Source organism: Meriones unguiculatus, chromosome 7 (assembly GCF_030254825.1).
Source record: "Meriones unguiculatus strain TT.TT164.6M chromosome 7, Bangor_MerUng_6.1, whole genome shotgun sequence".
NCBI classification, from domain to species: domain Eukaryota; kingdom Metazoa; phylum Chordata; class Mammalia; order Rodentia; family Muridae; genus Meriones; species Meriones unguiculatus.
The window spans coordinates 32,728,301-32,931,788 of record NC_083355.1 but is presented as its reverse complement, the minus strand read 5'-3'; the positions used below and the strand labels follow the sequence as shown (position 1 = coordinate 32,931,788).

The 203,488-nt window shown below is 49.7% G+C and overlaps 8 protein-coding genes, 1 long non-coding RNA gene and 1 other non-coding gene across 22 annotated transcripts in view; 4 read left to right on the top strand and 6 right to left on the bottom strand.

Annotated features, from left to right (window-relative positions):
• The first annotated feature begins 9,341 nt into the window (after positions 1 to 9,341).
• On the top strand, positions 9,342 to 10,800 carry LOC132655177 (uncharacterized). Its single transcript, XR_009592852.1, has 2 exons — positions 9,342 to 9,385; positions 9,840 to 10,800. It is a non-coding gene; the product is annotated as an uncharacterized LOC132655177 (long non-coding RNA).
• Positions 10,801 to 13,803: 3,003 nt separating this feature from the next.
• Positions 13,804 to 40,597, top strand: Tspoap1 (TSPO associated protein 1). Of its 5 annotated transcripts, XM_021663951.2 has the most exons (32): positions 13,804 to 15,037; positions 15,718 to 15,825; positions 16,039 to 16,167; positions 16,660 to 16,839; positions 17,391 to 17,576; positions 18,820 to 18,897; positions 18,984 to 19,067; positions 19,324 to 19,413; positions 19,568 to 19,690; positions 19,878 to 19,982; positions 21,895 to 21,945; positions 22,265 to 22,285; positions 22,941 to 23,145; positions 23,648 to 23,820; positions 24,793 to 24,908; positions 25,192 to 25,301; positions 29,582 to 30,415; positions 30,572 to 30,723; positions 31,027 to 31,392; positions 31,480 to 31,719; positions 32,178 to 32,372; positions 32,893 to 33,732; positions 34,325 to 34,424; positions 34,524 to 34,675; positions 35,295 to 35,463; positions 35,968 to 36,039; positions 36,376 to 36,408; positions 36,571 to 36,674; positions 36,763 to 36,834; positions 36,991 to 37,095; positions 37,714 to 37,775; positions 39,436 to 40,597. In XM_021663951.2, the coding sequence occupies exons 1-31, from the start codon at positions 14,711 to 14,713 to the stop codon at positions 37,741 to 37,743; spliced, it is 5,550 nt and encodes a 1,849-aa protein (XP_021519626.2). In that variant the 5' UTR covers positions 13,804 to 14,710; the 3' UTR covers positions 37,744 to 37,775; positions 39,436 to 40,597. The 5 variants fall into 5 exon arrangements, with proteins under 5 accessions (XP_021519626.2, XP_060243006.1, XP_060243004.1 ...); XM_060387023.1 differs by lacking the exon at positions 19,878 to 19,982; XM_060387021.1 differs by lacking the exon at positions 36,376 to 36,408.
• Positions 40,598 to 46,810: 6,213 nt separating this feature from the next.
• Mpo (myeloperoxidase) lies at positions 46,811 to 55,837 on the top strand. 3 transcript variants are annotated; one of them, XM_021663956.2, is made up of 14 exons: positions 46,811 to 46,937; positions 47,058 to 47,135; positions 47,306 to 47,399; positions 47,738 to 47,913; positions 48,213 to 48,336; positions 48,423 to 48,552; positions 48,635 to 48,841; positions 49,763 to 50,081; positions 51,622 to 51,782; positions 52,544 to 52,799; positions 53,121 to 53,291; positions 54,029 to 54,266; positions 54,807 to 55,018; positions 55,746 to 55,837. In XM_021663956.2, the coding sequence occupies exons 2-13, from the start codon at positions 47,060 to 47,062 to the stop codon at positions 55,009 to 55,011; spliced, it is 2,157 nt and encodes a 718-aa protein (XP_021519631.1). In that variant the 5' UTR covers positions 46,811 to 46,937; positions 47,058 to 47,059; the 3' UTR covers positions 55,012 to 55,018; positions 55,746 to 55,837. The 3 variants fall into 3 exon arrangements, with proteins under 3 accessions (XP_021519631.1, XP_021519632.1, XP_060243003.1); XM_021663957.2 differs by having other exon boundaries at positions 46,816 to 46,911; XM_060387020.1 differs by having other exon boundaries at positions 46,830 to 46,921.
• Positions 55,838 to 57,599: 1,762 nt separating this feature from the next.
• On the bottom strand, positions 57,600 to 100,555 carry Lpo (lactoperoxidase). 4 transcript variants are annotated; one of them, XM_060387013.1, is made up of 14 exons: positions 98,485 to 100,555; positions 71,861 to 71,938; positions 70,723 to 70,810; positions 68,181 to 68,341; positions 67,570 to 67,687; positions 67,143 to 67,272; positions 66,246 to 66,443; positions 64,878 to 65,202; positions 64,314 to 64,474; positions 61,103 to 61,355; positions 60,129 to 60,302; positions 58,418 to 58,655; positions 57,989 to 58,230; positions 57,600 to 57,904 (listed from the first exon to the last, which is right to left on the bottom strand). In XM_060387013.1, exons 1-13 carry the CDS (start codon positions 98,495 to 98,497, stop codon positions 58,023 to 58,025), a joined length of 2,145 nt encoding a protein of 714 aa, XP_060242996.1. In that variant the 5' UTR covers positions 98,498 to 100,555; the 3' UTR covers positions 57,600 to 57,904; positions 57,989 to 58,022. The 4 variants fall into 4 exon arrangements, with proteins under 4 accessions (XP_060242996.1, XP_060242998.1, XP_060242997.1 ...); XM_060387015.1 differs by lacking the exon at positions 98,485 to 100,555 and adding an exon at positions 76,699 to 76,793 and having other exon boundaries at positions 57,600 to 58,230; XM_060387014.1 differs by lacking the exon at positions 98,485 to 100,555 and adding an exon at positions 76,103 to 76,163 and having other exon boundaries at positions 57,600 to 58,230.
• A 59-nt stretch (positions 100,556 to 100,614) lies between these two features.
• Mks1 (MKS transition zone complex subunit 1) lies at positions 100,615 to 110,996 on the top strand. 2 transcript variants are annotated; one of them, XM_060387017.1, is made up of 18 exons: positions 100,618 to 100,883; positions 101,284 to 101,393; positions 102,562 to 102,632; positions 103,001 to 103,156; positions 104,084 to 104,181; positions 104,365 to 104,493; positions 104,710 to 104,814; positions 105,384 to 105,501; positions 106,113 to 106,169; positions 106,998 to 107,040; positions 107,297 to 107,362; positions 107,989 to 108,059; positions 108,361 to 108,430; positions 108,528 to 108,635; positions 109,207 to 109,340; positions 109,779 to 109,861; positions 109,945 to 110,042; positions 110,137 to 110,996. In XM_060387017.1, exons 1-18 carry the CDS (start codon positions 100,702 to 100,704, stop codon positions 110,223 to 110,225), a joined length of 1,788 nt encoding a protein of 595 aa, XP_060243000.1. In that variant the 5' UTR covers positions 100,618 to 100,701; the 3' UTR covers positions 110,226 to 110,996. The 2 variants fall into 2 exon arrangements, with proteins under 2 accessions (XP_060243001.1, XP_060243000.1); XM_060387018.1 differs by lacking the exons at positions 109,207 to 109,340; positions 109,779 to 109,861; positions 110,137 to 110,996 and having other exon boundaries at positions 100,615 to 100,883.
• Positions 110,997 to 111,206: 210 nt separating this feature from the next.
• Epx (eosinophil peroxidase) lies at positions 111,207 to 122,472 on the bottom strand. Its single transcript, XM_021663958.2, has 13 exons — positions 122,307 to 122,472; positions 122,091 to 122,184; positions 121,758 to 121,933; positions 121,460 to 121,577; positions 121,244 to 121,373; positions 119,438 to 119,644; positions 118,185 to 118,503; positions 116,801 to 116,961; positions 116,232 to 116,487; positions 115,524 to 115,694; positions 112,719 to 112,956; positions 111,893 to 112,099; positions 111,207 to 111,617 (listed from the first exon to the last, which is right to left on the bottom strand). The coding sequence occupies exons 1-12, from the start codon at positions 122,380 to 122,382 to the stop codon at positions 111,898 to 111,900; spliced, it is 2,148 nt and encodes a 715-aa protein (XP_021519633.2). The 5' UTR covers positions 122,383 to 122,472; the 3' UTR covers positions 111,207 to 111,617; positions 111,893 to 111,897.
• A 12,165-nt stretch (positions 122,473 to 134,637) lies between these two features.
• LOC110566148 (olfactory receptor 4D2) lies at positions 134,638 to 135,573 on the bottom strand. The gene has a single exon (XM_021663959.2). The coding sequence runs from the start codon at positions 135,571 to 135,573 to the stop codon at positions 134,638 to 134,640; it is 936 nt and encodes a 311-aa protein (XP_021519634.2).
• Positions 135,574 to 144,163: 8,590 nt separating this feature from the next.
• LOC110543650 (olfactory receptor 4D1-like) lies at positions 144,164 to 150,546 on the bottom strand. Of its 3 annotated transcripts, none has more exons than XM_021629914.2 (3): positions 150,270 to 150,544; positions 148,851 to 148,994; positions 144,164 to 145,436 (listed from the first exon to the last, which is right to left on the bottom strand). In XM_021629914.2, the coding sequence occupies exon 3, from the start codon at positions 145,416 to 145,418 to the stop codon at positions 144,477 to 144,479; it is 942 nt and encodes a 313-aa protein (XP_021485589.1). In that variant the 5' UTR covers positions 145,419 to 145,436; positions 148,851 to 148,994; positions 150,270 to 150,544; the 3' UTR covers positions 144,164 to 144,476. The 3 variants fall into 3 exon arrangements, with proteins under 3 accessions (XP_021485589.1, XP_060242994.1, XP_060242995.1); XM_060387011.1 differs by having other exon boundaries at positions 148,851 to 148,935; XM_060387012.1 differs by lacking the exon at positions 148,851 to 148,994 and having other exon boundaries at positions 150,270 to 150,546.
• Positions 150,547 to 163,639: 13,093 nt separating this feature from the next.
• Positions 163,640 to 163,771, bottom strand: LOC132655655 (small nucleolar RNA SNORA17). Its single transcript, XR_009593446.1, has one exon. It is a non-coding gene; the product is annotated as a small nucleolar RNA SNORA17 (small nucleolar RNA).
• Positions 163,772 to 196,367: 32,596 nt separating this feature from the next.
• Positions 196,368 to 203,488, bottom strand: part of Dynll2 (dynein light chain LC8-type 2) — a 7,913-nt gene continuing 792 nt past the window's right edge. The window contains exons 2-3 of the mRNA XM_021658137.2: positions 200,754 to 200,892; positions 196,368 to 198,329 (exon numbers count right to left, since the gene is read on the bottom strand). Coding sequence (XP_021513812.1) covers positions 198,192 to 198,329; positions 200,754 to 200,885 — 270 coding nt within the window. The 5' untranslated portion in view covers positions 200,886 to 200,892 and the 3' untranslated portion in view covers positions 196,368 to 198,191. The remainder of the gene's footprint in view (positions 198,330 to 200,753; positions 200,893 to 203,488) is intronic.

Below are 203,488 nucleotides of genomic sequence, written 5' to 3'. Positions count from 1 at the left end.
TCTTTGACATCCATTTTCTCATTTGATCTTTACAAAACTCCTGGGACACAGTCCTTACATGGCAAAGAGAGGAGAGGCTCTGAGGGTTAAAGTGGCTTAGCCATGATTAAGACCTGGAGCCTTAGCTCAAGCACTATAATGTCCATAGTTGAGCGCTGCTGTTTCTGGCGAGGTTACTCTCTGTATGAGGGCTGCACAGAATCGTGAGGCATTTGCTTTTTGTTTGAAGTCGTAACACCTTCTCCCTCTACACTGGACCCTGCTTGCTCCCCTCCCTACTCTAAATGCCTCCAGTCCCCAATCTAAACTTAGCCACAGGAGGCAGTGGGAGTAACAGTCCATCCAGGGAGGAGGTTAAAGGGAAACGGGGCAGCCTTTCAGTTCATCTCCAAGTCCTAGGCCAGCCTGTGCCCCATGTTTCCCATTCTCTTCTGCACTGTCCTCCCCACCTCCCTCTGCCTGCAGCCTGATCGTGGCCCTGTCACACCCTGGTGGAACACAGAGGCTGGTGTGTGATGAAAAATGTGTCCCCTCTAAGGACAAGAATCTGCGAACCCCACACCAGCTACATCTGCTAACATTGTCCTATGATTTAAATTGCCTTGTCTACACATTTCACTCTTTTTTTTTTTTTTTCTTTTCTGAGACAGGGTCTCACTACCGTAGCCCTTGCTGGTCGATTTAGAACTCACTGCAACAGGCTGGAAGCCAAAGAGAGCTGCCTCCCGAGCGCTGGGACTCAACGTGTGTGCCCCAGGGCCCAGTGCGAAAGCTTCTCTACAAAACAGCTAACAAAGTTATAGCACTAGCTAGCAAGATAGACGAACCCGTGGGAGGTGTGAGAGAGCATGCGGGGCACCGAAGTGCTGGGTAGGCATATCGCTTCCTTGTTTCTTTCCTTCTTTCTCAGCCACGCACCCTACCGCTCAGGGACGTGGCCCCGTGCCCTCCCAGGTTAAGCTTGGAGACAGTTCACCAAATTATTCAAGCTGGTCTAAAATTTACTCTGTAGCCCAGGCAGGCTTTGAACTTTGTTTGTTTTGATGGTTGGTTGGTTTTGGTTTTCCGAGACAGGGTTTCTCTGTGTAGCCCTGGCTGTCCTAGAACTTGCTCTGTACACCAGGCTGGCCTCCAACTCAGAGAGATCCACCTGCCTCTGCGTCTAAAGAGCTGGGACTAAAATCATGCTGTACCACTGCCTAGCAGACCTTGAACTCTTAATCCTCCGGAGAAGTTGGTATTGCAGGCTTACATGACTGTACTTGCCTGTATTCTGTGTGTGTGTGTGTGTGTGTGTGTGTGTGTGTGTGTGTGTTGAACCAAGGGCCCATGTATTAAAGGCAATGCTCTACCATTGAGATATAGCCTAGTCTAAAAATGTAATACGTTTTTTAATGTGTTACTTCTTTGCTATCTGCACACAAGGATCAGGATACAATTTAACCTTCACTTATCTCAAAGTCATTGTTTGTGAGCCTTCATTTTTGTACCCTGTGGTAAAATGGCTTGAGGACTAATTATTCTTCTACCTCTTGGATGCACAGCCCATCAGCTGTCACTTCCGTCATTCATTCCTGGCTGTCTCCCTTCTAGACTTGCTTGAGCTCAAGAAGCAGACAGCTGCATCTGGTGCTTACTGTGCTGTGGCAGCTGAATGGAAGAGTAAGGCTTAGAAGGAGAAAAGCACATGGCTGCTTGCCTGGGTCTTTGGCTGGATGGAGAGGCCTCCACCTCCCTGTCGGGGAGGACAAGATCTAGGCCGCTGCACAGCACAAAGGCAGATAGCACAACACTGAGGCTGGTAGAGTCCTGTGAAGGCCACCGCCTTGTGAGTGACAGGACCAGACCGCATCAGCCTCACTCAAGAGGAATCACAACTGTGAGGTGTGTCCGACAAACTTGGCTCAGAGCTTTTGGCTTCAAGTGCTGCCGTGCTCGGCCCAGGAAACGGGAGCTGAGCGCACACCAAACTTCCCTGTACTGTTGTTGACACTGAGACATCGAGTTCCTGGGGACTGTGGTGAAAACCATTGTCCCTTTGAGTTTTGGCCCTCTGTCTTAGAGTCCCTATGGAGAGAGGACAGGCAGCATGGTACAGAGGACTTGAGACCCCGGAGCTTTCCTTGAGCTCCATCCCGTGGTGGATGGGTGCCTGTAAGTTAGGGAGAGAGCAGGCCCCTTTCCAGTCTCTGGGCATGCATACCTCCTCCCTTGCACTAGGCAGCAAACAGAGGGAAGTGCTTCAGACTCCAAGGCAGGGCCCCTGGTTGCTTTTGACAAAGTGTTTCTCCTTTCTTCTCCCCAAACCAGCACCTGCCACCCTCTGAGTCCCTTCTTGCTTTGGAAAACACCTAGAAGGACCATTAGCCAGAAAGGGGTGGTGGTGGCGATGGTGGTGGTGGGTGGCGTGGTGATGGGGTGGATAGTTCCCTGGGGGGACTGAATAGCAAAGGTCAGAGGGGACAAGGCAAATCTGTGCTTGGGAGGGAGAGGGGCCCCGAAACGACCTAGACTCCTCTGGATCCCTGCACCCATCAGGGACGGATGGCTTGTGACAATGGGGTGATGGAAAGACAACCTGGCAGCTTCCCCACCCCGAGAAGGCAGCTGCAGCACTTTCTCTGGGCTGCTGAGCAGACTCACTTCCTCAGAGGAAGATGGAGGGCGGGTCTCAGGCAGAGAGGTGGGGCACAACCTGGCATCCAGGCTTCTGCTGGGCAAAATGAGGTAGTAGAGGCAGGTATGTCCCTGGAGTGGGCTCTCATCAGTCTCTTCCTCCATAGCAGGAGAGAGTAAGCCCCTCCTCCACCCACTTGGAGGTACCGGGCCAGAATTGAACTGACATCCGCGCAAAGGGATCTTCCCTGGCAACTAGAGGCAAGAACACCAGTGGGAAACTGCCAGTGGCCTGTGATTCTGTCATCACGATTATACTCTCATAGGGCAATTTCCAGGATCAAAAGTGGCGATGGCCATTACTGCATGTGGTCCTTGGTGACCAGATGTCTTCTGAGACAGTATTCCCTTCTCACAGATGAGAACACTGAGCATCACACTGAATCAGCATTTCCCCTTGCACATCTCTGCTGTGCTTATGACCATTCTGGGGGCAGGGACAGGGCTGGGATTAGAGAGGGCAGTCTTCCTCATGTTCCTTTTGCCTCCTGGAACGCCAACAAGCAGGTGGGGCCCCAGGGAGTGTGTGGCTGCAAGTTCACAGACCTCAGCACCGAGGTCCCTTTGGGAGTAAGGCCCTCAATGCCCTGCTATGTTCACTAACCTTCAGACCCTTATAGGAAGAGGGCCTGGAACCCCTGTCCCCCATCCCCACCTCCATTTTCCCTCAACCTCTCACCTCCCCCTCCTGGAACCACAGCCCCATGACACTCATGCTCCATTGGTCTACGTGGAGAACATTTGCCCTTATTTGGTTAGGCCAGCTTCAGGCTGGGCCTCCACCTCCGGCCCAGCCCCCACAGGCCTGTCTCTCTCACTTCGTCTTTTTGAGGTTTGGCTGTGGGGCCCAGTGGGCGTCACTTCAAACGTACTTTCTGGTTGAGTCACTTTTTAACGGCTCCAGTGCTGTGAGCTGCTGCTGCTGCTGCTGCTGCTGCTGTCTGTTCCACTCCTGGGCTTCTCGTAGGCTTGGTGGCTAGCCCTCCCCCACCTGAAGAGGCTGGGTGGGGATGGTGACCTGGACAGATTTTGAAGACTGCTTGGTGACCCATTTCCTCACATCTGCTGCTCCTACTCACAAGCCCGGGGCAGGGAAGTGGGCCCTCCTTCCCCCCCAGCCCCTCCCATAGCTTTTCCCAGCTCCTCCCTCAGACTGGGATTTTTGGGGACAGATAGGTCCTCATGGAAGAACTGCTTTTGTGGGGGGTGGGGGTAGGGGGAAGAGTTAGAATTGACTTCGGGGGAACAGTAAAACGGGATGCAGACTGTTGGCTGATATTTAGGAAGAAGAACCTTAACCTGGCTGAGATTCCGGTTCCTCAATCTGAAATAGGGACATTGACATTTGCCTTACTGGGTCAGCACGATCAAATGAGGTGCAGGTCGAATGTGCTCCCCACATTTCCTGGGGGGGGGGCACAGGACCTTCCCCTGGCATGGAGAGGTGAATACACAGAGGCCAGGCTAGCTCCTGCACATCATGGTCTCCTCTTCCCACATCTTGTGTTTGCAGCTGTGCCTGGGGTATGAGGAGCCCTGTGGGGGACAGGAGGTTGACAGGAGAACCTGACAACCCTTTTGCCCCCAGAGCCCTCTCTGGATCCCCCTGTGGCCTGGCAGGTTTAGAACGTGGTACCATCGTTTCCTCCTACCATTAAGGTCCTCAGACCTTTGTCTTCCGGGATACTCTAGAGTCAAAACAGGTCTTTTGATGAGTTTTCTCTTTTATTCTATAGTTGAAGAAATAGGCAGGATGGGGGTTCCGGACAGATTCACTCACAGGCCCGAAGTTACACGGTCAAGAGCCCCAAGGATCTTGTCTCTCTGTTTGGTCCTTTTGACTGTCCTCCATGTTTGCTCTCCTGGGTCAGCACACCAAGTGTTCTCCTCACCTTCACTGTGTGCACTCTGGACGCTCTTACGGCAAGAAGAGCCCAGGCTAGCTGCCACACATGGCAGTCACGCATACACACAGACAGACATACACACTGAGACAGACAGACACACACAGATAGAGAAGGAGAGATTTTTTTTTAAATCAGGATTGCTGGAACACTTAGGCCTGGCACCTGTGGGTAGAGGGAACTTTCATTTTCATGCTAGTGTCCCTCGGAAATCCCAGAGGAGAATGCTTCTTATTTCATAACCACTCCCACAGCAGTGGTCATGGTGGCCTTCTCCCTTTCATAAACACCCCCTTTCTTACCCAGGTTTTCTGCTTCTTCCAGAGGCCTTAGAAAGAACCCTGCCCTCACTTCAGTCTGCCCTCTCTTTCTCTCTGTGCTTGCAACTTGCCTTCCTAAGGGCCAGTGTGCTGCATGAATCCTGTCTTAACGATCTCAGAGCAGCTGAGCCAGAGCCCTGTAGAACAGCTTCCCAGAATGGGCCGTGTGTGCTGGAGCTGTCCCTTGCCTGACAGCAGAGCAGGAGGCTGAATTTAGAAGAAACCTGGATAGAGGAGGCAGAGGCCAAGGGAGACAGCCTGCCCACTCTCCCCGCCTGGTAGGCAGCAACCCTCCTGCTTCCAAGGCAGTGAGGTGAACTGGGATCCTCCTAGGTACTGACAGGACCTCTTTTGGAGACTTGGCGCGTCCGTCCATTGACCCCTGCTTTCTTTTGGCTGCCCCTCCAGGGAGGCCGAGAAGGGCTTCCACAGTTTTGGTACTATTGGTTGTGATTGGCTTTCCCCAGTTTTATGATGTTGGAGGGAATCCGTTTCCCTCCTTTGTGGCGGGCCTGCCCCAACTCTAGTTCCCTGAAGGGTGGGCCTCTCAACCTTCTCGGCTTCCTGTTTGTGAGTGGTTAGCTCCTGTGGCTTCTCTCTTCACAAGGCAGGTTATCTGGCCTGCCATCTCTGCCTGCTTGCCTGCCTGCCCCCTGGGTGAGGCCCCAGGCCTGTGCAGCTGGAGTGAAGTCTTGGTTTTAGTTTGTCTCATTTCTTTTACTCTGGGCCTGCACTCCTTCTAAGGCAAAAGCCTAGGAGGGACCGCTTTTCTCCCTGTTTCTTCTCTTTGCCAGGTTGACCCTTCCAAACTCTCTTCCACTTGTGTTTACTTCTTCCAGAGGGCCTTTGCTGATATCCTGCCCCCTCCTCAGGAGTCTGGCCCCAAAGTTGTCTGTCCTCCTGAGGACTACTCAGTGCCTACCCATCGTGCTCACATTCAGCAGAACATAGATTTCCCCACACCCCCCTAGAACGGCCCTGAGCCCCTTCTCGGCTCCACCCTTCTCAGCAACTGAGAGCACTGACAGTGCGCCCACGTCTGCTCTTCAGGCTGGCTCTACCTGCCCACAGCCACACCTCAGCATGCATGATGGCTATCCCCAGGGTTAGGGAGGAAGGGGTGGAAGTGAAAGCCTGTGAGCCTGGAACTCTCCAGGTCTGAAACTCATCCTTAAATGAAGAGGGCTGTGTCTCTGTCGCTCATTATCCCCAGCCCTCCTTCCGCTTAGCAGAGATAACCCAGAAAATAAGAAAGCCAGAATCGGGGCTAGAGATGTAGCCATGTTGGTAGGGCATGTGCCTAGAATGCCCTGGGTAGTAGCACCTGCCTGTAGTCCCAGCTCTTAAGGATGAAGCAGGAGGGTCAAAGTTTAAGGACATCCTTGATTACATAGCAAGTTCAAGGCCAGCCTGAGCTTCACAGGATCCTGTCAACAACAACAACAAAAAAGATGTATGTGTAGGGGTTGGGGGACAGAGAGATGGGTCAGCATTTAAGAGCACTGGCTGCCTTTCCAAGGGACCTGGGTTCAATTCTCAGCACCCACATAGCAACTCACAACTGTTTATAATTCCCATTCCAGGGGATCCAACACCATCACATAGCCACACATGCAGGCAAAACACCAATGTACATAAAATAAAAATTAAAAATATTTTTAGAAAATTAAGAAATAAAAGCTGAGCACGGTACCGCAAACCTTTGATTCCAGCCACTGGAGAGGCAGGGGTAGGAAGATCTCTGTGAGTGCAAGGCCATCCTGGTCTACATGGTGAGTTTTAGGACAGCCAGGGCTACAGAGAGAAACCCTGTCTCAAAAAAAAAAAAAAAAAAAAAAAAAAAAAGTCAAAACCAGAAAAGCCCTTGGAGGATATTTTTTAGCAGAATTTGAATGGAGTTGGCTGCCTCCTGAGTTCCTCACTGTGTCTGGATGTTTCCCAGGGTGGAATTTGAATCACCCACTTGAACTCTCTCTCCTCAATCAATTGAGGGAGACATTAAGACCTCCCCTTTCAGCCCCAGACGACCACTGATGGTTTTGTTTCTCTTTCTGGGGAGCTCAGGCAACAGGAAGCTTTGGGGGCAGCGGTGAGGGTGAGGCCTCTCCTTCAGAGGTGCCTGTGTGCTCCAGGACATCTGTCAGTCACCTCACTGGTCCAAGTGCCAAGTGAGGCTTCCTGTGTCCTTGCAGGAGGCAACTGTGTCCAGGAGTAGGTAGGAGGCCTTCCAGCCGAGCTGTTGGCCTGAGCTGGTTGCCTCTACTGTGTGTGGCTCTGGGACGGCCAGCATCTCAACTACTCACAGGTGTACACACACACACACACACACACACACACATACTCTCACACACCTGCTCTTCTTACACTTATTGGCCTGGTGTCCTCGCTTAGGACCCAGCCACTTTCCCCGCCTTTCCTTGTGTCTCTTCTCTGCTTCTCATTTTTAGGGTTTTGTTTTGGTTTGGTTGGTTGGTTGGTTGGCCTTTTCAAGACAGGGTTTCTCTTCGTAGCCTTGGCTGTCCTGGAACACACTCTGTAGACCAGGCCCACAGAGGTCCGCCTGCCTCTGCCTCCCCAGTAGCTGGAAATACAAGCATGCACATCACTGTGATCTGCCCCTTTAGGGGATTTTAGGCTCAGCAGTGGTGAAGCCCAGGGCACAGGGGCCCAGAGTTCCTGCTCAGTTCCTTTGTTCTTCAGCCCCAGCCTCAAGTTGTGAACGACAGAAAATTCCAGACCCTCCAAGAAACTTCCTGATCCCAGAACCTCTGTGGGTAGAGATGGACCCTGGGGGGGGGGGGGGTGGGACGGTAAGACTATCTACAGAGGGGATGACTCTTCTCAGTGACCCCCGCCCCGGCCCCCTGCTCAGGACAGAAGAGAGACTGGAGTGTCCTTTGGATTCTCAGGTCTGATCTGTTACAGGTTGTCACAGATTCAAGACATCTGTGGAACAATGGGGGGGGGGGCACACAAAAGCCAACCCCTGCCTTCCATTCTCTAGGACAGGGTGCCTCACCAGTGATAGTTCTAGGGCTGGGCTAAGCCCTGGAGGATGGGGGTCCAGAAACTCAGGTTACTGTACGACTGTGATATTCTTATCCTCTTATCTCCTGGGGCAGCCACTTCCCCTCCAACCAAGTCTGAGGCCTTGTGGTGGTCTCTTAAAGGAACACGGGCCTATTTTTGGCCAGTGTGCCTTGTAAGGCTGTTCACCACTGTTCCTTTAGACCTTAAGGGGGAAGGCTCGTGGCCTTCTTTTCTTGAGGGTACTCGGACAGATGACTCTTTTCCAGGCTGGCGGCGCCTCTCGCAGAAGGAAAGCACGTGGGGCAATCTCCCTTTTCCTGTCTGACCCTCCTCCAGTCCCCTTCTGAATCTGTATTCTCTGAAGCGTGTGTAGACCTGAGGCTAGAGGGGGTACCCAGAGAAGACGCTCACGGCCTTCACAGCAGGCGACATCAGTGTTTCTTTCTAGCTCCTCCTGCCTCTTTTAACTGCCCCTCGTGGTCATTCTTGATTCCAGAGCGAACCGAGAATATTGGGGAAGCCTGGGGAAAATATGGGTCTTACCCTCAGCCGCCTAAACTCCTGCCCAGACTCCCATCTCGCTCCCATCCCCCAGTCGAGGGCCCTAGGCTGGGCAGTTTCCTGCCTTCCCCATGGGGAAAGTGGGGGGGATGTGCAGGTGGGCGGCCCGTGACCACATCCGGTGGCCATGAGAGCCTCCTGTCAGAGCCTCTTTTCTCCCCTCCCCCAAGGCTCCAAGGTACCTATGCTCTACTCAACTGACACGTCCCGTCCTTGTGTCCTTATACGACCTAAAAACAGCATGAAGACCCAACCCAACCGTGATGCACACCCCCATGATGGGCCTGAGGAAGCAGTGGCTTTCAGGGGTGTTGAGGACACCAAATCTAAGGAAGATGTGGGTGTTGTTCTGATGTCCCCTCATGCCTTTGCAATTCCACAACCTCTCGGGAGAACATACAGAACAGCCATGCCTTACTCGGTCTCAGGGCTCGGAGGCCAGGCCTGTCAGCGGGCGTGGGGCTCAGGGAACTAGATTTTTCTGGTGTTGGGAATTCAGAGCCCTTCTGGGCAGTCACTGAAGGCTCTATCGAGGGAACTGTTGTCTCCTGGGGTCACCTCCAATGAGTCAGTCTCAACTCTTGAACCAACTCCTGTGGCTAGGTGCCACTAGGGCAGGGCAGGCCTTGGGATCCAGGAAGCCACCTGCCCAGGGCGTGTGAGATGGCCTCTTCAGCCCTCTCCCGCCAATACCCAGCCTTGTCTCTGGCTTCCTGTCACTCTGAACTCCCCAGGGAGGGGAGGGGTGGCTAATCTCTGATGCGTTGTGGAGGCGGGCTCCAAGACCGTTGGGCGCCCTGAGATCTGACCCACGTGGCCTCAGGGTTATAAGCCCTGCCCACCCTGAAGAGAACCCCACTTTGGAGCCTGGTCCTCTCAGCTCTGCAACATCAGGTAAGGGTCTAACTCTTCACTCTGGCCCCGGCCAGGGCTTCTTAACTCCGGGCGGGCCTAAGGAACAGTGAGGGTCTTTGGGTGCAGGTTCTAAGTGGAGGTTCGGGACAGCAGGAGGCCAAGGGTTTGGGTGCCAGGGCTCCCTTACAAAGCTTTAGGCAATGACCCTCAGCCCCGCTTCATTGTCCCCTTCATTGGGGACAGCTGTCAAAATCTTTTAAATCTTCTAAAGGTAGGATTAAGAGGTAAAATTATTTCTGTATCCCCCTCCTGAAAAAAAAAAAAGGCATCTAAAGTTCTTAGGGAGGAGGGCTGGAGAGTAGGGTGGAGCTGGAGACCAGGCAAAGGCTAAAAAAGTGGGCCCGGTATCAGCAAAAAGTTTTTTTTCTCAGCCCAGTTATTTTTTTCCACCCAACATGACCGCCATTTCTGTCGACATACTTTTGGACTCCAGCTTGAGGATCAGCCAGGAGTAAGGGACGCTGGGGCCTTGGTCCAGTGGAGAATCTAGTGACATAGGACTCTGGGAGTCAGGGCCTCTGTCTCATGGGAAGGCTGGGCACTGAGGCCTTTACCGGAGGAGGCTGTGGCCGCCTCACTTGGATCCCAAGACGGTGGGTCAGATGGCTTGGAGGCACTGCCCAGGGGATGGGGATGAGCCCTCTGGAGTGGCCGTGGTCTGTACTTGAGTGTCTCAGAGAAAGGAGAAACTAGGGTGGGAACCTGCAGAGAGGGGAAGGGAGGAAGGACTCAAAGAGGAAGTTAGGCCTGGGGAAGAACAGGCTAGTCTGGCGCCATGCTGAGTCATTACCCACAGGGCCCAGGGCGGGCCCTCTAGGGGGCCACGGGCAGGGCGGAGGGGTCCCTGGGAATCTGCAAGGAGGGTGGAGGGGGGGAGGAGGGCTTTCTTACAGCAGGAGTCAGCAAGAAGAGCAGATGGCCTGAAGAATAGCTGTGGACAGACAGACAGACAGTGCAGTCACCCATAAAGTAGAAAGCACTACTAACAGCACTGGAGGGTGTAGTGTTTCCTACTTTATGGATGAGTGTACTGTGGGCTTCGGAGACCACGCCGCGCCGCGGCCACCTGCCACCGCCCATCGTCCACCCCCGTCGAGGAGACAGGTGAGCATCCCTCGCACGCACTTGCACATTTTGCCGGTCTTCCCCCAACCCCCTCCCAACCCCAAACGACTTTCACTGCCCCCCAAAGCCCTGTGCTTCCTGACCCCAGACACGTGGGGAAAACACCGCGGCAGCTCTGGGCGGGTCCGAGTCTATGAGGGTGGGGCTGGGCCTGTGGGTCTCCGTGCTGCGCCTGCAGGCCGACCTCGGATTCCAGGAGGGAGGCCAGATGGCTAGGAATGGGTAGGGGTCACAGGGCCCGCAACACTAATAAAGAACGGACTTGTTTAGCTTTTGTCTGAGTCTCAGTTATTGGGGTGTTGGGGTTGTGTGAGTTCCCAAGAGAGAAAGATTTGGCTGTGCAGACATGAGCGCAAGACCAGTTAGGCCTCGGCCCGGGGGTGAAAGACCTTGGGCCGCCGGAAGCTGACCTCTTTCTGGCAATGTGAACAACGGGGGTTAGGGTATGAGAGGGGGTGGGGGAGGGCCTCCGTTTTTGACGCCAGTTCCTGCTCTGGCTTCTAAAATGAAGGCCGCTTGCTTCTGGTCTGGGGCTGAGGCAGTCTCAACCTTGCTATGGATGCGACCTGTGTAGAGGTGACCCCCAACCGTGAGAATATTTGTGTTGCTACTTCATTGCTGTAATTTTGCTATTGTGTAATGCAATTCCATTTCTTCTGATGGTCTTAAGCAACCCCTTTAAAAGGGTCTTTAGACCACCCCCAAGGGGTCGTAACCCACAGGTTGAGAACCATTGGTCTAGAGGAGCTTCTGTAGTGTAAGGGTTAGGCAAACCCACAATGCCCTGCGCCTCTCAGCACCAGACACAGAGACAGGTCATTGGTGCTAAGCAGCGCACATGTATCACCATCCATTGGCATTTCACCAGGCCCTGAGCACAGATGCCAGCCACAAGCACAAACCAGGACATACAGACTATGAGACGTGGTTGGCATTTCATATGGGTGTACAGTCACCTAAGACAAACACATGTTCAATAGTACTTACACATGCAATGATACATATGTGTGTGTGTGTGTGTGTGTCACGCCAAAGGATATGGTGACATTCACATACAGTGCCTTCATGTACATAAAGTGACACTTTTATAGATAATGATTATAATAATCATGTAACGATACACACAAACCATCAGGATCTCTGTGTGTGGATTGAATTTGGTTTTATTTATGTGTGTGTGAGAGCACGGGTGTGTGTGCTTATGTGCTGGGCATGGACGTGGGGGCAGAGAACGACTTTCGTGAAGGAGTCCGCTCTCCACTTTCACCACGTGGTTCCTGGGAATCAGACTCCAGTGGTCAGGCTTGGTGTCAAATAGTTCCACCCACGGTGTCACCCGACTGGCCAGGCTGAGAAAGAAAATGTGTTTTTAATTGCAAGCCAAGGATGTGGTACGATGTGGTACGTTCCTGTAAGCCCAGCAGGTGGAAGAGGGAGGACCAGACGGAGCTTCACAAGACCCTACCTCAGGGAGGAAGCTGTGTCTTTACTTACCGCGTATGGGCTTGTCATCATTCTCATGAGTTCTTCAGTAGTGCAGTATAATTCTTCACTTAGCATTGACACTGTGTTCTAGAATAGGTATTCTAAACAATCTGGAGATGGTTGAAAACATGCAGGAGGGCTGAGGCTATAGCTCAGTGGTAGAGGGCTTGCCTATCATGGAAGAGACCACGTGTAGCTATTTTACCACATTACATAAAGGACTTAAGTGTCTGAGAACTTGTGGGCTATCCGGAGAGGGTCCTTAGAGCCAATACGAAAGGGTGAAAGATATATACACATATCCATATCATCTTTTTGAAAATTGGTTTTGGTTTTTTGAGACAGTGTCATTGTGTAGCCCTGGCTGCCCTGGAACTCACTCTGTAGACCAGGCTGGCCTCAAACTCACTGAGATCTGCCTGCTTCTGCCTCCCAAGCGCTGGGATTAAAGGCATGCACCATCACGCCTGGCAAGTAGGCCATCATTATATACATAATCATTGTAGGCCATTACACATCACTACATGGCAGTATGGTCATAATGTGTTAATGCCATGTAATGGCCCAGATATATGTGATTTATGGCACGATGGTATAATTGTATGAGCATAAGCATTGTGGCGAATAGACGTACAGTGACACAGAAACATGCACAGATACATATCCAAATGAGATTCACAGACAAACAGCAAACACGTGTCTGATGATCTCCATGTGTTCACAGGCATAGCTTTCTATACATAATACACACATAATGCTATAGACATACTCTGCAGGCATACATGGAAATGCTGACCTAGAGCTACACGACGGACGTTACATGGCACGCATGCTGCTGTTCACACTGCCTTAGGGGAACGAATATGCTCACGGTGCCTTGGGGAAATGAATGTGTTACCTTCTCCCTAGGCGAGCTTCCTCCCCCTTGTTCCATCAGCTCTGGCCTGGGCGGAGCCTAGCGTCCTGGGTGGAGGGTGTTCTCTATGATTTAGCTGCTATTCCATAGGGTGCCACATGAGGGCCCCTGACCTTGGCTTCAGACTGGCTCGTCTAGCGGAATCCAGGAGATAGGGGCTGCCTCTTCCCCTCTCCCTCCTCCCTGGAGATCTAGGTGCCCCACATACAGGCAGACGCCTGGGGGGGGCAGTTCCTATGTCCTCGTTCCCAAAAGCCATTTTCTCAAAGCAAAAATAAACAAACGTTTTAAGCCTAAGGCCAGACAGAATATGAACTTCTTGTATAATTGAGGGCAAAACCAGCCCAACAGGTCCTGTCCTGTGGTCTCTCCTGCTGCCTGGTCTGTCTCCCAAATGTGGTCTTCCATGGAGAAGCTGAAGTAATTTTTCAGCTTATTTCTACCTCTGTCCTTCTGCTCGTCTTCCCATTTTCAGCCTTTTATTTCTTTGTTTTATCCCAAATCCCATCATTCCAGCTCTGCCCTTTTCTATTCGGTCTCTGCCACATTGTCCTATCTCTGTCAGTCTTGCTTGACAGTGGAGGACTGTTCCCACTCCCTTCCCTCTGCACCCTCTTCCCACTCCCTTCCCTCTGCACCCTCGTAGATCTGAGAATGTGAGGGGTCAAGGGGATCAAGAGGCCACAATGGGGGGGGGGCTTTCCAAGCTGCAAGGAACCCGCTCTTCTCTCAGTCCGGACCCTGCCAGCCTGCCAGCGGGTCCAGCCCACCAGTCCAGCGCCATCGCCATGGAAACCAGCAGCTGACTTCCTATTGGTGGGCAGGAGGGGAGGAGGAGGGGGAAGGGAGGGCTGATGATTCTCCCCTGCTCCCCACTCCTCATTCTGAGGCTCAGCCCTCTTTCGTGCCCATCGTCTCATTTGGGGAGCTCCGGGACCATGAGGGACCCCCGCAGTCCCTCGAGCTGAGACTAGCTGGGTCAGGGACTATGAGGCAAGCCGCTCATCGACCCAGGCCTCCTTAGGACCGCCCAGCCACCCAGCACACGCAAGTGATCAGCGGCAGCGGAGAGAAAGGCTGGCGATAAAGGACCACAGTGGAACACTGGGGATCACCCCCAGAAACTCCCGAGGACCCCAGTCCAGGCTGAGGGGTCGCGATGGGTGGCCAGACTTCCAGACACTGACAGACACACACCGCTACAGAGACACAGGGCTTCCCAACACTGGCACACAGAGATAGGACCAGCGAAAGCATCACACGCTACCACAGCCCTGCAATACAGACACCCCCCACCCCACGCAGAAACAACTGGTTACTCTGAAACAGGCACAGACAGTGACACATACGTAGCACCACCCTCCTCAACACACACAAATGCTCATCCTCCAAACACGTATAGGACAGCACTGACCCGCAGGGACAGCCCAGGAGGCACGCACACAGCTAGGCGCTGCTGGTGGTGGCCTCTGCAACCCCCACCCCAGGGACACCCTTGCTTCTCCACATAGACACACACACACACACACACACACACCACACAGAAACACGAGCAAACATTAGCTGACATAGCCCCAGCTCCAGTCTGGCAACCCCGACACCTTCTGAAGCCTCCTTCGTGAGTGGCAAGAGCTCAGCCAACCTCTTTCTGATGGAGCCTCTCTGTGAAGCCGAATGCTTACGAGGAGAAGGGGCTAGCCTGGCATGACCCCTGTCAGTCTCCCCACTTGGCTGGGTGATGTCCCCGGGACCAGGTTCTGGGGCCCCTTGCCGAAACCATGGAGCAACTGACAACCTTTCCACGGCTTGGAGAGCTTGGAGCCATGGAGCCGTGGGCACTGCCAGCCTGGCGGCACTGGACCCAGGGCCGGGGGTGCGAACCTGGAGACGCATCTCCCAGCATTACCGGCACTCCGATAGCTATGCAGTTTAGAGGACTGAGGTCTGGAGAGAGTTCTGAACCTGAGGGAGCCCAAAGCCCTGGGCCTGTTGGGAATACTGACCCTGAAGGAACAGAGACTGGGATGTCCAAGCTGGGGCACCCGACAGAGAGCCCTGAGGACGACTGCCTCCGCCGGGAGGATGAGGATGCGCAGGCTTATGAGGTAGGAGAGGCTGAGGAGGGCTGCAAGATGGGCCAGCCATAACCTGTAGCCTGAAAGCCCACATTTCTTGTGTGTCTGGGAGTCTGTCTGGATTCTCTGTCCTCCCTTCGTTGGAGGGGAATCTTAGTGGCCCCGTTCTGTGTCTCTCTGGCCCTGCCTCTCCGTGTATGTGCGTGTATGTGTGTGTGTCTGATTGTGTTAGGTCTCCCCCTCCTCTGTCAGTCTGTCTGTTCTGGGGGTCTCGGGCTATGTTGGGGATGTGGAAGTGGGCTCGGTTCTGGGCTGAGCCAAGGAAGACTATGGTGTGGGTGGGTGTGAGTGATCTACTGAAACAGACAGAGGAAGCAGGACTTTAGAGGAGGGCAGGGGACTCCTTAGACCCAAGAAGTCTAGAGGGATGGAGAGGGAGTTTGATCTGGCACTACTGAGGAGGATATGGGTAGGATGGCAAGGAGAGAGGAACAGCAGGAAATGCCCCAGGATGGTGGACCGGGGTGTGGGCCGCCACTGAAGGCACAGAGGACTGGACTGCCCCGTCTCTTTAGGTCCTGTAATACCCCTCTCCGGAGGCCTGGGACCTTCTCAGCTCCTCAGACTGTAGAGGGGAGGTGTTTCATATGGAAGACTGGCTAGGTTGAGCAGGTTTCTGAGGGGCTGTACCTGGTCCTTCCCCATGCCAGGCCAAGCTGAACGTGGGCTTCGGGGACAGGCCCAATCTGGAGCTGCTGAGGGCCCTAGGCGAGCTGCAGCAGCGCTGTAACATCCTTAAGGAGGAGAACCAGATGCTGGTGAGGCCTGGAGAGTGGGGTCTCCCTCAACACCCTGATTGCCCCATAAACAGCCTCCAAGGAGGGAGGCACCCAGGGGTGACATACCCACATACCCCCAAACCCAGTGGACCCTTGCTCAGCACTGCCAAGGACTCACTGTGTGGCCAGGCTCTAGGAATGGGTCCGTGGGGTGCTCCCTACACACTTTAATTCTGGCTGACCCCCTGTCAGAGGAAGAGCAGCTTCCCAGAGACGGAGGAGAAGGTACGGAGGCTAAAGCGGAAGAACGCGGAGCTGGCGGTCATTGCCAAGCGTCTGGAGGAGAGGGCCCAGAAACTGCAGGAAACGAACATGAGGGTGGTGAGGACAGACTGCTGGGGGTAGGCGTGGGAGATTTGGGAAGAGGGGAACCTAAGGCTAGGGGCTGCATAGGAAGGACAAATGCTGGCCTGGAGGAGGCTGAGGGTATCTGGAGCTACAGGAGGGAAGAGGGTGGATGGGGACGCTCCTGAGCCGCAGGGGGAACAGAATTCTGGATTAACCCGGCGGCGCTGGAGCCGGTGGCAGGCTCCTGCTGAGCTCATCTGGGGTGTGGAGTTGGAGTGGGGGCAGGGAGAAGACCCGTCATAGTGGCAGCCCTGAATTAGCCCTTCGAGCCTAAACTAAGATGTAGGGTTAACGCTTTCGAGCCTGCCTGGGGACTACGAGGATGAGGTTCAACGAGGATGCAGTCCTTTTGGGGGTCCAGACTGGTCTTCATCTTAGTCCTTCCTCTGGGTGATGAGGACTGGGAAGAAGTGTGCTCCTAGCCCTCAGACGACCACTGGCTTCATTTATCCCACCTCTGGCTAGGTGAGTGCCCCCGTGCCCCGACCCGGATCCGGTCTGGAGTTGTGTCGAAAGGCCCTAGCCCGCCAGCGAGCCCGGGACCTCAGTGAGACGGCCAGTGCGCTGCTGGCCAAGGACAAACAGATTGCCGCCTTGCAGCGGGAGTGCAGGGAGCTGCAGGCCAGGCTCACTCTGGTCGGCAAGGTGCGAAGGGGCCCTTGGCTTCTCTCGTTGCTGGATCCTGCAAAAGGATGTCTGCTTGGAGTGTGGGATGTGGACCAGATGTTAATGAGATGCAAATGAAAAGGAGAGGTGGAGGCTGCTAGGGAGGGAGTAGGTTCCCCTGGCAACGGCCCAGGTGGGAGAAGGGAGAAGGCGGCCTGAACCGAAAGGGGGTGGAGCCATGAGCCCCAGCCCTGGACATTTCTGTGCTCCAGGCTTGAAGCTCTGTGCCAGTAGATCTGACTGTAGGAATCCACACGTAGTTCACACTTGTGTGAAGGAGCGTTCCCGAGGCGTTTAGCACAGTGCAAGCACCCTGCGAGCGCCCAGTGAACGAGTTGCTGCGAAGGTCTTGCCCTCGGGACAGGGGGGGCACGCGGCTGCCTACTCGCGCCCATATAGGCACGGGAGGATGCGCACTTTCCCGCGTAGCGGAACCGACCGAGTACGGTGGAGAACCGGAGCAGCGCCGGAGATGAGCAGGGGCCAGGCAGGGACTGGGACTGACTCCGCTCCCGGTCGCCCCACCCTAGGAAGGTCCCCAGTGGCTGCATCTGAGGGACTTCGACCGGTTGCTGCGCGAGTCCCAACGGGAGGTGCTGCGGCTGCAGAGGCAGATCGCCCTGCGCAACCAGCGGGAGCCGCTCCGGCCAGCCCGGCCCCCGGCTCCCACTGCCCTCTCCAGAGTAGGGGCGCCGGCCCCGGGGGCCCCGGGAGAGGTGAGCGCCTGCGCAAGGGCAGGTGTGTGAGTGTGCTCAGATGCGAGGTCGGGGCGATCCGGGGATCTCCCCCTGCACGATGCTCAGATGGGGACCCCATGATGACTTGCACGCTCACTCAGGATCCAGGAAGCCTTCTCCACCAGGAACAGGGACCTGTCCAAGCCTCCTGCGTAGCGCCCTGCCCCTGGGTTTTGGGGTTCCTCCCTCTGTAGGCCTGCTCCCCACGGGGCCAGCCTGGCCGCCCCTGCCTTGTCGCTTAGTGGTACAGCCCGGCCGCAAATCCCCGGTTGCCCTGGTAGCCGCCCGGGGCCCAGCCCGCACCGCCTCCTCCCGCAGCTGCGGTAGAGCGGGGACGCCCCCTTCAGCGTCCGCCGGGTGGCCAGGCCTGGCCCTGGTTAACCCGAGGGGGCGGTGCATACGACTCAGTTCCAGGTACGGGAGACCTTCGCTGAGTGAGGGGCTAGGCAGCTCTTGCCGGGAGGGCCTGGACCCCCGGAACCTAGGGGCCTGCTCCTTTGCATCATCCTTGGTGGGCAGCGTTTAGATTAGCCTCCTAGGAAGAAGGCTGGGAGGGAGGAGGACCTGGTGGTGACATAAACCTCGCCGGGTTGGGGTGCAGGAAGGGGTGGTGATGCTTGCTCAGACTCTGCCCCTGGTTCTGACCGACCCGGGGAGGAAGATGCTCCTCCCATCGGAACCTGCCCTCCAAAGTTTTCAGGAATACATGGGAAGCTGATGGGGCGGGGGGTGGGGTGGGGTGGGCTTGGGGGGAAGCCAGGAGGGTCTGGCTAGGTTTACACTACTCTAGGCCAGGCTCAGACAGGATGATCCAGAACCCTAGCTCTAGGAACACCATCTATATCCCTGGGGATCCAAGCAGCCACCCAGTTCTCTGCTAGTCACTGAAGGACGTCCAGGACAGTTATTGAGTGCAGCAGGGCAGTGCAGCTGCCGAAAGCTAAAACGGGAAAGCTGTGGCCTGGATAAAGAAACCATTTCCCAGGGCACACGTGGGTCCTGGGATCTCAAAGCACTATGGCTCACAGATATAGGGTGCGACCTTTATCCTTCTCTGTCAGCCGGAGATGTTGGGAGGGGTAGGCAGATAGCACCCCCTCGCCCACTTCCCAGGCAGAGATGTCATTGCCGGGTGGTCATGAGGTGAGATCTTCCCACGGGTACACAGGCTGCTCTGGGGCCCTGTTCTCTGTTGCCATCCCCCTGCCCCGGATATTTGCAGGCTGTACTCCAGGATGACGTGGAGAGCCCACAGGTGGTCCTAAGGGAACCAGAGAAACAGCAAAGGGTGCAGCAGCTGGTAAGTGCTAGGTGGAGGGCCAGGGGCGGCCTGCTATGTGAAGCTCCACCTTTCCTGGTGAGAAGCTCTTGGTTCTGACCCAACAGGAGTCTGAGCTCTGCAAGAAGCGAAAGAAATGTGAGAGCCTGGAGCAGGAAGCCAGGAAAAAGCAGAGGCGATGTGAGGAGCTGGTAAGCTAAGGCCAGCTCCCCTCTCTCTCCCAGGCTATCCAGATGGTTGCTCCCTCAGGCCACTGGCATCCCTGCCCCCCTCCCACTCCATCCTCAGGACCCACAGCTTCCTCTTGTTCTTAAGATTTCCATCCCTGGCTACTGCAGGGTTCCGTGGGAGGCCTTGCCTGGGAGAGGGCAGGGGCCTTCGTGTGAGAGGGTGAGAAAAGTGGGTTCTAGCCCCTCCCTCAGAGCTTGACTGACCCCACCCCTACAGGAACTACAGCTGAAGGCAGCCCAGAATGAGAATGCCCGCCTGGTGGAGGAGAACTCTCGGCTCAGTGGGAGAGCCACAGAGAAGGAGCAGGTTCGGTTTCCGCCATGTCTCTGGAGAGAGTTGTGCCTCAGGGAGGCCTGAAGGCCTCCTCTTGGGGTGGAGTTTGAAGGGAACTGTCCCCCACCCCCTGGCAAGTTTCAGGTGGGACAAAGCTCATACCTGCGGGTCAATGCCCCCTCTCCAGGTGGAGTGGGAGAATGCGGAGTTGAAGGGACAGCTCCTGGGGGTAACACAGGAGAGGGACTCAGCCCTTCGCAAGAGCCAGGGCCTGCAAAGCAAGCTGGAGAGCCTGGAGCAGGTGCTGAAGGTGAGAGGCCCGTGTGGAGCGATAGGGGTTCGGGAACTGCCGGCCCTTTTGTCACTTCTGCCTTTGTTTTCCCTTTTGCCAGAGGGCATCTGGAGCAGGTGGTAGCTGGGGTTCCCTGGCCTTACGCCTCCTGTGGAAACGGTGGGTTGGGAAAGCTCTGGCCTTGACCCCCAGCCTTGTGTTCCAGCATATGAGGGAGGTGGCCCAGCGGAGGCAGCAGCTGGAGGTGGAGCATGAGCAAGCTCGGCTCAGCCTGCAGGAGAAGCAGGAGGAGGTCCGGAGGCTGCAGCAGGTGGGAGCAGAATCGAGGGGAGGGTGGATGTCGGGTGGCTGGACCCCAAGCTTTGCCACCCACTCATCCAACAGGTATTTTTTGGTCTACCCACTGCTGTATGCTAAGCACTGGGGAGACAGCAGGGAACAAAATACAGCTTCCTGAAGTGGTCAGGAACAGAAGATCCCAAGTTCGAGGCCAGGGTGGGTGATGTAGTGGGACCTTGACTCAGAAAACAAAAGGAGAGAAATGAGATTGATTCTATGCAGGAGGTGGAGATGATACAATTCCTAATTTCACAAGATCATGCTGGTGGGGTGGATGCTGGGAGTGGCATCCAGCGGGTGACCGGCTGTGCCAGTGGTCTAGGAGGCTGCACAAGCTGCTGGATTGCAAATATAGTTTGGGGATAAAATTGCAAGACCCCTTTTGTGTCACTCCTTATCTGTTTGAATCCTGGGGAGAACAGGGCTTCTCATCTCCCTCATCCCAGCACGTGCAGGATGAAGGCAAACTATTGTGGTCCATTCTGTTGCTGTGCTAAACGGAATAGCCAAGAGCAGGTTAGGGGAGGAAAGAGTTCATTTCAGTTTACACTTCTCAGTTATAGACTACCATGGACAGAAGTCCAGGCAAGAACTGAAGCAGAAACTATGGACAGATGCTCCTCACTGGCTCTCTCTCTCTCTCTCTCTGGCCTTCCCAGTATCTTATGCTCAACTAGCTTCCTTCCTTCCTTCCTTCCTTCCTTCCTTCCTTCCTTCCTTCCTTCCTCCCTCCCTCCCTCCCTCCCTTCCTTTCTTTCTACCTACCTCCCTCCTTCCAAATTTCTTTCTTTCCTTCCTTCCTTCTTCCCTCCCTCTTTCCCTCCTTTCCTTCTTTCCTTCTTCCCTCCCTCTTTTTCCTCCTTCCTTCTTTCCTTCCTTCCTTCCTTCTTCCCTCCTTCTTTCCTTCCTTCCTGCCTTCTCTCCCTCTTTTCTTCCTTCCTTCCTACCTCTCTGCTTCCTTCCTTCCTTCCTTCCTTCCTTCCTTCCTTCCTTCCTTCCTTTTCTTTGTTGAGACACAGCCTTACTATTTATTACACTGGCTGATCCAGAATGTTCTATGCAAAGCAGAATAGCCTCGGATTTATAGAGACCCTTTTGGCATTGTCTACAGAATGCTGGGATTAAAGGCCTGCACCACCACAACTAGCCCTAAGCTAGCTTTCTTATACAGCCCTGGGCCACCTGTGTGGGGATGGCACTGCCCACAATGGGCTAGGCCCTCCTACATCAATTAGCGATCAGGACAGTGCCTCACAGGCATGCCCACAGACCAGTCTGATCAAGACAGTCCTTCAGTTGAGAGTCTCTCTTACCGGATGACGCTAGGTTGTGTCAAGTTGATGAAAAACTAGCCAGGACAGGGCAACAACTTTGGGAGACAGGGCATCTTGAGTTTCAAGTTTTGTTCTGGCAAGTTTGGGGGTGCGAGACAACCAGCTATGGGGATGCTGGCCCTGTGCGTATGTGGGGTCATCAATGAGATGCCCAGAAGAAAGCAGAGAGGACAGAGTGGCATGTGTTCAGGGGCGTCTTGACATTCCAAGGGATAGAAGACAGGGGTTGGGGAAAGAGGCTCAGAAGGAGCCACAGACAGGTTGGACAGGACTCATCCACTGGAGGGGTCACTGTCCCAGGAGAGAAACCACAGCTGATTCCTCTTTCTCTTGACATTCACCTTCCTATTTAAGATAGAACCCAGGGTAAGAGTCTGGAGGAAACCCTTTGGCCTCTGCCTCCCCAGATCCTTTCTCCTTTCCTTCCTACTCGTCGTTTCCCTCATCTTTCCTGCCCCTCCCTCTTTTTCTCCCTCACACATCTTTATTCTCCACTCCAGTTCTGTTGTGCAACTCTCCCTTCCAGAATTTGCCTTTTCCTGTTTGTAGGCCCAGGCTGAAGCCAAGAGGGAACATGAGGGAGCTGTGCAGCTGCTGGAGGTAGGGCCCTTGGAGTGTAGAGGAGTGGGGAGGAGTGCGAGAAGGACCCTTAAATGCTCCGAGGCCGGGTGAAATCTTCTTTATTGTTGGCCTATTTCTTAGGCTTGGGTACACAGGGGCAGGGCTCCTGAGACTGCCCCCCACCGCCAGCCATCTCGGAAGCTGCTCTCACTTTGAAATGTCCTTCCTCTCCATATCAGCTCAGAGCACAGGCCGGGTGGTATCCACCTGTTGTAGGTCCCCCTCATTCCCCTCCCTCTCTGGGTTATTGGCCCAGAGAGCTGAGTGTCCTAACCTCTGTGCTTTCCTTCCCCACCAGTCTACCTTGGATTCCATGCAGGTACAGTCTGCTCATGCCTTCCACATTCTGGGTGTCCTCTCCCCGCCCCTCTCCTATCTCTTCCCTCAGGGACCAACTCTGATAGCCAACAGAGGGGCCATTGCTGATGGTGGACCTGAGATTCCACAGATAGGCTGGGGAGCTTACAGGACACATGGGCTCATCCCAAACCTGCAACTGAACTTGGCAGAGGCAGGGCCTTCCCCTCCTGTTGTCTTAGACCACGAGGAAGTTGGTCATCCATTGACTCGTGTTCCTATGACATGGTCAGTGGGAGAGCCCTTGATCTAGAGACTTGCCTGGTCGTTGAGTAAAGGTCACAGGCACCGACCCGTTCTATCCGAAGCCGTCCCTAGCTTCCCATGGAACCTCTTGCCCACCCCTCTGAGGTCGGGGTCACTGCTTAGGGAAGAATAACTAGGGGTGGAGCTGGTTGTTGTGGTGATGGGTTGAAGCGACCCCTTTGGCCTATAAAGTATTCTGAGGCAAGAATGTCACTGGCCTGAGTCTGAGAGTTGGTGGCCTAGTTGGTGCTCAGGCTGGGGGAGGGGGAGACACGTGAGTAAACCAAAGCCTGACGTGGCACTACGTGGAGAGCTGGCTAGCGCTGTGTAGCCCTGCCAGGACTGCTACATCACAGTGGCTCTTGTTTCAGGCCCGGGTTCGAGAGCTTGAGGGCCAGTGCCGCAGCCAAACTGAGCGTTTCAGCCTTCTGGCTCAGGAGCTCCAGGCCTTCCGTCTGCACCCAGGCCCCCTGGATCTGCTTACTTCTGCCCTGGGCTGTAGTGCCCTTGGGGACCATCCACCCCCCCACTGCTGCTGCTCTACCCCTCAGCCCTGCCAGGGGTCCGGCCCCAAAGGTAAGGGATCCCCTAGTGGCATTGGTCTGGAATCCTCAGATCTGGGGACCTTTGTACAGTGTATGGAGCTCGAGACTAGAGGCCAGCCAGTCGCTCAAAGTCGCATGGCGAGCTAAAGACACACCTCGTTAAAGTCAAGATCTCGGGCCGCTCTGCTGCCTCCAGCTGGGAGTTGGGGCCTCTACCAGTCAGTAGCAGGGTCTTAGGAAGCTTAGAGAACTAAAAGTCAGTCAGATCCGCTGGCCCATTCCCTTGCCAGCCAATCGGAGTTAGCGTGTCCCTTTAACCTCTCTAAGTGATGAGTTTTCCTGAGCCACAAAGCAGGAGGAACTCAGGGCATTTCATCGAGCGCTCTGAGGGTCTGATATATACAGTGAGTTTCTCCCCAGATAGTTCCCTTCTTGTTAGGAAATCTGGGTGTAGAGGCCAGATGCCCATGTCCAAGAAGCGCCACCCCCGTCTCTCCGGTCCCTCCTCAGACCACTTGGCATCTTCTCTTTAGACCTTGACCTCCCGCCGGGCTCCCCAGGACGCTGTACCCCCAAGTCTTCTGAGCCTGCTCTTGCGCCCCTTACTGGAGCCCCTCGAAGGACAGCTAAGAAGGCAGAATCTCTTTCTAACTCTTCTCGCTCAGAGTCCATCCACAACAGCCCCAAGTCGTGCCCCACACCAGAGGTTAGTGCTGGGCCAGGGACCTTGGGCGTGGGGGTTGTGGAAGGAGTTAGGTGCTTACTGACCCCGAGCTGGGACGCAGCAGGCCTGTGGGCTCCTCTTGTGTGCAGGAGCTCAGGTGAAGCCTGCTCTCCAGGGCCTGCCTATCAGCGGCACCTCTCAGGGGTCCAGGTAGGCCCAAGAGTCTTGAGCTGAGTGGAGGAGACACTTTGGCGCCTGATTCACATAACGAGCCGGTTCATGCGCTCGGCTGCAGTGGAAGCCGTTGCTTGTGTGAGAAAGAACTCGGGTTCCTGGAACTCAGATCCCAGCTTTGTCTTGGGAGAGTCGCACGGCTGTGTCTTCTGGTTTCCTTATCTGTCTTATAAGATTGCTGTGAGGGTTATGGCTCAGCAAGGGGCACCAGGAGATGCCCAGCATATGGCAGCCGTGGTCATTGCTAACTTCACTCACAGCTCTCCTGATCACTTTATGTCCCCGTTTCTACCTACGAACCCCGGAAAGCTGAAAGGGCAGACCAGGAGCAGCAACACTCCTAACCTGGGTTTCAGCAAATGGTAGAACCAGTCCTGGGCCTCTGCTGCCCCCTGGTGGGATAGAATGATGGTGCTGGTTTGGGGCAAGCCTCAGGGGAGACCAAGTTCCAGTGGGGTTCCAGTAGGGTTGAAGCAGGAGTACACTCACAGGGATAAAAGAGGGGGGACCTCCAGCACCTCTTCCTTCTCGCTCCCAGTTCTTTACAATTGAGATGATTTGCTGAGTTTCTGCCTTAGGGAGTCACACTGTCGCCGATGCCTGCTCCCCTCTGACCTGGCCAGCCGTCAGGTGTGGGGATGTTGTTTTATGTCCTCGGTTGGAGCCAGGATTCAGGGAAAGGTCCAAGTCGTCCTCACACCCCCCAGACTAGGACAGCCGTATGCGTCACAGACCTTCTGTTTCAAGTCGGGAGGAACCAACCGTTTCTCCCTGCCCCAGGTGGACACAGCCAGTGAGGTAGAGGAGCTGGAGGTAGACAGCATCTCCCTGGTCCCAGCAGCTCCAGAGGGCGGTGTGGGAGGAGCCAGAATCCAGGTCTTCCTTGCACGCTACAGGTAAGTCTCTCTTGCTCACTCTGCCACCCTCAGCTTTGGGGTACATGGGGGACAGGTATGGAGGAAGATGGAAACCCATGGATGAAATGAGGGTGGTGCGAGCGTCCCAGCCGGACACCACGCACATAGCACCTATTGAGCGATGGTGGGTACCCAGAGTGCTCTGTTTGGCTAGAGTAGAAACCACATCTCCGGGAAGGCTTAGCTCGTGACTGCGGGAACCTGGGTATGGAGCTGGAATGTCAGCTGGTGTGTTCTTCCTCCTTTGCTACTACCCCAACAGCTACAACCCCTTCGAGGGTCCCAATGAGAACCCAGAGGCTGAGCTCCCACTGACAGCCGGCGAGTATATCTACATCTATGGCAACATGGATGAGGACGGCTTTTTTGAAGGTAGGACAAGAGTGAGGATCGCCCCATGCAGTCACCTGCCTTTAATCTCCTGTCTGTGAAGGCCTCTGTCCTTCCTGTGCGCTTCTCCAAACACTCGGTCCACCCAGGCTTTTCAGATTCAGCTACGGGATGCTCTGAGATTTGGGACAGCCATCAGGGAAAGAGAGGGTGACTGACCTGGAGAAGGCCAGGGTGTCTAACAGTCCAGATGCTAGAGAGAGTGTCAACGGGGTACTTTGGCTGGATTAATTGTTGTGCTAATAGGCAGAGAACGGCAGTATTTAACACGGTGACAGTTGCAGTCAGGGATCTGTCTGATCCACGGGGTGCTGGACACCAGTCAGCTATGGGGACAGAGGGTCATCTTCGGCTCCCATGTGGTCTGAGCAGGTGGTAGGCAGGACTGAGTTGCAGGGAGGTTGTCCTGCCCCTGAAGGGAGCCACGGGGCTCAGCATGCAGTTCAGGCAGATGTCTCACTAAGACCAGGTCAGCTGGTAGAACCTGCAGGAGGGAGTGGCCACAGGAGACTCCTCCTAGCGTGCTCCTGGCTGGCTCCACATGACTCATCCTCCAACAGTGGGGATGGCTAGCGGGGTGAGGTGTGCTTGGAGCATGGCAAAGACCGAAGCTGTGTGTAGAGATGTAGGAGAGGGGTTGGGTGAACACCAAGAGCTCTGGAGCCTGCCAAGTTGTTCTGTTCCTGGGGCCCCACGAGCAGCTTCTGGGAATATTGATTCCAAACAGTTAGACTCTCTGTAACAACAGATGCCGAAGAACTAGGCAATCAGGGGAATCACACTTAATTTATCTCTTCATGTGCTTGTTTATTTTGATGTCTGGTGTTACTGGGGATGGTACGTATGTAAGGACTATAGCAGTGAGCTATGTACCCAGTCCTCTTTTGGTTCTTTAGCGCAGGATCCCACTAGGTTTTTCCAGACTGACCATGAACTTGGTTTGTATCCAGGTTAGCCTTGAACTCTTACGCCTCCTGTCTCAGGCTCCCAAGGAGCTGGGATTGCAGGCCTGTGCTCCCAGACCTAGTTCTTGTGTGTCTTAATATGTGTATGCGCCTGTCTGCATGCCTGTACTTGTACCGAGAAGAACAGCAGAAGGCATCAGATCCCCTGGAACTGTTGTTACAGATGGTTGTGAGCCACCACGTGGGTGCTGGGAACCAAACCCGGGTCCTCTGCAAGAGCAGCAAGCAGAATGCAGCAAGTGCTCTTAACTTCTGAGACATCAGAAATATGGTGTGGGTGTTTGTTTGTTTTGAGACAGACTCTCAAAATGTAGCCCAGGCTAGCCTAGAATTCACTTTGTGGACCAGGCTGGCCTCTGACTCACTTTTTTGCGGCCACATCAGTACACTATCAGCATCTGCAGTCACTTTGCCTCCTCCTCCTCTCTGTCTCTCCTTTTGTCTGTCTTTTTTAAGGATACTTGTCACTAAATCAGGGCCCACCTAAGTACTCTAGGATTAAGATATTTAAGTTAGTTTTATCTGCACAGATACTTTTCCCAGATGAGGTAATGTTCTCAGGTTCCAGGGATTGGGGAACATGGCCGTATTTTAGGGGACCACTAGTCAACCTGCTGTGGTTCTTATGATATCGCTGTATTGTTATTTTAAGTATCTTTTGTTTTTCTTCTAATATGAGCAGAAAAGATGGGGCAGAACCTAAAGTATTCCTGGGGCATCCCCAGGTATCCCGAAGCTCAGCTTTGTCACAAAGGGACCCTACATCCACCCAGTGTCTGCTCCCTGAGAGCTGTTCTCCATTTATATGCATTCGTATGCCCTGCTTCTTCTCCCTTGCCATTCTTTAAAAAGATGACAAATGTCTTTAAAAACTCCCCCGCCACATCTTTAGGACCAACGGCCCTAACAAAGGCACACTGATTGCTGCCTGGACTGATGCCAGCTGTACTCCTGGGTATAGGCTTGCAGGTCCTGACCCTTTCTAGGTACTGCAAGTGCTCTTCACTGTCACTTCTTCCCTGATGAGGTGGTTTCCTCCTCTTTTGGTGGGTATCTGGGTTTTTGTTGTTGTTGTTTTCTGTTTTTTGTTTTTTACAAAGAGAAGTTGAGGGCCTTCAGAGCTTCTATTTCTCAGATCTGTGTAAAATCTACTATAGTCTCCCGGACTCCTCCCCTTCCTTCTGATACAGGGTCCCAAGTAGTCGAAGTTGGCCCCCAATTCATTCTCTAGCTCAGTGTGACCTTGGACTCCTAATCTTCCCACCTCCACCTCTCAAGTGCTGTGCTCCAGTTGTGTTCCTAGCTCTTTAAAGAAAAGGATTGGTTTATTCTCTGACCGTCTCACGGACGTGGACCACCCATTCTGGCCCCACTCTTTTCTCCTTGGACCCTTGCCGATCCCTCCTCCCTTCCACCAAGTCTGCAGCTCACCTTCACGTCTTCTTCATTTCCATTTGTGACCCACTGTGTTAACCAGGGCCACTTGTGTGGACACGGGTATGAGGAGTAACTCACCGGTGGCTACGTCACTAAAGACAGGAACTTCTTATCCCCGCCCCCGGCATCCATTCGCTCCACTGGGGAGGGGGTCCCATGGCCCTCCCTCCTTTTAATATCTCTCTCTCTATGTGTGAATGATAGTGTGTGTGTGTTTGTGTGTATGTGCATGTGTGCCGGAAGGCCAGAAGATGACATCAGATCCTCTGGAGCTGTTGTGGGTTCTGGGAACTGAACTTGTGTCCTCTGCAAGAGCGAGCAAATGCTCTTAGCTGATGAGCCACCTTCATTTTTAGTGTTGTTGTTGTTGTTTTTCAAGACAGAGTTTCTCTGGCTATCCTGGAACTCTCTCTGTAGACCAGGCTGGCCTCCGACTCGTAGAGATCCACCTGCCTCTGCCTCCTGAGTGCTGGGATTATAAATGTGAGCCGCCACCACCACCCGGCAAAAGGGGTCTATTTATTTTATTTTTTCTGTGGCTTTTTGTTATGTCTCTGTGAGGGTGTCAGACTGAAGTTATAGACAGTTGTGAGCTGCCACGTGAGTGTTGTGTGATTTTACCTGGGTCTTCTGGAAGAGCAGCCAGTGCTCTTAACCACTGAGCTGTCTCGCCAGCCCCTCATGAGCCACCCTCATTTTTGAGATAGCTTCTCACTATATAATCTAGGCTAGCCTTAACTTCCTGTCCACCTGCCTCTGACCTGCTGAGAGATGAGATTGTAATGTACTATCAGCACTCCCAGATGTTTCAGAGTTTTAATATAAAAGTTTCTAAATATGTAAAATACATCAAGAGGGGCTGGAGGGGGGGCTGGAGAGATGGCTCAGAGGTAAAGAGCACTGGCTGCTCTTCCAAGGTCCTGAGTTCAATTCCCAGCAACCATGTGGTGGCTCGTAACCATCTATAATGAGATCTGGTGCCCTCTTCTGGTGTGCAGGTGTACATGTAGGCAGAACATTATATACATAATAAATAAATCTTAAAAAAAAAAAAAGGGGGAAGGCTAGGGGTGTGGCGTGTTTGGTAGAGCATCTGCCTACCATGAGCAAAGTTTCGGGTTCAGTCCCCAGCATTGCATAAAACCATGGGTGATGCACCATTGTTATCCTAGCATTTATGAGGGGTGTGGTGTGTGTGTGTGTGTGATCAGAAGCTCAGAGTCATCCTGGGCTACACAGTGAATTCAGGGCCATCCTGGCAACATGAGATCACAACAGAATAAAGCAAAACAAAACATCAAAGGCCACTGCTATGAACATCTACATGTCTATCACCTAGATGGTACAGCCGTCTGCACCTTGCCACGTTTGCCTGATCTGTATGTAGGCGAAAAAAAAAAAAAAAACCTCACTATTTTTAAAGTAGATTATGGATGTCATGGCATTTTCTCCTAGGAATACTTCAGTATGTGCTGCTTTAGAATGCAGGTGTTCTCATAACTAGGTCCTTGAGGTGCCAGCATTGGGGAGCTAGTGAGAAGTCCTGAAACCCAATGCTTCCCAGACTGGACTTACTTAGAATCTGAATTTATAAAAAAAAAAATCTGTGGGTGATCCATATGCACGTTAAGATTTAAGAGGCAATGCCCTGTGTGATGAAAACCTAGTCACCACACCCGTGAAAGCCGATAGTAGCTCTCTAATTAAAATCTTGATTGACCTCGTGTCTCAGAACCACCTACAGGTAAAGGCTGACTGCAGTCAGGTACTTACGAAGTAGCTGTTGGGGAAATGCGTTACCAGATCAGCTTTTCTTCTGCTTTTTCTTTGTCTTCCCTTTCCCTGCCCTCCCTCTGCCAGGGGAGCTCATGGATGGCCGAAGGGGTCTGGTCCCCTCCAATTTTGTAGAGCGTGTGTCTGATGACGACCTCCTGACCTCCCTCCCTCGGGAGCTGGCCGATTTGTCGCACAGCTCTGGCCCTGAGCTCAGTTTTCTGAGCGGAGGTGGCGGTGGCTGCAGCAGCGGGGGCCAGAGCAGCGGGGGACATAGCCAGCCCAGACCAGAGGAGGAGGAAGCTGCAGGAGACGCACTCAGTCTGAGCCCCCCACCAGAGGGACTGGGCGAGCCCCTGGCTGTGCCTTATCCTCGCCGTATCGTGGTCCTCAAGCAGCTAGCCCACAGTGTGGTGCTGGCCTGGGAGCTGCCTCCCGAGAGAGTAGATCTGCGTGGCTTCCATGTCTTTGTCAACGGGGAACTCCGTCAGGCCTTGGGGCCTGGAGTGCCCCCCAAGGCTGTGCTTGAAAATTTGGACCTGCGGGCTGGGCCCCTCCATGTCTCTGTCCAGGCCCTGACCAGCAGGGGCAGCTCGGATCCTCTTCGATGTTGCCTGGCTGTGGGTGCTGGGGCTGGAGTGGTTCCCAGCCAGCTACGGGTCCATCGGTTGACAGCCACATCCGCTGAGATCGCCTGGGTGCCAGGGAATAGCAACTTGGCCCATGCCATCTACCTCAATGGAGAAGAGTGCCCCCCTGCCCGTCCCAGCACCTACTGGGCAACTTTTTGTCACCTGCGGCCTGGCACGCTGTATCAGGCCCGAGTGGAGGCTCAGATCCCATCTCAGGGGCCTTGGGAACCAGGCTGGGAGAGGCCAGAGCAGCGAGCTGCCACTTTGCAGTTCACCACCCTTCCAGCAGGTATGTGTGTCCCCCAAACCCAGGAGGCCAGGCCATGAGTGTGTGCGGGGGGGCTGGGGGGAGGAGACCGGCTTCATATGCATTCTCAGGGAAGTGGCTACCATCTCCTTCAGGGAAAACCCTACACTGCTTTTGCTTGTGCCCCACATCTCCCAGGCCTGCCCGATGCTCCCCTGGATGTACAGGTGGAACCAGGGCCCTCTCCTGGAATCCTGATGATCAGCTGGCTCCCCGTCACCATTGACGCTGCTGGTACCTCCAATGGTGTCCGGGTCACAGGCTACGCCGTCTACGCCGATGGGCAGAAGGTATGGCTTGGGGACTCCAGCTCCTCCAATCCTGAAAGGCAGCATGTGGGTCCTTCCTCGCCGGGTTTAGTTAGAAGCCTGTCTTCCTGGCCTGGCAGAAACGTCCAGCTCCTGGCCTGTGGGCATTGCGTCGTAAACTGGCTAAAAGCATGGGTGTCGGCAGCCCTTGAGGGATTGAAATGCCTCCACTCTGAAGCCAGAGGACTAAGGAAAGGGCTTGGGGGAAATGCTGGCTCGATGCCGGCGAGCAGGCAGCCATCCCACCCTCACGCTTGGCTGTCTTCGCCTCCCTCTTCCCTGTAGATTATGGAGGTGGCTTCCCCCACGGCAGGCAGTGTGCTGGTGGAGGTGTCGCAGCTGCAGCTGCTGCAGGCCTGCCATGAGGTGACCGTACGCACTATGTCACCCCATGGCGAGTCCACTGACTCCATCCCGGCCCCTGTTGCCCCAGCCCTGGAGTCTGCCTGCCAGCCAGCCAGGATGTCCTGTCTCTCACCACGACCAAGCCCAGAGGTCAGAACACCCCTTGCTTCAGTCTCCCCAGGGCTTGGGGATGCCAGCTTTCCCGTCCGGCATCCTGTCCCCCATGGAACTCAAGATTCCCCTGCCAGCCTTTCCAGGGACATGACCAAGGGACCCCAGGAGGAACCTCCAGCTCCTTGCTCTCAGGTACTTACCTGCTGGATGGGAAGCCGGAAGTGCAAAGCCGAAGGGAGGGTTGGAGTTTCGGCTCATTCTCGATGTCAACCTTTCCAGGAAGAGGCTGGGGCAGCTGTGCGGGGCACCTCAGAAGAGAAGCGGGCTGTGGAGCCAACCCTGGGCCTGGAAGGCCCTGGCCCTGTGGCTCCCTCCCTGGCTAAGCAAGAAGTGGAGTGCGCTTCAGGAGACGCTGGCCCCACACCTTGCTGCACCCAAGGAGAGCCGACCCAGAAGGAGCCAAGCCCTGAGGCCTGCCATGGAGGAGATCTGGGCTCAGAGCGGAAACCTAGAACTGAGGTAGAGGTTGGAGATATGCTGTGTAGAAACAAGACTCGTCCCTCTACACTGTGTCAGCCCCCTATGCTTGTTCTCTGCTCTGCTCTGGCCCAGACACCTTGGTTTGTGTTATGTGTGTGCGTTTTCATCACGTCTTTCTTTTTGTCACCTGCTTCCCTCTCTTCCTTACCTTCTTGTACCCCTACCACTGTGCTTTCTGGCCATGGCTCTCTCCTCCTTTGTCAAGACCCTTTCTGATTCTGGCTGGAGCTGGCCCTGCCTAGAGCCCTTCCTGATTTTCCTTCTTACCTCTGCACCTTTTCTTTCAATTTGCCATTTCTGTTTGGAGATAGGGGCTCATTCTGAAGTCCGGCCTGGCCTGGACATCACTGTGTGGCTTAGGTGGGGCTGTCACCCTCCTGCCTTAGCCTTCTGAGTGCGAGGAGTCTACCCCTAAGCCTCTGTCTTGCCTTTTATAGAAAGAAGAGATGTCAGAGCTTGGAGTTTGCCTGGCTAATTCCCTGGCAGATCACAGCCGCAACTCGGACTTATCAGACATCCAGGAGGAAGAGGAAGAGGAGGAGGAAGAGGAAGAGGAAGAGGAACTGGGTTCCAGGCCTTGTTCCTCCCAGAAGCAGGTTGCTGGCAACAGCATCAGGGAGAATGGAGCCAAGGTAATGGGGTGGGGAGGAGCTAGTCCCCAGACCTCAGGCTCCAAGGGCCTCCACTCCCACGGCAGCTGCTCCAGCAAGTGTAGGTGTGCGGCCTGGGTCCTGTGCTAAGCAGTGGATGGAAAGAAGCTGCTCAGGGCTTCTGCCCTGCTAAAAAGTGGGGGAGGGAAGCGCTTCTCAGACCTCACCCCCAGTCTCTCAGATGTAGCACCCTAGTCCTGGGAAGCCTTCTCAGAGCCTTGTGCTAGGAGGCTCGGGGGAGAGGATGGAGAATTCTCTGACTTTCCCCAGCTTGCTCCCTCAGGCTCCTGCCCAGCAGGGACCGAAGTCATCCTCGGTTCAGTCACATGTGTGACTTTGGTCCAGCCACTGTCCCTCTGATTCTTTCCTCTCGGCAGGAAGCTAAGGGAAGGCTGGGTGTGTGGCCCCCAACCCCGTGTCCTCACTTGAGGGCAAAGGTCCCAGACCTCTCATCTTTCTCGTGGACCTCTCTTCCTTGCTGCTCTCTTCTCCCCACTCCCAGCCCCAGCCTGACCCCTTTTGTGAGACTGACAGCGACGAGGAGATCTTGGAGCAGATCCTGGAGTTGCCTCTCCAGCAGCTCCGCAGCAAGAAGCTGTTCAGCATCCCGGAGGAGGAAGAAGAGGAGGATGAGGAGGAAGAGCAGGAGAAACCAGGGCCCAGCAGCTCTTCCCAAGCCCCTAGCCAGCCTGAACTTGCATTACTAGGGCTGGATTGTGACAGCAGTCAGCCCCAGGGACCTGGCCTGTGTCCCTTGTCTCCTGAGCTCTCAGGGGCCAGGGAGCACCTGGAAGACATGCTGGGAGTGGTTGGTGGAAACAGCCGGAGGAGAGGAGGTGGCTCTCCCGAGAAGCCCCCAAACCGCAAGCGGCCTCAGGATCCCCGAGAACACTGCAGCCGACTCCTTGGCAATGGCGGGCCCCAGACCTCTGCGCGGCCAGGCCCTCCACGGGAGAGGGGCGGCCTCCCTGTGATTGAGGGCACCAGGGTCGGACAGGAGGCTGGAGGGAGAGGGCGGCCGGGTCTTTCCCGGAGGTGTCCCCGTGGCCCTGCTCCAGAATCCAGCTTGGTCAGCTGCCTCTCCCCAAAGTGTCTGGAGATCAGCATTGAGTATGATTCTGAGGATGAGCAGGAGGCAGGCAGCGGGGGTGTCAGCCTCAACAGCTCCTGCTACCCCACAGATGGGGAGGCCTGGGGCACAGCAGCTGTAGGAAGGCCCAGGGGACCTCTGAAGGTCAATTCAGGCCCCAATCCCTACCTGCGCCTCCCAGCCTGGGAGAAAGGGGAACCAGAGCGGAGAGGCCGCAGTGCGACCAGCAGAACCAAGGAGCCACCCTCCCGGGTCTGTGCCCACTCCCCACTTTGGGCGGCCCCCTGCCTGCTGCTGCCTGGTGGCTCTGCTTGCTGCCCACCAGCCACACCCATTCCACGCTGCCACCTCCATCAGCAGAGGTGGGGCCGGGCTTTCGGGCTCCCTCACCTGTCTCCTCCCACCTACATTCCACTGCTTTCTGCTTCTGCTGAATGGAACCGGGATGCACAATATTCTGTTATCACTGGCTGCCACGTGCCACTTTGGTCAGTGTGGCCCTTCCCTCTGAGTAGCTAGCTGTGCCTTCAGAACACTTGACTGTGATGCCATGTCCAGAGAGCCACCAGCCCCGGTGCCGACAGGAGACTGTCCTCTCACATTCTCCTTGGCCACCTCAGGCCCCTCTATTGCACACATCTATTGGAGAGCCAGGGCCTCCTGCCTGTCCTCCCGCCATGGGGGTGTCTGGGGCCTCGGTGAGGCTGGGCCAGGCCCCTGGAGAGGAATGCTGTGCTCCTGTTCTGCTGTGTCGCTTACGCTGCTGCCGGGGCCAGAGCCAGGGAGCGTGGGCCACCACAGGGATAGAATGTCACTCCTGCCATCTGTTGCCCTCTCTTTGCAGGCAACAGAGACTGGGGAGCCCAGAGGGCATGACAACTCTGGGCGGAGAGGACCCCAGAGGAGAGGGGCCCGGGTGCCTAGGCCTGGAACCACTGAGCTGGGTGAGCAGCTAATTGTGGCTGAGGCAGATTCAAGGAAGCTTTTTCCTACCGTGCATAAAGCTCACTGAGTCACCGCCCTGCCCTGAATGCTCTCCACAGCCCCTCCAAGGAGCCCCCAAGAAGCACCAGTTCATCAGGATCTGCCTGTGAGGGTCTTCGTGGCTCTGTTTGACTACGACCCTGTATCAATGTCACCCAACCCTGACGCCGGAGAAGAGGAACTGCCCTTCCGGGAGGGCCAGCTCCTCAAGGTGACTGACCCCCTTCTGAGGCCAGAGCTCCAGCCTCTAGCCGGCATCTCGTCTTCTAAGTTTCTCTTGCGTAGGGTTGGGGGAGGGTCCGAGAGTATGGCTTCCAGGGCCAGACGGTAGGATTTGGACACGGCTTTGAGTGGGTTGTAGAACCTATCAAAGGCCTCAGTTTCCTCTATGGTAGCATGGGAATGGTCCCCATGACCTCACAGACTTGCCTGTCCGGTCCGCTCCTGCCTGTGAATGATTCAAGGTGCACATGGCGCCTCTGCCTGCCGCATGCTCAGCACAGTGGGACTATTTGCTCGTTAACATAGAATTTCTTATTCCCCTAAGGATTGGTGAGAGGCTTTTTGCCGTCTTCTGGGGCTTGAGAGATCCAGTCTGGGTGCTTTGAGGGAAAGCTGCATGGTGGTGGTGGTGGTAGTTTGGGGAGGGGGGCTGCAGAAAGAGGTGACTTTCTCAGATTCCTCTTAGTCTGCTGTTTCCCCTCTCCTCTGTCCCGGTCTAGAGAAGAGAGCACACTTCTGCCATTCCTAGTGGGGCGATACCAGGCTTCAGGGCTGGAGTGCAAGGGGTGGGCGGAGCTAGCGTCGAGACAACCGGTCTCTGCTTCCAGGTTTATGGAGACAAAGACGCTGATGGATTCTACCGGGGCGAGAGTGGGGGTCGCGCAGGCTACATCCCCTGCAACATGGTGGCTGAGGTGGCTGTGAGCGGTCCGGTGGGGAGACAGCAGCTGCTCCAGCGGGGCTTCTTGCCCCCAGATGTTCTCACTGAGGGCTCGGGTACGGCCTGCCGCTGCCCCTCACCCATCACCAGCCACCCTTGGTTTCAGCCCAGTCCCACCCCGAGAGATCCCTCTATCTGGGGTGGTTCGAAGTGCCCCATTTGTCCTGAGTTTAGTGGAGCCACTCAAGGCTGGCATGCCTGCCCCTGCCCCTCTGCCCCTCACCCCTTCTGCAGCTGGCCCCAGGATGTGGCCTATTGAAGAGATTATGATGATGTACTTTAGAGTCAACTTGGCTCTTACCGCATGCGTGAGGTGCAGGGCCCTTAAATGAGCTCACGTATGAAATGCAAAAAAAAATAAATAAATAAAAAATAAGAAAGAAACTAGTTTGGATAGCTCAGGGGGCTAGGGGCCTGGCTTAGAGCTCTTGCCTAGCGAGCAAGGCCCTGCACTACAAAACAGCGGAGACTGGGGAACCCTGGGAGATTCCTCTAGTCTGGCCCATTCCCCCACTCCTGCCTCAGTTCCTCTCTTAGGTGTATCTGCCTTCCTCAACCAGGGAACGGACCCTCTATCTACTCCTCAGCCCATACGACTGGGCCTCCCCCCAAGCCTCGCCGGTCCAAGAAAGGTAAGACCCCCGCATCCTGTGGTACCCGTGACCATTGTGTAGGTTGGGGGGGGTGTGTCAGCCCTGTGTCACCCGGAAGAGACACTGGTAGGATTTTGAATAGATAGAGGGATTAAAGGAGACTCCCACCCACACCTACCACCTCTAGTGGGGGGGCTTTGTTCTGGCTCTGTGCACCCGGAAGCATGTTGCTCGCTGGCCCTGGGTCAGGCCTGTACTGATGTTTTGAGTATCTGTCCTCCGGGGGAGGGTGGACATTCTGTTTGCCCTGCACCACCCCAGCCTGGGACAAAGAGGGAAAGTCAGGCAGGACTCAGAGATACCTTCTCTCCACAGTGGAGTTGGAAAGCCCTGCACAGCCCTGTCCAGGTGAGGAGCCTTCTCTGGGCAAGGGTCTCTGGGGAAGGCCCCACTCTTTGGGAGTGATGGCAATGGAGTGGTGGGCAATTCGGGGAGGGACGGCGGCCACAGGACTTCAATGTGGAGGACAGTATATGGAGGAGTTCAGGAGCACCTTCATTCCCTCTACAGGTCCTCCCAAGCTGATCCATTCTGCTGTCCCCAAAACCTCCCGACCTATGGTGGCTGCATTTGACTATAATCCTCGAGAGAACTCCCCCAATATGGATGTGGAGGTGAGGACCCTCCTCCAGCGATGGGGAACGGGGAACGGGGTCACGAGGCCTTCCCAGGACTGACATCTGCCTCCTGCTCTCCCCACAGGCGGAGCTGCCCTTCAGGGCAGGGGACGTCATTACTGTGTTTGGGGAGATGGATGATGATGGCTTCTACTATGTAAGACCCTTGTGGGGAAGGAAGGTGTACTGTCCTCTGGTTCACCAGCTGGGCCAGCGTATGGCAAGGGATCCTGGCAGAAGGCTGCAGGAATGAGCTGGGTTACTAGGGGACAGGGATGGGGCCTTCTTAGTCTCACCAGCATCTCCTCCTCAGGGGGAACTGAATGGACAAAGGGGCCTGGTTCCATCCAACTTCCTGGAGGGCCCTGGGCCTGGAGCAGGTGGTCCAGAGTCTGGGACACCACAAGCTGACAGTCAGGTCAGTGAGGAGCTGGGCTACCAACTCAGTATTTCACCTCTACCCTGCCGGTGTGCTGGGGCTGGGAGAGTGGCAGGAGAGTCTCAGAGGCTGAGTCCATGATACAGAGGAACACTTTGTGCCCCCAGCAGAGGAGGCTTCCACTAGGCCACCCTTACCTAGTACAAGGCCCTGTCTGAAGATTAGTGATGTCAGGAACCCTGATTCCCAGGCCATCTGGCCCAACTGGTGAGAGCCAGGGACCAATGCATGTGAGGAGTCCCGTGTAAAAGGATCCCTGCCACTAGCCAGCCATTCAGGGTGCTCCCACCTGCCGAGTCCTCCTGCCTCCAAGGTACCTGTTGAAGCCAGTTGCCCTAGATGCTGCAAGCTCAGCTTCCAAGGTTCTCTTTACATTCGTCTCCTTGGGATGGGTGGGGTACAATTAAGCGTCCAGACTCAGAGAGCAGAAAGGATGTGAAGGGGTCAGGCTTCGAACAGAAACCCCACACAGTGGCCACAGATGCAAAGGCTGTGCCAAGCAGGAGCCGCCAGGTACCCGGGCCACTGGGCGCTGACTGACGGAGAGCATGCAGGCCTGCCGGTAACCCATCTCCTCTCTTTGTTCCCTGTTCTCAGAGAACGAGGAGGAGAAGAGTCCAGTGCTAGATGGAGATAGATATTTGTAGAGAGAGCAACATGTAAGTGGGGGGATTGGCCCCCGTGTTTCATGTCACCTCCATTCCCCACCTTATTGTAACCAGACTGCTTTGAACGGAGCTGACCTAGCTTTCTACTTTCTTCAAGGAACGGGGGAGGGAGACCCTGCCATGATCCAGGCGCGGGTATGGGATCTTCACTCTCCCTGCCTTGCCTTTACCCTGGGCAGTGTCAGCTAGCTGTCACAGGATGACGCGTCATCTCAGCACATGACGCCGCGCCTTTCCCGACTCCTCATATTCTGTCGTGCAGCTTATAGAGCCTTATGTGATAATTCACGTTATGACTCACGGTATTATGATACCGTATGGCTGTGGTATTATAATATTGCTATTATTATTGGTGACAGGGAGGTGATACAGTAATGTCACTGGTAATAATAGTCTTCCCACCCTGGTCCCCCGTGATTCAAACTGTTAAACTATCAGACACATGCTTTTATTCCTCTAAGCAGGATAAAAGGGAGAACTTGAATAGTTGAAACCCATAGATATCCTCAAGCTATCCTTCTTTGGGGCTCAGTGAACCCTTCTTTTTGTTTCCGGCTTCTGGGAAAGCTAGACTTCTTCCCAGGAGCCATGAGCCTTGGCTGTAAATGTATTGACCTCTAGGACTGGACAGACTGATTCTGTAGCTCTCCTTTGGTTTCCTCTGCCAACTCTGCCATGGCGACAGCGGCAGCAGCCACAGCAGCGATAGGTTTGGTTGTTTACCAAGTCCCCAGGCTCTGGTCTGGGCTTTGTGGTTTGCTTTGGCCAGGAGATTGCCAGGCTTTTGGCAGCAGCCAGGGTAGGAGGGAGAGAAGAGACAAAATGCAGCTTGGTAAGAGTTGACAAAGCCGTGCCCAGGTCCAGGCGAGGGTGAGTTGGGAGCAGCTTCCTGGTGCTTACCCTGTTTGCCTGATTTCCTGCCCTTAGATCATCAGAGAGCACTGCCTGGTGGGGTTGAGGGAGGAGGATGGCTCAGCCTTTTGAATGGAGCAGGGAGGAGGGTTGGTAGGTAGGTGCTCTGGGAGGGGCTGCCTGACAGTCCCCTCAGGGGTCATTCAGGGTAGAGCCTCTCTCTGTGTGAAGTGGGCCCTGGCTTGGCTCCTTGAAGACCCCTGGGGCACTGTACCCACTGCCTTGATGGGAATGATCCAGCTTTTTGTCTGTGAGGTGATGTAGTCACTAGTACTCAAAGTGTCTTTGTCCTTGCTCTTCCTCCCTGGTGGAATAGATGACATTCAGGAAGGTAGGTCAGTTTGGCACTTGCAAGTGGGGTCAGTGGGGTCAGTGAGGCCCCAAGAAGGAAAGGGGCACACCCAGGGCTACCAGTGACAAAGCAGAGCTCAGACTCCATCCCATGGCACTTTCTTCAGTAGGCAGGGCCCTCAGCATCATCTCCCTTCACCTCCATGCTGTGTGTGTGTCTGACTCTCTTTGTGTGTCTGTCTGAGTGTGTGTCTCTCTGTGTGTGTGTGTCTTTCTGTGTGTATCTTTGTGTGTGTGTGAATCTGCACGTGTGTATGTGCCTGTGGGTGTATCTGTATGGGTCTGTGGGTATCTGGGACAGTGGCAGGTCTGTGACAGAAGAATAGAGGAGCAAAGGCATCGGTGGAGAGGGCTTGCCCTGACCTTACAGATTTTTCTCACATTCCAGGACCCTGGAAACACCACACAAGGGTCGCCAGTGCCCCAAGGCTGGCAGTGTGCCCTCAGCTCTGGAAGTTCCTCCTGGGCCAAACGGGGGGAGCCCCAAGGCATAGCTGAGAAGAAGCAGGGTCTCCTCTTCAAAGGAAAGGAGCTCCTCAGAAAGCTGGGCTTCAGGAAGGAGTGACGCTGCCATCCGTCCTACAGGCGGACGTGGCCCCTGGAGGTTCCACATCAACTTCAGTGGCTGGACAGGAAAACCCAACCGGCCGAAACTCCTGCTCTCTGAGCAAGCACTGGCGCTCACAGGGACCCCGGGGACCTGGTGAGGGTGGGGTGACACGCATCCTCAGTGAGAAGCCCTCTAGATGAACTCTTCCAGGAGGGAACCGTGCCCCAGAGTAAGTAGTCAAGCGCCAAGCACGGTCAGATCAGGACTGGACCCACTCCTCTGGATTCCCGATTTCCTACCATGCTCTGCTGGTCCCTGTTTGGCCTTCCCTGCTCCAGGATGGGCCCCTGAGCGGAGGCATGGGGGAACTCTAACCATGGCCCTGGCTGCCCTCCCTCTGTCTTCCCTCCCCTGAAGGAACGTTTGCACTGCAGTGTCCCCCGGGGCGGGGGGCAGAGCCATGTATATATATATGTACATACTCAGTGCCTCAGTCCAGCTCCTCCATCCGCTTCATCACACAGGTCAGGGGAGGAGGAAGGCCATGCCAAAGCGGGCCTGACCCCGCCCCATAGTGCTCCACCCCTCCCTGCCCAGGCCACCTGGCCTCTGTGTCATCCCATCCCCCCACCCAGGGGACCAGGGGCCAGAAAGCAGGAGTTGGGTTTGCCTTATTTTGCTCATCGGATTCAACTTCTCTCTTGCATCGTTTTCCTCCAGTCCCTGTTGGGGTCCAGGGGCTGAGGGAAAGGACAGATTTATGCAGCTATTTTCATACATCCCCTGTTCAGAGCGGGTAGGGGGTTTCTCCACCCTTACCCTAACCATCCCATCCTTCCCCCTTCGTCTGGGCGAGTCTCTTTGCATGTTTCCTTTGATGTGGTTGGGAGATGTTTGATTGAACCCTCACCCCTACCCTGGTCTCCAGGGGTGTGGGATGGTGAGGGCATTTGTTTAAAAAGACATTTTACTATAATAAAGTCTATTTTCACAAAATTGATGCCTGGGCAAAAGACTCCTAAGAGGGATGATGGGTCACGCTAGTGGCTTTGGATTCATGGCTTTAATACCCGGAAGCTCTCCTGGAAGGGCAGCTGAGGCCAAAAACTAATCAGCACCAAGTGCTTCCTGAGTCCTTGGGCTAGGTACAGGGCAGGGTAGGCTGGCAGAGGAGAAACGCCTTGGAAAGTGAGCAGAGGAAATAGAAGAGAGAAGGCGTCCATCTCAAGATAGTGGGCAGGCCACACACTGCCTTCCCCTCCCCACCCCGACTCTGTACCAGATCCACAGAAGTAATGGACACGAGGAAAACAGCCAATGAGCACACACCTTACAAAGTCCTCCTTAAAAGTGAGAAATGGGCCTCCCCGGCTGGAAACAGCAGAACGGTACGAAGACAAAAAGGTGGAGGGACCAGGTTCAGAAACCTCGCTGCAGGGCATACGTGGGAGAGAGTTCAGCCCACTGCTCTATTCAAGAGAGAGACAGGTTAGACAAATAGCAGCAGCAGCAAACAACTCAAAATCTCCCTCCTTAAAAACATTAGACAACTACAGTCATTGCAACTGTGGTATCTCAGCTTAGGATAGGTAAATGAACCAGTAGGCCAGTAGGTTGGAGCAATCTAGAAACACTCGCTTTCTGGCTAAGCGATGAAAGTGGTGTCACAAGTCAGTCAGGAAACGACAGGTTAATATTAAGAGGTCTTGCCGGCGGTGCACGCCTTTAATCCCGGCACTTGGGAGGCAGAGGCAGGTGGACCTCTGTGAGTCCAAGGCCAGCCTGGTTTATATAGTGAGATCCAGGTCAGCCAAGGGCCGCATGGTGAGACCCTGTCTCAAAATAAGAAAAAAAAAAAAAGTTTTGAGACAATTGGTTGTTTACTTGAAAAGGACTCTTTATGACATCTCACTGTTCACATGCACAAAAATTAAGATGAGTTAAAAACCTAAATAGTAAAAAAAAAAAAAAGGTTAAGGTTTTATAAGCATACACAAGAACATACATGGGGCTGGAGATATGGCTCAGAAGTTAAGAACACTCAATATTCTTCCAAAGGTCCTGAGTTCAATCCCCAACAACCACATGGTGGCTCAAAACCATCTATAGTAAGATCTGGTGTGAATGCAGAATGTTGTATAAATAATAAATAAATCTATTTTTTTTTTCTTAAAAAAAAAAAAGGAACATACATTTATTGCCTTAAAGGGACAGGGACAAAAATCAAGATCTGAAGGAGAACATTGTCAAATCTGACTACTTCAAAATGATATGAAAAATAAAAGAATTACGAAGAGAATATTTGCAACACACATCAGAACTGAAGGATTAGAGTTTACACAGAACATAAACAGCTTTTACAAATCAATAAAAAGAGTGACAATTCAAGAAAAAAAAATGGACAAAACCAGACAGAAAACTGACAGTAGTGTGTCATACAAACAAAAACATGTCCAAGCTCACTATTAATTCAAGAAATAAAATTGAGCCACTATCATGTGATCCCATTCCATTTTCTGAAAAGAAAACAAAACAAACTGGAGAAAAGTTTAGAAATACCTGTGGAATGAAAGTTCAAATTAGCACCTTAGAGGCAGGGGATATACAGTGGACTAACTCCTCCTCTTAAAAAAAATTTGTTTTTAATGCACAAAACCACGGTTCAGTGGTAGAGTACTTGCTAGCATGTTTGAGGGCCCCCTGTTGAAGCTCCAGAATGGAAAACACAAATGTTAAAAACCTATAGCCACTCTACACCAGAAAACAGGTGCGTGCGCCTACAAAGAGGCTTCGTACTTCACTGTTCTTAATAATGGGAAGATGGGAAAGTGTCAGCTTGTATTCAGAGAAAATTAACCACGTAAAAGCATCATGGCCCGATGAAGGAATATGTAACAATTCAGATATGGATGCAGTAAGTCAAAGGACTTCTGGCAAAACCGTGGATTCATATATGCAAAGCAAGTGCTGTACTATTGAGCCATGGCCCCAGCCCCTTTAACAGAGCAATTTCAAAAGTGTCACGTCTTTAAAAAAGTTTCTTTGGGAAATTCATACATTGTTTGATCATATTCACCCTTCCCCCAGCTCCTCCCAGGGTCCACAGTCTTTCCCTTAACCACCCAGCCTTGTGTGTCCTCCACTCTTCTCTCCTCTCTTTTAAGTTTCTTTTGGGGGTCCCACGTGTACTGCTTACATATTCCTGCGTGTGGGGCCGTTGGTTAGATCCGGCTCCAGCTACCGGGGACCACACCCTTAAGGAGAACCCACTCACCATCTCCCTGCAGCTATCAGGGAGATGCTCATCTTCCTCCGACTCCCCGTGCTGGGATTTCGTCTGGCTGGCGCTTGAGCGAATCTCGTGTGCGCCGAATAACATGTTTTAAACAGTAACAAAAGACAGAGCTGCAAGAAGTACAGCCCCTCCCTCTCTACGGTGAAGAGGAAGCCCAGGGCTTCTTTCAGGCAAGCACCCCACAGCTGAGCTACACTCCTAGCTGAGATGGAGTGTTGAGTAAAAGAGACACAATTGTTGGGCAACAGGCGTCAAGTTCTATCCGTTATGGAAAACTATTCCCCACAGACCCAGAAATGGACAAATATGAGGAGAGTGGTTTGGAGAGCAAACACAAGCCGACCAAAGTGTTTATGCTTAAAGAGAGAAGGGAAAGCGATCAGAGTTGGGAGTGTCACAGTAACCCTCTGTGAGGAGAATTTTACCCTCATCTGTTTTCTTTTTTTCTTTTTTTGACACAGGGTTTCATGTGTCTCAAGATGGCCTCAAGCCTGCTTTGTAGTCAAGGCTGATCTTGAGTTTCTGTCATCTGAGTGCTGGAATCGTAGGTGCATTCTGCTGTGTCCAGTGTATACTGTGTTGGGGACTGAGCCCCGGGCACCTTGCATTCTGGGAAAGCACTCTACCACATCAGTTGTATCCCCAGCCCCCTCACATAATTTTAGATTGTCACTGAAAGAAGAGCTTGAAGAAAATCAAGGCAAGATCTAACTGCAGGCTGGGTGTAGTTGGTGTGTTTGCATCCTTAATGTCAACGGCTGATTCGTAGATGGAGACATTTCCTTACACACACACATCTGCCTTTAATTCTAACTGAACTGTTTCTGAAACAGTGTTAAGAAAGAGCAATTTTGCAAGCAGTAGCTGCCCAGTTATCACACAGGAAGCTGGGCTGAACCCTAAGGCCTGGGGTGTTTGGGAAAGTTCTGTGGGGAGAAGGGAGAGCACAGAGAACTGGGTAGGGTGCTCCCTCCACAATGACCATAGTCTGGAGATGTGACAGTGCCAAGGTTGCCCTCGGGAGACCTTCCCGGGGACAGGGAGCTGAGGCAAGACGGATGGGGGCCATGGCCTTTGGGAACATCTTTCTGGATAGTCATCTTCTTCTGAAGCCCCTCCCTAGCTAGCTGAGGGAGAAACAGAGCAGATAACGGAGGCTGCTGGCTCTGCAGCCGCCCCAAATGTGGCACAGTTAGGTGGTCAGAATCACTGGGAAGTCACAGAACATCTCCAAGCCCTGTGCACACTTAGGCCCACAACCTTAACGGTTTACAGAAGCTTCTGCTTGAGAATCCGCCTCTCCCATGGGTAGAGAGCTACAGACATCTGCAGTCTCTGTGTGACTGCCCAGCACTGCCTAGGTGACCCACACTCCCCTGCTTCATGACCTGGGCCCTTGAGGACAAAAATGCAGAGGAATTTTTGTTGGGCCCTGTCTTTTCAACCTAACCTCGTGCCCACTCTACCCCTGCACTGAAATGACCTAGATGACATCTACTATGCCATTGCCGATTTGTGTTTATTTGGTCACCCCAAACATCATTCAAGACAGAGCCTGAAGCGTGGATTTCTCAAGGAAGTCTTTTGGGGGCTTCCTGACCCCCAGTTGATCCAAGTGCTTTGGCACCCTGTAAGGGCTTTGAGCAGGTGCGTATGATACCGTTTGTTGGCCTTTTGGCTTCCTCCTTGGTTGCTTCTTGAAGACAAGGCCCAGTCTTGTTCCCTTCCCGTTGCAACCCAACACCCAGAATGTGCAAGGGCTTAATGAATACCCATTAGATAAGTCGTAGGTCACTGGTGAAAGGTCAGAAGTAACTGTAGAGACCATTTACACAAATCAGCTGGGCTTGGAAGTCAGGGAACCTGACAGACCATTCTGAACAGTGCTACACTGGTAACCTTGGCAACATCATTTCCTTGTTGGACTTTCTTCTTATCATCTCTGTTTTGTTTTTGTTTTATTTATTTATTTTAAGCTATTAAATGACTCTTCCTTCCAGTCACTTAAAAAGGGCTGATGAGGGCAGTTGGGAACAGGTGCTGTCATGCTTGGCTGCTGGAAGGATGGAGTGCAATCCTCCTGAGGGTCGTTTGGCAATAAATTCTAAAGCCCTAAAATTGCACAAGCCCAAATTTTCCTGCTAAGATATTTTGAAAAACAAACAAACAAACAAACAAACAAACAAACTGCGACTGGGTCTTGCTCTAGCTCAAACAGGCTGTCTTCAAGATCAGCATCCAGCTGCCTGGAATCCCCAGGGCTGGGATGAAGGGCAAGCTGGGCTGCCCCCAGCACAAGCCTTCTTGCCCAAGGAACTAACTGAAGATGTGCTTAGAGGTTTAACTCCAAGGAGGCCCCTCCGAATATTGTCCATAACAACGAAAACTGGAACCAACCCAAGTATCTAACAAGAGGGGGTTAGTTAATAAACCACATAAACCGTTCACTCAAAATCTTCAGGCAAAATAAAGCAAACGGTGCCCAGCGGGGCAGTGCACCCCTTTAATCCCAGCGCACAAAGAACTCTACACGAAGAACAGTAAATTGTTTAAGTATCAGTGAGTCCTAGGACTATGTGAAATTTTATTCTTTCTTACTGCTTATTTATGTGAAATACAATGACTAGTCTTGGGGAAAAAAAAAAGAGATCACCTCCAATGTCAATAGATTATAAGTAATTTCTATTTATTTTGTCGTATTTTTGAGACAAGGTCTCATGTAAGACAGGCTGACCTCAAGTTAGCTATCTAGCTGAGGCTGGCCCTTGACTTCTGATCCTCCTGCCTCTGCTTCCCAAGGGCTAGGATTCTAGGCATGTGCCAGCATGTCAGGCTCCGTTTATTTTTATCTCTTGCTTATTTTTGCCCTGTAGATTCTAATCAATGAAGGTATGTTTACTGGAGACTCAAAATCGTATTTTCAAAAGCTTGGGAAATTCTAGAATCCAACTCTCAAATGTTCAAGTTCACATGCAGCAAGACCAGGAGAATGAGTTTCTCCTGAGCCTGGGATCAGTTTCCCAGGTGACAGGATTCCTGGACACAGCAGGAAAATATTTGAGTGTGGCCTTGCCGCTTGCTCATTAGCCAAGGTGGGATCTGAGCACAGAGAAGAGTGGGTGACAGGAAGGCGGGCAAAGCAGTTCTGCTCTAGGCCTGAGGATGGTCCCTGGTGGAGGTGAGCAGGCATGGTACTGCTCTTGATTGACAATGGCAGTTCTATGGCTTGCTCTTCTCAGAGGGAGAAACTCGTGAGGATCCTATTTCATAACGATCCTGAGCCGTTAACCTGAACCTTCTTAACCAGAGAGGCCCTGGCCTGTATCATCAACTGACCACTAACCACAGCCAGCTCTGCCCCCTCCAGAATCACATGTGGGTCCCTCCCTGCCAGAAGTTAAGGAGAAGGGGCTGTGGAGAGACAGAGGAAGTGGCCTTTGCTCTGAGCCTGTAGCCCCCAGGGTCCTTCTTCCTGAGAAGCCTAACTGTCTCCAGCCAGATTTCCTGTCCCCTCCGCCCCACTGAGAACTGGGGGCTGCCCACCAGGGCTGGAGTGGGGGTAGCTTTGAGGCCCTCTAAGGGGTCAGCATTGCTGCATTTTCCTGTCATCCTCCCCCCACCCCCCATGAAGCTGCACTATCCCCCATAACTCCTTAGCCTTTGGTCCCTGAATTTTGTCCCTTTCAATGGAATTTGGGATACCCAGTTGAACTGACATTTTGTCTGCGCTTGATGGGAGCAACTCTGGGCCATTCTCTTGTCCATGCCCTCCGTTTCACAGCCCCCCCTCTCTGTGCACCCCTACCCCAGTGGGGGAGGAGAGTCTGGTCTTGGGACAGGTCCTATCTCTTTGTACTCCACCCCGCCCCCAGGTTAGAGGACATAAAAGCCCCTTGTTAGTGAGAGGTACTGTCAGTATCTGCTGTGGAGTTGAGCTCTTGGGGACTGGAGACGATAGCTGGAGGGGGGAGGGTTGGATTGTAGACCCCTCCCTCACAGAGGTCTTCCTCATAGACCAGGTCCACTGGGGTAGGGCTGGGTGAAGGTGAGAGGAGGGGGCTTGGGAGAAGGAGGGTGGTAAATCCCTCTTTTCTCAAACGCTCAGGGAACTCACTTTTTTTTTTTTTTTTTTTGGTGTTGTTTTGTTTTGTTTTGTTTTTCCCAGGGATGAAGCTATTCTTGGCCTTGGCAGGCCTCCTGGCCCCTCTGGTCGTGCTTCAGACCTCCAGTGGTGCCACTCCAGGTAATAGTGCCAAAAGGAGGGAAGAGAGGGTGTGCTGCCGGGGGGTGGGGGTGGGGTGGGGGGCTTCTCAGCCCAGTAGCAGCCTTTGATTTATGCAGGCCTCCTTTGTTTTGGGACCTGATAAAGGGCTTGGGGGCCAGTCCTGACCTTGTGACTTATGCTCTGGGCAGCTATCCCAGGGGAAGTAATGGATTCAATGGTGCTGACCTGTATGGAGGAGGCCAAACTACTGGTGGACAAGGCCTACAAGGATCGGAGAGAGAGGTGGGAGTGCCAGGCACTGGCCAGCCCTGGGCAAAGCTGCTCCCGAATCTTTTGGAGAAGGGACAGGCAGTGGGGGGTTGTAGAAAGGATGAGGGGTCCACAGGCGAAGCTGGGCCTGATCTGTCTGTACTTGAGTTCCTGGCTGTCAGAATATCTTCAAGGCCACTTACTCCTTCAATGGCCTCGCTTCCCTGCCTGCACATCCTGGTCCACATCCTTTTGACAGAAGAAACCCTCTTCTCCTCTGTGGTTCTCCGCACAGTGCTGCCTGCTCACCACAGGCTGGGCCCTGCTGAGTGTCTTTGCTTCCCTTCTCTGGTCCTCCCTTGTCTAAGCAGCATCAAGCAGAGTCTGCGCAGTGGCTCCGCCAGCCCCATGCAACTCCTCTCCTACTTCAAGCAGCCGGTGGCAGCCACCAGAACAGCTGTGAGGGCTGCTGACTATCTTCACGTGGCCCTGGACCTGCTGAAGAGGAAGCTGCAGCCCCTGTGGCCAGGGCCTTTCAATGTCACCGGTACTGTAACTCCTCCCCCTTTACTTGCCACTTCCCTTCCCCCCCACCCCCGCAAATTCTGCCAGGAGCCCCTCTCTAAAGCAGTGGTTCTCAACCTATGGGTCACGACCTATGGGGTGGCAGCGTTAGAAAGGTGGAGAACCGCCGGTCTAAGGAGTCTCAGAGGCAACCTAGCACTCCTACTTCTCCCCTGGCTTGCCTACTCCTCATCCTCACCGGGCTCCTCAGCCCCAGGTCGCCCAGCATAGAAAACGATGTGCGGGAGGGCTCAGATCTAAGATCGTGGTTCTCTTTCTCAGATGTGTTGACACCTGCTCAGCTGAATCTGTTGTCCAAGTCAAGCGGATGCGCCTATCAGGACGTGGGGGTGACATGCCCAGCGCAGGACAAGTATCGCACCATCACGGGACACTGCAACAACAGGTGCGGGCCCAGGGCAGCTCAGGGACCTGTGGTGTAAGAGGTCTGGGTCCTGACCCCTTGGGCCAACCCTCTGCGCTTCCCTCCAGACGCAGCCCCACGCTGGGGGCCTCCAACCGCGCCTTTACGCGCTGGCTGCCTGCGGAGTATGAAGACGGGGTCTCCTTGCCCTTCGGCTGGACGCCCAGAGTCAAGCGCAACGGCTTCAACGTGCCGCTGGTGAGCGCCCAGTAGAAAAGAGAAAAGCCCAACCCAATGTGCAGGACGCAGGCATCCACTGACTCTGCAGGTGTCTCTGCAGGCTCGAGAGGTCTCCAACGCCATCGTGCGCTTCCCCAACGATCAGCTGACCAAGGACCAGGAGCGCTCACTCATGTTCATGCAGTGGGGCCAGTTTCTGGACCATGACATCACCTTGACTCCCGAGCCAGCTACCCGGTCCTCCTTCTTAACTGGCCTCAACTGCGAGACCAGCTGCCTGCAGCAGCCGCCCTGCTTCCCTCTCAAGGTGCTGCCTCCTTCCATCCACCACGGTCTGTGCCTGGAGAGGGGAGATGGTTCACGTCGATGACCACGCCCCTTCTGTGCCCTGGTTCCTTCCTAGCCCGCCCCTCCCCTTCCTCGAGCAAGGCTGGTCCTGACTCCTGAGTCCAGAGTCAATGATTGTCTCCATCAGCAGAGCCTGCTGTCAACCAGGAAATCACTCTCTGAGCCTAATATGCACCCTTAAGCTAGCGTTGCCCTGTGAGATGGGGTGACTGGCTCTTTGTGAGGCTGGGAGAATTCTGGAATGAGGACTTGACTTGTCTTCCTCACCCTAATAGCGTAGGAGCACTGGTGTGTGTGTGTGTGTGTGTGTGTGTGTGTGTGTGTGTGTGTGTGTGTTTGGGTTGTCCAGTAGTCAGGGTCAGGGTTGAGGCACCTTCTGTGTGAGGAGGGAAGTGGGGAGAAAGAAGGCAGAGACTGAGTAGGAGATAAAGGGACAGGAATCTGTCAGGGCCAGAGAAGAAGAGGCAGAAACAGGAAAGAAGGGGATTAAGATGCTTAGTGAAGGGTGCCTCACAACCATCTGTGAGATCTGGCGCCCTCTCCAGGCGTGCAGGTGTACATGCAGGCAGAACACTGTACACATAATAAATAAATAAATAAATAAATAAATAAATAAATAAATAAATAAATCTTAAAAAAAAAAAAAGAAAGGAAAAAGATGCCTAGATCAGAGTAGTGGCTTTGCTCAACCCCGAACCGTTCAGTGTCACCCCTAAGCCTCAGTCTATCCTCTGGCTGAGCCCCAGTAATTCTACGGGGCCTTGAGAGGCTCCCCTGCAGGTGCAAGGGGCCAGAGTTCTCTTTGGCAGGTTGTGAGCCACAAATGCCCACCCACCGTCCCTACCTACAGACGCCAGACTAGCTTCTCCCTGTGCCGCAGATCCCACCTAACGACCCTCGAATCAAGAACCGAGAGGACTGCATCCCCTTCTTCCGCTCCTGCCCAGCGTGCACCGGGAGCAACATCACCATTCGCAACCAGATCAACGCGCTCACGTCCTTCGTGGATGCCAGCGCGGTGTACGGCAGCGAGGACCCCCTGGCCAGGAGGCTGCGCAACCTCACCAACCAGCTCGGGCTGCTGGCTGTCAATACCCGCTTCAAAGACAACGGCAGGGCCCTGATGCCCTTTGACAACCTCCACGATGACCCCTGCCTCCTCACCAACCGTTCCGTGCACATTCCTTGTTTCCTGGCAGGTGAGCCTGGGGCCGGGAGGGGCGTGGAGGTGTCTCTTCCTTGTGGGAGCCCCAACGAGCCTGTTATCTGAGCAGCATGTGGGTTTGTGATGAGAGACTCTGGTCTCCACAAGTTATGGGTCTAGTTGCCTTGGTAACAAGTTGGAGAGAGACAGAAAGGAAAATAACACCAAAAGCAAACCACATACACATACAAAAAAAAACAAAAACAAAAACAAAAAAACAAAAAACCTTCACCCATCAACCTAAGATGAAGACGCCGGGCTGCTAAGGAGGAGCCTCTATTGTCTATCTATCTTTTCCCTTCTGTAGACTATGGAAAAGGAGAGAGCTGAGTCTCTGTGACATACAGGAATGTGATGTCCTCACCCTTTAGAACCATACCTGGCAGTTTGGGGATAGGATTGGGGCACGGACTGTGGTCACACCCAGAAATCAGTCCCCATCCCCTTCTCTGTGATTTTAGACTGGGTTATACAGCTGGCCTTAGCTGTAGACCAGACCACTTATTCTGGCCTGGTACTTGCTTTGTGGCCCAGACTAGCTACAAACATTCCTCAATCTTTCTGTCTTATGCTCCGGAGTGCTGGGTTGATACACAGGTGGTGTCAAGCCCAGACCAGTCTGTTCTGATGTAGACATGATAGTGACAGAGGTCTTTCTTCTTGTACCTCCTCTCCCTCCTAGGGGTCCTGAGGTCTCTCCTGGGGATCCTGGTAGTAGAGTCAAGGTCAGGGCAAGGGTGGACTTCCTAGTGGAGGGCCCACACTCTTCTGGGCCAGTCATGATCTCTGGTTACTCATGGGGTGATGAAGTTGCTCTCAGGGATATCATTTTGTCTTAGAAGTTTCTTTCTGAGTTGGCAAGGGCTGGATCTAGTCAGTGTCTTGCAACAGAGGCCCTGGCCCTCACCCTCTGGCCTTTCCTGTTGAAGGTTTATGGAGGGCTAGAGGAATCAGAGACATAGTTTCCTTGACTAGCCTTAGGTGTGGACTCCACATTTCCTGTGTCCCTTCTCCCACCACAACAGTCTGTACAGCTGGCTCATAGTAAGCGTGTTGCTGACAACTATGTTCAAATAGTGGAGGCTTCCTGGAGTCCTGTTTTGAGAAGGATTCCGAGGTTGCATCAACCTGAGCAGAAAACATGCATGCCACCTTTTACTTTATGCCAAATCAAGACAATAAGATGAGTACTCATTCTCAGGAGTGTTCATGTATTGTGCTGTGTGTGTGTGTGTGTGTGTGTGTGTGTGTGTGTGTAGTTAAGGGTGAAATACAGAAAGACAAGCCTTGGATCTTGTGGACCTTGTGCCGAAGGCACTCCTTGTTTGAGCTACAGGAAGGTGACAAGTTACACCTGATGGCTATTGGACAAGGCTGCAGGAAGGACTACAGTGTTCCCGAGCTCTGTGTCAGCCTGGGGCTGACATGTGAGTCTGGTGTGTGAAGGTGGCTGGAGAAAGGCACATGAGAGCCACTGAAGGTCTTGGCTGGACAGGGGCTGGACACAGAGATGACAAAGGCTTTGTTTCCCTAAGGGGACATGCGCTCCAGTGAGATGCCCGAGCTCACCTCCATGCACACCCTCTTTGTTCGAGAGCATAACCGGCTGGCCACACAGCTCAAGCGCCTGAACCCTCGCTGGAACGGGGAGAGGCTCTACCAGGAGGCCCGGAAGATCGTGGGGGCCATGATCCAGGTGGGCATCCTGGCCTTGTGTTCTCGGGCAGGTTCCTATCTCCTGAACACTGCTTCCTTATCCATAGTATCGTGAGGCTCAAAGGAGCCAAATGAAAACGTAGGCAGATGGGACCTGCTTGACAAGTGCACTTTGTCCTCCCGGGCCTTCCTCTTTCCTGAGGGCCTGGGATGGTGTTATGAGGGTTTCAAGCAGAAGTATCACTGTTGGCTCTTTTACCCGTCATCTTGAGCATTTCCCCCCTTGGGTCAGTGTTCCTCCATCTGTTTTTTTTTAACATTTGATGTTCCAGTGACCCCATTTTCCCAAGAATGTAAACATTCATGTGCATCTCACACACACACACATGCCCATTTGCTGGATTTTAGAAAGAGAGGTGACGGTGCTGAGGGTGGGCTTTTGATTTACACACACAGCCATAAAAGGGAGTCATTTCAGCCTCAGAGGCAATTCTCGCCTTGGATCCAGAGTGACACCATCCCACAGCTCCCCTTTCATGGGGGACATCACACCGGAGCAGACTTCTGTGAGCCCTACTGTGTGCCAGGCTATTGCTGGGCACTGTGAACAACCTCCGTAATTTCAGCTTCCCTGGCTCTCAAGGAGAAACGAGACACTGATAACGTCAGGGCCAGAGAGGTATCACAGTGACTAACAAGGCATTTGGTTTAATCCCGTGAGAGATGTTCAGTTTCAGATCCGGAAACCACGGGAGGGTCGGGGGAGCGAATAGACATCTCTTCCAAGTGACTCTGTTTTAGATCATCACATACCGGGACTACCTGCCCTTGGTGTTGGGACCAGCAGCCATGAGGAAGTACCTGCCCAGCTACCGATGCTACAACGACTCAGTCGACCCTCGAATCGCCAACGTCTTCACCAACGCTTTCCGCTATGGCCACACCCTCATCCAACCCTTTATGTTCCGCCTGGACAATCAGTACCGGCCCACAGGGCCCAACCCTCGGGTCCCACTCAGCAAGGTCTTTTTTGCCAGCTGGAGAGTTGTGTTGGAAGGTGAGTGGAAACCGAGAAACGCCAGCAGCCGAGGTGGGATGGCGTGGGCTCGACGCCAGAGAACTAGGCTGGGGAGAGATATTTTTTCATTTCTTCTTTAGCGATCTAGCCTGGCATTCTAGTTTCATGGGCCCCGGGGGCTAGGGCTGGGAACATCCCAAGCTGTGAACCCTCGGGTCAGAGAGTGTCTGATGATTGGTCCCTGGGGCCCAGGGGTTGCGCGTGCCTGCAGCTTTTCTCCGATCCCTTAGACTCCGCTTGGACCAACCCTGACTCCACTCTTCAGGTTAACCCTTCCTTTCACTTTGCTCTCGTCCTCAGGTGGCATTGACCCCATCCTCCGGGGCCTCATGGCTACCCCTGCCAAACTGAATCGCCAGAACCAAATTGTGGTGGATGAGATCCGGGAGCGACTGTTTGAGCAAGTCATGAGGATTGGGCTGGACCTGCCCGCCCTGAACATGCAGCGTAGCAGAGATCACGGCCTCCCAGGTGAGGGGTGGGCCCCAGCCCCATCCAGCCTCCCAGGTAGCCTATAGCTCCACTTCCTGCCCAGGGCCCAGGAAGCACCAGAGACTAGGTCATGCTTTTTCCAGGCCCCAGTGGCCACATTTCAGCCTCTCTTGGCTTCTTCACAGGCTGGACTCTTTGCAACCCATGATCTGGAAGGCTGTCTCCATCATCAGTCCATTCTGACTCATTCATGAGCTTGAGAGTGGAAGAGTACCACTGTCATTTTTACTGATTAGGGAACTAGGGTTTAGAGGGGTCTTGAGCTTGGCTGAGTGCTGTAACCAAGCCAGCGAGGGAGCTGGAGCTTGGACCCAAGCACGACCAGCCTAACCCAAAAGCTCACACCTGTGTTGTGGGGTAGCGCAAGTGACCATGCCTCTGAGACATATTTTTCACTCTTTGTGCCAGAGACAGATGCATTGGGCTTCTGCCCTAAGGGACAATGTTTCCCTGCCTGCGCCTAGCAGGGTTGTGGCACTATCGGGCTTGTCTCGGGGTGTGAGAGAGAAAGGACAAGTACAGTGAGAGGGCTGGAGAGGCCCAGCTGTTCACTCTGGCCTGAGCCAGTCATTTAGGGGTCCATTCTGCTTATGGCCTTGGGTACTGGGGTGGGTGTTTGAACGCCTCTGTAGCTTGTCCCTGCTGTTCCCAGGACTCTTTCTACCTGGCAGGAGAGGGGCCCATTTACAGTAAGCCTGTCCTCTGGCCCGATGCAGGATACAACGCCTGGAGACGATTCTGTGGGCTCCCACAGCCCAGCACAGTGGGGGAGCTCGGCACGGTGCTAAAGAACCTGGGATTGGCACAGAAGCTGATGGCCCAGTATGGCACGCCCAACAACATTGACATCTGGATGGGTGGTGTGGCCGAGCCCCTGGAGCCCAGTGGCCGAGTAGGTCAGCTCCTTGCCTGCCTCATTGGCACTCAGTTTAGGAATCTGCGAGATGGTGACCGGTAAGGAAGCCGTGGGGTGGCGGGGTGGCACACACGTGAGGCTGGGAGGGGGCACGAGCAGGCCCTCAGCACTCATGCGGAGCTCGGAGGACAACTTAAGGACTTGGCTCTACCGTGTGGGGTCCAGGGATGGGCGGTACCCACCACGGAAAAGTCTCAGTTTAGTCCTCGCGCTGTCCCCGTTTCACGTCACTTCATCGTGATCCTGACATGTCTTAGCTCTTACCTAGCTTGCATTACTCCCTCGGGGATATTGTAAAAATGTGTCCCAGTCAAGGAGAACAAATCACAAATGCCAGCCCAGGCCCTCTTCTCTCCTTGTGGATACGTGCATGGGACTGGGGCCCAGAGGATGCTGGGTGGGAACGGGGGACCTACCCAAGCAGCTGTGCTCTTGTCCTCCGGGCTGAATGGGCACTTCCCAGGACCTGGAGCTCTCCCATGGCCTTCTCACACTCAGGGGTCAGCCCAAGCCTGGTGACACCCTCCCAACAAAGGCTAACCTCAGACATGACGTCCGTGATGCTCCCTCCCGCGCAGGTTTTGGTGGGAGAACCGAGGGGTGTTCAGCACACAGCAGAAGCAGGCCCTGGCCACCATCTCCCTGCCCCGCATCATCTGCGACAACACGGGCATCACCACCGTGTCCAAGAACAACATCTTCAGGTCCAACTCACACCCTCGAGATTTTGTCAGCTGTAACTCCCTTCCCAGGCTGAACCTGACTTCTTGGAAGGAGGCCTAGTGGCCGGGTAAGGGCATGCCACGCGGAAGGGTACGCCTGGTTGGCTATTTGGAACCACAGGGAACTCTCTTCCCCAAGTGAATCCATCCTTGTGGATGTTGTGAGTGCCAGTGGGGGGAGGGGGGTGACTGGACATTCGCTTGTGTGTGCACATGTATGTTTGCATGCATGCTTGTGCATGCCTGTATACATACATCCTATGTGAAACCTAGTATTTCGTGTGTGTATTGTCTGTGAGCACGGGCAACGCTGGATGTGCCTTGTGTGCGCCTCAATCGCACGAGTCAGAGCTCATGGCCCATGACAACGTTAAGAATGGGAGGCAGAGAGCAGGCTGCCTGAGTCCAAGTCGTCACTCTGAAGCATAGCAGTGCATGTATTTGTCTTTGGACAAATTACTCTTAAGCCTGAATTCTCTTCCTTATAAAGAAAAGAGGTCGCGGCTTATTCTTATAAAGAATAGAGGGCCTATTGCAGCCCCCAGCTCTCAGCTCACTGAGCACCTACTATGTGCCAGGCGCTGTGCTAGGCAGGGGAAATAGAGGCAAAAAAAAAAAAAAAAATGATGAATGCCAAGGACAGAAAGCCGAGTCCTCGATCACATTCTGGTTTGCGGAAATGAGGCCTCTGGGGGGTTGTAGTTAGCAGTTGGGCTGTGAGGTTGCGAAGTCTAGGCCAGCCCGGCTCAGCCCATGGTTTCTCCTTCTCCCTGACTCTCCTCTTGCCATTCACAGGAGCCTGTCTGGAGAGGAGCAGAGGCCCCTGGCCCTTCTGTACTGTTGGTTTGTACATGAAGTTTACACTAATAAAACGCTATGGATGGGGATCTGCTGTATTGTCTGTGAAAGGGCTGCAGCTTCAGAGGGAGGCTCCCTCTGCTCCGTGACCTTGAGACAGGGTGGTCTGTACCTCGGGGCATTTCTGGAGTGATGACGGTGCCAGGGAACCCTCCCTACGTGGAGGGCGGCTAGCTCTTCAAAGCCTGTGGCCAGGCCACACTAATCAGACCCTCATCCCTCGTGTCCCTCCTCTACCACTCTGTGGGACGGGAATGTGGCCAGCAAGCCCTCATATTTGTTCATCTCTCAGGCATATGTTTGCCACTCGCTCTTTCTGTGTCCAACTCAAAAGAAGGGGAGGGGACAAAATGCTGCCCACAGTGAGTGTCCCAGGGGTCCTCAAGAAGGTAGGTGCTGCCTTATTCCAGGCTTCCAGTGATCAGACCTCAGTGCCCAGGGAAAGGGAGGGGTGTGTCTGGCCAGTGGTCTTGTCAGGAGCTAGCCCACAGTGGATCTGCAGACTCCTTGTTCTTTCCTGTCTTCTCACGTAGGTGGAGTCAGGGGGTGGTAGCCCTGGGATGCATGCGAAGGTGAGAGAATGGTGAGGTAAAGCTAGACGCTCACTGTGGAGAGCCGCAGGACAAGCACCTCTCAGCCTTGCCTTGCTGAGGAGGAGAGGGGTTCACAGAGGGGGAACCTCATCCAAGGCTGCTGATGTGAGGGGGGTTTGCAGAACAGGGCTATGATCAAGGCAGTCTCCGTAGGGTGGGGAAGTGATTTCCTATAGGGTAATTTCCCCCCTGTGATGTCGGCATTGAACGTCGGGCCTTGTGTGTGCAAAGCAAACATTCTAACACTGAGCTAGGACTCCAGCCCTTTTCTATTTTGAGACAATGTCTTGCTAAGGTGGCCAGGCTGACCTCAAACTTGCTCTGTAGAATGGGTCAGTCTTGAACTTATGATTCTCTTGTACCATCAGACCTGGCAAGGGTAAATCCAATTAACCAACTAATGATTTCACTAACTAGATAATTTCCACGGTGTTAGGACTGAGCTTAGGGCCTTGTGCATTGGAGGGTCTTTTCATTTTGTTATTTATCTATTTAGTTTTAGATTTTTTTTGTTTATGTATATGGCTATTTTGCCTGCCATAGCCATCTGTGTCTCATGCATGCAGCACTCTCAGAGGCCGTAAGAGGGCACAGGGTCCTCTGGGACAGTTGAGAACAGCTTTGTGGGTGCTGGGAATTGAATCAGGGTCCTCTGGAGGAGCAGCCACTGCTCTTAACCACTGATCCATCTCTCTAGCCCCTGGAGGGTCTTTTCTTAAAAAAAAAAAAAAAAAGGCAGAAGTTATATAAATTTAGGAGAATTTGGGGCTACTCTGGGCTACATAGTCTATTCAAGGCCCACCTAAGATATAAAGTGAGACCCTATGGAAAAAATTAAAGAATGTATGAATACACACTGGGCCATAGCCCAAGGAATGTTCTGGAGGCTGGACAAGTTCCAAGGACTTCTCGGGAAGAATAGAGTGTTTCTTAGAGGACTGAAGAGTGGTTTTAGTTCTCAGAAAATCCAGGCTTGGTTACCCATGGTACGCCACAGTAGGGTCACCCTGAGTTCTTACTCTCACTTCTCTGTGGCGTCGTTCGCCCCTTCCAGGTGTTCCTTCCCTCCTCCCTGCTTTGAGAGCTCCTGAACCTCCCACTCAGTTACTATTCTATCAGACTGATTGATGACCAGGACCGCTTAGCAATAAGACACAGCTGGACTATAAACATCGAATGACTTACATACAGTGGTTACAAGGCCTGCCCTTAGGAAGGAGCAGTTGGATATTTATTGAGCACTTTGGGTGCCGAACACCACGGTAAGTACCACAAGCCGTACCCATAAGCAGGAGGAAGTCTCTGGCTCAGGTGCTTATGGACAGGAGGAAACATAAGGGCCAAAGGTCGCAGCCTCAGCGAATGCCCATCCAGGGAGAGGTTACCTTACATCTGACAAGCAGGAGGGGCATCTTTGGAAGTCTAAGTCTCGCCAGATGATTTTCACAGGCTCAGTGGTGAGAGTGGTGAGAGCTGAGGGGAGGAGCTGGGAAGAGGCAGCCTCTAGAGGAGACAAGAAATGAAGACTTGGGTCTTGGATGTCCAGCTTGAAAGGACTTGTTCGAAATGGCATGTTGGACCACGGACCTGTGCAATGTAGGAAGCCGTGAGCAGCAGGTTCCTAGTTCTTCACTGAGGCCCAGGGTGAGAGGTCCAGCTTATCAACTGAGGAGCAGTTTACAAAGCCTTCAGGGTAGGTGTTGGCCTGGAATGGGTTCAGGGGGACCTTGTCGATGCCCGTGTTGTCACAGACGAGGCGCGAGAAGGACATCTTCTGTAGAGAGTCCCGTTGCTTCTCTGTAAAGACCCCGGGGTTTTCCCACCAGAACCTACAAGGACAGAGCAGGGTCATTTCACACAGTCCAGGAGCTAGCTCCCCCCATATTGCTAAAGGACATCCTTGGGAAGAGGAAAAGCCCCTTCTATGGTACGGTATGGAGTCAGACCACATGAAGAAGGTTGGGGACCCTGCCTAAAGGAAGGGCTCCTCCTGTCCCCAATAATGGTTTCACTTACCTGTCTCCATCTCGGAGCTTCTGAAACTGCAGGCCCAGGAGGCAGGTCAAGAGAGGCCCTACCCGTCCCCTGTGGACCAGGGGTTCAGCAATGGCCCCTAGCCAGATGTCAATGTTGCTGGGGGTTCCATAGAGGCCCATCAGCCTCTTGGCCAGCTCCTCATTTCCCAGCACAGCACTCAGCTCCTCTAGTGTCTCTGGCTGGGACAGCCCACAGAACGCTCTCCAGGAGTTGTACCCTAGGGGAGGGAAGATAAGGCTAGCTCATCCCAGGAACCACTTGTGTTTTCCCTTGGAGATGTGCTCTATCTCCGGAAGCCGGGAAAGACTGAGAGCAGATCTTTTAAGACGATGGAAAGTGTAACGCATTGCTTGTCATCTTGGCGCTTCAGTCTTGGGGGAGAGGGCTGACAGCTTACTATGGAGCCAGGCATGATTCCAAGCACCTTATAAACAAATGAGAGCAAAGCTGCTGGAGCTTGCCTTCCGTCCTGTGACTGATTGTCAACGTGGCAAGACCTGGAATAACCTAGCTGGAAAAGCTCTGGGCATGCTCAGCAGGGAGTTTCTAGGTAGGGTTAATTATGATGGGAAGCCCCACCCTGAACAGGAACGGCGCCTGTCTGAGGTCTGGACAGAAAGAGGAAGGAAGCTGCACTGGCCTCCGTCGCTCTCTGCTTCCTGACAGCAGCGTTGGTGTGGCTGGCTGCCTCATGGTCCCGACACCACGCCTGCCTTGAATGATGGGCTGACTGTGCCTTCAAACTGTGAGCCAAGTTAAACCCATCCTTTTGTCAGGCATTTTACCACAGCCAAAGAGAAAAGCGACTAGACAGACGCCTAGAAAACGGTGCTGCTGGGGTTTGAACTCGGGCAGCCTGGCTCTCGGTGACAACAAGGTTGCTTTCCGTAGGTGTAAAGGAAAGCTCCAGCACCCACCAGATCGCCAGTCTCCCCTTCCTTTCCCTTCCCCCTTCCCCTTTCTTTCTGTTAAGGTTTCTCTGTGTAGCTCAGGCTAGCTTCAAGCTGATTGTACGCTGCCACCACCACATCTGGAACTCTGTTCCTTCTGGACCTTTTCTGGCCTTTTAAACTGATTTAGCAAGTTGCTTGTTGATCTTACTCCCCCTCCCCCCCGAGGCACTAAGATACCACCACGTGTGTATTCACATCCCTGAAAAGGAAGAGATTCCATTTCCTGGATGTCTTATGTGGGGTTTCTAAAATGGGCTGGCCTCTAGCCTGAGGCTAGAGACTAAGCTTGCCTGGGCCTGACCTAGGCCTTCCACACATGTTACAGTTGTGTAGCTTGGTCTTCTTGAGGGACTCCTAACAGTGGGAGAACTTTTTTGAGACCTTTCCCCCATCTGGGTTGCCTTGTCTGGCCTTAATAGAAGAGGAGGTGCCTAGTCTTACTGTAAGCTGATATGCCATGGCTGGTTGATATCAATGAGGCTGGCCCTTTTCTGAAGGGAAACAGGAGGCGTAGATGAGGAAGAAGGGGGAAGAAGAGAGGCTGCGGGGAGGGACTAGAAAGAGGGAAAACTGTGGTCAGGATGTAAAATAAATAAAATTTTAAAATGTCAAAAATGGGCTTGCCTCTAGCTTCAGGATCGACAGGCCCCTTTTGGGGTCCAGAGGAGGGTATCCAGGAGCCCCCAGAAAGTAGCCAAGAAGTTGTGCGGCCCGGGTGAGACCTCAGCCCCACTCACCAGGCTGCCCGTGGTCTCGGCACCGCTGAATGTTGATGGAGGCCAGGTCGAAGCCGTGGATGGTGTGATTCGGCTGGAACAGCTTGTTTCGGAGTTCCCCCGTCATCATTTTATCCTGATGCATCAGCTTGGCCTTCTTAGCCAGCAGGCCTCGAACCAGAGGGTCAATTCCACCTGCAGAGGGACAGCACGGGGCCAGTCTCAGGACAGGAACAGGATGAGGGCATCCTCCGTTCTGGGCCCTCTCTGCCCTAGACACCTCCTCTCAATAGGAAATGGGAGCGATTAGGAAACGTCTCTGGCTTGAGATGGGGAGAGAAGAGCACACTGCAGCCTACCCTTTGTGCCAGGGTAAGAGGAGCCCAGGCTATCCTTTCTGAGGTGACAGGAGAGGGCACTCATGGGCTGATGGATGAATGAATACCAGGCATCTTTTCATGTTCTAGTTCATGGAGTCAGCTCCTTTGTCTCACACACATTCCCCTAGGGGAAGGGGAACCATACAGCTTCAGAAAAGGGCCCTGATGGGTTAAGCTTGAGTTTTAACTGAGGAATAAGAAAGCTGCATTCAGCCTATGATACCTCACAGAAGTAGGAGGTTCCAGAACGGAGCAATTTACCAAGCCTTCAAATTCTCTTTTCAGAGTTCAGAGAAGCCTAGGGTTATAGACAGAAGAACCTCAGACCCGGGAAGCCGGAAGGAGGAAATAATTGTTACTCACAGATCACTCCCTCTGTGTCAGGAACCACACTGTGGTGCTCTACACATCTACCTCATTTCTGACATCCTTGTGGGATGGGTACTATTACTGCCCTTAGTCTCCAAACAAGGAAATCAAGACTCAGTAAGATGAATTCCCTTGCCCAAGGTCACACAGGACATGTGTGGAAAGTGATCCCCATGCCAGGAGCCCCTGCAAGCTGGTTGAAGAATGACAGGGCTCCGGCAGGAAGACTTCCCTGAGAAGACTCACCATCTTTGACGAGCCTCCAGGTGTTGAAGAAGACCGTGTGCAGGGGGAGCTCAGGTTCTGAGCCCCATGGCTGATAATTCTCATCTAAGCGGGACACGGTAGAGGGGATCTCCAAGTGGCCAAAGCGGAAAGCAAAGTTGAAGACATTGGAGATTCGGGGGTCTACGGATTCATTGTAGCCTTGGTACGGGGGTATCCACTTCTGCATCTCATCTCCCAGAAGGATGGGTAGATAGTCCCTAAAGGTGATAATCTGGAGGGATAAACAAGTTCTGAGGAAAGGATGTAAGCCTCTGCAATGGGAGGTTGGCGAGGAGCTGCTGTCAAGAGGAGAGCAAGTGGATAGCATTTGTACCCCGTTTCCATTCCTGTGACCATGGCAGACATTGCTAATCAATCATGACATCCTTTCATCTATTTCTCATACTGTCTCCATATAGGTTATACGAATTGCTCATTTCAAAGTGATGCTCTCTGCTTAGCAAATCTTAGCAGCAAGATTTCTGGCTCTAATATTTTAGACGGAAATAGGTCATTTTAATTAAAATAGACGTATGCATGTGGTGTGTGTGTGTGTGTGTGTGTGTGTGTGTGTGTGTGTGTGTTCTGGTTTTAGAACAAGGTGGTGTAGACTTATTTTCCTTTGTCCTCTCCATTCACTGTAACTAGCCATCCTGGAAATTATTCAAAAGGACTAAGAGCTGGTATGGTGACACAAGGCTGTAATTCCAGGTGCTGAGGCAGGAGGTTTACAAATTTGAGGCCAGCCTTGGTTACATAGTGAGACTATAATTCCAGGTGCTGAGGCAGGAGGTTTACAGATTTGAGGCCAGCCTTGGTTACATAGTGAGACTGCATTTCCAACTCAAGCAATCCTAAAATAACAGCAACAGAAACAAACGGCTCTGGTGGCACACACCTCTAATCCCAGCATGATGACGTGAAGGCATGAGGATCAGTAGTTCAAGGTCAGCTTTGTCTACATAGTGAGTTTGAGGCCAGCCTGCGCAACATAAGATCTAATTTAAAAAAAAAATCGTTGAGACTGGAGAGATGGATTAGTAGTCAAGAGGGCTGGCTGCTCTCCTAGAGGGCTTGAGTTCGGTTCCCAACACCCACATCAAATGGACCACAGCTGTCTGTAACTCCAGCTCCAGGGGGTCTGACTCTCCCTTTGGCCTACACACAGAGACGCGTAAGTTAAATTTTCAAAAAGATACTCTGAAAGCTGGAAAAGGAATATTAACTGTCTGGAGAACCCAGAAACTGAAGAATGGCAATGGGGTGAGTTCTACGTGCCCCCCGGATTGAACTGGGTGCACAGGAGGCTCTCAGCCTGACACTTCCAACAGAGATACGAAAAAAAAAGTAAAAAAAATGCCTGCTCTCTCTTTCTAGAGAAGGGCCAGGGAAATCCAACACGGACTATCAGAGAGCCTCAAGCCCTGCCTCGCACCCCAAATCCCCAGAGCCCTAGCTAATCCTGCCCTGTTCCTCAGTCCAGGCTGTGGATGGTTTCAGCCTTCTTTGGGGGCAGTGGAGCACTGTCTGTTTCCTCTCACCCTCGGTTCTTCACCAAGGAGACGCAGGCACAGTGGTGTCTGCCATAGGGTGTTGCTTAGCAACAACAGGGAGCCAGGAAAAAAAAAAGGAAGAAAAAAAAAAAAAACCCAACCCTTTGGTGCCCTGAAGACAGTAATAGTGGAGCGGGAAGTTCAGATGCCCTGGAAAAATGAAGGGGGCCAGGGGGACACTGGAAGAATTTGGAATCAAGATGTCACCGAAACAAAGGCAGACCAGAACCTGCATGCTAAACCTAAGCAGGGTAATGACAGGCTAGAAAAAAAAAAAAAAAAGTTCAGATAGGATTGAAATCGCTAAAATGTTCAGGAATACCAAGAACCAGGAAAGCCAGTTTTGATTGAGAAAAGGACAATCAACTGATGCCAATATCAACGTGGATCAGATGGAATTAGCTCGGGCTGGGGAGATAGGTCAGTCGGTAGGGTGCTCGCCCTGAAAGCACAAAGACTCGTCTATAATTCCCAGAACCCCTTAAAAACGCTGGGCATGGTAGCGTGGACTTGTAATCTCAGAGCCAGGAAAGCAGAGGCCAGGCAGATTCCTGGAGCCTGTTGTCCACCAGCATCACCTACGTTGTAAGTTCAAAGCTAAAGTGAAACTTTCTTAATCAGTTACAGATTTTTCTGAAAAAAAGGTGGGGGCGGGGGGAGGAAACATCTCAGCAAATAAGTAGAAAAAATTTTTTAAAAAAATATAAAAAGTAATGAAAGTATGGAATTGAAAATACACTACTTGAAATAATAGTAACAAAAGCCTCAATAACAACCTTGAATCAATTCAGTAACAGAGTGGAAACGACAGAGGCTAGACATGGGAAAGATCAGCAGAATTTATTAATCTGTACAACAGAGAGAGAAGCCTAAGGAAGCTCCAGCAAGCTTTAATCCAAGCACTCGGGAGACAGAGGCAGAGGCGGCTCTCTGAGTTCGAGGCCAGCCTGGTCTACAGAATGAGTTCCAGGGCAACCAAGGCTACACAGAGAAACCCTGTGTTGGAAAACAACAGTAAAACGAAACAACGATGGCAACAAAAGAACCTCCAGAGCTTGAAGAATGGCGATGTGTTGAATTCTACATATTAGAACCTAGCAAACTAGGCCCTAAGGATTCTTCAGGACAATAATAAAAGATCTAATGTATAACCAACCAGAGGTGGTGTTGAATGCCCATGGTCTCAGAGCTTGGAAGGCAGAAGCTGGAGGATCAGGAGGTCAAGACCAGTCTGGGCTAAATAAGATCGTATCTTAAAATCAAATCAAAACATAACACACATGCACGCACTCACACACCCATGCACCTATCAACCCTTCTTTCAGAGAGTTGACAAAGCGATCCAAAATCAAGTATGCCTATGGCATGTACCTTGAGAGAATTCAAAAGGAAGAGAGACCAAAATAGCCCAAGTCATTGCAAGGGAGCAGCCCCAAGAGTGAGAACCGGTGGTCTCAGTGATGGCCACAGAGACCAACATGGATGATGTCCACGCTGGAACGTGGGGATACATTTTAAAACAGGGAGCCATTCAGACACTCAGGGAGAAGCACAAGAGAGGAAGGAGTGAGGAAGAATTTACAAAGCAGAGAGCGTAGTTGGGTGCTGGAGCTAGCGGCCCGCAGTGGCCTCCGTACCTGGATGAAGGCGCCCATGATTTTCCTGGCTTCCTGATAGAGCGTCTCTCCATCCCAATGAGGGTTGAGTCTGTTTAGTTCTCTGACTAATCGGTTGTGCTCCCGGATAAAGAGTGTGTGGGATATGGCCAGCAAGATCTGCTCCGAGGCTCGAGAGTCTCCTAAAAGCCCGGAAGACAGGAAGTGGAGATGGACAAAAGGGCAGTGACGGATGGGGTACCATTAAAGAACTGTGCTGCCAAGCTTGGCTAGAACTATGTCAGTGCTAGAGAATACTAGAAAGGTTTATATTAAAATGCTAATAAACCAGTATTGGTGAATGATGGGATCCTGTGAATTTTCTTTGTATTTCTTTCGCCTGCACTTCCTTAGGTTTTTTGTTTGTTTGTTTGTTTGTTTGTTTGTTTGTTTTTCTTCATCAGGGCCCTTCCTCTCCATCTAGTTCAGTGCTATAGACAGAAGTGGCTTGGGGCATTTTTCTGGGCAAATGCTGAGATGGAGCAGCCTCCTTTAATGATCCCCCTGTCCCTAAGTCCCTCGTTTTCTTCCCAGGCTTAGACTCACCTGCCAAGAAGCAGGGCACACCAGCAGTGGTGTTGATGATCTCACAGGGGCTGGGTTTCATTTTGACAAAAGGTGGGAAGGGCAGACCCCGGTCTGAGACCTCTTCGTTGACGGCCATGAGGCCCAAGGGGCTGCTGAGGTTTCGAAGTTGATTTGCCATCCTTGGCTCGGGGCTGTACACCAAGCTAGCATCCAGGAAAGGGGTCAGAGCATTGATTTGCTCTCGGGCCAGGGATCTGTAGGGTGTTTCGGGGCAGACAAACCCAGCTCTGAAGAAAGGCATGCATCTCCCCTGAGTCCTCAGTTTGGGGTCACCAGCTGGGAACTGTAGAGAGATGGGTTGGAGAATGACCGCACCAGGACGACATCACACCTGCAAACATTGCACTTCCCCGGGCCCATGACACAAAGTTCATATATCCTGATGTGCGAGAGCTGAAAGTAATGACTGGGTCTTTCACAGCAAGAGCCCAGAAATGGTAGAGGGGATTTCCTGAGAACCCTAGACAGGCAAAGCAGCCTGTGACATGTGATGTAGTGATTAGAACTGAAATATCAACCCTGGAACTGCCTCGCACCAGCCACTGTCCATACTTCACCTCATTCCGGCCCTCGGAGAGCCTGCGAGGCAGACGGCTGAGTCTCTTACCCATGAGAAAATAGTCTCCATAGGTTAACCTACAAACTAGGAGGGAGAGATGTAAGACTCAGGTCCCAGCTCGGCCTCGGCCCGTGGCTCAGAATTTATTTTTTATTTTACAACCACAGCATGGACCCGTGGTTGTTTGAGTAAACAGATGACTGTTAAGAAGGGGAGACAATTGCAAGCCCCTCTCTCCTGCTGCTCCCTGAGTCGCTCTCTACTTCCAGCTCCTTCTGGGAATGGAAGCCATCCTCCAGGGTAAAGCACAGCAGAGTCCCACAAACTAAGCTTAGGATGAAGCCCTTGGCGGGGAGCCGGGTGGGTGGGACAGATGAATGTGTCTTGGTAAAAATGCCGACTGTACTTCCCAGCACATTGGGGCGGGGAGGCTTGAGGTTTTGCGTTGCTAATCCGTTCCCAGGAGACTCAGATTTTGAGCCTCAGACTTCCCAATCCTGTCAACATTTCCACGCCAACCTTTCCTCCTTGAGGGCTAGAATAGGATCTTATCTTTGCGGCTCCAGCGCTTGCTGCACTCCCTGGCACAGAGTGGGCTGTTAACTGTCTAATCCCTGAGTAGATGGATGAGCCCAGGGCATGGATATGAAGCTGTGAAGTCAGTATTGAAAGCGATCAAGAGACACCTCCCCCTCAGCCCCCCCCCAACCCCGTATGCAATACGTGGATGGTCGTCAGGGACATCTGTCTGGCTTCAGAGGCCCTACCATGATGGGGAAGCAGTTGTCTCTCTGGATACAGTAATCCTCACACAAGGCTTTGGTGTAGTTGTCCGCCTCAGTTTCAGGCGCAAACCCCATGTCGTGGTCTACGATTTGACCCCACTGCACGAAGAACAGGGATCTGTTTTGGTCCAGGACATCCTCGTTCAGATAGGCAAGGATCTGGTTGGAGACGGCCCGGGGCTGCACGTGGAGGAGAGGGGAAAGGTCAGCAGGGAAGAAAGCGCGCTTGGAGGATTCAGATTCAACCACGGTTTGCTGGGAACCTACTGTCCAATCCCAGCAGGAGCCCGTGAGGTACCGGGGCAACGCTTTGTAAACGCACGTACATTGTAAACGGGGACGCAGAATCTCAGAGAGGGGAAGTCCATGCTCTTGGTCCTGCAGCTAGCTACGAAGGGATAGGGATGGGGTTAAGCCCGGGTCTGTAGGACTGGACAGTGGTCATGTAGCCTTACGATGGAGAAGGACCACAAAGACAGGCTGCGCTGACATGCCTGTGAGGGAAGTGCCAGCTTTCCGGGCACGGGAAGAGGGACCCTGGGGAGGGGCTGCCAACTCAGATGAGGCCAACAGATCAGACCTGCAGGAAAACGACAGCTGGTGCACTCCAGGGGCCGGGACAGGGTAGGCGCAAGGAGAACAGTGCAATGAAACCATCTGTCCGGGAGACCCCAGGGTATCCAGCTTGTGACAGTTGGAACATTGCCATCCCCACCCGGCTGGGCTCCGGGCTCTGCTGCCCTCTCGTGGCAGTTTGGGGAACCTATCGCTAGGGAGCAAATCCTCATTTCAGTTGAGCCTCCCTTTTCCCTTCACCCGGTGCTGATGTCCCTGTGGGTGGCTCTTTGCTTCCCATCTTGCGCCCCCGCCCTCCTTCACCTGCGGTAGAGGGAAGCCGTTCCGCGTCTTTCCCGGCGTCCACCCGAAGGGGAGGGAGATCCCGTCCTCGTACTCCGCGGGTAGCCATCGAGCCAGCGCCTTGTTGGCGGATCCCAGCGTTGGATTCTTCCTGAAAGACAGCAAGAGGGCTCTCAGCCTCGGTGGGTGGCCTCCTGGCTCGCCGCCTTCACCCTGCCGCCCTTCACAGAAGCTCCGCGGGAGGGAAAGCACGCGCCGCCGAGGGAGGAGGGAGGCTCTGCTTTGCTCGGTTCTGAATTTCCCCAACCCCGAGGCCTGGGACTGACTGGCTTAGTGGAAAGGGCCGTTCCCAGGGGGCCGCAGTGGCCTCGCTGGAGATGTGCTCTCTCCGGATGGCTCCAGCAGTGTCCAAGAGGTGGGGTGAGGTGGGGTGGCGGGGCGGAGTCACCTGTTGTTACACTCTCCATTGATGGTCCGGTAAGGGCTACTCATGTTGCAGTTCACCGGCAGAGCATGGGGATCACAGCCGACTTCCGAAAACAGCAAGGCCAAGTCCAGGCCTTGGCCTGAAACGGAAGAGAGCCCCCAAAAAGGCCGAATTTTGAGGCACTTGGGAACTGATAGTGGAACAGCTCAGTGCTCCCCAGGACAGAGTAGAAATGTCATCTCTTGAGACGGACTCCCAGCAAACCCATCTGACACTGGAAGCCTACATCTCCCCTTCACCTATAGGAGTGAGGCTACTGGTTCCCGGCAGGAAACACTGTTTACTGTCCTCGGCATTTCCTCCAGGCAGAGGCCTTAAAACCGTATGACACACTGAACACAGATGTTCCTTCTCTATCAATATAACCTTGCCACAAGTTATTTCACTTGCAAAAGGGACGCTGGCCTAGCTGTCCTCCGAGGGCTTCTGAGCTCTGCCAGTATAGCCTCTGGTAGAGAGAAGGAGAGACAGAAACTCCTTTCCAGGTAGATAGTTCCTTACAGCATTTGGCGGCCTCTGCTCTGCACTGATGACCCCTCCCCGTCCTCAGAGGGCTAGTGAGTTCTCCGTACCTGTGACATTGGTGAGGGGCACCACCGGTTTCAGTCTCTTCAGAGACTCTTCCCACACATGTCCCACGCGGATGGCTCTTCGGGTCCTGCCTCTGGAGTGCTTGAGATACTGTGTGAGCTGCCGGGTGGTAGGTGTCTGACTGGTCAGGGCCCTCTTCAGCCTACAGTAGGAACCAATGGGGATCATGAGCCGGCTCTGTAGAAGTGTGTCTGTGGCTCACGGGAGAGGTGAGAGGTAGTGTGTGAGCAGAGGGAAGCCACGGGGTTCCGAAGAGTAAACCTGGGCCCTTTGCCTCTTCTGATGCTGCTCGAAACAAAACAAACAAATGAAAAACCTCTTCAGGGAGGGGGAAGCCATAGTGGCTGTGAAACATTGCTAAGTCTGGCCTTCAGTAAAGCTGGTGGATGGACCAAAAGATTCCTGAGTTTCAGCTAGATGGCTGTGTGCGGTCTGCCTATGCCAGAACCAACTGGGCCTCCGAAGACCCCACGGGTCCTAAGGATGAATCCAGACTCGACAACTCCTGATATACCGCCAAGCCTTATAATCTAAGAATTCTAGGACGAGGACACAAAGGGGCCTCTAGTTCTTCCTGTGTTTCTGGCTCTAAAGCCGGAGTGGAGTCCACGGCCAGAAGCACCCAGCCTAAGCTGAACATCTCAGGAAAGCTCAGCCTTAGTCCTTTTATCTTGTGTGTGCAAAACCCCAATCCCCAAGGCCTTCTGCTCTGAAGTCTGTGACAATTCAGAGAGGCTGGAGGCATGAAAATCCTCCAATGCCCCTCCGTGCCTCAGTTTCCTTGTGTGTGAGGATCTATCTACGAGGCCTGTCTTCAAGTCTCTGAAATATGGCTCAGGTCCCCACAAAACCAGCCTTCTGATTGTGTTTACACAGGGGGGGTGGGGAGGGTTGCAATACCTGTCCTGTCTCTTCATATTAGGCCGCTAGCTCCATTTAAAGTGCTAGCAAGTGCCATGGCTTAGTCCAAGGGGCTAGCAAGATGAGAGGAAAGGAACAGGGGGGCCCAGCCCCAGCCCCAGCCTGACCTTCCTAAAAAGAATCAGGATACAAGTCATGCTGTCTCTTGCTGCCTTTAAAAAAAAAAAAAAAAAAAAAAAAACAAGCAAAAACCCTGCAAGCTTTCACCATGCAACAGCTCTCGCTAGCCTGGATGCGTAGACGAGGCTGGCCGCAAACTTACAGAGATCTGCCTGCCTCTGCCTTTTGGGTGCCAGGATTAAAGCCGTGCAACACCACATCCAGCGTTCTGCTGTTTTAATGAGACAGTATAGCTCAGTAGCCCAGGGATCAGGTATAAAGCTGACACCTAGAGCACACGATTGATGCTCTCAGCGTAGGCCAGAGAACTTTCCAAGTCTTTGAGTTGGTAATAGCGTTCTTTGAATATCCAGAAAAGTACCCAAAAGAGAGGCCCCACTGAGGCACAGAGCTGTTCAGGACAGGTGGATTTGCCATCCCTGTCTTCCCGGCTCCTCTCTTCGCTCAGCTCAGCCCCACGGAGTAGTTGTGGGGTAGGGGAGGTATTCTCGGGGCGCCCTCTTGTCACCACAGAGCCCAAGCACTTCAGAGCCAAGGAAGTCAGCAGCTTAGGACTTTGCCTCCTTAGACTGACCTTTGAACCCCTGAAATGACACTGTTTCTGGAGACTAAGAGCAATCTACAAGTCACCAAAAGAATCACGGGATTGCTTGCTTGTTTCATGAGTCCCAGCCTTCCTCACGGGGTGCAAGGTGGCTTAGTCAGTTGATCCAGGCCTCCTCAGATCCATCAAGAGGGTTTCTGTGCTCCTTGCCCAGTGGCTGTGGGTGCAGCTCCTTGGCTCACCCCTGTAGCCTTATTTGACACTTGCTGCTGGGCCCATGAGGCTGCCTGATTAGAGGTTCCCAGTGAATAACTCCTGTATGCCTAGCACTTGCCACAGGAGTCCCAAGCCTGAGGCCACGTCAGCCTAACGTGGCTGTGGGAAAGCTACTCCCTTGCTCCAAGGTGGGACAGGCTCTGAGGTGCACCTTACACCCTAGGTCTCTGTGGGTGGTGGAGGAGGGGTGGCCAGGCTGAGGATGGACTTGAAACCACACTCAATTTTGCACTGTGTGGCAAAATTGCCGGAGAGCACTTCTCTCGAAAATGCCCTTCAGTGACCCAGAGCCTATGGTTCTGTTTCTGGAGAGCCTGTCTCAAGTCAGACTGTTAATATAGTTAAACGAGAAACTTTCTGAGTCCAGCAGGCATAACCAAAGGAAACCCTGGGCCACATGGAGGGAAGTCCTCACAGGATTTTATTACATGTCCCCCTCAAGGCACCTTAGAAGCCGGATTTTAGGACTCGGAAGCTCTTGTTCTTGTTTGCTACATACTCGGTGGGGGTGGGGTGGGGGTGGGGTGGGGGTGGAGAGTGGTGGAAAGGCAAGTTTTAGAATTGCTTTGGCTCACCGACTAGCTTGTTGGGGCTGGTCTAGGTATACTTGTCCCTAACAGGAAGCCTGTGAAGGGGAGTTCACACACATGTGTCTCATTTACCTGGTCCGGGAATCCAGGAAGGCCTGGTCAACTGAGGCCTTGACTGTATTCACTGTGTCAGAGATGATGCCAGTTCTGGAAGTTGCAGCTTGGGGAGGGAAAAGCAGGAAGCACGGTATCAATTACCGCTCCTTTGGAATGATGCCCTTTGGTTCTCCTTCTCTCTCTCTCTCTCTCTCTCTCTCTCTCTCTCTCTCTCTGCCTTTACCTCATATTTCAAACCTGCGCAGGTAGGGGATCTAGATTAGGATATTTTACAAAGAGCCTTTAAAGCAGTGGCTCTCAGCCTTCCTCATACCATTCCTCATCTTGTGCTGGCCCCAACCATAAAATTAGTTCTGTTGCTTCTTCATAACTATAATTTGCTACTGTTATGAGTCATAATGTGAATACCTGATATGCAGGATGTCTGATAGGTGACCCCTGTAAAAGGGTCATTGGACCTCCCCAAGGGGGTCAAGACCCACAGGTTGAGAACTCATGCCTTAAAGGAAGCTGATATGGAATGGGAAGAATCCTGCCTGCAAGATGTCAGAATTGTCTGTCCTGTGGGATTCTGGTGGAGTCCTTAGGAAGAGGACAATAGGACGCTCAGTGTGACCACCCAGCTTGGGCTACCTGGTTTCTGGTGAGATGGTCGTGTGGACCCTTGAACAAGCCTGTCGGAGTTTACCCAATAGCCAGGCACCTCATGATGGGGTGTGGAGCAGGAAAGGCGCCCTCGGTTCCCTGCAAGAAGGCTACAGTGGATTGAAAGGTGTCCATTTGGAACTTCAGCGTGTGACCTTTTTTCCAAACAGTCTTTGCAGGTGTGACTAATTCAGATGAGGATGATTAGAGCGTACCCAATTACAGTGAACCCGAAGTCCAGTGAATGGTGGGTTTAGGAAAGGACCCCCAGAGAAAGCATGTAAAGACTGGGGTAGCTACAGCCAAGAATACCAAGGGTGCCGGGAGCCGTCAGAAGAGAGGCAAGGGAGTCTCCTCTTTCGGGCCTTCAGGAGAAACATGGCCCCACCATCACCTTCGTCTTGGAGTTCTAGCCTTCTGGGCTGTGGAGGACTAAATCAGCATTGATTCTAGACGCCCCAGTTTGCCCCAGTCTTATCCCAAGAAACAAATACAATAGGACACTTACCATTCCTGGCCGGTGCTGCAGTCTGGAGGAAGGTCAGGGAAGCCAGGAGCGTGGGGAGGTGCAGAAGGACTCTCATCGCTGAAATGAGACCAGGATCAGAGAAGGCTCTGGGGAGCCCACTGAGAGAGAAGGAATCTCAGAAAACAGGGAAAGCCCGGGCAAAATCAGATGCCCTACCTACACAAGGTGTGCACAGTCTGGGAGAGCCAGAAAGATATGGAAGGAAAGAGGCCTGAGCACCTCAGTGATAGCTCTGCATTCGCCCCACCCAGTGATCTTGGGCCACTGGCCTGCCAGTGAGGGGGCAGGGTCTAATGACCCAGGATGTCCCGTTCTGCCTGGGAAGCCTGGGCTTGTTGTATCACAGCTATGAGAAATGTTTCCAAGCCTCACGCGTTCTCTTCCCTCCTTCCCCAGACAGCTTGCTTCCCTGCCACCTAGGCTCTGCTGGGGTGGCACAGGGCATGGGGTGGGGGTGGGGATACCACACTTTTCCTCAGAAATTCCACAGGGCTTTCCCCTTCCTCAAAAAGACCCAATTAGGTGCGAACATGTGACAAACCCTAGGCTCACAGCTGGGTCTGAGGCTGCCTACAGAAACCGCAGCGTCTCTGCAAACGCCTTCCTCATGAATTTCAGCTCTAAGCCTGAACCACCAGGCTCAAGTTTGAATGGTTTTCTCTCCCCTCTCTTTCTCCTTTCCCCCCTTCTCTCTCCATCCCTTTCTTGATTTCTTTTTTCCACACCTTTCCCTCTTTCCCTTTCTCCTGGGGATTCAAGGTTCGGCCGCATTAGGCAAGTGTTGTATGACTAAGCTGCATCCCTGGGCCCCCAAGGCCTTCCCCAATGTTGCCAAATGTCTCTTTCCTAAGCTCCCTTTAGAGAAAAGGTAAGATATGAAAAACTATATCTCTGGCCAAGATTTATTTTTTTTTTAATCCAAGGTGAAGTCTCTTTGTGTGTGTGTGTGTGTGTGTGTGTGTGTGTGTGAAATGGGGGGTTCGAGATATGAATAACTATATCTCTGGTGAATCTCTAATCCAAGGTGAATTCTCTTTCTGTGTGTGGGGAGAAACGGGCGTTCGAACTACAAGCTTTACCCATGCTGATCAAGCTTTCTGTCTCTGAAATGCAGCGCCTGCCCCAAGATAAATCCTCCAATAACTCAATTCCTCAGTGAGCTCTGGTCCTTACTGTGTGTGACCCCAAACAGGAAAAAGTTCTGTGACTTTCTAGCCCTCTGTTTTTCCTTCCATTCTTCCTTCCTTCTAAGTGTCATTATGTAGCCCAGGCTGGCCTTGAACTCGTGGTCCTCCCGTCTCAGACTTGAGTACTGGGATCACAGGTGTGGGAGAACTCTCCCGGTATTCACTGAGTCGAGAAAATGTGGTTTCACAGTATCGCTGAGGTAGTTTTGTTTTTAACAGTGCTTTCAAACACAGCACAAACATCTCCACCACAGCCACATAAACCACACAGCAACAGAAATACTGAGCTGACCACAGAACTCCAGAATGTTTGCGTCTTGTAAAACTTAGGCTTTCAACCCATCGAACACCTCATATCCCCCTCCTCCCAGCCTGGGCAACCACCATATCTGATTAGGAAACTCACTACTCATTTCTCTGCTCCTTTTCTTTCACACACACACACACACACACACACTTGGAAGAGGAAGAGAGAATTCAAGGCCAAAGCTGAACTCTTTTCTGTGTCATGGTCAAGGTTCCTAGCTGGCGTGAAGGAAGGGTGTGGGGTCCTGATGCTGGAAGACAGGCTTGCAGACAGTGTGGGAATGCCATCGTCTGCTGCTGAGCGAAGCCTGAGGAAAGCATACAGAGTGCTGGGGTTTTGTGATGCTTAAAGTGTTACCTGCGTTCTTAGCCTCACGCTCAGTTTAGGCATGTCCCAAACCCTCAGTCTTCACCCTTCCCTGAGACCCAGTGTGTGTGTGTGTGTGTGTGTGTGTGTGTGTGTGAGAGAGAGAGAGAGAGAGAGAGAGAGAGAGAGAGAGAGAGAGCGCACAGCATTGATACAGGATAGCACTGAGTAAGTGACAGAATAGAGAAGTTTCCCATCTGGAGGCTGCGTGGGGTCAGGGTGCTGATTGTCTCTTAGGCAGTTTCTCACATAATAGTACGTGTGAGAATCATCTCAGGATCCTGAGAAGATACAGACTCTTGCTGAGAAGGTGGTGGGAGGAGGCCTGGAGTCTGTTCCCTCAGCGAGCTCAGGCAGAGGTTCTGCTCTGAAGACCACGCTGGGTACGGCAACCTTCCAAAGTTGGACTCTAAGATTTGCGAGTCAGCAAGGAGGTTGGAAGGACTTGTTGGAATTCATTTCCACCAATGGCAAGAACCTTGTTGAGGTTGATGGAGGAATGAGCCAACCAGAAAAATCAATAAGCACCCCATCGCCGAGAAGAACACTATAGTTGATTTGTTCTGTTTTGTTTTTGAGACAGGGTTTCTCTGTGTGGTCCTGGCTGCCCTAGAACTCACTCTGTAGACAAGACTGGCCTTGAACTCATACAGATCCACCTGCCTCTGCCTCCCGAGTGCTAGGATTAAAGGCGTGCGCCATCACTGAAAGGTGATAACTCCAATACTATAATAAGTGATCTGTATCTCTATGTCACTTATATCTTATTTGATATATATGATTATACATATACATATATGATCACACATATATGATCACACACACACACGTAAGATTTTCATCCACAGTAGCTCCTGGTTTATCCTAAATTAGTATATAGAAACCATGATTTCTTTTTCCTGAGGACAAACTCTCTAATGACACCCACACCCAACACCTTTCCGTGTTGGTGCTGACTATGAAATTCTTAGAACTGCATCATCTGAGAATGGACCACAACCCTCCCATTTCAGAAGGGATTCTGCCCTGTGACTGGGAGGGAGGAAGGAATGAGGCTCAGAGATGCAAAGAAGAATCTCAATAGACAAGCCTTGCTGGGATTCCCCGTTCAGCCTATTAGCATTAGGTTTATGTGGTTGTTTGGGCTTCATTGGGCTGTTTGGACTGATTGTATAATGCCATAAAATCTCCATAAAACTCCAGAGGGCTTCCAGATTATCAGCTACGTGGAAGTTGCTGGAATATGGAGTGCTCAGAGAGAGCAGAAATGCTCCCCGTGCCCTGTGACCTTTGAAATAGCCAAAGTAAGTGTTTCCCAAGCTGAGTTTTTCAAGCATCTCTAGCAAGCTGATCAGATTTGAGCAGGGGCTGTGACAGGAGCAGGCACTGTCAGAGCACATGGAAATAAATCAATCCGGAGTTTGTGACTGGCTCTGAAATCAGGAGTCAGTCTTGGGGACTGAACCCTCACACATATACATATATTCACACATATATGATCACACACCTCTCAGGGTAGAGATCGCCAGTACTGAGCGGGGATTAAGCGACACCCAGCTGGCATCCATCTACCGTGTGTCTCACTGGTGGGTGGGGAGTTCTCCCAGTCAGAGGCAGGCTGTGACACGCCAGCAAAACTGATTTTGAGACTGAGTTTATTTTCCTTCTGTATTCTCAGTGACTCTTATCAAGCCCCAGCTGGAGGTGAGACATTGGGCACGTGCTAAGTATAGCCAGTTACATAAAAAGCACCACAACTCAACCCCCCCCCCCGCAGTGTTCCCCCAATAACACCCATCTAGTGCTGTCACAGTTCAGGCATCTGGTTGAGGCCCAAAGGACCTCAGAATAGTCAGAACACCGGGAACTAGATTATCGGGCCTGACCAGATATTCAGACCCGCTACAGCCAGCAGGCATGAAGGAGGTGAATGGAGATCCCAGAGCCCTGGCTTAGACTCCCCCCGAAACACTTACTACCAAGGAGAGCTACCCATCTGGAGACTGCCACATTCAGGAGCTGTCTCCCCGACTTCCTGAGTGACCCTGGATGCCTGTCTTGGGCCTCAGTTTCTAAACAGTACAGATGATAAAGGTCTGTGAAACTTCCAGTCTTGGCAGTTTATGGCTGGTTTCTGTCTGGTTTCAGGTGCAGGAAAAGACTTCTCGCCCTGAAGTGGATTTAGTCACTCAGGATTTGGTCAACACACCGGAAAAAAAAGTTGCCAAGCCATAGCCAGAAATCTGGCACCAGAAAATGCCCAAGGAAGACATGTGTCTAAGCTAGGACTGAATGTTCTCCAGTCTTGGGGAAATTTCATCATCCGCTTTGCAGGAACCAGGAAAGGTTAGCGTGACTTACCTGCCATGAGCCTTGGCCTCCCTCGGCAGCTAGACAGTTGGTTCTGCCTGGACCAGCTGGTCTTTTATATCCTTCTGTAAGAATTTACTTATGGGAAAGGCCCAGAGGGAAGGATTTTGAGGGGTTGAAGTGGCTTAGAGGACACACACACACACACACACACACACACACACACACACACACACTCAGGCTCACAGGGAACACCCCGTGACTCCAGGTGGATGCAACAAGGAAACTCTAAGATGCCAGGGAGCTGTTGATGCAATATTGCTCCTCTTCCCACTTTGCAGCTTATGTCTGCCAGCTTGGTCTAGCCAGGGACGGTGCAACGCCAAGCCCTGCGCATGCTTAAGCCCCAGTGGGTCTGAACCAGGTCTAATTAAATGAGTGTCACCCTTATTCATTTACTTGTCTTTTTTTTTTTTGATCCCTCCCTTACCTCCTACCCAATCCATTGTAGGATTAATGGACTCATCTTTTGTTTCTAGGGTGATTAAATAACATCGATTTGGGGGAGGGGGGGTCAAAAATCTCAAAAGACTTACTTTTTGAAAGTAGCCACCAGAGAAAGAGAGAGTAGGGGAGTCCTCACCTACCATCAGGATGGTGGGCTGCAGACCCCGCAAGTCGCTTCACCTCCCAGTGTTTTGAATTGCCCGGTGGTAAAAATTCAAAGGCTAGTTTAGGTGATGGTCATGGTTCTCTGACTTCATGCCTTTTATAGGGCATCTCCTTAAAAAACAGCCGTGGCCCCAGAAATCATCAAGCCAAAGCCCAGAGATTAATATATAACTTTTATCTCAGTGACTCAGAAAGCGTCAAGTGTGTCAGAATCAAACGAAAAGGAAGTAGATCAGAGGAAACAGAATTTCATTGTCTTACAAGGTAAGACACTCACTGAAATACACCCAAAGACTGCTTCTCTATTTCTTTCTGTTTTTTTTTTTTTTTTGAGACTGTCTCAGACCTCATTATGTAGCCCAGGTTAGCTTCAGAGTCACACAACCTTCCTACCTCAGCTTCCACGGGGATGCGATCACAGGTGTAAACAGCCAGCCCAAAGAGCGTTTCTCTTCTGAAGAACACAGGTGAGCAAGCTGGACATCTCAGGAGAAGGCTGCTGCCAAGCAAAGGGCACAGACATCAGGTTCTTCTTGGTTTCTCTGAAACACAGTCCAGCGCCTCAGCCAAGCATTGTTCCTTTGCATCTATTCCCTGAATGTTGGAACCTGTTTCTGGTTTTGCACTTAATGGTACAGGAAGCTTTGTCTGTAGATGGAATTTATTTGAGGGGATTTGAGCCTGGGATCCATGTCAGGCTTGGACACAGTGCCAGGCAAATGCTCCACCATCAAGCCTTTTCAGGATGGAACCTTCTAGAATGTTCAGGGGAATAACGCCGTGTCCCCTGAAGGTAACAGCAAAACACAGGTCTTACATCTCTGCGCCTGATTCACTGAGTCCCGGGTTCGGTCAGGGATGGAGCAGCATCAGCACCAAACCAGTGCGGCCCATGAAGTATCACTTGGCATGAAGCGTACCTGTGGACATGCCATTGTCCTGTAGCTGACCGTAGTCTCATAGCTTCGCAGGAATTACACTGATAGTTTGATTACGTGGGTTCCTCGTTCTGTCCAAATCTTCTCAGCATAAGGAGGCCTCTCCCTAGTAGAGAACTGGCGAATTCGTCTGAGAGATGGAGGTTAGGAGATCAAAAAAGTTCAGATGAAAGCTGAAAGTTGCCAGAAACTTCTCATAAGTCGGAACAGATCTCTCTCTCTCTCTTTCTCTCTCTCTCTCTCTCTCTCTCTGTGTGTGTGTGTGTCTGTCTGTCTGTCTGTCTGTCTGCAGGCATTCAGTGGCCTCAGACATACTTGGCTTACCCCATTTCTTTCCAAAATGAGAATGCCTCACTTCGAGTGCACAACCTTCGACAGGTGAGGAGAACAACAGCGACCGAGCCGCTAGGAGGGACCACAGCTCTTGTTTTGGCCCTTGCCCTTCCAGCCACCCTTGCCATCTTTGGGGCACCCCAGCTCCTCTCTTCCCTCACTGTCTACTTCAGACTTCTCTTACCAGCCAGGCAAGCATTCGTTTTAAAGCAGCCCCTCCCCCCCTTTTTTTCCTGCTAAAATACATTTCCTCTTGTTGGTTTCTTAGAACCACAGGTGATTAGACCTCTTGACTTAAGGAGGGCCCCAGATGCTGTGTCCCCGCTGTAGGCCTCTTCCTACCTCAGAGAATGGAGGATCTTCGGTACTCTGGCTTATGTTTATCCCCTGGCATCTGGAGCAGTGTGACCCCAACAAGACTCTGAATGGTGTCCTTGAGTAATATAGACCCAGGGGACACATAGAAACATTGCCACATGGCTCCCTGGTGTCTTGGGGAAATTTCATCATCCGCTTTGCAGGAACCAGGAAAGGTTAGTGCAACTTAGCTGCCATTAACCTTGGCCTGGAACTTGGTGAGCAAGGAAAAGAAATGTTCAAAATGGATTGTGTGTTTTCCTGGAGACAAGAGACTATTATCTTCTCTGTGGTTTTTCATCGTGTGGTTGTTTTAAGCAGGACACTGATAAGCTATATAATGGCTTCCGAGAGTGACATAACACTGCATAAGGGTTTTGACCAGAAAACCCAGTACAAGTGAGTTTTTCCAGTTAGTCACAGCCTGTCAAGACTGAAGAGTCAGTGTTGTTGAGGGCCTTCCTGGGATCAGCCGGCTGAGTAGGGCAGGGGGAATTCCTAAGAGCTGCCCTGGTAGGTGAGCAGATTGCTATTTCTTCCTGTCTTTTATTCATAGAACACTCGCTCTTTCCAGTCAAGACTATTCTTCCTTTTCTTATCCACCTTCTGCCTCTCATATCCGATTAAATATTTATTAAGCTCTTAATATTATGTGCTTCCTGTTTTCTCTTCCCTCTGTTCCTCCCTCACCCCAGCCAGCTTACACATTATGAATTTTAATAAGTTCCCTTCAAATGAAAAAGGTGTCAGATCTGTTCATGTCTTGTCAGGGCAATGCAGAGAAGTGGATGGGGAAAGTGACAAACCTCGGCACGCAGTGAAGGTAATTTTATCCCAAACAAACCCTAAGATGGTCAGGGTAAAAACGAAGTCATGAGCCCAGCTATCATAAGTCACAGATTAACACGGGATTTTTAAACTACTAAACAAACAAACAAATAAAACCATTTTATTGTTGCTATAGCTATTCTCCGGGGAAGCTGATAAAATGTATTTTATGATAACTCTGCAGAGATGTTTTTTAAAAAAATGTCTCGTTTTGGGCTGGGGACAGAGCTCAGATGGAAGGAAGAACGTTTGCCTAGAATGCACAAAGCTCTAGGTTTGATCCCCAGCACCACACAAATGGGGCACGGTGGCACACACCTGTGATTCTAGCACTTGGGAGGTAGAGGCAGCCAGATCAGGAGTCCAAGTTCACCCTCAGCTAGGGAGTTTGAGGGCAGCCTGGGCTAACTGAGATCTTGTCTAAAAGCCGGGGGATGGGCGCTCATGCCTCAAGAAGACACAGGGACACATACCCAACCTACCCAGTAAGTTACCAGTAGAAAAATAGGGAGTACTGGATTATTAAGACAGCAAGTCAGCTTCTGGCCCAGCTTGCTATTTCGGTCATGTGACCTTGGGACGCCTGGGTTTCCTTATCTGTGGAGGGGAGTGGACACATTAAATAATTGTGATAGTTCCTTTGGGTTCCAAAGGCTAGAATTCTGTCATGAACCACCAGCTGTAGGAGGTCCCAGCTCCGGCGTGCCTCTGCACAAGCCTATACAAGCCTCACAGCCTCTGGTTCTCTGGATATCATTGTTAGGATCACCTGGAGTAAACGGTAGGGAAGAGTTCCCCTAAAGGCCATTTTTCCTTCACGCTGAGGACAGCCACACACAGGACAATGGAGTGACAAGACAGCAGTTTTATAAGGAGTGTGGTCATTTTGCAGACACCCAAGTTGGAAACCCTGGGCTCCCCTCATTCTCCTTTTTTTCTTCCTTTCACCCTCACATCTCTCGAGTTACCAAATCCATTTATCAGAAATCTCTTGCTTCAGCTGCCCCCTTGCTTTCCCTGCATTTAGCTGCTGCCCTAAATCATCTCCAGGTCTATCCCCTCCTTACCAAGCTCCCTACCACACCGGCCCCTGCACCCCACCCGTTCTTCTACCCTGACATTTCGGTCAGCTCACCGCTGCCCATGGGACAAAGCCCACGTGCTATTAAGATTCTATACCACTCATGCCCCGATGTCGCCAATCTGCCGTCTATCCTTCCTTCACCCAAACTCTCCCTGCTGAATTAACCTGTTCATTCTTCCCCAACCCACAGCGTGGGCTTCTGTTTCCATGCCTCTTCCTCTGCCACACTCCATGCCTTGAACTTGCTTCGCTCCAGAGGATGACCTTGAACTTTTAGTTCTCCTGCCTGTGCTTATCCAGTGCCGGAATGGCAGCCATGCACCACCACGTGTGCTGTGTGCTGTGCCTGAGGTGGGCCCTGGGACTTCATGTGGGCTCGGCAAGCACCGTACCAGCTAGCCAAGCTACGTCCATCTCTCTCGTTTTTTTATGCATCTTTCCTGTTGCCCAAACTAGATCGGAGACTCTGCAGAAGCTCTCAATTATGTTGGGCAATCGAGAATGTTTGGCTTTGATGATCAGGATGACAGTAATATAAAAGGTATCTTGCTGGCTTAGCCTACTTACTCCAGTCCTGACTGTCAGTTCTAACACTGGGCCAGGGATTCGTTTTCTAGCCTGATGGAAATGGCGTGGTGATTTAGAGTGTAGCTAGAGTCTGTGGTAACTGTATTTTCCTTTGATCTTCCTTTCCCCATTTTAAAAGCCCCCATAGCCTATCACAAGTTAGACAGATTCAGAGCAAGCCAAGCTGTCAGGAGTAGCAGCATCACAGAGTTGTGAGCTCAGAATGGGGCCAGGAAGTTGGGAGCAGAGAGAATCAGGAGCCTCCTTGACAAGCATATCCTACCCCACTCCCACTTCCGTGCCTGTTTTCCCGAAGCTCCTGCCCTTTCAAGAGTCATGGGCTCCTAGTGTTATGCCTTGCCTTCTTCAGTGTCTGTGTCAGATGGAGGCTGGACTTCTGGGATGGACATCCCTGGGAAGGCTTCCTACTTCTGTGATGACTAAAACACGATGGTGACACCCTCTGGGTACCACCTGGTGTGCTCACTGGGACTCAGCAAATGGCAGAGTTCTAGCATTTCCCTCCCCAGGGCTCCACCCAAAAGTCGTAGAGCTCACCCCAGGATAATAGATGCTCTGCAAGATTGTGGTGGAAGCTGGAATGAGGTGAGGTTTGCACTGGAATCCCTTCTATTCTCGTGGGACACTATGGAGAGCTAAGTGGCTATTTGCCGCTTCCTCTCCTCGGTGCTAAGAGGACAGACACAAGGAAGGGCATCTTTGCTGTTCTGCTCTTCTGTTCTCTTAACAAACACACTAAGCATGCATGGAGACACGCCCTTCTACCCTGCACGTACTACGAGCAGGAGCAATGCTTTCCAGAAATGCCTTTGTCTCAGTGGTTAAAGGAACAGGCTGGACAGAGGAGCTGCCTCTGGAGGCGTGGTGGTGGGTGAGCTGGGCCCAACGGCAAGAGAGCAGGAGAGCTGACCCCGCTTCCTGCCTGATAGAGGCATTCCTTCACCCAAACTCTCCCCGCTGAACTAATCCATTCATTCTTCCCCAACCACAGCATGGGCTTGGGTTTCCATGCCCCTCCCTCTGCCACACTCCATGCCTGTGCTCACGACCTCATCTCCACCACCCCAGACTGGCCTTGGACTTGCTTCCAGGGTGGGTGGTGGGCTGACCGGCTTAGCTACTGCTCAGGGTCAGATCCAGGGCTCTGAGTTGGCTCACCCCAACATCTGTATCATCTGTGAACCCAACAATCTACCCTATCTATGAATGGCTGGAGCGTGTAAAAGGGCCAGGGCCAGTTCTGCTGATCCGAAGATGCAGGATCTCCTTGACACAGGGCAAGTGTCAAGCAGGGTAAGTGGGAGGAGTCCAGATAAGAATCCAATACTGATGGTATGACAGACGCCAGAGGCCTGGAAGCAGGACCCATTTTAGTGAAGACGTGTGGACGGCAGGGTAATACTCTGGGGCACACTGTGACACTAGAGTTTCCACAATGAGATTTTGAAAAATGCCCTGTTTTGTTTTGTTTATTTTTTTTATTTTCTTTTGGGGAGTACAAAAGTAGAGGGTGGGCACAAGGGAAGGGGAGGTGAGTGGGACTGGGGTACGTGATATGAATTCACACAGATTTTAAAAAAAGAAAAAGGGGAAGGGGAAAAAAAACCATAAAAGCGCTTGCTGCTCTTGCAGAGGACAAAGGTTCAGAGGACCCAGCCTCTGAGCACCCACAGGACAGCTCACAACCATCTGTATCTCCAGACTCAGGGAATCCAATACCTCTTTAGTGTCCTAGTGCAAGCAGTACAGCATGCAGGCAAAACACCCATGTACACTAAAACTCGGGAAAACTCAGGTTTGACATGACCGAAGATCCAGCGTGAGCTAGCACTCCAGCACACAGCCCAAGCCACAGTTTTCTGCGGTGTTTATAGGCAAAATAACAGTGGTATCCTGGTTCTTCTGTCACCAGTGGATTTAGCTGTCCTGAACGCATGCCCGGGGACAAGCATTTTATTTAGATTTATTTCTTTTACTTTATATGTGTGAGTGCTCTGCCTGCACACATAGAAGTGCACATGTTCATGCCTGCTGCCCATGGAGACCAGAAGAGGGCATCAGCTCTCTGACACTGGAGTTAAGGGTGGTTATGAGCCACCATGTGGGTGCAGGGAACCAAGCCCAGGTCTGATGCAGGAGCAGCAAGCGTTCTTAATCACTGAGCCACCTCTCCAGTACCGGCATCTGTTCTCGTGAACTGAAGGGAAGAGGGTATTAGCTGAAGCAAACAGAAGTTTAAGTCCTTCTAGTCCTCCCTAGCCACATACCTCAAAACAAAACGGGACAATGACCAGGTTCCATCGGAGAAGGCTGAGGTCCTGAACTTCCTCAGAATCTCCTCATTTTACACACACAGTTCACAGCAGAATGAAGACTGGCATCTGTGAGAAGGCACACCTCCAAAGAAGCCCGTATTTTTTAACGAGATGGGGTTCCATCATAAAAGCTAGCTTAGACTGTCTCCAAACTCAGGATCCTTCTGCCTCTACTTCTCCAGCACTATGACTACAGGCCTATGTTCATCGATATCTTGTATTTTCAAAAAGAAAAATATTGCTTGAGCATCGTTATAGAGCCACAGTATTCTTTAAAAAAAAAAAAAAAGTACATTCACTTCACACCCAGTTTCCACTTTTACTGACATCTTCCATTAGTGTGGCACATTTATTACAGTTCGTAAACCGATACCGTTTCAGCATTAGACACTAAGATTTAAATTTTTATACTTTTTGACCTACTTGAGAACTTCTCTGTTTTGACACGAACAGTTAAGTTTTTCCTTATCATGTTAAAGCGGGTGTTTGGAGAACTCAGGGTGCTCGCGGAACACAAGCCATATTTAGCTCAGACTTTGTGTTCTCCCCAGAGAGGAAAAACAACCATTTGGGGCAGTGTGAGTCACTGAGGGTAAGCTCAGAATGGGGCCGGAAAAAAGTCTCACAGGGCCACGCTCCCTCGCAGTGGAAGCCCAGGAGACTCGCTCCGTCGCTGGCCCTCAGCCTCCTCCTCTGGAGGGAGATAATAGTCATCACAGCCTGCCTCCCACAGCGCTGTGACGCTCAGCTGACACGCTTCGGTAGACACGGGGAGCATGATTACACGTAAGAGATTTTATCAGGGCTGGTTTCTGAGCCCTGGGAGTTAAGCAGGTGCTTCAGGGTTAGCTGGTCCTTGAGGTACTACATTGGGATTTCTGTCTACCATCCTGATGAAAGCCTGAATCAGCTGAACCTGGAGCCCGGGTCACTTCAAGCCCATGTCCTCATTGCTGGGTTGGGTGTCACCAACAGGGGAGATAGAAATGCAATCTCTCTCTCTCCGTGTCTCTCTGTCTGTCTGTCTCTCCCTCCCTCCCTCGATCCCTTCCTCCCTCCTTCCGTTGCCGGTTTCCTTTCTCTCCTGGTGGATTGTGGCTCCCCAGCCATCTGATGAAGAAGAAAAATCAGATCTAGGGACCTCCTTATATCTTCCAAATGCCACTTCTGGGCTTTTCTTTCTCAGAGCTGCAGGCAAGAGGCAGGATTTCTCTCTGCAGTCATTAAGGACCTGGAGGCTGTTGCAGAGCAGATGTGCTCTTAAGAGAATGCAGCAGGTTCTCCCTGCCTCGCATGCCTTGCTTTCCACAAATGTCATGTCCTTTTCCTTCTTGCCTAACACTTCAAGAGGTCCAACCTGGTCAAAGCCTGGGTCCAGGAGTTGACATCCCATTGTTACCATCCCTTGTCCAAACCCTGGGATCTTTCTCTGAACCTCAGCCCATCATCTAGTCACCACTACTCTGCATAATTTAACTCAGTTTCATATGGATCAACACAATCCTTCAATTATACACCAAAGGATTGTTTGGGTGACCCGAAAATACAAGAGTAACGAGAACCTACTGGGTACTGGGTGCTTAAAGTTCTAAGCTATCTCAAGACAGACAGGGTTTCTGCCTTCGAGGGGCTTAGGGTCGCTGGCAATTTTAAAACTCAGATGTGTAAATGATGAGAGTAAGGAATGTTGGGGGGAAAGGGTACCCAGCACCTGAGGACAGATAATGAGGGGGTCCAGTGCAGTCACTGTGGGGAAGCCGCTCTGATCTAGGCGTGTCTGAGGTGAGGGTGGAAGGTAGGTTCGGGTAGGGCAGTAGGAAAGAAAACATGAGGCAGGAGAGACGCGATGCGCTCACACGTAACGTAGCGACGGAGAACACCCCTGTGTGCTGGGAGGAGATGGGAGGTGCACCTCACTCGGGGTGCCCGCCAGGTGGCCTGATGCAGCTGTCTATGTACACCTTTCTTCTTCCCGTTGGCCAGAGCCTGCCTGCCAGGATACACCTCACTCGTCTGTCCACCACTGCTTCTGCCTCAGGCTACCAATCCAGATGGCTCTTCTCCTAATTCCTGCTGTGGGGTGCAGTGGAGACCCTACTTCCAGCCCCAATCTAGGACTAGGCCCCCCCAACCCACCTCCATGAACCCTTCTATATTAGTTACATTTCTTATTGCTCTGGGAAAAAAAAAAGCAACTCAAGGAAGTTTATTTTGGCTCTCAGCTTAAAGGTTTAGTTCACTGAGGTGGGGGAAGGGATAGCAGCGAGAGCAGTTGTGTCAGCAGGGACTTGAGGTCCCATCGCACCGAGAGTCAAGGAAGCAGACAAATGAGAGCTGGTATTCAACTTGCTCTCTGTCTGTCTGTCTACCTGTCTCTGTCTCTCTCTGTCTCTGTCTCTGTCCCTCTCTCTCCCCACTCATTCCAGGACCTCTGCCCATGAATGATAGCACCCACATTCAGAATGGATCTTCTCGCCTCAGATAAACCTCTCTGAGACACCCTCACGGGTACTCCCAACAGTGTGTCTTTGAAGACTAGCCACCGTGGGTAGCCGTGTTACAGAAAGATTTAATGATGATGAGTGGGGATGAAAACGAGGAATTGCCTGTGGTTCTGGGGTTAGGTTATTAAAAGTCTACAGGGCTGGGGAGATGGCTTGGTTGGTAAAGTGCTTGCCATGAGTCCTGGGCTCAGTCCCAGAGTCCACCTAAAAGCTGGTTGCAACAGCACGTGCCTGGTACCTGTGATCTGGGGCGGCTGAGGCAGAGGGATCCTTGGAGCTCAGAGGCTAGCCAGTCTAGTTGGCCTGATGCGCTCCAAGTTCAGGGGGGAGATCCTGTCTTAAAAATAAATAAATAAATAAAGTGAAATAAAGCAGAGAGTGAATGAGAAAGCTCTCCAAACATTGGACCTGTCCATCCACATATACACAAACACTCTAAATCAGTGGTTCTCAACCTGTGGGGTGCGGCCTCTTTGGATGACCCTTTTGAATGACCCTTTCACAAGGGTCACCTCTCAGATAGCCTCCATATCAGATATCTACATTACAACTTATAACAGTAGCAAAATTCAGTTTTGTTTTGTTTGAGATAAGGTCTCTCTGTGCGGCCTTGGCAGTCCTGGAGCTCACTCTGTAGACCAGGCTGGCCCCAAACTCATGGAGATCACCCTGCCTCTGCCTCTCAAGTGCTGAGATTAAAGGCCTCCACCTGGCACAACGAAAATAATTTTATGGTTGTGGGCCACCACATGAATAACGTATTAAAGGATCATAGCGTCAGGAAGGTTGGGAAACACCGCTCTAAACTCTAATATAAGGCATCTGGAAATTCTCTTTTCATGGCTCCCCCCGGAGCAAGAGACTGTCTCTTTCAAGCTCGATTTAAATAATTCCTGCTTGGGAGCTATGTTCAGTATGTCATACCACCCCAGATTTTCTTGCCATTGTGTGTGTGTGTGTGTGTGTGTGTGTGTGTGTGTGTGTCTGTGTCCAGAGGAGGACATTAGGCTCCCTGCTCTATCACTCTCATTGATATTAGCCTAATACAGGGTCTCTCACTGAACTCTAGAGTTAAGCTGACAGCTAGCAAGCCCCTGGAACACCTCTTGTCTCTGCCCGTTTCCCTCCACCCTCTGTGCTTCAGTTATGGGCACATATGGTTGTGCTCAGCTTTTCACATGAACTTAATGATTTTTACCTGCTGAGCCGTGTCCCAAGCCTTTGTTTAATTTCAGCTATTTATTTTATTTTATGTATGAGTGTATCTGTGTGTGCCTGCACCCGAGTGTGCACATGCCCGTTGAAGCCACGTGCGTCAAAGCTGTCTTCCTCCAGAATTCTCCACCTTGTTTTTCGAGATGGTCTCTCACTCATTGATTGGCTTGAATAGCCATTCAAGCCAGCAAGCCCCAGAGAGCAGCCTGTCTCTGCCCCTATCCAGTGCCAGGGTTACACATGTGTACCGTCATACCTGGCTTTTTTTTTGGCGGGGGGAGGGTAAGTGCTGGGAATCCAAATTCATGTCTTTATGCTTGAATATCAAGCACCTTATCTACCAAACCATCTCCCCATTCCCGTCTTAACAAAATTATATCGGATGGATCTTAACATATCATTAATAAAGTTATTTGGAGAATATGGTATAAATCCTGGTGGAAAATACTCAATTCTTTGGAAACAATGCGATTGGAGTCAGATAACAAGATGTTTGGATGTTCCCTGCTGCTGGGAACCAAGTCTTCCCAGCTTTTTCCCATGGCATGCGTGTCAGAGTCTTCAGAAATGAAACTTGGAGCTTGAAATACATTTAAGCCTGGAGTTCAGTGGCTCTCAAAGGCTGTGTCCAGGTTATTTGAAGGGGTGCTCAAAACGCAGGCATCCAGGAACTGCTTCTAATAGGTTGAGTTCAAATTGCTGGCTTTGGGGTTGAGAACTTTGATTCCTCATAGTTATCTGAGGAGGTCTAACCTACAGACACGCTTGAAAACTTCCAACCCAGCTGAACTTTCTGCCACTGTGGGATTCCCGACTATATCCGTGTTCCTCGGGGTGTGGTCCCAGGCCCTGCAGCAATGGACTGTCCTGGGAGCTACTTTTAGATCGGAATCTCAGACCTACTGAACCAGGAGCTGTGTCTTGACAATATCCTCAGATGGTATCTGAGCACGCTGAATGTGATTGATGACCAAGCACCTAGGCACTGCTTGAACACTTCCTGAGGTGGAGAGCTCATTGCTTTACTGGCAACTTGCTTCATTGCTGGGAAGCTCTAATTATCAGATCCACCCTTCCCGGGTAAGAGTTGGAGGGGACAGTACCAGAGCCAGAAAGGTCAGGTGGGAATGTGCTGTCCCCTAAGCAAGACTTAATGGTAGCCTACATTCCTTCCTTCCTCCCTTCCTCTTTCTTCTGTCCCCCACCCTTCCTCTCCCTTCCTTTTTTTTCTAGACAGGGCCCCACTACACAGCCCAGGCTGGCCTGGAATGTGCATTCTTCATGCCTCCACCTCTCGAGGGTTAGGGTTACAGTGGTGTAGTATCATGCCCAGCTTGAGCTTTTCCTTACAGTGACTTCACTCAGGAACTCAGTCCTTAGACAAAAATGAGAAGACTGTGTAATTGCTGGCTAAGATAGACAGAGTCACACGGTCCCACTTCATCCTTTCTTTTAAAATGCAGACAGAACCTCTCTTCATACAGACGTAATTGACCCTTTATTTTTGCACAGGCATGGGCCAGTGTGGAGCTGAAGTATGTCTCTTTCTGGTAGTGTCTCAGCTTCCTCCCAATGAAGAGCCTGCATGGCATATGGTTCCCAGGTCCAGGACACATCACTTTAATGCCCTGTTATCGATGTAGGTCCGTATTTCAGCAGCACTGACACCTACTTAAAATTCAGGATCTCTTTCTGAGACAATGGGCGGTTACTTCAAGGGCGGAAGGGGGAGGATCGATTAAGCCCAGGAGTTCAAAACTAGCCTGGGCAGCCTAAAGAGACCTCATCTCAGAAAAAAAAAAAAAAAAAAAAATCCGTTTCTATCCTAGACGTATTGAATTAGAGTCCACATTTGAACAAGAGCTTCAGGTTTTGTTTTTTTTGTTTTTGTTTTTGTTTTTGTTTTTAACATTAACCACAAGAAGCTGACAAGCCACCTAACTCACAATCTCTTAAACAGGATTTACAGCCTTTTAGCCTAAAATTGAGCCTTATCACTTTACTTCAGCCAAATCTATAAAATATAAGGTTTTTAAGATTTATTTGTTTATTATTTTATGCACATGAATGTTTGCCTGCATGTATGTATGTATGTATGTATGTATGTATACCATGCACTTGCCTGGTGCTCTTGGAGGCCAGAAGAGGGCATCAGGTTCTCTGGAACTGGAGCTACGAGTGGTTGTGAGCCACCATGCAAAAGTTTTTAACTCAAGCTCCCAATTACAATTACTTCAATTTCCTACTTCCTGATCTTACATTTCTTAGCATGCATTTCTTAGCTATGTCCAAGTTATCAAAACAAACCCCCCCCCCTTTTATTTCCATCTGAGACAGGGTCTCACTATGTAACCCTGGCTGTCCTGGACCTCACTATGTAAACCAGGCTGGTATTGAACTCGCACAGACCTACCTGCCTCTGCCTTCCAAGTGCTGGGATTAAGTGCGTGTGCCGACATGCCTGGCTAAAGTAGCCTTTCTTAAATTAGCTTAATAGAGAAGATTTTCAAGTTTTGATACGGAACACACTGGAGATGATCATACTTTTCGTTCCAGGATTTTGTTGCTACTGTTATAAAGAGTTTCCTAGTTATAATAAAGTATGCACAATATAAAATATATCACCATAACCATTTTAAGGACATAGTTCAGTAGTACACGCTGTGTCCGGATTACTGCACAATCGATAGTTGTTCCCTAGTTCTGAACATCAGAAATTTTAAGACAATAAAACTCATAGAGGTTCATAGATCACACTTCAGAGTTGACCTCTACAGACGGTTCCGGGTTCCTGCATGCTGCAGTGCTTCTGGCTTTGCCTTCTCCAAGCCTCAAGCTTCAATCCCGCACTTCCTTTGGAAGCGAGAAGGTAGATGTTGGAGTTCAGAAAAAAGTAAAGAATCTCTCAAAAAAAAAAAAAAAAAAATTCCAGCAAACTTTTTCTCACACCTCACTGGCTAAACTTGATAATGTACCTGTTTTTTAGCTGACAGAGAAATTTTAAGGGCACTCATACCATGACTTCAGAAAGACTTCATGTTGGCTTCAATCTGGGTGAGGACAACACTGGGGCCAGAAGGTTAGGTGGGTACTTGTCATTTAAGCAAGAACTAATGACCCCGGAGAAAACAAGGAGTTCTGGAGAGGAAGAGCTGTAAAGGATTCCGGAGACATTTCCACAATAGAGATAATAATTCCTTTTTTTTTTTCTGGAAGAAGAAGGAAGAAAGAAGAAGAAGAAGAAGAAGAAGAAGAAGAAGAAGAAGAAGAAGAAGAAGAAGAAGAAGAAGAGGAAGAAGAAGAAGAGGAAGAAGAAAAAGAAGTTTTTTCCCCTCTACTCTTCCTCAAGAGAACAATTACAGCTTTGTGCCCTAAACAATTGGATTTACCCTGCCTCCTAGGAGAGTCATGCGATTGCTCATTAATCTGTGGTTATTGTTTAAAGAAGCAAATGAAACCAATCAGCCAATAATAGCAAACACTAGGGAACTCTGCTAAAGGGCAGGGGTGGGGGGTGAGAGGAGACTTGCAGGTTCCCTGAGTCTGGGGAAACAGAGCTATTACTGTTTACCTTGGAGACCCAGGACCAAGGGAGAGGGCATTCCAGCTCCCATGCAGCAGGCCTAAAAGGAATGGTGCCTCTGTCAGTGTGACATATGTTTACCTGGAACTGGGGTCTAAGATCCTTGTTCTCTGGGGGCCCCAGGAGAAGGACAGAGCAGAGAGCAGCCATTCTGCCTGATTACCATAGGTGGGGGGCCCCTATCCAGAGCCATAAGGTCTCTACCTGGGAAATGACAGGGTCCTTGTAATGGATGGCATAGGCTCTTATTAGCTTCAAGGCTTAAGCCAGGTTTACCTGAACACTAGGTACAGAAAGAATTCACATACAGTTATAAAGCCGTTGAGAATTAAGCCTGCTACTCCTCTACGCAGCCTTCTCCCTCACCCTCATCTTCAGCTGGCTTATTGCTTAAATTATGTCATCTCCATGAATGCTTTACACTTTCCCTTTTCAAACTTCTCAGACTTTTCCTTCTACAATCTTTATCCATTCTTGCTTTGTTGACTGAAAGGATCAGTATCTGCTCGTGACTCCCAAGACCAAGTTCTCAGCACAAAGGAGATTTATTTGTCTCTGAGGGACAAGGGGCAGGGAATAAGAGACAAAGACAGGAGGTAGAGGACAAGGGAGGAGGGGAGCAAAGGGTAGAGGGAGAGGGCATTTGTCCTTGAATGAGACAAAGGACCCCCCTCAGGAAAGAGAGGAGACAGACAGCCCATAGGAAAATGGCAGTTTATAAAGGTAAAAGGGGAAACCCTGTGTTAGGATGAGGTATTTAATTTTAGTTAGGCATGTTAATTAGGTGAGCCAAAGGTTGTTTTTAATTGCTGGACTTCAATACTTTGATAGCTGCACCTTGGTGGTCAGCCTCAGGAGGAGGAAGTAGTCAAATAAGGGAATAGACCTCCGTGGCTAGCTTTGGGAATGTGATCTAATGGTTTTCAGCAAGGCAGAGGGGATGGCAAGAAGGACGAGGCCTGACAGAGCCGTGTTTGCCCAAGCATGGCTAGGGCCCTTCCGTGACCCTTACGGAACCGCCCACCACGTGCTGTGGAATGCTTTATCTCTTCAGTTGTGAGAGCAAATGGTGTAAATCCCAGGCAAAAGGAGAGTCTCTAGGTGACTACGGAGCCCAGGCCCATCAATCAATAATTACGAGCTGAATGAACTAATGAACAAGTCGTGGGGCAAACTCCGAACCACCGCATTTAACGATCGCAGACAGGATTACCGAGAATCGTCACACAAAACAATTTACCCCACCACCCACACTGGACTCCGATAGCTCGCCTCGAATGATTCTTTTGAGGCAACAGTTGAAGCACAGACACACACCAAAATGTTGCTTGTACAGCGATGTAGACTTTCCAAAGATCACTGATGGTTTGGTAAAAGTCCATGGACCTGAAGGCTTCTCAAGTTGGAAGAAACAAGCCAAGGAGGAAGCTACCAGATTTTGATGAAGAGATTGATTTTTATAATTTCCGGGGGGGGGGTGAAGGTCAGGGAAGTCTGGGTGTGTCTGAAAAATAATAATAAAATAGCGACTTTTGGAAGGGGAGGAGACGCAGGAATCGTCAGGGATCTGTTATTTAGAACACCCGATGCCCCAGGTGTTGACACGTTTGTGGAAGCCTGGCCTGACCCGTTGGGGACACACTGCAGGGTAAATGGGACTGTTCAAGTTAAAAGCAATCAACGCCTGGCAGTCTTCTTAGTATGTGCCTTGGGAAAGGGTGTTTGCGACCTGCCTGAGCCATACACGCAGACTGCGTCTCAGACTGAGATCCTGGGCCCTGCCAACCCGCCGTCTCCATGCTGACTCTAGAAACCCTGGTGATAGTCGTGTGGCCTCACGTGTGCTGTTGACCACACTGTTTGAAAAGGGTGAAGGCGCCCACTCTCTTGGATCCTGAGTAAACTGGCCTGATTAATTAGTTGCTCTTGGGTAGCTGTGACCAAAATACCCGGGAGAAACGTTCTCCTCCTGGTTTCAGAGTTCTCCACCAGTTGTAGTGTGTAGGGTATGACAGAACACCCCACATGATGGCGTCAAATAAGTAGACAGAGCAGCAACAGGAAGGTGCCAGGGCACGCTCTGTACCCCAAGGATACATCCCCAGCGGCCTCCTTCCTCCAACCAGGCCCCACCTCCCAATACCCTGTTCAGAATTTGAATCTACTGATGGATTAAACCATTCATTAGGTGAGAGTCTGTGACGAGGACAGACCTCGCTCTACTAATCCGGGGAATTGCCCAACCCAGTCAAGCTGAACAATCAAATTGAGATTAATCTTTTTTTTTAAGATTTATTTATTTATTATTTATAGTGTTCTGCCTGTACACCAGAAGAGGGACCAGATCTCACTATAGATGGTTGTGAGCCACCATGTGGGTGCTGGGAATTGAACTCAGGACCTCTAGGAAGAACAGCCAGTGCTCTTAGCCTCTGAGCCGCCTCTCCAGCCCTTGAGATTAATCTTTAGCCATGGGTCTGAGTGTGTCCCATCCGCTGTTTCCCGGAGCCACTTCCCCCAGAATGTACTGTAGCAGGGCTGTTGCTGTCTCTGCAGATCTACCTTTCCAATCCCTGCCCGGCCGATTGCTAACTGCACACACCTGCATTCAGCCACGCACACCCGTAGCCAGGTCAAGCTTGCTCTCCCTTGATGGCAGCCACCTGGCCAAGGTGTCCAAGAGGCTCCATCCTGCTGCTTCTGTGAAATCAGCCAACTATCCAAGGAGTCCTGACTTCTCTCTGACGGAGAATGGATCCAGACCCCTCAAGGCCTGGGCACTAAAGTGTGCTGGTGCTAAGACTGCTTCTGGGTCTTCTCAGAGGACAGAGCCAGGAAAGTACACACGTGCCAGATTCTGCACTCAATATGCATAGCTATTGCCCAATTTAACCATACTGTGCTCTGGGCCTGTCTTTAGACATACTTTAGTAAATGCCACGAGTTTTTCTTCCTAACTCCAACTTTAAGCTGCTGAGAGAAAAAAAAAAAATGTATTAACTATAGAGTTCAATGTTGGCAGGCAATTTGTTTTGTGTTTAGTCTGCAGCTTTCTGTCAAAACACTGTTTTCAACATTCCTCGCTTGGTTTCTGTTTTCCTCGCTCCTTTTTGGTGTGGCTATGATTCATTTGTAGCATGCACCCATCTGTCATAATTTGCATTCTACGGTAAGTACCTCTCAATGGCTGAGAATGGCCAAAATTGTACATGCAGTAGAATCCACTCCCTGGGGTGGGACCCTGAGGAGTCTGAAAATTCAATTATGATTCGGATTTCTTTAGATGACAACAAATGCAATGATTTGTTTCCCATTACTACAGATCCCTATAAAACAGTCCTCTTATCCCTCAAATCCCCTTGCTCTGTCCCTTTATGTCTCCGTGACCAAACCCGTTCTCCCCCACTGACCCGCTTCCCATCTCTATATTCCTTTGCCAAAATGTCATATAAAAGACACTGTGCAGCATGGAGTCTTTGGTGCCTTTTAGAAAATTGGTATCGTGATATTTAGACCACCCATGCAGTTCTGTGCATTGACTCTTTATTATGGGTTAGTGTTCCTTCCACAGAGGTAAAAACAATTTCTTTAAGCGTTTACACATCGATGGACATGACAGCTGGTTCTATGCACATTTACAGACCTTGTCACTTCTCTAGGGAAAGTGTGAGTGTGGTGCTAGTTCATATGCTATGTAAATGTTTTACTTTATGCGAATCCACCAGGGGCTGGAGAGGTAGTTCTGTGGGTAAGGACATGAACTGCTCTAGAGGACTGGGGATCGGATCCAAAGGCTCGTGGCTCAGGCTGGGGCGGAAGACAGTGGAGGCCACAGGCCCAGCTCAGGCAGGGTGGAGAGCAAGCATGTGGTGGAGAGACAGGAGAGAGAAAGAGAAGCAGAGTGGTTTGTGCACTATGAAGAGGGGTGAAACTGTGAGGATTTGCGGAATAATTGCACTTTTAGTTATAAATCTGTAACCTAAGACACCTAAGCAAGTCGCTTCTATGTAACAGGACTTTAAATTGCAAATCTGTTCCGTGTGATTTCAAGTGAGAAATGGGTACTCCGGGATGTAGTAATTAGTATGAGCTTTAATCTCAACACTTGGGAGGCTGAGGTGGGCACAGCTCTGTTAAGTTGGAGGTCAGCCAGGTCTACAGGGCGAGCTCCAGGCCAGCCTGGCCAGCTACACACTGAGACACTGTCTGAAAAAAAGAAAGCAAACTATGTTCATGTGTGAGCACTAAAGTATTAGATTTTCATGTTTAAATTATTGTTGAGTGTGACTCCTGGGAAAGCTTTCCATTTATAACTGAGATGGGACCTGAGTTTAAAGTGGCTGAGAAATTCTTCTCATGGTTTTATGAGAACACCTGCAAAGTGGTGAGTCTTCTGAGTCCAGAGATAGAAGCAGGACTGACCTGCTGATCTGCTAGCCGCCGCTCAGATACTCAGATTCAGGGTAAACCTTTGACAGAGGATTTCCTAGGATGATATCACAAATGGCAGTCCTTGTGTACATGGGCAGGAGCCAAGGATGTGAACTTTCACATCAGCCAAAACATCCGTGTCTCCGTCACATTCTCTCTAGTTGAATCTGGTTTCCCCTCAGCTGCCAGCGATTCTTCCTGCTGTCCTTAACAGGTGGTCTCCTTCAGAGACTTAACATCTGTAATTTTAAGAGACGCAGACAGAGGTCCTCCGTAAGGGCGAGAGCGTCCTCCGACAAAGCCCCACTGCTTCCCTTGGGGCCTCACAAGCATTAAGCTTCCCTTAACGCTTCACAGAGTCCACTGCTTTTGTGAGCACGCTGACGCCTTGGCATCCTGCTTTCCACACTCCGAAGTTTAGAGCTAAAGTGCCTGAAGGCCCCGTGTTCTCCACCCAGTTTTCTTTCTGTGGTGTGTATCTGTTAGGCCAGGACTGGGATTCCCCTTTTCTCTTCTTTCCCACTCCTCTGAGTCTGCAGGACCCCTGTGTATGTATGCCCTTCCCTGTTGCAGACACCTATAGTGACACAGTGCAGCCACCTTCCACCCCAGCACCCTGCATCTCCATTCTACCACGTCCAGATCTACTCTCACTGTCTTTTTAATACTTAACTTCCCGATGACTAGTGATGCTTAGCATCTTTTGTGAGCTTGTGGCCGTCTCTGTGTCTTTGTTGAGTGTGTTGCTCCACTGCTTTCTGGCCCTCCGTTTCTGAGGATCTCTTGAGCACAAGGACTCAAGCCTCTCTTGCTGCTGTCCGGATTCTCTCTTTCTCTGTCTTTTTTTATATGCCCCACACACATATTTCTTTGGGGAGGCAATGTACTTCAGCTGTTCCTCATTAGATTGTTGTAACTTTGTTACAAATCCTGCCCTCTGGGAGTACCAAGGTGAGTCCAGGGAACCCCACCGGCATTCTGCGGCTCAGTGAGTCCCTTTTTCTGCTCTCCAAAATTATGTTCTCTGGAGTCAGGTAAGCTACAAAGTAACAACTGCTGAAGGGGACCAGAGACTTTCCTGCTGCCTGCTGGGGTGGTGCGTATCTTTAATTCCAGTACTTGGGAGGCAGAGGCGGTGAATCTCTGTGAGCTCAGGGCCAGCCTGGTCTACAAAGAGAGTTACAGGACAGCCAGGGTTACACAGAGAAACCCTGCCTCAGAACCAACAAGCCCTCTTCTGGCATGCAGGTGTACGTGAAGACAGAGCGTTCATACACAAACTAAATAAATAAAATATTTAAAACAACAACAACAACACGAAAACAAGCCACAAGCAAAAACAGTTTACTGAGGTACAATTGACGTACATTAAACTGCAGTGTCTAAAATGAGCACAGATTGTACTAATACGTATGAGCATGTGTGCTCATTAGTGAAACCCAGCACCAAAGTCAAGATAACAAACAAATAAATGTCACTCAAAGTGTCCTGAGTGCTTTATAATTTCTTCCTCGTGCACCTCATACCCCCAGCTAACCCCAGGCAAACGCACTAATCTGTTTGCTTGCTTTCTTTCTTTTTCTTCCAAAGTTACTCATTTATTTTTGAGATTACAGAGCAAAAGTGCCAAACTTCTGTCTACCATCATGTGTAACCAACCCTTCCACTTCCCTCTCAAACCAGAATGGCTCAGAGTTGACATTCACTGTGTTTCTCCTAAAATGACGGGTTGCTTGGAGAAGTTTTAGTTTAAGAAACAAAATAACCCCCACACATTCTCTTTTCTTTCTTTCTTTCTTTCTTTCTTTCTTTCTTTCTTTCTTTCTTTCTTTCATGGAGGTCACAGGGCATCAGCAGCAGGCCTGAAAAAGCATGAAGCTGTTCAGACCTTCTGGACTGCACAAGACTGATTCCTGACCATCTTGCATTGAATGGCACAACTCAGTGAAAGCAATTCACAGAGCACACGTGAGGCATATACGCATCAAAGATGCTTGCCCTGGCGATGACAGCAGTGGCCTCGCCTGTGTCTAAATGGCAACCTTCTTAATGGCCTTTTCCTTGGGCAAACATCGGGTGTATTTTATGCAGTGATTCAGCTGCAAGTGGCCCTTTGACTCGACCACTGTACCTTTAATGGTTTGGCTTGGTTTTGTCGTTTTATTTTGGAAGGCAAGACTAGAACTTTTTTAAAAAACAACCTTGTTGGTGTTTGGGATTCTGTCTGTTGTCTGAGACAGGGCCTCAGCTCAGCTGGCTGTGAACTGTACAGCCCAGATGACCTTGAACTCCTGAGCCTTCGGCCTCTGCTCCTCAAGTCCTGGGGTTACAGATTTGTGCTACCACAGCTGGTTGCGTGTGGCTGGAGAGCAAACCCATAGAGTCACATGTGCTAGGGCTAGGTAAGCACTCTGCACAGTGAGCTACATCCCCACAGCACTAGGTGCTTTAAATCATCTCTAGATCTCTACTAATACCCAATGTCGAGTAAACGCTATGGAAATCATTGTAGGGAATTATGACAAGAAAAAAAGTCTACCCATGTGCAGCACAGGTAATAACTCTTTCTTCCCTTAACAGTTTCAGTCTGTAAATGGTTAGATCTATAGATGGAAAAACCCACAGATACAAGGGACCGATTGGATAGACTGTTTACAGTGTTTTCCCAATACATAAGTAACATTTAAAAGGTTAATGGCCAAGAAAAAAAAAAGCTAATGTCCAGAATACATAAAATCCAGGCTGTTCTTAATATCAGAGTACAATACCAGACTCTGCTAAAAACTCTGAGCTCTTTTCAAAAAATGTCCCAATCAAAACCCTAGAGGAGAACCTTTGACAGGACCTCAGATTTAAAGGCTGGGTTTACCCAGGCAGTGGTGGCTCACACTTTACTCTCAGCACTCAGGAGGCAGAAGCAGGAGGATCTCTGAGCCTACAGAGCGAGTTCCAGGACAGCCAGGGCTACACAGAGAAACCCTATCTCAAAAAAGCAAAAGGTAAATAAATAAATAAACAGCCAGATTTATAAGACTCAGTGGGTAAGGAGAAATTTAAAAAATAGTTTATTTGTACAAAAAAGTTAATTATGTTTACTTGTACAAACAGCCCTAACCCTCCACATAAATTTGCATACAATTACTTCTGTTTGATTTTGGTGTAAGTTTGATTTGATTATAAAACTAAATTATGGATGGCGGCTTCATTCTTATTATTTATTGCTCATGTAACATAGTAGTTGTCTATTAAAAGAAAGTTATTAAATGCTATCTTTTTTTCCAAAGCCTCCTCCACTTCCTCCTCCTCCTCCTCTTCTTTTGTTTTCGAGCCATGGCTGTCCTGAACTCTCCTTGTAGACCAGGCTGGCTCGAACTCACAGAGATCCACCTGCCTCTGCCTCCCTAAGTGCTGGGATGAAAGGCATGCTCCACCATGTCCTGCCTTTTTGCTTTTCTTAGTGCATTGCTTCTTCAGAGTTGTGTCTGCATTTGTGTTGCAGGACACATGGGGTAACAAGATGCTGAATCCTGAGATGCTGAATCCCAGGATGCTAAATCATGGGCAGTTTGGTCCTGGGCAACTTACCTCCTTTGTTCATGGGCTTTCTGGCAACATGTTGATGGACATCATCTTCTTTTGAAAGATTGAAAGCTTTCAGATTTTGCAAGATCTTTGGGGCCCTATCCACTGAGGCACTGTAGTATCCAGGAACTTCCTTCTCTCTTTCCCCCCACAACAACCACGACAAGAAAACTCAGATTGGTGTCCACAATGTATCTGTGAACAGACTTGCTCTTCTGCTCTCCAGTTCTCCTTGGTCCATGGTAAGAACACCCCTTCCTTATTCAACAGCAGGCGCGCTCTGCATGGGTCAAGACCTTCATGGGAACACCTCGTTTTTCATTCCCATGACTCTTTTGGACCACATAAGCCTTCTGCTCTTCACCCAGAGCACCAGCAGCTACTTCTGTGGCCGTGCACTCCTCACAGAACATGCATTCATTGTCCACTCCAGTGTGTTTCTCACAGCTAGTAGCTGGAAAGGAGACATTCAGCATAATCTTGATACAGCCAATGGCAAAGGAGGTTCCATGAAAAAATAAAAAAAAAGTCATCATTATTGGTGATGATGTATGTAGGCACACATGCCCCAAAGGGTGGAGGTCAAAGGGCAGCTCTGTGAGGAAGTCAGCTTTCCTGTTCCAAGGAGCAAACTCAGGTCATCATGCTTAGCAGCAAAGGCCTTCATCCACTGAGCCTTTTCTACAGCCCTTTGTTGACTGTGTTCTTCTTGTGTGTTTTTCTTTTGTTTTGTTTGAATAAGGTCTGAAACCTGGAATTCTTCCATTTATGTCTCCAGTGCTGGGAATTCAAGCACAAACCACCACTCCTGGCTCTTCTCATCTTTAAGAAGAAAAATGAGAGTGACTTTCTTTTTAACGAGTCAGTCTCCGTGGTTTCGTCTATTGAAATCATCACTTCATTGGAAATTGTGTGTTCTTAGGGAGGTGAGCAGGAGACGGAAAGTCAGTGGAAGGTCTGAGGCCTCAAAAGACAGACCAGGTTGGAATCTGGCTAAAATGGTAAACACTTTAGCACTCGTTAATAAGCCTCGTACTTAACTCCTGGCCCTAGATAACTTCATCTCTTAAGTAGGAATAAAACGCCTCTTAGAAGTGTTTTTATGATGGTTACAGTCAATACAATCCAACTGGATTTAATCCTTAAAAAGTAGGTGCTGTTTGTGGGGAGTTCTCAACATACTCGACGAGCAGCTACAGTGTCTAGGACTTCCATGCCCTATAATCAGACGGCTATGAAATTCCTCCGTCCCAGAAACAATTACTTATTCAGCAGGAGTAGCAGCTGTCAAAGATCTGATGTTGATATTGCCAAACTGCCGGAATTAAATTTATACCATCTTTCCTTTGATATTCCAGTGAACCATGACTTCTGAATGTAACAGGTGGTTTTTCAGGAGCTGATGTGGAATCTAAACTGGCTGATAATCCAGAACCAACATGCCCAGGGGAAGAGCCAGTTCATAAAGACACCCTTTCCGTCCTTAACTGCTGGCTTCCTTGTTTTTACTGCTGGCTTCCTTGTTTTTTCTTTCTCTGGCTCAGTGCATACCAACAAAAAGGCTTCACAGGTTTGTTTTTTTTTTTCTTCCAATAACATGTTTTCTTGTCTTTGTATGTCCTTCCAGTCATATCCACCAACTGTTTAGGCCAGAGTTTTTCTCTCTCCCTCTTTCTTCTCTCTCTTCTCTTTCTTCTTTCTCCTTTCTCTTTCTCCTCTCCCTCTGTCTCCACCTCCATCCAATAAATCTCTTTCCTATCAGATCTGTTGTATGTGGCATTTTAAAATATATCCTAACAGTCTGACCCTCTGGAACTGGAGTTACAGACAGATGAACGGCCATGTGGGCAGCTGGGAACTGAAACCAGTTCCTCCGAAACAGCAGTCACTAACCTCTTAACCACTAAGCCATTTCTTCAGCTCCCTAGACCAAATGTTTCCAAATGTTTAGTGGAAGGTAGTGTTGAATTAGAAGGCAAGGTCTCAGGTCGCCTGGTTCTGGCCGCCATCACCGTTTTTTGCACCTAAATAAAGTAGCTGAAGGCAGTTCCCTCGTTTGTGCAACGCGTCGACTCTCCCCTTGGGTGTGGGTGAGCTTTATTCACGTAAGAACGAGCCAGGATGCAGACCTCATGTGACAGCACCCTAGAGCTCTGAGGGGTCGCCCTGCCAGGTTGGGGACCGGCTCCTGCGGGCACGGAGAGATGCGGGCACGGAGAGATGCGTGCGCAGAGCCTGCAGCGCCTGGGAAGCCAGCGTCTCCGTTGCCAGGGGAACAGGGCGCCGCGCTTTCCGGCGCGGTCGCGGCGCGAAGCAGCTGTCATGGCGGAAGCGGTCTGGAGCACTGACACGGGCGAGGCTGTGTATCGCTCCCGGGACCCCGTGCGCAACCTGCGCCTCCGGTAGTCACACCACCCCAGCTCCGGAGTCCCCTACCTTTATGCTCCAAGGTCCCCCCCTAACTTTATTCCACCCTAAGCTCTGGGATGCTCGGAGGTCCCCGCTTCCGCTTGCAATCCCAACTACTTCCTCTGCCGTCTCCGCGCCTCTCGCTATCAGGATCTTTTCCCCCTGAAAGCTTTCCAGGCTCACCTTCCAGACTCAGCCCTGCCAAGTCCCTTCAAGTTCCTGTCTTTCTAACCCCTCAGGCCCTTGTGTCCCTCACCCACCTCCTCCCCACGCTCTGCTTGCAGCCTCCTCGGCATCTCCGCGCCTCTGATTTCTTTCCCCCATCCTTGCTGTGTTTATCTCCTTGTTGTGGGTCTTTGACACGGGCATTTGGGCCTTCTCTTTTCTGGACAGAGTTCATCTGCAAAGAATCACATCAAGCAACTTCCTTCATTACCAGCCTGCTGCCCAGATGGGAAAGGACCTCATAGACTTGGCCACTTTTAGGCCTCCTCAAGCGGCTAGTGGGTGTTTGTGGTGATAATGGTGCATTCCCCTTGAGAACTGAGGAAAGGGTCCGGGGCAGTAGAGGTACAGAGGAGGAAAGGAAGCTCAGACAGCTTGAGCTTGTTGTCCAGTGTCACACAGCTGGAGAATGTGGGGGCATTTGGACCTGGGCAACTTTTATTTACTTATTTAGTTTAGCATTTTTACTTACCTCTGTGTGTGTGCATGCCCAGGCCACAGTGCAGTAGTGAAACTCCGAAATCAACCTTTGGGAGTCAGTTATCTGTTTTAATCCCATGAGTCCTGGGGCTTGAGACATCTTGCCCAAATTGTGACGTTGGTGGGGTGAGGGGTGGGAATGGGATATCTAAGAGAAATATGTTCCAAATGTATGCACTTAAAACAATTTTAGAACAGGAGTTTGCATAAAGTGTGATTTCTCTTGTCTTTGAAAGCCAAAAGAAAGGACAAGATACTTATGTTGGGCCAATAATTCTTCATGCTTTTGTTATTTCGCTTTTTATTCAGAAATATTCTCAGGCAAAAAGGGTGGGTCACAAAGTATGTGTCTGGAGAAAGACATACAGAGCTAGGGGTGTGTTAAATATAGTTTCTTAAAAAGCCATTTATTTGCCTTCACTGCCCCCTCCTGATGCTTTTTCTCCTGAGTTAGTGTTAGTGGATGATCGTGTCGGTGGCTTCAGGGATATGAAAGAAAAACACAGGGTCCTTAGCTAGCAAATGCAGACAACATTGAGGAAGGGCCGGCCCTCCAGCCTCTAACTAAATTTCAGCTCCTACTACTGGATTGGATACTGTATCTCCTGAAAGGCCAGCCTGCCTTTTTATTCAAATTAGAATAATGATTAAGATGCCTCGGGTCCTGATCTTGCTGCTAGTGTTTACCAAAGTTCGTCTGCCACTTCCATTCCTTGTCTAGACCAGTCCTTCATGAATCACGAACCCCAGTGGGTTTGCCATCAGGCCTGGTGGCGTTCACCTGGAACGTCAGCGTTTTTCTGGCTGAAGCAGGAGGAGCTGGAATTTGAGGCCAGAGTGGGTTGCAGAGTGAGCCACCGTCCCAAACAATAGCGGAAATAATAAAACCAGAATAGGGACACCGGTTATAATCGGCCACAGAGGAAGAAGTATTGTCAGGCCTGACTCATTCTGTTGTGTTTGGAGGTGGGCACCGCCCTGATGAAGAAGAGGAGGAAGAGGTCGTGATTGGGTGGCAGGAGAAGCTCTTCAGCCAGGTGAGCCAGCATTAACTTGTCCTCCACCCACCCAGCTCCCACCTGGCTGGTGACTCACATGTCAAACTGATTTCCAGAAAGGGCTGTGGTAGATTATACTTTCCCCCGTTGTGTTTATTTGGCTATTGTAATGTAACGGCTGCCGCTGCTCAGTGAGGCAATCCCCGTCTCTGAGCTCCGTGGCGTCTCTAGCAGCACGTTTGGGATAGATCTGGTATCCTCAGATCCCCTGCCCTTCGTTAGTTAAACAAAGTGATGGTTGGTCATGAGAACATGCCAGCTAGCTCTGGAAGTGATTTGGTTCAATAGCTGTAGGAATCAAAGGTTGAGGAGGTCCCAGCCGGTCTGTTTCTTTGTGGTGACCTCAGTTTGAAGTTGACCTGTACCAGAACGAATCCGCGTGTCAGAGTCCATTGGACCATCAGTACCGCCAAGAGGTCCTGAAGCTAGAGAATTCCGGTGGCAGGAAAAACCGGCGAATCTTCACCTACACCGACTCAGACAGATACACCGACTTGGAAGAGGTATTGTTCCTCCTGAAGTACCTTCGTTTTCTTCCTTGTCTCCCCTGGCTTTCTAGACTCACTGGCCCTGTGTGGTGAGCAAGTAACCCAGTAAAGGGAGACACAGGGTGGTTCTCGAAGCTGCTGGGAGCTGCCGACAGCCAGGCGGAGTGGGCAGAGTGTGGCTATTACGTTCTGCCTGTGGGGCCTGATAGTGTATGAACTGACCAGATAAAATTGAGACAGCGAGAGTTTGTAGGTGAGAAGAGGAATTCGTTTAGGCCATGGGGATGTCTGTGTCCTTGTCTGCATTCATGTGCCCTTGTGGGCATGTCTTACATTCTCCCTCGTTACATGTCTTCTCAGAAAGACAGTAAATTCCTTGAAGGTAGAACCATATTTTCTGATTTTTTTTTTTTTTATCCACGATCCACGATCTGATATTTTTTTTATCCATGAGTGCAGCGGAGAGCAGGTGGTAGTGGGTGTCTTTTGAAAGACTGGACTGCTTTCTTCAGGAGAGCTGTGAGCGGGCGGCGTATAAATTTTAGACTGTTTGGGGAAAGCAACTAAAAATACAGTTGGTGCTAGCTTACCCAAGTGAGAACCTCCTCAAAAACCCTAGTATACCATTTGGCATTCTTGACCACCTAGCATCCATATTTACCAGGCAAACTTACCCAACTTTTTGTTGGCATGTGTTCAGAGAATCCTGGTGTTACTATTAGCACAAACAACTCCAGACTCTTGAGGAAAACCAAGACATGGTTAGCGTCTTCCTTGGATTGTGCCATCTCTGCCCCTCCCCCAGCACAGGCAACCATGAGGTTCTGTCTGTTGGATTTGCACTCTGGTGGAGGGGGTCAAAAGGAAGGCTTTCATCCAGACGTTTCTCCCTATGTAGCCCTGACCACACGGCATTCATTCTCTACTGTTCTCTTTTCCCAGTACTGTCAGAAAATAACCACTGCAGCCAGCGAGGTGCCATCATTTTTGGTTGAGCGGATGGCCAATGTCAGGCGGCGCCGCCAGGACAGACGAGGGATGTGAGTGCAAGCAGGCATCAGGGGGTCTGTGTGGTCTCTCGTGCTAACTTAACGTTCCCAGAACTTCTACTAACGCTTCCCGTCCAGTTGGAGACCCAGTGGGGAGGGGGGTTCCCTTACGTTCTTTCTCGGACTCTGTGTGGGGTGTCGGGGAAGTGACCCTCTCCTGTGGTCCCTACCCAGGGAGGGCAGCAAACTCAAGTCTCGTATCATCACGTGGGAGCCCTCAGAAGACTTCGTCAGGAACAGCCACGCTATTAACACTCCTCTTCAGACAATGTACATCATGGCAGACCTGGGGCCCTATGGAAAGTGAGTGACACTCTGCCCTGCCAGCTCTCATCCTCCAGCCACTGGGCAGCAGCCTCCTTTCCAGCCGTCTGGGGCTTTTTTTTTTTTTCTTTACTCAGAAGAAAAGTGTGTTACCAAGGTTCTCACCGTTCCTCTATCCTGTCCCTAAAGTGGTTGATGACCTCTCTTTCTTTCCCTGGCGACCCTGAACCTTGATGTTGACCTCCTGCTTCCTAGGCTCGGCTACAAGACATATGAGCATGTCCTCTGTGTTCTGAAGGTGGACAGCAATGGCGTGATCACTGTAAAGCCTGACTTCACTGGCCTCAAAGGGCCCTACAGGTGGGAATGGGAAAGTGACAGAGACTTCCCCCCTTGCCCTGCTTGCCTCTAGCTGAGCAGATTCCCAGAAGGCCTTGGCTTTGCTCCTAAGCTTTGGATTCCCGGGCACTGGTTTGTATATGTTCTAGGTCAAAGGGCTTTAGGAAACAGCCCAGAAAATGTACAACAAAAGGAATCACATAGCTGTGTGGTTAGGTGAGAAGGATCCGTGCCTTGCAGAGTACAGGGACTGGCTAGGGCAGGGGAGGTGGACTCTGCCAGGCCAGAGCCAACCTTCCTTATCTTTGTCTGAGAGGACACCACTGAGTTAGCAACCAAACACACCCCCAACCTGACCCTCTTTCAGGTGAGAGAACTGAGTGTCAGGGTTTCCGATGTCTTTGAGGTAGACATGGGCCCAGATCCTGTGGGTTTAGTCCGGTGCCCTTTCTGCTTTGCCACGATTTCCCCGTCTTGGTCCTCTTTATGATGTCTCCTCCAGTGAGCTATGTCACCAGTGTAGTTGGGTCCGGGGGCAGCCACACCTCTGACCAACAGAAATGATCCTCTTTGTGGCTTTGACCTCCCAGAATCGAGACCGAGGGAGAGAAGCAGGAACACACTTCTGCTTGGAAATACACGATTGACAACGTGTCCTCCCTTGCACAACCGGAGGAGGAAGAGCGGGAGCAGCGCGTGTTCAAGGATGTAAGCACCAATGTATTTCCCATCCGGGAGGAAGGAGGCCATGTGCCGGGAGCTGAGACTGCCTATGTAGCTTCTGAAGAAGAGGGCATCCACCACCATCAGAAGACAGCTGATAACTGGCCGCTCTGAGCACACCAGGGCGTAGTAACTGGCCACTTCCCTGAATCGTGATTGTGCTCTGTACCAGGCATATTACAGGCATTTCACCCTGTGAGATGAGCATCATAGCCACTTGAACCCTACGTTAAGGACCCAAGAAATAGAGCTTGTGAACTTTAGGGCCAGATTCATTCCCAGATAGGCCAAATCCCGAGCCTCTGTGTATCACTTTATTTTAGTTGTTTATTGGCAGGGATATGTGTGTGTTAAGGCTGTAGCACGCTAGTTCAGACTAGCCAGGAACTCCCTATGCAGCCCAGGCTGGCCCTGAGTTGACAGCAATCCTCCTGTCTCAGCAATCAATGCTGGGACTGCAGGCACAAACCACCAACCATCTCCTTAAAATGTCACTCTCCAACATGCCTGTCCTGCTCTGACTTTCCCCCATTCAGAACTAAACCCCAGTCTGCCTTGGGCTACATTTTGAGGATTGGTTTTCTTTGTTTCCTCAGCTTTATGGCCGCCACAAGGAGTACCTCAGCAGCCTCGTGGGCACAGACTTTGAGATGGTGGGTAGCTCTGCTTCCTGCCGAGCTGTGAGCTGTTAGGCAGAGTGTCTGACTGTAAAGGAGCTCGTCTGCCTCTCTTAAAGAGTCCAAGATGCACCCCAGGACCCAGGAGGTTGATGTAGATCCTTGCACGCATAGACTGGGGTCTGAAAGGGCAGTGAGAAGAATATGTTAGGCATTTTGACTTACTGTTCTCCATGTTTAGGTGGATGGGGGGGGGGAGTTATCAGGGTTAATGCATTCATATATTGATTTATAATTAATTTCAAAAACAATATCAGGATCAAAACTGGCTTCCTCATCATTCATGTAGTTGTTGTTCCAAAGCACCCTCAGCAGGGAAGGAGATGTCATTTCTGATGATCAAATGTTTTGGGTCTTAGAAAATAAAACCAAAGCAGTTGAGGTCAGTTACTCGAGGGTCCTTTCTGTGTCTTCACCACCGGTGGTTCATTTTCTAACTCTGCAAACAAGGATAGGACCACTACTCACTGGCCTCTCTCTGTCTCTGGAAACCTAACTTGTATTGCTTTTACATTGCATAGGCAGCAGATTCTCTTGTAAACAAGTTAGGACAGATAACACAAATGATTAAAAAAGAAAACTTGGCTGCCTCAAGAATTCTAGTGTTTGCTACCCTCCCTGCCAGCTGAGTGCTGTGCTGTTGATCTCTGAGTCTTGGAAACAGGAGAGAGAACTGTTTTGTAGAGAGAAACTGGCCGAGGCTGGCTATGCAGTGGAAGATCTTCTGTAGATTTGGAGACAGGCGTTGGGCCATGACGTTGATTCCCTCTAGACCTAACACCTTCCCGTTTCTCTCCACTGCAGACCGACCCAGGCGTCCTCCGGCTCTTTGTAAATGGAGAGGTAGGTAAGTGTCTTGTCTTGGAGCTGGGCAAGAGTCTGACGGAGCTGTGTGTGAGCAAGCTACTCACCGTGGCTTAGTTTGGGCTGAACGTGGTTGTTGGGGAAACCGGGTGATGAGTCTAGAAAAGCCTCCAGAAAGGAAACAGGCTGCTGGGCGCTCAGAATGCTTGCTGCTGAGCTTGTGGGCCTTTCAAGGCCAGACTGAGTGGTAAGAGGAAGGAGCGAGCAAGCTAAACTTGTACTCGGTTTTCTCTCTTCAGTTTCAGCCCAAGGCTTCGAGTACGACAACCTCTACATCCACTTCTTTGTGGAGCTGCCACCAACTAGTAAGGAATTTTCTTGCATTTCTTCTTTCACAGCTATTCCGACAGACCTAGAGGCGTCCTGGCCACTCCCACTGAAACTGTTCAAGGTCACGGGTCACCTCCGCATTGCCACTTCCAACGGTGGCTCCGTCCTCCCACCACACTGACCCCTCTGCAGCCCCTGACACAGCACACTTTTCTTCATGAGGCATTTCTCTTGGCTGGTGGCGCCATAGCCCCTCCTCCTCCTCCTCCTCCTCCTCACTCAGGGCTCCCTGGCTCTTCGGTGGATTCTTCCTCTCTCTTCCTGTCCCCATCTGAAGCTAAGCCTGAGCTGTATTGCTCTCCACCTCTAGACTCACTAGGCAATTGCATCCATCCAGTTAGCTTACGTCCCGTCTATGCCTGTTGTCCTGCCCATAGGCACACTGTTAGCTCCAGGAGGGACAATCTCCTCACTAACATATCCTCAGAACATATCAGCATACAGCAGACCCAGTAAATGATAGATGAATGACACGTTGAGTGAATGAGTGACTGAGTGAGTGAATGAATGCATGAATGGATGGCTAGAACTTCGTCCTTTTTTCAGTGACTTCCTGCCCTCTCTAGTGGAGCTTAGTGTGTCTGGTCTTTGGCTTTTTCAGACTGGTCAAGCCCGTCATTCCTGCAACTCTCAGGAGTAACCCAGACCTGTGCCACCAAATCCCTGGGAATGGTATGGAGGATGAGAGGGTATTTGAAAGCTGGCATTTGAAGCTTCGTCAGGCCCAACCACCTGTGTGCTCTGTGGAGGGGTCCTGGGTGGGGCTGCCTGGGCTGGGGGCACTCCTAATGTCTTAGAGAATGACAGCAGCTCAGATCCGGCTCTCCCCTTGCCCGTTGGCTTCCTACCAGGCTGACAGTTTTTCTTTCCACTGTGTGAAGGTGACCTTGGCATTGGACACAAAGAGAACCAATTCCAAGCGAGGCTTTGTCCACCCTGTGACCCTGAGTTGAAAATGACACTCTTCTTTTAGGACAAGGTGGCCTATTTCTCCTATCCGTTCACATTCGAAGCCTTCTTTCTCCATGAGGATGAATCGGCCGGTGAGTGGCCGTGGCCCTCGGCCTCACTAGTCCTCAGGCAGGGCCCTCTCTTAGCAGAGGTCTCTGTGACCTGAGTGCCACCCCACTTACCTTCCAGACGCCCTCCCGGAGTGGCCCGTGCTCTACTGTAAGGTCCTCTCACTGGACTTCTGGCAGAGGTATCGTGTGGAAGGCTACGGGGCTGTGGTGCTGCCTGCCACCCCAGGTGACCTCCTGTCCCTGCCCTTCCCAGTGTCCTTGGTCCTTGCAACAAGGCTAGTACTTCCAAAAGACTCGGACGCTCCTGATGGGACGTAGAGATGGTTAGGAACGGGAGGGAGGGCTGGGCTCCAACCTGAAAGCTTGCTGGCGGCTTTGAGGAATCCCTCCCCTCCTATGAGAGACGCTGTGAAGCTGCAATCCAGCAGCTGCCCTCCAGGTGGACCACAGCCCTGACCGAGAAGCTGAACCGTCAGTGAGCTCTTGGCCTTAGGGCTCTGAATGAGTTGACGATCCCTCTTAAGTCAGAGTGCAGGCCTGTGGCTGTGTGCCAGACACTGCACTAAGCCTCTTCTAACGCCCCAGCCCCCCTGCGAGGCAGTGTTGTGCTTGCTTCTGCGTTTCACTAGGTCAGAGGAGGAGGAGACACACAGTGATCCCTGGAACTGAGATGAGAATTTCTGTCCCACTGTCTTCTGGTCAGGCACTGTCATCCCCCATGCTAACCTCTGCCAACCCAGGTCATTGCTGGGACGTCAGGGATGGAACCTGACCCCTTGGCCCTCTTCCTTGCGCAGGATCACACACTCTGACCATCTCCACGTGGAGGCCCATGGAGCTGGGCCTCGTGGCAGAGCTAAGGAGGTTCTTCATCGGTGGTTCCCTGGAGCTGGAGGACCCCTCCTACGTGAGGATACCAGGAACCTTCAAGGTGACTTGTCTCTGGGGAGACTTCAGGTTGAGTGTTTATAATTCCTGTTTGAGGCCCTTCTCCTCATTGCTCATTGAGCTCATGTTATAGAGCCCCTTCCTTCCTATGGCTTATCCTGCCCATATTTTACAGGCCCAACTATCTGTACGAGGAGGTCCTTGGGAAGTAGTTTAGGGATCTCTTCATCCCCTTTCCATTCTGTCCTCGGTAATTGGAATAAACAAGAAGCATATAAGCCTGCTCATCCTCAAATGAGGGTGGAATGTTCCCCGAGTTACAAGAGGGGAGCCTGGCATCACCCTTGTGGTGCTGGGGTCTGAATGGCAAAATGAAAATTCCTCAGTAATCCTACACTTCCCAAGAACAGGAATACGAACAGCAGCGACGGCCCTGGTCTAGAGTCTGCACAAACTGATTGTGTCTCTGCTGCCTGCGCAGGGGGAGCGCCTGAGCCGCTTTGGCTTCCACACTGAGACCACAGGCACAGTCACCTTCCGTTTCCACTGCCTCCAGCAGTCCAGGTGAGTGGCCCCCGGCCCTGCCCCGAGCGCCCTGTCCCGGGGGCTGGCAAGCAGCCTCCACCATGTGTGGTGCTTCCCTGCAGGGCGTTCATGGAATCGAGCTCCCTCCGGAAGCAGATGCGGAGCGTGCTGGACCGCCTGGAAGGGTTCAGCCAGCAGAGTTCCACGCACAGTGTGCTAGGTGGGCTCCCCGTTCCCCGACGTGGACACCCCGGGCCACTTCCCTGCCCACACCACGGCAGCTGACTCCGAGGCCATGTTTCCCTCCCTTACAGAGGCCTTCCGTCGAGCCCGGCGCCGCATGCAGGAGGCCCGGGAGAGCCTCCCCCAGGACCTTGTGAGCCCCTCAGGAACGCTGGCCTAGCCCTCTGCGTCCCTGGCCTGTGGAGCAGGAGGACAAGGTGAAAGATGCCTGCACCCAGCACTCTCTCACCTCGCCTTGCTTATTAGAGACCACATTGGTCTACCAAACTGGACCGTCTAGAAATTTCCAGCTGGCTCCTCTGCAAAGCCTTCGGCAGGACCTTCTTTCTTCCATGTGGAAGGAAAGCCAGAGACTCTGAGATCCCATGTGACCCCCTCTTCATGTTTTGGCTATCAAACACGGGCATCATAACAAGGCTATGTAGTCTAAAACTCATTTGGGGTGAAGCCAGCCTTAGCCTGTCCTCCACAGTGTCTTTTCTGGTTTGTCACGGAGGCTCAGCAGCAGAGAGCTGTAGAAAACTCCAAAATGGAGTTTGGCATCCAGGAGTAGTGGCGTACACCTTTAAGCCCAGTACTCAAGAGGCAGAGGCAGATCTCTATGAGCTCGAGGCCAGCCTTGTCTACAGAGTTCCAGGACAACCAGAGCTACGTAGGGAGACTCTATCTCAAAAAACAAAAGCAAAACAAAACAACAAAGGAGTTTGTCATCTTCCAAGGAGGAAACTACATGCGAGAGCTCAGTCTCTCCCTTCTTCCTAGAAAAGGGGAGGGTAAGAGGCCTCAACTTCCTGGGAAGTCTCTGTCCCCCTACAGTAGGGCTGGCTGAGTTTAGGACATGGCCTGAGGTAGTTCCCAGCCCCTCCTGCTAGCTGGGTGGGGTCTTGCATTTGTTTCTTTGTTTTTCATATAAAAAGTATTTATATTGACTGAGCTTCTGTGAACCGTCATTCTTTCTACTGTGGAGGCCCAAACTCTGCCTTTCTCTTTCTCAGTGTCCCTCAATTAAAACTCCTGAAGAGACACTGTGGCGAGTCCAGGCCGCATCTTAGCAGCCCTCATCTTTAATATGTGGGGCAAAGCTTGGAATGGGGGCCACACTCTCCCCAGCCCAACAAAGAGACAGCAGGCCATGCCCTCAGCATTGTTTTATTCGTAAAAGAAGCAGAGAGTGCTGTCCTTCCCGCAGGCCCAGAGGAAGACTGTGGGATGGCTAAGAGCCAGAACTGTGTGCTCTTCCCATCACACTGTGGGGCAGGCACAGGAGGAAGTGCTGAAACCCTCCCACAGCCTCTTGCTGGGATCTCAGAGCCTCGTTGCTTAGCTCGCAGGCTCTTAGACCTGGTGCTGATTCATAACCTAACATCTAAGAGGTTCCCAAGGTAAGTGGGCTCGTTGCCATAGCACCCTTAGCACTCACAACCAACAGAGGCAGCTCTGAGCTGTAAGCAACAAAAGCTCCAGCAGGAAATGGTGGTTTGCAGGGAGAAGTCAGCCTGATGAACTCTTCCCCCACCCTCGTCTCCAAGACTCGGGGGCTTGGCATGGAATCCTGTGGGAATAGCAGAAATAAGTGAATGAGAAATTTGTTAGATATCCCAATAGCTAGGACATTAGTGACAAAAGCGAGGGCAGTTAAACCTGTCTAATTGTCCCTCTTACCCCATCAAGTCCTAGACCCCAAAACTGACTATCAGCCCAAAAGCTACCAATTTTGGAAGCCACTAGAAAAGGTACCATGTTCCTACTGACGAATTCTTTTGTCCCTGCTTAGCAGATGGGATGTCCTCTTCCAGGGAGGGATGCCACTGTAAGATCTCCCCTTACCTGCCTCATTTGCCTCGCCAGGCCAACAGGTTCAACTTGGGAATGCTGCTACAGCTCACAAAACCCCGTGGGTAGATGTTAGCTCTGAAGATGTCCCTCGAAACCGTGGTGATGCCCGTATTGTCGCACACAATCCGAGACAAAGAAACCTGTCTCAGGGCTTTGCGTTGTCTTTTGGTGAAAACTCCCCGTTTCTCCCACCAGAATCTGTAGGTCAAGAGGGAGTTGGAGAGTTAGCGCGCAGTGAGCCTCTCGCGTGCCTGGCTCTTCAGACATTCTGCTGTATCCATTTCACAAGTGAACTGCCCAGAAGTAAGCATACAACTATGTAGGTGGCCAGGGATGGGTTTGAACTCAAGCATATGTCACATCTGAATAGTCAGGTCTTAAGCCACAAGCTCACTAGAGGAAAAACCAGTTTTGGTTCTTTCTGCCCATGTCTTCTGCTAGCTCAGAAGAGTGAGGCTGGCTAGTCGCTGATCTGGCCAGCCTAGGCTGTGTCAGTCTTGCCGAGGTCAGCATTTCTTTCCCTCCAACCCACTTTCCATGGGGATGGGTGGTCGTAACCAGAGGACCCCTACAGGTAACAGCAGATCACTGCCCCTCTCCAGACTATAGGTGGACAGTCCTGCGTGTTGTGTGTATTGGACTGAGGAGTGTGTCCTGATGTAAAAAAGCCCATGGACACAGATTTCCTCCTGGTCCCAGGTCCTGTGATCTTGGAAGAAATTAAGCTTTCTTCGTCGTCCATCCACTCAACCCTGTGTCTTTCTCCTCTCCTTTGGGTGCTGGTTTATTTTAGGCTGGGGGGGGGGGGGTCACTTACCTGTCTCCATCTCTGGCTCTTCTGAACTGGTTCTCAAAAAGACAAGCCAGAAGAGGCCCCACGCGGGCCCCCGGCAGGAGAGGCTCGGCGATGGCCCCAATCCAGATGTCAATGTTGTCGGGTGTCCCATACAGCCTCAGAAACTTCCTTGCCAAATTCTGATTCTTCAGCACCCGGCTAAGCTGGGCCAAGTTGCGGGGCTGGGAAAGGCCACAGAAGCGTCTCCAGGCATTGTATCCTGCAGGGGAGCCAGGAAGCAGCTCTGTCAGCCTCCCACGAGCATCTGCTGTTGCCCAGAGCCTCGAGTATAGTCTGTGGTCGGTACTGGACAGAACCAGAGGACCCTGCGGGTTACAGCAGACCACCGCCCTCTCCAGACTGTAGGTAGACAGTCCTGTTGTGTGTGTATTGGACTGAGGAGTGTGTCCTGATGTAAAAAGCCCACAGACACAGATTTGTGTACGTGTTTACATATTGTGCGTGCATATGGAGGTCAAAGGTGGTGTTTGTCAGATGCTGTCTACTTTTTTTTTTTTTTTAACCTGTCCTGGAACTCATCAAGTAACCTAGGCTGGCCAGCCAGGGAACCCCCAGGCATGTGCCATCTCTGCCTCTCATGCCCTGGGATTACAAAAGTATGCCACCCAAGCCTGTTTTGTTTTTGTTTTTGTTTTTTAAAGCAGTTTATGGGGAATAAGCTCAGATCCTTATGCCTTCAAGCCAAGCACTTTACTAACCCCTAACTCGGAGCCCCACAGATCTGTCATTTAATATTGTCCCTGGGTTCATATACATTTTATAGGCACACTTCTCAGAACATTTTTAAAAATCAGGTTTGAAGAATAAAAATGGCTAAATGAGGAAACAACAAATGGTGAACATAGATAAAAATGCCCATCAGGAAAGGCCTTCACCCGGGAATGATCCCATGTCTATGAAGGATCCAAGCGGAAAGCAGATGAGTGGTTACCAGGGCTACTGTGGGGCTGGGGAGTGGCCTTCACTACAGAGCTTCTTAAGGGCATGAAAGTGTTTAAACGTTAGGTCATGCTCATTGCTTCCCAGCCTTTTGGCAAAGCTCAAGTGTGGCTCGGTTGTGGTCCTGGCTGTTTAATTATATAATGTGTTTGGCTGGACTTGATGGTATGTTAAATTCAACAATTCAACAAAGCTGTTTTAAAACTTTCACCTTGGAACTTTCCCAGGTGGGCGGTGCTGATTCCCAAGCTGTCAGGATCCTACACGCCAGGGCAAGACTTAGTGTTAACGCTGCTGGGGTGGTAAAGCCAGACCTTTGCCAGACTTGAAGAAACAGCAGCCTGTGGCATCCATTGAACTACACTTTACAAACATTGTATTCCAGCCAACAAAGGAAAACAATACCACATTTTATCATCACTAAGTACTGTTCTGTATCTCTCAAGACCTCACAGTACCTTTGTGAAGTACCCTGTGGTATGAATCCAGCCAGGCATCGGCTGTTCAGGGTCACTTAGTTCTAAGTGGAGTTCAGAGCAGGCGGGACATTTCCAGATCTCCTGTTGGCTGGGGAAGGGACCAGAGGAGACTGCAAGAGTCAGTATCAGGCTGTTTGTGGGGAATAGAAAGTTACAGTGTGGCAATTTGAGTGGCCAGCAATGCCAGCATTCCAGCAGGGGGCGCCAAGAGCTCCTTAGCAGTCAGGAGCATGGAGTTTAAGACCTGGGGAAATGACTCAGCTTGCCACGCAAGCATGAGGACCTGAATTGAATCTCCAGAACTCCAGGCCTCAAAAACACAAGGTAGAGCTGAGTGGCAGTGGGGCACATCCTTAACCCCAGCAGAGGCAGGTCGTCCCTGAGTTTGAGGCAAGCCTGGTCTACAGAGTGAGTTCTAGGACAGACGGGGCTGCATAGAGAGGACCTATCTAAAATGAATGAATGAATTAATTAATTAATGAGTATACATGTACAGAGAGAGAGAGGAGGTGGAGGAAGAAGAAGAAAATGATAGAGTTCCTGGTCCCTCAGTGTCTGCCATTGCTGTAGTGAGCAGCGTAGGCAGAAGGAGGCCCCCTGACTCCTTTGCACATGTGTGCGGGGCCTCCGGGACACAAGGGGCTTCAGGTTCTACCTGAAGCTGTTTGGAAGAAAGGCAAGCTAGAGCTGAAACCTCTTTTTTGGTGTTGAATGGGGCCAAACAACAGGAAGAATGAAGGCATTTTGAAACCGGATTTTTACTTCATATTTTCATGGCTTTGAGCAAATCTCTAGCCATCTCTGACTTACTCCCCATGGTGGCTGAGACAGCTGCTGCTGAAGGCCATTGGGACAAGGAAATGAAAAAAATGGAAATGTCTGTTCTCTTCACTCCTATGATACTGTCCTCCCCAAACAGCCCACGGGGGCCTTCCTCCTAGTCTCCTTGCTCACATCTCTCTGGCTCCTTGCCTTTCAAAGGGCCTAGAAATCTCTTTGGTCCTAGAAATTGCAATGCCTTCTTCTCTGAGTCACCAGTGAGGTGGGGAATGGGACAGGTCCTTCGTCTCCTAGTGCTTTTCACTGCTCAGAAAGTTCTGATCTCCTCTCTTCACTTCCTAGCCCCCTGACCTAGTCCTGGAGTGAACCTAAAGCTGGAGTCTCCTCTAGAGCAGACGGGGAGGAGCTGAGGAGTCAGCAAGCAAGGGATTGTGGGCGTCTCTGCTGCATCAACATGAGCCCTGCCGGCTCTGCACTACTGCACAACGTGTTCCTGTCTGAAGGGGGGGTCCAGGTCTGCTCTGAACCCCACCCACCCCAAACAGCCCCGTGTGAGGGGCCCCGTCACCTGGAAGCCCGTGGTCCCGGCTCCGCTGCATGTTCAGAGCTGCCAGATCCAGCCCGATCCTTCTCACTTGCTGAAAGAGCTTGTCCCGCAGCTCGTCCACCACCATGGAATCCTGCCGGTTCAGCTTAGCTGGGGTGGCCATGAGGCCTCGGAGGATAGGGTCGATGCCACCTGGTTGTGTGGAATGAGAGATTTGACCAGGCTCTTAGACGCTCCCGGCGTCAACCCATGAAGCCAGCTAACGACTGGGGCTCCTTGAAGGCCCATGTTATACCACTCTGACATTAGCCTGCCCCCCCTCCCGTTAAGAAACCCCCTTAATGAAGCCTGCTGATATAGGTGATATAGATATCATGATAATCCTGGTTACTCAGGGGGCTGAGGAAGGAGAATCACAAGTTCAAAGCCAGCCTGGTCTACTTTTAGTAAAACCGCTATATGAAATTTAAAAAGTAAAAAGGGTGGGGATGCAGTTTAATGGTATTGCACTTGCCTGGCATGGTAAGGCCCAGCTTTAATCCCCACTGAGTGCGAGAGCAAGAGCAGGACTCATATCCTCCCTTAGGACACGAGAGACTGACTCATTGGTGGCTACCTTCTTTCCCCTATCCTGAGGAGGCGTTTGCAGGCTGGACCAACAGACCGCAGCCCACCTGAGGAAGGGGTGTTTGGACCCTACCCCCCCTTGCCTTTGGGGAACGCAGTTACCTTCATGTACGATCCGCCAGCTGGCAAAGAATGCAGAGCTAAGTGGGACGTGGGAGTTGGGTGCCGAGGCCCGATACTGGCTGTCCAGGCGGAACATGAAGGGCTGAAGCATGGTGTGGCCAAAGCGGAAGGCCAGGGTGAAAACGTTGGCTACACGAGGGTCCACGTTGGAGCAGTACCCTCTGTAGGGGCCCAAGGTTCTTCTGATCCGGGCCTCGCCCAGAACTAGAGGCAGAAAGTCTCGGTAGGTGATGATCTGGAAGAGACGACCCGGGAGGAGTGTTGCCTGGGCGGCCTGCGTGTGGCCCTCCCTTTACCTCCGCGCAGACTCTCGCTTTTCAAAAGGTGTCTCAGGCACACGAGTGACTACTCCCATTGTGTCTCCCATTGGAGGATGAGACAGCGAAACCCAAAGAGAGTGTCACGGATGAGGTCGTGGTTAGTGTCAGAAGCAGGGGTAGGGATGTACCCCGAGCATTCGCACCCAGCTGCCTCGGGGTACAGCCTCCGAGCCACAGTCAGGAAGGCTGGGAGCTGCTCCGGCTCCTGCTGGCCTCTGGGCCTCCTACCTGGACCATAGCGCCCACAATCTTCCGGGCCTCATTGTATATCTTGTCTCCAGTCCAGCGGGGGTTCAGGCGCCTCAGCTCCGTGGCCAGCCGATTGTGTTCTCTCACAAAGAGGGTGTGCAAGGCCGCCAGTTTGGGGGTTTCACTTGACCGGGTGTCACCTTGAAAACCCCCCAAGTTCGAGATTACAAGAGAATCTTTTGGTAAGAGGAGATGGAGGTCTGGGGCCCGCAGACCAGGTGAGGCAAACCCCTGCCACTATGCTTCCTTCTGTCTCAGCGGTACCACGTGGCTTCTTACTGACCGTCACCTTCCTCCCCAGGACGGAGAGCACAGTGGGCACCTGGGTCCCTAAGTGGCTAGAGCAGGTTAGAACTAGATGAGACACACAGGGAAGATGCTGCTCTTCTTGCCTGGTGATTCTTTTCTACAAGAAGACCAGATCCACAGCCCAGACCACACACTGTGGGGAGATCACCCTGGGGACCTTGACCTTGGGACAACATGCCACCTGTCTGAGTCTGTTTCTCCAGCAAGGGCTTGATGGATTCGATTTGACTTTGATGTCATGATGCTCTTCCAAGGAAGCGGGGACTGGGCACACTGGGCAGGGCCCATTTCTGTACCCACACCTCTCCCATAAGCAGGCAGGGACAGCACACTCAGCCACAGGATGGCTTCTCACCCAGCCCCCACAGTCTTGTGAGCTCCTGGAAAGGAGTTCCACTTAAGCATCGAGGCAGAATAGAGAGACTCAGGAGCTACAGCGACTTAGTCCCAGTACAGGCTCTGCCCTCTCTGGAGCACGGCCACCGTTTCTGAGTCACAACTGAGATAGGATGATACATCCCTCCTTTCTGGCCTGCTGCGAGGTTCGGGGCTGGCCCAGAAATGATTGCTGTCATTACCCTAACCACACAGGAAGGCGGAGGTAAGGACTGTGAACAGAATGCAAACTATGCACATCAGGAGGAAGGTACCACATAAATGTGGAACTGTGTAGCAAGAAGAGAGGCACAGGACCAAGAAAAAAAAAATGAGATTCAGATGACTGAAGAGCCATCCTTTTCTGCCTCAGAAGAGTCAGCATCTTCTCTTGGGTCCCAGGAGCGTGACTCAGAGCAATGGGCAGATACTGTATCAAATTGAAGAGACTGTTCAATAAGTGGCTGGAGTGCCGAGCCCCTCAACACTGCAGACAATGAAGCTGAGATACCTGACCACACCCAGGGCATGGGCACGCCCCACTCACCAGCCTCCCCGGTGACTGCACCCCACGCTGAGGGCAGCCCCCCAGCCCCACCCCGAGGTCACAGATGTTTCCTCACCACCCCCCATCATGCCCCTCCCTCCCGGGAAGACTCTAACTCCCCAGCGGACGGACCTGCCAGGAAGCAGGGGACCCGCACAGCGCGGTTAGTGAGGAGGCAGGGGTCCTCTCGCAGGTTGTCGAAAGGCAGCAGGGCGCGCCCGTTGTCCTGGAAATGCTGGTTGGTGGCCAGCAGCCCCAGGTGGTTGGTCCGGTTGCGCAGCCGCAGGGCAAGGGTGACCTCGCTGCCGTACACCATGCTGGCGTCCACGAAGGACGTGAGCGCGTTGATCTGGTTGCGGACTTGGTTCTTGTTTTGGGGGCAGGCGGGCGCAGAGCGGAAGAAGGGGATGCAGTCACGCTGGTTCTTGATGCGGGGGTCATTGGGTGGGATCTAGGGCGAAGAGCACTCTGTGACTCCTCTGGGACCCCTCCACAGCAGGCTCACCAACTGGGGTGTCCCCCACTCCCTCACTCAAAACTTCTATACTCCAGGAAGCCCTCCAGGAACTCATCCAGACTCGAACCTGTGGCTTTGGGCCTGCTAGGCAAGTGCTCGCTACTCCTGAGATGAGCTCCCTAACCCTTCGATGAAGCTTTTGAAAGGATGAGGAGCATCATCTAACTGGAGAGGAGGCTGAGCCTCTGAGAGACAAGTCGTTGAACACGGGCTAAGCAGCGCGCAATGGAGGCAGCGTTCGCCGTGACTGCTGCACAAACCAAACGCTAACCTCGCGCTGTGAAGACCTGGAAAGCTCCACAGGGGAGGCACCAGGGCTGGAGGAAAAACAACCCCCTCGGAGTGCCTCCCTACCTATTGCAAACAAGCAAGCAAACCTGTAGGTCAGTGTGTGTGTGTGTGTGTGTGTGTGTGTGTGTGTGTACTCGTGCCCCTCCCTTTCCAGAGGAGACTTTGCTCTCTGAATTCTGTGTTTTCTTACCTAGTACTCTACACTCTCCTTGCCTTCCAGCTTGGATTAGGACCCTGCTCACAGCCCCAAACCAGCAGGAGTTGGCAAGAACTGTAGAGCTCTTGGCCTGCACCAGCCCAGGAAGGGCAAAAGATGAGACCAGGATAGTTTCTAAAAGAGGCCCAGAGACCTCCTCTGCTGGAGTGAGATCCGTAGGTCAAGGCCTGTCTCTGATATATCTCTCCTCCGTGAAACTCCAATGGAGCCTCCCCCCATCCTCTACCCCTCAACATACATAGCAGGGGGCACCTGTGTTTCCTGGTCTCTGGGTGGGGCTCGTTTCTCCCAGATTACCCCACATCTTGCTTTCTGGGCTGGAAGCTACCCCCAGAGACCCTGAAGGTTGGCTGAGCGTACCTTGATGGGGAAGCAGGGAGGCAGCTGGGCACAGGTCCTCTCACAGTCCACACCCATATTGAAGGCCACTCTGGCCGGGGATTCTGGGGAGAAGTCCAGGTCATGGTCGATGAACTGGCCCCACTGCATGAACATGAGGGCCCGGCCCTGGTCTGATGTCAGCTTCTTGCTGGGGAAGCGCACGATCTGATTGGAGACAGCCCGGACCTGGGGGGGAAGTACAGTCAGCACGGGTCTGGGCTCAGGATCTGGGCCAGTGCTGAGAGCTGACAGTTTCCCATCCACCTCCCCATTCCTCTCTTCTGTTCTTAGAGATGCCACCCTGTCCTGTGGCGGTTGTCGCCCCCAGAAGGATGTTCTACAGCTTGGCCTGAAGCTTTTTGAGACGCTGAGGCAGGAGGATTATAACCAGGGGTGGTCTGTTATATAGGGAGTCACATGTCGATCTGAACTATCTCATCAAGTGTGAGGGACTCCAAACCAGCAGACCAACCCCACCAGCTGTTCCACAGAGATGAAAGACAAGTGTGTAGACAGAGAGATTATAGAACTGGTGGTCTGCAGAAACAGGACTGATTTCAAGGAGACAGACAGTAGATAGAGAACAGGGTAGACAGAAGAATCAATAGAATAAAGTTTAGCATTAATATTTTGGCAGGTAGGAGACTGTTATATTAACATATCAATGTTAACTGAAAGTTGATAATTGTGAAATTACAGACCATGAATTCTCGGTGCATAGCTCTTTATATTCAACAAGATACTTTGGCCTGAACATAGAGGCTCACACCTATAATCCCAGCCCTAGGAAAAGGTAGGAGGATTGCTGTGAGTTTGAGACCAGGCTGGGTTGCCGTCCAAGTTCAGGCCAGTGTGGACTATAACATAAAACCTTGTCTCAGAGGGTAAAACAAAGGGACTGGGAGATAGTGGGTAAAAATACTTGCTATGACCTGAATTCTAATCTCCAGGACCTACACGGAAGCCAAGCACGACTACATGTGCCTGAAGCCCAGACAATGAGGGAAGAGACAGGCTAGTCCCAGGAGCTCACTTAGCCAGTCAGCTTACACAGAACAGCAAGCTTCAGGCTGGGAAAGAGACCTTGTCTCAAAAACTAAAAAAAATTAAAATGGCGGCTGGAGAGACGGCTCAGAGGTTAAGAGCACTGGCTGCTCTTCCAGAGGTCCTGAGTTCAATTCCCAGCAACCACAGGGTGGCTCACCACCATCTATAATGAGATCTGGTGCCCTCTTCAAGCCTGTAGGCAGAACACTATGTACATGATAGATAGACAGACAGATATAGATAGATAGATAGATAGATAGATAGATAGATAGATAGATAGATAATGTGACGGTCATGATCAATAAAGGAAGACACCCAATGTCTTCCTCTGACCTCCACATGCCTGTGCATACTTGCACATACCTGCACACACATATCACACAATACACACCCACACACACAGGAGGGAGAGAGAGGGAGATGCTTTGACACCAGTCCTCTCATAAGAACAATAAAGTAACTCCATCCGTAATAGGTAGCATTAAGGGAGCGTGGTCTGTACAGCTGTTGATTCCAAGGATTTCACTTCCTTTCACAGAAACTCTGGATTATTCCATGGACAGGTGAAGGAGCCAAGATACAGAAAGTACGTGGTATTCTCTACCCAAAGTGACTCAGCAGCTCAGGGGGAGCGGAGGCCGGGTCTGAGCCCTGCCTGCCTAACGACTCAAGACTGTATTTTACAGCTCTGTATCTAAAAGAGAGCAAGCGTTTTCCAGACCCCTCGCACTAACTCACAAGGGGAAGGACGAAGCCGTTGCGCCTCTTGCCAGGGGTCCAGCCGAAAGGGAGAGACCTACAGTCTTCATACTCAGCCGGCAGCCAGCGGGCCAGGGCTTGGTTAGAGGCGCCCAGCAAGGGTCTCTTCCTGAGGTGGTGGATAGATGGGTGTTAGCAGGGCACAGGGTCTGAGACAGAGAGCGGGGAACGGAGGCGCCCCCCCCCGACACCCACTTGTTGTTGCATCTCCCTGTGATGGTTCGGTACTTGTTGCTGCACCCCTCGGCCTGGTCCTGGGGAGCGCAGCCACTGGCCTGGGACAGCAGGCGCAGCTGCGGTTCTGTGAGCGCGTCTGGGGAGAAGGGAGAGTGGGGTTATGAGTTCAGAACCCTACTTCTTTCCCGGGCTGGTCGTTCCCATCCCTGGGTCATCTCTAACATCCCCTCGGCTTCTTGCCCCGCCTCCTACGATCGGGCTTTCTTCCACTCCCAGGCTAGGGCAGGTCTATGGGGCTCTGTGGGAAACACAGTACCAGTGACGTTGAAGGGCCCGGATCCCTGTGGCTGAAGTTTCTCTTCCAGCAGCCCTAAGGCCACGTGCATATAATCAGCAGCCTGAACAGCTCTTCTGGTGGCTGCCACCGGCTGCTTGAAGTAGGCCAGGAGGTCCATGGGGCTGGCTGAGCCACTGCGAAGGCGCTGCTTGATGCTGTCCCAAAGAGGAGGAGAAAGAGGGGGCTGGAAGAGGGCTCAGGCGTCCATTAGATCCAGCAGGGAGACCCTTAGTGCTCAGGGGTTCAGGCTGGGTAAGATGACTTTGCCAAGAGCCCGTCCTCCCTCATCGACCCTCTCAGTCCCACACCTACCTCTTCTGGGTTTGATTGTAGGCTGAATCCACCAGCAACTTGGCCTCTGCTATGCAGTCCTGAAGGACTGAATTTTCCACTGGACCGGGGAAAGCTGTTCAGAGGGATGGGGACTCAGTATTCAAGGGGAGCCAAAGACTCCCAAGATGTAAGCGTTTTCCCTCCAAACCTTTGCTTTAGACCAATCTTCTGCCTTCGTATCTAAGGGGCTCCTACCTGGGGCAGTGCCCTCGGAGGTTTGGGTGAGGATGAACGTGGCTAGGGCCCATACCAGGGCGAGTAGCAGCTGCATCGTACAAGCGGGACTCCTGCTAGAGCTGAGCGGGCAAGCAGTGCCCACAGACTGCACAGGGGGGCCTCCCGCTCCTTTCTCCCCAGCGGACCAGAGATGGCCTCTTTCCGCTTAGTCTTCTCTGAAAGGAGCTAAGAAGAGACTTTATATCCCATCCTGGGGGAGAGAGGGCAGGACTTGGCTCTCCCCCGCCCACTAGAAGCCCAGCCCCTGAGGCGGAGCCCTGGGACCTCTTTCTGGTTTTCAGGGGAGCCTGTGTGATTGAAACGCCCCATCCTTAACCATTGAGCCATCTCTCATACCCACCTCTACTTATGCGTCCATGGATGCAGTTCTCCCACAAACCAAAGCAGCACTGAGGATATAGATGCCAGCCAGAGAAGAATGATGAGCGACCAAGGTTCTGACAGGAAAACAGGGTTGGGCCCCATCACTGATTGTGGCCCTGGGGAAGTCACTCCTCATTTCCAGACCTCATTTTCACATCCCTAAAATAGGAGTCCGGTGGATGTTTGGAAAGGCTCCTTTCTTCCCCCGTCAGGACAGATAAGGGGTCTGGACTTACTCTCGTATCCCCCATACTCAGCACAAGGCTTCATTCAGTAGGTATTCATTAAAGGTTTGTAGAGTGAATGAAGAGTCAGTGATTCAGTTCTCTCCTTGCCTCCCTGATGCTATCACGGGTGGGCTTCCATTTCTCTTATCTCTAGTGCAGAACTCAACTCAGTCAGTCAGTCAGCCCTCCCCCACCCCAGCCCTTGACCCCTCCATTCCTTTCCCCCTGACAGATCCTTCTCTGGAGGAGCCTGCTGACCCTGTCTTCATCTGCCTGGACAACTAGTGTTCAGCTCTGGACCAGGCTCTGGAACCACTGCCACTGTGCCCTTAACCCATCTATTGAGGTCCCTTCAGATGGCCACATCCATTCCTTCCTCGATGCAGACCCTGCCTTCTGGACCTCACAAGACTCCTCCCAGGCTCTTCAACCCTTCCTCCCCCTTCCACCACCACCCCCACTCAACCTGCACAATGCCTGCCCCTGCTCCCTCCTCCCACATCAGTGCTCCCTCCACTGCCACCGGGCTCAACTGTTGCTCCTGAAACAGCCACTTCGCTTTGGCAACTCCTTTCACAAGCCCCAGTTGACACGGCTCCCCTATCTTATCTCCCATCTTCAGCGAGGCCCCAACCTGTGTGCTAAGGGGGAAAAAAAGCTACAGGGAAGGATGAGAGTCCACTAGGTCCCCTGCTGTCACCCTGATAGACCTCAGGTTCCAAACCTGTGAGCCAGAACAGTGGTCCCAAGAGGCTGTAACATGCATAGCTGGGCTTCTCCTCCCCTCCAGATGCCCCAGGCTGCTGCTGGGTTTTCCAGGTTACCCTAGCAACCCTATACCCTGCTGGGGTCTGCTGTCCCCCGCAGGGGTCACCAGTTCTTCAGCAGCAGGCATTAGGCAAGAATGGTTACAACGACCGACCGACCGGGTTGCAGCGGGTTTGGGGGATGAGCTTGAGGCAGGACCCTGAGCTCTAGACCCATTCCGCCTGCTACGTTGGGGATATTTGGCTATCTTAACAATTTGGGCTTATTGACTGCTCGGTATAATGACGAAGTTCTGGAGGCCCATGGAGAACCTCATCAGGGGCTCCGTCCCTTCAGCAGCAGCAGCTAAAGCTGACCCTTGGGTCTGGACTGAAGAAGTATGGTCTGTCGCATGGCCTTCCTAACCCCTGGAGCTGGGTACTTCTTTGTCTTGCACTCGGCTGCTCTCCTATGGGACCCTGTTCAAAGATTCCAATCATGCTACTCTTCTGTCTGTAATCCCCACTTTGACTCAGGCTTCCCCTTTTCACCTAGCTCCCTCGAGGAGGCCATATTTGACCACCCCCTCCCAAGTCAAGGGGGGCCTCCATCCTGCACTCAGTACCAAGGAGCCCACTGAGGGCAGCTCAAGGAGTGCCCAAAAGCTTTTGATATAATCCCAGCATCCCATTAGGCAAGCTGCCCAGCCCAACAGCCTGCTCCAGCTCCTGCGCAGTGAGGTTTTTCCTGGCTGCCTGGGGGAGCACCATGACAGGCTACCGCAGTGCCTAGCTCCGCAGTGCCTTGAAGAAGCCTGCCTTTCTAGTCAATTGTTGCTCCTTTATTCCCTTCACACCAGGCTGTCCCTCAGGCAGTCGCTGACTTTGTAAGACCTGGGGTCTCACAGCTCAGGAGTTCAATCGCACCCTTCCCAGAAACTCCCCCAGACCAAGACTCGTTGCAAAAGCAAGAGGTTTATTAACCATTGCACAATGGGGTCACCCCTGCCGGTCAGCAAAGAGTGGCACCAGGAGACAAAGGCCTTTAACTTTTTAAAAGAAAAATTGTGGGAAATTTGAAGTTGCAGTTTTGGCAATTTAGGATTGGATGAGGAAGCTATAAAGTAAGATAATTGGTTAGTCTTAGGTGCTCAAGCTTGGCCAGTCCTGCCAAGTGTGGAAGCAGCTGCAATTTAAGGTGGGGGTGGTTAGCTCATCCTTGAAGATTAGGGGCTACAGACTTTTGGCTGGAGGTCAAAAGCTACTCAGAAGAAGTCTAGGTTCGTTGCTAAGAAACGCTATCTCAAGGACAAGGGTCTGGTCCTTCTTTTGCTGAGTGAAGGTCATTGCTTGCTTGTTCTTTTTTTTTATATCTGTCCTCACAGATACGGTCACATTCCTTCACTCTCTGGAAAGGTACTAAGAGGCTTTAGCTTAACCTGGACCTAAAACTCAAAACTATAAGTTTTAGAAGACATATAGGTTACAAAGTTAGCCTAACCCTTTCAACTTCAGCTTGGTTGTAGGACTGAAGAGTACAAAAGCTTCTAGAGTCCTTCAGGGATAGATCGCTAAAATGGAGGCCTCCAAAGGGAGGTTCCTCGGTCTCTCAGGGTCTGGGAGTACTGGGACCCAAGGGAAGGGATAGTGATGAAGGGATGGAGCCCCTGATGAGGTTCTCCAGCCTAGCCACCCACTGTGGCCCTCACTAAGTCACAGGTCTGATGGACAGGCAGGGTCCTGACATTTGCTCTGACACGGACTTCTTTCTGTAGTCAAAGTAATCAGAAGGGACCAGAAGAGAAGTGTAGGCAAAGGCCATGAGTCCCCATGCCTTTCCCCATTGGCTTTTTCTCACAGCACCTCATTGGGGCAATTTTCCTTTGTAGCTACGTGTCAATCAAGTGTGTCAGACCCCAGGGCCTCCTTCAGTATCCTCCTCTACCCATTAAAATCGTTTTGAATAATACTCATTAAATAAAACAAATAATAATGGCCAGAAATGGTCTTTGTGTATATAATCATGCCAGTAAAAAAATATATATGTCTATGCATATATAGACATATAGACATACATTATTGGCATATATGTGTGTGTGTGTGTGTGTGTGTGTGTTGTTCAGGAGTGGGTCGGCCTCAGCAGCATAGGGAGTCTGAGGTCAGCTTGAAATACATGAGACCCTGTCTGCAAACAAATACATGCATATATACATATACACACATACAAACACACTAACTTGTGTAATAGGAAAAGCATAATGGATTAATGTTTTTAAATTAAATAGTGTGGCTTAAATTAAGGGGAGATAGATTTTATTTTCTTTCTGGTTGTTTGCTTGGTTGGTTTTGGTGTTTGGGACAGAACCTCATGAAGTCCAGGGCAGCTTGAAACTCCCCCTCAGGCCTCCACCTCCCAAGGGCTGAGATTACAGGCTCGTGCCACCACACCTGACTTATCCTAGCAGTTTGAGTATTCAACGCATCGTTACCATTTTCTCAATTTGTTCTTCAGTTTTGAAGTCGGCAGCTGTGCCAGGTGGGGAGGACCACGCCTGTCATCCCAGCACATGGGAGGCTGATGAAGTTCAAGACTAACCTGAGCTACACAACAGGAATGTTATCTCAAAAGCAAGCAAACGGAGAAGAAGCAGCTCAGTCTTGAAGGTACAAATAAACCAGTAAAGCATTTCATGGGTGAAGCAAATTGTACGTAAAGATACAGTTTGCAAGGCTGGAGAGATGGCTCAGTGGTTAAGAGTAGATACTGCTCTTCCAGAGGACCTGAGTTCAATTCCCAGCACCCACATTCAACAGCTCACAACTGCCTGTAACTCCAGTTCCGGGGGATATAATGCCCTCTTCTGGACTCCTAGAGCACCTGCATTCATATGTGCATACCCACACACATGTGTGTGTGTGTGTGTGTGTGTATGCAAGAAGTTAAAAATTAATAAAAATAAATATTTTTAAAAGATATGGTTTCACTCACTGCTTTAAACTGAAATTTTAATCAAAATGCCAGTCTTCATATAGAACAACACAATTAAAAGGAAATCTAATTCTGTCTCTTTGGCGTCATGAGTATTGTGCTATCATCATTTATGTCAACTATTTTTTGTTTTGCTCGAGACAGCGTTTCATGTAGCCCAGGCTAGCTTCAAACTTGCTATGTAGCCAATGACGACCTTGAACTACTTTTACCCAGAGCTGGAGTTACAGACATATATATACCACCACACCCATTTCATGTGCAGCGGCCGGTGATCGACAGGCAAGCATTCTTTCAACTGAGCTCCATCCCCAGCCAAATGAAATGTTTAAATACAAAACTGCACAGCTTAGCGCTTACTTCTGAAGTAAATGCACCCAGCTGAGGCAACCATCGTATAACTGGGAATTTCCTAAATTAGCCACAGTACTTATGAGCAACAATAATAATAATAAAAAAACCCACTATCTTGAAGCTCACGGATTTATTAAAGCTAAAACGGTATTTGCAGCAATTACTTAGCATACAGGGCCACACAAGCTGTACTTGGGGAGAAGTTTATTGCTGAAACTGTTTGGAGTGACAGTTGTAGGGTGACCACCATGAGCCATCTGACCCTGTGTAATAACTGCTTGTGAATTCCTGGAACCCCTTCTTTTCTGTGCAGGGGTGAACAGCCAGCTTCGCTCTTTCATTAGTGACGAGACAGGAGGCTTTTGGTCCCTCCACAACCCACCCCTACACATATTTTGTGGAAAGGAGGAGGGAATCACTGTGTTCTAGGAACCCTGGGACGGCGAAGGGGCTGTTCCCAGGTTGTCCTAGAGGTGCATAGTGACCTGTCTCTCTGAGGAGTCTGTCTCTTCAGCAGCAGGAACCCCGGATGCCTCCAAACCTCCTCAGAGCATCTTTCTAGCCTTCACTATTATCTCTCCCCACCATCCACCACACCCCAGCCTTAATGGATGTGCCTTTCTCTCCCACCTCTAGCCCCTCATGCACACTCTTTTGCCAGAATAACGATACTCATTTTACCCCAACCTCCTCCAGGAAACCTTCTACCTGCCATTTTCTGCTCACCCCCAAATACTCCTCAGATACCCCTTTTTGATCTACAGGACACGGCACAACGATGTTTCTCAGAGCCCAGGTTGAACTTGACTGAAGGAATCCCACCATGTCCTTCTTCTGGATGAGTGGGAGAAGGAACCCTGTACATGATTTTTATGGTGTGTATTCAGCCAGCAGACATCTGGGCAGGGTCTCGGAAGCGAGCAGCATTCTTGTTTAACCTGCTAATCCCACCCCGGAAAGAAAAACACATCCTCTCCCTGATCTAGCTGGGATTTCTCAAGTCCTCATCCTTCTCTGGGGGCCAGTTAGGCCACAGGTCCAGGGTGGAGGGCTGGAGTCTGAGCCACCAGAGAAGAGTGGGGGTGCACAGACCAATAAGCATGGAGGCTACATGCTGAGGGCAGCAGCAGGTTGGGTGTTTGGGAAGCTTGGCTGTCTAGGAGGCTACTGTGAGCTCTTCCCTCAGCAAGTGGAGCCCAGAACCTGCCTCTGGGCTTGCGAAAGTGTTCCTCCGGGCCTGACTAGGCCACAGGCAAGGGAATCGCAAGGCCAAGCTCTTCCCCTGAAAGGGAAATGGCTGAAACACAAACAAACAAACAATCAAGGCTGACTCCCCCGCCCCCAGGGCCTCTCAGGAGGACCCTAGTTAACAGCAAGGATGAGACTCAAGGCTGTGTGTCATGCCCAGAACTGAGAGCAAAGAGGAAGAAGGGGTAGGGGAGGGCAAAGAAGGGGAGGAAGAGGTTACCATTCTTGGGTCACAGAAAGTGACCTCTGGGAGTGCTCAGGAGTGGGTCCCTGACCGGCCAGCTTCTCAACTGCTTGCTTGCGCTCCCTGCTTCCCTCCCCTCCCTCTCTCTGGCTGTCTTAGGCTGTGAGAATATGGGCCCATGGAGGAGTTGGTCCCACGAGCCAAAGCCAGCTTCCGGTCTCTCCTACCGTCTCACTCTGACCCCCAGCAGCTCCTCCTAAATGTGGAGGAGGAGGGTCCCAGGATCTGGCTCCTGCCTCACCTTCCAGGGTGAACCTCCTGTTCCTGTGCTTTCTACACGCAATGGCTTTCAGCCTACTAGCAAAGTCTACAGTCTTCCAGATCGGAAACCAAATCACAAGCCCCACCACCACCATAGTGAAGGCTTTTTCTCAGCCCGGCTCACTCCCACTGAGTGCCTAGGTCTCATCCCCCCACAGGGAACCCCTGTCCTCCCAGCTACTGGCCACAACTCAGAAGGCTCGGGCCCTCTGGTCCTTAATCTCACAGTTTCACTACGTGCTAACTAATTCCTCTAGTGCCACACAGAAACGGCTGTGGTTCACAGTAGCTTCATACCTAAGCGTGCCTGGCAGGCCTGAATCGGATTCTTGGCAGGCTCTGACATTGAAAGCCATGGCTGTTGGGTCAATAGATGGATTTGTGCCCTTTGGTAAGGGACCATTATTCTCCCTGGACCAGACTATCTGGAGGTCAATGGATGCTGTGTCAGACCAGGCCCTGCAGACTGATACCTAGGCCCTGGACCATGAGGACAACATCCTTCTCATGTGCCTTAACCGACAGGGCTGGAAAACTGTCCCGCCCATCCTCCCCGGGGCAGTCTGAAACCTCAAGCTTCTGCAACCACTTTCATAAGAACCATCTCCCCGCCATGGTAGAATTGCTGACCACAGGCCTGATCGGATCTCTTTATCAGTGCTGCTCCAACGCCCCATGAAGACAGGGGATGCACAGCAAGGCTCTGGCTTGGCAGACCCACTTGCCTGACTGAGGGTTCCTTGGAAAAGGGATTATCTGTCCGAACGACACAGTGAGAACACTGAAATGTGCACGGGAAAGGAGCTTGCCTACACTGAGTGACAGCACACTGAATGTGTGTGTGTGTGTGTGTGTGTGTGTGTCTGTCTGTCTGTGTGACAGTCTGTGTCTTTCTGTGTGTGGGTGTGCTCTTGGGGATATCATATGTTCCTGAAAGAGGCAGCCCCAAGTTCTTTACCTTTCCTTAGCAACTCCTGAAAATGTATCCTGGGACTCTGGAGAGCTCACCTGGAAGTTCAGCATCACAACAGCCCTACCCCGCATGTGTGGCTTCGAGTAAGAACCGGAGCTCTCTGCACTGCTAGTCACGGCAGCATGAGGGAGGCAGGAAGATTCAGCACTAATTCTGCAGCTGGTCTGGAGAGCCTTTCCCTGCACTGCCTCCTGGATGAGGACCCTGTGGGCTGCCTGCTCAGCCTGTGGGAACAGAAGCCCCTGGAATGGGACTTGGTGGGACTCTGAGAGAGAAGTCTGTATCCTTCCTCAGCTCCCCTGGCTCACACACATTTGATAACGAACTACCACAGGGCTAGGGAAAGCTCAGTTGATAAGATGCTTGCTGTTCAAACAGGCGGACCCAAGTTCAATTCCTAGAAACCAGGCATCAAGGGCTGGACAGATGGCTCCTCAGTTAAGAGGAGCCTCTCACAGCCGGCCAAAGTCAGGGTCCCAGTATCCACGGTGGGCAGCTCACAACCGGAGACTCTGATGCCCTCTTCTGGCCTCTGTTAGGACCAGGCGCACCATCATACATGTACATAGGCGCGAGCACTCGCTTTTTTTTTTTTTTTTTAAGAGTCTTTCTACACAGCCCTGGATGTCCCAGAACTTACTACATAGAACTCACAGAGATCCACCTCTTCCTCACAAGTGCTGGAATTGAAAGTGTGCCCCATCACTCCCAGCCACACACACTTTTTTTTTTTTTTTTTACCTATCTATCTATCTATCTATCTGGTTTTTTTTGAGACAGGATTTCTTTGTATAGCCTTGGCTGTCCTGAAGACTCACTCTGTAGACCTGGATGAGTTGAGAGATTCACCTGCCTCTGCCTCCCAACTGCTGAGATTCAAGGCGTGTGCCACTACCACCTGGCTCACATATTTTTTAAAGCCAGGAGAGGCAGCACCTCTGTGTTGGGGAGACAGAGACTGAATTACATACCCTGGGGTAGGATGGCAGTGAGCCTAGCCTAATCAGCAAGTCCCAGGTCCCAGTGAGAGAGCTCTTCCCAAAAATAAGGTGGGCGAGCTCCCAGCACCCACAGCAGGCAGTTCACAACCGCCTGTAACTCCAACTCTAGGAGCTCTTGAGCCCTCTACTGGCCTCTGTAGGTACTGTACCCGCGTGCGCAAACACAGAGATTCAAAATTTAAAAATAATTTTTAAAAAAAGATTTAAAGCAAGATTGACAGTGTCTGTGGAAAAATACTCGGGGTTGACTTCTGGCCTCCACACACATGCACCCTGACACAAATGCACACTCACACACGCAGGTGCGCACATACAACCAACACAGCTCCTCCATAAGAAAGGGCCCACAGTGATACACTTTTGGGTCTTAGCATCTCAAAAACATATAAAATCATGAATGTCAGAGCCGAAGCGTAAAGCAGCAGTTTAATCAGGAGAAGATGCGGGGATCGCCAACCAGCCTGTGCTTGCTCTTGGATGGCCCTCTCCTTCAGCAGCACCCTAGTCTAATTCCATCACTTCCGATCTTTTTTGTGTATGAAAATAATCAGCAGGTTTAATCTGGCGCAGACTGTGCCTTCGTATTTCAAGCGCTCTTCCGCCTTTACCCCGAGTTCTTGCACCATGCCTCAGGGAAGCTTGCAGGTTGTCTCAGGGTGGAGCGTGAGGGCACGTCCGCACTCTCGCTCGGCTTCTTCCGTCTTTGGAGCACCCATTGCCTGTGTTGGTGTAGAATGGGGATGGGAAAGGAAAATGATATCTCCTTTCTTTGGGCTGAATACCCCCACCCCCACCCACACAGAAAGGAGCCACCTTCTGGTCGTCGGGACTTCTTTGTCAGTTGAAGGGCAGGCCCAAGGACCTGTGGCTCCATCCCCTGGTTCTCAGAAGGGCTAGACTTGGAGGTCCCTCTTAAGTCCTCTGGCTTGGGAGATGGAGATCTAAGTCAACTCCCTTCTCCCTCTCAACCTTCGCCTCAACAGTCATCCTGAAGAGACAAGTAGGGTTTGGAATATACGTTCAGGAGTCATCTTAAACCTGTCCAGGAGAACACACAACTTTCCCTTCTGAGATCCACACAATGGTGAGAAGGCTGAGTGAGCCTCTCTAGAAGGAATTTCAGGTGCTCCATCTTTTTCTCAGAGTTAAGCAGGAATAACTAACTTATTTCTTTGGATTTCAGTTCCGACATGTGAGGCTGGGAATAAAAAAAAGGCTTTCTTTCCTGAGTGTTCTGTTGGATTGGGCAGAATGGCACATTTGAAACTCCTACAATGTGTGTCTGGAATAAGAAATAACCACCACCCTCTCTGTCCCCAGGGTAGTTCTCGCTCCCCTATTCCAGTCTTTAGATCTTTGTGCTTGTTTAAAAAACACAAGCATTTTTACTATCAAAATATTAGCAGATTTTTCTGTGTCTATGTTTTTACTGTACAAGTCATAAGATCCTTGGAACATGGATCTGGTTCTGAAATTCATTTGTTCCTAGCAGTGGGCCTCCTGGTAATAGGAGGTATTTCTTAAGGATCTGCTGTTGCTTACAGGGTGGGCTGAGTAATTATAGGACATTTCAGTCCTTGTAAAGGAGCCTCTGGACACAGCTGAATATTTGATATGAGTTGTTTCCCAGTCCCTAAGACAAGAGTTTCCTGCTTGGTGGGACAGTAGGAGATGGAGGTGGAGAGGTCCAAATATTAAGAGATAAATGATGAGTACTGTTGGAAGGGACGCCTGAAGCTCTTTTGTGAGCCACCATGTGGGTGCTGGGAATTGAACTCAGGACCTCCAGAAGAACAGCTAGTGCTCTTAACCTCTGAGCCATCTTTCCAGCCCCTGAAGCTCTTTTGAAAGGATATCAGTTTTACAGGATGTTACAAAAAAAAAAAAAATCTAAGAAAAGAAGGGTTGGAGGCGAAGAAATGGGCATAGATGAAGTAAAGGAAGATTACAAGGAAGGCAAACACAATAAATAGAGCAGAAAAAAGAGTGGAAAGTGGGAAAATATGGGCAGGGTGGACACAATTAGACTGGCTGGTGTAGACAGACAGACAGAATATGGGGGGGTAGACTCCCAGCCCCCCCCCATCTTCACTCTTACTCGCTTCTAACCTCTCTTCTCTGGTCTTCTGCAATCCCTTAACCTGGAAAGCACTATCTTCTCGTCCACCAGCCTCCATGCCCCCTGGATGCATGAGAGCGTCCTGAGTGGGGAGCCGACCGGGCTCTCAGAGACTGTCTACTGCCCACAAGCTAAACCTCCAACCCCCAGAGGCAACAACGCTCTGTGCATAGAGCTGAGATAGAAAAAATTGTTTACACATACACAGGAGACTCCCTTTCAGTATTCCACACAAGGCGATAAATGTCGCCTCCATTTACCCTTGCAATCCTGTCACAAGGGACCCATTTGCTCTGTAAAGAATGGACATATTCTACATGGATATTTCCATAGCCTTAACAGCAATTTCTGTTTTAAAACAAAATACTTGTGTGAGAGAGTAACTTCTTCATCTTTAGAGTTCCAAAAGCGCTTTCTCAACACCCCACAGTGGCACTTAGAATTTTTTTTTTTCCTGTTGCTTCTACTCACTACATTTTAAATTCTTTGCCTTTGTAAATTATTTAAAAATTCTTTAACATTGTGGACCTAGCAGCAAACAAGGCAACTTAGAAGTTGTTTCAACAATGTTATCCAGCTTCACGAATTAGCGATTAATAGTGTAAGCTTGTTATATGCGGCTATGCAGAGAATTTTGTGTTGGTTTTCCTGAAAACGTTTAGATTTCAGCATCCTAAGGTCAGTTCTGTGCTTAGTTGTTTTCACATGTAACCTGAGCATCTGCTGTTAACGTCACATTGTCCATTCCTGCTCTACCTGCAGTCTTTAGACACATTCTCATGAACTCCGTGTCACTTTTTTACTCCCACCTCCCAGCGGACATCTGCCAGGTCCTTCCAACCGCTGACCTGTATTCAGGAGAGCAAACCCCTTCCTCTCGCCTCACGTCGGCCCAGCATGGGACTTCCTGGCTTACATCTTCTTGGAAGTCCTGTGCTGTGGCTTCAGCTTTCCAGTCCTTGCCTGTTTCCTCATGTGTGCTACACGTGTGGACCCTAGAGGAACAGGGAATGTCCCAGAGGGAGACTTATCGGACAGGGCTCAAGAGATAGAGCTGGGCTCATTACTGCTGAGGCCTGTGCAGCAGTATGGGACTTATTTTTTTTTTTTTAAATAAAGTTTCTGTATGTCTCACAGCACATGCTCTCTGAGAGATCTTCCTTGGGGGCCCAAAGCACCAAAAACAATGAGAATTTTAGAGATTTGTGTGATGTATGATTCGCTGACCAACTTCCAAAAGAACAAGAAAGAGCCTCTCTGGGAGTTTGAGAAGGACATGTCTCTTAGCCTAGTAATTCTTAACCCGGAGAGACTTGCCTTTATGCTCTGAATTTTCTCATTTGTAAAACTGTCTAATATTTTAGTTTTTCATTTAATTAAAGGTTTTTATCATTTATGTTTGTGTGTGTGCGAGCACACATGCCTGTGTACACGTGCGCACACAAACGCACGCACACCATCATGTGAATACAGAGATTGAGGACAATTTCCAAGAGTCAGGCTTCACCTTCCAACACGTGCGTTGTCAGGTTTTTCAGCAATTGCCTTTTCCTGATAAGCCATCTCACTGGCCCAATGTTGTTTAATATAATAATATATGCACTGTCAGTTTTATAAGAAGGAATGCAATGAGGAGTGAGGAGGTCATCAAGAAACATTCAGGCAATCTGTTTCATTGTAGTTAAGAAGGACTTTCCTTAGCTTTTCATTGGGGATCACACAAGTTTAGAGCTATTTCTGAGGTAAAGTCGTCCTCTTTAGATCTCACTGCCCATTGCAAATTGCTAAGCGCTTTGCTAGTTTCTTCATGGCTGCCTGCATCTCCTGGTTCCTGAGCGTGTAGATCATGGGGTTGAGCATGGGGGTCATGACGGTGTGGCTGATGGAGACAGCCTTGTCCATGGGGAAGGGGGTGAAGGGCCGGGCGTACAGGTAAATGCTTGGCATGAAGATCATAGACACCACGATGATATGGGTGGTACAGGTGGAAGCTGCCTTCCTCCTCGCCTCCCCGGAGTGGGACCTCAGCATCACCAGGATGACCAAGTAGGAGATGAGAAGGAGAAAGAACCAGATGACATCCAGCATCCCGCTGTTGGAGATCATGAGGAACTCCAGGAAGGAGGTGTCAGTGCAGGCAAGTCTCAGCACTTGGGGGACATCGCAGTAGAAGTTATCCAGGACATTGGGGCCGCAGAAGGGCAGTGGGAGCATCAGAGACAGCTGGACAATGGAATGAGCAAAGCCGCCGACCCATGCTGCCACCACCAGTCCCAGGCAGAGCTGGGTATTCATGATGGTGACATAGTGGAGGGGCCGTGAGATAGCCACAAGGCGATCATAGGCCATCACGGAGAGGAAGAAGACCATGGCTCCTCCCAGAAAGTGGAAGAAAAATACCTGAGCCATGCAGCCTCGGTAGGAAATGGTCTTCTTCTCAGAGAGGAAGTCCACCAGCATCTTGGGGGCAGTGACCGAGGAGAAGCAGAGGTCTATGACAGCGAGATTGCGGAGCAGGAAGTACATAGGTGTGTGGAGTCGCAGGTCAGATGTCACCGTGACTATGATGAGGAGGTTTCCCACTACAGTCGTGCTGTAGACAAACAAGAACACCAGAAACAAGAAGAGCTGAAGTTCACGAGTCTGTGAGAGCCCCAGGAAGATGAACTCTGACACCCATGTGAGGTTTCCTGGTTCCATGGTTCTTCTGCACACACCGGAAGGAAACGGCTGACAGATAAAAATGCATGACGTGACTCCTTGCCCTTTTAGTGTGCAGGGGCTCAGACTGAGTTGTTCATATCCTTATGATGGGCATCCTCATGTGAAGACCATGATACTACCTACCTTGTCTCTGAAGACTCGATGAGTGGGCATTGGCACACACGTTCAGGAGATAGCATTTTAGTGTTGCATTTGTTTGCTTTGTTTCTTGAGACAGGGTCTTGTTATGTCGCTCAGAGTGTCATCAAACTCAAGACCCTCCGATCTCAGCCTCTCCAGTGCTGTGCTGACAGATGTGTGGTACCATGCCAAGCTCGTGAGATGCTTTAAAGCCAATCAGAAGAGGCTGGGACCTGCCAGTCCAAATCTGCACAGCAGTGGGAAGACACTTAGTCAGACTCTCTCAAGTAAATTTCGGGTTTTATTTTCCTTGGGATTTCATCAAAAGTGAGTCACTTGTTTTATTAGGGTCCCAACTGGTACATCAGTAAAGTGGGACCAACAACAAGAAGAAAGCTTCATATTCTTATTTTCTGTGGAAGGAAGAGAAAGGCCCACATGAAGTTCTTGTTCCTGTGCCTGGAAGAGTGCTCAGTACTCACTGTGCTCTGTGACACTCACTGTGTCCCAGTGTCATCATCCTCCTCTAGTCTAGTCTTCACTTGTTTGTACCAGTTTTGATACATTTAACAGTGTTAACAAACCCTTCTTGTTGCTAGAGCTTCCTCCTTGACTCATTCACACGGTCCTGGGAATAAGAATTCAGCTTTATTTTTTTTTCCCCAGCAGGGCCCACCACCTGATAATAGAGACATGGAGCTGTTAGTTAGGGCAGAGTGAACAAATAGTTACAGGATGTACGGTTTCTTGTTCTCTTAGTTAGGATCACTGCTGTGATGAAACACCATGGCCAAAAGCAACTTGGAAGAAAAGGGTTTTTCCCCACTCACAGTTCCATATAACAGCTCATCATCAAAAGCAGTGAGGACAGGAACTCATGAAAGGCAGGAGCCTGGAGGCAGGAGCAGATGCAGAGGCCATGGAGGAGTGCTGCTTACTGGCTTGCTCCTTGGGGCTTGCTCAGCCTGCCTTCTTATAGAACCCAGGACCACCAGCCCAAGGCTGGGCACCACCAGCAATGCAGGGCCCTCCCCCATCACTAATTAGGAAAGCGCCCTGCAGCCAGACCTATGGAGGCATGCCTCACTTGAGCTCTGTCTTTTCAGATGCCTCTAGCTTGTGTAAGTTGACAGAAAACTAGGCAGCACACTCGTCAAGTAATCATTAGACTCTGTTGGAGCCCTGACCTATCCAGCTGCTTCCTGTGCCTCAGCGCAGATGCCTTGTAACTGATGAGGCTTCACAGGGCATACAGGCAGACAAGAGTGAGCTGGGGTTGGGGAAATGTGGAATCAAGAGCTAGGTGGTGACTCTCGTGGGAGGAGGACTCTGACAGCTCTTCCCAGAGCATACTGAATTTAGCAAGACATAAAATCTTAAGCTAGGTGAAAAAGGAAGTTGCTGAATAAGAGAAATTGAAATAAATGAAGTGAAGGGAGATGGCAAAAAAATGAAAGATTGGGTGAAGGAAGAGAATAGATTTGTTAGGTTGAAGAGAGAATAGGATTTGGAGAGTGAGGTGAGACAGATGGAGTGACAGAGTTCGGGCAAGTGTTCGCCCCATCCCTACCCTGTCTCAAGCTTCCTTATTCTTTCTCCTTTGGCCTATGTAATCTATTAGCTACTGGAGAGCAGTATCTAATCTCATCCTTGCTTTTGTGTTCTTCTGCTCCTGTCTCCTTTTACACAGCAGCCTGGGAGACCTTTCCAGACCCCCGTGATCATGTTCCTATCTTGTCATAATAATGGCTGACCACCTAATGCCCACAGCTTAAAACTCCGATTCCCAAATACTACTTGAAATGCAGTATACAGGTTAGACAGAGAAACTCTGTATCAAAAAACAGAAAGAAAGAAAGAAAGAAAGAAAGAAAGAAAGAAAGAAAGAAAGAAAGAAAATGTGGTGTACAGAAAAGCAGTTGTAAATGACATGTCTCCAACTGTGCATGCAACACCCTCTCAGCATTTCACACCAGGCTGTAGAGGTCACCTCCACACACCACAGCTTACCTTTGTAATCAGTGTCCCTGTCACCCAAGAGCCAATAGCTATCTAAGGGATTCATAATTCTTAGGTTATACAACACAGTCAACTAAATCTGTGTCGTTGGTAAGAACTCCTGTTTCCCTAAATAACTTTTGTTAGGAATCCAATCCAGGAACACCCAGATGCACCTTCTCTCTGGCTCCTTTTCCTGCATCTCCCACAAGAACTAATTCTTCACCTATCCAGGCTCCAATAATACTTTAAAAGCATATCTGATAAGGAACTGATCATTTTTCCTGTCACCTGATTAACTGCATTGCAAACTTGGGGCCAGCATCTATGACAGCAACTCCGATTTAGCATCTGCTCAATCAACATCTGTCAGCTTCACGTAGCGGCACTGAGTGACCTTGCTCTGCAGATTGTGGAGACTTGTGTGATGGTTCTGACCTTGCTTTCTCTCTTTTGCTCTCAGCCTTCTTCCTCCCAACAGCAGGGTCGATTCTAAGCTCAGCTGTCCTGTGTGTAACCTGGAACCTCTGTTTGCATGATCACAACCCCATGCTGCTGTACCTCCAGTCTCCCCTCACACTTCACGCTGACTCTAGTCCAGTCTGTGCCACTCATTTATTCTTACCTACTGACAAGGACCTTCTAACAGTTGACCTGTGTGTGGGAGAGCAAACCCCCTTCTCTCACCATAGTTGAGTAGAGCCTGGGACTTTATAGCTTGCATCTTCTTGGGGGTCCTTTGCTATAGCTTCAGATTTCCAGGCCTTGGCTGTCCCTAAGGTGTGCTATATGTGTGGACCCTAGAGGAACAGGGACTATCCTATGGGGAGACGTATTGGACAGGATTCAGGAGGCAGAGCTGGGTTCATTACTGCTGGGGCCTGGGCAGCAATGGGACTTGTTAAAAAGTTTCTGTATATCTCAAAACACATGTTCTTTGAGAAGCCATCCTTGGTGGCTCAAAATACCAAGAGTATTGAGGATTTTAGAGTTTCCTTTGATGTAGAGTTTGCGGTTTAAGATCCAAAAAGACAAGAAGATCTTCAATAGGGGCTGGAGAAATGACTCAGAAGTTAAGAGCACTAGTTGCTCTTCCAGAGGTCCTGAGTTCAATTCCCAGCAACCACATGGTGGCTCCCAACCATCTGTAATGAGATCTGGTGCCCTCTTCTGGCCAGCAGGCATACATGCAGCCAGAATACTGTATACATAATAAATAAATAAATCTTAAAAAAAAAAAAAGAATGGTACTGCTCTCACAAGAACCTGAGTTCAGTTCCCAGCATATAAGGTACCTCACAAGCACCTCTAACTCCAGCTCCAGAAAATTTGATGCCTCTTGTCCCTTCAGGCTCCTGTACTCATGCATGTGTGTACATGAACACACACACACAATTTAAAATTTAAAACTGCACGATATCTAAGACAGAGTTTGCTCAAGACTCAGGGAAAAGAAAGCAGGATTATGCCCTTTAGTGAGAAGAATGTGAGTTGATTTTTGAGAAGGCTCATTGAAGAACAAGCCATAGGTCTGACTTCTCAGACACTTTTCTTGCTCTTTGTACCTTTCTAACACAGCACTCTAACCTTGTCTGGCAATTTTGTGAGTAATACAGTTGCCTAAGCCCCCCACCTCTACCAGAGCAGCATTTCTATTGTGCTACGTCACGCCATGGTCTAGCAAGATCCTCATCTTAGTGTATCTGATCTGCTACCATGGACTGCATGACTTGCAAGAACAGCCATGAATGGGAGAGAATAAGCAAGAGTTGGAGGAAGAGGTGGAGTGTCGTGTAGATATCTCCTTCCAGTTAAGTCTGTTCTACTCTCTCCAGGAGAGAAACCCGGGGAAATGGACAAATGGGAAACCTGGACTCAAGAAGCCCAGAAAGTTACAAAACTCACCATGCACCTCCCCAGGGTTATACACAAGAGAGGACACTGCTTCTGGGGAAGAAAAGACTCTCACAGCTGACAGAAGTTGGATAGGAACCTACACAGATTCAACTCCCATGAGCTGTCACCCATTCCTGGGTGAGCCTTTCAGTTATGTAGACACCCATGAACCCATGACCCTGTGAGTAACCCTAACAACTCCCATCGGTTCAGCAAGGTGGACTTTGATGTAATTGTTCCTTTGGTTCTATCACATGCTCTGTCTGGACTGGATAGACGTTTGTACACGTCGCATCAAATGACATTCCTCATCTCCCAAGCCATCGGCTTTCAATTAGATTTCATCACGTGAATTTGGGGAGAAAACAAAAATTCAATGCCAGAGCTGCCAGCAGAGTCGAACAGTTCTTGAGTGGGGAGTGAGGACTGAAAGAAAATTAAAAAACAAAAAACAAAAACAAAAACAAAAAGCAAGACACTACACATGGGATCTGTTTGAGAGGGCTTCTAGTAGAAAACTAGGCACTCGGTTTATTCCACAGTCCCTTTCTATAGTCAGCAAAGCACCTTGATACAACGAAGTTCATTGAGAAGTCAAACTTGTTTACCTCGACCACCTGTCTGTGTGATCCTCACACAAACAAAAGGAAATGAACTTGGCAAAAACATCCTGTCTATCCCTGTCTCCAGGTGAAGGCCAAGGTGAAAACATGTTTTTTACTGAGAACTCAATAATAAAGCATCCTGACAAACAAGTGGCTCTCCACAATTCAACAAGTAGCAGCTCCTATGGGAAGAAATTGAGAAATTTCTATAGTAGAAAGATCTTTAATACTTTTTTAAAGCGTCAAGTACAATTTTTAAAATTAAAAGTTCAATTAAAAACACTTTTAAGACCAGGCAAGGTGGTGCACTCCCTTAACCCCAGCACTTGAGAGACGGAGGCAGAAGGACCTCAAGAATCTCTGTGAGTTCAAGGCTAACCTGGCTACACAGCAAGTTCCAAGACAGCCAGGACTACTCAGAAAAACCCTGTGTGTAAGCACATGTGCATGCACACACACACATGGGTGAAGAGAGACAGAAAGAGACAGAAAGCTTAAGCTGTATTCTCTCTCTTGAATTGCCACTGGTTTCCCAAAGTTTCTTCTTCTTTTTCCAGTTTCTCATTTGTTTTGTTGTGTTTTAGTATCTGTCTTTAAAAAAAAAAAAAAAATTCTTGATTCTTTTCACATCGTGCAGCCCAATCCCACTCATCTCCGAGTCCCTCCATAGCCACCCTCTGGCCTTGCAGCTTTCCCAACAAAAGAAAACAAAAACAAATCTGAATTTAGATTTTAAAAATTTTGCCATTTAAGCTGCAGTGTGTCATGGCGTGTCACACAGCACACGCTTTTGCACACACAGCTTTACTTACAGATGTTCATCGCAGTGAGTCATTGGTTTGGTTCGAGGCCTCTGGCTTCTGAGACACTATCAATATTGTCCCCACTGGGACGCCTTTCAGATATCCTGTTGTTACCCTGTGTCATGAATATCCTGGAGCTTTGAATCTCCAGGACCTCCTCTTTCATGTGCTCCAGCAGTTCACTGCTGGGGTAGACGTTAGTGTGGGCCAACTCGAAGCTCTCCATCTGGACCTGGCTGAGTTGGTCAGCCCTCCAGCTCTTCGGCACCTGCACGACCAGCTCTCCCATTTTGCACAGGGGAGGGGTACTCATGCAAGGTCATGCCACCAGGGCCCAGCTCTCTAGCACTGCCCTGGCAAGGGGTGGAGCCAGCTTTCCGGCCCTCAAGCCCTTGGGGATGGTCTCCCCAGCCCATGCCACCAGGGCCAGCTCTACCATGCTGCCCAGGCAAGGTACTGGACCCATTTTTCCAAGCACTACAGCCAGTGAGGGGCAGAGCCAGCTCTCCCACACTACCCAGTTGTGGGGAGGGGGGCGGGGGGGGAGACCAGCTCTCCCATGCTCACAACTTCGGGCTGGATCAGCTGCACCCACACCGCCAGAGCCAGAGCCAGCTCTCCTGTGCTGCCCAGTAGGAACTGTGATATGAATCTGCCCTCCCAAATGCTGTACCAGTGAGGGGAAGGGTCAGTTCTCCCAAGTGCCAGCTCTGTGCAGCCCTCGGACATGAGCTCAGCCCAGGCGGCAGCCAAGAAGAGGGATGTCCACATGACCTTTGGTACTAACGTGGGCAACAGACCCCTGCTGCTGCAGAGCCACAGATCCAGAATTGGCCCTCAGTGGCAGCACAGGCCCTGACATCCCCATGGACTCAGGCAGCCACGCAGGCTCCTCACATCAGGCTGTTTCTCACCCTTCAGTTCCACCTCTCTTCACAGTGCACAAACCGTTCTGCTTCTCTTTCTCTCCCATCTCTCTCCACCATGTACTTGCTTATCATAATGGCACCCGTGGCAGTAGGTGGGCCTCTGGGTGTCTTCCACCTGGGGGTGTAAGATTGCTTCATGTGCCTGGTGACCTGTGGTTGAACATCACTACTTGAACTCAAATGCTCACTGGATGCCGTGTGTGATCAGGGCTCGGGATTGTGTAAACTGCTTTGTGGGAAGCTCCCTGAGCAACCCTTTGAAAGTGTACATCTGTGGCTTTTTTGTGTCTCAAATATAATGCTCTGACACCAGGTACAGTGGCAGAAGCCTGAAATCTCAGCACTTGGGGAGGCAGAGGCAGGAGGATCTCTGTGAGTTTGAGGCCAGCCTGATCTACAAAGCCCAGGCAACACAGAGAAACCTTGTCATATGTATATATATATATATATATGTATAATGTTCTGTCAGCACTCACATATCAGAGCTCTGCAGTAGCAGGGTGAGCACGAGGAGGGAAATCCTCCCTCAGTCTCTATGAGTTCTCAGCAGCTCGCCTTAGGTCCCCCCGATCCTCTCAGCTTGCCAACGCTCTGTTTTGGCTTCACTGGGCGTATGAATTGGTGACCCCTGTTCACGGTAGAGTTTTCTTCCCATTGTCAGAACTTCTTATTGGAGACAATGGTGTCTCTTCCTGCTGTCAGTGGGTACCACATGCAGGCACTGTTGTTTGACCTGGAAAAAAGACTAGACATTCCCCTGCCCTTTTCTGTACAGACTGAGGTGGCCACAGTGCTGGCCAACTGGGTCCTACGAGAAATTCTACTGATGTAGTTCTGGGGAATTTTCTTCCCCAAAACACAAACACACACATGAACACCCACGCACATGCACACAAATACACACACGTACACACGCACAAATCAAAAATAACCTGCATGCATCTCCCTTTTATTTTGTCTTCCTAAATGATTCAAATGTGAAGATGTAACATCCGGAGCTCTGGCAGCCACGTTCAGTGGGATGGGAAAAACAAGGCATCCCCAAGAAGACAGCTCTGAGATGTAACAGTTTTTGATGCGTGGCATTAACCAACCGGAAAGTGCTTGTCCTCGGGGCTTCTGTCTGAGACACTGATGTCCCCCTTATTTGAGATGCTGTCAGTAGCTTAGTCAGCTACTGGCAGACAAAGGTGTCTTGTAAATACAGAGTTTGGAGGGAAATGGCCAATGTTTTCTGAAATACACACACACACACACACACACACACACACACACAGGTGCAGAAGGGTCACATAGTAGGCCCCACATTTTGAGAGGGGGATGTATGCAAATATAAAAGGTTTGTTCAAGATGGTGGAGTCAGGAGGTTGTGACAAAGAAAGCAACCGGAGGACCACGGAGGCTGTGCCCACAGAGAAGGCGATTTGGAGGATGCGAACGGTACCGATAGATATTTGTAAGACTTTAATGAAAAGGAGGGAAACTGTGTGCGATGGCGCAGACCGCACAGGGCCACACAGCCCTCTTCTCCTCTCTCCACTGTGGCTGTGAGCATAGATAAATGTGTAAGAACCTGGAGGAGGAAATGGAGACTGAATAGACTCAGGGCAGCCTGAGGAGCAAGAGGAGCCTGCGACTTTCCCGTCCTGGTTGGGATGGTGCTGGAGGGAAGAGGGAAAACGCTCTTGCGTAATGCTCTAAATTTAGCGTCAACTTATGTTGAGACTTTTGCAAAATGTTGTATATCCCACAGTGAATAAAGGTACAGAGATAAAGTCATAATAAAAAAATAAATAAAAAATAAAAAAAAAAAACAGGTGCCAGAAAGAAGAAAACAAGAACACCTGTTCCTGTCAGATGCAGCTGAAGACACTGGGAGGAATGTCGCACGTCCCCAGGCCTTCTAAAAGCTCTTATTTAGAGTCACATCTGTGGCTCTAAACTTAGAGTCAATGGAACCAAGTTTTAGCATCCCCTTGCGTTCACTTTGTGAAAGGAACCGTATTCTGAGCTTTCTTCTCTGGAATGTTTTAATATTAAGTATGATATAAATGTAATATAAATGTAGCTAACAGTGCCTGACAGTGGAGTAGCTCATCAAGATATGTTACAATAATCTGATGTGTGTGTGTTTGTGTGTGTGTGTGTGTGTGTGTGTGTTCACATGGAGGCCACAGGGTAAGAACAGGAATTGTTTTTCAGATACTAACTACAATTCTTTTTTTTTTTTTTTTTTTGACAGTGTCTCTCTGCGTCCTTTAAATTACCAAGGCTGGCCAGGGATTCCCCAGGGTCCCTCTGTCTCCAGCTCTCCAGCTTTGGAATTACAAGAAGGAACTTGCTAGGCCGGGGGTTTTTTTGCAAGCGAGTTCTGTGGATGGAAGTCAGTCCTTCATGTTCTCAAGGAAAACACTCCCCTGACTGAACTTTCCCTCAACCCTGGTCATTCCGTATAATAAGGACTTTCTTCTGCTTTTCTCCCAGGGCAGCACAAGTCCAGAGAAAGCTGCCATTGAAAGCCGACCTGTTTAAAACTCATCCCTTTTACTCAGCACTAAGCGCTTTGCTAGTCTCTTCATGGCCGCCTGCATCTCCTGGTTCCTGAGTGTGTAGATCATGGGGTTGAGCATGGGGGTCAAGACGGTGTAGCTGATGGAGACTGCTTTGTCCAAAGGAAAGGGGGTGAAGGGCCGGGAGTAGATATAGATGCAGGGGATGAAGATCATAGACACCACGATGATATGGGTGGTGCAGGTGGAAGCTGCCTTCCTCCTCGCCTGCCCCGAGTGGGACCTCAGCATCACCAGGATGACAGTGTAAGAGACGAGAAGGAGGAGGAACCAGATGAGGACCAGCATCCCGCTGTTGGAGATCATGAGGAACTCCAGGAGGGAGGTGTCGGTGCAGGCGAGCCTCAGCACTTGGGGGACATCGCAGTAGAAGTTATCCAGGACACTGGGGCCGCAGAAGGGCAGTGGGAGCATCAGAGACAGCTGGACAATGGAATGAGCAAAGCCGCCGACCCAGGCAGCCACAATCAGCCCCACGCACAGCCTGGTGTTCATGATGGAGACGTAGTGGAGGGGCCGGGAGATGGCTATGTAGCGGTCATAGGCCATCACGGAGAGGAAGAAGACAGTGCCACCTCCCAGGAGGTGGAAGAAGAAGATCTGGACCATGCAGCCCCGGTAGGAGATGGTCTTCTTCTCAGAGAGGAAGTCCGCCAGCATCTTGGGGGAGGTGACAGTGGAATAACTGAGGTCTATGACCGCCAGGTTTCGGAGCAGGAAATACATAGGCATGTCCAGGCGGGGGTCAAAGGTCACGGTGACCATGATAAGGGTGTTTCCTACCACAGTGGTGACGTAGACAAACAGGAACGCCACGAACAGGAGTTTCTGGAGTTCTTGAGTCTGTGAGAAACCTAAGAGAATAAACTCCGACATCCATGTGATATTCTGGGGTTCCATGGGACCCTTCCCACGTGCCTAGAAAGAGGTAACAGAAAATAATAAAACATCCTGAAAATTCACTCAGGTTATTGGTTGGTTTATTTGTTTTTGTTTTGTTTTGTTTTTTGCTTTGGAGAATCAGGATCAAATTGGTCAAAGTTATTCCGAGCTATGGCTTGATATTGCTTCCTGGGAGGATAAAGATACTGCAAGCTCCTACAGGCTTAGCTCCCTGACCACAGAGACATTGAAAGGTGAGCTCTCCACTCCCCTGGACCACAGTGTCTCTGTGCAAGAGTTTATTTCTAACTCTTTTTCACACTTCCAGCATCCAGCATATGGCCCTGTGAAATACAGCTCTCACAAACCTTGAAACAATTGGTGAGTGAATAAACATGTCATTACACACACTGGGACCACAGGCTCATCCACCTACATGCATAAATCACGAGTGACTTTAAGGTAAATGAAAGACTCCCAGGAGCCTATCTAGACGGGGAGACCCCGCTTCCCAAGGAACAGCGAGACCAGCCTTCGGATGCAAGCTGCAAGAGGTTTATTTTGATACACGGGTACCCAGGGCGACAAAGTCTCTCGGAAGACTTGCGCGCCTCTCGGTTGGGGTGACGGGTTTTTATAGGGCTCGGGAGCAGGAAGCGTGGTTACAGAAGCGAGAAGCATAGTTACAGGGGTCTGATTGGGTGGTTTGAACAAAGCCGTAGTTAAGTCACGTACCCAGAACAGGGAAGGCGGGAAGGCAGATTGTGAGCCAAGTCACGTACCCACCCGGAACCGGGAAGGCGGGAAGGCAGATTGTGAGCCCAGTCACGCACCCACCCGGAACTGGGAAGGCGGGAAAGAATGCAGCGAGGTAGCTCTTGCTATACCGCGCCTACTCTACATAGTGTTAACAATCGCTGCTTATCTTTTGGTCTTTCAGTAAACAGACACCTCGTGGCAGGAGTTTGGAGGGAGAGGGTGTACAGGGTTCGGGGCTGAAGAAAAGGAGGTTTGAACTATAAGAAATTGTGAGCCCGGTAGTGGCGGTGCACGCACTTAATCCCAGCACGTGGGAAGCAGAGACAGGCAGATCTCAATGAGTTCGAGGCCAGCCTGGGCTACAGAGTGAGTGCCAGCACTGCTAGAGCTACACAAAGAAACCCTGTCTCAAAAACAAATAAATAAATAAACAAACAAAAGCAACTACAAAAGCTCCCAACACGTTAAAGAGATTTCGGTATGCACAATCAGATGTAAGCGGAGGAAGAGGCAAGCAGATGATCTTGGGATAGTGAGCTGAGATGATGCACATTTTACATTTTTCTACTTCTTTATGTATGTGTTTGTCATTGAGCAACTTAAAGAATCTTGGGACAAACACAAATTTCCCCGAGACACTCATACTGTGTATTTAAGTTTTATGCAAATGTTCTATAGATACACCGCACTAGGCAATCTTTGAGACATTTGAAATGTTTACATTTGGGGGCTGAAGAGATGACTCAGCAGTTTAAAGCACTCCCTGCTCTTAAAAGGACCCAAGTTTAGTTTCCATCCAACATACTAAGCGGCTCACAGCGGCCTGTAACTCCAGCGCCAGGGGCTTTTGGGCTTTTCTGGCCTCTGTAGGCACTGCACTCACATATATAAATCCACACACAAACATACACATAATTACAAGTAAAATTCAAGTTTGGGGAGTGGGGATTGGTAGAAAATATAAAGCAGAGTTCTCTCTAAGATTATCTGCGTCTCTGAGGCAGAAAAATCCCCTAAATATTATCATGCTAATCATTAGGTGACATTCTTTATCCTCAGGTATTTGTGTAAAATCAAAGTTCCAGGATGATTCAGTCTGCTTCTCCTGTGGTTTTCCCAGCTCTCAGTATAGGATCATTTATGAACGCTCCCTGAAGGCAGGCAGATCTCTGTGTTCAGGGCTACCTTGGTCTACAGAGAGAGTTCCAAGACAGCCAGAGCCATATAGTGAGACTCTGTCTTGAAGAAGAAGAGGAAGAAGAGGAGGAGGAAGAGCAGTAGGATGGAGAGGCAGCAAAGGAAGAAAGAAAGGGAGGGAGGGAGGTAAGTAGGGAGGAAAGGAGGGAGGGAGAGAGAGAGGAAGGAAAGAAGGAAGGAAGGAAGGAAGGAAGGAAGGAAGGAAGGAAGGAAGGAAGGAAGGAAGGAAGGAAGGAAGAAGGGCCAAGCCTGGTGGTGTAGGCCTAGAATTCCAGCTGCTCAGAAGACAGGCAGGAGGAGGCAAGTTCAAGACCAGCCTGAGCTATGAAATAAATTCAAGGCCATCCTGAGCAACTTGCTGAGACCCTGCTTCAAATTAAAGTGTAAGCCGTGCTGGGGATATCTCAGCAGCTGAGTGCTTGCCTTACCTGCACAGGACCTGTGTCCCATCTCTACTGCCCAACTCCCCAAAAAGAAAGAGGAGATGAGGACAAGAAATGAGAGTCACAAATTGCTAGTAACTGTCAGAAAAGGGGAATAAGTGAACAGTAAAGTTCATGTCTCTATTTTGTGGATATATCAATATTTTCACGGTTAAAAATAATAAGATGAAACCAGGCGGTGATAGTGCCACACCATTAATCCCAGCCCATGGGAGGCAGAGGCAGAGACAGAGGCAAGTGGATCTCTGAGTTCCAGGACAGCCAAGGCTACAGAGAGAAACCCTTTCTTGAAAAACCAAAAGAAAGAGAAGGAGGAGAGATGGTGAGAGCTGAGGGGATGGCTCAGTGAGCAACAAACTTGTGGTAAGAGCGATGACCTAAGAAACCCATGTAAAGTTAGGAGAGAACTGACTCCACAAGGTTGTCCTCCAAGCATGTATACCATGAGAGGCATGTACCCCACACAGATAGATCACACACACACACACACACACACACACACACACACACACACCAGTACAGACAGAAGGATAAAAATAAAATAAAACATAAAGAAATAAGATGAAGGTGCTAGAGAAATTATTCAGCGGGTAAGTTGCTTGGGCTGTGAGTACAAGAACCAGAATGTAGAGCCCCAGCACCGGGAGTGATCGAGAAAGACGCCTGATGTCAACCTCTCTGGCCTCCGCACACATGCACACTTGCGTCACCCTACACGCATGAGCACACCACACGCACATTTTTACTGAATGTGAAAGGCCACGGAGGTGCTCTCATCCTGATATTTTTATATCCCTGCATCATTTTGAATTTTTACTTTAAATAAACTATTTATCGTCAATCATGATGATAAAGATTTGAAAATGAAGTAACCCACAACAGAATCGTATCTCCTAGATAACAGGTGGCCACTCTGCAGGGCTCCTAGATATAGCATATAAGATTTATTTAACGTGCCAGAGCCACAAACTCAGTTACTCACAAATGAAAATGCATACCAACACTAGCATCACCCACTGCCAAGTAGCAAGCAACCCTCCCAGCAATTTACCTGCTAGCGTAAATGAATTCCCATCTGTTCCCGAGAACCAGCTGTGACGACCACGATCCTGAAACCAGTGGATGCCACCACGGGCCTAAAATGTCAAAAGATTCAACTTTTGCCTCCTTAAAAATATCCAGAGCTTCTTATCACCTATGGGAAAATAGTTAAGATTTGCCTATAATTCACCAATCACCCAGAAAATTAAAATATGAAAAGAGACATTCATTTCTTGGGTTATCACATCGGCAGGTTAGGTTTTAGAACACCTCAACACTGTGAGAGTTTAGGGAAACAGAAATCACAGTGGTCTAACCATAACTTGAAATGTATACTACACTCACACATACGTAATATCTCCCCCCCGGGCATTTGTCAGAACAACAAGAGCTAGTTCTTAAAAATGTATATTTAAGAATGCACAGTCCTCACAGAAATCTGATAATATTGATTAAACCGGAAGCAATGCCAATAAACAAGCACAAAGTATTGCTAAAATAAAACACGATACCTCCACATGATGAAATTCTAGGTGTGATGAATTCTTACTCTAATATAATTTTTGATTACATGATATTTTAGTTTGTTGGATATTGACATTATTTTCAAGAAATAATTACTATGAAACATTTTTAACATTTGAAGTTGTTTTTGAAACAGGATCTCACTATGAAGCCCTGGCCTGAGTGTAAATCAGGCTACCCTCAAACTTGGGGCGATTTCCCTGCCTCCTGAGTGCTAGCATTTCAGGCAGAGGCCACCATGCCCGCTGACATTTTGTTAAAATGTTATAAGATCAAAATGCTAACAGCGGTAGCTAGTGCTTATCTCCAATTGAAGGAACTGATTGCATATCCTCCCCCCTTTACCAATTTTCCTCATTTCTCACAGTTTGCAGATGGTCATGAGATTTCCACTCAGCAAAAGAAATAGCACATTAAATGAATACAGGAAGCAAAGAGGAGAGCTGAAGGCTTCTAGGTGTGGGTCAACACCAGCTCTGTCTGCTCAGCCCTGTCCTGGGGAAAGATGTCCTGAGAACTTGGGGACATGAACAGGAGAGGATCTGGGAGAGAAGTGGAGGGGAGAAAGGGAGAAGGGAAAGAGGAGAAGAGAAGTGTGCGCATAAGAGAGCCACACACATACACCCCACCAAGCTCTGGAAAAAGCACGGAAAGCAGCAAGTCCCCACTGCAGAACCAGCCACTCCCCCCTCCTCTCGACAGGCAGCCCTAATGGCCGCAGCCACAAGCCTTTCTCTGACAGCCCTGCTCCAGGAGACCCCACTTGTTTTTCTCAGTGTGTGATCATCTCACACCTTTGCTTCAAACCCAGATTCATCTCTGACTCTCCCGCCTTGTCTCCCAGCCCCTCGCCCAGCCAGGCTTCTTCCCTGGACGCCACATATATTGTCATCATGCAGAGTACCTCTTCCTTTGAAATCGCTGGCCAGTCATTCCTCCCATCTGCCTTATAGTTCTGGGCCCCCGGGAGGGTCCTGCCTCCAGATTGCGCTCCATTTTAATCCACACCGTGTTGCACAGTATGCAGTCCGCTTCTCAAGAGACGCCTTCCCCAACTAGTGCAAAATGTTTTCAGAAGAACTCCAAGGCTATTTGTTGTCTGCAGGGAAGAACTGACTTTTAGGCAGAGATCCAGGAGCGCCCTCATGTCTATTCTAGAGAGTGCTCCATCTTTCTAGAATAATCCGCCGCTTAGTAGTGATCACAATCACTTATCATCACGGTCATACTCATCAGTATTTATTGACTGGGTATTTCCCGTGTGTTAGGCACTACGCTAAATATTTCAGAAGCATTCTCTTATTAAATGCTTTTCATGCATAGGAAATGGGATGAATGCTCTCCATGCATACGTAAACTGAAGCTTATGGGGGTAAATAATCACCCCAGGTCACACTGAAAATGCCTAGCAGAGCCAGATCTAACTGGTCCCCAAATCAGCACTCAGAGCTATGGTTCTCTTCTTCCTTGTTTTCCTCTAAGAAGCCTCAGTGTCAACCAAGCCGGGCCCCTCCAAGGTCCCTCAGGTGACAGTGTTCCCTGTGAACGCTGTTTGGTCCTGCTCAGCTAGCTACATCCCACTTTTCTCTGAAGGCTTAGGAGTCACTGGGTCTTCTAGAACATTGTCCTGTGTCCGTGTTTTTCCATGAGGATGTCTCTGTCACCTCATGCAGGATAACCTCGATGTGAGGCCAACATGCCTACTGCTTGGTGCCCCATGCACACAGTCTCTCACAGAGAGTATGCTTATTCTGGGATGGCTGGAGTGTTGGAATGGGCCAAACTCCCTGCAGCTGAGGAATGGGGGGAATAGCTCTGGATGGAGGAGCCTGGAAATGCAGGGACCCCAACTCCTAACACATAGGTGTCTAGGAAAGCACAAGTATTGCGTTTGCAAGGCCAGCCTTCCTCCCACAGACACCCGAGGGTCTTTGCAATGTTTTCCCGACCCGTAGGAGCAAGAGAGCTGGATTGGGGGGAAGGGGCTGCAGACAGGGAGAGACATGGATATGGGTTGGGGGAAAGCAGAAGATTCCCAAGCTCTTTCTGTTGTTACTCGGTTGTGTCTCTCATTGGTCATTGCTCTTAGGACATCAGTCTACTTGACACTGACAGAGAAAAGGAGGATCCGTGAGCTCCCCACACAGGAGTGAACCTAGCACCTGGCCACCCCTGGAGCATTAACAGGTCTAGTAGACACTGATTTAAGAGATTTAAGACAATAAAGGAGAAGAGTGGCCATGAAGAAGGAATGAAAATCTGGGGTGAGTAGGAGAGTGGAGAGGCAGGAGGAGGAAGGTGAGATCAGAGAAGATTAAAAAGGGACTATTAGGGAGTGGGAAGTGAGAGAATAAGGCCTGCTTGTCTCTTCTCTGGGTGTGGGAAGAAGCTGCAGTACGGGTGTGGGCATTGTGGGGAGAAAACTGTGTCTATATTTTGCCTCCCCTCCCACCCTCCAGCCTAAATTCTCCCCAACACATAAACCAGCATAGACAAAAGTCTTAGCTCCAGAGAGAACTAGCTGTTCTCCAAATCTCTCTCCTCCAAGATTCCTGACCAGTGACTTCTCCACTCCTCCCTTTCACCCTAGGCCGGACTCACAACGGGTTTTATCTGGAGCCTCTCAGCCATGACTCGGCCACAGGAAGGACACCAAAGCCACTACCTACCTCCAGCCCAAATGGCCAGGGAGACTCAGAGCCTCCATCTTCTACCCATGCTTCTCCTACTTCTCCCTTCTCCTGTCCATCTCTCAGGCCAGAATAGAGAAGATTATCTTTAAGAAAGACAATCCCTCGAGGGACAAAAGTTAATCTTGATGGGCTCGGGCTGCTGGGGGTGAAGGAGCAATGGGAGTTATTAAAAAAATAAAAATAAAAGTCTGGAGCTGTTGCATCAGATGAGGGAAATCATTGAGAGACTGCCTTGGGGCCTGGGCTTCAGGATGACAGCTCACAGGACCAAGATGAGAGTAAGAACCCCCAGGGGAAGTGAATCCCAGGGAGGTTTATGAGAAGGAAGGCACCAGGGTCAGCACCATGGACAGCGACAGGGTTGCCGCCTTCTCTGTTGTTGCAGTTGGAAAAGCAAGAAATGTCCTAAGACACTACCCAAATCGTGCCCCCCTACAGAGTAAACCCCAAAGCCTTTCTCACCTGGACCCCCTCATCCCAGCTTCCAACCTTCTCTCCTCACAAGCAGAGGGAAATATTCACTATGAATTGCCTGCATTCCCTCTCAAAACATAATTCACATCTAACACTGCACCACATCACCACATCCCAGGGGTTGTGTCCAGGATCTCACACATGTTAGGCTAATGCTCTGTCACCACACTGGAGCCTCATCTCTTCTCTGACTTTCAGTTCTGAAGGCCCGAGCTTGCCTTGAACTCATTCCACAGCCCAGGCTCACCTTACTGTCTTGCCTCAGCCTCCCAGATGGCTAGGATCCCAGCCCTATGCCACCAGGTTCAACATAAGTTCATTACTTTTGTTTGTTTGTTTGTTTACTTTCTGTATAAGGGTGTTTTGCTTGTATGTCTGTCTGGAGCCAACCCGAGGCATCAGATTGCCTGAGACTGAAGTTTAGACTGTTGTCAGCTGCCATGTGGATGCTGGGAATCAAAACTTTTTATGAAGAGCAGCTAGTGCCCTTAACTGCTAAGCCATCTATCCGGCCCTTTAAAGTTTACTCGCCACTTTAAAGTGTACAATTCATGCAGGCAGTGGTGGTGCCTTTGATCCCAACACTCGGGAGGCAAAAGCAGTCAGATCTTTGAGTTTGATACAGCCAGCACAGCCAGAGCTACACAGAGAAACCCTGTCTTGAAAAAAAAAAAAAAAAAAAGGTACAATTCAGTGGAGAATTAGTATTAGTATGTTGCCTTATGTTGCTCCATCACTAATTCCAGAGCATTTCTGTCACTCCCCAAAGTCACCTTGTATCCTTAGCAGCCCCTATCTTTCCTGTTCTCCTAAATTCCTGGTAACCACTAATCTGCTTTTATTAGGAGTGCCTGTGTGGAGTAGCCTGTTCTGGATTTCATTATTGATTTTTATTCTGGTTTCCCTTCCTTGTTTCCAAGTTTCACCCATGTTCTGACACGCATCGGGACTTCATTATTTTTTTCATGACTGAAGTATATTCCACTGAATGGACATACCACATTCATTTGTATATTTAGTCCAATTATTGGTCATTTGGGATGTTTCTACTTACAGTAGGTATTGTGGTTAAAGAACTAGGAACATTCATGAAAAAAATATTTTATATGGCGATAGCCTTTTATTCATCTGAGATATATACCTGGATGTGAGATTGCTGCATTTATAGATCCGTCTGTGTCAACCTTTTGAAGAATAGCCAGACTGTCTTTCAAAACACCATTCTATCACCTACCAAAAGTATATAAGGATTATAATTTCTCCACATCATAACCAGCACATTTTGTTATCTGCATTAGTTACTTTGTTATTGCTACGATAAAGCACCACGACTAAGGCAAACGAAGAAGAGTTTGTTTAAACTGGCAGTTCTGGAGGCTTAGAATTCTTGATGGTGGAGAGAAGGTAAGGCCATAGGAAGCTGAGGACTGACATTTTGAACTACAAGCAGGAAGCAGGAAGCAGACACTAAAAGACATGAGTCTTTAAAACTCTCAAAGCCCGCCTCCAGTGACATACTTACCCCAGAAGGTCACATGTCCTAAGCCTTGCTAAAACAGAGCCACCAACCGGGGACCAAGTGTTCAAGTGTCTGTGGGGACATTATGCATTCAAACCTCCACACCATCTGTCTTTTCAGTTTAGCCATCCTTGTGAAGATAAAATGGTATCTCATATTTTAGTGTGCGTATCGTCGGTGATGTTTGATGTTTTATATGCTTATCCGTCATTTCTATATCTGCTTTGGAGAAATATTAATTCAAAAACTTTGTTTTTATCTATCTATCTATCTATCTATCTATCTATCTATCTATTTGTGTGATGCTAGGGAGCCAACCCAATGCTTCATGGATATAAGACAAATACTCTACCAACTGAATTATATTTCTAGCCGTATTTTTAAAATTGGGTTGCTTATCATCTGTTACTGAATTGTAAGAGTTCTTTACACACTCTGGCTGATACTGAACCATTATAAGATATGAAAATTAGAGGCTGGCAAGATGGATCGCTAAAAGTTCCTTCCACCGAGCCTGAAGATCTAAATTTGATCGCTAGGACCCACAAGATAAAATGAGAAAAGCTGATTCCTGAAAGTTGTCCTCTCACCTCTGTGTGTGCTCAGTGGTACATGTATATGTACACACATGTACATACATACACACACATATATGTACACACACACTAAATAAGTAGATAAATGCAAAATCGTTAAGGTATTGTAAATATTTCCTCCATTCTGTAGATTAACCTTCCACACTTTTTGAAACAGGGTCTCAATATGTAGCCCAGGCTAGCCTTAAATTCATGATCCTCCTGCACCTGCCTCCTGAGTATAGCATGCACCACACAGCTTACATTCTTAAGAATATAATATGGGGCTGGAGAGATGGCTTAGAGGTTAAGAGCACTGGCTGTTCTTCCAAAGGTCCCTGAGTTCAATTCCCAGCAACCACATGGTGGCTCACAACCATCTATAATGAGACCTGGTGCCCTCTGCTGGTATGCAGGCACACATGCAGGCAGAATGCTGTATACATAATAAACAAATCTTTAAAAATGAAAAAAAAAAGAATATAATATGATATAAAGAACATCTTTATAGTCATAAATAGATTATAGTCATGCTTGTTTCTTTTGTTGTTTTGTTATGATCCAGGTGTCAGGTTTAACACTCCACTGCCACATACAGGATCATGAAGATTCGGTCTATTTCATCTAAGAGTTTAAGTTTTCATTCCACTCTGATGCCTGCAGAAGCTCACAAGCTCTGCCAGAAACCAAAAAGATCATGAAGCAGCTTAGCTGCCAGGAAAAGACCTTCAGGGTTTTACTTTTAAAAAGTATCATTGACCATAGAAAGAACTCAAATAAGCAGATGAATGAAATAAGGAAAGTAACTCAGGACCGAGGCGAGAAACTTACCAAGTGCATGAAATTGTCAGTAATTTGGAGGAAAAATTTAAACTTGTGGAGTAAATTCAGCAATGAAATTAAAGCTCAGAAGAACAAATTTCGAGGATGGCAGACAAGGCTGAGACAATAATATATTAGACATATATAAAGAAAAAATTAACTACTCAGACTTGTAAGAAATCTAGGCTATGTCCAAGAGACCAAACCTAAGAATCCATAGGATTCATAGAGCTAGGAGTTGAAACAAAACCCAAAGATATGGACTATCTATTCCATTAAATTATAGAAGGAAATTTCCCGAACCTAGAAAAGAAACGGACATTCAAACACAAGAGGCATACAGAATGCCAAGTAGACATGGCCAGAAAAGAAACCCTTCATGAACTATCACAGTCAAGATGTCAAAGTTACAAAGCCAGTAGATAATTCTAAAAGCTGTTAAGCAGAAGACATCAACTCACATACAAAGGCAGAAGCCATTCATCCAAGAATAGATAACAATTACAAATATTTATATGCCGTATCCTGGGCTCCCAATTTCCTAAAACAAACACCAAAAGGCGTGAAAAGCAAGAAGGGTCCTAGCAGAGACTCTCACATCCACTGTCACCTTTAAATGGGTCTTCTAAGCTAAATGCCTACAAAGAAACTCAGACTTAATTATATTATGGGTCCAGTGGGTTTAGCAGATAGCGATAGACTATTCCATTCAACAGATAGGGAATATGCATTTCTTTCAGTGGTTCACAGAACCTTTTCTAAAGTCAGTCATCTTATATGCCACAAAGGAAGCCTTAACAAATAAAAAGAACTCAAGAAAGAAAGGATCACTTGTATCTCTCTTGTCAATCCACAATGAAATAAAACCAGAAATCCACAGCAAGATCCCCTGAGACTGAAGTTTAGACTGTTGTCAGCTGCCATGTGGATGCTTCACCAATTCCTGAAGACTGAACAAACACTTTTGAATAAACACTGAATCACTGAAGAAGTCAGGGAGGGAATTAAAACATTCCTAGGATAATTTAAAATGACTAGCACAACCTACCAGATTCTCTGGGTAAGGTCAGTCTGAAAGGGAAAATTTATAGTTGCCAACGTTCAGAAGAAGAAACACAAATAGCCAATAGGTATTTTAAAAATTGTTCGACATACGTGGCCATTAGAGAAATTCGCATGAAAACTACTTAGAGACTCCATTCCACCCCAGTCAGAATGGCTGATGTCAAGAAAACAAACTATCAGAAATGATGACAAGAATGTGAGGGAAGCAGCTGGACGTCTGTAATCCCAGAACTCAGGAGGCAGAGGCAGGTGGATCTCTGTGAGTTTGAGGCCAGCCGGGTCTACAAAGAGGGCCCAGGACAGCCAGGGCTACCCAGAGAAACCCTGTCTTAGAAAAAAAAAAATATTAGGGAAGGGGACTCTTATTTGATATTGATATGTGAACTGGTGAAACCACTAAGGAAATCAATATGGAACTTAAAAAAACAAACAAACAAATTATCGTATGTACCAATAAGATTTAGTGTGTCAATGTAGGCCAGTTATTTTTGTGTACAGAGCAAGGCGGGTGTCCGAATTTTCTGTTTTGCACATGGCTGCTCAGTTGTCTCCTACTCTTTGTTGAAGAAACTGTTCTTTCTCCACGAAATGTCCTTTGTCTTCCTTATGAAAAGCCAACCACCCACAGAAGTTCAGGTTTATTTCTGGATTCTCCGTTCTATTCCATTGGTTTGTGGACCTGTTCTTGGGCTGGTATCGCATTATTTCGATTACTGTAGCTTTGTAGTAAACCTTCAAGTTGGGACATAGAGAACTGCTGATTTCATTCTCATCAGTGTCGTTTTTGCCTCCTTGAGGCTTCTTCCTGTATACAAGAATTTGAAGACTTTTTGTTTTTTTGTTTTTTTTTTTTATTTCAAACAAAGGGAGAAAAAAGAAGTTTAATGAAGACAAAAATTCAAGTTCAGGTCCCCACAGTGTTATGGCAAAGGCTTTACCCTCTGAGCTACCCCACCCCCACCCCCTCCTGCCTCTGCTTTCCACTGTGAAGCTCAGCACATGTGAGATTTCCTACGGCCTGAGACTCCATGTGAGCTCAACCTGGCTTCACATCACAGTCCTGCTACCTTAGCCTCTCAATGCACACCCTGAGCCATCACGTGGCCAAGTGCTCTCCTTCTTGCTCACTTCCAGACTACTTTTACTATTTTTTTAACCTCTATTTACCTGTGGGAGGACGGTCTATGTGTGTGCGAGGGCGTGTGCGTGCATGCTTGTGACACTGCATTATGTGTGGAGCTCAAAGGATGACTTTCAGGATGTCCTCTCCTTCCAGCGAGTGTGATTCAGGGATCACACTCAATGTCAGGCTTGATGGCAAGCGCCTTAACCCGCTCAGTGATCTTGCTGGCCCTCTGTTTGTCTTTGGACGCTTTGATTCTAATGCACTTCAGTGTGAATCTCCTTAGCTTATCCTATTGATGTATAATTGATCTTCTTGGATGTGTAGATTTATATCTTTTACAGAATTTGGGATTTGAAAAAATCATTATTTTAAAAATATTCTTCTGAAACCAGGGTCAGATGAAAGGGGAGGAGGTCCTCCCCTATCAGTGGACTTGGAAAGGGGCAGGGAAGAGATGAGGGAGGGAGAGTAGGATTGGGAGGGAATGAGGGAGCAGGATACAGCTGGGATACAGAGTTAATAAACTGTGACTAATATTAAAAAAATAAAATAAATTTAAAAATATTCTTCTGCTTTCTTTATTCTCTCTTTTTATGAAACTCACAAATTGTGTATGATGCTCATATGTTTGGTGGTTTTTCAGGGGTCTCTTAGATTCTGCTCAGTTTTCCTCATTCTTTTTTTTCTTCTCCTCATGCTGTGTAAGCTCATTTATTTGGTTCTCAGGATCATTGATTTTCATTCTATCTATGTATCTATCTATCTATTTATCTACCTAGCATCCATTTATCTATCTATCTATCTCTATCTTTATATCTCTATCTGAGACAGAGTTTCTCTGTGTAACTCTGGCTGTCCTGGAACTTGCTCTGTAGACAAGGCTGGCCTTGAACTCACAGAGATCCACCTGCCTCTGCCTCCCAAGTGCTGGGATTAAAAATATGCCCTGGGGCTGGAGAGATGGCTCAGCAGTTAAGAGCACTTGGCTGCTCTTCCAAAGGACTTGAGTTCAGTTCTCAGCAATCACATGTTGGCTCACAATCACCAGATTCTCACAATGCATCTGATTCTCTCTTCTGGTGTGCATGAAAATAGAGCAATCATACCAAAAAAAAAAAAAAGGATGAATAAATAAAGGCGTGCACCACCACACCTGGCCTTGATTCCTTCCTTTTTCTATCTGATTAAGTCTCTTGTTGAACTCAGCATTGTTTTTTAATCTTGGCTGTTAACTTTTCAGCTCCCCGGAATCTCTGTTTCTTTGTGATAATTTCTTCCTTTTATTGATATTGATATTTATTGCCTCCCACTTACTCATACATCACGCCCTGACTTCTTGTAACCCGCTGCCCATGATTTACTTTTTCATATTCGAGCATGTTTCAGACAATTACTTTCAAGCCTTCATCTAATAATTCTGAAGCCTAGGGTCCCTGGGGCACACTTTCTGTCCGTTTCTCTTTCCCTGTGAAGGGTGGTATTTTCCTGTTTCTTTATGTGTTCTTTAATATTTTTGTGGAGGAGTTGTCATTTGAATACTGTGTGCATTAACTATGGATCTCCCTTCCACAGACTGCTTCTGTTCCTGAAGGAAATTTACAGTCATCCATTTATTTAGTAAAAAATTAAACAAGAAAACAACCCAACCCAGAATTTTTAAAAATGAGGCATGGAACAAAACAGAGTGTTCACAAAGAATGAAATACAAATATCTGAGAAAGACAAAAAAAAAATGTTTAACATCTTTAGCCATCAGGTAAGTGTAAACTAAAACTTCTTTGAGATTTTGCTTATTTATTTATCTAGTTCTAGAAGCTGTAGGAAGTCTAAGATCAGGTGCCAGCATTTGGAAAAGGTATTCTTTTTTTTTTTTTTGAGATTTATTTGCATTTGTTTTATTTAAATGTATATGTATGTATGTCTGTGCAGGTATATCACGTATTTGCCTGTGCCCACAGAGGCCAGAAGAGAAATATCCACTCCCCTGGAGCTGGAGTTACAGATGGTTGTGAGCCGTCTGATGTGGCTGCTGGGAAGTGAACTTGGGTTCTCCAGAGGAACAGTGTAGGATCTCAAGTTGGGGAGGAAAGGGCTTTTGGCTCACACTTCTGTATGCTGTTCATTAACAAAGGAAGTCAAGACAGGAACTCAAACAGGGTAGGAACCTGGAGGCAGGAGCTGATTCAGAGGCCATGAAAGGCTGCTTTTACTGGCCTGCTCCACATGATTTGTTCAGTCTGCTTTTCCACAGAACCAAAGACCACCATCCCAGGGATAACCCCACCCAGAATGGGCTGGGCCTTTCCTCATCAATAACTAGTTAAGAAAATGCTTTACATCAAATCTTACAGAGACATTTTCTCAGTTAAGATTCCTACCTTGGGGCTGAAGAGATGGCTCGGAGGTTAAGAGCACTGGCTGCTCTTTGGAAGGTCCTAAGTTTAATTTCCAGCAACCACACGATGGCTCACAACCATCTAGAGTGAGATCTGGTGCCCTTTTCTGGCCTGCAGGCGTACATGCAGAGAGAACATTGTAAATAAATCTTTAAAAATAGATTCCTTCCTTTCAGATAAGTCTAGTTTGTGTCTCAAGTAGTCATAAGGCGAGCCAGCACAACCAGCAAGAACTCTTAACCACTGAGCCATCTCTCCAGGCCCTGGGGAAATCATCTTAAGTATCCTTCTGTGGAAGAAGGGAAACCAATTCCTTCAAGCCCTGTGACCTCATTCACGGGGGAGGATCCCTAGTGGATAAATTACTCCTTAAAGGCTTCAGAGAATACTTCTGTCCCACAAACAAACTTCTGAATTTTGGAGGAGAAACATTCCAACCACAGCGATGCCTCGAGAGAGGCTTCGAGGAACTGCCATGTCCCACTGTCACATAAGACCATGTAGAAGGCATGAGCTACTAAGCAGAGGTTCCTCGCCAGGCACCACACTTTGCTGGCACCGTGATCTAGGATTTTCCAACTTCCAGGGCTGAGGGAGATAAACTTATGTTGTTCATAAATTGCTTTTGTTACAGCAGCACAAACATTTAATTGGAGCTGGCCTATGGTTTCAGAGGTTTAGTCCATTATCACCATGGCAGGAAGCACGGCAGCGTCCAGGCAGACATGGTGCAGGGGAAGGAGCTGGGAGTTCTACATCTTGATCCAGAGGCAGCAGAAAAAGACTGTGTCCCTGGGCATGGCTTGAGCATATAGGAGATCTCAAAGCCTGCTTCCACAGTGGCACGCTTCCTCCAACAAGGCCACACCTCTTAACAGTGGCACTCCCCATGGGCCAACCATTCAAATGCATGAGTCTATGGGGGCCCTTCCCACCCAGCCCACCAGGATTCCCAGCATCCACATGGCAGCTCACAACCATACACAACTCGTCTCAGAGGATCCAGCGACTCTCCTGCCTTTCACAGGCACTAGGCATGCACGCAACACACAGGCACATATGTAAGCAAAACACTCATACATATAAAATAAATCTTTATTCAAAAAGACATTAAGGCCGGAAAGATTAAAGTCACTCGCCTTCAATCCCAGTACTTGGGAGGCAGAGGCAGATGGATCTTTGTGAGTTTGAGGCCAGCCTGGTCTTACAGAATGAGTTCCAGGACGGCCAAGGCAACACTGGGAAACCCTGTCTTGTCTTAAACCACCACCACCCCGCCCTGCCCCCCCAAAAAAGAATTGAGAACGGGGTGAAAGAACTTACACAGTGCTTTCTCTCTCTCTCTCTTTATTTTCCCCACCTGGCCCCAAGACAGATGCAGGCAAGGGAAGTCTATGAGAGCGCAGAGTGGCTGAAAGTTCCATTTTATACTCAAGAGTACCGAAATGCAGCACCTAGACAGCAGATTGTGGAGAGAGAATCACTGCAGGAGCAGCTGGGGAATAGACCCTTAAACCTGTGCATGGGGAGAACTTGAAGCAATCTAGCAGAGGCTTTGGGAACTGAGGCATGGCATAAGCCATCAGCTGGGTCTCGGACGGGCACAGAGGTGTTCCCCATGTGGTGCAGACCCAAATGTCCCTGCAAAGCCTTTGAAAAAGAGTCAGGCAGTGACATCCTACCCCACATAAGGCTGGTCAGAAAGGACGACTCAAGCCAACCAACAAAACGGACATTCTCCAGAATGCTGACAAGACTCAATACAGTATCTCCAGTGTACAGTCTAAAATTATTTAACACACACAAATGGAGGCTCTTTCAACAACATGCAAGAGAAAAGAGAGCCAGTAAACACCAGCCCTAAGGAAGTGTTGATGTCAGCATGTCTAAAGGCAAGGTCAACATTTACTACCTTGACTTCCGGTGCATTGCCAAAACCTCAGATGCATGGTCTTCTGAGGTCTTCTGTGCTCCTGAACTGTGAGTATATGGGCTAAGGAGTAGTTGCTCTCAATAAACAATAAACAGTTTTTTTTAAATTTCCACAGGCTTTTCAGTAGCCTATTATAGCTATAAAAGCTTTATAAGACAAAAGTAAACACACCTGATAAATGGATGGATAACGGTTCTCAATTTTTTAAAAATTGAATGCTATTTTGTGGTTGTTGTTGTTTCAAGACAGGGTTTCTCCGTGTAACCCTGACTGTCCTTACTCTCACTGTAGACCAGGCTGGCCTCGAACTCAGAGATTTGCCTGCCTTTGCCTCCCAAGTGCTGGGATTAAAGGCGTGCGCCACCACCGCCACCACCCCTCGAATAGCCTTTTAAAAAACGTTTTTATTGATTCTTTGTGAATTTCACATCATGCTCCCCGGTCCTGATCATCTCCCCATTCCCTCATATCCACTCTTAGCCCTCGTAACCTCCCTCCAAAATAAAATAAAACATACACAAACAACAACAAAAACAAAGCATAAGAGACGTCTCATCGTGGGAGCTGTTAATGTGTCACTGTGTGTCCCACAGTATAGCCCACTGTCCACACATCTGCAAATGTTCACTTCAATGAGTCACTGGGCTGGCTTGAGGTCTCTGGCTTCTGTGACACCATCAATATTGGATCCTCACCGGGATTCCTCCCCGTTATCCTGTTGTTGCCCTGTGTCATGGAGATCCTGCGGCTTCGGGACAGCCCAAGTCCCAACCATTCACAGATTATATAGATTTTGGAGTGAGCCAGTTCAGAGGCCTGGATCTGAGCCTGGGGGTAGGGGGTAGCTGAGCTGGTCAGCCTGCCAGCTCTTCCTTATCCACGCCACCAGGGTGAGCTCGCCAGGATTGTTCCAAAGCAGCCATTGCAGCCGTCAGCTGGAGGCAGGGTCAGTTCTCCACGCCTCCAGAGCCAGCTCCACTGTGTTCCCAGTCGAGGTGCAGGGTCTACTCTCCCAAGTGCTAGCCACTGGGAGGGGCAGGGATAGCTCTCTGGCTACTGAAGGAAGTGGGGGTAGGGCGTCATCCCTGCACCCACGCCACCTCATGCTAGACGCTCTCACCCTGAGAGCTGACTCACCTTGGTCACTTCCATCAGGGCCAGCTCTACTGTGCTGCTCAGACAAGGTGCAGGACCTGCTCTCCCAAGTGTTGCAGCTGGTGAGGGGCAAGGCTAGCTCACCGGCTCTCATGACCCTGAGGTCAGCACTCCCAACTGCCTCAGGTGGCAAGGGGTGAGGGGGTGGAAGGCATCTCCCCCAGCCCAAGCCACCTCATAGCAATGAGCGACAGGGCCAACTCTCACACTCTCACCCTTGGCGCGGACTCTCCTGCACCCTGTCTACCCTGTGCTGCCCAGATGAGGCACAGGGCCTGCTCTCCTGTGCGCTGCAGCTGGTGAGGGACAGGGCCAGCTCCCCTGCCTGCCCTAGGTGGGGAGGGGTGAGAGGGGGTGCTTCTCTTTCTCTCCCGTGTCACAGCAGACAAGGGGCAGGGCTAGTGCTCCCAAACTCGTGCCCTCAGGGCCAGCTCCTCCTCTGCAACTCCTGCAACCAGGGCCAGCTCTGTTGTGCTTCCTGGCGGATGTGTGGAGCCCCTTCTCCTGAGTACTGAGAGTGTTAGGCTGCTAACCATTCGGATGGTCACAGGTCAGAACACTGAGTGTAGACATAGCTTCTCTCCCTTCTGCCACCTACCAGCACACAGGTGACATAGTAATCACACCTACAACACCTCTAGGGGCAGGTACCCATGGCTTCCCATTCAGTGGTGGGAAAGGAAGAGAAGTCACTCTAGCCACACAGTTTAGGGCAGGGGTTCACAATGCTTCCTAATGCTGCGACTCTTTAATACAGGCTGGTGACCACCCCCCCCCCACACACACACACATGAAAATTACTCCATAACTGTAATTTTGCTACTGTTGTGAATCTTAACGTAACTATCTGATAGGCAGGATACCTGATATGGGACCCCTGTGAGAGGGTCAAAAGGGTGGTGACCCACAGGTTGAGAACCACTGATCTACACGAAAGCATTCTCGTGGAAGGGCTCACAGGTACTTAGACTGTGATGAGATGCTATGTAACTTTCTGGAGAGACACGAAAACATCCTCTTCACCCCATGCAGGGCACTAGTGGTGTTTACTAAAGGAACAATGCTGGGCTGGTGAGATGGCTCAGTGGATAAAAAACAAAACAAAACAAAACAAAACAAAAAAAAAACAAAACAAAAAAAAAAAAAAACGCTTGCTGTCTTCACTCTTCCAAGCCTGATGACCTGATTTTAATCCTCAGATCCCACAACAGAAGCAGAACTGACTCCCAGGAGTTTTCCTCTGACTTCCACGTGTGTACCATGATATGCATACACTTACTCTCACTCTCACATACATCACACACATGCACATACTCACAATAATAATAAGTAAAAGAAAAGAATTTTTTTAAAAAAACCAGTTTTACTACGTGTAGCTTAGTTAACCAGTGGTTACTATTTGTGGGTTTTTTTGAGGGGGTGGGGGTTCTCTGTATAACAGCCCTGGATGTCCTAGAACTTGCTTTTGTAGACCAGGCTGGCCTCAAACTCACAGAGATCTGCCTGCCTCTGCCTCTCAAGTTCTAGGACTAAAAGTGTGTGCCACCATGCCCGGCTATTATGGTTTCTTAAGGAGTAAGGCTGAGGGTTGCTTACAGGAACACAGGTGACTCAAGGATAGCTACTTCACTAGAAGACAACCCCAGCATGGAAAATAACTCACAAAAGCTACACCCTGCAGCTCTCTACACACCTTGGAGATGGCTCAACTAGCCAGACTCTCTTCTCCCCAGCAACTGTTATCACCTGTGTGACCTCAGAGAGGGACCTTGAGACTCCTGTGGTTTCATTGGCTTCTTGAGCCCTGTAAGCTTCAGTTACTTCCTGGCTCTTCTATGTTTCGTTTACTTCCTAAGTATTATTAGCTACCCTCCTGTCTCCAAGAGAAAACAGCTAATGACTCCACCAGCAGCCTGGATTCCTGCCACTGTTCTACCTCAGGTAACCTTCCTAACCTTGAGCAGGACGAGATCAGAGGATTTTAAAGCTCAATGCGGTTTCAGCCGCCATCTGATCCAACTTTATACGTAAGGATCACGCTCAGAGAGGTGATCTAACTTGCTTCAGGACATGAGGTTGGTCAATCTTGCCACTGGATGTTATGCACAGGATTTTCCTACAGGTGCTGTTTCCATCATCCCATACCCAGAGCCCCCATTTCTACACCGCACAAGAGCACTGTGAGGCTCATAGAGAAAATCAACTGTGGTAACGGTGAAGAAAGGTGAAAAAAATAGAAAAATCATTCAAACAAGAGCTTATTAGCAAATCCCATCGGAGATGGATGCTCTGTTGTGTCCCTGTGGAAGGTCATAGCTTACAGAAAGTCTGTGTTGACTGGTCCACCTCTCCTGGGGCCTGCAAACTTTTAATGGGAATGCTGAACAGGAGCCAAGGCTGCTGCTGTTGCTAATAAGGCTCGCTGGAACCACTTTAAAAGTTGTTCTACTAAACAACCGGCAGTGAGCATCGGATCTGACAACAAATAGTGTTAAGGGATGTGGTCATAGATCATCCATCTCCACTTCATAGGTCGATGATCGTGTCATGGACGGAACTGGCATGCCTATTGCCTGCCTATTGTGGGGATTTAGAAACATTTTGTTAGAGATAAAAGTAATAATTTAAAACGAAATTTCTGAAGGGCAGAAGTGAGAGATACATCTAAGCTACACCTCTAAGTTCAATGCGGGTCAGGTTTTTTAGGATTCTCTCTCTCTCTCTCTCTCTCTCTCTCTCTCTGTGTGTGTGTGTGTGTGTGTTTGTGTGTGTGTGTGTGTGTACTTGAAAATGCATGTGAGCCATGTGCATTTCCTTGTAGGCCAGAAGAGGGCGCTGAACCCCTTGAGGCTGGAGTTACAGGCAGTTGTGAGCCACATGTGGGTTCTGGGAACGGAACTCTGGTCCTCTGCAAGAACAGTGCACCGCTCTTAACCACTGAGCCATCTCTCCAGCCCCCTAACAGTTTAAAATTATTCCAACGGCCAAGTTCAAAGTCTCCTCTGAGACTCCAGGCAAACTCTTAGACGTGATCCCTCAGTCGAAGTCTTCCGAAATCCAGTAGTTTTCATTCTCACTTGAAAATGAGAATGAAGAGGAAAGTTCTGGGCTAGGGAAATGGCTCAGAGGTTAAGAGCACTGGCTGCTCTTCCAGAGGTCCTGAGTTCAGTTCCTAGCAACCTCTTAGGGGCTCACAACTCATCTATAGTGAGATCTGGTGCCCCCTTCTGGTGCACACGCACACAAGCAAGCAGTATGCTGTATAAATAAATAGAGAGAGAGAGAGAGAGAGAGAGAGAGAGAGAGAGAGAGAGAGAAGGAAGGAAGAAAGGAAGGAAGGAAGGAAAAGGAAAGGAAAGTTCCAACCAAACTGTCTCATGACAGCATTTGAGTGCTGAGGGCTGGCTTGAGCAGACTACTATAGTTGTGAACTTCACAACTATAACAACCTCACAACCTCTCTCAGGCTGGCTTTGCTCACTGCCTGACGCCTCCACCTTAGGCGTTGCTGCCTTCTCCGGGGCTGTATACAGTTCATTGTTATTATCAACTGCCTGTGTCTGCTGGGGGAGCCGTGTGAGGGTGTGGCCTCACGACTCCCCCCACCATCCATGTCAAGTGCTCAATTTGTGCATGTACCCTCAGCTGCTGTGACTTCATGTGTGTGGCAGCCATGCTGTTCCGGAAGACAGCATCTACAGAACTCCTTCTCATCCTCTGGAGGCGACGTTTTCCCCACCCCCTCTTTGGTGACATCCCTGGGCTTTGGAGGGGTATGATGGAGATGTTCCTTTTAAAGCTGAGCACTTGTAGACACTTACTCTCCTCACACTGACCAGCTGAGCCTGGGCGTTAACTGCCACCCACTGGAAAAAAAAAAAATTCTCTGAGAAAGGTTGAGAATCGCCCTAGTCTGTAAGTAAAAAGTATTTTAAAAACAGTTAAAAAAAAAAAAAAAACCAGAAATACACACACAAAACAGACAGGGTGGCCTATGCATTTAATCCTAGAGGCAGAGGTAGTCAAATATCTGTGAGTTCTAAGCCAGCCTGATTTACTTTGAAATCAATCAATCAATCAATCTGATTAAAACAAAGGAAGTTGGCTATAAAACCAGGCTTGGTGGTGTACTCCTTTAATGCTAGCACTTGGGAGGCAGGCGGATCCGGTGAGTTTGAGTTTGGACACCCAGCATCCATGTAACCACCCAGTGGACATGGCACTTGTCCCCTTGGTGACATAATGCTGCATGTAATGCCAGAACTTGCAGATAAAGACAAGAGACACCCCGCACACACACACCCAGGGCAAACTGGCTAGCTAGACTAGCTGTAGCCATGAGTCTGACTGAGACCCTGTCTCAGTGAATAAGGTAGGGAGTAATCAAGAAAAAACCCTGACTTCAACTTCAGGCCTCTAAGTATGCACACACATATGGACACACAGACACACACACCCCACCTAAGAACATGCTTGCAACCCCCACACACTCATACATAAGACACACACACATGCACAAAGACACACACACACATACAAAGAAAGACAAACACATATGTTAAAGTTATTTTTATAAAAAGAGTGGTATGGGTGGAGAAGGAGGAGGGAGTGTGGGATTGGGAGGGGAGGAGGGAGGGAACTACAGGTGGGATACAAAGTGAATAAACCGTAATTAATAAAAATAAAAATAAATTAATAATCTACCCTTTTACTTACCATTCCTATAACCAATCCCTTTAAAACAATAATAAACATCTATTGCCCATAGAATGACCAAAAACCATCCATTCTCTCTTGAGGATAAGGCATATTTTTCCTGTTGATTTGGGATATAGTTTTTCCTTTGGGGGAGCAAGAAAATTGGAATATTGTCTAATTCTTAAGAAAACTAGCTGTAACCTTTGCTGTCCAGTGTCTGAATGCTGAGAACATTACAGCTTAACTGAAATCCTGACTGGAGCGGTCTGCGATGCTAGATGATCTAGACAGCTGTGAAACTGTCCCGGATGCAGATTTTTGGGGAAACAGTTATTGAAGCCGTCTGTGAGGTTGAACCGCCTTGGCTACTGGCCTTGTCTTTTTTGGCATCTGATCCTCTTGCTCTGCAAAATAATGACTTTCAAGTGTATTACACATTTTCGTATTAATATGCAAACACACTGAGTGTGCACTGAGCACGGTCCAGCTAAAGATGATTCTCTGTTTTCTGTTCAAGCAGGTGAGGCATTTGTTTATATGTATACATATATATGTATATCTGTGTGTGTTGATTTGGACTGTATATCTAAACTGTAAAACAAATTTTTATCTATGCCATTTAAAAGAATAGCATAATAAGTCCTGGGGATTTTGTAGCCAAAGACTTATTGCCATGCATAACTGAAGTCCTGGATGGAGAGATTTTCATGTCTCAGTCGGACCCAGAGCTGTTCCTGTATAGAGGGAAACTATGTTACCTGTACTGTTTGATCTTCTTGATTTTTTTTTCCCTTCTGTCTGAAGCCAAGATCTTCAGGAGGCCTCCCCCTGTCAAATCTGATTCCCAACAGTTTGGATGGAATACACAGTTTTTTGTTTCCTGTTGAGACAAGTGAGTATTCTCCACCTCAACACAACACATTTCCTGTCTTCCGTTTTGGAATTAGGACCTTTACATGCTGATCTAAATCAGCAGTTATTGCTAAAATCCAGTGTATCTTAGCACGTGTGCTACTTGTCTCATTTAAAAATTTTAAAATCAATAAGTCATTATTTAATCTACTTTGAGGAGATATTATATTCCTCTTTTGTTTAATGAACACCTTTTTAAAATTATTGTCAGATCTTTTTATAATTGTTTGACCTATAGGATTATAAGTTATATAACAGGTTTCATGTTATAATGTCTAAAAAACAATGTTGTATTCCAATGGATATACATTCTGAAGTACCATCAGTCCCAATTTGCAAAGGCATCTCCAAGACGGTCACTATATCTAACAAATGTGCAACATTAGAATCATGCTCTCCAGAATTTAAGGCAAAAGCCCATTGGAATTCTAAATATGAACTTATGGCATGGTACATAAAAAATTCAGTTTTCTAAACTTTGCAAAATATAGCACCCAGGCCACTGTATGACCTTGTTCCAAGGCAACACCAAATAGGATCTGCATTTGTACTTTAGCAAATAAACCTTCATCCAATAATTGAACCTTGACAATACACATACAATATCCAGTCTGACCATGTTGGCCTATAGCCAAAGCCTTTCTACCCAGCATCTCACTGCGCTGCCATTCTGCAATTTCTTCTACCCTTTGTGGACTTTTCTCATTGGGAATTACCTCTTTTGGTGTTACTGCACGTTCCAGATTGGATTTTCCTGAAGGCTCTCTATTTTGATGCAAAGATTCCACCAACCTCTGTTCTATGGCCTTTAATTTAGTATCTAATTTCTCAGTCTCTTCTTTCTCCAAGTCTGTCTTATTTTGATCTCTCCCAGAGAGAATATTCAAAACTGTAATCATCAGTGAAAAATTATTTATATGCTAGGAAGAACAAACTCAAATGAAACCCAGAAGCACTGTGTCTTCCTCCATTTCCAACATAGAAAATAATCTTCTTCTTTTAATGAAAATAATCTTCTTTTTTTAATCTCAAGACCTCTTCCAAAGGACTTTACTTTCTCATATTTTTCCAAATTCAACACCTTACCAGTTCAGATGCTTGGGACTTCTCTGTCTCTGGCTCCTGCTTCCAGGGAGAGGTTTTTCTTCTGCCTCCCTCGCTGGATCCTGACCCCTCCCCCACTCTGGGAAATTATTGGGTGCACAAGAGTTTGCTCCTCTGTCTTGCATGAGTCATGCCTGCAACAGCCTCTTCTCAAAGGGATTTAGCATCCTGCTTTAGCTAGGAAAGTCTGGCTTTGAGAAGCTTGCCTGTGTCCACTTTTTTTTTCTTTTCAGCAAGGGCTGCTTAAAAGAACTGCCTCTGGTTTGCCTCTCTGTGGTTTGTTTCAATTTTTGTTTCGTCTGCAGCTGGCTATGGGCCTTGCTGCTCCACTGGGGTTCTTGCCAGGAAGCTCCTGCCTTAGACTGTGGTTGCTCTCTTAATGAATAGAATTAAGAAACTGCTTTCTGTTTAAGTTTAGATGCTATGTAAGTTCTGACCCCATTGGTACACCAAAATGTTAAAGTTATTTTTATAAAATTGTATTTGTTTCTCAGTCTTTCTTGACCTGACCATCACCCAAATATTTGAGACTATATTATATTATTTGTTTATCAAGCTTCACGGCACAATCGTGAGCAGCTTTAATTTTATTCTTAACCCTCCAAGTTAGTCTGGCTTCCTTCCAAAGAAAATCCCCAAGAGAGATACTTTCACTTTATGGCTTTCACTCCCGCTGAATCTTCGTCCTCTCTCCTGGACCTCTGCCCACAGTTCAATCCCCTACTTCCTTTTCTAACTCCTCCCCTGGCTGGCAGGAAGTCCAGCTCTATGTTCTCTCCTGCTCAGCAACTGGCTGCTTTATTGGCTTATTATCGCACAACTGGGGAGCACTGTCTCCCAACACTGAGACAAGAGACTCTCAGAACAAGGATTGCAACCAGACATGAGAGTACAGAAATCAGAATTCGAATTACGCAAAAACCTTACGCCTAGAAACACTGACACCCACCTACACACACACCTCAGAACCACGCCTCCAAATGTTACGTCTGTGTGACTGGCATCCTCAAAGGCAACCCTATGGTGATAAAGAACTGGGGCTTGCCAATCAGCAAGACCACAAAGGAGTAAAGGGAGAGGTTCTGAGGGATGAAGGTGTGCTGGAGGCGGCAGAGTTGAGCAGTAAAGAGCACATGCTGCTCTTACAGAGGACCTGGGTTCAGTTCCCAGCACCCACGTCAGACGGCTCACAGCTGCCTCACCTGTACTTTCAGCTTCAGGGCAGCTGACACCCTCTGGCCTCTGAGGGCACCTGCACGTGTGTGGTGCACATAAGCTTACACAAGCACACGCACATAAGTAAAAACAAATAAATTCTTAAGTGTTCTGTGCCCTGTGATGATTAAACGAATAATTCTCATAGAGATCCCGTTACAATACAACGAAAAAGTCAATTTTACTGTATATTCATTTAAAATGGAAAAAAAAACCTGTGAAGATATGATCGGATATGATCATACCTCCAAATATTAGATATAGGATTTGGTCACAGCAACTCTTTTTTTTTTTTAGATTTATTTATTATGTATACAATGTTCTGCCTGCATGTACACCTGCATGCCAGGAGAGGGCACTAGATCTCATTATAGATGGTTGGAGCCACCATGTGGTTGCTGGGAATTGAACTCAGGACCTCTGTAAGAACAGCCAGCGCTCTTAACCTCTGAGCCATCTCTCCACACACACATACACACCATAGCAACTAGTATAAAGGAAAACATTTATTTGGGGCTGGCTTACAGTTTCAGAGATTTAGCCTATTATCAGCATGGCGGGAGACATGGTGACACACAGGCAGACATGGTGCTGGAGAAGGAGCTGAGAGTTCTCCATCTTGATCTGCAGGCAGCAGAAGGAGACTGACTTGAGCTTCTGACTCAAAGCCCACCCCCACAGTGACACACTTCCTCCAACAAGGCCACACCCCCTAATTGTGCCACTCCCTATGGATCAAGCACTCAAACCACTCAAGTCTATCAGGGCCCAACCTATTCAAACCACCACAGCATTTCTCCAAAGGTTGCCGAAAGATAATTATCCCGTTGTCCTGTCATGATGAAGGGGGGAAATGAGACGAAGGAAAAACAACAGTCATTGCCCTAACTCACTGCAGGGACAGTTTCTCCCCCTGCCCAGCTTTATCCTGCCTCTTCTTGACTTTCTCCTAGCCACTCCCTTTGGCAGTCACATTGAATTCCAGGAGCAACAGGACATGAGTAACACATCTTTGTAGCAAGCGACGAAAGGCCTCACAGCAGTTTGCTCCCTGGGGACTTTACCTTCCACGGGGAGGCCCCTGGAACAGGGGTGATCATATCATCAGGACCACACTGCTTCCTCTAGGTCATCGCAGAGACAATGTCCTAAGAGCCCCTGCAGAACCAGTCAGACCAGCTGGGAGTGCTGCAGGCCCCCTCCTTTGCTTCCCTTTTCTGTAAAATTTCCATATTCATGCCAGTCCTTTGAAACTGGACTTGGGGTCACTGACCCAGTGCCATGTTGACTCAATCTTCTTTCTCTGCCCTTCACCAATTCTTGTCTCTTTGATTGACAGAATGAGAGAAGCCATATCCAATTTGTTGTTGCCCCCTCTAAACTGAAACTTTTTTTGAGAGAGAGTGTGTGTGTGTGTGTGTGTGAGAGAGAGAGAGAGAGAGAGAGAGAGAGAGAGAGTCTTACTATGTAGCCCTGGCTGTCCTGGAACTTGCTATGTTTATGTTTACGTGGCTGGCCTTGAACTCACAGGCATGCTTCTGCCTCTGCCTCCCTGCCTCTCTGCCCCTCTGCCCCTGCCCCTGCCCCTGCCCTCTGACCTCTGGCCTCTGGCCTTTGTGCTGGAATTAAAGTTATATGCTTCCATGTCTGGCTAGAACTAAGGATTTTGCCCTAAACTCTAGAATCAGTAAAAGAAAAAAAATGAGATCCAGACATGAAACTCTACATAAAAGAAAAACAAAACAAGAGAAGGATGCCCACACGGGATAATGAGGGAGGGTCTCCCCAAGTGTGTATGTGACAGGGGAGCATGACTGTGGCTCTTTCCAAAACAATAACAAAGCCTACTAAAGTCAGTCTGGTCTTTATTATCAAACTCTGCTAGGCATATGATAAGACCTGTGGCGGGGCACAGTGACACAAGTAAGCCCAGCACCCAGAGAGGCAGAGGCAGGCGGATCTCTGTGAATTCAAGGCCAGCCTGGTCTACAAAGTGAGTCCAGGACAGCCAAGGCTACACAGAGAAACCCTGTCTTTGCTGGAACCTGAAAACACTTGCAGCCATCTATGACACCGTCATGAAACCATGAACTGAGTCGGTTCTTACTTATTCTAAGTTCCATTTTTTTTTAAAAGCTTGAAATGGGACACCCACATTACAAAAAATAAAAATAAAATAAAAAATAAAAACAAAAAAAACAGTATTATCTGGTAGAATTCATTAGGAAAGCATATTTTAAAAGCAATCATTGAATATACTTTGAAACCTATCTTTACCATTAACGTTAATGAAAAAAAAATCTGGGGGCTGGAGAGGTGGCTCAGAGGTTAAGAGCACTGGCTGCTCTTCCAAAGGTCCTGAGTTGAATTCCCAGAAACCACATGGTGGCTCACAACCATCTATAATGAGACCTCGTACCCTCTGCTGGCATGCAGGTGTACATGCAGACAGAACATTGTATACATAATAAATAAATCTTAAAAAAAAAAATCTAAAGAAATGCAGACTTGCCTACGAACACCCAGAGAAACAGGGCAGCATTGTGGACATTGTATTCCTCTCTTTACACTGCTCTGTGTGGTGATTTGTTCACTTACTGGTGTTATTATATGTCCAAGGTCCAATGAAAGATGATTTTGTGGGTTTTTTTTTTTTTTTGGATAGGTTTTTGTTGTTGTTGTTGATTGTTTGGTTTCATGGCTATTCCTGAAAATAAGTATGTCATTTAGAGCCGTGATTAAAACACAAGCCCATCCTGGCATCATATGTGATCGCTCGCCTCTGTTGAGTCAAGGGGAGATAATAATGTTTGGAGGGTCAGGTGCCGTGGAGTGGCTGCTTGTGCGTGTCGGGGGATGTGGCCGGGCAATTGTCTGCAGCCTGAACTACCGGAGCAGGTCAACTGCCTCGGGAGCAAGCGCAGGAAGGTTGTAGGAGGAGGGTTCACAGAAAACTAACACATTCCTGGGAGCTAAGCAGTTCCAAAAAGGGCGATTGGGAAGAAATAAGGCGGGGATTCAAAGACAGCACGAGGCAAACAGAAACTGAAGCACCTTGTAATATAAATAAATAAATAAATAAATAAATAAATAAGTAAATAAGTAAATAAATAAATAAATAAATGCAAAAGAAATTCAAAGAGGAGCGGGTGGAGTATTAACGCCCATTATCATTGAAGACCCGAAATAAAAAAGTGTCAGCCTGGGAGAGTCCACAGAGAGGACGCCTTCTAGGGGTCAGAAACGGTTTCGTTTTCTCCAGAGCCGGGGAGATCTTAGGGAGACCCCCCAAACCCACCGCACGATAACTGAGAAATCAGGGTCCCGCCTTGGGGTTCTTGGCGTTGTTAGTGACTACAAGAGCTGACCCAAATGGAAGCTCAAGGGCAGTTTTTTTCAGGGTTGAAGAGAAAAACTCCAGGGCAAACAAGCTGCGGAGAGGAGAACGAAGAGGATGAGACAGTATGGAGTTCGGCCACGTGGCAGGGAGGGAAACTGAGGCAAAAGGCCGGGGGCGGGGGGGGGGGGAGGAGAGGGAGTGCTGGGGAAATGGTTCGACAAGTAAGAGCACTGGCTGCTTTTCTATCTGTTCTCTGCACTCATGCAGCAGCTCGCCACTGTCTGTAACTCCAGCCCGGGGTGTTCAGGGTTCTCCAGCAGCACCAAGCACACAGACACACGTGCAGCCAAAACGCCTGTACATATGAAAGAAAAGAAAACTACAAAGAAAAAAAAGCGAAGAAACGCAAAGCGCTGGGGAGTTTTAACTAGCCTATCCTTTGGCTACTGGTGACTTTTCCCATGAGCAGAAGGGGCCGAAATGGAACCTGAAGAGGACAGGTGCATGCTAGGTGGTACTGGAGGGCCAGTTGTAGCGGCAGCCTTGAGGGGCAGCAGGAGGATTCCAGAAGCAGAAGGCAATGGTGGGTGGGAGAGAAGTCCTAGAGAAAATGAAAGACCGTGGCAATGAGAAGAAGGTGAGAAGGGGCAGTGTTGAGACTCCAGAAGGCAGGGGGCAGTGGGTGACAGACTGTGGCCCTGGTCACTAGAAGGGTTCCCTGGGGCATCCAAGCCCCCCATCTAAGTCTCAAAAATTGCCACCCCGGCCACTGTAGGGGGGTGAAGATCCTCAGAGCTAAGGCCTGAGGGCACCAACAGCTCCCTTAAGGGCGCAAGACTCCAACACCAGAAGCTTAGAGGCCATAGCCCTCCTGCCTGCTGCGTTTGATTTTCAGCATCTATGTGGGAGCGCACAGCCGTCTGTAACCCCAGTTCTAGGGAATCCACTGCCCTCTTCTGGCCTCCGGGGGTACTGCAAACTTACATGGTGCGTGTACATACATACATGCAAACAAAACGCCCATACACAGAGAATAATAGAATAAAAAAGTCAAGTAGACAAATGAGATGACGCCAAATTAAGACACTTCTGCACAGCAAAAGAAAAGCTGATTAAATGAAAGCAACCACAGAGTGAAAATATTTACGAGTCATACTTTAAGATACGGGCTGTTTTCCCAAATATGTTGACACTTCAATGACCGAAAAACCAAGAACGCAAGAACTATTTTTAAAATGAGCAAGGTACTGAATATCTACTTATCATCATAGACATATGATCAGCCAATTAGTAGAGGAAACAGCTCACCATCTCAGTCATGAAGGAAATGCAAATTAAAGCCACAGGCTACCACATAATAGCTGTAATTTAGGAAAACAAGTGATGATGCACCCTGGAATCCCGGAATTCCAGAGCCTCAGGCAAGTTCCCGGCCAGACTGGGCTCCCAAGACCCTGTCTTCAAGAGAGAGAGAGAGAGAGAGAGAAAAGTAAGGCTGGGTTGGCTGTTTGCTGCCAGCACTGGGGATCAGGCATGGTTACTGAAGAGTTCCATCGTGAGCCCAGCCCAAATGACAGACAAATGTGTGTGGGGACAGGGAGCTCAGTGAGCAGTGAAACTCCGACCGCGGTGATGAAAACTAGAACAGCCATCTCGGAGAACCGTTTCCAGTTCTCCAGAAACAGAAATATGAGCCAGAACCCTCACCACTGGGTCTCTCTATACCCAGAGAAATGAAAAACTAAATGTCAAAGAGACACCTCCACTCCAGGCTCATTAGAGCAGACAAGATACGGAAATGATCGAAACGCCCATCTACAGAGGAATGGATTCTTTTAAGGCTATTGTATACACCCAGTGGAATATTTTGCAGTCTTAAGGGGGGGGGAATAAAAGGTCACTCTCTCCTTCACAACACGAATAAGCCTGGAAGACATTATGCTAGGTTAAATAGGCCAAACACAAGAAGATGAATACAGTATGGTTTTCACATACATTTGAAATGATTAAAAAAAAAAAATCAGACTCACAGAAGCAATAGCTAGAGGCTTCCAGAGGCACGAGTGGTGTTTAGACAAGGAAAGGGGAGGCACTGGTGGACAGGTCTGGTTAGGATAGGGTGTTCTGGCCCTCTGCCTCACTCCGTGCTGATGATGCGCGCAGCCTTCCCTTTACAGACAGGAAGAGCACTGAGGGCCAAAGAACAGAGTCTGTGCGGTCCAGCTGCGTGGGACTGTAAGTGTGTTACCTCTGGGAGCGTGGGTGGCTCCTGAGACCCTTGCTCGGGCTCACGGGGGCTCACGAGTCCTGTGGGCCTCCCCGTCCATGACAGAGCGGTAACAGGTCGGGTCTCACGCAGGTCCTATGAGGGCAGTGACAAGACTCACAAGGGGGAGTCACGTCCAGCCCAGGTTCGACGGCCACAGGTGACCAAGATGTAGATTTAGAAATGTCGAGAGGGAAGGTGTAGGTGCTTTTACAGCAGATGTGTGGTAAGCGTTTGAGAGGGTCCGTAGGCCACAAAGTGCACACGTTTCCAAAGCTTCATGCTGCATTCCGTAAGATACCATTATCGCTTCTCACGCTCAGTGTGGAAGGCCGTGCCTATAGGTCCAGCACTTGGGAAGTGGTGGCAGGGTTAAGAATTCAAGGCTAGCCTCCGCTGTATAGCAAAAGTTTGAGGCCAGCCTGAGCTACATGAGATCCAGTTTCAAAAACAAACAAGTAGATAGATAAATAGAATGAAATTAAACTTTTTAAAGACCTCAAGGTTGTAGTGACAGGAAGGTCAGTGAATGACAGATGGCCCTTTTAGGTGTGCCTGGGGGAGCTGTTTACATGGCTGGAGACCCCTCCGGTAAAGCCACAAAATTATGCTCTTGAATTAGCAAATTTTATTGTGTATGAACTTACTTTGATACAACCGATTTAAAAATAAATAAATAAGTGCTATCCTGTGGCTTCTCTCCAGATCACATAAATCCTTGACCTTTTGAAGTAAAAGCGCTGTCTGAGATTAAACATGAGTCTGGAGGTCAGCACCTCCATCTCCGCCAGGCTTTCATGGTTTCCGTCGCTTTTACTTAAGCTTGCGGGGAGCTCTTGGTAGTAGTTCATGTCTCCTGAGGAGGAAAAGTTGGTCAAGGAGTAGCCGTCTCATTCAGCTCTACCTCAGTACGTGTGGTGTGTATATGCAGGAGGTATAGTGTGTGTGTGTGTGTGATATAGCATGTGTGTGTCTCTTTGTGGTGTATGTGTGTTTGTGTGGTATGTATGTGTGGTATGTAATAGGTATGTTTCTCTGTGTGATGTGTGTGGTACGTGCAGGTGTGTGTGTCTTTGTGGCTTGTGTAATGTGTATGTGGTGTGTTTATATGTGTGCATATATGTATGTGTGTATGGTGTGTACGTGTGTGTGTGGTGTGGTGTGTGTGTATGTGTTTGTGTGTATTTGCACATGCAGGTGTGCATGGGAGGCCAGAGCACTGGGCATGTTCTTCAAGAACTGGAAATACTGTTTTTTGAAACACGCTCTCTCACTGGCCAGCCAGCCCCTGGGATCCCGTTATAATTGCCTCGGAGGTGAGATTTCGAACATACACTACCAGACCCAGCATCTTTATGTGGATTCTCAGGTACGGGACCAAGGTTCTTGTGCTTGTAGGGCAAATGTTCCAGCCTCTAGGATTTCTTTTTTTTTTTCCTGTTAGATTTGAATACCATTAAGTTTTGCTTGCATGTTTAATAAAATGTGCAAGATCATCTTGTATGCAGTCTTTAAAAAAAAAAAACAAAACTTGCCTTTTAATAAAACTTAATGCCTCCTGCACACTCCTTTTTTTTTTTTTTTTTTTCCCACACAAGCAAAGAAACAAATACTTGAAATCATGCCCACAGGACTTACTGTTTGTCTGGTCAGAAATGCGAGTTTTCTTCTAACATGAGCAACTGAAATCTGGTGCCAGTGGCAGTCACGGAGTAGTTGTCACTGCTGACACCTTGTGGCAACACAGTGACAGTGCTAGCATCAGAACGATCCGGGTACCTGAAAGTGCAGAGGCTTTGCCAAGATGCTGTGCTGTTGTTAGCCTTTATGCACAAGGAGCCCATGGTGTTCACACAGACGAGTGGACACCACGGAGATGGCGGAGGCAAAAAGCGATTGAGGGGAGGCATGATGGAGCCTGTCCGTAATTCCAGCACCTAGGAAACTGAGGCTGGAGGACCCCAGTGAGTGCGAGGCTAATCGCTACATGGTGAGTTCAAGTCCACCAGAACCACACCTTGTTTCAAAAGAAAGTGAGCCCGGAGAGTTAAACTTTAAACGGGAAGACGTTTCAGAACATAGTTTCATCCTTATGCCAGCATATGAGTAACAGGTAATAAAAATGTATTTAGAGAAGCGAGAGGTTGCAGTTGCTAACTTCAATTGCCGACTGGAAGAGATCCAGAATCACCATGGTCTTCTGGGTTTGCCTGTGGGGGTTATTTTAGGTTAAGTGACATTGAAGACGCATCTACCATATATGGGACCATTCCCTGGGCTGGGATCCTGGACTGTACAGAAGACAGAAAACGAGCACAGCCCAAGCGTTCAGCTCCACGTGTTACATGACCAGCTCCCTCAGGCTCCTGCTACCGTGATTTCTCCAGCTTGATTGACAGTCTGGAAACCATAAACCATGAGCCCCTCCTCACTTAAGCTGTTTCTGTCAGGCTATTTTATCACAGCAACAGGAAAAGAAACAAACATGCAAAAAATCCTCTGGGACTTAAGAGTGCCTCAGTGGCAGTGTCCTAGGCTCCATCTTCAGTGTGGAAGAAAGATTGATTGATTGATTGGTTTGGGTCACACCCCAAACCTAGAATTGATCAAATTTAGTATTTACAGGAAACAGAGCTGATAGTTTGTTGCTTTCTGAACTTTTCAATATGGTTAATATAGTGTTCAATATAAGAACACTATAATGTTGTAAAATTATATATAAGACTATTAATATGTATGGCAGCTAAAAGACATAATTTCTATGTTGATATACATATCATATAATAAATACGGAAACCTTTCTATATAGTATGGACTCTTTGGTATTATAACGATGCTTTCCATAGATCATTTTGACATCACTCTCTCAGCCTTGCCCACACTCACCCACCTGAGCTTATCTTGTTCTGCGTATTTCTCCGCAATCCTCCAATTTTCAGTATTTAGGCCCTGGCCTAGATTTTGGCAGTTTGTTTCACACCGGAAATGAACCACTCTGGTACTATCTTGGGGATTTGCCTTTCTAACACCTTCTATGTATCCTCTCTGCCTCATCCCATCCATCCATCCGTCTACCTTGCACTCGCCAGTATCTTCCTTACCTATTCATAGAAAGATGGTGGATATGAGCCCTGAGCTCTGGCAGTTCCATCCTAAAGAGCAAGGAGATTGATTCAGGACCACGGACAGTTACTCATGGCTTGGCTGGCCATGAACATCTTGCAACCTAAATCCAGGGTCTTTCTCTAAGTGTGGAGGTTTGAATGAGAGCAGCCCCGTGGGCTTCTCTGTTCGAATCCTTGGGTCTCCTGTTAACGGCACTGTTCGGAAAGGATCATGAAGTGTGGCCTCGTTGGAGGAGATTTCAAAAGCCCACACCAGGCCAGTGTCTCTGCCTGCCTGTGGAGGAGGATGTAAACTCTCAGCCTCATTCGTGCCTGCCTGTGGCCATGCTCCCTGCCATGATGATAATGGACTGACTCTCTGAAACTCTAAGCCAGCCCCCAGTTAAATGCTTTCTTTTTATAAGAGTTGCTTTGCCCATACTGTTTTTCCACAGCAATAAAACAGTAATTAAGATACAAATCCAGATTATGAAATCCTTTCCCAGAAAGATACCATGGCACTGATACTCAGAGACACTTTGCAAATGAATGCACTGAATAAAAATTTATTGCAGCAAAGAGTGACAGCTTCATCCTAAATGCATTCAAAAAGTACCTGTCTGAGTACCTACCAAGTGACATGCAGGACTCTGTGCCTGTATTAGTTAGGCTTTTCTAGAGGAACAAAACAGATGGAAAGAATCTACATATATCAAAAAAGAGCTGATTAAGCCAGGCATGGTGGTGCATGCCTTTAATCCCAGCACTCAGGGAGGCAGAGGCAGGAGGATCACTGTGAGTTCTAGACCAGCCTGGTCTACAAATCGAGGACAGCCAAGGCTAAACAGAGAAACCCTGTCTTGAAAAAGTGAGAGAGAGAGAACTGAACTGGATAAAGTGGCTTACAGGCAGTAGCACAGCTAGTCCAATGGCTGCTTCCCGATGGAAAGGCCAAGAATATGACAGTCATTTGGTCTAGGAGGCTGGATGTCTTGGCTGGTCTTCAGTCTACATTGGAATCCCCCAAAAGTATGTTCTGATACCACTGAAGGAATGCCTCAACAGCGGGATATAGGGGTTTGCCAGCAGGAGGTGAGGTTGAACAGGCAAAAAAGCATAAGTTTCTTTCTTCCGTGTCTTGCTATGTGTGGGCTGCCAACAGAAGGTGCTGCCCAGAGTGAGGTCGGATCTCTCTGTCTCAGAGGATCCAATCGATAAAGCTCCTCACAGGTGCGTCCAAATGCTTGGGTATTCGTTAATTACAGATGTGGACAACCAGGACTAGCCATCACAGTGGCCAAGCTGCCTGTTGGCCCCTGGGTGGCTGCTATCTTACAGCAGTAGAAAACCCAGCTTTGTGGCCTGCAGAAAACAAAGGCTGCTACAGTTTAGAGCATTTATTTTTCCAAACCTAGGTCCTTTGTGAGAGCAACAAGTGCTTTTAACCATCTCTCCAGCCCTATTTCAGATTTTATTCTACACAGATCATTTGCCTCCCACTCTTATTTCCAACACACACACACAATGAAAAAGAGAAAATTTTATGTCTGGCAGAGGCTGGGTGGATGTAGTGCAAACATGAGGACCAGAGTTCCGATCCCCAAAACCCACATGAAGCCCAATGAGTGAGCCAGCCAACCCATAATTCCAACACTTGGATGATGAAGGGCATCCCCAGAACAAGCTGCCTGGCTAGTCTGCTCCTTACCAATGGTTAGGTTAAAAGCACTTGTTGCTCTCACAAAGGACCCAGGTTTGGTTCCCGGCACCCACACAGTGGTTCATAACTCAGTTTCAGGGGGGATCTGATGTCCTTTTCTGGCCCCTATATGTACAGGCCATACATCTGGAGCACAGACACACATGCATAAAAAGAAAATGAATATATGTATACATGAAATGTTGGATGCAATGGAGATGCAATGTACGGGCAACAGAGAGAGAAGGCTTTGCTTGATTACTCTGATGTCTTAGGACCATGTAGGAAAAGTGGTAGAAATCACGAAAGGGGGAAATGTTGATGGACAACAAGGTATCCAGAACTGTATCAAGGAAAAATCATTATAACCAACATCTTCATCCCCACTGTCACCATCACTATCATCACCCCACCTGCATCACCACCGGTACCAACAATATCATGATCATCACCATTGTTGGGTTTTGGCCCATTGATCTCTAACATGACCCGTGCCTTGCTTTGTCTTTGGGGTCTCAGTGAACCAGTACCAGTTTAGGGTTTTTAGGTTTTGTTTTTTGTTTTTTCAGAAACAACTTCCTGATTTGAGGCCAGTGCTTCCTCTGACTTCAGTTACATTCTTGTGTGAACACACGTACACACCAAGACCCAGGGGCCTTGAGTGAGTGGGAGCATTCAGGATGATCAGTGTGTTGTGACTCTCTTGGCCAGCATCAGTAACACAGGCAGCTGAGGGGACGTGCCCCTCGAGAAGATAAGAGGCTGTGTTCCTTCCTTTGCCACCCCTATCACCGCTGAGCCAAGTCAGACAGAGAAGAAGCAGCGACTCAAGGAGCACCGCGACACCAGACTGACCTTCTGTGCCTCCTCTGACCCTCCGGACAGGTGCTCCAGGCTGCACCAACACACTAGGAAGTGAATCATCAGGGAACTAAAGTGAGTGCCAAGATTCGGTTTGAGGGCTTGGCAGAGGAAGCGCTTTCCATGCTGAGAGAACTTTCAGCGCGTTACCATCCCCAAATTCCAAGAATTAGGGCGGGCTGGACACAAGCAGGACTCTAAAAGCAATCTGCCTCCCCTCGTCCGTCCCTCCCTTCCTGGTCTCCTCTGAGGCTGTACTAGAAAACCACCCGACCTCGTGCCTCCCCTAGAAATCAAACACATGACCCCTGCAGGTGCACTTTCAGGATTCTTATGTCCATAGTGACTGACAAGCTTAGGGTCTCCTGTCCCAGCCTTGCCAGGCCAGAGGTTGTAACCACCCCCCAACCATCACTCAGGATTCATGTTCAAGAACCTTGTCATCTACTCAGGACACAAAGTAGGACAGGAAGTGCGACAATGCAGCGCTGGCTGGTAAGAGAGCCACCCAGAAGCGACAACTGTCATCCTCGCTCATTTCAGCAGCCGAATCAAGTTCACCTAATGCAAGATGTGCCTGAGAGATACAAAAACACTCACTCACAGCACCGGTGGCTGCCCCAGTGGGAGGTGTCACCGCTCGCTGACCCCTGAGCTGACTCTCCTTGCTGCTTGTCCCATCTCCACTTCTCTGCCACCTCCTGAGGCATTCTACATTTTTTTTTCATTCTTACCCCTCTCCTAAGGTCATGAAGACTTAATGGAGCTAAAGCATCTACATGATTTTGTGGGTCACCGAAGCCCGCTTGTCTCGGAGGTTTTGTTACTGTGAAGAGACACCATGACCATGGCAACTCTTATAAAACTAGACATTGGCATCTCCAACATCTTGGGGTCTCCAAGGCAATTCAGGCTTCACCTTCCCAGCTTCACACAATGGCCTCTCTAGGCCTCCATGCAGGGACACCTGTGACACACGACTGGCCTTGAAAGGGTCAGACTAACTTTGTAACCTATATGTCTTCTAAAGCCTATAGTTTTGAGTTTTAGGTCCAGGTTAAGCTAAAGCCTCTTAGTGCCTTTCCAGAGAGTGAAGAAATGTGACCCTATCCGTGAGGACAGATATAAAAAAAGAACAAGCAAGCAATGACCTTCACTCAGCAAAAGAAGGACCAGACCCTTGTCCTTGAGATAGCGTTTCTTAGCAACGAACCTAGACTTCTTCTGAGTAGCTTTTGACCTCCAGCCAAAAGTCTGTAGCCCCTAATCTTCAAGGATGAGCTAACTACCCCCACCTTAAATTGCAGCTGCATCCACACTTGGCAGGACTGGCCAAGCTTGAGCACCTAAGACTAACCAATTATCTTACTTTATAGCTTCCTCATCCAATCCTAAATTGCCAAAACTACAACTTCAAATTTCCCGCAATTTTTCTTTTAAAAACCCAAAGGCCTTTGTCTCCCGGTGCCACTCTTTGCTGACCGGCAGGGGTGACCCCGTTGTACAATAGTTAATAAACCTCTTGCTTTTGCAACGAGTCTTGGTCTGGGGGAGTTTCTGGGAAGGGCGCGATTGAACTCCTGAGCTGTGAGACCCCAGGTCTTACAGCCTCAGCAGCTTTCCTTAGTCATGGAGGGAGATTCCATAACCCTTTCTTCTATCCATTACTCTAAAGCCAGAACCGCATGGCCAAAGCTGCCAAGTTCTGCTGCTTGCTGGGGCGGGAACATGGGCCCCTCATTCAATCACATCCTCATCAGCTTTCTATTTTCAATGGTTTCCTTCACTGCTTAAACTTGGCTATCCTGGAACTCACTCTATAGACCAGGCTGGCCTTGAACTTAGAGATCTGCCTTCTGAGGGCTGGGATTAAAGATGGAGTGCAGCTCATCAGCCACACTCGAAGGTGAAAGCCCTGGTGTCCTGGACTAAATTATGGAGGGTATGAGTCTGTGCGGTAAGAAATGACACAGAGGCCGCGCCTTGGAGGTCCCGTGGATCTGCGTCTTGCTTCAACAGTGCTTGGACGGAGCAGACCCGGGGACTCCCCTGAGCTTCCAGCCGCCCTCCGCCTGTCTCTGCAGCCGCAGCCTCCGGGACCACCTCCTCGCCGCCCTGAGTGTAAGTTATGCTCTAAGACCCAGCTGATAGGCCTAGGCTTCTGCCCAAGATGAATAATGGCAACCAGATTTATCTTCCTGTCGAACGATCAAAATAATAACCAGGCGAGCATCTGGGCCCTGGGGGGAAAGGCTAGCAAATTACCACAACTCCTGAGAGACAAGATAACAAACAATGTGAGTTCTAGGAGGGCCCCAAAGCCCTACCTAGAAAAGAAGCTCCAGGCCACAGTGACTATGAGGGAAGCCGAGGCAGCCGGGATCCTGAGCTCAGGTGGCCAACTACTGGAGAGCTGAGCTGAGTGCTGTGTAGAGAGAGCAAGCCCCAGAGGTGCGCAAGGGCCCCCCCCTCCAGTATTCAACAGAACAGTGACCAGCACATGTGTGTAAAGAAACCACAACCACCTGAAGAAAAGTAGGAGGGCGATAACTACTTATTTCCTGCATAGAACCAGAAATACTAGTGAGGGTGAGCATTCCTTCCAAACCTGCCTAGTGAAAGCCAGGCCTGAGAGGACCAGACGGTTACCAGACAACTGCACGCAGAAGATGTAACCAAAGTCCGTGGGATGCTTGCTGGGTCCCAACAACTTTACCCATCTGCAAGCGCTTTACATCTTCTGACATTTTTATTGCCCCGTAATAAAGAGATGCCAGTCTTGACACTTCTGTACACATGATAAAGTCTAAGATACTTTGTAGGCAGGGTTGGGGGCTAGGGACATGGCTCAGTTGGTAAAGGGAGCATGGGGAACACGAGTTCAATCTCCAGGACCCACATTTAAAAAATTGGGGGGGGCATGGTGGCTTGGGATCGTAATCCCAGCACCAGGGAGGCAGAAACAGGAGCTCCCTGGCTAGCCAGGCAAGCCTAGTCAGGAGAGAGGCCAGAAAGAATTCAAAGCTGTGGCAAATGAAAGGCCAGTGAAAGATCCTGTCTCAAAAAAACACAATGGATTGTTCTTGGCAATAAGACAAGAAGTCTTCCCTCCACATGTACACACATATAAACACACACACACACACACACACACACACACACACAAAGATAAAATACAAGTGCAGTGCCTAGCAAATAACACATCCCGGAGGTGACATTTCCACCCTTGCAAAACCCTAAACAAAACGACTTTTCCCAGTTGAAGACTATGGCTCTAAAAAGACCAGCGTTTGGGAGGGGGAATAATTTCCCAGGCTCTGGGAGGGGGTTCTAACGCAAGAGCTCTGCTTCCTGCACGGCCTTGGCCTTGCAAGGGACCTGTGAGGTCAACCAACCCAGGCCCTTGAGCCTCTGTCCCGCACTATTCACTCAGGCCAGAAGATGGCGCTGCTTCTCCGCGGGTATTCGAGTGTTTCCTTTTTGAAGCTTAAGGGTTTTGAGGGGTTTGCACGCCCAGGACAACGGTGCTAGCTGGCCCGGGGGTTACACAACGCGGGATTTAGGATGGACCCCGTCCTCAAGAGCCTTACGTTTTAATCACAACGAAATGTGAATCTGGAACTTTTCCAGGTAGAAACGTCAGAAAGTGCCAGGCACTGTGCTAGCTGCTGTAGAACCTTTCGTTCCAAAAGCCCAAGCTCCTTTCTGCAAGGCACACAGGGACCAAAACGTCCTTTTCTCGGGAGCCGGAGGGATGGCTCCTTGCTCAGACTTGCGGAGATGAGAGTTCAGGTCTCAGTACTCACATCAGGTAACTCCAACGCCAAGCAATCCAACACCCAATTCTGACCTCACTTCAGTGCGCGTGCGTTGTTGTTACTATTTTGTTTGTTTCGAGACAGGGTTTCTCTGTGTAATAGCCCTGGCTTGTCCTGGGCTCACTTTGTAGACCAGGCTGACCTCGAACTCACAGAGTGAGTTCAAAGTAAATATATGTTGTTGTTGTTTTTTTTTAAGTTAAATATCGCTAGGCGGTGGTGGCGCATGCCTTTACAAAAGTGAATTGCAACTTGTCTTAAGTTTGGGTTTCATGGCTGTGAAGGGACGCCATGCCACAGCAACTCTTATAAAGAATGCATTTAATTGGGACTGGCTTAAAGTTTCGGAGGTTTAGTCCATATCACCAGGTCAGGAAGCACGGCAGCGTGCAGGCAGACCTGGTGCTGGAGAAGGAGCTGAGAGTTCTCCCTCCGGACCCAAAGGCAGCAGGAAGAGACTGTGAACTGCTAAGCCCGGAGGGAGCTTCAGGGACCTCAACGCCCACCCCCAGCGTTGAGGGGTGACACACCTCCTCCAGCGAAGCCACGCCTACGCCAACAAGACCACGCCTCTCAGGGCCGGTCCCTCAGAGTCTTTTTCATTCAAACTGCCTTGCAAGTGGCAGATGGAAACATGAACGTTAACTGGGACGTCAGGACCAGAGAGGATACTGTGCAAACAAACGCTACCATTCCTACTTGGAAAGAAGCCTTAGAAGTGGCGGTGTCCGGCCCACAGCAGATGCTCTCCGTACACTGGCTAGAATTCTGACCCAAACTTTAAACAGCTCCGGGGCAACACCCAGCCAGGCATGATGCGGCTAGCCCTTTATCTCAACTCTCGAGAGATAACCGCAGGAGAACTGGTTCAAGGTGACCCCGGTCTACCTACTGCAAGTTCAGGGTCATGCATAGTAGCTGATAGTCCTAACATAGTCTTCACAGGAGCTGTAACTTGGAACCAGACAAAGGAGGAAAAGGGCAACATGAATGCCATTTGTTTGAATATAATAGTTTTGCAAAAAAAATTTTGTATTTTATTTATAAATTTACATTTAGTTCTACAAGTCCCATCCACCACTTGTTTTGCTTTTAACTTTTGGTGTTTCGAGACAGGGTTTCTCTGTGTAGCCTTGGCGGTCATGAACTCTTGTAGACCAGGCTGGCCTTGAACTCACGGAGATCCGCCTGCCTCTGCCTCCCTGAGTGCTGGGATTACAGGAGTGTGCCACCACACCCGGCTTCCATCCACCACTTAAGAGCTCTGTACACATATTAACACCTGCTTTATACTCAAGTACTATATTCTAACAAAATAAGCCACCACCTAGCTCAGGTTGGCCTTGAACTTAATGATCCTCTGTCCTCAGCCTCAGAGACACCACCACCACACCTGGATCATTTTTTTTTTCCATATAAAACAATGTACGGGGCCCAGTGAGATGGCTCAGTGCAAAAAATAAATAAATAAAAAAACTTCCTGTCAAGTCTGAGTTTGATCCTCCTGGTGGAAAAAAAATGACAGCTCCTGAAGCAGCCCTACAACCTCCACACACGCGCTTTCATACACACACACACACACACACACACACACACACGAGAAATGTAAGGTTTAAAATTAAAAATAAAAAAGATCGTACGCACCGCGATTGCTTCCCCGAGGGGTGGGTAGTAGCGTGAAGGGCAGAGGAGGAGAGTAGAGACTTGCCTTGCCCCCAGGTACACAGATGCTAGGAAGTATTGGTGCGGGAGCCCACCCGCAAGGCCAAACAGTACCTGAGTGGGGAGTGAGGACTGAAAGAAAGCAAGACCCAAGCGATCAGCTCGAGAGGACCGTCAGGAAAAACTGCGGCGGCCCGTTTTATTCCAGAGCTCCTCTTTAGAGTCAAAGCGGAACACATCAGTACAAGGAAGGGGAGCGGCCAGACTTGTTTTCTCTGACCACCTCTCTGCAGGGCAGAAAGGGCCCAAGAGCACATAAACAGGTTAGATAGAGGAGCTTGGCAAAACATCCTGTTATTGTCAAGGTAAAGGCCAGGGCAAAAACATGCTTTTCCCTGAATGCTTAATAACAAAGCAGCTTTCCAAACAAGCAGCTCTCCACATATTGGCATACCCAGTGTATGACAGTATACCAGTTGCATAAATAGTGACTAGTTATGTTAGTTATGTATCTATCTAACCATGATGGCACTTTAAGGAAGGTAGATGTGGTGGAAGGAATGAAGGAGCAGTGAGCCTCTCTCTCTCTCTCTCTCTCTCTCTCTCTCTCTCTGTGTGTGTGTGTGCGTGTGTGTAAACCTCACAAAAATCACCATTAACCATCACACTCACTGTCTCCAGAGCACTCGTTCACTCTGGTAAGTGCACGCATGGCTGGGAGCTGCCCTTCTTGCCATGGGTCGGCATGCCAAGGAATTCACAAATGCATCACTGAGAAAGACCAAAACCCGGGGTTTGGCATGTGCTTCCCACTGAATGTGTGCTGCTTTTGTACATATGTCATACCACAGAAGCCGTCTCGATCGCCTTGACTGAGGTCAGAAGTGCCGTACGCTGTGGGCGGCACCATTCCCTAAGTGTGGGTCCCGGACTGTGTAAGTGTAGCGGGGCTTGAGCACAGCTCACATCCGTGAATCGTCTCTTCAGTCCTGACTGTGGATGCGCCTTGCCGCACTGAGTTCCCGCCTCTGCTTCCCAGCAACGGTGGCCTCTAATCTAGAATCAGAAACCAAACAAATCCTCCTCCCCCGGGTTGCTTTTTGTCAGGGTATTTTGTCACAGAATGAAACGAAAATAGAGACTGGTGTCCAGGGAGGGGGGGTCATTGCCGTGATAAGCCTGTCATGCGTCTTTTAAGGCTTTGGGGCTTTCCTGAGGAACGTAGAAGAAGTCGGTACACTGGGCGAGAAAAGCTGTTGGATGCTGGGGATAGAATCTTATTCCAGTGGGAGCTTGAAAGACAAGCGCTGAGAGGGAAGTGTGGCATTGTGGAGAGATGAATCCAGGCTGGACAAGGACTTGAGCAGGGACAGGGAATAGGGGCCACTTCCACGATGCTCTGACCAAGGATCTGAATTTATTCTGCCTGACCTGAGTCTCTGAATGAAGCTGAATTTAGAGATGGCCTCCTTTGTTTGGCGGAGGGAATTTCAATGTGGGAGAGCGGTCTGGCTGCCGCTGAGAGCGGCTGTAATCAGCACTGAATGAAACCTCAAGTAGGACACTGGGAAAGACGTCCTGAAGGCAAGGGCCCCAACCAATGGAGGCTCCAACTTGTGGGGATCTGAATTCCATTAAAGGAAGAAAGCCTAAACTGAAGGGGTTCTTCGCCCCTCAAAGGTAACTGTGTGAGAAATTGTTTCTCCAGGACCAACACCAGGAAGTGGATTCAGCTGTGGTCCAAGGGGCCCAGCTATATCTAAAGCTGGAGTTGATGGTGTCAAAAGCATCTTCCACCTGGTACTGGTTTCGCAGGCAACATTAAAGGGGGCACAGAGAGCGGCTGAGGCCAGGTACTGTGTGACAGGATTTTTTGTTGCTCAGACAGGCCCTGAAAAAGATACTGTATGAAGCTGTGAGGGTGAAGCCTGAGTATCAGAGACGCCAGAACCACTGGGTGTCTGCCAAGGCAAGCTTCTGGTGTGCATGCAGCCTAAGAAACTGAACACGCCTCTGCAGAGCCGGGGTGGGACCCCTTGGGAGCCCAGAAGAGTAGTTACAAGCTCCAGGTATTGGACACTGGAACCACCAGACTTGGGGTTTTCCCTGCTGGGTTTCAGTTTTGCTTTGGGGCTCTGCCCTGGCCTCTCATTTCAGAATAAAAAGTTTATTTGTTTCACTGTATGTTGAAAGTGTAAAACTTGCTTGATTTTATTTGAGCTCAAACAAGAGAGCTTAGACTTTTAAAATACTGTATTGTTTTATTTTGTTGGTTTTTTCATGACAGGGTTTTTCTGTGTAGCCTTGGCTGTCCTGGACTTGCTCTGTAGACCAGGCTGGCCTCAAACTCACAGCGATCCGCCTGCCTCTCCTTCCCTGAGTGCTGGGATAACAGGCATGTGCCACCACACCCGGCCTTAAAATTTTTAATGACTATGGTGGACTGGCCACTCTTACATCAGCTTTACAGAAGCTGGAGTCATCTGAGAGGGGGGAACCTCAATTAAGAAATTTCTTCCCTAAGAATGGGCTGTGGGCAAGCCTAGAGGGCATTTCCTTAATTGGTGATTGAAAGGGGAGATCCTAGCCCATTCTGTGTGGTGCCATCCCTGGGCAGGTGGGCCTGAGTTCCAGAAGAAAGCAGGCTGAGTGAGCCATGAGGAGCAAGCCATCAAGAAGCACTTTCCCATGGTGTCTGCGTCAGCTCCTGCCTTGCTCGAGTTCCTGCCCTGACTTCCTTTGATTATGAACAATGATGTGGAAATGTGAGCCAAATCAACACTTTCTTCCCCAAGTTGCTTTGGTCATGGAGTTTCACCCTAACTAAATAGCAATAGTCACCCTAACTATGGGGACTTTTAAAGCTGAACTATATCTTACATTAGGAGATAAACATGAGATCTTGGGGGCAAGGGGTGGAAGGTTGTGGCTTAAAGTGATACATTCGTGAGGCTGACAAGGGGTACCGTTGTGATGCTTACTTTATTAGACAGGGTCTCACTACGCAGCCCGGCTGGCCTCGAACTTGCTCTGAAGACCAGCCTGGCCTCAACTCACAGAGATCCCCTTCCTCTGCCTCCCATGTGCCGGGATCAAAGGTGAGGTGCACACCACGTCCTTTTGTCAGGTAGGCACAGGTTGTCTGGATTAGGTTGGCCTGTGGGAACGTGGGTTGGAGCTGTCTTCACTACTTTGAGGTGAGAACAACTCCCAGTGTGAGAAGCACCATTGCCTGGGTTTGAGTCCTGACTGTCCTGGGTCGTGGTCCTGGGATGCACAAGAGGAAGAGCAGAGCACAAGCAAAAGTGCGTACATTTATTCCCAGTCTGCTCTTGGCTGTGCCTGTGGCTTCCAGCTCCTGTTTTGACTTCGCTGTGATAAGGAAATAAACCCTTCCTCTCTTGAAGCTGCTTTTGTTCGGCTATTTTATCAAAGCAATCTGTCAACGTTACGTTGACAGAATCTAACGTAACCTAGAAGACAAGCCTGGACAGGGTCACTGAGGTGTGAAGACCCGATTTAACTGTGGACAATGCCATCCCATGATCCGGGCTCCTGGACCGAAGGGGAAAAAAAAAAGTGAGGTGGGCACCAGCACCCATCCTCTGCTTCCCGACTGAAAGCAGTGTGACCACTGCGTCAAGCTGGACTACAGGCTGAGGTAAGCCCTTCCTCAGGGTGCTTTGGTCAGTTATTTTTGTTACAGCAACAAGTAACTAATACAGGGAGGAGCGCGACACATGAATTCAAGGCTTCCATTCTCGGCACAAACTGAGATGGCTTGATGTCTGCCCTGAAAAACGGCCTGCTCAGCGCATTTCCTGCCATCTGATGTACAGAGCTTTTCAGGTAGCAAATGCCTCTCTCTCGGTACCTGTTCGCAAAGACCAGAAGCCATTTGCACCCCACTGTCAGCACAAGCATGCTAACTGGCCTGCATCCAGGGACTAACTCTCCAGCCTTGTCATCCCTTAGTTCACAGGACCCTGTCTTTCCCGTCCACCAGATGTCACAGTGGTCCACTCCATGGGTGACATTACACCAGCAGGACCTAGTAGGGAACTGAGTAGCAATTAGTAAGATATTTGCATTTCACAGAACAGGAAATCCACTTGATAATGTCAGACTTTCCTTGTGGAATTTCTGGGGGTTCAGTAGCCTGGGTAGGCTATGTCAAGATTTCACTTCCAAAGTAAATGATAAGTTCTTGTATTGGGCTCCTGTATAGCTGAAATGGAAAATAAATAAAAATAAAACCTTGAGGACAGAGTGTGCCTCTTTTGGATTTGGAGGCCACATCGTCATCACTTGTGGCCTAGCGTTGCTGTGCAGTGGCAAAGTGCTTGCCTATTAGGAGGTCCTGGTTTCTATCTAGTATCACAAAATAAATAAAAACTCACTATTTGTGAGTAGCTTGCTGAGCGCGCTATTCACTCACGGAAAGTCCCCGGAGCTGAGGCCATCCCAAGAGAGGCATCTCTGTGACTGGTCTGGGCTACTGTTCGGGGCTGCTGTCACGCTACTCAGGCCATCGGATCTGGGTGCTTGCAGTGCCAGTGACAGAAAAGCTGAGCCCTGAGGCTCCCCCCAACAAGACCCTGTAGCTACCCTTTCATCTTGGCGTATATGCTGCACAGGTTTCCTTCCCTCTTCTGCCCTTGTCGCCCACTCCTGCCCACCACAAATGCGTGCACAACAGCAAACCACATCACATGGCTGAGGTTTACAGAAGGAGCAAGGGCAGCACCTTGCTCTTACGTATCCCCCGTTGTCCACGGGCAGAAGTGTAGCTGTTTTCCTCTGTAGAGGTTGGGTTTAAGCAGCTGTGTGGGGACCGAGTAGGGAAGGCACTGGGACGGTCCATCACACCTGTTACATCGAACCTGCAGGCTGCACTGAGGAAGCCATCTGGCAGCTGTGCTGTCCAGGATCAGTCAGCGAACATTACCCAAATGAGACTAGCCTGGATAATAGGGGGGCCTGGGGTTTCCTGAAGAGATCTCACCTATGGAGCTCCTGCCGGGGCCTCCAGCCTGTTCCACAGACTTCAGCCTTGCCCAGCCAGCCCCCACGCCTACATAAGGCAATCCTTTGCAAGGGACTTAGCTAGATAGGTGACTAAGAGACAAGACAGCCTACTAGTGCTGTTGGCCGTTTCTAGAGTAGAAGTGACTTTTCTATAAACCATCAGAGAAAAATCTTGCTTCTCTGGAGAATTAAAGATTCGTTTTTCACTCAAATAAAACCAGGCATTTAACAGTGGACAGTCCCAGGAATTCAAAGGATTGTTTTGATGGAGGGGTCAGGCAGTGCCAGGTTACACTCCTCAAACTGTGTTTAGCACATTTGTGTTCTCCCCCTGCACTGTACCAGAGCATCACAGACACTTCCCATGGTGCCCAGGACCAGCTGCTTCTAACAGGTTGGAACTACCACCTATGCTAACACCAATTGCAGCTATGGAGGGGAGCCCGCTGGCTGCAGAAGATTCGCCTGCGGTGGTTCTGGAATACTGAGTACCATGAGACCCCTGGACTGGGGTTTTGGCCAAGTGTGGCCCAGCCCCACTGTTTAAAGGCTTACTAGAAGAGTGACACTCACTCATATACTGTCTACCCCTGCTTTCTGCCTCAGTGTGGCCACTATGTCCAAGCCCAACACACCCCCACAAAAGAATATAAATGTTCACAGCAGCACAATCTACAATAGCAAAAAAAACCAATAAAGTTCTTTAATAGTGGGGGAAAATGTAGTCTGTTTAATGGCATAGTTCTTGGCCAGAAAGGTAAGGCATTGACAATCATGAGAACACACGAAGAAGCTAGACTCAAAAGCTACATATTACAATATTCCATTAGTGTGAAACGTGAATAAGCAGATCCAGAGACAAAGATTAGTAAGCTGGGGAGGTGGCTCAGCCAGTACAGTGCTTGCCACACAAGCACGAGGACCCGAGTTCAATTCCCCAGGATCCACATTTAGAAAACCAGGTGTAGGGGCTGGAGGGTTGGTTCAGTGGTTAAAAACACTGGCTGCTCTTCCAGGTCTTGGGTTCAACTCCCGGCACCCACATGGTCACAACTTTGTGTAACTCCAGTTCCAGGGGGATCAAATATGTATTCTAGGCACAATACACACGTTATACATACATGCATATCTGTAAAGCACCCATTATAAATTTTTAATTGGAAATAACAGATGTAGTAACACATGCCAGTAACCCCAGCACAGGGGACGCTGGGACTTGCTATCTAGTCTAGCCAAACCCGTGAACTCCAAAGGACGGACAGTGGAGATACCCAGTGTCAAGCTCAGCGCTGCACGTGTGGGCACAATCACCATGGATTGGTTTCCTAAAGGCTGAAGCGGGCGTAGTAACCTACAAGTAACTACACGGTGTCTCTCAAGGGGACATACATGTTCTGGACTTGCTGTTCGCACAAGTGTGTATCTGAGAGCAACTAAAATCCACTGAACCACGTACCAGCAGAGTTCAGTAGGGACACAGGCCCAGTGACAGCCCAGTCCCTCCTGCTACCTCAAACCGTGCTGGAAGTCAGGAGCCTAAGTTTACATCTCATTTGTCCTAGTGTCCACGCGGCCTTAGGCATGTACGCTTCCGGTCCTGGACTTCCTCTTTATAGATACAAATGTGGAGAGGGAAAAGGCTGGTGCAACATGTGAAAATGATCTTGACTTCCCCCAAAATCCTGTCTCCTCGGACTGTATTAGGCAGTTATTTTCATTTCAACCATCCTCCCAACTCAAAGCACGGACATGTGCCACTGAATCCTAAGAGCCACACGTGAGGAAAGAGGTGTTTCTTCGTGCACAGATGAAGGTTCAGAAAAGCCGAACAACTTGCTCACATGCAGGGTGGACAGGGGCTGGAGCTAAGACAACTTCACATATTCTCCCCACAACACTGCTTTTCCATGTTGGACCTCTCTAAAAACCCCCACCAAGACAGACATGTATTTAAACAGGAAACGGGCAATCAACCTTTCAGGAGGCCTCTTCTGCATTAACACAGCAGCCATCCGTGGTCGTCTGTGCCTACTGGTGTGAACACCGAGCTCCTGTACATCAGAAACAGGCACACCTGATTGTTTAGTGAAGAGGATGAGTATATTTAGTTCAGGGGAGACCTAAGAGACCAGAACTAGGTGAGGGGCCTCTCTCTCCCTTAAGACCTAAGCCTTACAAAGGAGCCAGCTCAATCCTTGGGACAATGGGTGAGGGAAGGGAAATGTTTCATCCTTCCTGCCCTTGCTCAAGCAGAGCAACTGAAAAAACAGTGGAGCGAAGGTTCATTACCTAATTTAGGGTTAGGCCTAAACCTTAAGGTATACCAGCGAGAACCCAACACCCTCGCCAGTTAAGCTGGAGCTTTGGCAGTGCACCAGCTGAATGGGTTTAGGACAATTCAGTTTGCTCTTCCCAAAATCATTTGACTAAGGGCTGCTCTTGAGGGCTCAAGCAACATGAAAGCAAGGTTTTAAAAATAAAGTGCATCTTATTCCTCTCAAAGAGCTGGCAAACAAGATGGTCTAAGGCTTGCTGGCCCTCCAAGATTCTTCCAAAAGGCCAGGTGATACCCATCAAGGCAGCTGCCTAGACTGGTGTTATGCTTTCTGTCTGGCCAGGAAACACTTTTCTAGCACTTGCTGCAGATGGGCAGTTATGCTCCAAGATGAAAGCAGTGGAGGATGTGGGCAGATCATGCAGAATGAAAGGGGTCAACGGGGGGGGGGGGGGACACACGACACAGTTCTGCAGGTCCAGGTGTCTGATATTTGAGCAAAGACAACAGCTGCACCTTGGGCCTAGAGTTCACTGGGGCTCAGGATAGGGAGACTGACAGCAACACTACAGTGGCCAACTGCTATCCACCATCAGTCTCACTGGCTACCCTCCATTCATTCCCAATGCTCTTACTTGTCCTCCAGGGGGAGGGAGACTGACCCCCCCAGACCCTTCTCAGAGGTAGCCCCTGATTGAAAAACAACAGATGTCCCCCCTTTCTGTATCCCACCTAGTCACAGCCTCGGGTGGCTGTTTCTTCTGCAAGAACTCCAGTTCTTGTCTTTCTACAGTCCCATGTGACCCCAATTTATCATTCCCTTCTATGTCACCACAAGATGAGCCTGGTCTCCAGGAATCCTGCAGATCGAAACTAGACTTACCTGGGCAAGAATGTGTCACAGGCGTGACAACTGGAGCAGAAGCAGGTAACCTTGGACCCTACAGTCCCAGCATCACAGCTGAAATGTCAACTAAGGCCTTGTCCTGGCACAAGGCTCCAGCCCTTTCAATTACTACCCAGCAAGGACAGCAATGAGGTGGGGTCTGCAGTCTGTTAACTGGTACCTTCACTGTCCCACGGCCTTCCCCGCAAGACCCTGCCCACCACCCTCGCATCTCAAGCTCTGCTTACTTCCAATACTCACTGATAACACACTCCCATTGTACTTTACCCTAGGAAACACCACCCGCTCCACCCACTGTGTGATACCAACAGCACCAGGTCAACCAACCCTTCATCCCCAAAGAAACCCCAACAGCTCAGAAGTGCATCAATCGACCTTTAATGTCCAAAAGAGGCGTGGATGCAGAGCATAGATGTGGCAGGGTCTTAGTCCCTGCACCAGAAATGAGAGATGAACAAAACTAGACACTTCCAACTGGCCAGAGTCTTGGAGGGCAGGGAGAAACACAGATCTAGACATTCATAAGAAAAATAAAACCTAAAATCAAACATTCAATCTTGTACCCAATGAAAGGTTTGAACAGGGAACTCAGTCACCACCAGTTCCCACCCTCCCCTGCCAGCACTGAAGAAAAACAAAAGCTCAATACACACTAAGGGCCTAGGAGGAAGGTGTGTTCTCCTGCCTTCCCCCCATCCCCAAGAATGGGCTGGGGAAAAAAAAAAGCTAGATTTCCCCACCCCTTACAGTGTCAACCCTACATGAGTTCCAAATGTGATTCGGAAGAATCAGCAGCTCAATTGGCAATGACAACCCCCACCCACCCCAATCGCTTCACCAACAGGTTTCCCTTGCACCCTTCTCTGGAATCTCCTCCGACTCCCAGCGCCTCATTACTGCACATCAGACCTGTTCCAAGGAGCCCCTACCTGCCCTCATTACTTCCAATTCTCACTTCCCACTAGAGGCTGCGACCAGCCACAAGTTGGCCCTGCCCCCCGATCCAACTCCAGGGCAGATGACAGGTGGCCATCTTGTCCTGGATGACCTTCCAAAACTTTTCTAGGGAACAGCCATAGGGCAAAGCAGAGCATGTAAGCTAGATGACTGAGGGGAGGGGGATGGTGTGACACCAACCCATCCTCACCCCACAACAGGTCACATAAAAGCCCACTTAGAACTAACTGTGCCCCCTACCTCCCCATACACCCTGAAGATTCCACTTATCCTGCCCCTTCCCTCCCCTTCTACCCCAAACCCAACCCCACACACGCACACAGACAAACACAGACACACACAAAGAAGAATCGAGGGGGACATTGATTTGGTTTGATTGCTAAGACCTAACTAAGGAACTACAGTCACCAGGAATTCCCTTGCCAGCCAACAACAGGGGCTGCTCTAAGAGAATTGAGGAATGAGAAAAAACAGGGCTAAGCAGGGAGCAGACAGAAGAATGTAAAGGGAAGTCAAGCTAGTCCTACTCCCAGTGTCCTACAACATGACCTCTGGTTGGAATAAAGGAGAGTAACCCACGAAGACACAGCCCTTACTTAGAAATCTTGACGAAGACGGCAGGACGAGTCTGCTCCCCACTCCCACACCACAAACACATCTCAGGGCCCCTTAAGACCATACCCACCCACCCCTGCCCCAAGTCACAGTTCAGTGGACTATTCTCCCTGGTACTAGAGCAGCCCCCCACCTACCTTCCTATCCCTCTCCTTGCCAACCCTAACCTGTCCTCATAGGCCCCAGCCCTCCTAGAGCAGCACCCACCACTGGAAAGGCAGCTGCAGTTTTACTTCCACCTCAAGACCTACTTCTATTCCTCAGCCCTCCTAGTCTTTTGGGTTTGCTGAGGGCCTTCTATTTTATCTAGGGAGAGAAAGAGAAAAAGAAGGGGTGGGAGAGATTTCCTAGTGCAGTACAACCAAAAAAATATTTTTAAAGTCTTAAAAAAAAATAAACATAAAGCAGCCTTCTTCCCCAGGCAACTAAACAGAAAGAAGTTTGGTTTTTGTTTACTGCGACACACACATGAAATCGAGTATACAGTCCATGCAGTAGCACAGCCATTGGAGAGGACTTCCTGATGCTGGCCCCAGTGCAAAACAGTCCCAGCAACGCCGCCTGCTTGCCATCGCTGCCGCCGCCACCTAGCCTTCACCTTGGCCACCTAGCCTGACTTGAAGAGGAGGATTGCAACTTGACCCAAGTAAAAATAGATGAAGTGCTTTGTCTCGTGTGTGACATAGCTGCCAAAATTTCGGCCCACGATACAATGCCAGGTAGGGTTATATTTCTTGTCAAATTCCTAAAAAAGAATAAAAGGGAAGGAAAGAAAGGTAGTTACAGTTATTGGAGAAGAAGTGAGAATGGGAGTCACTCCCAACAATTCTAGCACACACATTTAGTTGTGTCCAGTATCCCAACCTCCAACCGTGCCACCCCAGCCCAGGGCCTCAGAAGCTCAGGTTCTAACGCTGGCAACAGCACTCCTACCCTCATCAATAATGGATACCACAAAGGCTCCATTATTCCTCTCTGCCAAGCCGCTAGCACTCTACACCCTGATCATCTCTCCATCCTCTAGTTAGCCCACACCCAGACCTGCCCACCCTATGATTCAAGATAATAAGAGAAACCAAGATGTCATACAGCATAGCGAGTGGGGCCTGGCCACCACTGCCTCACACATGACTAAACCAGCACTAGACACGAGAACAAATGGAGACTAAGTGTTGAAGCACCACTGGGCAGTTGTATAGCACCAAGAGTGGTATGTGCACCAATTCCCCCACTCTATAAAACCATCCAAGCCGTCAAACAGTTCCCTAGCACCCTACAGCTCAGTTCTAGCTGTATCCTTCACAAACTGAAAGGACAGTAGCCTTTGCTCCACGGTAGGCACATCAGCGCTGCCTCACAGCTCTTGTGCACAGGATGCACAGCACTCCCTAACTTCCTGAAAGCACCCCTTCCACACAATTACTGGAGGCACTGAGGAACAAAGGAAGGTGAATGCAGCCTGAGTCCTGACTCTAGACTCTGCGTAGAGGAGAGCCATCATCGCTCACAAGGATTCCTCTCATTCTGAGACTATGAGTCTACGTTCTCTGCCTGGGTGGACTGGCAAAGCCAATCATGCAGCACTGACTCTTGTACCCAGCTCATAGAGGGGATTCTCATGACTTGTCTGATCCTACCCCTCAAGGGTAGGAAACGGCTCTGGGAAACTGGAGACCCCACAGGGCCCATCTTACTACTATGCCGCCACTCTTACACATCCTCTGCTGAAAATGCCGGTGCTTAGATGAGCAACGACTGGGCCTGGGCCTCTAGTTTAAACATGGCCTGGGGGGCTGGAGGGATGGACAGCACTGGCTACTCTTGCGGAGGGCCTGGTTCAACCCCAGGACCCACAGCTGCTCACAGCCACCTAGTAACTCCTACTCCAAAGGATCTGATGCACTTTTCTGACCTCCACAGGGACCGAGCACACACACGACATACACAAAGGCAAACAGTCATACAATAAAAATAAAGATATAAAGTAAAAGCACAAAACATAAAGCTGTGGGTCTTGACTGGAAACCAGGGACCCATGCTCTTGTTCCAACTGCCTCCTTGGTGTTAACCATTTCCACTCATGCATTCATCTGGGATTTTCTTTTAAATGTTATTTATTTGGGAATGGTGAGTGTGCCATAGCACACATGTGCAAGTCAGAGGACAACCTGCTGGAGTCGATTCTCCCCTTCTACCATCAGGCTGGGCAGCAGCCACCCTTGCCCACCGATTCATCGCACCAGCCCCGTTTAGGAACTTTTCAATCACTAAACTCTACCACTGAACTATTTTTATAAAATTTAGTCAATCCTCTACATCTGCAAGTTGTACATCTATATAAGTCAATCAACCACAGACTTAAAACTATTTAAGGAAAATTATACCTGTATTGAACATGTACTGATTTTTCTTCTCATTCCCTAGCAGTCCCTAGAGAAAGCAAGGGATTAAATATCCGAGCTCATTCTTTTAAGAACGTAGGGAGGGGATTGTTGGAGTTGGCTCAGCAGTGAAGAGGACTTGCTGCTCTTCCAGGGACCTGGGTTCAACTTCTAGCACCACGTAGCAGTTCAAAACCATCTGTAACTCCAGTCCCAGAAAGTCTAATGACCTCTTCTCGCCTGCACAGGTACCAGGCATGCATGTGGTGCAGAGACATATATAGGCGAAATACCCATATACGTAAGGTTACTTTTTTAAAAAATAAAAATATTGTGAAATATGCAGAATCCACATCCTTTTTTAGGGAAATGTAAATGCTCCATATCAAGAGGATCACAAGGGCTACACCACTGTAAATGAAGTTCCCTGAAAATCTGTTCAGGATCATAAAGCACTCATTCAAATTCTTTAGTCTTTAATTGTGAATACTGAATAGTTCTCAATCAGGCTGGTAATCTTAGTTCCCAAGTTGCTCTCATAGTCTTGCCCTTCCCCCACATGCCTCGCAGGGACCTAACTATCTGTAAACTAACTTCAGCAGAGCCTCATCAAGAATCATTAAGGTGACTGCTTTGGCAACTCAATCACTCCAAAATTCAGCTGCTTCACAGGTTTGCAGGGTTTTGTCTGAAGGGGCTACACCTGTTCTCTAAGAAACTGTGACCCCACTCCCACCCTAGCCCCGCCCAATGGAGCTCAGTGGTCAGTCCTCACACTCCTGGCTTACCTTCTTGATATAGGCAGCAATGTCCTTCTCTATGTTGTACTTCTCCATGGCCTGTGTGGCGCAGTCAACGGCATCCTGTTGCATGTCCTCAGACATGTCTGCGTTCTTGATCACTGCCTTTCGGTCAGACATCGTGACACTGCAGGAGAAGCACAAAAGGAAAGCTGACAACTTCTCAATGTGGGCACCAGACTAAGCTATGAGCCTCAGGGATAGAGGCTGGAAGGCGGGAGTGTATGAAACAGACAAGAGACAGCAAGAGGAGGGTTATGCTGGGCAAGGTGGCACAAGCCTTAAATCCCAGCATCTGGGAGGCAGAGGTCATTGGAGCTCTCAGTTCAAGGACAGACTGGTCTACAAGGGGAGTTCCAGGCTAGACAGGACTACACAGTAAAACCCTTGTCTCAAAAAAAAGTATGCTTACAAGATTTTAGCAGAAATATGGTCCCTACCTCTTGGAAATAAAGGGCAAGTTAAAAAAAAAATGTAGAGGTTAGGATTCATATTTTAAAAATCCATGTAAGTTGAGATTTCTTAAACTCCTAATAGCTACTTATTTTATACACCCGAGAGCCGCAGTGACACAACAATGCATCATCTATCTCTCACAGCAAGTTAATTTAATCTGTGTTCTTATGTCACCATCTGTAAATAAAAGGAAGTGTTATCCTAAGAATTAACCAGAAGCTAACACCAGAACAGATAAAGTATGTGATCTAAGGACTATTATAAACCACTGGTCTCACAGCAGGAAACACCTGCTAAGAATCAGTATCCCCTGTTTCTGGTCCTGACTGAACCTCTGTGGTCTCGGCAAGGCACCTGGCCTTTCTGTATCGATTACTTCCATTTTAGCAACGAGGTCAGCTCTCAACTGGAAGTTCTTTAAGAATTAACTAAGGTGATAGGAGAGCATCTGCAAACGAGGAGAGCCTGGACGGCCAGCTTCAACCACCACCTGTTTTTATAAATCAAAGTTACACATTACAATAGCAGAGATGACTACCAGCGACTGTTCTGACCACAAGGCCTAAAATATTCACTGTCCCCTCACAGAAAAAAAGGCCAACTCCACTTTGATTTAAAAAAAAGGGGGGGGGGTACTTCATAAGGCCTGGTGGCAAATAAAGACCTCTTAAATACCTCTAGAGAGGCTGTCAAATGTCATCCCAGCCAATCCTGCTTTCCCACTCTCCTCAATACAGTGTTCAATAGTCAAAGTGCAATAAAATGTCAACTCTAGATTTTAGTCAGGGCTCCAACAATTTGTCCTTTCTCTGAATTTTTGCTTCCTCGTGTAACAATTATTTTTATTCATTCAAAAAGCATTAATGAAGTGAAAACTTGGGAGAAATATCTTGAGAGAGCTGAGCACTTTCCCTTAATAAAAACTGGGTTTTTTTAATGAATAAAAACAGTGGTTCACACCTGAATGTCTAACGCTTGGGAAGAAGAGGTAGGAATAGCAGGCATTCCAAGCCAACCTCACCTACAATGAGACCCTGTTTCAAGCAGTAAAAACACAGGAGAGGAAAAACCTGGAGATAGAGGAGGTCTAATACACTGACATATGAGAACTAAGGAGGTTGTTGATATTACATCCTTGTTTCATAGCCGTGCTTCCTGGGCCGTGGCATTCACCATCCGGCAAGCAACCAGACTTCTGAGGTTGACCCATCATGGAACCCTGGCAGCCTATAGTTACAGGAGCTACTTTACAATAAAAGAAATGAGCTACAAAATCCTGCCCCTGTCCTTGACGGCTCTCATCACACACAGCAGTACCGAGTCGCCTCACCTCAACTCCAAAAGCACCACCAGTTGTGACCCAACCCTACGGAAAAAGATGCTACCCCCACTGCGTCTGACACGGGCTACCTACACTACCCACAGAGACTGTCAAATGCACACACACAATGTCTACATGACGGATTCCAGGCAGGGCTGCCCTTAACTGCAGCCAACGCACCTTGGCCTGACACGATCAAATGAAGCAAGGCGTCTACACTTCAGAGACGCCGGCTAGTGTTTAGCTCAGAAGGCTCTACCCCACTACCCCAGAGAAAATTTGGAGGCTCGGGGAGTCTATGGTGAAGAAAAGGTCAAGAGATGTCTGTTCAAGGCTGACTAGGTCTATGACCTTGGGCAAACAATCACGTTTAAAAACTGGAATGAGAGAAACGGGGCAATCTCCAGGAGGTGTGCGCAAAGAAAAAGGCTGCTGTGGCGAGACCTTTCTAGAAGGGAAGAAAATACAATGTCACCTGGTGGCCTATTCCAGCTTACCACTCAGAAGGGGGCACTGTTTACAAATCCAGAGGTTGGGGGTGGAGCCTGGCTACAGACAACGAAGTATGAAATTGGCACCATTTTGCCAAAAAAAAAAAAAAAAAAAAGCTCACCTGCTTCACTGCCTCATCCCCAAAGTCCAAAGGATCAACTCTGTCACAGTAATTAAAAGCTACTTTACTCTCCGAGAGAGAGCCTGCGATTACATAATGCTGGTCTTGTGACTACAATGCCACGATTCACCCCTGGCCCCTCAGGCGTCGCAGAAAGGTGAGGCCCAGCCTCAGCAAGCCCTATCCAAGGTGCCAACGAGAAAAGGATAGGGAGCTAGATGCCCAGCTATCCTTTCCTTCCATGGGGTGGGGGAGGTGAGCTGGGCCTCCAGATAAAAGGATGGCCCAAGGGCCCCAGGCCAGCTTCCTGAGTCACGAGCCAGGAGCTCCCGC

Bases quoted from the DNA above. Each gene is read 5' to 3' on its own strand.
- Tspoap1 (XM_060387024.1), top strand. From the start codon at position 14,711: ATGGAGCAACTGACAACCTTTCCACGGCTTGGAGAGCTTGGAGCCATG. The intron at 16,168-16,659 runs GTGAGGACAGAC...ACCTCTGGCTAG, and splicing joins AGGAAACGAACATGAGGGTG to GTGAGTGCCCCCGTGCCCCG. The intron at 24,909-25,191 runs GTAAGTCTCTCT...CTACCCCAACAG, and splicing joins GTCTTCCTTGCACGCTACAG to CTACAACCCCTTCGAGGGTC.
- Mpo (XM_021663956.2), top strand. From the start codon at position 47,060: ATGAAGCTATTCTTGGCCTTGGCAGGCCTCCTGGCCCCTCTGGTCGTG. The intron at 47,914-48,212 runs GTACTGTAACTC...TCTCTTTCTCAG, and splicing joins AGGGCCTTTCAATGTCACCG to ATGTGTTGACACCTGCTCAG. The intron at 54,267-54,806 runs GTAAGGAAGCCG...CCTCCCGCGCAG, and splicing joins AATCTGCGAGATGGTGACCG to GTTTTGGTGGGAGAACCGAG.
- Lpo (XM_060387013.1), bottom strand. The intron at 70,811-71,860 runs GTAAGTGTCCTA...TCCCTCCCCAAG, and splicing joins TGCAGCACCGGCCAGGAATG to CTGCAACTTCCAGAACTGGC. The intron at 67,688-68,180 runs GTACGGAGAACT...CTTCCGTTTCAG, and splicing joins GCCCCTCACCAATGTCACAG to GCCAAGGCCTGGACTTGGCC.
- Mks1 (XM_060387017.1), top strand. From the start codon at position 100,702: ATGCGTGCGCAGAGCCTGCAGCGCCTGGGAAGCCAGCGTCTCCGTTGC. The intron at 100,884-101,283 runs GTAGTCACACCA...TTTTCTGGACAG, and splicing joins GTGCGCAACCTGCGCCTCCG to AGTTCATCTGCAAAGAATCA. The intron at 106,170-106,997 runs GTGGGTAGCTCT...TCTCCACTGCAG, and splicing joins TGGGCACAGACTTTGAGATG to ACCGACCCAGGCGTCCTCCG.
- Epx (XM_021663958.2), bottom strand. From the start codon at position 122,382: ATGCAGCTGCTACTCGCCCTGGTATGGGCCCTAGCCACGTTCATCCTC. The intron at 119,645-121,243 runs GTGAGTTAGTGC...CTTCCCCCCCAG, and splicing joins ACGGCTTCGTCCTTCCCCTT to GTCCGGGCTGTCTCCAATCA. The intron at 116,962-118,184 runs GTCCGTCCGCTG...GGGGTTTTCAAG, and splicing joins GGTCCCCTGCTTCCTGGCAG to GTGACACCCGGTCAAGTGAA.
- LOC110566148 (XM_021663959.2), bottom strand. From the start codon at position 135,573: ATGGAACCAGGAAACCTCACATGGGTGTCAGAGTTCATCTTCCTGGGG.
- LOC110543650 (XM_060387012.1), bottom strand. From the start codon at position 145,418: ATGGAACCCCAGAATATCACATGGATGTCGGAGTTTATTCTCTTAGGT.